General features: G+C 39.4%; 13 protein-coding genes and 5 non-coding genes across 23 annotated transcripts; 7 read left to right on the forward strand and 11 right to left on the reverse strand.

Annotated features, from left to right (window-relative positions):
* Positions 1 to 39,319: 39,319 nt before the first annotated feature.
* On the reverse strand, positions 39,320 to 51,572 carry irf2b (interferon regulatory factor 2b). 2 transcript variants are annotated; one of them, XM_053323825.1, is made up of 9 exons: positions 51,335 to 51,572; positions 49,352 to 49,444; positions 49,163 to 49,262; positions 47,629 to 47,805; positions 47,426 to 47,472; positions 46,343 to 46,481; positions 45,432 to 45,584; positions 44,401 to 44,438; positions 39,320 to 43,425 (listed from the first exon to the last, which is right to left on the reverse strand). In XM_053323825.1, exons 2-9 carry the CDS (start codon positions 49,436 to 49,438, stop codon positions 43,156 to 43,158), a joined length of 1,011 nt encoding a protein of 336 aa, XP_053179800.1. In that variant the 5' UTR covers positions 49,439 to 49,444; positions 51,335 to 51,572; the 3' UTR covers positions 39,320 to 43,155. The 2 variants fall into 2 exon arrangements, with proteins under 2 accessions (XP_053179800.1, XP_053179801.1); XM_053323826.1 differs by lacking the exon at positions 51,335 to 51,572 and adding an exon at positions 51,218 to 51,263.
* Positions 51,573 to 54,429: 2,857 nt separating this feature from the next.
* casp3b (caspase 3, apoptosis-related cysteine peptidase b) lies at positions 54,430 to 61,121 on the reverse strand. The gene is made up of 7 exons (XM_053323849.1): positions 61,048 to 61,121; positions 59,577 to 59,645; positions 58,032 to 58,195; positions 55,875 to 56,003; positions 55,487 to 55,662; positions 55,184 to 55,304; positions 54,430 to 55,085 (listed from the first exon to the last, which is right to left on the reverse strand). The coding sequence occupies exons 2-7, from the start codon at positions 59,639 to 59,641 to the stop codon at positions 54,856 to 54,858; spliced, it is 885 nt and encodes a 294-aa protein (XP_053179824.1). The 5' UTR covers positions 59,642 to 59,645; positions 61,048 to 61,121; the 3' UTR covers positions 54,430 to 54,855.
* A 1,047-nt stretch (positions 61,122 to 62,168) lies between these two features.
* On the reverse strand, positions 62,169 to 64,812 carry LOC128362679 (centromere protein U-like). Its single transcript, XM_053323526.1, has 9 exons — positions 64,798 to 64,812; positions 64,421 to 64,513; positions 64,260 to 64,335; positions 63,751 to 63,871; positions 63,581 to 63,659; positions 63,169 to 63,216; positions 62,871 to 62,932; positions 62,501 to 62,657; positions 62,169 to 62,352 (listed from the first exon to the last, which is right to left on the reverse strand). The coding sequence occupies exons 1-9, from the start codon at positions 64,810 to 64,812 to the stop codon at positions 62,233 to 62,235; spliced, it is 771 nt and encodes a 256-aa protein (XP_053179501.1). The 3' UTR covers positions 62,169 to 62,232.
* A 6,292-nt stretch (positions 64,813 to 71,104) lies between these two features.
* LOC128363499 (long-chain-fatty-acid--CoA ligase 1-like) lies at positions 71,105 to 79,694 on the reverse strand. 2 transcript variants are annotated; one of them, XM_053324511.1, is made up of 20 exons: positions 79,473 to 79,694; positions 78,619 to 78,733; positions 78,255 to 78,319; positions 77,546 to 77,647; positions 77,101 to 77,200; positions 76,830 to 77,005; positions 76,370 to 76,402; positions 76,229 to 76,280; positions 76,030 to 76,103; positions 75,346 to 75,423; positions 75,086 to 75,220; positions 74,824 to 74,958; positions 74,170 to 74,265; positions 73,937 to 74,009; positions 73,736 to 73,824; positions 73,531 to 73,647; positions 73,280 to 73,423; positions 73,083 to 73,187; positions 71,628 to 71,699; positions 71,105 to 71,409 (listed from the first exon to the last, which is right to left on the reverse strand). In XM_053324511.1, the coding sequence occupies exons 1-20, from the start codon at positions 79,650 to 79,652 to the stop codon at positions 71,269 to 71,271; spliced, it is 2,082 nt and encodes a 693-aa protein (XP_053180486.1). In that variant the 5' UTR covers positions 79,653 to 79,694; the 3' UTR covers positions 71,105 to 71,268. The 2 variants fall into 2 exon arrangements, with proteins under 2 accessions (XP_053180486.1, XP_053180487.1); XM_053324512.1 differs by lacking the exon at positions 75,346 to 75,423 and adding an exon at positions 75,526 to 75,603.
* A 6,551-nt stretch (positions 79,695 to 86,245) lies between these two features.
* Positions 86,246 to 102,759, reverse strand: st3gal5 (ST3 beta-galactoside alpha-2,3-sialyltransferase 5). Its single transcript, XM_053324224.1, has 8 exons — positions 102,648 to 102,759; positions 100,533 to 100,649; positions 97,806 to 97,926; positions 95,903 to 96,112; positions 94,380 to 94,513; positions 93,900 to 94,089; positions 89,422 to 89,580; positions 86,246 to 88,034 (listed from the first exon to the last, which is right to left on the reverse strand). The coding sequence occupies exons 1-8, from the start codon at positions 102,653 to 102,655 to the stop codon at positions 87,777 to 87,779; spliced, it is 1,197 nt and encodes a 398-aa protein (XP_053180199.1). The 5' UTR covers positions 102,656 to 102,759; the 3' UTR covers positions 86,246 to 87,776.
* Positions 102,760 to 103,120: 361 nt separating this feature from the next.
* polr1a (RNA polymerase I subunit A) lies at positions 103,121 to 126,182 on the reverse strand. Its single transcript, XM_053324031.1, has 37 exons — positions 126,087 to 126,182; positions 125,376 to 125,484; positions 125,105 to 125,200; positions 124,762 to 124,911; positions 124,354 to 124,464; positions 124,059 to 124,144; positions 123,647 to 123,735; positions 123,410 to 123,490; positions 122,859 to 122,976; positions 122,607 to 122,748; positions 122,315 to 122,476; positions 121,641 to 121,763; positions 121,278 to 121,505; positions 120,640 to 120,747; positions 120,336 to 120,482; positions 119,483 to 119,674; positions 119,216 to 119,365; positions 118,644 to 118,827; positions 118,403 to 118,485; positions 117,617 to 117,775; positions 116,797 to 116,895; positions 116,486 to 116,638; positions 115,339 to 115,421; positions 114,627 to 114,792; positions 113,225 to 113,348; positions 112,669 to 112,745; positions 112,368 to 112,561; positions 111,113 to 111,280; positions 108,715 to 108,850; positions 108,430 to 108,590; positions 108,107 to 108,236; positions 107,874 to 107,981; positions 106,112 to 106,417; positions 105,503 to 105,703; positions 104,515 to 104,632; positions 104,256 to 104,420; positions 103,121 to 103,719 (listed from the first exon to the last, which is right to left on the reverse strand). The coding sequence occupies exons 1-37, from the start codon at positions 126,161 to 126,163 to the stop codon at positions 103,619 to 103,621; spliced, it is 5,085 nt and encodes a 1,694-aa protein (XP_053180006.1). The 5' UTR covers positions 126,164 to 126,182; the 3' UTR covers positions 103,121 to 103,618.
* LOC128363535 (small nucleolar RNA SNORA5) lies at positions 109,917 to 110,053 on the reverse strand. The gene has a single exon (XR_008321691.1). It is a non-coding gene; the product is annotated as a small nucleolar RNA SNORA5 (small nucleolar RNA).
* On the reverse strand, positions 114,159 to 114,295 carry LOC128363538 (small nucleolar RNA SNORA5). Its single transcript, XR_008321693.1, has one exon. It is a non-coding gene; the product is annotated as a small nucleolar RNA SNORA5 (small nucleolar RNA).
* On the reverse strand, positions 115,749 to 115,885 carry LOC128363536 (small nucleolar RNA SNORA5). Its single transcript, XR_008321692.1, has one exon. It is a non-coding gene; the product is annotated as a small nucleolar RNA SNORA5 (small nucleolar RNA).
* LOC128363539 (small nucleolar RNA SNORA5) lies at positions 118,068 to 118,204 on the reverse strand. The gene has a single exon (XR_008321694.1). It is a non-coding gene; the product is annotated as a small nucleolar RNA SNORA5 (small nucleolar RNA).
* LOC128363540 (small nucleolar RNA SNORA5) lies at positions 120,023 to 120,159 on the reverse strand. The gene has a single exon (XR_008321695.1). It is a non-coding gene; the product is annotated as a small nucleolar RNA SNORA5 (small nucleolar RNA).
* A 222-nt stretch (positions 126,183 to 126,404) lies between the features above and the next one.
* ptcd3 (pentatricopeptide repeat domain 3) lies at positions 126,405 to 134,285 on the forward strand. Its single transcript, XM_053323856.1, has 23 exons — positions 126,405 to 126,606; positions 127,544 to 127,596; positions 127,803 to 127,842; positions 127,954 to 127,999; positions 128,112 to 128,180; positions 128,329 to 128,433; positions 128,562 to 128,685; positions 128,800 to 128,903; positions 129,257 to 129,421; positions 129,505 to 129,565; positions 130,647 to 130,729; positions 130,852 to 130,996; positions 131,167 to 131,217; positions 131,310 to 131,399; positions 131,501 to 131,529; positions 131,627 to 131,733; positions 131,840 to 131,918; positions 132,342 to 132,432; positions 132,572 to 132,657; positions 132,775 to 132,920; positions 133,018 to 133,059; positions 133,415 to 133,573; positions 134,111 to 134,285. Exons 1-23 carry the CDS (start codon positions 126,479 to 126,481, stop codon positions 134,154 to 134,156), a joined length of 2,049 nt encoding a protein of 682 aa, XP_053179831.1. The 5' UTR covers positions 126,405 to 126,478; the 3' UTR covers positions 134,157 to 134,285.
* An 8,351-nt stretch (positions 134,286 to 142,636) lies between these two features.
* On the forward strand, positions 142,637 to 154,547 carry LOC128362471 (plastin-3-like). Its single transcript, XM_053323205.1, has 16 exons — positions 142,637 to 142,674; positions 146,576 to 146,644; positions 147,524 to 147,675; positions 148,062 to 148,191; positions 148,290 to 148,422; positions 148,631 to 148,712; positions 149,093 to 149,258; positions 149,381 to 149,520; positions 149,710 to 149,805; positions 150,561 to 150,747; positions 150,871 to 150,949; positions 151,082 to 151,202; positions 151,337 to 151,470; positions 151,643 to 151,766; positions 152,008 to 152,132; positions 152,383 to 154,547. The coding sequence occupies exons 2-16, from the start codon at positions 146,584 to 146,586 to the stop codon at positions 152,513 to 152,515; spliced, it is 1,863 nt and encodes a 620-aa protein (XP_053179180.1). The 5' UTR covers positions 142,637 to 142,674; positions 146,576 to 146,583; the 3' UTR covers positions 152,516 to 154,547.
* Positions 154,548 to 157,211: 2,664 nt separating this feature from the next.
* On the forward strand, positions 157,212 to 162,668 carry cnga2a (cyclic nucleotide gated channel subunit alpha 2a). Its single transcript, XM_053323204.1, has 10 exons — positions 157,212 to 157,300; positions 158,180 to 158,290; positions 158,478 to 158,669; positions 158,772 to 158,882; positions 159,330 to 159,436; positions 159,643 to 160,130; positions 160,312 to 160,590; positions 160,932 to 161,030; positions 161,976 to 162,353; positions 162,483 to 162,668. The coding sequence occupies exons 1-10, from the start codon at positions 157,212 to 157,214 to the stop codon at positions 162,666 to 162,668; spliced, it is 2,040 nt and encodes a 679-aa protein (XP_053179179.1).
* A 1,036-nt stretch (positions 162,669 to 163,704) lies between these two features.
* LOC128362473 (calnexin-like) lies at positions 163,705 to 166,091 on the forward strand. The gene is made up of 6 exons (XM_053323206.1): positions 163,705 to 163,769; positions 164,196 to 164,269; positions 164,639 to 164,758; positions 164,983 to 165,085; positions 165,372 to 165,445; positions 165,947 to 166,091. Exons 2-6 carry the CDS (start codon positions 164,198 to 164,200, stop codon positions 165,953 to 165,955), a joined length of 378 nt encoding a protein of 125 aa, XP_053179181.1. The 5' UTR covers positions 163,705 to 163,769; positions 164,196 to 164,197; the 3' UTR covers positions 165,956 to 166,091.
* A 1,736-nt stretch (positions 166,092 to 167,827) lies between these two features.
* Positions 167,828 to 170,961, forward strand: fgl1 (fibrinogen-like 1). Its single transcript, XM_053323527.1, has 7 exons — positions 167,828 to 167,896; positions 168,811 to 168,985; positions 169,116 to 169,275; positions 169,527 to 169,624; positions 170,302 to 170,390; positions 170,475 to 170,662; positions 170,772 to 170,961. Exons 1-7 carry the CDS (start codon positions 167,828 to 167,830, stop codon positions 170,959 to 170,961), a joined length of 969 nt encoding a protein of 322 aa, XP_053179502.1.
* Positions 170,962 to 172,772: 1,811 nt separating this feature from the next.
* Positions 172,773 to 188,912, forward strand: snx25 (sorting nexin 25). The gene is made up of 22 exons (XM_053323203.1): positions 172,773 to 172,921; positions 173,183 to 173,985; positions 174,826 to 174,910; positions 177,662 to 177,878; positions 178,457 to 178,629; positions 180,372 to 180,558; positions 181,058 to 181,128; positions 181,789 to 181,979; positions 182,181 to 182,312; positions 182,520 to 182,669; positions 182,855 to 182,980; positions 183,107 to 183,271; positions 184,098 to 184,229; positions 184,993 to 185,133; positions 185,494 to 185,607; positions 186,150 to 186,227; positions 186,997 to 187,080; positions 187,459 to 187,576; positions 187,774 to 187,840; positions 188,104 to 188,285; positions 188,388 to 188,488; positions 188,579 to 188,912. Exons 2-22 carry the CDS (start codon positions 173,632 to 173,634, stop codon positions 188,642 to 188,644), a joined length of 2,934 nt encoding a protein of 977 aa, XP_053179178.1. The 5' UTR covers positions 172,773 to 172,921; positions 173,183 to 173,631; the 3' UTR covers positions 188,645 to 188,912.
* A 2,150-nt stretch (positions 188,913 to 191,062) lies between these two features.
* On the forward strand, positions 191,063 to 205,342 carry LOC128362468 (centrosome and spindle pole-associated protein 1-like). Of its 4 annotated transcripts, none has more exons than XM_053323199.1 (28): positions 191,063 to 191,142; positions 191,927 to 192,053; positions 192,170 to 192,242; positions 192,481 to 192,584; positions 193,362 to 193,427; positions 195,128 to 195,450; positions 195,581 to 195,681; positions 195,867 to 195,963; positions 196,277 to 196,334; positions 197,044 to 197,321; positions 197,517 to 197,635; positions 197,727 to 197,868; positions 198,159 to 198,264; positions 199,258 to 199,405; positions 199,497 to 199,625; positions 200,387 to 200,499; positions 200,624 to 200,773; positions 201,017 to 201,160; positions 202,115 to 202,228; positions 202,407 to 202,473; positions 202,656 to 202,782; positions 202,878 to 203,017; positions 203,109 to 203,237; positions 204,024 to 204,064; positions 204,177 to 204,237; positions 204,386 to 204,495; positions 204,640 to 204,796; positions 204,923 to 205,342. In XM_053323199.1, exons 2-28 carry the CDS (start codon positions 191,955 to 191,957, stop codon positions 205,093 to 205,095), a joined length of 3,369 nt encoding a protein of 1,122 aa, XP_053179174.1. In that variant the 5' UTR covers positions 191,063 to 191,142; positions 191,927 to 191,954; the 3' UTR covers positions 205,096 to 205,342. The 4 variants fall into 4 exon arrangements, with proteins under 4 accessions (XP_053179174.1, XP_053179175.1, XP_053179177.1 ...); XM_053323200.1 differs by having other exon boundaries at positions 195,131 to 195,450; XM_053323202.1 differs by lacking the exons at positions 204,640 to 204,796; positions 204,923 to 205,342 and having other exon boundaries at positions 204,158 to 204,237; positions 204,386 to 204,475.
* Positions 205,343 to 288,358: the final 83,016 nt, after the last annotated feature.

Genomic DNA, 288,358 nt, shown 5'->3' on the forward strand with positions numbered 1-288,358 from the left:
CCCCTGGGGGCCTGTCTAGGGCCACTAGAGTACATTTTGGGTCCTTGGGTCAAAATGAGGCGCCTGAGTCATTTTGGGGCCCCTGGGGGCCTGTCTGGGGCCAGTAGAGTACATTTTGGGTCTTTGGGTCAAAATGAGGCGCCTGAGTCATTTTGGGGCCCCTGGGGGCCTGTCTGGGGCCACTGGAGTACATTTTGGGTCCTTGGGCAAAATGAGGCGCCTGAGTCATTTTGGGGCCCCTGGGGACGTGTCTGGGGCCATTAGAGCAAATTTTGGGTCTTTGGGTCAAATTGGGAAACCTGAGTAATTTTGGGGCCCCTGGGGGCCTGTCTAGGGCCATTAGAGTACATTTTGGGTCCTTGGGTTAAAATGAGGCGCCTGAGTCATTTTGGGGCCCCTGGGGACCTGTCTGGGGCCACTAGAGTACATTTTGGGACCTTGGGTTAAAATGAGGTGCCTGAGTCATTTTGGGGCCCCTGGGGGCCTGTCTTGGTCCACTAGAGTACATTTTGGGACCTTGGGTTAAAATGAGGCACCTGAGTCATTTTGGGGCCCCTGGGGGCCTGTCTTGGGCCACTAGAGTACATTTTGGGTCCTTGGGTCAAAATGGGAAACCTGAGTCATTTTGGGGCCCCTGGGGGCCTGTCTAGGGCCACTAGAGTACATTTTGGGTCCTTGGGTCAAAATGAGGCGCATTACTCATTTTGGGGCCCCTGGGGGCCTGTCTGGGGCCACTAGAGTACATCTTGGGTCCTTGGGTCAAATTGGGGAACCTCAGTAATTTTGGGGCCCCTGGGGGCCTGTCTAGGGCCACTATAGTACATTTTGGGTCCTTGGGTTAAAATGAGGCACCTGAGTCATTTTGGGGCCCCTGGGGACCTGTCTGGGGCCATTAGAGCAAATTTTGGGTGTTTGGGTCAAAATGGGAAACCTGAGTCATTTTGGGGCCCCTGGGGGCCTGTCTGGGGCCACTGGAGTACATTTTGGGTCCTTGGGCAAAATGAGGCACCTGACTCATTTTGGGGCCCCTGGGGGCCTGTCTGGGGCCATTAGAGCAAATTTGGGGTCTTTGGGTCAAAATGGGAACCCTGAGTCATTTTGGGGCCCCTGGGGGCCTGTCTAGGGCCATTAGAGCAAATTTTGGGTCTTTGGGTCAAAATGGGAAACCTGAGTCATTTTGGGGCCCCTGGGGGCCTGTCTAGGGCCACTAGAGTACACTTTGGGTCCTTGGGTCAAATTGGGAAACCTGAGTCATTTTGCGGCCCCTGGGGACCTGTCTGGGGCCACTAGAGTACATTTTGGGACCTTGGGTTAAAACGAGGCGCCTGAGTCATTTTGGGGCCCCTGGGGACCTGTCTGGGGCCACTAGAGTACATTTTGGGTCCTTGGGTCAAAATGAGGCGCCTGAGTCATTTTGGGCCCCCTAGGGGCCTGTCTAGGGCCACTAGAGTACATTTTGGGTCCTTGGGTCAAAATGGGAAACCTGAGTGATTTTGGGGCCCCTGGGGGCCTGTCTGGGGCCACTAGAGTACATTTTGGGTCCTTGGGTCAAAATGAGGCGCCTGAGTCATTTTGGGGCCCCTGGGGACCTGTCTGGGTCCATTAGAGCAAATTTTGGGTCTTTGGGTCAAAATGGGAAACCTGAGTCATTTTGGGGCCCCTGCGGGCCTGTCTGGGGCCACTAGAGTACATCTTGGGTCCTTGGGTCAAATTGGGGAACCTCAGTAATTTTGGGACCCCTGGGGGCCTGTCTAGGGCCACTATAGTACATTTTGGGTCCTTGGGTTAAAATGAGGCACCTGAGTCATTTTGGGGCCCCTGGGGACCTGTCTGGGGCCATTAGAGCAAATTTTGGGTGTTTGGGTCAAAATGGGAAACCTGAGTCATTTTGGGGCCCCTGGGGGCCTGTCTGGGGCCAATGGAGTACATTTTGGGTCCTTGGGCAAAATGAGGCACCTGACTCATTTTGGGGCCCCTGGGGGCCTGTCTGGGGCCATTAGAGCAAGTTTTGGGTCCTTGGGTCAAAATGGGAAACCTCAGTAATTTTGGGTCCCCTGGGGGCCTGTCTGGGGCCACTCAAATAAATGTTGGGCCCTTGGGTCAAAATGGGAAACCTGAGTCATTTTGGGGCCCCTGGGGGCCTGGCTGGGGCCACTAGAGTACACTTTGGGTCCTTGGGGCAAAATGAGATGCCTGAGTCATTTTGGGGCCCCTGGGCGCCTGTCTAGGGCCACTAGAATAAATTTTGGGTCCGTGGGTTAAAATGAGGCACCTGAGTCACTTTTGGCCTGTCTGGGGCCATTAGAGTACATTTTGGGTTCTTGGAAAAAACAGGGGAATCTGACCCTCCTAACCCTAATTCGCCAAATTCTAACCATCGAAACCCTAACCCTGGTAACCCTAACCCTAAACCTACTAACCCTAACCCTAATTTCCCCAACCCTAACCCTAACCCTGGTAACCCTAACCCTAATTCCCCCAACCCTAACCCTAACTGTCCCAACCCTAACACTCGTAACCCTAACCCTAACTCCACTAACCCTAACCCTCGTAACCCTAACCCTCATAACCCTAACCCTAATTCCCCCAACCCTAACCCTCGTAACCCTAACCCTAACTCTACTAACCCTAACCCTCGTAACCCTAACCCTAACCCTCGTAACCCTAACCCTCGTAACCCTAACCCTAACTCTACTAACCCTAACCCTAACCCTCGTAACCCTAACCCTAACCCTAATTCCCCCAACCCTAACTCTACTAACCCTAACACTAACTCTACTAACCCTAACCCTCGTAACCCTAACCCTAACTCTACTAACCCTAACCCTCGTAACCCTAACCCTAACCCTCGTAACCCTAACCCTAATTCCCCCAACCCTAACTCTACTAACCCTAACCCTAATTCCCCCAACCCTAACTCTACTAACCCTAACCCTAACTCCCCCAACCCTAACCCTCGTAACCCTAACTCCACTAACCCTAACCCTCGTAACCCTAACCCTCATAACCCTAACCCTAATTCCCCTAACCCTAACCCTAACCCTAACCCTAAGCCCTGTAACCCTAACCCTCGTAACCCTAATTCCCCTAACCCTAACCCTAATTGTCCCAACCCTAACCCTCGTAACCCTAACCCTAATTCCACCAACCCTAACCCTAACTCTACTAACCCTAACCCTAATTCCACCAACCCTAACCCTAACTCTACTAACCCTAACCCTCGTAACCCTAACCCTCATAACCCTAACCCTCGTAACCCTAACCCTAACCCTAATTCCCCCAACCCTAACTCTACTAACCCTAACCCTAACTCTACTAACCCTAACCCTCGTAACCCTAACCCTAACCCTCGTAACCCTAACCCTCGTAACCCTAACCCTAATTCCCCCAACCCTAACTCTACTAACCCTAACCCTAACTCCCCCAACCCTAACCCTCGTAACCCTAACTCCACTAACCCTAACCCTCGTAACCCTAACCCTCATAACCCTAACCCTAATTCCCCTAACCCTAACCCTAACCCTAACCCTAAGCCCTGTAACCCTAACCCTCGTAACCCTAATTCCCCTAACCCTAACCCTAATTGTCCCAACCCTAACCCTCGTAACCCTAACCCTAATTCCACCAACCCTAACCCTAACTCTACTAACCCTAACCCTAATTCCACCAACCCTAACCCTAACTCTACTAACCCTAACCCTCGTAACCCTAACCCTCATAACCCTAACCCTCGTAACCCTAACCCTAACCCTAATTCCCCCAACCCTAACTCTACTAACCCTAACCCTAACTCTACTAACCCTAACCCTAACCCTAATTCCCCCAACCCTAACTCTACTAACCCTAACCCTAACTCTACTAACCCTAACCCTCGTAACCCTAACCCTAACTCTACTAACCCTAACCCTAACCCTCGTAACCCTAACCCTAACCCTAATTCCCCCAACCCTAACCCTCATAACGCTAACCCTAATTCCCCCAACCCTAACCCTAACCCTTGTAACCCTAACCCTAACTCTACTAACCCTCACCCTCGTAACCCTAACCCTAACCCTAACTCCCCCAACCCTAACCCTAACCCTAATAACCCTAACCCTCCTAACCCTAACCCTAACCAAACCCATGACTATAAATCAGGGGTGTCAAACATGCGGCCCGTGGGCCAGAACCAGCCCGCCGAGGAGTCTCCAGCCCACTTTCCTTCCTGTGTTCTTTTCCTTCCTTCCTTCCTTCTCTCCATAAATCTTTCCTCCCTGTCTTCCCTACTACCTATCTTCCTTCCTTCCTCCCTTCCTTTCTTTCTTCCTTCCCTCTTTTCTTCCCTCCTTCCTGCCTCCCTTTCTTCCTTCTGACTTACCTTCCTTCTGTCCTTCCTCCCTTCTTCTGTCCTCCGTCCTTCCTTCCTTCCTTCATTCTATCCTTCCTTCCTTCCTTCCTTCATCCTTGCTTCCTTCCTTCCTTCCATCCTTCATTCTATCCTTCCTCCCTTTCATCCAACCTTCCTTTCTTCCTTCCTTCCTTACTTCATTCTATCCTTCCTTCCTTTCTTCCTTCATTCCTTCTGTCCGTCCTTCCTTCTTTCCTTCCTTCCTTCTGTCCGTCCTTCCTTTCTTCCTTCCTTCTTTTCTTTTCTTTCTTCCTTCTTTCTTTTCTTTCTTCCTTCTGACTTTCCTTCCTTTCTTCCTTCTTTCCTTCATTGTGTCCGTCCTTCCTTTCTTCCTTCCTTTCTTCCTTCTGACTTTCCTTCCTTCTGTCCTTCCTTTCTTCCTTCTGACTTTCCTTCCTTCTGTCCTTCCTCCCTTTCTTCCAACCTTCCTTCCTTCCTTCCTCTTTCTTCCTTCTGACTTTCCTTCCTTCTGTCCTTCCTCCCTTTCTACCAATCGTCCTTCCTTCCTTTCTTCTTTCTTTCCTTTCTTCCTTCCTTCCATCCTTCCTTCATTCTGTCCGTCCGTCCTTCCTTCCTTCCTTCCTGTCTTCTTTTCATTCCTTCCTTCCTTCCTTTCTTCCATCCTTCCTTCCTTCCTTTCATTCTGTCCGTCCGTCCTTCCTTCCTTCCTGTCTTCTTTTCATTCCTTCCATCCTTCCTTCTATCCTTCCATCCTTCTATCCTTCCTTCCTTTCTTTCTTCCTTCTGACTTTCCTTCCTTCTGTCCTTCCTCCCTTTCTTCCAACCTTCCTTCATTCCTTTCTTCCTTCCTTCCTTCCTTGCTTCCTTTCTTTCTTCCTTCTGACTTTCCTTCCTTCTGTCCTTCCTCCCTTTCTTCCAACCTTCCTTCCTTCCTTTCTTCCTTCATTGTGTCCGTCCTTCCTTTCTTCCTTTCTTTCTTCCTTCTGACTTTCCTTCCTTCTGTCCTTCCTCCCTTTCTTCCAACCTTCCTTCATTCCTTTCTTCCTTCCTTCCTTCCTTGCTTCCTTTCCCTCCTTCCCTCCTTCCATCCTTCCTTCATCCTATCCTTCCTTCCTTCCTTCTGACTTTCCTTCCTTCTGTCCTTCCTCCCTTTCTCCCAATCTATCTATCCTATTCTATCCCTCCTTCCTTCCTTCCTTCCTTTCTTTCTTCCTTCTGACTTTCCTTCCTTCTGTCCTTCCTCCCTTTCTTCCAACCTATCTATTCTTCCTTCATTCTGTCCGTCCTTCCTTTCTTCCTTCTTTCATTCTGTCCGTCCGTCCGTCCTTCCTTCCTGTCTTCTTTTCATTCCTTCCTTCCTTCCTTCCATCCTTCCTTCATTCTATCCTTCCTTCCTTCCTTCCTTCCTTCCTTCGTTTCTTTCTTCCTTCTGTCCTTCCTCCCTTTCATCCAACCTTCCTTTCTTTCTTCCTTCCTTCATTGTGTCCGTCCTTCCTTTCTTTCTTCCTTCTGACTTTCCTTCCTTCTGTCCTTCCTCCCTTTCTTCCAACCTTCCTTTCTTCCTTCCTTCCTTCATTGTGTCCGTCCTTCCTTTCTTCCTTCCTTTCTTCCTTCTGACTTTCCTTCCTTCTGTCCTTCCTCCCTTTCTTCCAACCTTCCTTCCTTCCTTCCTCTTTCTTCCTTCTGACTTTCCTTCCTTCTGTCCTTCCTCCCTTTCTACGAATCTTCCTTCCTTCCTTTCTTCTTTCTTTCCTTTCTTCCTTCCTTCCATCCTTCCTTCATTCTGTTCGTCCGTCCTTCCTTCCTTCCTTCCTGTCTTCTTTTCATTCCTTCCTTCCTTCCTTTCTTCCTTCCTTTCATTCTGTCCGTCCGTCCTTCCTTCCTTCCTGTCTTCTTTTCATTCCTTCCATCCTTCCTTCTATCCTTCCTTCCTTTCTTTCTTCCTTCTGACTTTCCTTCCTTCTGTCCTTCCTCCCTTTCTTCCAACCTTCCTTTCTTCCTTCCTTGTGTCCGTCCTTCCTTCCTTCCTTTCTTTCTTCCTTCTGATTTTCCTTCCTTCTGTCCTTCCTCCCTTTCTTCCAACCTTCCTTCCTTTCTTCCTTCATTGTGTCCGTCCTTCATTTCTTCCTTTCTTTCTTCCTTCTGACTTTACTTCCTCCTGTCCGTCCTCCCTTTCATCCAACCTTCCTTTCTTCCTTCCTTCATTCTATCCTTCCTTCCTTCTGTCCGTCCTTCCTTTCTTCCTTCCTTCCTTCATTGTGTCCGTCCTTCCTTTCTTCCTCCATTTCTTCCAACCTTCCTTCCTTTCTTCCTTCATTGTGTCCGTCCTTCCTTTCTTCCTTTCTTTCTTCCTTCTGACTTTCCTTCCTTCTGTCCTTCCTCCCTTTCTTCCAACCTTCCTTCATTCCTTTCTTCCTTCCTTGCTTCATTTCCCTCCTTCCCTCCTTCCATCCTTCCTTCATCCTATCCTTCCTTCCTTCCTTCTGACTTTCCTTCCTTCTGTCCTTCCTCCCTTTCTTCCAACCTTCCTTCCTATCTTTCTTCCTTCTGACTTTCCTTCCTTCTGTCCTTCCTCCCTTTCTCCCAATCTTCCTTCCTTCCTTCCTTCCATCCTTCCTTCATTCTGTCCGTCCGTCCTTCCTTCCTGTCTTCTTTTCATTCCTTCCTTCCTTCCTTTCTTCCATCCTTCCTTCATTCTATCCTTCCTTCCTTCCTTCCTTCATTCTATCCCTCCTTCCTTCCTTCCTTCCTTTCTTTCTTCCTTCTGACTTTCCTTCCTTCTGTCCTTCCTCCCTTTCTTCCAACCTATCTATTCTTCCTTCATTCTGTCCGTCCTTCCTTTCTTCCTTCTTTCATTCTGTCCGTCCGTCCTTCCTTCCTGTCTTCTTTTCATTCCTTACTTCCTTCCTTTCTTCCATCCTTCCTTCCTTCCTTCGTTTCTTTCTTCCTTCTGTCCTTCCTCCCTTTCATCCAACCTTCCTTTCTTTCTTCCTTCCTTCATTGTGTCCGTCCTTCCTTTCTTTCTTCCTTCTGACTTTCCTTCCTTCTGTCCTTCCTCCCTTTCTTCCAACCTTCCTTTCTTCCTTCCTTCCTTCATTGTGTCCGTCCTTCCTTTCTTCCTTCCTTTCTTCCTTCTGACTTTCCTTCCTTCTGTCCTTCCTCCCTTTCTTCCAACCTTCCTTCCTTCCTTCCTCTTTCTTCCTTCTGACTTTCCTTCCTTCTGTCCTTCCTCCCTTTCTACGAATCTTCCTTCCTTCCTTTCTTCTTTCTTTCCTTTCTTCCTTCCTTCCATCCTTCCTTCATTCTGTTCGTCCGTCCTTCCTTCCTTCCTTCCTGTCTTCTTTTCATTCCTTCCTTCCTTCCTTTCTTCCTTCCTTTCATTCTGTCCGTCCGTCCTTCCTTCCTTCCTGTCTTCTTTTCATTCCTTCCATCCTTCCTTCTATCCTTCCTTCCTTTCTTTCTTCCTTCTGACTTTCCTTCCTTCTGTCCTTCCTCCCTTTCTTCCAACCTTCCTTTCTTCCTTCCTTGTGTCCGTCCTTCCTTCCTTCCTTTCTTTCTTCCTTCTGATTTTCCTTCCTTCTGTCCTTCCTCCCTTTCTTCCAACCTTCCTTCCTTTCTTCCTTCATTGTGTCCGTCCTTCATTTCTTCCTTTCTTTCTTCCTTCTGACTTTACTTCCTCCTGTCCGTCCTCCCTTTCATCCAACCTTCCTTTCTTCCTTCCTTCATTCTATCCTTCCTTCCTTCTGTCCGTCCTTCCTTTCTTCCTTCCTTCCTTCATTGTGTCCGTCCTTCCTTTCTTCCTCCATTTCTTCCAACCTTCCTTCCTTTCTTCCTTCATTGTGTCCGTCCTTCCTTTCTTCCTTTCTTTCTTCCTTCTGACTTTCCTTCCTTCTGTCCTTCCTCCCTTTCTTCCAACCTTCCTTCATTCCTTTCTTCCTTCCTTGCTTCATTTCCCTCCTTCCCTCCTTCCATCCTTCCTTCATCCTATCCTTCCTTCCTTCCTTCTGACTTTCCTTCCTTCTGTCCTTCCTCCCTTTCTTCCAACCTTCCTTCCTATCTTTCTTCCTTCTGACTTTCCTTCCTTCTGTCCTTCCTCCCTTTCTCCCAATCTTCCTTCCTTCCTTCCTTCCATCCTTCCTTCATTCTGTCCGTCCGTCCTTCCTTCCTGTCTTCTTTTCATTCCTTCCTTCCTTCCTTTCTTCCATCCTTCCTTCATTCTATCCTTCCTTCCTTCCTTCCTTCATTCTATCCCTCCTTCCTTCCTTCCTTCCTTTCTTTCTTCCTTCTGACTTTCCTTCCTTCTGTCCTTCCTCCCTTTCTTCCAACCTATCTATTCTTCCTTCATTCTGTCCGTCCTTCCTTTCTTCCTTCTTTCATTCTGTCCGTCCGTCCTTCCTTCCTGTCTTCTTTTCATTCCTTACTTCCTTCCTTTCTTCCATCCTTCCTTCCTTCCTTCGTTTCTTTCTTCCTTCTGTCCTTCCTCCCTTTCATCCAACCTTCCTTTCTTTCTTCCTTCCTTCATTGTGTCCGTCCTTCCTTTCTTTCTTCCTTCTGACTTTCCTTCCTTGTGTCCTTCCTCCCTTTCTTCCAACATTCCTTCCTTCCTTTCTTCCTTCCTTCCTTTCTTCCTTCTGATTTTACTTCCTCCTGTCCTTCCTCCCTATCTTCCAACCTTCTTTCCTCCCTTTCATCCAACCTTCCTTTCTTCCTTCATTCCTTCCTTCCTTTATTCTATCCTTCCTTCCTTCCTTCTTTCTTCCTTCCTTCCTTTCTTTCTTCCTTCTGACTTTCCTTCCTTCTGTCCTTCCTAACTTTCTTCCAACCTTCCTTCCTTCCTTCCTTCTTTGTGTCCGTCCTTCCTTACTTCCTTTCTTCCATCCTTCCTTCCTTCCATCCTCCCTTCCTTCTTTCCTTTCTTTCTTCCTTCTGACTTTCCTTCCTTCTGTCCTTCCTCCCTTTCTTCCAACCTTCCTTTCGTCCGTCCTTCCTTTCTTTCCTCCTTCTGACTTTCCTTCCTTCTGTCCTTCCTCCCTTTCTCCCAACCTTCCTTCCTTCCTTTCTTCCTTCATTGTGTGCATCCTTCCTCCCTTTCTTTCTTCCAACCTTCCTTCCTTCCTTCCTTCTTTCGTTGCTTCCTTTCCCTCCTTCCATCCTTCCTTCATCCTATCCTTCCTTCCTTCTGACTTTCCTTCCTTCTGTCCTTCCTCCCTTTCTTCCAATCTTCCTTCCTTCCTTTCTTCCTTCCTTCCTTCATTCTGTCCGTCCGTCCTTCCTTCCTGTCTTCTTTTCATTCCTTCCTTCCTTCTATCCTTCCTTCATTCTGTCCGTCCTTCCTTTCTTCCTTCCTTCATTCTGTCCGTCCGTCCTTCCTTCCTTCCTGTCTTCTTTTCATTCCTTCCTTCCATCCTTCCTTCATTCTATCCTTCCTTTGTTCCTTCCTTCCTTCTGACTTTCCTTCTTTCTGTCCTTCCTCCCTTTCTTCCAACCTTCCTTCAATCTGTCCATCCTTCCTTTCTTCCTTCCTTTCTTCCTTCCTTCCATCCTTCCTTCCTTCCTTGCTTCCTTTCCCTCCTTCCATCCTTCCTTCCTTCCTTGCTTCCTTTCCCTCCTTCCTTCCTTCCTTTCTTTCTTTCTTCGTTCTGACTTTCCTTCCTTCTGTCCTTCCTCCCTTTCTTCCTTCCTTTCTTCCTTCATTGTGTCCGTCCTTCCTTTCTTCCTTCTGATTTTACTTCCTCCTGTCCTTCCTCCCTATCTTCCAACCTTCTTTCCTCCCTTTCATCCAACCTTCCTTTCTTCCTTCCTTCCTTCTTTCCTTCTGTCCGTCCTTCCTTTCTTCCTTCCTTCATTTCTTTCTTCCTTCTGACTTTCCTTTCTTCTGTCCTTCCTAACGTTCTTCCTTCCTTCCTTCTTTGTGTCCGTCCTTCCTTACTTCCTTACTTCCTTTCTTCCATCCTTCCTTCCTTCCATCCTCCCTTCCTTCTTTCCTTTCTTTCTTCCTTCTGACTTTCCTTCCTTCTGTCCTTCCTCCCTTTCTTCCAACCTTCCTTTCTTCCTTCCTTCATTGTGTCCGTCCTTCCTTTCTTTCCTCCTTCTGACTTTCCTTCCTTCTGTCCTTCCTCCCTTTCTCCCAACCTTCCTTCCTTCCTTTCTTCCTTCATTGTGTGCATCCTTCCTCCCTTTCTTTCTTCCTTTCCCTCCTTCCATCCTTCCTTCATCCTATCCTTCCTTCCTTCTGACTTTCCTTCCTTCTGTCCTTCCTCCCTTTCTTTCAACCTTCTTTCTTTCCTTCCTTCCTATCTTTCTTCCTTCTGACTTTCCTTCCTTCTGTCTTTCCTCCCTTTCTTCCAATCTTCCTTCCTTCCTTTCTTCCTTCCTTCCTTTCTTCCTTCCTTCCTTTCTTCCTTCATTCTGTCCGTCCGTCCTTCCTTCCTGTCTTCTTTTCATTCCTTCCTTCCTTCCTTCTATCCTTCCTTCATTCTGTCCGTCCTTCCTTTCTTCCTTCCTTCATTCTGTCCGTCCGTCCTTCCTTTCTTCCTTCCTTCATTCTGTCCGTCCGTCCGTCCTTCCTTCCTTCCTGTCTTCTTTTCATTCCTTCCTTCCATCCTTCCTTCATTCTATCCTTCCTTTGTTCCTTCCTTCCTTCTGACTTTCCTTCTTTCTGTCCTTCCTCCCTTTCTTCCAACCTTCCTTCAATCTGTCCATCCTTCCTTTCTTCCTTCCTTCCTTTCTTCCTTCCTTTCTTCCTTCCTTCCATCCTTCCTTCCTTCCTTGCTTCCTTTCCCTCCTTCCATCCTTCCTTCCTTCCTTTCTTTCTTTCTTCGTTCTGACTTTCCTTCCTTCTGTCCTTCCTCCCTTTCTTCCAAACTTCCTTCCTTCCTTTCTTCCTTCATTGTGTCCGTCCTTCCTTTCTTCCTTCCTTCTGATTTTACTTCCTCCTGTCCTTCCTCCCTATCTTCCAACCTTCTTTCCTCCCTTTCATCCAACCTTCCTTTCTTCCTTCCTCCCTTTCATCCAACCTTCCTTTCTTCCTTCCTTCCTTACTTCATTCTATCCTTCCTTCCTTTCTTCCTTCATTCCTTCTGTCCGTCCTTCCTTCTTTCCTTCCTTCCTTCTGTCCGTCCTTCCTTTCTTCCTTCCTTCTTTTCTTTTCTTTCTTCCTTCTTTCTTTTCTTTCTTCCTTCTGACTTTCCTTCCTTCTGTCCTTCCTCCCTTTCTTCCAACCTTCCTTTCTTCCTTCTTTCCTTCATTGTGTCCGTCCTTCCTTTCTTCCTTCCTTTCTTCCTTCTGACTTTCCTTCCTTCTGTCCTTCCTCCCTTTCTTCCAACCTTCCTTCCTTCCTTCCTCTTTCTTCCTTCTGACTTTCCTTCCTTCTGTCCTTCCTCCCTTTCTACCAATCGTCCTTCCTTCCTTTCTTCTTTCTTTCCTTTCTTCCTTCCTTCCATCCTTCCTTCATTCTGTCCGTCCGTCCTTCCTTCCTTCCTTCCTGTCTTCTTTTCATTCCTTCCTTCCTTCCTTTCTTCCATCCTTCCTTCCTTCCTTTCATTCTGTCCGTCCGTCCTTCCTTCCTTCCTGTCTTCTTTTCATTCCTTCCATCCTTCCTTCTATCCTTCCATCCTTCTATCCTTCCTTCCTTTCTTTCTTCCTTCTGACTTTCCTTCCTTCTGTCCTTCCTCCCTTTCTTCCAACCTTCCTTCATTCCTTTCTTCCTTCCTTCCTTCCTTGCTTCCTTTCTTTCTTCCTTCTGACTTTCCTTCCTTCTGTCCTTCCTCCCTTTCTTCCAACCTTCCTTCCTTCCTTTCTTCCTTCATTGTGTCCGTCCTTCCTTTCTTCCTTTCTTTCTTCCTTCTGACTTTCCTTCCTTCTGTCCTTCCTCCCTTTCTTCCAACCTTCCTTCATTCCTTTCTTCCTTCCTTCCTTGCTTCCTTTCCCTCCTTCCCTCCTTCCATCCTTCCTTCATCCTATCCTTCCTTCCTTCCTTCTGACTTTCCTTCCTTCTGTCCTTCCTTCCTTTCTCCCAATCTATCTATCCTATTCTATCCCTCCTTCCTTCCTTCCTTCCTTTCTTTCTTCCTTCTGACTTTCCTTCCTTCTGTCCTTCCTCCCTTTCTTCCAACCTATCTATTCTTCCTTCATTCTGTCCGTCCTTCCTTTCTTCCTTCTTTCATTCTGTCCGTCCGTTCGTCCTTCCTTCCTGTCTTCTTTTCATTCCTTCCTTCCTTCCTTCCATCCTTCCTTCATTCTATCCTTCCTTCCTTCCTTCCTTCCTTCCTTCGTTTCTTTCTTCCTTCTGTCCTTCCTCCCTTTCATCCAACCTTCCTTTCTTCCTTCCTTCCTTCTTTCCTTCTGTCCGTCCTTCCTTTCTTCCTTCCTTCCTTCCTTTCTTTCTTCCTTCTGACTTTCCTTTCTTCTGTCCTTCCTAACGTTCTTCCTTCCTTCCTTCTTTGTGTCCGTCCTTCCTTACTTCCTTTCTTCCATCCTTCCTTCCTTCCTTCATTCTGTCCGTCCGTCCGTCCTTCTTTCTTGTCTTCTTTTCATTCCTTCCTTCCTTCCTTCCTTCCTTCCGTCATTCTATCCTTCCTTCCTTCCTTCCATCCTCCCTTCCTTCTTTCCTTTCTTTCTTCCTTCTGACTTTCCTTCTGTCCTTCCTCCCTTTCTTCCAACCTTCCTTTCTTCCTTCCTTCCTTCCTTGTGTCCGTCCTTCCTTTCTTCCTTTCTTTCTTCCTTCTGACTTTCCTTCCTCCCTTTCTTCCAACCTTCCTTCCTTCCTTCATTGTGTCCGTCCTTCCTTTCTTCCTTTCTTTCTTCCTTCTGACTTTCCTTCCTTCTGTCCTTCCTCCCTTTCTTCCAACCTTCCTTCATTCCTTTCTTCCTTCCTTCCTTCCTTTCTTTCTTCCTTCTGACTTTCCTTCCTTCTGTCCTTCCCCCCTTTCTCCCAATCTTCCTTCCTTCCTTCTTTCCTTCCATCCTTCCTTCATTCTGTCCGTCCGTCCGTCCGTCCTTCCTTCCTTCCTGTCTTCTTTTCATTCCTTCTTTCCTTCCTTCCTTCTATTCTTCCTTCATTCTCTCCGTCCTTCCTTTCTTCCTTCTTTCATTCTTTCCGTCTTTCACATTTTGGGGCCCCTGGGGGCCTGTCTGGGGCTACTAGAGTACATTTTGGGTCCTTGGGTCAAAATAGGAAACCTGAGTCATTTTGGGGCCCCTGGGGGCCTGTCTAGGGCCACTAGAGTAATTTTTTGGTCCTTGGGTAAAAATGGGAAACCTGAGTCATTTTGGGGCCCATGGGGGCCTGTCTAGGGCCACTAGAGTAAATTTTGGGTCCTTTGGTTAAAATGAGGCTCCTGAGTCATTTTGGGGCCCCTGGGGGCCTGTCTGGGGCCACTAGAGTGAATTTTGGGTCCTTGGGTTAAAATGAGGCGCCTGAGTCATTTTGGGGGGCCACTTGAATACATTTTGAGTGCGCCAATCCATTGGCACTTACACTCAAAAAACTGATTCAAGCCCTTCTTAGATGTGACACATTTTATTTTTGTTTGATTTACTCAAAACAAATCTATTAAAACTTACACATCTACATTTAATTGAGATAACATAATAGTATCACCTCGACATTCACAAACTCAAAAACAATGAGTTTTATTTGAATTGGGACCGCCTATTGCGCATGTGCGAGGCAACACGCTCCCACCGTCTGTTTTTTCCCGGTCTTCCTTGCTTCCTTCTTCTCGGAGTCGGACATCTTCTGTTGACGCTGCTGCGAGATATTATTGTGTGCAGACATCCATCGCTGGTTTTGTTGTATTTATAGAGCTTGCTGTTAACGGACCGTGAAACCAGGCGGGTTTTACCGTCAGTGAAGTGAAATCGGACATTGCGGGCTGGCTAGCTAAGATACAGGAGGGAGAATAAGTTGAGTAAGTGTCTGTGGTTACTCTGACTAGTATTATAATCATAGGCTGTACATAAAAGAGGTTATAATCACACATCTTTTCTGGAAGAAGTGTACATCTTGTGACCTCTCACAAGAAATTAACCTGTTTTAGCAGACTTCCTCTCCCCTCTCCCGCTCACGGACAGGGGATCATCCCTATGTTCCCCGGGTCCTATGTTCCCCGCTTTGTATGTGACCGGGGAACATAGGGATGATCCCGTCTACAGTTAGCCAGTTAGCTGAGTTAGCCACCGAGCTAGCAACCGAGTTAGCAGCCGAATTAGCCGCTGAGCTAGCAGCCGAATTAGCAGCCGAGTTAGCCGCCGAGCTAACAGTGGAGTTAGCCGCAATCGGGGAACATAGGACCCGGGGAACATAGGTAGCTCCCCACGGACAGCCAGCAGGAGAGGGGAGAGGAGTAGACCTTCATTGCTTACAGAAAAGACCAATTACTGGTACAAACTTGTCAAAATCGCCGTTTTGAATTCAGTGTGTGTTATTTATGTGATATCTACAGTGTATGGTTACAACACCAAAGGCTAGACAGTCAGCCATGAAAATAGAAAAAATAGGGAAAAAACTCTACAAAAGGGAAGCTATGAGACAGCATGCAATGGTGTTTGTCTCATAGCTTCCCTTTTGTAGAGTTTTTTCCCTATTTTTTTTCAACCAAGTATTGAGTTCATATAAATTGACAGACTTTTCACAAGACCAACATTTCTGTTAACAATGCTTTTTTTAATCAGTCTTTTGTAATATTAATTTTTTTTGAGATATTGATTGATAAAGACATGAAATGTTTCATTCTGTGTGTAATGAATCTATATAATGTATTAGTTTTACTTGCTGAATTGAATTACTGACATAAATTAACTTCTCCAAGATATTCCAATTCATTGAGAGGCACCTGTATATGGTATCTGAAGGATCATTGCAACAACTGTGTGTGGCTTTGGCCTCAAATTAAGTCTCAGTTAGGCTCTACTAAATACTTGGGTTTTGGATGCCTGGCTCCTGCAAAATCTAATACTATTTTTATTTGCATTTAATACAGTATGTGGTGCTCATGTATTTTTTGTGCTAATTCTCTGTTGTTTCAGATCAGGAGTAAAGGTGTTCCACAATGGCAGATCCAGTTGTTCTACGGATCATCTTTGGTGATGCATCTGACTTAAGAAAATTGCACCTGGCTTCTGGAATTCCAGAAACAGTGGATGAACTGCATCAACTTGTAAAGACATGCTTTCAATTGCATGAGGACTTCCGTTTGCAGTACATGGATTCTGATTTTAAGGAGTTCATGAATCTAACTTCACCATCTGAAATCCAAAATAAGAGCACACTCAAAGTAATATACACGTCTGTCACACCATCTATGGACTCCTACATCACATTGTACCCAGTGGAACCGTCCGAGGCTTCAAATACCACTAGCTCAAATGCTCTAACCTTTTCTTCTTCGTCAGTAGCCTCATCAAGCAGCGCTGATACACTGTACACATCGACCCCACGTTCATCCCCAGAAATTCAGCTCTCAGGGTTGTCCTCCTGGCCTATAGTCTTTGTGGCCCCTAAATTCACCTACAAGGCTGAATTTGAGCTACAGCAAAAGAATAATGAGTTCGAAACAAATGGAACATACTTCAACCCTGTCCCAAAGCTAAAAAGGGATCATCCTTGATGGTCTAGCTCAAGAAATGATGAAATACACTAAATACCCAAAAGACTACCAGTGTGTTGAGGAAGCAGCAGCTTTGACAAGGACCCATCCTTGTTTGGGGCAGCTAGGGTCCAAGACAGGATTTTGGGGATGGAAACAGTCTCTAAAATATAAAATGCAAAATTATCGAACAAAGCCTGGGAGACTCGGTCATCCCGAAATCCGCGTGAACTCCTTGAAACTTAAGCGAGAAGGCCAAGGCAAAGCGGCAGCTAATATCAAGAAGCCTAGAAAGGCTGAAGTTAACTACATTCCTCTACACTCAAAAGGTGAAACTGCAGAGAGCTTGGAGAACGAGAGAATTGCTTTATTGTCAGAACTGAAAAAGCGTGACAATGACGGAGTGATAAAAGCAAAAATGGAGAAAACCTTCTCCCACAGATGCCTCGAAGTTGTGGAGAGGAGGCCTATGATAGGAGACTTCAAAAACAGATGGCCTGCTCTGTTTGAGCCGAGTGAAGTAATTAAATGTTTGTGTGCTTCAATTTCTATTATTGTTCATGGTGATTAATGGCTGCAGTTTGTATTTTGCAATAATCCTGCATCCCTTTAAGGCAGTATTTATATATATTTTTTAAAATAAATCGAAAGCAACTGGACTAGGTTATTTGTCTAAGAAGACGACGTTTCACCTCTCACCCAAGAGGCTTCATCAGTTCATGCTCGCATCTGACCAGGCTGGGACTGGTCAGATGCGAGCATGAACTGATGACTGATGATGTCTTCCTAGACAAATAACCTAGTCCAGTTGCTTTTGATTGAAAATTCCTTTGAGATAATGATGACCTGGACAAATGAGAATATTCACAGGCTTGTTTAAAGTGAAATGTATGTATTTTGTTGAATTTTTTTCAGGTGAATGCAGAGTTCTTGTGCATCACCACCAAGCCATTGCAATCAAAGTTCCTGTCACAGTTTGACCACTTTTCGGACAAGCTAATGGAGATCTTCGCGTGCAAAGGAGGAGTTAAGGGGTAAAAGATCAAGCGCATCCTGGCAATGAAAGACTTGGTTAGTAAATACTTCAGATAAACTTTCACTGTGTTGTGGTGGTTTAGTTTTTTTTCCACCTGTAGCTGCTCATTTAAAGATGTACTTAACAACTGAAAATATGGTGTTTGGATAACACATGACACACCAGAGAAAAGGGGCTGTGGCATTTACTTTTGCCCAAACAAAAACTGTAACTACAAGAATGCACTGCAGTGCACCATACACAAAAAACACCTCTTGCAAGTTGAGTGGTGCTTGGTTTACATAGAAATGTGGAAATATAACAATCCTAGAACCAAAACAAAATGGCATGCAGTCTGTCCTTGTACATGCACTACCCATCATGTAATAACAACAACAATCTGGTTTAAATTTGGCAGTGCATTATTTTAATCACAGTAAGAGGAAGGCCTGATGGGAGGAGGCCAGTGTTTGAAAACCTTCCATGCTCTTACTAATCTCAGTCCTACCTACTGTAGATATAATTTTAAGATAAGATGAGTCTTTGTCACCCTTAGGAGAAATTCGTTTTGGACAGATAAGAGACAGTCCAATTCCTGCACCACCATCACAACTAGATGTCTTTGTCACCCATGTTTTAGTGCGATGACATCAACGTAAGGAGAGAGTGCATCCTGCGAAGCCTTGTAGTCTACGTGAATGAAGACCCGGATGTGTTTTTCAAAGAATATTTGGTAAGTTAATGCATTTCCTTCTCATGTAGTATAATTGTTACCCATACGTATCACTAAATGTAATCATGCAACATAAAGAATACTGTACATCACTCACTAACTTTTTTCTTCATTTCTTGCATTTACTGACTTCTGGCACCACCATTTTGCCCGTCAAGACATTAATGCAACCTAGTGACACATAGTACTCACTGTATACACTGTGAATTATACAAAGATACACATGAGTCACGCAGACACCCCTTTATAAGTAGGGATGGATTTGGTTTCTCACTCTTGAGTTTTGTAAAATATTTTGTTAGATTCAAAAAGGATCACTGCATTTGCATAGCTTCACAACTGAAGAATGTTAGCCATAAAGCTGTTAACATACCGCTCAGCTCTCTTGCACTGCTATAGCCTTGGCTTTGACAGCTGCAGTTTCAGGCAATGCTGGCCGTAACCCCCTTAACCCTAACCTAACCCTAACACTAACCCTAACACCCTAACCCTAACCTAACTGTAACCCTGAGAGACCACAAGAGAAAAGGCCCAAGATATCCTATCTATCCTAACTAGGCATGGACAGGACATCGGGCGTACCGGGTGGGCCGGCGCCCATCTTTGGGCCGGGGCTGTCATAATTTAAAAAAATGTTTTTAAATTGTCAGCTGCAACGGTATTTTAAGCCTACAAGTGGGTGCAGCAAAATGAGCCAAAATCACTGATATGTTCACCACAAGTTCGACCGTTACAGCAGGGACAGGGCCGTCGACAAGTGCAGAAGCAGCCCCATCAAGTGCACAGGCTGTCGGAGTGGCACACAGCTTTGATGTGCAACAGTGTAGTAACACAGAGGAAGGAGAAGTAGCTATTCAGGTGAATTTCGGAGGAGGAGAAAGACATTACCCAGCAGGGACAGATTGAGGAAGAGGTCAGAATAGCTACTGTCAGCCCGGAAAGAAGTAGCCGAAATGTTAGCAGAATGAAGAGGGACGTTTCATGTAGGGACGGACTCTTTCTTTTTTTCTTCCTGCTTTGCTTGAGTGCAGACGCTTCGCTCTTTGCTCTCCGCTTTACTTTTCTTTTTTCCATTGAAATCCTGTCCTCTTGCTACAAAATTTATGGAAAGCAGGTCCTGGATACTTTTATATCACTGGGAACTTAATTTATGAAAGTATCTCAAGGCTACCACTATTATTTAAACTCTTTTACTTCGTGAGTGTGGCCTATCAGCAGCACAAGCCTGCACTATAGTGACTGGGATTGAGGAGCTCAGCTAAGCTAAGCTAATTAGCAGCAAGATGCCTCCCTTTTCCACGGATGATTACCACAAACTTCTCCAGAAGATAGTGGTACTGGAGACGAAAATTCAGCGACTTGAAGTCAACGTGGAGGTAAATGGACAATATGGGAATGAAACCACTCTACCGATGACTCAACTCAGTGGACAGGAGCAGGCTAACAGACAGCTAATTAGCACCACCAAGAAGCAGGAGGCTGGTGGTTACGGCAGTAAATCAACCAGTAGTCCTCCCTGGAACTCTCTTGGTGCAAAGCCAAAGAATAAATCATCGCTTCCCTTAGATATGGGAAGACGGTTAACAGGCAGAACCCAGCACCCGGAGGCTCGTGATGAAACTCAGTGGCCTGCACTGCCATCGCACAGGAGGGTCTCTTCAACCCCAGTACCAAGGAGAAAACAGCCGTGGACTGTGGCAAAAACAAAAAGTAAGAGCAAACCGACCCAAGACACAGGGATTCTACTAGAGAACAGATTTGCTCCGCTTTTACAAGACCCTGACTCCCCAAAAGAAAGGTCATCTTCCAGCACCAGAGAAAGGTATGTGGCTAAATCAAAAACCAAAAGGCCGCAGAAAGAGCTAACCACTGGGCCTCAGACGCTGATAGTGGGTGACGGAGCTGTGAATAAGATAAAACACTTTTTCAACAAAAACACCAAAGTACTCTGTTTTACCAACGACATGGTGTCCGATATCGCAGAGAAAATTCTGGAAATCACTGCTGAGCATCTGACAGTGAAATCTCTCGTCATACACACAGGAGCGCTTGATGTTATCAAGCAACAATCAGAGGTATTGAAACAGGATTTTAATGATCTGCTGAACAAAGTTCGATGTCTGAATACTGAAGTGTTTATCAGTGGACCTCTACCGACAGTTCGGCGAGGAGACGAGAGATTCAGCAGGCTGTTGATGCTCAACAGATGGCTCAAAGATACGTGTGCCGCTCAATCAGTGAATTTTATTGACAATTTCAACATTTTTTGGGAACGCAGACACCTCTTTAAGGCAGATGGATTTTGCCTTAACAAGTCAGGAGTACAGCTGTTAAGCTACAACATTTTTGATTTTGTGCGTCAGTCACCAGCAGTCCCTGCCAAGGACAAGACAAGACAAGACAATCCAAAACAACAGATAAGACAGCGTTCTGGAGAAGAATTGCTACCGCCTGAGATAAGGACTGACCATGAAAGTCAGCACACCCAGAGAGAGGATTTAACGTCATCATCCTTGCCCCAACACAAGGAGTCTCCCCCAGCCCCAACAGCCCAACAGGAGGAGTCTCCCCCAGCCCCAACAGCCCAACAGGAGGAGTCTCCCCCAGCCCCAACAGCCCAACAGGAGGATTCTTCCCCAGCCCCAACAGCCCAACAGGAGGATTCTTCCCCAGCCCTAAAAACCCAACAGGAGGAGCCTCCCCCAGCCCCAACAACCCAACAAGTGGAGTCTCCCCCAGCCCCAACAACCCGACAAGTGGAGTCTCCCCTCCCCTCTCCCCACCTGGAGACTTCCAACTTTCACCCACCAGGACCCATTCCAGCCTTTCATTCTCTCCACTTAGTCAGGACTCCCCACTTCTGGATTTCACCGACAGGATGAATGACCTTGTCAATGCTGGAATCCAACTCACACCACGCCCAAATCCCATTTTTTCTCCCCTCAACTTCCCCCATCGTCAAGCCCCTCCCATTCCACCACGCTGGAAACAACCATCATCCAAGAGTCACAGAGCCCCCCCACCTCCTTTGACTCAGATCATCTGTGAGTCTGACTGATATGTGCCGGGTCCAGGCTGCAATACTGATACCAATTATGTTCTCCCCCAGGAAAAGTCAGGGCCCTATGGAGTTCAGGTAGTTTTCTCAATCCCTGTGATGACAGGTAACAGAAGAATGGTTAAACTAGTGAGAAATAACAAGAGTTCAATTAAATCTGCTAATTTATTAAGTATAGCATGTCAACCTCAAAATATACCAGTGTCTCCTGTTATCTCCACAAGGTTAGCTCTACTCAATATCAGATCGCTAGCAAGCAAATCACTGCTAGTTAATGACATCATTATGACCTATGATCTAGATTTTTTACTTCTTAGTGAAACATGGCTGACTGAATGTAGCTGTTGTGCTATTCTCAATGAGGCAGCACCAACAAATTTTAGTTTTATGAACAAGTGTCGAACTGGTAAGAAAGGCGGGGGAGTTGCTGCCATCTTTAAATCTGTATTTCAGTGCAAGGAAATTACATTAGGTGATTTTAGCTCTTTTGAACATCTCTGTTTTTTATCAAAAGGTGATCCAAAAGTCCTTTTTTTAATCATTTATAGACCTCCAAGATATTCAGGAAAATTCATTGATGAGTTTGCTGAACTGCTGTCAGTTATCTGCACTGACTACAACTTTTTTATCATAACAGGGGATTTTAACATTCATGTAGACAATAACATGGACAGTAATGCCAAAGAACTCTCTGCTCTACTTGACACTTTTGGCCTCTTGCAACATGTGAAAGGGCCCACACACACTCGAGGCCACACTCTGGATCTGGTTATCTCTAAAGGTGTTGATATTTCTTCTGTTGATGTTAAGGACTTGGCTCTTTCTGATCATTTCTGTGTGTTCTTTGACTTACAAATCATTCCAAATGTTCAGTTAACCTCTGTGTCTGTTAGGAGAAGGTACATAAATGAGAATACCAGTGCAAAATTTATGGAGGCTATAGCTATGTCACCAACTGTGAGAGCAGAGTCAGTTGATGAACTCCTGGATAAATTTAACTGGAAAATCTCAAATGTCATGGATGCTGTTGCACCTATTAAAACTAAGACAACCTTGAGCAGAAAGAAAACACCATGGAGGAACACTATGATGATAAAGGCTTTAAAAACAGAATGCAGGAAAGCAGAGCGTAAGTGGAGAAAAACTAAACTTCAAATTCACCTTGACCTCTACAAACAAAGTCTTTGTAATTTTAAATATGAGTTACTCAAAGCTAGACAGCAACACTTTTCTGAAATAATTAATAAGAACATCAACAACACTCGCACTCTGTTTGCTACGGTTGATAAGCTTACAAACCCGCCTAAACAGATAGCTCCAGAACTCCTTTCCACAGAAAAATGCAATGAATTTGCTTGCTTTTTCAGTGAAAAAAATCCAGTCCATAAGGCTAAATATCAACACAAATCAACAAAACAATAAAATGATGCAATCCCTCAGACCTCCCAGGAATAACTCAACTGCAATGTCAGAATTTAAAACAGTTGACCAAAAAACCATAGAGGAAACAGTGCAGCATCTAAAACCATCAACATGCTGTCTTGACACAATGCCATCAGATTTCTTTAAAACTATTGTGAACTCTGTCCAAACAGATTTGCGACAAGTAATAAATAGCTCACTTAAATCAGGTGTGTTTCCTAAACTCCTAAAAGTAGCTGCCATTAAGCCACTCTTAAAAAAGAGAACGCTGGATGCTTCCATGTTAACCAACTACAGACCTATCTCAAATCTTCCTTTTATAGCCAAGATCGTTGAGAAAGTGGTTTTTAATCAACTCAGCAATTTCTTGAACTCCAGTGGCCTTTTTGACAAATTTCAATCAGGCTTCCGACCTAACCACAGTACAGAAACAGCTCTTATTAGAGTGTTAAATGACATACGGTTGAACACTGACTCAGGCAAGGTGTCAGTTCTGGTCCTGTTGGATCTCAGTGCTGCGTTTGACACTGTGGATCACAGTATACTGTTGAACAGGTTGGAAACTTGGGCAGGACTCAGCGGAACAGTCCTAGACTGGTTCAGGTCCTACTTGGATGAGCGGAGTTATTTTGTGACCATTGGAAGTTATGAATCTGATCGAGTGGCTATGACGTGTGGAGTTCCTCAGGGGTCAGTTCTTGGACCCCTTCTGTTTAGTCTATATATGCTGCCCTTGGGTCAAATTCTGCAGAACTGTAATGTAGACTATCACAGTTATGCAGATGACACACAGATATACCTGGCACTGTCCCCAGATGACTACAGTCCAATACAGTCATTGTGTCACTGTTTAGAGCAAGTCACTAATTGGATGAACCAAAATTTCCTTCAATTAAATCAGGACAAAACTGAGGTCATTGTTTTTGGCAATAAAGAGAAGAGGATTGCTGTCAGTAAACATCTCGAGTCACTCTCTCTAAAAACTACGGACCAAGTCCGAAACCTTGGCGTGCTGATAGACTCAGATTTGACTTTCAGCAGTCATATCAAATCAGTCACCAAAACAGCCTTCTATCAGCTTAAGAACATATCCAGAGTGAAGGGTTTTATGTCTCAAACAGACCAGGAGAAGTTGATTCATGCTTTCATCTCAAGTAGACTCGACTACTGTAACGGTCTTCTGACTGGACTCCCACAAAAAAGCATTAAACAGCTGCAGCTCATTCAGAACGCTGCAGCTCGAGTTTTGACCAGAACAAAGAGATCAGAGCACATTACTCCAGTTCTAAAGTCTTTACACTGGCTCCCAGTCAGCTATAGAATAGATTTTAAAGTTCTGCTACTGGTCTACAAATCACTGAATGGTTTAGGTCCAGAATACATGAATGACATGTTAGTAGAATATAAACCCAGTAGAGCTCTGAGATCTACTGATTCAGGTCAGACAGTTGAGCCCAGAGTTCAAACTAAACATGGTGAAGCAGCTTTTAGCTGTTATGTTGCACACAACTGGAACAAACTACCAGCAGAACTGAAATCAGCCCCAACAGTAAACACTTTTAAATCCAGGTTAAAAACATTTCTCTTCTCCTGTGCTTACGATTGAGCTCTTTTAAAGCACTTTACATTTTAATCTTTCATTTGCACTCTATGTCCTTTTAATGATTTTAAAGCTAATTTATTATTTTATGCTGCAATCATTTTATTTATGTCTTTCTATTTTTCTGTACTTTGTTTTTATTATGGGGGGGTGGGGTGGGGGGTTAATTGTATGTTTTAAGTTTCTCAAATTACATGTTTTTCTGTTTTATGTAAAGCACATTGAATTGCCATTGTATAAATAAAACTGCCTTGCCTTGCCTTTCTCTGCCCTTAGAGCATATTTGGAGTGAAGGTTTGCCTTTCCCTGATGTGGAGTTCAAATGTGTTCTTTTTCTTTCATTGTGAGTTTACTAAAAAAAGATGAATCTCTATATATATCATTCTCTCTCTGTTTTTCATACCTTGGGGTGCCACTTTGAGGAGCTCTTTTATTTTACATGGATGTATGGTCTTACTTCCATGGTCTAATTTCAGTGTTCTTGACGCTTGCTGTGGCAGCTTTGGTGTTCAAGTTTGTTGTCTGTTGTTTCAATATTTATAAGTGAGAACGAAAATTGAAAGCCAAGTACAGTCAATGTACAGTATATATTTATATTTAGTTTTATTTATTTTGCCCCAATGGGTAACGCATCCTTGGTTCTCTTGAAAGGCGCTATATAAATCTACGTTATTATTATTATTATTATCATTATTATTATTATTATATATTGTCATACATCCTTATATATATATAATCCATGGATGAACAGATGAGGAGTGTGTGTGTGTGTGTGTGTGTGTGCGAGAGACATAGCGCTCCGTTTATTTATTCCCTTTATAAAAAATTCATTTTTAACTTTTAATTGTTCTTCTTCTACAATAATTAAATTATTTAAATGTATGAATCATTTTGTTGTAGCTCAAAGTTTATTGGTGAATCTTTTACCTTTTCTATCTGTAAATAAAGCAATTGTAAATAGTGAGCGCTCCGTTTCTTTATTCCCAGTAGCGTTACTAAAACAATACATTATTATCCAAAATGTATTTTTAACTGTTTTAACTTTTAACTTCTAATACAATAATTAAATACTTGAATTAAATTACTTAACAATTTAACAGTCCAGCCCAGTCAAATTTGACCTATCTGACATTTTCGATCTATAAAGAAATAATTAAAACAATTGTAGGCCTAAAATTAATAAACTCCATAAACTGAAATGTAATAGTTATTTTGTCTTACTTATTAATTAAATAGATGAAAATTTACAACTTAACTGCTTCAAGAAATGACATCTTTGCGATTGCTGACAGGGGGTAAAAATGACCCCCTCCGGCAGTTCTAGGTGTATTGGAATGTTGGCGGTTCTAGTGTTAAAAAAAAGATTCTATTCATGAACTCTACCTGGTTTCAAAATAGGGGTGCAATGAGTCATTAATCTGTGCACACAGCTATCCATGGATCCAGTGGTGGACAGTAACGAAGTACAAGTAATTCGTTACTGTACTTAAGTAACTTTTTAGCGGATCTGTACTTTACTTGAGTATCATTGTTTTGTGAGACTTTATACTTTGACTCAACTACATTTGGAAGAGGAAAATCTTACTTTTTACTCAACTACTTTCCAAAAACCTGTCGTTCCTTTCAATGTTCCTTTCCACAACATGCATGCATGACCAGCTGCTGTGACAGGTCCAAATGAACGTGCACCGCAAGTGTACCAATCAGAACACATCGTGTGTCGAGCAGTTTTGGCCCGGCCCCCTACCTGGCTACTTGTCCCAACTTGCCTTCTCCTCCATCCATATCTCTATTAGCATTCATTTGACAAAGTTTCGCTGTCCAGTAGCCTGCCCTGCCAACACATGGAAGTTAAAGAAATATGTGTCTAGTGTGGTTTTCCCCCTCCCTATTAATTCCTAATCAGGTGATTTCCATTTAGTATGATGTGCTTATGATAATTTCAAAAGATATCAATACCAGATATCACAAATGGAAAACATTTTGTTTTCAGGGTGGTGTTAGTGGGCTTTTTAACCTTAAATGACTTGATTGAGTGTATAAAGGACATACCAAGACATTGGAACTACATTACACCAAATTACTTTTACTTTTGATACTTAAGTACATTTGAAGCCAAGTACTTTTATACTTTTACTCAAGTCGACATTTAAAGGGAGCACTTTCACTTTTACTGGAGTAATATTTTACACTAGGTATCTCAACTTCTACTCAAGTACGTGGTCTGTGTACTTCGTCCACCACTGCATGGATCAAACATTACCCAGAAATCATGACAACCATCACACTTGGACCTTTGCCTTTCACTTTTAATGCAGATCCTAATAGAGATTCACATGAAACGTCTCTAAACATTTTCTGTTATCACAATAAGTGTGCATCAGTATGCATTCGCTGGGTAATTTCTAGTTTATGTTAGTCATCCACACCCCCACACAGGTGTTTTCACTTATTTAGCCTCATTAGACATCCTCTCTGGACTGTGTGTGTACAAACTGAGCTTGATTGACATCGCTTTCCAGTCAGTTTTCATTCATTTATTTGTAAAATGGCTAAGCAGCTTATTTCTGGGAAGTTAACGTTTCAAATCCCTTTTTTGTAGTCATGTGACAACAGAAATTCATGTCAGTGACTAAATATACTGCTCTACCACACCAAAAACACAAGACAGAATCTAGAGCCATTCTAGCAGCTCCGTGGGGCTGTACAAGCTCAAAATGGCAATACTAACATATAACAGGCTATCTTTACCATTGTAGTTTAGTATGTAAGCATGCCAACATTTGCCAAATAGCACTGAACACAAAGTACAGCTCAATCTGTTGGGAATGCTATTAGTTTTGCAGTTACTTGGTCATACACCAGTGACTTGGTGGATTAAAAAATTGATTTGGTGTTACTGCTAGGGGAAGAGTTACTGCATCCCCAAACCTATTTCAATGAATCCTGAGCGGGACATGAATAGCTGTACCAAATGCAATGGTAATTCATCCAATAGTTGTTGAATGATTTCAATTAAAAACAAAAATGGTGGTGCTAGAGGAAAAGTCAGAGGACCACCAAAGTCTGTAGGCTTCATCTGATGGTGACCATGAATGTGTATAAAAATGTATGGCAATCCACCTGGAAGTTGTTGAAATGTTTGACCTACCAGGGAAAAACTATCCCAAGAGCAACTCTGTTGATGTAGTTAAGAGTGCAACACATCAGCCACTGTATTCATAAGATGTATTTAGAAGTATGTTGACTGTCAATTTCCGGTTTGATTGCTTGTTTGATTTGACTGAGTCAGGACTCATCATTGTAGGAATTTATTAAGTTGAACAGAGGCCAATGTTATGGTCACATGAAAATACCCTTGTGGTGTTATGAAGCTGGTTTATGGTGCAGGACAGGACAATGAAAAAATCATTTGAGTGTTAAAGTCATAACAAACATTTTATTACCTTACAAAAAGCAGTCATGATCTGTATTCACATCCACACGCCCACACCTAAGTCATTACATCTTTCGCCAATAAGACGGTGTGTGTGAGTTAATGAGGCAACTGGGTTTACTGCCTAAGCATACTGAACACACACATACACACACAAACAGCTGGGTGTATAATGTGCCAGATGCAATTGGCTGAACACACAGTGGACTGAATAGGAATAGAACCGACTTTAGCTCAGTGGCATTAGTGTAATTGATGGCACCCTTCCTGTCCAAAACTATATTTGAACACAGGGTCTTCTGACGGCGCAGCAGGCCTGGGTGAACTGCAGCCTCTGGAATCTGCTTTGCACAGGAAGTGACAGATCAATACAAAAGAATAAACCCAAGGAGAGATTGTAGAAGATGAAAATTCTGTGTGGAGATTATTGAAATCATGTCAAAGGATATCTGGATATTGATGCTCTTTAATGTTAATCACTTACTGTATTGTTTACTGTGATGCCAAGTTGCTAATGTGCGAACCAGCCTGGTAGCCCTTTAATATATGACTTAATGATATAATAGTAAAGGATATAATATAGGATACGCTGTTAACAGTTAACTACCCCCCAAGGCAATCTGGATTGCTACCAATTCTTGAAGACAATACTAGCATGTTAGACAGATATCTCATGAGACTTTGTTTTTAGAGGTATTTCTGTGTATGACTTAAAGGACCAGTGTGTATGATTTAGTGGCATCTAGTGGTGAGGTTGCAGATTGCAGCAAAATTGATACACCTTCCCTCACCCTCCCCTTCCAAGTATGTAGGAAAGGGCTGTGTGTCTGCATGTTTTTGTTCCAACCAATTTGACCAATCAACTGACTGAAGACTGAGATCAGTTGATTAAATTATTCAAGTGTGGTGTGCTCCTGCTTCGTTGGAATGAAAACCTGATGTAGGAGAAACTATGGTGGCTGTAGAAATATGGCAGACTCTGTGAAAGAGGACCCACTCACTTTGTAGATATAAAGGAGTTATTCTAAGGTAAAAGTGGTGATTATACACTAATTAAAACACACTTATCAATATTATACTCCATTCCTGCCAAGTCTGTTTTACTAGATGCCACTAAATCTTACAAACTGGTCCTTTAAATGATGGACAAGTGCAAATTCTGATCTGTTTATGTACTGAATTTAAAAAAATGGGACAACCCAAGTCATTATCTAATAAAGTCATTCATCATCTGAGGCCCCTAAATATCAGTTCCAAATTTCACAGCAATCCAATATTTGTCAAGACATTTCAGTTTGATAGAGATTGCTGAGCATAACTAACCGGCCTCTTAATTTGAGATTAGTCATGCAATTTAATGAGTCATGTTGAATTTAAATTAGGAGGTCCATATACTGACTATTAGCTTTCTTGAAAAAGTAAGTTGAAATGCCAAAGATGTTGTGATCAGGATTACTTTTTGATATCCACCAACACAAGATTAGACGGAGATCGTAGTAATCCAATAATGGTTTGATGTCTGGGTAAGTGATTTCTTAGATTTTAACCTTTACACTGATGATTAATGATCCCATTTAAACCATTTATACTTTGATTGAAATATTGCTTTTAACAGCATTCGCACAAATGATTAAGTAATGTGTAGCATGAATTGAATGTCAGTCAAACACTGTTAATGTGAATACGTTCAACCCTAACGAAATTACCACTAGGGTCAATTTGAACAACAAGAGGGAAAACAATCTTCTTTTATGATTAATTATGTTATGATTGCTCATATAATGTAAAACATTTCAGGTGTAAAGCATTGAAGGTTAGTTTGATTTATCCTTCTACACAAATACACACACACACACTCTCACACACACACACACACACACACACACACACACACACACACACACACACTTTTTCTGAACAGGTGGATAAAAAGCAAAAAAGCACCAAAAGGTTTGGAAGATTTCAGTGTAGGAGAGTAAAATAAGAGATGAGATTACCTCAGGTAAAGGGGAAGCTAAAGGTGGAGAGGTAAATGATGAGACCGAAGAAAAGAAGAGGAAAGTGAATAGGCAGAACTCGTGACCGGATAGATAGGTAGACAGAGAAGAAAGCGTGAGCTGAAAGGATCGTGTTGATGGGGCCATACAAAGAGAAAAAGGGAGGCAGAGATAGGATGGTAAATCTGGTCTGGGTCATAATGGCATGATGCAGCAATGGGCCCTGTCCTCTTGACCTGCCATTACCACAAACAGACACACATACACACTTCCACAAAGAACACATAATGCTTTCTTTCTGCAGTCTCTCTGTTAGAGTTTGGTGTAGAAATATGCATGTGATGCTAAAAAGCTGCCTCAGCATCCCACAAACTTTATTTCATTTAATCTGATCCGCTATAGTTGTATGGTCTCGATAGAAACCAGGAACACTGAATTAAAGTCAAGCAGTGCGACACAAAAAGTGCTGACTTGAATTGAAAATATAAAGAAACAATCAGGACAAGGGGAAAAAACCTAAAGTATGACATATTTAAAGGCATTGATGTGCAGCTGAGGTGTAGTTACCTCACTGTTCTCAGTGAGCAGTTATTTAAGAAAGCACACAGTTGGTGTCAAATTATCCAGGTCTACTTGCTGAAATTGATGGACATGCCTTGAGGTTCTGTGATAAATGTGAAGTCTCAAACAAAATCCCAAATGATATCTCCTGCCTTAATGGAAATAGTGTATTTTATGTTTCTGGTTTCTTTACAATGGACAATGGGTTGGTAGCAGACATCTTCACTAAGCTGGCTTCATCTAAAAACTTTGACTCTCTACTGTGTCCCCTCTTGTTCTCCATCATCACTCAGTACATTTACATGCATCTGAGTGACTCAGAGAAACCAGGTTTGATGGGTAATTGTTGAACATGTTTACATGCACAATAATAACCTGGTTTCTGTAAATCTGTGTACGCATGCAGCAGATCAGTAAACAGATTTCTCTCCTATCATCAACCTTATTTTTGAAGTGTGTCTTACTACTGTGATTGAAGACGCTGCTTCCTCCCGTTGCTGCTTTTTTCTTTCCATCCTAACAGCGCAAAAGTGTCTGAATTTAACAATCACACATTAATGGTGGACACTGACTTATTAGACATCTACAGGCTACTTTGTTTTATATATGAGGACACATTGCTCCATGTAATGATCTCTCCTTTCAGCCAGCTTCTCTGTTGTGCTTGATTGGAAACAGTTAGGTGTATATATGACAGAGGAGAAATCTACCTGGGGACACCAGGTTTTTTCAATCCTCTACCCCAATTGTGGAAACCAGGTTTCTTGTTTACAAGACAGTTAAGAAATCAGCTTTCTGTATAAATCTGACTTCAACACGGTTACTTAATTGCATCCAAACACACTAACTTCTATCCTGTTTCATAGCTCTCATATACTGTTACCAACTCTTCTAATTTACATATTATTCAGTTTCAGTTGTCGAGCAACTGAATGAGTATAAAACAGATTTGATTTCAGCTCATGAATTCTACAATCCCCGTAACAATGGCAAACAGTATTTCCCTGTGCTGCTGCAGCAACCCCATCCAAATCAACATGAACTGATTGAGAACCTTTTAATTAACCACATACAGTATGAGCCGGCATACATCACCACTTTCCCAAAGCTCTGTTTCCACTGTTCACACTGGAGCAGATTGACCTTTTTTAGATTCATCCACTCTGGGGAGCATTTTTGAAAAGTTTTTGGGGTGTGAAAAATGCTGACTTATTGTTTTGACGGTTCATCTTTAAAGGTTTTAAATTAGAGGACTATGTTTTCCTCTCTGTCAGTTATTTCTCCTCTCTCTCTCTCCCTCTTTTCTCTCATCCCTTGCTTTCATTGTATCAGCTTTTCACAGGCGGTGGTTGCCAAGGTAACTGACATTAATTCTTATGTCCATCGATTCAGTGCTACTTATTACTATTTACCCATGTGTGCCAAGGTGTGTTTGTGTGTCGCAAGCTATCGTAGAATGCACTGTCTATATGTGTGCGTGTGTGAGTGTGTACATGTGTTTACCATAACCTTTGTCTGACTTCATATTTAAATCCGGAGTTGGGATTTTCTCTTTAGTTTTTTCATGAGGACCTTCCCAGCCAGAGTAGGGGATGTTAAACTTAATGTGTGGTTTATCTAGAGATAGAATGAGTTAAATCTTTTAACTGCACAGAAGAATGAAAGTGAGAGATAAAAAGAAGACTAGAGTAGGACACAGAAGACTCTGGACCAACAGGCGCACACACCTTATGCACTTACAGTCACATCATTTGACTGCAGCATGCAATTTGTGCACACACACCCTCACACCCTCACACACACACACACACACACACACACACACACACCTGACTTCATTATCTGTGCTCTGCGATCAGAATGTCAGCAGCAGCAACCATGGTAACAAGTAGAGAGAGAGGCAGACTGTTGAGATTCACAGCCACTTCACACCAACGCATCATTAATGTCATTTAACTCGCCCCTCGGTGACACTTTCCATCTCTCCGTCTGTTTTCTCCTTTCGCTCCCTCCGCCTCGCCCGCTTTCCTCTCTTCCCTCTTTCTTCCCTCTTTCCCCTCCACCTCCTCCCATTCTCTCTCTCACCCATCTGTCTCATGCTATCTCTCTCTCTCTCTCTGTCTGAGTCAGGTTTTTTATGCTGGGCTTTGCTAATGACTCACAATACCTTGTTACTTCCTAATTTGCCTCATCTTGCTGCCTCATTGCAACAAAGCTGCAGTGTGCAGCTAGCTGTTCTGGAGTCACTGAGAGGGCTAATCGCTGACATTTATACATTCATTTTTACTTTGTGTATGAGTGATCTGCTGCAACACCTTCTTTGCAACACACTGGGACGGGATCCTTTCATTAAAAATGAATAGGCCTCAGTTTAGCAAAGTGCATACAGGGACCTTTGATTGACATATTTTATGTACAACTGCATTTTACTTTTTCCACGCATAATTTCTGTTATACATCATTAATGGAAAAGTCATAAAGTAAGAGGCCAACATAGTCTAACTGATATATTATACTAACAAATATGAGTATTTATAACAGTATAAAGTTTGTCCATCCATTATTTTTAAACAAAACTGAGAATATTTGAGTCAAATTGTGATTTCAAACACCACTGTTTAACACCAAAACACCCATATTTTAAACTAGCAAATTCTAGATTATAGCATTTGATCTTCTTTCTTTTACCTGCACCAGATTATGGCCTTGCCAACATAATACAACCCTTAGATACTTATGGCTAGAGGATGCTGCTTAAGTTTCTTCAAACAGAAGACATAAAAGCAGAGAGGACAGGGACATACAGTAGTTCACAAATGGAGTTATAGTGCCATCTGCTGGACAGAATTGGAGCTCTAACTCTTTGATGGGAGCAGCAGCAATTCAGTAATTCAATTTTCAATATGTTATAATTTTATAACATTCTAAACTGTTTGTGGGGGAGCCAAATACCAAGTGCAACTCCAAAAATGTATAGGCTATAATCCAACAAATCATACTTAAAAAGCAGGTGGTAAAAGTATTTATTTTCATTTAGCCAGGCTTTGTAACTGTGAGGTCTCTTGCTGCAGTTGTAAAGGATATATTTCAAGTAAACGTCCAGCCTTCAAAAAAAACAAATCAAAGTCAAGATGTACTCAAGGTTTCAAAAGTTAAACTCACTTTGCAGCAGAATGGCCTGTTTATGTAAGTGCACCAGACATTTTAGCTGCTACTGCTGTAGCTGGTAGAAGTCATTTTTTTACTACTTTATATATTGTTGGGTGTTTTTAACAGTAGTTTTTAATTCAACAGTCTTAATTAATAACAGTGCATCATATTTTATAAACTGATCAAACATTTTGTGTAAAAAGTAAAAGTACAATATTCTTCCTTGAAATGTAGCTAAAAACCCATAAACAGTATGCCATTAAATACAGCATTTATTCAAATAAAACTATATACCAACTACTTCACTTTTCAAATAGAACTTTTACCTCAAAGCCAAAAACAAATAAAGGGTAAATATATATAGAACGAACACACCAATATATATAAAATAAACCTTCCATTTACGATGTAGAGGGCTACAAAATAATAATATGCCTATGATATGCAACCACACACATACTGAAACTTACCTGCTTGTGAGTTCAACCTCATCTTACAATAAAAGCTCTGCTAACCTAAAGTTGCAATTACACTTATAATATTTGTGGGCATGACAGCTAACTATACTGACTGGGTTAAACAATGTCCACATACCGTTAGCATCAGCTGCTAGTTTAGCTGAAAACTCTGTAAATTGACTTAACACGGTCCAAAAACTAGCAGTTAAACACAGCTCTCAGTTGGTTTTTCATTCCCAAACTCTCACAGCCTTCTTGGCAAGACTAGTAATGTTCAGAGGGTTTTGGTTTGAGCCAGATTGATCTCACGCACATCTGTTTGCTCGCTCCATTGTTTTGTTCCTGCCACCCAGCTAAGAAACCTGTTACTTTTAGGCTGAATTGAGGGGCACAACAGTATTTTATGCGCAAATAGCGTTAGCAGGTTACACTTTTTAATGTATGTTTGAGATTTTCGTTCTTAGTTTGTGTCTTATTTAATTTAATTTCACTGAATACTATTAGCCATATGTTTGAGTTATGTACTCTCCTAATGCCTGCGACACATTTTTAGAGATATATAACATACAAGAAATCACATAATATTTAAAATAGATATAAGCACAAAAAACATTACTATATTATGAAATAGCCATAGGCATATAGCCTAAACTAGAACAATTATTATTTTATTTTATTGTCTATTCTATTCTTACAGTTGTTGGTCCGTGTACTTTGTCTACACTGTTATTGTTTAAGTTTGCAAAAAATGAAAAATAGAAATGTCCAGTCATACTCCACACTATCTTCCGGATGATGAATAATATTCGTAATGTAGTGCATAAAACATCCACCTGAGAGAAGAGATGTAAAAGACCAAATAATTAAAGTTCAACCTACATTGTGTTCATCCATATTATTACAAAACCTAAATGGTGTGTTCGTTCTGTTGCAGCACTCATTATCCCATTATCTTGCATATCTCACACTCTAAACTAATCTTAATTTATTCAATCTAAAAACAATGTGCCCACTTTTCTTCATCCAACCGTATTAGTTTTGACCTAGGAACATTCAGACACTTTTCAACATACTTGACCTGCTGCTATGGGACTGCACACAGCAGTTTTGTTCAGACTGAAATCTTTTTATATTATCTTTTTAGCTGCCGGCACACTGAATGTCCCAGTGTGTTTTTAGAAAAGCGGTAAAGCCAGTCAGGTCCCAGTTGGACATGAACCTGAAGGTTTTTGGACCACTTAGATATAAAAGCTCTACAAAACTTTTTTTCCCCTGCTACAATCCCAAAACCACAAGAGGTTTTCTCCCTAACTGAGCTCCAAATCAGAGAAAAACACTACCTGTAATTCAGAGAGGAACATGGTATTTATTACCTGCAGGGTAATCTTACAGCCCAGCGGACAGATCTATGCCCTTAGGCAACTGAATAAAAGAGATTACTTGACTTTTGAATTAATTTATATATGATATAATATTTTTATATTACATATAAAATAATATTTATAATAGAATCCCCTCTTGTTATTCATAAACAACAAAAACTCTACATCTACCACGTGACGGACTGTGTGGAATTTGACTGTTCTCCTGGAAATACAATGACAAAACTGTATTTGAAATATGGCTGTGCATAATGATATGACCTCTTGACATTGTTCCAATGCATTTATTATAATATCATATACTGTATGCATGTGTCGTCATTCTGCACTCTCACCCACTGTCATCTGTGGCTGAGCAATAACATAACCCAGACTGTAAGGTACAGTACCAATCATAAGTTTGGAGACACCTTTCCATTCACATGCATGAGAAAGTGTGTCCAAACTTTTAACTGGTACTGTTGATTGAAGAAATCATTGCTTTTTCCCACCCCCTTCATACCTCACCTCTTCTCCTGACTGTTTTGGTGTCATTTACTGCTAGAACATCATTTTAGTCAGAAGAGAGGACTGGAGGGCAGGAAGGACACTGATACATGTATGCTTTGCTTGGTGGTCTTGTTATGACATGGCCTATAGGGGAAACCCTGACATACCATTATTAAGGGCCCTTAAAAGTATTTATTTGACACAATTCAAGGTGAATTGAAAACAAAATGGAACTAAATGACTCAACCTTAATTTACCAACTCAAACAAAAAGACACACAAACATAAATCTCTCTTTAAATAACCAAATCTAAAAAATAAAACAGGAGAAAATACATCATAAAACTGCAGATCAATAGGACTACAGTAGTAGTAGCAGCAAAACATACTTACAAGATACTACTTACCATATTTATCAAAGGCATAGTTAAAAAGATGCTGGAAGTAGATAAAGTAGAGCCCACAGCAGCTTTTACCTCACGCTTTTAGGTTTCAACCACCTCCAGAACAACCTACACACACAAACACTAAAACACAATCACTCACAAGGCCAATCAGAGAGGCTCACCTGCAGCCCATTACACACAGAGCCACCACAGCAGGTTTATCAGAGAAGGGGAGAGAGAGAGTATTATGGTAACCTGTAATACACAAATACACAAATGGACAACCTCTGCTGGAGCTCACGTGCACAAACTGTGTGTATACGCAATTAAACATCACAGACAGATGCACTGTCACGCATTTGGTGAAGCTGATATTTCCTCACTTTTGAGACGCGTACATTAACCCAACCAAAGAGCCACACTGAGCTCATATATGCACTTTAAAATAAAAGCTGAACAACAGACAATCTGTGAATCTGATGTCTGCATGTTGACCCTCGAATCCAACCAGGAGTAACAGTTAACCTATGATAATATCCCTTCAGATATATTCCTTTGAGGATGATAGAAAGAAAAGTAGGAGACAGGGAAAAGAAAAGATCGAAAGTGGCCCAGAATGATTTCCCTGTCTCGTGTGTGTTATTGTTGTAACTCGTGCCTCTGAAAGCTTGCATTCCCCCTGCAGGCTTGGGATCAAATCCTCCCCCCACAGGGCTTTTGCTATTCTGTCTTCATTCGGCTTTCCTGCATTCTCAAAAATAAATAAAACGAAGAAACTGAGTTCAACTCATTCCCTCTAGCTCAGAGACATCAATTCTGATTTGTAATGTAAGACATTGTCAGATTTAGAAACATATGAAAGCTGAGGCTGTTGTTGATATCATTCAGAGCAGAGTATTGGTGGCGCAGCATGTTATGAACCAAGGCACATTTTCTATTGTTAACATAACAATAGTAAATAGCTCATAGGCCAGCAGCCAAATAAGGTTGCACATTTCGACACATGGTGGTGGAATGATTTTTTTCAATCGAAATTGGCATAAAAAGCCAATGATAATCCAAATTCATGGAAAGTGTTCATTGTATTTACTGATTATATTGTTTAAAGCTTTATCAAAGATGTCGCTCTGAGTGATGGACCCACAGATAACAATAACCCGATTCTGCAGCTCCTCTTGTGTTTTAGCCTTACTGCCTTTGGTTCATATCACCCAAAAACAGTATCACTGTATCAACTTTAAAGGTGATAATATGTCAGTAATTATGTTTACAGCTTATTGCGCTTCCCCCAAGTGGCCAAAAAGTTAATTCATTGCTGTGTTAATTTATATTTTAGGCTAATGTATCAGTTTTGATTAGATATATCATTGTTGATTCAGTGGCAGTTTACAATATATTTTGATTTACGGTCATTTTAAGACCTTGAGTTAAATTTTACAAGATGTTCCTGATGAAGGTGGTGGTTGAGTTAATGGTGTGTTTACTCAAGCTTTGGGAATGATAATGTTAATTCTGCAGTTATTTGATGTGAAGGCAGGAAATTCAGATACAGACTCAGGTTTCCAGTAACAACAGGCAAACTATTAACAGAGGAGCTTCTGAGGAATTGTGCAGATCCTTTACTTAAGTAGAAGTATACTGTGATTTATACTTCAAGTAAGAATTCAAACTCCACAACTGTTCATAGACTCATTAGGGCCACCACAATCATTTCCAACATGTTTGCTATTTTCATGTCAGTCTCCAGTTTGTCTACATCCCCTTACCCATGAGATTAAGTGAGATCAGGTGAGGCGGTGCATTGCTCCCTCTGGCATGATACTCATGATAGTGTGAGATATGCCATTATTTTCAAGTCTTGTACTGTTGTGCATATTTGAGATTAGTGAGGAAAACATCTGTGGGTTAGGATTTTAAACCTAAAAGTCTGACCGATGTCTGTCAAAGGTAGTGTGTTGTTTCAATATCACACATCATTTCTCCATTAAGAAGTACCTTTAATGGTCTCCACCAAGCTGCTTTATTTCTATCAACTGAACCTGTCTACCCCTGCTGTGAAAATATCATATTTGAATACATTTTTATGGGCTGTGGCTTTTTAGCCAAGCTAGCAGCATGTCGGTCCCAAGGGGCCGAAATAGCGGTTGAACCTGACTTTTCCTTTACCACCACCATGAGGGAGGGGGGTTTCTGAGGCTGCATTTCAGTCTTGTTAAAAAGGGGACATCTTCAAATTGTATTCTGCATTTTGAAATATATTATCTGTGAATAGGTGCACTTTAACTCTGTATCCGGGAGAATGTGTCCAGAAGGTGCAATGTGTTCTAAATTAAGAATAACATATCCTGTGTATTAGTTAGTATGTTTACATTTTTGTACATTGCCATAGCTATTGTAGACAGCCATATTATAGCTGGACCAAGTCAAGACTAAATCTAAACTAAATAAACTTGAACTTTATCTTCCATCTCTACTGTAGTTTTGATACTAAAGGCACTGTGTCTCATATCGAATCATTATAATAGTCCAAAGATATTCATCCAGGTGCTTGTTCTAATACTTGGACATCATAAAACGTATAATACTGATGTAAATAAAGACATTTTGTGACCAAGGAAAGGAAGCTGTAATTTGACTTTTGAACACTAGATGGCATAAGTGAGCCATCAATGCAAAACATTTTCTATATTTGTTTGAATACATTTCACTCAGTTTTTTAAAAGAATAAACATATTGATGTTGCATCAATAAAAAATATAATTAAGAAAATGTTTCAAAATTCAAATGCTGACAATGTCAAAGTTTGCCTTAGATAGTGGTGAATTTGAATTTTGATTTCTTTTAACTGACAGATTTGATTTGTCTTTCAGATCATGCTACTAAGATGAGTTGGCTCTCAGAGAGGATTTGTTTGTAATACTATATACATCCACTTAAGAATAGTTAAGGGGCTTTTCAAAAGCAATTACTTGGTTTGTTTCCTGCCCTATTTTAAGTACCATTAAAAGAGGAATAGAAAGTAAATCAGGGATTTTTTGAGATGACAGTTGGCCCAGAGGACATAAGGAAGAAAAGTGAACACAAGGGAAAATATATTAGATATACCATACTAAAGATGTGTGTGTTTACTGACTAATGGCATGTGGTTAGCAGTTGTCAAGGCAACTGGCCAGCTACCCACTGTGGCCCAAGAGACAAACAGGAAGTAGAGTGAGAACCGAGAACAGCAACTGAAACTGAAACAGCAGTTAGCGCTCTGGTTAAACTGAATGAGCTGTACGTGTGTTTTTAAGTGTGTGAAACAAGAAGCCATCTGCACCGCCTCTCACTGCTCTGATGAAAAGCTAAACCGCACAAACACAAAAGCAGTCCCTGATATTCTTGTGCAGTCATTATGTGTACCGGCATGCAAACCTCAGCACAACACACCAAACCTTTTCAGTCTTATCTCAAACTTGAACTAACACTGCACATTTGTACTGCGAAGAGAACAGGCAGCATGTCCTGAAAAACTGGAGGACTTTGTTTTTACTGGACAATTTTTATCTTAACGGCAACAGAGATAGAAGTTGTGCCAGTCTTACAGGCCATAAAAACTGACTCTGATCTTTATGAGAGCATAAGATAAACCCTTAGCAATCTTCTTCAATCTCTTCTACATGTCATAAGACATGGTGAACACTTAAGAATAAATACAAAAACAGTCTTTATTCAGAATTACAGGCTGATTCACATGTAGTTATCATATTGTACAGAGAATAAAGTGGTGACTTTTTATTTATTTATTGTGAAAGTGAATGTTTTATGAGCGTAATAAACACCTTGGTTTTTAACTGAGTGGTGATTCAGTGATTCTGAATCATGTGAAGCAAAAGCAGGTTGGAAAAGATCAACCAACTACATGATAGAGCAATTTTAAATAGCAGTATAACAGCCTGCAGACATCAACATTCACTGTTGACTCTGGTAATGACGTCCCTTTTAAAACACATAACAAAAGAAGAAATGGACTCCGGTTCAAAGTGTACTTCAGTTGTTCCATGCTGGACCTCTTTATGATAACATGGTCAAGGCTTTTTGAGCCAATCTACTTTAGTGAGAGTCTTAATTGATAATTAAACCCGAAGTTTTGAACGTTTAAAACTTTCCGATACCAAGTCAATACTGAAAACGCAAAATGACATTTGTTTTAAAGGCCTAATATGGACCATGTCTTTTCCAGGCAATGCTTGCCGTGATTTGGCACATTCAAGGTTCACAAACAATTAAGAGTTTCTGATTTGGTCATAACAACTACATGGTTGTACACACCCCTACTGTAATTTGTCAATATAGCATCCAGAGAGGATGTGACCAATAAGAAGAAAGATAGTAGGCTCACGAGGATAAATGCATTGATACAAAAGGTATGCAAGTATTAACAGACGTTGCTTTAAATATTGCAGCTCTTTGAGAAGCCTGTCCATGGAGAACTATCATAAAGTGTAGCCACAGAGAAACTTTCAGCAATCTTTCAATGAAACAATGAAGGCACATGGAATAAACATTTGGTAAAAGCAACACCTATCCCATGTCTGCTGTCGCCCAACCCAACCCCCCTCCCCCCCTTTGATTCAACTAGAATCTTAAATAAAGTCACCATGATAGTAATGTGCGTCCAGTGTAAATCACTCACAGGGTTTGGTTCAAATCATGGCAGGTTCCTATTTGTCCATGTGGTTTTCCTACAGGAACATTTGGAGCTGTTCCCACTGGAGCTCTGCTTACAGCAGGCTGGGAAGGAGGACTGTGCTTTAGCCTGCTAGCTGTTAACATGCTGATATTACTGGTCATACATAGGTCATGACTGTCAGGAGACCTCAGACTGACATTTCAATTTCTACTATGTTTAAAAAGGTACATGGTGTTTTTGTACATGACAGAAACAAATGAGCCTGCTCACATAAAGGCTAATAAAATAGAAAAAAGAAATATCTTTGTTTGCTGTCACAGTTCATTATTTCATTAGCACTTTAAAAACATATGTAGATGTGGAGATTTAATTATAAATGAGTGGTTAACAATGAGGTACACTGTGGAGCTGGATGCTACTGTACTGTACTGTACTGTACTACAAGGAGGAATGGAGAAGTGGACATGATGATGAAACAGCCAGCTGTGCACTGATGTTTTGAACTGGGAGATAAGGGCGTAGAAAAACAACAGCGCTCAGCTTCTGCTGTCCTCTGGGATGTATCTCAAATCCATGCTCCTTGTTATCATAAGGACAACAAGGCTTCCATTCACTTTCCATACACAGAATTAACTGCAGATTGCACTCGCTCAAGTTAAGATGTTCACATGAACATTTGAAACCCTGAGAATTCTCCCTTTGTCTTCTTCCTTTAACACAAGGAGCTTAAATAGAAATATTCTCACATTTGAGGATGACCTTTGTTACTTTTTTACCCAAGTGAACAGGTCGAGAATGGTACAGATATAGCCAGTGTAACCACGTTCCACATTCCTCCATGCTCCTGACAACAGTTTGCCTCGCAGCTACCTGCATGTGTCACTAGCAGACTAAAGCACAGAGAGTTTGAGTCTAGCCACACACTTTCAAAGGCACACATCATCAATAAGGCTTTTTCTCTCCATCTCTCCCCCTCTCTCTCTCGCTCTCTCACACACACAAACAAAAACACACACACACACCAGTGCTGTCCATAAGGTGCTGAAGCGGTTCGCAGGCATACATACATACATACATATGAGCTATGTACATTATTAACACCAGGAGGAGGAGAGGACATGAATACATGTTCACAGTCTGTCTGTCTGTTTGTTTGTCAGTGAGTCTGTTGTTTTTTTTCTTCTGTCAGTTGTTTGTTGGCGGGTACAATGTCCTGAGGTCCACAGACAAACAGACACAGATATATATACATACACACACACACACACACACACACGCCTACTTTCCGCCGCAGGGCAAATCGGGGCTTATAAATGATTGTCACTTTTGATCTTGATAATCACGCCTATTGATTCTTTTCGTATCTTCCTGTCAGGAGAAGTAGTTTGCTAAACGAGCTGCAATTTCCTCTAAACTCCTAAATTCATTGGTATGAACACAGGTTCATTTTGTGTTTCCCAGTGGAACATTTCATGTTTAATGCCAACACTTGAGCGTACACTATTTTTAGATATTTTTTTGTAATCTTAACTGTGGATAATCTACATGTTTTATGCAGGAGTTTTGAAAAATATTCATGAAGTGCAAACAATAAAAAAAAGACAATGTAGTTTCAAACCAGGCTAAACTATGGCAACGCTTCTTTCTTTTTTTAAAACACTAAAAAATCTTCACAACTTGATAAAAGTGGTGCATTTCTTTCATTTGGCAAAGTGTGTTCTAAAGTGTTAGCACAACGCAGCGGGCACACTGATCTAGCAGTGACATGGATGATTAAAAAGGGCCACATTTAATATGGACAACGGAAGTGTAGGGATGGGTATCGAGAACTAGTACGGTATTGATCCTTGACAAATGGTGCCGCTATCAGTACTTATGTCATGTTTATTCATTCCAACATCGCTGGCATTTTCAAACCATTACCTAAAATGGCGATGAAGCAGGAGGTGTCAGGTGTCTACATTAGATGCAGTGTAACTGTGTTTGAACTCTTCTTTTATATGTTTTGGTGTAACTTATAGTCATGTTCCAGCCTCTCCTCTATACCGTGTGTCAGTGTTTGACACCAATGAGTACTTCATCAAACCACCTGTTCAACGAGCACAGACAAGTTGAAGCAGCCGTACGTGCAGCGGTGAATCACCTCAGCTGCAGAGAGGAGAACTGACTCGTGTCTTTGTTCTTCAGTCTTTCTAAACTTCACTCACCATTTAATGTCACAATTATTATTTATTTTACTGACATTTTAGATTTGTTTCCAGTGAGAGTTTATATAATGACATCGCTGTTTTAAAACACAAATTGTTGCTGCTCTAGAAGCAAATGTATTTATATTTAAAATATAAATCAAATGTAGAATTTATTCTTTAAAAAAAAATATATATTTTAGGATCCGATAAGAGTAGTTATGGATTGATTTGTAATGATACCCATCCCTATGGACGCACGCGCGGTTGTATTCATACCACACGGATGAGCTCATGCGTTTCATGACGCGCCCGGTCATAAATCTTAGCTGCACTCTGATGGTGTGCGGCCCCTCACAGTCACGGGAAGATCACTAATTCACATCACGCAGACCCTCGTGGCCTTGCAGATGCAGACAGTAGAAGAGGCGAGTCGAGCCACGGCCCCGGACACCTTTCAGCGATTACTCTGATAACAAGGAAAACTTGAGGGGATTTCACAGCCCAGACTGAAGCTACAGTAAAATCAAAGGCTCGCCCTCTTTAGGCTCCATGTGGCCCTGTCACGGAGAAAAAGTGACATTCTCTGTCATTCCTATGCCCTGGAAGCAGTGATGATACTTCTCTCATCTAGGGGAGGAAGAGGGAGGGGCGGGGATGAGGGGGGGTCAGAGGTCAGGAGGAAGTGACGTCCGAGGTTTTCATTATGACGCTGGCCCGCACCTCATGGGTGTGGCTCGTCGGCGGGTTCGCGAGAGAGTTCGGGCCGTAGGTCGGCATCCAGCTGTCAGCGTGGTAGCTGATGAGGGGGGCCGGGTCTCGCGTGCTGGTCACCTTGAAGTTGGGCTTGCTTGCGGTGACGAAGGTGGCCATGCCGGGAAGAGAACATGAGGGAACCCTGAGAACTGATGCGCCGTGGTCCCGAGCCCAGATCGCACTGACGCCCTGTCAGTCAAAACAATGAAAAAGGAGAAGGGAACAAAAAAAAGGAGAAGGTAACATTACTTTGACGTATGTTGTGGTAAATGCAACACCACCGCAAAAATTATGATAACGCTCTATAACCCAGTCACAATATTTCAATATGATATGCTTCACAGAGTGCTGCTATAAGATGCATTATATATATATATATATATATATATATATATATATATATATCTCAACTATTCAGCCTCCGCTAAAATCTGCTACCATTATAACTTAATGTCAGATTGAGATCTAAAGCAGAGTTTCCACATAACTTTTAACATGCTTTAAAACACTTGTGCACTCTTACTACTGATGATATGCAGTGCAGTGTATTTTGTGTGTGTGTGTGTGTGTGTGTGTGTGTGTGTGTGTGTGTGTGTGTGTGTGTGTTCACTGTGGGTACAATGTACTAAAAAGAACAACCTTAAATCAAACAGTTAATGTTTGACAGACACAGTTCCTGATAAGGCCCTCCCTCTTCTCGGTTTCTTGCAACATTACAGGAAGGAACAAACACACACACACACACACACACACACACACACACACACGTTTGTCTTTATGTCATTGTGGGGACACTCATTGACATAATCCATCCCCTAGCTCCTTACACATCACAACTAAATGCCTAAACCCAACCCTTAACCTAAACTGAACCTAAACCCAATACTACCCTTCACCTTAAAACCTGTTCTGAAGCTTCAAACAGCTCTGTGAAGTTGTGAGGACAGACTAAAATGTCCTCATAATGCTGGTGTTCAATTGGAAATGGTTCTCTCAAAGACAGAACAACATGCATGCACACACACACACACACACACCCTGTTTCAGCAGTGGGGTTAAGACAGGTAAAAACCTGTTTATCTGAAGATCGCGCCAGTTAATAATTCATTTATCACTCTCTCCTTTGTGTCCGTGTACTGTATGTTTGTATAAAGGGAGATTCACCTGTTTGTTGTCTTCTGTATCACTGTCTGTGTCACTGCCTGTAGAAATAAAGATACAGGTTAAAAATTAATAAAACAGCGTTCGGAAAATCATCACCGATGCCAGCGAGAAACCCCCAACCCCCCGCCCCCACCCCTCAGATTGCATGCAGCAGCTAGAGAGAAAAACAGAAGCAGAGAGAGAGAGAGATTTAGAGCAGGAGAAGAAAGAGTTTGTTTAGAGCTCCATTATAAACAGAGAAGCACTTTAAAAAGGCTCTTATCCAATAGCGTGTTTTCCTACAGTTGAAACTGGACAAACATGTACACAGTAGCACAAAACAAGAGGCTGCACGGATGATGGCAGCGATAGAGATAAAATGAAAAGACGTACAAAGAAGGATTGGAATGACTACAACTGTAAAGCGATGGAGCCAGCTCTGCCTGAATGACTGGTTGGGAAACTGATCTCTGGGTGGCGATGATGCAATCGAAGAAAATGCCAAATAAAACAAATCCAAATATTCAAATATCAGTGATGAGCCTGTATAGAAACCAACGCTGTGCTTACGATTGCACCGAGTTCAACAACGCGAAGCCTGAACAAATCTGATTAAAACGCTGTTAGCAGAGGTGATCATCGATGCTGCTTCACATCTGTTGTCGCCTATTCGGCAAATCAGATGGTTTGTGCAAACTGCTCCAATCTTTAGATAAGATCTGGTGACTGTTATGAAGGAGATGCAGATGCTATAAGTGAATTATGTTATGATGTAATGACTGATGTTAACAGTTTCTGGAGCCACTGTCTGTTTTCATTGGCTACTGTAAACATGATGTGTTTGACAGCCAGATAAAGCAGTTTCACCACACCAGTCCCTTTGCCCTATGCAGTTTTTATAAATAATAATAACCACTATGTCCTAAAATGTATTACTATGGTGGCAACTGTGGTTCTGCTGCTGCCTTCTGTAGGCCTGCTCCCAAACAACCGACCCAGTTATGCCCGCAGGCTGTGGTGAGGTGTGCAGTGGTGTGGTGTGTCTGTCTCACCGCAGCACGAAGACACCGGAGAGATTTGAAGCGGGTACGAGTGGGAGGAGCTGACGGTCTGCTCTTCGTTCTCTGTGGTCACTTCGATCGTCTGGCAGACGAACGGCAGCTGCTCGCTGGTGATCACGTGATCCTCTCCCGAACTGTGAATGGCTTTGACGTGGACAGAGAGGAGGAGTTACGACAGGCTGGCACCGTGAATGAGTCAGTGATTTACTGATTTTAAAAGAATACGGCTAGCTTGTAACCACTGCTGTGAGATTAAAGGAAGTGATTTTTCTTAATCATGTTCTCCATCAGCTAATCTCAAACCTCAATTCTTAGTTAAATATGTATTAAATATTTATCATTAACATCAGAAAACAACTTCCTCTCAATGTTTTGCTGTCACCGAAAAAATTAAATAATATCAAGTACAGTTAAAATCAACAGCAAATATTTGTTTTCTCTTCCTACAACAGATTTCCTTTGTGTTTGCACAGTAATGGTATTAAGCTTATAGCACCTATATTGTATTTTGAAAGTCAGATATCCTCAATGTTTCAGTTTCCAAATATAAATTAAGCTTCAAAATACTGGATACCACAATTGCTAACCCATAATGCAACTCTTCCCTGCCTGGTGAGCACCCATATCCTCCTAACTTCACACCACCAGTGAAGCAGGATTTCTATCACAAATCCAGACAGTTCTGATGAAACTAGCATCATTTAATGTCAAATCTCACATTAAACCAGCACCAGGTGTGAAAGTATAGCAACACCTACTGATGAGCGAGGTGTATGGAACACACAAGTATTTATAATTTGGACTGTGAGCAACAGCTCAACCACACTGTTGGAAATTTGTCACAAAACACAGAAACATAAACCACATTATAGTAAAACAGGAGATAGTAGGTAGTGTAGTACCTGAGGCACTGTCGGTCACTGTGAGCTCTACTACTTCCTGCTTGATCGTTTCCTGTTTGAGCGTTTCTTGCTTCGTGTAGTCGATGGGTCCCGTGTGAGCTTCGGAGCGAAGTCTGTCTGGAGATGAAGAGGCTACCCGCTGGTGAGAGGAGAGGAGAGAGGAAGAATGTTGATCCATTGCGTAAGATGATAAGACAGACAAATAGAGTCAATCTACAACAGAAAGCTCCTAATTCAAACTCCTCAAAAACAAGTTGAGGTCTCAGTATGATAACCTACAAACATTTTCTTTGATAAGACAGCTGGGATGAAGTGGCCCAATTAAAGACATGAGTATAGTTTATGCTAGTGTATTTGCTCAGGTATTTAGCTGTTAAATAGATGCTTCTAAGTGTGATTTGAGGCTGTATAAACAACTTATTCCATAAAAGGACACAGCCTGATATCTGCTCCATTCCAGACATGTAAACACACAGTTTAACTTAACCACTAATACTAAAATACAGTTTAATACTCAAAAAAAATAAAAATACACTTTAAAAAGTTGTGTTATTTATTTGTACTCAGAATTCCTGGCTGAGCATTTTTATAGCAACTCTGACTCCTATTACTGATTTAATGCTTCATCATTTCTTAAATTAAGAATATTTTGGTAAATTAAGTAAAAATGGATGTTTTAAGATTTTTAATTCACTGTACAAATTAAACAAATGTCCTCTGTGCTGACTTTGTTAATACAGCTGCCAATCAAATCATTTTGGAAAGAATTAACTGGAACTAGCAGCTACTGCTTTGACTTATGTTGGACTGTTCAGAGAGATGGAACCAAATCAAGCAGGAAAGTTTGGCTGAAGCTGCCTGTTTTCTGGTAAATTTCAGTGTCGTGTGAGAACAGGAGCTGAAGCTGATTGTTCAGGCAAGTTTTGAACCACCATTAAAATGAGTCAAGGCAACAACTTGAGTTTCTAGGAAACATAAAATATTCCTGTGATGCCAGAAACGTCACTTGTTTTCTGTCATGCCACTTATAGTGATTAGAAATAGCGTGCTCTGTGTATGTAATGAGAGGGTAATGTGACGTACCTCTTTATGTGCTCTGGGCCTCCCCTCCTTGTCTGTCTTCTTCTTTCCTAAATGGACAAACAGACAGAGAGAAACACTTAAGAAATTAATTCAAAAGCGACAATAAATAATAAATAAGATATAAAATTATACAGTAAAGAAAAGTTAGACAGTTCGTGGCCATGTCACGCAGCAGTAGCAGCAGCAGCAGCAGCAGCACTCACCTTTCTTCATGTTTCTCTCTGTAGAGGAGAGCATCTTATAGACTCTGAATGCGTTGGTTCCCTTTTTGATGCTTTTATCCTTCACCTCCTCTATGTCTGGCAGGCTGTTCATAGCACAGCGGAAATTAGCCTTCCACGTCTTTGGATCTGGACGGTCAATGCCTGGCTGGTACTTCCCTAAAACACCACAGAGGCAGACATGATGGTTTTTTTCTTTGTATGGAACTCACAAAGCACCACAGGATCTATTACCATAAGTGATGTCATTTTCTGAACTTACTAAACTGTTCTATTATTTACCCAACACCCACTTACGTGATTATTTATCAAAAAATCTCAGTGTAAATATTTTGTGAAAGCACCAATAGAGATGCCTGAAATACTGTCATAACTCTATATAAATATATAAAAGTATAGAGTCAAAAACAAGTGCTCTACGTTCCACTTATCTTATCATTTTGTTCACACATTATCCAGCTTACATTTTACTCTGCTAATAATTACACAAAATATTTACATAGTTTTATATATGTTTATCAATTATAAATCAGGATACTAACATGTTATTGTGTCATAACACAGTATAATGTTGTTATAAACAGATGTATAAGTGTCAAAAGCTATAAGTCCTCATGTAGCCACGTATTAATCATTAAAGCATGATGTAATGTGTTGTGTGATTGAAGAAATCTTCCTTTGCGTTGTTGTCTTGTTTATACATTGTCATATATTTTGTGTTTCTAACTGTGTGCTGTGTTTTTTACACTAGTGCTCCTTTGAATTGTCCTGTCAGTTAAGTATTACTTTGCTTATGTTGCTTATGTGTTGTCATGTTTAACTTGACTGCAGCTCAATGTAGGACTTTTACCCAAGACTGATTCCCCTCAGGACATTAAAGTTTCTCTTATCTAATCTTATCATGTGGGCAGCCATAACCAGTCGCTGGTCTATAGACAGATATGGAATGATAATAGAGTAAAACACAGTTGTAATAATATAAAATATGTCTTCAAAGGAGAAGTTAGAACTGTGGACAGATACTGTGCATTACTAAACACTTATAAATGTCCTTATATCTACGTACAATCATTTACTGAATGTCTGACAACAGTTTACTTATTTTAAACAGCTGTTAGAAGTAAGCTGATTTCAGCTGCTTTCCAAACATCTACAGTGCAGAACTGTAAATGAAGTCATACAGTTCACGTCAGCCAATTCCAAGTTCATTTTTGGGAAACTTTTTCTGCACTTGGAAACAGCTTCCTGGCAGTAATTCAGCAGATCCTGGAAAAAACAAATCTCTTCCCTTTCTCTTCAACTGATTTGGCAACAAGTTTATGGGATTTCCTTCTCCTCCAAAAACACTGTGTGTGCTTCCTTACAGGATAACTCAATCTCTGTGATTTAGCTCTGATTTCTTACCTAAGAGTGTCATATGAATCGAAAGCTTCTCTGATTTGAGACAGAGGGCCTACGTTGTGTCTATCGGGTTTGAAAATGAAAACCACTGAAAAGCAGAAGCGGTAAGTGTTACCAGTGTGTATGGCCCATCTCATGAAGAGCGGGGCGTCTTTCTCCAGGTCCCAGCCGTGACGAGCTGCGTGCATCCAAGGGATCTGGAAGATTCTCTTTTCCTACGGACAGTTTAAATAAAAACGTCAGTTACACACGTGCATTTTTCCATGTGTTTATTCAGCTCTTTATCACGCGCGTGTTTACTTACTTTATTTACCCATTTGAGACCTGGAATCTGACAGGAGTCGATCTGTTCCTCCAACCATGGCCGCATCCTCATTCTCTCTACTGGCATTGTGGCCTTTTCAACACACACACATAAACATCTGTATATACATAACATCTGCAAGGCTTACATTGTTATAAACTGTCTTCAAAAAAAATGTACATCTAGCTAAAGAAAAAAAAAACCCAGGCTATAACTCATACAGCAACAACACAAATGCCAAAACAAACTGACACATGTTCTTCCTTGCCAGCCGCTGTGACAGGAAGAACCCACTTGAATTTTTTTTCCATACAATCAACTCTTGTGACAAAACAAAAGGAGGCCGTTAAATCCATTATTTCAGTGGTTGTACAAGATAAAATTCCTGCAGCGGTTTTCACTGTTTAACGTGATATGTAAAGAAAAAAAGCGCCATAAAACACAGTTCATAAATAAAACTGTCAAATCATGTTTGGAACTTGTAGCCGCCCCCACCCACAACCCCTAACTGACATTTTCTGTCTGATAAAAATGTCATTTTAATTTCTGACTAAAAGACTAAAGAGGAAAGAAGAGATGATGATTAACAGAAAAGCTTGAAACGTGTTTTTATTAAAACAGCTAGAGCAAACTTTACCCACCGCACCCCATTATATATTTGATTTTAAGAGCCAGGGTTGTGATCCGTTGTAGCCTGATGTGATCAAAGTCCGGTGGGCCAGATCAGCCAGTGAGCCTGACACTCCCTGCGCTCGCTGCAGATTGCCAACGCACAAGCCTCCTGACGTGAGAATGAGCTCCCTAACAGGTCAAACAGGCTGACATGGCACCACATCAAATACTAAATATTATCCCTTATTATGAGCCACTGGGATGAAACTTCCAGCTGCATCCGGCCCCTCTGCTCAGCCACAGCTGCGTATAGCTACAGGTACAGGTCCACTGCAGTGTGACATCTCTGTACTCCTGTCATCCAGTTTATACAGGCAGTACAAAGTTAAACGTGTATGTGGTTGAGCCAGTAACGCTATCTAAATTAGATGTAGACAAACACTTAGTAGTTATAATCTTATACAGCAATGTGTTTATACTGCTATTATAATGAGGGACTTTTACAACCCCATCTAAAGTTAAAAGGAGGTCATAAAAATGCACCAGCAACCATCTGTAAAAGTTAAGGAAACTTTTACAGTGTGATCTTAATAGAAATGTTTAATATTCAAAATAAATGCATGATAGCTAGGATCATTCTCAAAGACAAAAAAAAAAGAGCACATTTTTTTAGCCTTTGAGAATGATCCTGTAGGTTTCAGTGCAATAAATATAAAGGTTTACATGTAAAGTGTTAAATAAAGACGTTTACCCATCTTAACAACAATCACTTAAATAATAACGCATATATTTAAATGACAACAAAAGTAGGCTAATGTTTTATGGCTGCAAAACGCCGTAAATGTGGTCTTATGTAGTTACAATGACAGTCTGCTAACTAGTGCTTCATGTACAAACACATGTATGAAGGCCTGAATACAAGACGAAAATAGCGAACAAGCCACTACATTACAGTGATAGTGTCACATATTAGTAAACTAGCAGTGACAATACTAGTACAATATCAAACTAGCAATATTGCCCTCCTGCTGATACTACAAGTTTTAAAATAGCGTATTATATTGTAGCCATGTTGGCTCTGCTGCACAGTGTTAGTAGCAGGTTTAGTTGGCAGCGAAGGGTCAAGTCAAAAGTTAACCCGCGGTCTTGTTTGTCTACTGCCCCTGAAAAAAACCCGACACAGCCAAAAGTGAAAATAAATGTCATTCCTAGTCAACAAAGCCGGAGAAAAACTACAGTATTACTTTCACTTACAGAGCGAGCTCTGGACCCGTCATGTCGTCCTGTAGGAAGTCTGAGTGTGTGTGTGTGTGAGAGAGAGAGAGGGAGAGCAGCAAGTCAGCAGCGTTAATATGCGGAAACAAATGTTACCTGTTAGTTTGGACGGCCTGTCGCCTCGCAGTCCCGCTGCCAGATTAAACACACGCGAACCTCAACTTAGACAACTTAATTTATTTTGTGTCCTTAAGTGAGAAAAAAAAAAAAGGAAAAAGTGTGGCCGTCGTTTATTTCTGTTTCTGTGTCGAGACCGAAAGCAAAACAAGGCTGCTGCGGGAAGTGGGGGCTCGCGCTGGAAATCCCCCTCCTGCTCTCGTGCTCTCTAGCCTTGTCGAGCTCGAGCGGCGTCGCGGAAGTCTCTTTGGCCGCGTGCGCGCTCCCCCAGGAGAAAACGGACATGAAGAGGTGTCACTCTGATCTTTTTATGTGGTACAAAACTACATTTCGAAAACAAATTAAGCATATCGTGTAGCTCACCAAAATGAAAAAAAAAAAAACCCTTCTCATTCATCCTAACGCAATTTAAAGTTTATTTTTACGCTGTATCGATTTGAGATTAGTTGAAAAGTTCAGTACAAATGGTATGTATTATTATTATTGTTATCATTAATATTATTAGCCTATTAGTAGTAATATTAGTATTCGTATTTTCCATAATATTTTTATTGAAGTGAGCAAGGACACAAAACATATAAAATTTCAGCATATTTGTCAATTCCTTCGAGAAATTAAACTACATAATATTTGATGCTGCTTAAATTGCTCAACCACTAACTTCCAAACAGTCACATTGATTTGTCAAAGGCATTATATTAATACTCACTCACCCAACTATATGCACAGACATTAAAAACAGACATTGAATCCCTGGTGAGAGAAACACAAAAACAGCTAATTAAGACAAGTAGCAAAAACAAATAAATAAATCTGTCTATCTGTCTATCTATCTATCTATCTATCTATCTATCTATCTATCTATCTATCTATCTATTCTGGCTGAAGGTTCAACAGGTTCCCAATAATCAACAAGCAAATCTAATCAATGTTTAGACAGGGCGTTTGCAGTTTGAGAGACATGTTAAAATATTTTTAATAGCTGGAGCTGCAGACAGTTTTTCTTTAAATATTCTAATGTTTGATAAACTTATAATCATGGTTTTCCAAGATCAAGAACATTATCTTTTAATTTGACTGTAATGATAACAAATAAGTGGTACAAACTGGGAGCTATATTGTGTCCATAGAATTAAACTGAGCCCTTAACCAGATAGTGTGTGTGCATGCGGTTCTGTCTCTTTAAATGTTAAAACCAGCAAACTGATTGAAATACTTTACCCATTAACACATTTAATCAGCATAATATGTAATATGAAGTATTGTGATTAATTAAGATGCACATACTGTAATTAATAAGTGAGACTATTTAAAGTGTAAACAAGAATCCTGATAACGTACCTGTAATTGCAGAAGGTACATGGTTTAGATTAACGCTCACGCAAACCATTTGAAGAATCGTGTTCTTCAAATGCATAGACGATCTTTGATTTCATTTTCACTTCCTCTACCCCCCTCTCTGGCCCCCCTCCCTTCCCTTTCACTCCCTTTTCTGCACGGCTGATGCTGGAAACGAAAGTTGCAGTTTGCACCATCTTGTGTGTGTAAATGTGTATGTGTGTGTTAGAGAGAGATTAAACCCCACCTGCAGTTATTTGGAAAGGTCAGATTTTCACATTATTTGCCTACACTGAGTCTGTATGCACAGTTAAAACCGCTGAGGTCGTGCACTTGTGGTTTGTATTGAATACACAACAAGAGTTTCACTTGTGGCCATGCCAAAAACCCAAGTGTTGCAGTTCATCATCAATTATTTTCCATCATCAAGAAATGCAATTGTCTGCAAATTTGAATATTGCAACACACTAAAAATGTACTTCTACTTTCCTCTCATTGTAAAATTTAAAGCACTGTTGTGTCAATTTTGAATTTCTCCCTATGGGGATCAATACAGATCTGACCTTACCTTACCTTACCTTACCTTACATGTAAACAGTGGCAACAGACAGTTTGGAAAAGTCATATGAGGTCAGGTCACAAACTGTCTGGACTAGTAGAAATCTGCATAAAGAGAGGGTTATCACTGCTGAACCAGGCACACAGACATACACACACTACAGCTGTGACAGGGGAGGAGTGTGATAACGTAAAAGAGAAAGTTTATAATTTGAAAGACACTGACAAGACAAAAACAAGCAGATATGTGGTTAGATGAGGAGAAATTGGGAGTTAAAAAAAGGTCATAGTACATTTACTGGATGTCAGCTGGAGTTTTGGTTTTTATTTTGAGTGCTTGTTTTCATTGTGGTGCATCTAAAATGAAAATACAACCTCTAACCCTGGAAGAATTAGTGTGTTGTTCAATGGTTGAGCCTAACAGACCGGTTTAACATCTCATTCTTTAAATAACTGACACACACAGAGGCGAGAGGGATGGCTTGAAACAAACCTGACACCTGATTGACTGAACAGATAAACAGAAGATCAACTCAATCTGTGAAGATTTGTGCCAAAATGATGTGATCTATAGCTGTGTGTTTCACTTCCTGTTATAGTAGAGTGCTGTTTTGAAGGACTGCTGATTCATTAAAGGCACTCAGAGATAAACTGCACGTGTCTCTAGCTCCCTCTAGTGGTTGTACGTGTGGTCTTGCAAGTCTTTACACAGAAGTCTTCTGGTGATATTCCTGAAAAGACAAAAACATCAAAACCAAAGCAGAGAAAGGTTTGTTACATGTGTCAGTCTTTATGTATGAATAGAGATTTAAATTAAAAAAAAAAGTCAAAATACGACCAGAAGACACTTCTCTTAAAATCACACCAGGTCATTTTCTCCTTAAAAAACATTTCAGTTTAATTAAAGTAACAAGTGTATTAATAAATGATCCTTTTTTAAACCTACCTAACCTCTATGATTACCTCAACATTTTAAAGAAATGCTCCAAATCTCCTAAAACTGGTTATTATTATTGTGTTGCTAAGCTCAGTTATCATTTGGCTTACACATGACTAAAACTATGAAAAGATAATGATCGCTTCCTCTTTTTTTTTTTTTGGGCCATAAAAATAGTAATGTATTTGTTTTCATGTGCAACCTGTTTAAAAAGTGTGTTAAACAATGTGAAAGGACACAGTTGCAGTGGTCTTTATATGCTTGTGCATTTATTGTGTTCATTTTCATGTAGTATACAGCTACACATCAAAAAATACTATTGGAATTCACATTTTTTAAAGCCCATTTTTGAAGGATGTTTTAATAAATGTCCTTCAAAACATTTATTTGAACCAAATAAATAAAAGTGTGATTACTGTAGCTGGTTTATTAAAGAAATGGTGGTGATTAATGGCTTTTCCCTATAAAAGCCATTAATCATGCAAAGTGGTTCAAGTTTTCCTGAGAGACCCAACATTTAAAAAATCTGTTCCTAATCAACAGGAAACCATCGTCTACCCTTTGTCCCAATGCTGATGATACACATCGCCATCTTACATCAATGCTAGTGTCAGTGTTAGTTTCTTGTAGGTCAAAGAAAAGCGAACAGCCCTGAGAATAAATCACACTATTGAGGGAAGTAGACGTCTTTGGTCAACATGGAGACGATGCAGGGGATCTGCTTCTTGCCACTATATCCAGGTTGGTTGGAGCAGGACTCAAACTGTAGCGCCACCTTGTGGTTGACCCGGGTCATGACCTGCATCAGCTCCAGTTTCTTGCCGTGTTGCTGCAACATCTCACACAACGACTGCATGAACCAGGAACCGTTGGCACAGTTCCTCCATGAGTAGTAGCCTGTTTGACAATTGTATTTAATAATTAACTATAAAGTGAGAAAGCACACAAAAGGCAGTGGACATAAAGTATTTTCTATCACTGCTAGTACTGGTTACCTGGCGCGGTAGAATAGGCGTACAGAAAGTCAGCCTCCACAGGAATCCTCTCCGTTTGCTCTGCTACGCTGTCGGTCTCGATCAGGTCGGTTCCACCGTCCAGCCCTGAACCACGGCACGCCTACAACACACAAGATTCATTGTTTTATTGAAATAAGCAGTAGATATGACTGTGGAACTCAATTAATAAAATGATACAGCAACATAATTATACACACATTTATACTACAAAACATTCCCAGACACATATTGGGAGTGGATCAACCTTATTGTGTCCACCACCACCACGTGTAACTAACAAACCTGTATGAAGAAGAGCTTTGGTTTCCCCACCAGACTCCTGCAGCTATCTCCTTTAAAGAGTTTTGTCAGGTCTTCAAGCTTTTCCAAGCCATCAGTGCCATATATCACCCCTTCATCTCCGTGACTTAGCATCACACACACAAATGATGCGTTTTTGCTGTGGTCCTCCTGGGACACTGGACACACGCAACGACACAAGACAAAGTTAGATTTGATGTCATCTTGAGAGTAGTGCAGATATTTTAGGATTAAACCTACAAGTCTGGCATGGATGCCCACTTAACACATTTTGGGATGTTTATTAGATTCAAATAGTGTCACTCTGCTATGGATATATATATGTATATATATATATATATGGGAGTGTAAAAGACTAAATATAGATTACCGCTTGACATCAATTTCTTCATGTTCGCTGCAGTCTGGTCATTGAACACTTTGACCTTATAGCCAAGCTCAGTGAAGGTTTTCGCAGCAATAGCAGCATCAACGTCCGTCCCGTTACGCATACCCATCCCTGGAGAGACACACAAGTCAAAATCCAGACAGTTTAAATACCAGCGTCAACAAACTGTCAAGACTCATGAAACAGAACCTGGATCTTCTTATCTCACACTTTCCCATTTGGTGTTTTCTCATCTAATTGTGTGTGTTTATGTAGTTGATGTGGTCTAACACAGCTAAATACTGTAACTCCACTGACTGCATCTATTTGGTTGATATTCTGTTATTTTTATACTGTTATGATGGTACTGTCTCTGTTAAACATGGCCACATTTTTATAACCTGAGGTGAACCTGTCCCGATAACGACTTCTGTTGGACGATATATTGTCTCAGAAATAATCGCAATAAACAATATTATTGTCATTTAAAGACAATTTTATACCACTGATATAATAATAATAGAATAGCATAACAATGCAAGGTGAGGGGTGGGATTGGAGACTGGGCGCTATGCTTCTGTAAAAACACAGGACGTACAATGTGAGGAATGGAAGACACTACTCACTTAGCCAATATGACATGAATAGCCTCTTAGCTGCTAATGTGTAGTGTGGCAATACTGAGGTCAAATTACCAAGGTCATGTCCATGTATCATATGATAAGTTGATACATAGACATGATGATGTTGATGATTATGTTATTGTACAATAATTCGATAAATTATTGTGACAGGCCTAGACGTATATAAAAATGCAGGAATAAAGAAGAATTATCTGTTACTGATAAGCCAAAGACAATTTTCCACCATGATGGACAATCAAGTTCTATTCTATTCTATGTTAACCCTTCATGATGATGTCAGAATGCTCACACATGCCCAATACAGCCTTCCATTACGAAGCCTTTGTTGCTAAGGTTCTTTCACAGGTTGATCATGTTGTCCACTCTCGTATTTCAGATCGGTTTCAGACTCAAACATGTACAGATTTATTTGAGAAGTTTCCATTATGAGTAAGAGCTTAAAGAGACAGGAACTAGGCCTGTTTCAGAGGCTGAACAGGGGGGCTGGTACATCCCTGTTGAGGCTTTCATTCCTGAGCCTGTAGAGTTGTTCTTAATTCATTTCAGCTGTAAAACTGATGATTCAGTAGGAGCTGACTCTTAGGTGTATTCCCAGTCTGACTACTATCATGCTGCTGTGACTACAATCTGCGAGATTGTGAAACATGCAAATATGTAAATGAGTCAATGGTACACTTGATAACACTTAATAATTTTATACTAATTTAATAAGTACTTATTAAGTAAGTAAGTAATTTGCAGTTATTCAACAGTTCAGTTTTTTAGACATTTTTCTCATCATTTGTCAAAACTGATAAGAAACAACTTGAAAAGTGTTAAGTTGCTCATGTGTCTTAAACTGCCAGAAAATACTTAGTTTTCAATGTGTAGTCTTGTGTGTCAAACTACATAATTAGCATCTTAGGTGTTTCTTAAAAACTATTTCCACAATCCATTTCCTGTACACTACCAACTTACACAACCCTTTTAAAGAAATATTCAAAGAATTATTCAAAGAATTAACAGTTAGATAGTAGCTGCTTGGGAAATTAAACAATTACACAATAAAAAACTCTTATCTATTAAGGCATTATGAAAATGAACATCTGCTGTACGTATGAACCCAAACAGCCAATAATGAGTGGGTACTTCCTCCAGAAATGATGTATAACATATGGGAACTGGATAAGTGTCACTGACACTTTCCTGAACTATGTATGCTGTGATATTGCATAAAATTGTGGAGTCCTTATACATTTTTTGGACATTTCATAATGGGAAAAGCAAAGGATGACTCTACAGTAAGCTATGACAGTGTGGCAGTGAATCAGCATGTACTATAGCAGGAGCCTGAAAATGAAGCAGCTGTGGAAAGGGCCTCCTGTACCAGCCACAGCCAGCAACTTCAAACCTGATTACACTCCTGTCTGCTTATCTGTAAGCATACCGACTACGCCCACAGACGCACTCAAAGCAACCTGAAATAGACAAGTGTGTGTGTATGAATGTATGGCAGCGGTTGAATGGGTGTATTCACCTGTATTACTGTCAAAGTTCTTATTGTTGATGATCAGACAGGTTCCCAAGCAGGGGTAGTCCATCCTGTAGCGGTAAGGGTCGCTTGCTGCTTTACTGCTGCTGCTGCTGGTAGTGTTGGTGGGGGTGGTTTCCTTTTCCTCAGTATCACCACTACTGCCAGTCCTGAAAGTTCATGAACACACATATTTTTAACACTAAACAGAAGTGGTTGATCGCAGGAGTATCTTAGATCAAAATCACAATCAACCACCGCACACTGAAATGACTTCACTTTGATTATATTTGGAGCAATCTTCCTGTTTTGCCTAGAGCTTCGTCAGGTTTGCTTAGGCATTTTTTAACATGTTTTGACAGATTTATGGTTAGTAAACTTTAAATGCTTGTCTCCAATCTGTGCTGCTTGACTGTACACATCGCACACTGCATGCTGTAAAGATTAAAGATAAAGAAGGTTATCTCATTATAGAGGTTGATCTCAAAATTCAAGGATACTTTATTGTCATACCAACAACATATGCATAGACATTGAAGAGGTACGAAATTAAGAACTGAGGCCCGCTCCAGCCAAGAGCAATAAAAATGACACTATATAAAAATAGATAATAATAATAATTTCTCAGATAAAAATTTACAATAAAAGTTATTGTTCCTAGCACCACTAACCAATATTATCCAATATTATTGCACATGTCTGTTGTGAGGGGACAGGGGTGTGCAAAGCAGCTGGATTTTAACTCATCATAAATATGAGTCCAAATTGTGCTTGAAAACGAGAGAAATGAATATTCAAAGTAGTAAACAAATAGTGTAGAAAACACAGAAGTCCAGTTATCAGATTTCCTTTGTGGACAGCTGTGTCATTGTGTAGCCTTTGTTGCTATGGTTGCTCATGTTGTCCACACTCATATTTTGCATCAGAACATGTACAAACTTATTTGAGATGTTTCAGGGGTCAAAATACGGGCTGTGTGTTGGTATTTGATACTTTTAAGGTATCGACCCAAAATAAATCGATACCAAGTACCATCTAAAGGTCCCCTGTCAAACGATACCTTTTGCAGTAGTTGCATTTTATGCAAATTAATGCTTCTATTCACATGATAGGTATCAAATGAACTACCCAATTGGTATCAGTATCATTTTAAGGGTACCTGGATTGGTACTGGTATCATAGTTTTTAGTGATACCCAGTCTTCATACAGTCAAAATACAGTTTTTTTAAGTGTATCATGAACAGACATTCCAGTAAAGCCCCAGAATAAAAATTGTAACACAGAAATTAGACATAACATGTAGTTTGATGAAAAATCTTACCATAAAAATACATTTTATACCATTCATCTACAGAAAAGGCAAAAACTGCCATTTCACTTTAACTAATCTGAAAGGTTCCATGTAAATTCAACATGTATGGACTCTGAGGTCTGTAGTTGCGACCAAAATATATTTGCTGACTTCAATGGACAGAGCTAAACTTAAACTGTTCCAGTCATTGTGAAAACAGCTGCAGGCTATGAGAGTGTCATCTGCATACTGTGGTTACCTCTTTGAAAAGAGTCGGGCATCAACCTGATCCCCGTTGCTCCGAGCACCACCGGCGTTATCCATGTTTCTATAGAACGACACAAGAGGCAGTTATGTAGAAATCTGACAATACAAACCACATGGAGACTGGAGATAAGATAGTATAAAAAAACTGTACAAAACTTGAGCTGGATTTTTGATACAAATTATTATGTGGAGTAGATCAAATGTCAAAGGAAATGTTAAAACTTTTACCCCACACAACAGGACCTAACAGAAAGCTTTTCAATGTAAATGTGTCGCTGAGCCTGCATGTGTTTGCCTTGTGGTTTCCTGCTGCAGTCAAACAACACATAGTTTATGTACTGGTTAACGGGAATCTGCAAACTGGTCGATGTGAAGTCTATATATGGGTATTAGCACTGCAACTGGCTGACAATCTGTTCATGTTGTTGTTGTTGTTCCCTGGCTTTTGCCCAGCGTGTGCATGGAGAGGCTCCATCCCATTCTGACCTTGTTTAGCAGTTATACTGCCAAGTTTGATAAGATTCAGCAGTCCCTCTCTCTCTCTCTCTCTCTTTCTCACACACATACACACATATATTAGATTCAGTTTCAGATGAGGAAATCATTAAAAGTGTTGCAATGAATGAGAGAGAAATGCTTTACAAGGTTTTCTCCAGGAAATGATTTCTAAAGGTGTGCCCATTTTTATTGTAGTAGAGGTGCCATTTATTGTAGGTAAGTCATTAAAACGGTCACATCACCCAAATTTGATGTATATATTGCCACTGGGCAGTAAACCAGACCAGCACATCAAGTACCACATGAGTGTGGGGATTTCTTTGGTAATTACAGGCAGCTGTAAAACTGGTTCAGATCACTGAATAGTGGTTCATCTGGTTTTAACATGGTTAATATAGTTAACACTATGGGGGGATGCAACACCAGCTCATAACAGCCTAACTATATCTTATAATACATTATAATAACATCTCATCTAAATATCTCATATTGATCAAACGTATCTGATTGCATCACATGCAAAATCTGGCAACACATCCATGACTTGCACAGCTCATTGTGAAACTGAACAGGAAATTCTTTACAGTTGCTCTTATCAGGAAAAGCACAGTTCAGCAAGAGAAACTATTCCTACTGTGTCACTGTTAATATGTTATTATGTGGAATTACATCGAATACACCTGTCACAGTCACAGCTGGATATAAAACTAAACATGCGGTAACGTTGCTGGACATTGAACAGTTTTTATACTGCGCCATATTTCAAACCTTAAAGTTTACCTTAACTTAAAATAAAATACTCTGAATATAAAAGTATTTTTATTATTGAGGAAAACTATTTCAGACACACCCAGGTCTGTTTGTTGCATGTTACACACACGACAGTAGCGCTACGTCAATGTATTAATAGTAACAATAATAATAATAATGGAAGAAAAAAAATACTTAATTTTTAATTCACGAACCTTTTCTGTTGAGAGACGGTAGTAGAAGTGTTGGCAGGTCTCCTTCCTTCAGAGGAAATGTCACGTTGTTCAAAGTACAAAACAGAAACTTGCCAATGTGGCCCTATCCAATCAGTTAGAGATACGTCGCTTTGTGGGCGGGAGTAACCTCACCTTGTTTTAAAGAGTTGTTGGCAACCAATGGCTCGGGAGCGGTCGCTGGGTTAATTGAAAGGGGTGAAATGATAGGACAAGACAGGATAGAGAAAAAAAAGAAAAGGAAATATATTTTGGACACATATCTGTATTTTTTTGTCAAGCTTTCCACTCATTGTGTTTTGATTATTGTGAATTACTGTATTTGACCTCCTCAAGCATCTCAAAGTAATTCAAGTAAAACTCTTTTTTGAGCTGATTCCATTGACAAAAGATTAATTAATAACAATTTAAGTCATTGCATATAAAACATAAGATGCTTTAAGTTTCTCAAATGTGATGAGTTATTGCTTGTCTTTGTAGAACGTGATGATAAATTAAATATCTTTGTGTTTTGGACTGTTGGTCAGACAAAAATAGACATTTGGACTCTGGGGAGCTATTTCCTGTCATTTTATGGTCAAAACAATTAACCAATGAACCAAGAAACAAATCAGTATTTTAATTAGTAAACCATGCAACATATGACAAAGAGTCCCTGATAGACTGATTTATTTTAAGGAGTAACATGCTAGAAAGGTTGGGAACCACTGACCTAAGTCAGAACACTTTTGGGAATTTAAATACATTTAATGATTTGAAACATTTACAGGATTCAATACATTTACAGGACACAGGAGTGAAGGTCTTTCTGAGTGTCTAACATGTTATTAATATTTATCACGTTAGAATAGGTCTACAGTTTTGATGCTAATAAAAAAACACTGATACACCCCACCCCACCCCACCCCACCCCACCCCAACACACACACACACACACAACGGAAAATACTCTTATTTGTATTTAATGTATTTGCAATATTCTATTTTTCTCTCGCAATCTTTCTGCTTCCTGTGTAATAGCCAGTAGTCAGAGAGTTTTAAAACCTGTGAGTGTTGCTGTGTGTGTGTGTGTGTGTGTGTGTGTGTGTGTGTGTGTATGTGTGTGTGTATGTATGTGTGTGTGTGTGTGTGTGTGTGTGTGTGTGTGTGTGTAGATGCTACAGCACATTATTTTCCATTCTTCTTTAGTGTTTTTTCCAGTCGGTTATTGATCGCCCTCAGCTGACGCTCTGCTCCTTGAATCTGCTTGGCCTCCACTAACAGAGCTGGCAAACTGGAGGCCCCATACTGGAAGAGCAGGGAGAAAACAGAACCACCACAGTAAAAAAATAAGAACAGTATAATACTAACCACACAGTATTCATGTCACTATCAGCACCGAAGTGACTTTTCCTGTCAGTACACTGTGTTAATGTTTGGGCGTGGGTGGTGATACCTTCTCTTTCTTTTTCGGGTGTGCCTGTCGGTAATCTAAGTACTGTCTGTTGAGCTCTCTGATGTCACAGAGGAAGGACTGGCTTTGCCTCAGGTCGGCTAATCTTTGCTTCAGTTCTGCTTTCTCTTTCTTTAGCAGTGAAACCTGCCTTTTAGCCCTGTTGGAGCAAACACACACACACAGACACACACAGTAAGAGGGTTAGGGTTAGGGTCACTGTCAGAAAACAGATGTGAAAAACTCTAAGTGGAAGTTTTACTATTATTTTTAGGGAAATGCTGGTTAATAGTGAAAACACTCTTTCTTTCTTTCTTCCCTCCTTACAGTAATGTGAGTGTGCAGAAATAGACATGGTGTGTTTGTTCCTCACCTCATCATCTCATGTTTGGCGTCCAACAGTCTCTGCATCTTTGTACGGGTCAGAGAGCCCACCTGACACACACACACACAGACAGACACACACACACACACACACACACACACAGACACAGACACAGACACAGACACAGACACAGACACAGACACAGACACAGACACAGACACAGACACAGACAGACACACAGACACACACACACACACACACACACACACACACAGAGAGGACACAGTAAATACAGGCAGCAATCAAACCACAGTGCTTGCTTGTATAAACTGGTCGCCATAGTTACCTTAGCGTTTTCCCTCTTTAGAACCCGGAGCTCCTTGTGAGAAGTGATCTGGATGAGAGACCGAGAAAGAATAAGGTGAAATGTGATTAAAAGACTGATAGCATATATGTGTAGAAGAAGAATAGTTTCTCTAATAGCTTTGGCATGAAAAAGAGGATACATCAGTCATCAGTTGGCATTTCCTTCACGGTGTAACCAGTCAGGATTAAATGAAAAGTGAATACCTATATGTTGATTGAGTGTTTACTTAGATTGGAAATTTGGCTGTAAACCTACACTTTAATGGAAGATCTACATGACGTGTGTATTTTACTTCTTTCAAAATGTTTTTCTAGTTGATGGCAAATGTTCTAAAAACTCTAAATAAACAGAGAGCTGGTGTTATGCTTCAACTTAGAATTTAAAGTCGGACCTTTTCCATCAGCTGTTCCTTCACATTGTTGGAGAAAGAATCGATGGCCTGTTTGACAGCTTTGGACTCCACCGTCTCCCTACAGGCAAACACACATAATGGAATCATCTCTAACTGATATATTTGTGGTTAAGTTATTAAAATAGCGTGTTTGGGATGTGAGGGTTTACCTGTACTGCTCACAGAAATCAATGAAGGCATCCAGCACCTCCTCTAACTGTGTTCCTCCACGACGTTTCTTCTTCTTTACTTCCACTCTGTTGCTCTGTTCTGCTTCAGCTGATGCACTGCCTTTAATGGGAAGAGGTACAAAGGCTTTTAAATCAACTAAACAGACAATGTAAACAATTGTCAACCTAAGAATCCATTTAAATGTCAAGTGTGAGGCGCTCAAGTTTATTTAAGGCTTTAGGTTTACTACATGTACTGAACTACAAGTCTTTTATACTATGAAGTAAAACAGTTAAATCCCAAAACAGCTTCAAATCAGTCAGTTCAGTTTATACCAAGAAGCTGTGAATACACCCACAGACTGTACATATAATATATAATAAAAATGCAGTTCTGACTGAATCAGTAAAGGAATAGTTTGGCATTTTAGGAAACATATTTAGTCACTTTCTTCCTGAGAACTGGGAGCAGTGACATCATAACTGATTCTAATCTCTTATCCTCTTACCAGATGAAGACTTCCTGGAATTGGACGTGCCAGATAAAGGTTTTCTCATCCCTCTACCTTTCTTCGGAGTCTGTTTCTGAATGAATGAGGTATGGAAAGAGATTAACACAAACTAAACAATACATCACAAAGTGTCAGCTGCTGTCTTTAGTTATCCATACCCAGCTGGCGTCTTCCACCTTATCGTCATCATCATCATCAGAGGGCAGGACTCTGCTCCGTCTCTGCTGGACAGTGTCAGAGTCAGACTGCTCCTGTGAGGGAATGAATGGAATAATGTAAATGCTAATCACATGTCGCATTAAATCACTGCAAGCAAGTCCATACAAATACTCATATTTTCTACTTCTCAGTGCAAAAAGGATTGACTGCACGTATCGTCTGACAGGTGAAGTTTCAATACCGTATGGATTTATAACGGTTGATACCGTAAAAAGGTATCAAGTACCAATACCCAGCCCTGAATATCTGCAAAGGAAATGTTGAGAGGGGTGGTGGTAGCACTGCAAAATACAACACTACAAACTTAATCAAGCACCTCCAAAAGCATCATGCTCAAGAGTGAGAGGGAAACAAAAGGTGGAAGCAGTTCACTTTGGCAGATAAGCTGCATAGACATGAGAAACTTCCAACGGACAAAAATAACAGAAGCATCTGAAGGTTTTGAATGTTTACAATAAATGTTTCATAGAAGTTTGATTATCTTGAATGTTGTTCTAAGTTGCTGTTTCAGTATATTTATCTGTGTTATTTTGTTGTACAAAGTTAGGAAAGTAATGTTTAAGTCAAGCCTGATGCCTTCAGTTTCTTCCACACGGTGAGGTGTACAGTTTATTAATTCAACAATGGTATCAGATCGGTATCAGCTGATATGAAAAGGCCAGGTATGGTATATTTATCTCTCATAATAAAATATTTTAACAGGTGTGATAAACTGTGGACTTTGCCCTTATTATTAGTGCACACATTATCACTCACCTGTGACTGAGGATCACTGGAAGTCCCTGATTCACCCTTTCTTTTCTTGTCTTTCATCTGCTGATTCTTCACTGGTCTTGTCAGAGCACACAGACACACACACACACACACACACACACACTATGATCAACATTTTATAATCACAACATTATTGCATTTCTATTGACTGTAACATCCTCCTGTTTTTAATTTCATTTCATTTCACCTTTGTCCAACAAACAGTTACTGTGACTCTGTGACCCTGTGTTTGTGTGTGTGTGTGTTTGTGTGTGTGTGTGTGTGTGTGTGTGTGTGTGGAGAATTTTTGCCTTCAGGTTTTTTTGTGGTGTTTTATCTGTAAAGAACTGCTCCACATCTCAGTTCTTTTCAGTAAAGACTTTGTTGTACTTTTCACAGCGTGTTATTAAGTAGCATAGCAGCATGTTTTACACTCTTGAATCCAGGCTTTCCAACAGTCCCTTTTCACAACAAGAACATCTGTACACTGACAAGAAGGTACAAGAGGCTCTTAAGTGCCACAGTAAACATGTTAGTCAAAGATGTTCACTCTGTCACATTTTTTCACTTTGGGGACTTTTTGCTAATGACATTTTTTGGCATCTTAAAAGCTTCTACTACTTTCTGTCAGTGTGGCCTTTTATTCATTTCTCTCACTGTACTCTAACAGTCCTGTAACTTTTTATTATTCTGTAACATTCTGTTTTATTCCATTTTAATGCTCATTTTTATCATCTATTTTATCTAATATTATTTTGAAATCCTGTTCATACATCTTTTAATATGCTTTGTGGTTCTATCCACAGATTTTTAAAGGTGTACATATGTTACTATGGTATGGTAACATTTCTCCCTTCTTCATCTTTGTGATTGGTTAACATTGTTTTTTTTTAATCTATTGCATAATATATTAATAGACAAACATGACGCAGAACACCTCTGTAGTGTGATCAGTGAGCTCTCCATGTGACCTCACCTTGCTTCAGGCTTCTGTCTAACACTCCTCCTGTTCGCAGGCCGTTTAACACCTGCTGGTGTCTGTGGCTTTCTCTCCTGGGTGGCGGTGCTTGGCTCTGCCTCCGTCTCCATCCCCTCCACCTCAGACTGTCCTCTCTCCTCTTCAGTCGCTCTCTTCTTTTTCTCTGTTGCTCCTCCTTTATCGGCTCTGTTGAGCGCAGACAGAAGAGATGAACAGAAGAGACATTTGTTTCAAATGGCAAAAAGTTGACATCAACATTATAAATGGTATCATGTCCACTCGCTTTGATTCTGCTTCCTCTCGTTCAGGTTTATATTCAGTGAAACTTTGAATAATTAAACAGAAAACACATTTTAATTTTACACAAGTCGATTAGTATTTTTCATCATTTTAGATGAAGTGTTCTCAACATTTACGTTCTGTTACCTTAAGTTGTACTAACAGTTTGGGAAGAAAGCCTTTTGTTTGTGTATTTTACAATGAAATTAATCTAATTTAGAGTTACTGTTATTAGAGAGGCAACCTGTCTGTATAACCTGTCTGTGTTTATTTGTAGTTGATTTAGTAGTTGTCTTCTGTCAACCCCTTATGTTTATGAAATGCTTTTTGGTCAGCCAGTATGGGCCCTATTTTAACGATCTATAGTGCATGGCGTGAAGCGCGTGGCACAAGTGCCTTTGGGGCGTCTCCAAATCCACTTCTGCTATTTTAACAGCGGAAAAATGGTCACTGCACCAGGTGCATGGTCTAAAAGGGATGGACTTAAGTCTCCTCATTAATCATGTTTTTGGGGTTAATATATACCAGCTTTTTTTAACTACAACACGCTGCATCCTCCTGTCCCTTACAATCAACAATCCAAACAATGATTAAACAACTATTTGAACAGGCTTGACATTGTAAAAAATATTTCTATAGAATTTGGCTACTTGCCTGCTGATTAGGATTTAGTGGCATCTAGCAGATCAGACATCAGAAATGGAATATAATATTCATAAGTATGAATGAGCTATTTATATCTACATCCACCATGTTTCTACGGAAGCCCAGAATGGCTTTTTTGGTAAGTTTTAGGACCACTACACTTTTTAAACTACATTTTTACACTCACACAGCAGCCAAACAGCTGAGCTCACCTGGCTTTGCCCCTCCCTGTTGTACTCCTCCTTTTCTTCTGCTGCTGATGCTGGTTTTCATTCTCAATCTCTACAACCGGCTCCATCTGTTTCCTTTTCACAGCAGCTCCTCGCTGTTTGGCAGTCACGTTCTTTTTCCCCACTCTTCCTTTGTTCACCCGTCCCTCCTCCAAGACTTCTAAATCTTCTTCCATGGCGGTACTGTGGAGAGGGTTGCCTGGGCAACACAAGAGGTCAGTACAAGATTGGTTGGTTTGACATTATGGCAGACTCTGGAGATAACTGATCTTATTTACATCACCTTGTTTTTTTTAAGAGAGAAAATGGAGAAGGTACAGTATAGAGGTAAAAAAAAATAAAAAATTGTTTACTTTGAACAAGAAAGAGACGTACGTGTGAAGACTCACCATCATTTGCTGACTGCAATCCCTTCATGAAGCTGTCTCTCTCTATACTAGACAGGTCGGCAGAATCCAACTGATCCACAGATGGAGCTTTCTGGAAATCACACAACAGATCAATATAAAATCAAAATCAATTATTTACATATAGACGTTAAAATGGGGCATGAAAATATTTGTCAGTTAAATGAGATGACTTGTCAGATTTATGGAGCATTAGTATAAGACAGTGGAACGCAGGCGAGGGTTATATGGGTGCAGGAAAAGGACCAAAGTGCTAAATGACCACCTATTTATTCAGACTTTATTGCCCCTACACAGCACTACTGATTTACCCTGATTAGACCGGCAGGTGTGAACTTTGAGACCTGCAGGCAGAGCTCTTCTCTGTTGCCAGAGGAAGCAGAGTGTTTACAGTCTCTGGAAAAATCTGCACAAGGAAACCAGATCAGCTGACTCAGTGATCTTTTTATATTCTCTTCTTAAAACATAATTTTATAAGACAGCTGTTTCTGATTCTCTTTAGTTTTCATTTTCTCTGAACTGTGTTTTATTTCTTTTAACCCTTACACTACAGTTCAGGGTCAAATTTGTATCTGTGAAAACATCTCATGCACATTTCTTTTGGTAAGACATTTCCTAATTTGACGTACACTTTACAAAAATGAAAACACTTTTCATTTTGTGTGTGCAGCTGATACACATTTTTATACATGCAAATGTACAAAATTGACCTGTGTTTATTAAATAAATAAATCCAAAATCAGCATTAAAACATGTTGCTGTATTCATTATGTTCTATAAAATGTTCTCCTGGACCATAAAATAGTGATTAGATTAATCAAACTTTTATTAATGACTAATTATGAGTCAGAATATGAACAGTATGTAAGGGTTACATTTGTATTGTTTCTTCTTAAACTAAGTTGGATTTTATGCACTGACATTTCTTTCTTTTTTTTAATCTAATGATTCCACAAGTTCTGTTTTATTTTGCTGTCTTTGTGAAGTCACTTTACAATGCTGTTGAAAAGTAGTATAAATAAATATCATTCATTATGATATAATTATTATTATTACAAAACGTGAAAAGTTTTTTTTAGCCACTAGCCAACAGCTGGCAAATATTCAAACTGTACCAGACACTCAGTAGATGACCAATATTTTTTTGGTTGGTGTGTGAAGTATATCTACCATCCACTTACTTTTCATATTTTACTAGCATTTGGCTGGTAGCTATATAATATTGTGCTCTCATGCAACCAGTAGTGTGAATACTGCAGTGATCATTGACTCACTTGACTCCCCTCTGCAGCAGCTGGGAGCACCTTCTTTCTTCTGCCCTTTTTGGCACTGTGGAAACAAAGAGGACAGACGTTTCATCTTCATCATCATCACTGGGTGATACCTACCACTAAATAACAAAAGCAATAACAAAAACCTGCCATACTTTTATATATCCCTTTATGTGACCCCCATTTCTGAAAAGCTGCTGTATTATGTTGTTCACCTGACAAACCCTTAAAAATAAACTCCTCAACATATGAATGTGTCCTTCTTTATTGCTAAGATGACATGCCTTACAACTGCTAAAAGTAAAAATAACATGTCATTAACAACTGTGACTCGCTGTAATTTGTTTAGTCTGGTAACTTTTCTCCACAGAAAAGCATTATGAGGTTTATGAGAATTATAAACTCATGAAATTAGCTGAAAACAGATGGACTGGTGTTAAAACATCTCTAAACGTAGCTTAATATCTTCACGTTTCTAGCTGTATTTGCTATTAGACAGATATGGTAGCATTACAACAGATTCGGATATTGAATAAATTGTTACAAATACGATTTTTACCTCATTTTTGGACGAATGTAGCTTCAACTATGGGTTTGTTTTGAAACGCTCCGCAGTTCAAAGCTTCCCGCACAAAATGTTTCAACTTCCGGTGTTACACCGTCTACTAGTTAGGTCAGAGCCTTTAAAAAGTATCCATGTAAAAGCATCATTTTATTTGTAAGAACGCACATCTACATTGTGGCGTCGATATTTGTCGCTTCTTAAGTAAATTGTCTATATTTATCTATGACCTATCGGCAGGTCACACAATCTCAAGGGTTACCAAATACGGTGTAACACCGGAACGTATTATTGCAGACACACAGGGGCGTTCCTTTTAGTAAGGCAGACTAAACGCTGCAGTGACACATTCCTGCCCCCTACTGTTCATTATCGGTTGCTGCTTTTTTTTTGACACTTCATTTTGTTGTATAATTCAAGTGTTGAAATGATAGCAGTATTCCCATCTTACTCTAGTTATCCAGACTGAGTAGAAGAATTTTACAATTGCTTAGTTTATTATTGAATGATATTCTGACAGTATTGGAGAGACATTTGCAATACCAATTTCTCTACTTTTAAGATAGAATGAGTCTTGACTTTATAAATACCAAATATATCTAACAAAAACTGAATCAGATGGTACTCAAATGACTAGAATCACACAGATTTTAGATTGTATTTAATTAAACTTTTAACAAAATAAATCTGAGAGCACAGTAAAAACAATCACAGATAGACTGCAAAAGACAAAAGTATTTCCATGAGTTTAAATCCACAAAATTCAATAGGACGTCATTCAGGTTGTGAACAATGTTATTTTGAAATCTCCGTTTTCAACCTTTAAAAAACCCACAAAAGTTGATTTATTCAACAAATCTCTTCCCTTCATGTTACCATCATAAATAAATTAAGACATGAACACAGTTTCCCTACGTGCTGATTGTTCTTCATGGCCTTGAATTCCTCGTTGTTTGCATTAACATTCATATGGCTCACTCTGCTGGTTCCCAGGATCCTGATTGGACCCGAGCTTATTCGTGAAAAGATTTAAAAGATCCAACAGAATCCGTTTTAACTTTCTAGTGAACAAACATATTTAAACAAAATCATAACATCTGACAAGAAGAAGAAAAATCTCATTAAAGACAATGACGTGTTGTGGGCGTTTAGTTCAACCCTCACTGAACCCGTTTTAGTGGTCTGAGTGTTCCCTCTTTATCCATAAAAGTTAAGAAGTGTGTGTGTGTGTGTGTAGGAAGTACTGTCTATGGTTTATGAAGCTGAGGTCCTGAGATATGTGGTGCTACAGAGCTGCACATTGATATTTCCCTTTTTAAAAAATGCCCTTAATGCAGATAAATCCACATCATAGCTGATTAGAATCAACAAATCATAACAGAATTTGTACTCTACACAGCGCAGGCAAAACTATTTCATCTATGGACACACTTCAAATCTGCTCTGCACTCACAGAGAGTCAGAGATCTTATATATATTTATATATATATATCATTCATTTTGATCTCAAGCCTTTGAGTTACATTAACATACAGCAACATACAGCTGCTCCTGTTGTTTTTAATGTTACCAGCCATGAGGTTTAAACAGGCTTATGATGCTTTTGGTCTGTGAGGAGGACTCCATCTAAACAGCTTTGGTAGAGTTCCTCTCTTCTTCTTCTACATGTTGATCCCAGAGTACAGCTCATCTATCTGGGATCTGAAGTGTTGTCTCATTTCGTTCCTCTTGGCCTTCAGGGTTGGAGTGAGCAGTCCGTTTTCCACCGAGAACAGCTCAGTGTGGATGTAGATGTCCCTCACCTACAGGACACACACACACACACACACACACACACACACACACACACACACACACACAGGATAATCATGTGTTAGTGATGGTAAAACAGTGTCTCATGCTTGATGAATTAGTTACTAGGAACAGTGTAAAGTTCATACAGCTATACAGTGGTTTACAGGAGCTATTACAACATGTACATTATCTCTATATGTTTGACAGTAAATTAGTGGTTCATTACCTGCTCAAAGGACTTGAGGCCTCCTTCTTTCCCCAGCCGCACCATGTCGTCCAAGATGGCCTTCTTAACTTCCTGCACAGTCAGAAAATGAATAGGTGAAATGATCTTTTATTAAAACACAGACACAGCTCTAATAGTACTGTTCCAGTGTGTAAAGGACAGTGAACCCTGGCTGCATGAGCTGTGGTTTCCATTCAGTTCATGTGAACCCTGTCAACCCTCATTTCAGTCTTCAGGTCTGTGCCAATACTCACACTTGAGGTATTTGCAAGTACTCGAGTGGCTACCTGTATGACATATTTTGGGGACTCTTAATTAATAAGTACGCCCTGGAGTTGCATCAGATGGCAAATACAAAGCATTTAAACAGAAGGAGGCTGTGTAGAAGCACGCTGGTTTACTGTGCATTATCTAAAACCTGAAGGTCAATATTTAATATTTATCTAGACTGTCAGATAAGCCTTATTCTTAACCACACCAAGAAGAATTGATTATCATAACTTAATGTTTGAATATTAATAATAATGTTCATGTTCTATCCAACATGTCATAAACACTGTGGTGAATTGTGGGATACATTTGGCTTAGAATATCACTTTGAAGTGGCATGAGGATAAGTGTGTTTGTCTGTCATAAAACAGTCAGGAGCCCAAATAAAGTAGATCCCTTCATAATGCACTTACAATGGAAGTGATGGAGGACTAAATCCACAGTCCTCCTTCTGTGTAAAAATGGATTTAAAAGTTAATTTGAAGCTAATATGAAGCTTCAGCGTCCAAATGAGTCAAATCTTCATCGTCTATGTTTCAACGTTACAGTGGTTTTAGTACCAAAGTCTCTTTTTGTTACTATACTTCCTATCACAGCTCAACAGGGAACACAAAGAGGGAAGTTGATGCTGAAAAGACCGTAAATGTGTCAGATATCCTCTTGATATGACTAACTCAGACTGCTGAGGCCTCATATAAGTTTCACATCTATTTTTAAATGACTGTGTGGACACACTGTGGATTTTGTCCTCCATCACTTCCGCACATTTGAAGGAGATCTTTTAATAGTCAGTATGAACAGGAAGAATGATTACAGAGAGGAAAACCTCTTTCACTGTTGATTTAAGACAAACTTGAAAAACAGTGAACCTGACCTTTACGTGTGAGTATGGGGACAGACTCTGTGTTTCTTGATCAAGACAACTTTTGTGTCAGTTCTGACATGTTTGGATCTTATGCAGGAAAAAACATTCTCCTTTTAGTAAAGAAAAAATTGATACAACAGCAGTAAGGTCATCCACAGAACTCTATGTTCATTTGTTCCTACATATACACACACATTCCCACCATTCACTTGAAAGTGAAAGTGGACTCGAACGGTGCAATCCAGCACAACAACACAAAGTACAGCATCAAAAATCACCTTTCAGTATGTATACAGTGTGTATGTGTTGTGCAGTATTACCGTTCTGTCACATAGTTCTTTGTAGCTGCCAGTCAGTCCCAGAGTCCTCTTGGCCCAGCCAGGCAGGAACTCATGGTCAGGAATCACCACTGCTACCAGACACGCCTGGACACAATTCATACAAGTTCCAGTGTTGATTTTCAGTGCGCTTTAATTCACATGTTAAGAAGTATACAGTGTGAACTTCCTCCACCTACCTGCAGACTGTCACCATGCACAAAGACCTGTGCCACTGCATCACACCTGATGTAGAGGTTCTCTATCTTTTCAGGAGCAATGTACTCGCCCTGCGCCAGTTTAAAGATGTGCTTCTTCCTGTCCACGATCTTCAGAGTACCGTTCTGTACACACACACACACACACACACACACACACTGGATGATTCTCTGTCCGCATGTTTACATAAACAGACTGTTAGAGATACAGAAGAAACATTTCTTCTCCCTACCGGAAGCCATTTCCCAATATCTCCCGTGTGCACCCATCCCTCTGTATCGATAGTCTCTGCAGTCTTCTCCGGGTCATTCAGGTAACCCTGGAACACGTTAGGACCCTTCACACACACCTACGAACACACACACAGACAGTTATGAGTGTGTGTGCACATTTCTGAAAGACAGGACGGCGTTCTTCTGTGATGATGTGTGTTTCACCTCTCCCTCTCCATTTACAGCCAGGTAGTTCATCTCAGCCACATCCACCAGCTTGACTGAGTTACAGGGAAGAGGAGCTCCAACGTGACCTGGGAACACAAGAGGTTGAGTTAACTTCTGGTAAAGCAGTCAATTCATCATTATAACAATGTTTATTTAACTCTAAATCAAGTAGTTATAAAAGGTCAGAATGTGTTTTACCTGCAGTCCAGTCACCAGGCATAGTCAAAGTGCATCCTGCTGTACACTCTGTTTGTCCATAGCCTTCATAGAACTGAGACAGAGAATAACACTCATTACTACTGAAAGAGACACTGCAGAATTACAGGAAAGATAATGGGTGGGTAGGACAGTGGTGTGTGTGTGTGTGTGTGTGTGTGTGTGTGTGTGTGTGTGTGTGTGTGTGTGTGTGTGTGTGTGTGTGTGTGTGTTACCTGACAGCCTATTGCAGCTCTGAGGAAGCTGAGGACAGTAGGAGAGATGGGAGCAGCTCCTGTTATCATGAGACGCACGCGGCCTCCGAGGCTGGCCTGTAGAGGGCAGCACACTACATTTAAATCAATGGTCACCAAACCTGCTCCTGGAGAGCTACTGCCCTGCATGTTTTAGGTATCGCCTCACTCTAACACACCTGATTCTAATAATTAACTCGTTATCAAACCCTTAACAAGCTTCAGCTGCTTGATAACGAGTTAATAATTAGAATCAGGTGTGTTAGAGTGGAGAGATACCTAAAACATACATGGTGGTAGCTCTCCAGGAGCAGGGTTGGTGACCTCTGATTTAAATACTGTCACAGCTGGATCAGATGCATCCCTCAAATTCATGTTAAAAAAAAGAACAGTCCAACAGATGTTTTCAACCCTAAGATGACACTAAATATCTTCATCCTTTAAGACCTACATGTGCCTGAAGCAGCCATTTAAACCAATTATCACACTGTCATAACTTCATTTTCATGATTTATTCATGATTAATTTGATTTCATTCAAATTAATCAAATTAATTTAATATATCACCCAACCCTGATACTTAGCTATACTGTACAGTGGTATAATCAGAGTTTTAACTGTGCTGGTTCAGTGTACCTGGACTTTCTTGAAGATGAGTCGATCCCAGATACTGTCCCTCCTCACGATGCCTTTCAACATCTCTGCCTGCTTCCGCCTGTAAGCGAATCCCAGCAGCCAGCGCTTCACAGAGGTGTTGGCTTGCCCAAAGATCTACAGAGGTACAAACATGAAGGCTCAGCAGAGTTACTAGGCAGGGCATCAGCATCATCTGAGTTTACGCTGGACAAATGGAGAGATAAAGGTTAATGAGGGAATCATCATCATCATGCACGCCTACCTTATCATACATTCTGTTTAGGAGTCGGGGTACCACGGGGAACACAGTGGGCTTCAGTGTGTTCAGGTCATCTGACAGCAGTCGGATGTCTCCCTGGAAATACCCGATCCTGGCTCCATGTACTAACATCACTCCCTGTCAGCCATATCAGACAGATGAAGGAGTCAGAAGCTGTAACTGCTTAATGTTAAATGAAACAGTTGACAAACAAGGATTGGAGGGATGTGATCTGGGAGACTACAGGAACTATGGGAACATACCTGTACTACTCTCTCAAACATATGAGCCAAGGGAAGGAATGAAATGTGGACGTCATTGTGACGCAACGGACAGCTACCCTAAAAGCCAAACACAGGAACACAAACACATACAGACAAGGACACATGGACACACACAAACACACAGAGGGATGGACAGATAGTCAGTGTTAACGTTTATACCTCCACCACCCTCTCAAACATGTGGGCCAGAGGCAGAAAAGACAGCATGACGTCCTCTGAGGTGGTCTGACCGTAAGACTGGAGACAGGATGAGAGTGTTTATCAAAGAGAGCGAGGGTTTGAAGTTGGGTGTCTCTCTCTCTTCCCCTTCTGTGTCTCACACCTTGTTCCTTTCCATCTCTTTGCTCCATCATCCATCACACTTTGTTTTTTACTTGTTTAAACCAATAAAGATCAAGTTCATCTAACCTATCTTCTTCTTCTACTTACTCTTCTGGCTATCCTGTGTTATCACTGCCTCTCAGTATGTTTACTTAACAGAAACTGATCATAATCTCTTAACAGCAGTGTTAACAGTGTCAGTAACAGCAAGGATTATATATGGCAGTATTTAAAACTACAGCTACTTTGGAGCGATGCAGTCACTCCTGAAATATCTGATTTAAACCATTCCATTCACTTTCATTGAGAAACATGTTGTTATTAAACATTACAGTGTCTCACCTCTGTTATTTTGATGAAGGAGGAGCAGTTGGACACAATATTCCCGTGTGTCAACATCGCTCCCTTTGGGTTCCCTTGAAAGCACACACACATTTCATTTATGTTTATTTAGAGGGAAAGTACTGTAGCAGATGTGCAGTATTTTTCAGATACTGATGAAAAATGGGTGCAATTAAGTTTGTGTGTGTGTGTGTGTCACCTGTTGTTCCACTGGTGAAACAGATGACTGCCATGTCGTCAGTTTGGGGAGGCTGGAGGGATGAGGTCAGAGGTCAAACAGTGCTACATAACACAGCAGCATCATCTGCAGTGTGACTGGTAAGAGCTGATGTTTACTTACCAGTGGTTGGTGATGGTTGGTCTTCCCGATAGCCTGCACAACAAGAAAAGAAGGATTAAAAAATGTATTATGGAACAGGGACAGAGAAAAAAAAACAAAAAAACAATGAAATAATGAATGAAATAGGGATGATAAGAAAATAAGCAAATGAGGAAGGAGAAAGCAAGAACACAAGAAATAAAACTGATTACAAAAAAGATAAAGAAGGTGACAAAAGAGGAAAGGAAAAACATAAAAGCAATATAAAAACAAACAGGAATGCAAAGAAACGGAGAAAAAGACCACGTGAAAGTGATAAGACTAAAAAGACATTTAAAAAATGCAGTGTTTTACCAAAGTAACCAAAAACAGGAGGGAGGAAGAGAAGAGGAAGGAAGCAAAAAATGCTGAGAAGACAATAATAAAGAATTTTTCCAACGATAAAAAACAGAAGAGAGAAAATAAGTGAATCTCTGCTGACCTCCATGTCCTGCAGGCTGACCACGTGGATCCCAGCTTGTTGGCCTCTTTGGACCAGGTCTGCGCTGGGTGTCTCCATAACAACGATGGTTTTCACTGTGTGTTTCCTGTCCTTAACGCAGTCCAGCACCAGATTGACTTTATCTACCACGTCACACACTATTGTGGAGATGGAGGCTGCAGAAAGGACAGAAACACAAACTGATACTGATACTGCTGAAGTGCATTGAAGTGTGCACATTTCTACTGTTACTGCTGCTGTGATGGTTTACCTTTGTCTATGATGTAGTGGATGGCTTCAGTTCCCAGTGTGTCATATAGAGGGACTGACACCAGAGAATAAGTGTAACACGCCAGCTCAGTGATTGTCCACTACAACCACAAACAAGCACTGATGTTAAATTTAATACAATAAGCTTTATTTCTATAGCACCTTTTCAACCAATTTTACAAGGTGCTTCAAATTATACAATATACACCATTTAACCAAAATATAAGTAACAGAATACCATACATAAAAATACTTAAAAAGCACAATGGTCAAGCAGAAATAGATGAAAAAATATAAAATGAACACATTAAACAATTAAAATAAATACTGAATGAGCACTCACATTATTACCAGGTAAAAGTAATTATGTGATTTTAGGGCCGAAGGTCTATTGAGATGTTATTTTCTTTAAGTGTTTAAAGGCTTTATAGCATGTGTGTGTGTACCTCTGGTCTGTTCTGAGAGAAGATACCGATGTAGGGATCGCTGGTCTTGGAGTGTCCTTTGTGAAGAAATGCAGAACCCAGATTCTCTGTTCGCTCCATTACCTAACACACACACACACACACACACACACACACACACACACACACACACACACACACACACACACACACACACACACACACACACAGAGTTTTAGGTATGACTTTCAATACTGAAGCTTTCACATGTACTTGTACTATCACAGGTGAAATATCATTGGCATATAATAATATAAACAGCCAAAACAGTGTGTTCACTCATTCACTCACTGAGGTGGTGCTGGGATGGTTCATAATCAATAGTTCAATGACTGATCAAATTGAACTAACACTCCAATTAACTAATAATCGTAAATATGTTAAAGTATTATAGTAAAGTCTAAACATAAATGACAAAATGAGGCAATTTCAAGGTGTAAAAGAGATGTTACATGATGAAGAGCATGTGATTCATTTAGGATCTTAATAGTACACTGAAGCCAATATGAAATAATGTTACTCTAAGCAGCTGCAAAGCTTCCTGATAAAGAAGCTCACATGGATGACACATGGGTCAGGCATGCAAGTTGTATGTGCCACACTTCTTGGCCAGAGTCACCAAAACCACTGCTATGCAACAGCTGTTTGCATAGCAGTGGTAAACAGGTGGTCTGCTGATGGGGAGTGTTACCTCTCTGTAGGACATCCATTCATAAGGCTGTTTGGGTTTCCTGGAGCCCAGACAGGGACCATTATCTGCAAGATGAAAGTAGAAAGGAAGAGAGAGTTGCACGATTCAATTATTTTATGCACGTTGTATCCAAGTTAGTAGAGAGCTAACCATGCTCAGTATGCATTCATCCAGCCACTGTGACACATTTTAGCAACTTTTGCATGTTGTCAAATACAGAGCGATTCATCTGGTGGTGATGGGCTTATTTATTAAGGATGTTCTTTTATATTTTAAAGTTCCACAGTGTAGGTTTGAGGAAACTTTGTACACTCTAGTCAACAGCAGGACCAACAGGCTCTTAAAGTGAATCTACAATACTTACTGGAAACTCGGAGCCCTCTGAGGAAGAATTCATACATGGTTCTGGCGTCGTTGTAGAAATGTGTCATGTGACCGTCTCCATTCAGCAGAGCTGATCGACGCACCAGCTCTCCTCCCTGATGAAAGAAACAAATGTGGGTTAGGAAACTCAAGTTATTCTAACATCATTATCAGTCCTTGCTTTTAAACTAAATTCATATACTGACATTTACAGTTTGGTTGTTGAATGAAGAGGCTGTTCTTTACTTTATTTCACATTTGGGCTTATGTTTTAAGTTTTAGGTGGGACTAGACAATAGAAGCAGACTGCATGATATCTATAATTAGAAGTGGAAAAACTGGCTGGTGCAGAGTGCAGTAATTAATTACTGTCACATGAAAACTAAACTGACATTTTAAGATTTAGTTTGGCTTCTAACATCACATTAAACATGATCTACATGTAATTACAGTGACTGGCTCAAGTCTAAACACGTAATAAAACATCAGCTTGACTCAATAATCCAGCTGGACAGTTTCGGTTCTTACACACGTGCGCGCACACACACACCCCCACACTTTGTCCTGAGTAAATTGCTGACAGTGGCCCTACCTGTTCTGTACACTCCACCCTTTGTCCTTAAATAAGATGGCAAACACTCAGCAGCTACACAGTCAGGTCAGGGTTGTGCATTTGTTGCTCAATCACATCACACTTTGTTTCAGTGCTTCTAACATCAGAAACTTTATCTCTAACAATGTAAATTGAGGCAAATGAAAAACATGTGACACATATAGCTGTGGTCACTTTTGATTATTTATGTTATTGTATGTTTCTTCTTAAATCTGCTGCTTTTCATTCTGATTTCAACTCACCGGAACCTCCACTGACTGCATGTGGAGGTTGCAGACAGGAGGGAGGGCTTTGGGCCGCGTTGCCAGGTAGAAGGTGGTTGCGGCCGCCACGGCTCCCACGCTAACCAACGTGGGCGTGGACAGACCCCTGAGGTACTGGCCCACATCGTCCAGATCTGGCAACCTCAGCTGGCTCAGCATGATGCTGCACGAGGAAGTATGAGGCAGCTGTTGCGTGATGAGTGTGTGTGTGTGTGGGGGGGGGGGGGGCTGGAGTGGTTACAGTATGGTGTGTGTTGATCACAGTGAGCTGCCTCTGCTGGTCCTGAGGTGAGGGAAAGTGTTACAGGAAGGAGTGTGTGGGGGGTGCTGGTCTCGAGGGGACCTAGAGAGACATAGACAGAGAGGGAGAGAGGGAGAGAGAAAGAGAGAGAGAGAGAGAGATTTTATTATTTCATACTTATTATTTATTGTTCTCTTTTCTTTTTTGTTGTTATTTACTATCCATATTCTATTGCTTATGATGTTTTTGCTTTGGCATTATGTTTGATCCCCAACATCACACCAATCACATTGAAATTGAGTGTACTGTCCCAATGTTTGGATGAATTGTATTTCAATGCTTTGGCAACAATATTCTCATAACTTGCCAAAAAATTTGATTGAATTGAATTGAGAGAGAGAGACAGAAATCAACTAAGTCATCACAACCCTTAATTTCAGTTTGTATTATGATTAGTTACGTTGTAAAACTATTACAAACCAGTTACAACACATGTTATTTACTTCTCTATCTTTATATCATGGTAAATGACAGTAGAACAACATCTGGTTGGACATAGGTTTTTCTAAATGTGAGAGAAAACTGGGAGTGAAAGTGGCTCTTATGGTTACACTGATGGGGATTATTGGTTTATTCTGTAAGCAACAATAAAGATAAGTGTGGAAGAGTGACAGCATATCATGAGTCAAACTCATTTTTGCAAATCTTTTTTCCTTATCCTGCATTTTTAGAGTCTGGGTGTCTGGAAACTTCTGCTGTATCATTTTAAAATCCATTTACTAGATGATTTATTGAGCTGCATGAAGTCAGAGTAAGACACTTTTCATCACTTCTCCTTACTGTAATCTAGCAGTGCTGATAGTGAGGTTTCAGCTGCTGACACAACACAATCAATGTTAATATTATTCCATTACAAAAACTCAACAGTGACTATTTTTTCTTGCCTTTACAAGCAGCAGTGATCCAGTTGGGGTCATTCTCACAAATATTAATTACAGAGAAACATAATGCCCAAATTGGTGATTAAAATATTTAGAGAGTTGAACCACGTGTGTAAGTGACAGATATTTTACAGAAAAACCCCACACACTAACAGAGGAGGATATTAACTTACAATAGTTCACTTTGAACTCTGTACTGACACAGGAACGCTTCCCTTCATGACCTGAGATGTAATTTCACAGGTTTAGAATATCTTGAATCCAAACTTGGCTGTTAGTTGTGCTTCTACTGTACAATAATAACAAGCTGCATTGTTCAGCTGATTCTCACAGCAGTATCATTAGATCATATATCATATATTTAAACTGATTTCCACTGGAGAAGTTCAGCAGGTGTCAGGTGTCTGTTTCCCATGCATGGTGTGTGTGTAACAAACACACACACACACACACACAAACACACATACGAGGTTATAACCTAGACGAGCTGAGGTGAGCTGATGTGTGTTTAAGAATAAACAGATTAGTCTTTGAGTGAAACACAGAGACAAGTAAGCCTGCAGGTGAACTCTAAAGGACCAACACGATAACCTTCAGCCCAGATTCCAGGTTAACAATGCACACACTACACACACTACACACACTGTGGAGACTCACACAGAGCTGTTACCACATCAACAGTGTCTGACCACATCACACACAAACACACACACACAGCTATACAAGTATATCAAATAAGAGAGAATTCAGGCCTGAAAAAGCAGCTTTCTAATGGTTACATGTAGTGTGAACAGTTGTATAATTAGTTCCCAAACTCAAAATGTTACCAAATATAACCCACCATAAGCTAGCGGTCATACTGGAAGTAATGCTGGAGTGGCAAAAAAAAAAAACCCTGACCTGAGTGTGTTGAAAAGGGCAAAGGGCAACTTTCTATTGGGAAGATCTATTTTGTGTTATTAATTATTTCGAAAGTTACAGAGCAAAAACACTTAAAGTTCTTACATCTCTGTTTCACCTTTATTTCAACAATTCCATTATTGTCATTTTCATTATGCATTTCCATACATAAGAAAATACAATAGTTTAGAATAGGCCTGGATAAAAGTCCTGATTTAAAATAGTCATTATCTATAAAGGCATTCCTAAAGTAGATAGTTGCAAGGACATGAAAGGCCTCTAAGTGTTATCTTTCTGCAATCACAATATAGATAGAGTCCTCTGAAGGTAACACTTCTCACTTTAAAGTCTTGTGCTGATGTATTTACTGCACATGAGTGTTCTCAAAGCCATCAATCATCACAGACTGAAGGGAGTTCATTTGACTGGATATTACTGCCACACATCCTCAGTCAGTGAGCTAGATCAGAAGATAACTGCAAGTATACTGTGAATATACTTCAAATGTTACTGATAATTAACTCTAAGCTGGAAAAATAAGTCATAGATTAAGGCTAGTAGCTGCAGGTCTCAATACACGTTACACAGAGCGATGACAGAACAACCGCTCTATCTATCTCTACTCTTCTATAAAAGCACAATACATCTCCATAGAGTATGTCTTAGTCATTTCATCCCTCACTCACCTGGAAGACAAAGCTGAACAGTGGATGGAAATGGAGTCAGGTCTGGATATGCTTGTTGTTGCTGCTGCTACAGCAACCAGCACACGCTCTACTCTCAGGAGGACGATGCGCTCATATACTACTGACAAACACACACACACACACACACTCACACACACACACTCTGCTGCAAAGTGATGTGTAACCTCAACTAATCCACCAATCAAAGGTCAGACTTATACTAGAGAGAGGGATCTAATTGGCTGGTTGTAGTCAGACGTTCTGATTGACTCAGAGACAATAGATATGTAAATAATCAATCAACTTATTATTGTCAAGATCAATTAGATAATAGAGGGGTTTTTTGGGGTTATATGAAAGTAAGCTGCGTATGAGTGTAGGGCTTCTTTATTACACAGACTGTGATTGCGTATCAACATATCCTGTTTATTTTACACAGATGGATCATCAGGCTTAGATTGTACTACAAATAAATGGCAGCGCAGCTTCATTAAAACCAAGAGCCCTAAAGGTTCCAGCAGTTGCCCACCCCCCCACAACCTTTCCCCCAACCTTTCCCCCAGTGACCTCTGACCTCTGTGTGGTCAGCTGAGATGATTAGCATGAGAGAGATAAAAGCTGATGACTGCATGGAGGGCTGCAGAGTAGATATACTTTTGTTTTCTATATGATGGCTCTGTATTTAAGAGTCTGCTCATGTGTGTCTATGAGCCATGTAGAAAGTGACTGTGTGTCAGCAGTGATGAAACCACTCAATCAGTTCACTGGGAGAATGTAGATGACACAGGATAGGATTGAAATTAAACAGATATTATTATAACTGACTGATTCATTCTAATTGTTTTGTTATTTGATGTATAACTCAATCAGCTGAGACAAAGAAGGAAAAAAAGATTACATTTCTTTCTGCGTTTCTCTGGATTGCTGCTGACCAGGTGATACATGAAACTGCCTCAAGACCCCCAACCCTCAGAAGCACCAGAGTCCCCTGAATGACTGTGTCTTAAAAACGTTGCACTAATTTGATGAATTGAAAACAATCAAAACAATCTGTTGATATGCACGATAAAAACTAAAAGAGAGGCTGCATATATAATCTATTATCTGTTCTGGAGTCAGACATACAAGTTAAACATTCTCATAGTTGTAAAAACTGAGGTGAAATTTTAAAAACTTCAGCTCTGGCAGTGTTGAGTGGTTTACTTGGAATTCTTGCTCATTACTTCTGCGACAAGACTTCTTCAGCTCATTGTGGACGTCCATAAAAGACCCCTCCAACCCACTCCAGCTTCAGCAGGAGCATGAAGGAGAGGCTGTGAGAGAGAGCAGCGACGTCCAGAACAAAGTGCATGTTGTTGCTGAGGCAGAGGCAAGCTGACACCACGCTGGAGTGGATATATAACTGAGAAACTATTAAACATTTTAATGATTTTAAAAAGAAAATTCAACGACAATATAATCTTCACTTGTAGTTTGAATCACCATCAATAAAGATAGATGATTTATAATATATTTTATGGTCTGTTCAGACAAATACAAATAGTGTTTACTTGATTAGTCTCAAATTTCTGATATTTCTTTAATAATTACACAGTATATTTTGCTCTAAAAGTGAGATATGAATGTCACAATCACTATTAAATTAACAGCTATTTTGGTAATTGGTTCATTATTTTGAGCCTTTTTTTATTTTTTAAAAAGTAGTATAAAGGAGTAAATTATCATCAGTTGTAGGCAGCCCTACCCTTAATAAACACTGCATACACATCTCATATCAAGATGGGTTTCTTTATTATTGAGTGTGTGTTATTATGCATGTCTGTGGTAATTATGGAGCTTACCAGTCTTTAAGTGTGTTTATGTGTGTGTGTGTGTGTAAGAAGGAGGGTGGGGGTAGGGGTAGTAGTGGTGGTGGTGGTGGGGGGCGGGGGGGGTCTTACCAAAGCAACCAATGAAAGTAGGGTGGGTTCATGACCGTCGGCCAATCAGAGACACGTCACCTTTCACCTCAAAACCTGCAGTGAGCCACTTATATCCCCCCACAGTTATCAATACACAGTGAAATGTACCAGAAATGTCACAATGTATTGCTAGCTGTCTGTCTGCATTACTGCTATGTTATTTCACTAACTTACTGCTGCGTTCATGCATGAGACCGCGCACACACACACACACACACACACACACACACACACACACACACACACACACACACACACACACACACACACACACACACACACACACACACACACAACAATGCAACATGATCGTTAATGAAGTTAGACTTTACTCTGCCGGTTATAATTTAACAACACAGCGTCCAACAGTAAGTCAGCCTTAACTCACAAAGCTTGAACCTGCAGGTCATTCATTAAACCGCTCAAACACCAACCCCGCAGATAAAGCAGCATTAATAGCTACTAAAACAACCTAAAAGGTTCAAAATTGATTTAAAAAAAAAAAAACGTATCGAAAGGGCAAACACTTAACGGTATATGCATGCCAGTATACATCTGCCTGGAGTCATATTACCGCGTCCAGTCCCTCCGCAGTGTGCTGACTGAGAGCTGCTCACATTATTAACTCATTAATGCTTATAAAAGTGCGCGAAACTAAGCAATTAATAAAGTGTGACGTTTTTTCTGTCACAGATCCGCAATATGCGTTTGTCCGTTAAACTGGCAGAGCTGTGAATGAATCTGCTCTCTCTCTCTCTCTCTCTCTCTCTCTGTCTGTCTGTCTCTCTCTCTCTCTCTCTCTCAATCAAAGTGAGTCTGTACAAATGAACAAACACGCGGTATAAACTGTATTAATGTTGTTGTAATAGTTGTAAAGTAGCTTAAAGCTAACATTTCTCATGTATGAAGTGCACCCACCTGTTCGCAGCGGCTCTCCCCGGCTTCTTGCTCTTGAACACGCGCGGGGCCACACAATAGTAGCACGCGCGTGTCAAAAAACTACAACTTCCGGCTGTAACTTTCAAAATAAAACCCGTGGTATAAACATATTCTGTAATAATACACAAACGCGTGACAGATTAAAGGAGAAACCGGTTTACACTCACTGGCCTGTGCAATCTAATGCAAAAGCCCTGCTTTAAATTCTAACTTTGTCCACATGAGGGAAGCAAAATATTAGTCAATAAAATTCACCCTCATACCCACTATGACCCCAGTAATAAACATAAAGAATTACCACCTTCTTGACAATCCCAACAAAAACTGAAAATGTATAAACCTTAAAAAATAAAAATAAAAAATATGGCAGAACTATTGCATTGGATTGGATTAGACTGCAAAGGTGTACCCAGTGAAGTGGCTTGTGACTGTAAGTGTGAATGAATGAATGAATGAATGAATGACAGATCTGATGTCATGAAGGCTTGGGCTTTTTCCACTTTTAACTGGTCAGCTATTACTTGCCGCACCATGAACTGAAGGGGTCTTACTCTCTAAGCTTCAGGCTCCATATATTTCACTGTACAGTCAGTAAGTCAGTGTGGTTAGTTCTTATTGTATCTGTTTTGGAGTTGCTGTGAAGCAGCAGTAAACAGTAATATCTAACCTGAGTGTCCTGAGCTGTTAGCAGTCTGTTGCACTTAAAGTACATTCATTTCTATGGCACATTTAACTTCAAATATAAAGAAATAAAATTACTCCTTTGTGTTTTAAATGTAATTCAAGTTACCATTCAAGAAGTCAGCTTTGATGACTACATATCACAACAATAATTTGACTTTTCATAAACTTGTTAAAAGTACAATATGCTCCTTTAAAGTAAAGCTTTCTGCTGAATGACAGCAGCAGCACCTGTAGCTCTATTTTACAACTGCTTACATTAAAAGAAATAGAATCAATCTTCATGAGTGACAAAAAACAATCACATAATTGCCCAAAACAAAGACACAACATAGAAATGATGAAGGAATACTCATTCACATGCAAAATCCTGTACTCATGTTTATTTCCATTATAAGTACATTCCATTTATAATGAGATCCAGTGCAATAACTTAAGACTGATAAGACGTGGTGGAAAAGGAAACTTCATGACAACAATAACGTCTCTTAAGCCTCTGTGATGTTCTTAAACACATCATGTGATTAATTAAGAAAGTTGCATTAATGTCTTTATTCACACAGACAAACAAATGTTTCCAGTTAAAACAGGAATACTCCATCTGAGAACTTAACCTTGAACTGAGTATATGACAGGAATTCATCTTCACATTGGCTTTGTTTTCCTTTAGCTTGATGTCAGTTTGAATGAAAACACACAAGAACTGACTACATTCCTGGAAATGAAGGTCAATGGAAGAACAATAGGTTTTAACAACTGGAAATAGATGAAATATAATTTCCATATAACATATAGCTTCCACTCAAAAAAAGAACATGAATATTATTTCCAAAGTAACCACACACCAGTTTATGTGTGGGGGGAAATGTTATGAACTACATCACTGACAATGAAAATTAGACATTAAAAAAACAAGAATGCACAATTCATAAATAACATTGGTCATCGGTTCATTATGGTGCATTATGGTTCCCAGACCAGCCAAGAATGAAATGGTGCGGATACTGTTTAGTTTAGTTTTTTTTCAAATGGAATTTTCTGAATCAGCATAAAAATGCTACAACTAAAACCACAGACAGAACTAAAAAGTTATTATAAAACTGTGAGGAAATAATATAGACCTGCTGATAAATACTGTAGTCCATATCAATACAATATCCTGCAGGCATAACACAAACAAACATCTTTTATACATAGAATTATACTTTAATACGCTTCACATATTTTGAAGCTTGCTCCAAAACCGTTTCACAAGGCATCTCGGACTTTCCATACAAATCTGTTTGTTCCAGTGTTACGAATAAATAAATAAATAGTATTCTTGAAATCATGTTGATCGAAGGCTCTGTCCTTTAGCTTGTCAGTTTATATCCAGTAAGACAATACTGTACTAGAGACTGAAGCAGCCCCTATATTCACACGTGGGTGAGCTGTCCATGTTTTAGTCAACTAGAGTTGCTGTTTGGGGTCCAGACTACTTGTTGATATTTGAAATAGCTGCAACATGATGGCTATCTGGAGTAAAACATGTCTGCAGTGCTAATATGGATTACAATAATTCAAGATTACAGTTTACAGAGGAATGAGAAAAGCATTTCATTGGTTGGTTGCAGAGTCCAGAGGTGAGGTTGAATAACTGCTGTTATAACAGGACGACTTCAATACTGAGAGACTACAAGGTTTGCGTTCTGCTTTTGTGTCCTGAAAAGAAGCACTTTGTGGCAAGTCTTACAAATATTACTTTTTTTTTTTCAGTCTTTGCTTCAAGTTTCTTTCTGTCATCTTTTTATATCACATGCTAGTAGTCCTTTGCTCTCAGGAAGCATGTGTAACATCAGTTTTGTGTACGGTGTCTGTTCAGTCCTTAGGCAGCACTGTACAGCAAAGAAAATGCAAGTACTTTATGGTTAAATGTGGGTGGAGTTGTGTGGAGGTCAGCTGTGGCAGAAGGAACAGTGAATCCCTCCCGTCAGGTCACTGATGGTTCCGTCTTTGACGAGGTTTTGCAGGAGCTGGGTCTCTCTGTCCACATCGTGCATTTTCTGACGCCACATGGCGCTCATGGTCAGGTGGTCGTAATAGTGCAGAGGCGCCCCCTGCTGGGAGAGGTTGTAGCCGAAGCCTGCCAGGCTGACCTCGTCGCACAGCAGACTGGCTAGATTCAGTGCGGAGACGCCCAGGGTCGGCACATTCTGTAGGAAGAGAAGCGACAAAAACTATGCATTAATAGTTTCCTGATTATTACTAATAGCTGTTAGTCATCAAGTTCCTTCAGAAAGCTATTAATAATAGTCCTATTTATTTCAATTTTTGTTAGTTATTCAATCTCAATCAATCGATCTTTATTTACATAGCGCCAAATCACAACAAAAGTCATCTCAAGGCACTTTTCACATAGAGCAGTCTAGACTGTACTCTTTGTTTTAATTTAAAGAGACCCAGCATTCCCACATGATCCCAATATATATCATTGTGTATATTATTTACATAAGTGTATACTTAATTTAAAACAAGTTCAAACTTTTAACATTTTTTTAACTGTGCTTGTTGTCATGTGACCTCAACAGATCTTCTAATTTAGCGCAGGCTGCTGAGAAATTAAAGGTGAGGATCATTTTTTTAAATGAGAAAATACCTCACATTATTATGGTATTTTATTATGATACAAAAAGTAGAAAAATGCATAAATGTGTGGTCACTCTGTAAGAATATGTAGGTCATTCTAAAAGACCAAGAATTAGATATACTGTATGAAGTAGAGACAGTAACTGATACAATATCACTACAACGTGAATGGTTGTGGTGGTTGCAGTAAACAAAACCAAACACAAGGTGGAGCCACTTCTGCGCAGCAAAGTGTGAACAGCTGCTTTTTATGAGAAACGGATAAAGAGATCAGTGTTTTGTCTACAGATGCAGAAAGATATCTGCTTCCTGTCAAAAAAAGACAGATTGTAGTATGCATTATTTTACATCATTTTCATATATTTCCATGATTATCTAAAGAGCACCCTGTGATCAGATTAGTTTGACACAGAAAAAGTAAGAACTAAGACAGATTGTGAAGTGCCTGATCTGATGAGAATATACAGTTAGTATACAATATATAATACTCACTATTCAATTCAATGTATCTTTATGTTTCTTATCAAAGTTCATAAAGTTTATTTGATTTGGACATGAGGAGATGTCTTTGCTTGTCAGACTGTTGTCTACAGGGTCAAACTACAGTAACTGTACGCAGAAGTAGCTAACACAATGAGTACAAAGTTTATGACTATTTTAAATATCGAACTATAAACAGGCACATGTAGTAAGTAACCAACTGTTAGTTAAATGAATACATATAATACATTAAAATAAAACTAAATCAGGAATAAACATGCAGAGGCAGACAGTTTATAACCAGGCAGATATGAGAACAATGGGACTCAACTCAATACTGTCAAAAATACCTTTGTGTTCATTAAGAGTTACTCAATGTTTGTCATCTGAGCTGTGGGTGTTTTGGTCACGAGTACACATGCATTGCAGACAAGACATGCAGGCTCACTTCCTCTTTTAGGGAGTGCCTCTCACCTTGTCCCAGCCGAGCAGGCGTTGTGTTGGTGGAAGGTATTTCAGGAGGTCCAGTGCTGTCTCTCTGATGACGTGCGGATTGAGGAGTCTGAATCTTTCAGGCTCGAGAGGGATTTGATCGGGAACCTTCTGCCAGAAGAACAACCTGTCCCACAGAGGCTGCAACACAAAGAGCAGATGTGTCATCATGACTGAGCCTTGTACTGACAGGTTGTTTTTTTTTCATGAACAACGATCCTTTGTTGAAACTGGAGACCGTTTTTGAGGCTTGGTTACACAAAACTATTCGGTGCTGACAGGCAGATTAAAAGCAGTAGGAGGTGCGGGCTGTTGTGATTCTTTAGGCTATATACTATTTGAGTAAAAAAAATATTGGCAATCATTTCTAAATCACATGAGATTACTTCATCAATGCTGGTAACAAATGTTTTGAAATGAATAAAACAGATTTTTCTGACTCAGCCAAATGGCCTGTGAGAACAATCTAACCCTCACTCTCTCTATCCCGCTTTCTAACAAATAGTGGCAGCTTGTATTTATGACTAGAGGATTTTATACATTCTATCAAGTCACTCTTAGGCCTGTCACTATAACTACTATTGTTGGACGATATATTGTCTCAGAAATTATTGAGACAATATTATCATCATATGAAGACCATTTTATACCACTGACATAATGATAATATAATAGCATAATAATGAGGTCAAAAAATCATCAAGGTCATCAAGTTATTGTATGATAAGTCGGTAATGTAATTATTGTGACAGGCCTAGGCTCCTTTTCATTCCCAGGAAGCTGGTTTAATTACACCCATTTCATAAATAATATAATTGTCATACTTTGAAAAGACATAGGGCCCTATTTTAACGATCTATAGCGTATGGCATGAAGCGTGTGGCACAAGTGCCTTTGGGGCGGGTCCAAATCCACTTTTTCTATTTTAACGGTGGAAAAATGGTCACTGCACCAGACATGGTGGACTTAAGTTCCCTCATTAATCATAGGCGTGTTTTGGGTGTAACACGTGGTAAACCAATCAGAGTGTCATCTCCCATTCCCTTTAATATCAAGGAGTGCTGTCACATTGGTGGATTGCTATTATAACAGCGCATTTACCAGCAATGTGTTTCAATAATATAACATGAGTTACTTTTGATGAAAGGAAAGTTGTCCGATGAGCTGCTAACCTCACATTTAATTCATATAAAGGAAGAATATGAAGATATAACCAACCAGTCTGATGAGTGTAGAGGTGTGTGTGGTTATACTGCAGCAGTCTGGTGTCATCAACTGATCTAATAAACAGTGAGTGGCTGTGTGTAATGGCACTGCGCTCTGTGCAGCATCAGAGGCTACAGACTTTCATAGGATGTTAGGACTGTCCACAACAGTGCTCTCCATTTTTTACAATTAATTCAATCTGATAAATATTATGACTAACTAATATGATGTGTATTTTTAATATGTTGATGAACATCATAATACAAATTCACACTGTGGTCCTTTTTTTTGTAATGTTTTGCATGTTTGTGTGCTGCTGCGTCCATGTGGTAACAAGCACAGTGTCTGCGCCTATATACCCCTCTATATACCCTCTATATACCCCTCTATATACCCTCTATATACCCTCTATATACCCGCCTATATACCCTCTATATACCCTCTATATACCCGCCTATATACCATCTATATACCCTCTATATACCCCTCTATATACCCTCTATATACCCTCTATATACCCGCCTATATACCCTCTATATACCCTCTATATACCCGCCTATATACCATCTATATACCATCTATATACCCGCCTATATACCATCTATATACCCCTCTATACACCCTCTATATACCCGCCTATATACCCTCTATATACCCGCCTATATACCATCTATATACCCTCTATATACCCTCTATATACCTCTCTATATACCCTCTATATACCCGCCTATATACCCTCTATATACCCGCCTATATACCCGCCTATATACCCTCTATATACCCGCCTATATACCATCTATATACCCTCTTTATACCCCCCTATATACCCTCTATATACCCGCCTATATACCATCTATATACCCTCTATATACCTCTCTATATACCCGCCTATATACCCTCAATATACCCGCCTATATACCATCTATATACCCTCTAAATACCCCCCTATATACCCGCCTATATACCATCTATATACCCTCTATATACCCTCTATATACCGCCTATATACCATCTATATACCCGCCTATATACCCCTCTATATACCCTCTATATACCCGCCTATATACCATCTATATACCCTCTATATACCCCTCTATATACCCGCCTATATACCATCTATATACCCTCTATATACCCTCTATATACCCGCCTATATACCATCTATATACCCTCTATATACCCCTCTATATACCCTCTATATACCCTCTATATACCCGCCTATATACCCTCTATATACCCTCTATATACCCGCCTATATACCATCTATATACCATCTATATACCCGCCTATATACCATCTATATACCCGCCTATATACCATCTATATACCCTCTATATACCCTCTATATACCTCTCTATATACCCTCTATATACCCGCCTATATACCCTCTATATACCCGCCTATATACCCGCCTATATACCCTCTATATACCCGCCTATATACCATCTATATACCCTCTTTATACCCCCCTATATACCCTCTATATACCCGCCTATATACCATCTATATACCCTCTATATACCTCTCTATATACCCGCCTATATACCCTCAATATACCCGCCTATATACCATCTATATACCCTCTAAATACCCCCCTATATACCCGCCTATATACCATCTATATACCCTCTATATACCCTCTATATACCGCCTATATACCATCTATATACCCGCCTATATACCCCTCTATATACCCTCTATATACCCGCCTATATACCATCTATATACCCTCTATATACCCCTCTATATACCCGCCTATATACCATCTATATACCCTCTATATACCCTCTATATACCCGCCTATATACCATCTATATACCCCTCTATATACCCCCCTATATAACCTCTATATACCCTCCTATATACCCTCTATATACCCTCTATATACCCTCCTATATACCCTCCTATATACCCTCTATATACACCCCCCTATATACACCCCCCTATATAACCTCTATATACCCTCCTATATACCCTCTATATACTTGCCTATATACCCGTCTATATAGGAGCATATTAGACTGTTGATAATGCTCCCTTAAAAAACAGTAACATATGCTCCAGTGACTTTAGCCCTGTTTTTTTTTGGTCAGTGGCGCAATCGCTTTCCTCTGCCTCAAAATAGCAACGCGCCACCAATGCGCCTTACCACAGCTCATTTAGAGAACAGGCCCATAGGCGCACAGACTGGTGTAAGTGCATTTGGTATTTAGACAACATGGGCGCAGGGTGAGAAAATGACAACTGCACCGTGGGAAACTAACAAAGTGCCACGCGCACCAGTCTAATCTATTACTTGTTAACCACATCTCAGCTGCATGCAGGTTTTGAAAGCTCTTCTATTTGTAAACGTGAAAACTCCAGCTACAAGAAATGAAAAAAAAGCCTCATACTTAAGTTTCTTCTTTCAATTCCATGTGTTTTACAATGTTTCACACTTTGTTCAAATTCAGGTGAGTTTCTTAATCACCGTTAATTTTCCAATTGTGTTTCTCTTTTTGAAGATGATTCTTTTCTGCTTGGCTTGCTTCTTTGTTGCCCAATCGAGTCAAACCTGACTTATACTGACTTCACGGACATTACAATAAGTTTCTGCCTTTATCTTTTAATGCAAAAAGAAAATTGAAATTGGTCTAATAAGCAGCAACACAGAGCTATCAGGACGCTTCAGGGAGCCGCTATCAATATCCGGGACTTCCGGGAGAGTTGGGATGTCTGCACTAAAGCAATAACTAGCGCTATAAGGGAATCTGTAGCACCAGAGATGCTACTGCTAGGATACAGTTAGGACAATGTTAGGACACTTAAGACACTTCATTGTTCAGGGATGGCTATGGACATTGTGCTGTTTTAATTTAGTTTTTGTTTTATTGTGAATTGGAATATCATCTAATATAAAGAGTGCACACTGCAGTTACAAAAGGGTCACTATATGGTTCTATTTTTTACAGCAAGTTTCTAATTGACTGCTGAAACAAGTTATTGTTACATTATATTGTTAATTCATTCATTCATTTTGACAGTAGGGCTTTAGTGTGGTACATTGCAAACAACTGATGGAGATTATATCACTCATGACCAGTCTAAAAATGGCATAGGCATCTGTGCTAAAAAAATGATTGAGAATGGAACGGAATGGAATCGTGACAACCCTAGTAAATATCAGTCATTGTGCAGAATTGAATGTAGTCAACGTACAATACACACACACACACACACCACACCACACCACACCACACCACACCACTACCCACCACAGTGTTGTGCTTGTTGATCATAGCTGACGTCCAGCTGATGTCTCCGCCTTTATGCACCACGGCTACGAACAGAGTCTGTGGGTCTGTGTCGACCCATTGGAGCGGCGTTCCCTCTGGGTAACTCATCCTGATGCTGGTCCTGTTCCCAACATCAACACTGAACTCTCCCAGAGGACCGCTGTTTAACCTGGATGACAAACACATACACACACAGTCACTGATTAACAGATGTTCTATGCAGTTCATTGACTTATAGGTGTTTACAGCAACACAAGAATCATTAGTGTTAAATTAGATAATGTATGTACAGGTAAGAATAAATGCATTGTTATACCTGGAGTAGTAATTTTACATTAGAAATGAGTTCATGTTCCTATCTGCAACTGACAGGAAAAACTTAGACTCGAGCTGTTTCCTAGCAACACTATTTTAATGTACCAGAGAAACAAGAAACAAATTAATTCAGTACATTTTTACCTTATGATAATGTCAAATTTATCGATCAGCTGGCCCAGCTCCAGGCCTTTGAGAATGCCTCCATTTCCCATCACCACACAGCGTCGACATTCTTTTGATTTTTCCATTTGGGCCGCAGAGTTAGAGTCCGGCAGCTTTTAAAGGAAGAAAATCACACGTCATTAAGTTATGCTCTGAAAAGTGTGAGCTATTCATCTTTTCAGCTATTTAGTTTTCTTTTACCGGTTGAAAATATTCATGCATGTTTTATGGGCTGCAACAACAGTTAGATGCTTCAATATTTACTCAGTCTTGTCACACAGGTTTGTTTAACTGCTGTTAGTCCAGCCCTCAGGACACATAGCACAGCTGGTGTATATCTCTTAGCATGTATTCTTTAATAATATAAGGACACTTGGGTTGAAATGTTGTTGTGTTAATTCTTCCAAATATCGTGTGCTGTTTCTCATATCTTTGTTTGCCTTTGTACTGTGATAAAAAAAAAGATAGAAGATAGAAGATTTTTGTTTCTTATTTATAAAGTTCCAAATATTCTTTGTGGACTATTCTTTGGATTCTTGATCTTTCCTCAGGTCAGATAAATTCACTAATGATTTTTTATCAACAGAGCCTTCCTCTATGTTTCCTCTGAATTAAAAATCTAATCTTGTATCAAATATGGATATGGATTCTATTTTCATTTCTATTTTTAAACCTCTCTGACTTGGCTGCTCAACCTTAAGAGCTTCACTTTATTGTCTGTGCAGCTACACACAGCTGTTTGGAACAACTTATTTAAATGTGGTTGAAGTCAGCTCTGACACCTGGAAACCAAAGTCACTTCTAGGTGTCTAAACGTGTATTAATAACTACAGATACAAGATATCCAAAAGTATTTCTAAACTTGAAATAGAAATACTAGTAAAAACTTAACTGAAGATATCTTGAATCTATTGATTTATTGTTAACATGCAGCCTTCGTAATCTATAATTATATCATTGTATAATAAATGCTTATGATGGCATCACATTTGACAAAAGAGATTTTAATCTCAGTGAGACGTCTACCTGTTTAAATAAAGAATATATATGATAGAAATTTGGAGTAGTAAGTTATTGTAAATGCAGAAATCTTCATCATCATTGTGATTGGTGACACAGTAATTATTCTATATCAAACTGCATGTACAAACTGCACAACAAAACCATTGAATGTTTTAAAAGTTGGTTGCCACTTGTCTTTGAGGAGCTCAACAGCTGAACCCCCTGTTGTTGTTATTATTGTACTACTTCTCTATTTCTGCACCACATCTGTGTCTGCCACAGTCACACTGCCCACTAACCTCATCTTGGCATTTGGTGTGCAGTGAAAACACAACTTTAAACCTGTAGAGCAGTATGTGGCAGACACAACTGTTGATAACAATCAGGCCCTTCGTGACACTCAAACCTTTAGGTGTGCTTTGGTAATTTCCAGGAACACACCTTGAGCCCGTAGTTAATGATCAAATACAAAGTGACAGACATGAAGATGTTGTATTCACCTGCTTGAGCAGGTTCTCTACTTTGCCCTGCAGACCTTTGAAGCCAAAGGGGGGCGGGTACTGAAAGAGGTCATCAGTAAGTGGCACGTCCTTCCACAGGAAAGGCTGAGTCAGGTGACTTGAGGTAGGGAGTCGAGCCACAAGACTCTGCCTGGTGCTGCCTGGATGACACTGACCCGTCAGAACTCTGCGTACGTGTTCATGCACTCGCTGAAAAAAAAAAACAGAGATCAAGTAAACAACAAGTACTAAAGGCTCTAATGACACTGGCAATATAATTACTGAATCTGTTTCTTCTGATATGTACTGATTGTAATCTAAGTACACAAACATGTGGGCGTAGCAGTAGAGAACCTATGATCCATGCAGCTTCATTACAACAGATGGTGTTGTGTAAATGCTGGGAGGGGTTGCATTTTAAGAATCAGTAGCACTAAGAGCTGTTGGCAGCGCCCAGTGCAAGGCTGCAGAGCCTGGCGTCAGATCATTGCTTAGATTACGCAAATGTACGGTTAGAAACAGGATGAGGTTAAAACTAAAAAGGCAGTTCAACTACTAAAAGCGGTTGGAAAAGCAGTAAGAAAAAAAAAGAGCATGTTGTGGTTTTTTTGTAGCTTATAACAGTCCAGCCTGCAGAGATGTGTAATTACTAGCATCCACTTAAAAAAAGCTGTGAAGTGAAGTGTCAAAGCAGGTGCAACTGCTTGTAATGTTAATGTTCCGCTGTGGAGGAGAAGTACGTTGGCTGGTTTCAATACCAAAGCATCTTTCTTCTCAGTAGCTCACTTCCCCTATTTGACTTAATAAGCCAAAATACTCTGAGCCAAGAAAAAAAAAAGTCTGATCCAAGAATGAGTTAACAGGAATCTAACAAGCTAAAAAAAACTTAACCTAAAAAGTCTGACAATAGAGCTTATGAGAGAATTTATGACTATTTTTATCATCTGATTAATCATTAACAGTAACAACAGGTGTGCATCATTGCACTAAAGCAGCGAGTCACTGCTCTGTCCAGTTGACGTAGGAGAGATAAAACTCTGCTATAGTAAATGACGTGCAGCATGGCTGCATGTGTATGATCAGTCATTGTGATTGTCAGCAGTAATAGAGAAAAGTGTAAATCAGTATTGTTCTGTGGTAACCTGAGTAGATGGTATGTTCCTGTTGTGTGAGGCTGCAGATTTTATTTGTTTGCTTGTACATAATGTTACATTTTTTTTTAACTATATATTTTTTTTTACTACTGTTGTTTTTTTATTGCTTATGTACTTATTATTCTTTATTCTTTTTATTGATGCTCTTTCTGTTTTTGCTATACCCTTAACATAACAAATCATATTGCCCTTTATTTGAAGTAGTGCCACCACAGGGAATAAATGTACAAATGCTCCTCTTCGCTCTCCTATCACTGCATTAGCCACTGTAACACACATGCTAAAACTCTCAGTTCCCCCCCCCCTCCCGCCCAAACTCACCACACAAGCCATAAACACCCATTATTCTGCTGCTACCCTATCAATTAGAGGAACTGTTTTAATTTGGAGGGGATGGATTATTCATTCAGTAATATGAGGGTGCTGTGATACCTACTTAGAGGAAACTGGTGGGTTTGCGCAGGAGCTGCACAAAATCACAAGACATATATCACCTTGGCAGGAAATGAGAAATTAAACTTTCAGTTACAGTATTGCAACATTGGTTTCACATCAAGGGGGAGGGGGGAAAAAAAGACCATCTTTGCTGTAAAAGACTCATATATTCATCTGGTTTAATGTGTCGCCGTTCTAGATGTTATCTTCTCTATTCTGTTTCCTTGTTTCTATCCTATTATTGACATCTGCATCAAACTAGAAAATTCTATTCTGCGTGGCTGTTGGCCAAACTCTCACTTCTTGATACTGACCTTTTTATGTGCGGTGTCCACGTGCCACTCCACGGGTGAGCTTTTCTCTGTCCCTAACTGCGCCAGAGAAACCATGGCCAGCACCAGAAAACCTAAAATGCCGCCGCATACCAACACACGTCTGAACACACACACACACACACACACACACACACACACACACACACACACACACACACACACACACACCAGGAGAGATGGGGGGGTGGGGCAGACAGGCACAGAAGAAAAGAAAAGCAACGGTTTATTTCTGTTAAGGTGTGAGACATTACTTTTTCACTCGAGACAAGTTGACAAGTAATAGTTGTTATGTCGTGTGTGGGATTCAGAATTTAAAGCATTTCTGTGTTTTACTGCCAAATCTCACACAGAAAGAATGCAACAAATCAAAATAGGTTTGGATTTATGAATGAGGAAAAATGTTCACGAGAAATAAAGTAAACCTTGGTATGCTTTTCCTGGAGGAGGAACTGGCACATGGTACAATTTCACCTTCCTCTGTCTTAATGACTGTCAGAAGAGGAACAGCGCCTGTGTTATTCAAACCTCACTGTGAAAGAGGGGGATGTTTGTTACCCTGCTGCATCGATGCCTGCTAATGTTGGAAGACTTAATATGACGTAAGATACAGTAAATCCTGCTTAGAGGACGAGCTGAGTAATACAGTTAGAAGTCAGAGGAGGACAGTGCTGTGGAAATCTGAGAGTCAGACTGAAGATGTCTTAAGCAGAGGTATTTATTTAGGCTTAATATTGAGTGTAATGACACATGTGTAAATCTGAGGCTGTCCCAGAAGAAGGGCGTATATAATCCTCTCAACTCCATACATGTTCTGGCTTGTGTGCTGGGGAAAATATTACCCAATAAGGCTATTTCTGCTTCTCTGCACCTTAAGTAGAAGGAAATTAACAGTCAGTCTTACTCTAAACATGCACTCTCTTTACCTAGCTCGCACCGCTTTTCACTCTGAAAACTTTGCTTATGGCCCTGAGACTACTGCTGGCTGCTTGTCTGCTTCCTCTGTGGGCCTGTAGATAGATGCCCAGGGTTGCTGTGGAGATGCCCGCATTGAAGTTGCAGATAAAATATGATGCTATCGTTGAGCTGGAGGGACCTGAAATAGATTGCACCTGTGGAAAATTCCTTCACGGAATCTCCTGTGGCTCATCACTCGTTTGTTCTGCCCTTATCAAGATCCAATAGTTATTCAAATGCTGTCGCGCAACACAGACTGCCCACCTAGGAAACATTGTGTTTGCAGTCTAGCACAGTATACAGACTGCAGTCTGCACTGAGATCAGGAAATAACTATAAAAGCTTACTACAGACACTGCAACCCTTTATTTCATCCATTAGTGTGGACTGAAATCAATCAATCAATCAATCTTTATTTGTATAGCGAGCGCCAAATCACAACAAAGTTATCTCAAGGCACTTTACACATAGAGCAGGTTCTGAGCATGAGCCAGTACTTGGCAACAGTGGCAAGAACAGTAAGAAACCTCAGGCAGAACCAGACTCAGAGTGGGCGGCCATCTGCCTCGACCGGTTGGGGTAGAGAGGAGAGAGAGGAGAGAGAGGAGAGAGAGGAAAGATAAAGCCATTACAGCTATTCAAAAGGCCTTGTTTCACACCTTGTTTTAACTGACTGTAAATGTTTTCAGCTTCACCTACATCTTTGTATTTTCTTCCACTTACCTACCTAATATTGTTCTGCATTGTTGTTGTCGTTTCTTGACACCATTATAAACGAAGGTGTCTCCTCAGCAGTCTTTCAAAAGGTAAAAAATAAAGTTTAACGTTGAAAGTGACAGCGAGGGAGACGAGATGTGGGACGAGGTGAGCGTGCACGGACAGGAAAAAATGACAAAAATGCAAAGAATGTGCCAGCTCAAACGACCTGCGGCATATCTGTTGGGTTAGTCTTACAGGGAAAATATTTGTAATGTAATACGCTCATGGCTGTAAGGCAGAGTAAAGTGTGTTTGTATAACAACAGCTTTACATGAAGAAACAGGCATAGAGACGAAACTGTCAACTTTGTTCTCAACAGGGAGGAAACTTTAGAAATGTGCAGTGGAGCGTCACCTGTGCATTATTTACAACTGTGCTCCACCAAAATAATAAAAGGTGATCTATGAATTGATCTATGAATTATTCATTGCTGTTTAATTATGAATTACTGTTCGTAATGGAAGAAGAGAGCTTGTTCGTTTGTGTGTGTGTTTTAGGATATATTGACATGTTGATGCCTTTTAGTTTTTGTTATAATGATGGACAGGATGCTTGTTCTTATTGGCCGTGCTGATGAGTGGACACAGTCAGGAACAGGTGGTGATATCAGGAGAGACATCTCCCTTGTTTCAGACTGAGCCGCTAGCTGATAATCACTCTGGTGTAGTATGACAAAGACGAGTATGACTGTCCTCTAGTTTCATCTTTACCTTTCAGAGGTCAGTTTAGAGGAATACAGCTGATGGATACACAAAAGGAACTGAGAGTAACAATTGTTATTTTTATAGTAGAAAGAGCATGAACTCGTCGACTTCCCTTCTTAGATGTGAAACAGCTTTTTTTAAAGGCGATTGAAAAGCAGCTGGACTGAAAGCAGACTAAACAATGTTATCTTGTCATAAACACACTGTCTGTGGTTTTGAATGATCCTGCTGTTCTCCAGGTAGGCAGAGAACAGTAAGAGTCATTGTGCGCGTGTTATGTGAACATTACCTGTGTGCTCCCAAGCGTTTAGGTAGCCTCATGTTGTCCCCGCTCTCTCTGGATTCTGAGAACTCTTCTGGTTTCTCTGCTGAAGCCTGAAGCCCTCTGACTCTTAGGGGTCTTGCACTGGATAAGGAAGGGTAGTCAGGTACAGCCAATACAGATGTGAGTTCATCAATATTATACACATTAGAGAATAATATGTGGTGTTACTCAAGACTCTACTTCACTTATGTTTAAGGGAAATATAATAGTAATTTTACAGCTATAGCTATCAGTCCTTTAAAATTATATATCCAAGTACTTTAACAAAGGTAGGCCCACATAGTGACTATAGGGCACAGTAACAGAACATTTTTAACAGAGCAGATGTCATTTCCTGTATTCTGGTGCTTTTAACAGGTTTGATCTGACTACACTGTGAGCAAAATGATGGGTACATTTTATAATTACTTTCAGAGGAAGAGTTTGGCCCCAGATCCCAAATTAGAAGATATTAAAAAGCTAGAAAATAGAAATTGATGATTTGTATATTCATATTAAATTAATCTACTGATTTCTGACATGGTAAAAGTGGGGGGTCCATGTTCATGCAACCTATCTTATATTATTATCTATATATCCCTAATTCAAAACTTTTCCAAAACATTCACCTAATTCCAAACCATTTCCAGGCCTGGAAAACAGTATTTCTAATTTCATAACTTTTCCAGGAATTTCATGGCCGTAGGTATATATTCGGAGGCATTGTTAAAATTAAAATTGTTTTTTTTTTTTTTTCAGACTCTGACCATACCAATACTGGAATTTCGGGGCTGATGCCAATACTGATGATAGGGAGTAAACACATTCTGATATGCATATATCAACTGATAATCTTATTGAAGTATATACACATACAGAATTATACATACATGCTCATTTTTCATAGATCCCTCAAATGTGGATATTAAACACATTACATGGAGGCATCATATTTTACAATTTACAATAAACTTTATTCTATTAAATGACATCAATTCACTGCAACAGTAAAATTGACATGGAATGCTATAATTATAAATACTTTAAATAAATAAAAACAGAACGAAAATATATATAACCTATAAATACAACATGTTAACTTATATTAAGAGAGAGGATCAATTATATATAAAATGTTGTCTATATAACTTCAAACAGTAAATATCGGTGCATATCAGACAACATGAACGTACATGATCTGTAGCCTATATATCGGGTTCTACAAAAATTAAGCGGTTCAAATAAACTAAACCTTGTGTGTCAGTGTCATTGATCCAATAGTAATAATAATAACAACAACACTAATTATAGAGACAGGGGCCATTTTGCACAAATATATTGTTGCTACTTTTATAATTCACTGCAACGACATTTAACTAAAATGAAACATGTTCATCTTGTTATCTACAGACGGAGTGAGACTCAACGCCCCGTTGTATCTCTGAGGGAAATGTGTCGCTGTGTAGAAGCTGTTTAAGTTACACTTCTCTCACTTTATTAGTAAGAAAAGGCACATTCCCTATTATACCATCACAAAATGGAATAGTAACAGTGTCTTTTTAGATTAAGGTAACAGTTCAATAATAAATCTATTCATGTGACGATACAAACCACCAACAGATAGAATAGACAGACAGACAGACAGACACACACACACATGGACATGGCCATAGGAAGTTAAAACGCCTTTGCAGTGTTCTGACTCCAGAAGAAAATGTTGCATATTCCTTTCACTCTTAGGAATTTCAACACAACCACAGCAAGCAGACAGCACCAGTTTTGTCTCGATTTTGGGGATTTTTTAAATTTTGTTTGGGCTATCACCAGTTTAACACCAGGCTAACCCAAAGCAGGGAAAGCTCTGTCCTAAAACAACAACGCAGTAAGAATAATGAAGAGTAGTAACCATGGTAGCAACCGTTAGTCCTTTTTTTTTTTAGGTGAAGCAGTTTACAGCGGCTCGGACAGTGACCGTTAGCCGTTAGCTTGTATTAGTTTAGCGGACCATTAACTCAGTTATCGTGGAAACACTGTTTTAACCTTGATACTATTATTTCCACAATTCATTATCATTCCTTATTTAATGGCTTAGTGACTTACCTTTCCATGGATACCAATATTTCTCCATAACGGATGCTCGGACAGAATAAATGGTGTCCTTTTAAAAAAAAATTCTCAGCTCCCTATCCCAGCGTCATTCCTTCCAGCCTCGGCTCAGTCTCTCTGAGCAGAGTCGTTGCTCAGGCGTTTTAAGAAACCGTGGGGGTAAGATTCTCGCAATGTTAAAATATCGCGAGACGTTCAGAAAAGCCCCTCTGGCTGCTCCATTTCAGCCAAGTATTTCCAGCTGCTGCTATGTCAGACGCATCCATTATCTACCTGACACACCTACTTGTTTAGCTGGCCTGTAGGGATTAAGGATAGAGGCGTAGGGGGAGAGTGTGTGTCAGAGAGAATGTCATATAACATCTGAAGATTGATAGAGTGAGGACTCTGCCAGTTTAAATAAAGAGGCAAAGAAACAAAGAGGAAAAAATAGCACTGTCAGAGAAAAACAATAGGATACTGTTTTAAATTTATTTTCATTATTAAATACAAAGAATACAAATATTAAAGAAAATTGTTTGTCCACCAGGTCAAAGATAAGAATGATGATTTCTGTTACTGTTAACAAATCTCATGTGAAGAGCCAAACCACCAATGAACTCATCCTATTCGCAAGTACTGTGGTTGATATATCATATTCCTCTGTGTTACAGAGAAATATGATATATGAGGCTTTGTACACAAGCACAATGGATGAGTTCATTGTTGGCTTGGCACGACACAGTGAGATTTATTGACAATCTAAAAATATATATATATCAACCAACTCCTTACATTCTCTTTCATATCACTTAATTCAGGAGCTGTTTTCTGCAAAACACAAATATTAAAGAACACGTGGCATTTGAATACAGTCATATCCAACACATTCAGTAAGAATCCAAAGAACTGAGAGTGAGTTCTGCTCCAGTTCCAGGTAAAGTTTCTGTCTTTAACCAGTTTGATTGCTGCACGTCGTATCTTCTTTACTGCAGAGGTTGTTTGAGTTCAAATAGTCCTGTTCCACCTTTGACTACCTTCCCCACCACCAGGCAGGCAGAGGGTGACACCAGCTCATCATGTGATCCTGTAACAGAAGCACAAACCCAGGGGGCAGCGGTTAATCTGAGGCTCTAAATGACCTGTTGTACAATCAATAACCTATTTAGATTTTTAAAAACTTTTTATTCTATATATGTTATCTCAACTTCCACTTGATCTCAAAATGCTGAGCTTATTTTAGTCATCGTTATGACTTTTAATATTGTGCAAACAAGTGCAAACATAAAACTACACAAACACAGACGCCCAGTTAGCCATGCAGTGGAAATGAGGCTTCACAAATGCAAATTGATTTTTCTGTTAAGCACTAATCAATCATCAAACCTGAATTTAAAAAATCCACTGAAGCGTTAAGTGACAGTAGAAAACATCTGCTCATGCTTGCGGACTTCGATCAATAACTACTACTTCTATTGTACATTACTTATCTGCTGAGTATCATGTGTCTCCTCTTACATTCAGTCATGGCACAAAAAGCACATTACATGATCAATGTGTGTAGAGGCAGCTGTGTTTGTTATTGTCTTAGTTTTATTATCATCGTCATCATGTGTTCCTCACCCAGCATGGTGGCCTGTTTGAGGAATTTGTAGCTCGTCTCAAACGTCATCTGCTGCAGAGGGGAGGAGTTGGACCGGATTGCGTGTCGGTTTAATGGCTTGTATACTCCTTCGAAGCACATGTAATCTGCTACCAGCGACAGGTGTCTGGGATCCACCTCGATACCTAAAAGCACAGAAACCCCAAATTTGAGTGGTTGATCTTATAGTTTCAGTTTATGTGTGTGTGTGTGTGTGTGTGTGTGTGTGCGGGCGCATACCATAGACAGCAAAAACATCTTTGATCTCCTTTTCTATAACCTTCAAAGCCACTTCAATCCCGTAGGTTTTCGCCATGGCATGGACTTCATTGGAGTACAGCCTGTTGATGTCCAAGATCTAGAAAATAAATAAATAAATAAAAAATAAAGTCACAATGTTGAGACAATGATATATGATAAATATATGTAAGCATTTTTTTCAGTATTCAAATGGTCCAATCTCAATGTATAATATCCTTTGCTTTAGAAGACATGAATATACTCCAAAAGATTTGCATCAATAATATTATTTAAATGATTTAAATCTGAATATATCAACTGTCATTTGCTATCTGACAGTTCTAGATATCATTAAAAGGAAATATCTGACTTTCAAATATGAATATCAAAGACAATTTTTTCTTCCTTTTTTTCTCTTTATTTTCCTTTTTCTATACATTTTTTAATGAATTTTAAACGACTACAATATACTGTAACTATTTCAATCTGTAATTAATTGTTACATAGCTTATATTACATGCGCAAGATGCATACGATGAAATAACAATAAATAAAATAAATAAATAAATATCTGTGAGCATCTTAAATGACCTCTAAATGATCATTGCAGTGCAGTCACTTTGTAAACATTATCCGTTATAGCAAATAACTGCCAGCCAGTAAGTAAGTACAGTAAGTGTCCTCTGTGGGTTTCAACAGATAAGAAATAGGAAACCACATCTCTTCATTTTCTCTAGCGGTTATTTCTATAATAGTGATTATGAGAATCTAATGGCAAATGAAATTAGCCTCGTCTATAGCGAAGTGTCTTTTTTAGCGTGGGAAATTCTTTGTCCTGCATTGGACAATCTGTCCTGAACTCCACATCCACAGTGTAGTCTTGTGTGTAGGACTGTCTGGATAACTACTTTAGTTGTGACGGGCCTACTTGTGTGTAAAATGTGTAAAACATAAATATTTTGGAGTCTTAGTTACTCAGCCCACGTACATCACTGTGTTTGAACATTTCGTGCATGTTGATCCCCTCCGTGTTGAGGACCATCTCTTTTTCTCCGGTCTTCGTCGTGTTCTCGCTCAGCAGGCAGCGAGTCAGGCCCCTGGTTTCCATGATGACGGCGTTCTGTGCCAGCGTCGACAGGACTGAGGTGAGGTCGAAGTGCACCTTGCTCACCGGCAACACCAGGTCGACCTATCAGCGAGGCGAGAAGGGGATCGGTTCAATGAGGAAGTTGAGGAGGACTTAACTGAGGCAGATGTCAGCCAGTGATAAGAGGAAGTTTGTGTGTTTAAAACCATCTTATGACTATGTAAATATTGAATTGCTGGTATGGACAGACTCATTGAGGCTCCAAAGTGTCTGACCACTTTGCCTGAAATCAAATCTCCACCAGCATGAACATAATGAACACACTTTTGTGAGTTAACTTAACATTAATTGAAAAAGCAAATGCCAGATTGCGTAGGCCATCATACAATTATTATTGGTAACAGTAAAAGAAAAAAGAAAAACTTATCTATAATCTTAGTGTGGAAGTTCAAGCAAAGTTATTTAAAATCATTGTCACAGGCTGTGTTACAACCACAAGTAGAAACTTACCTCACACCAGAGTTCATGCTCGTTATCGTAACAGTATCCCTCTATTGCTGGGTTGGAAGTCAGAACAGCGTTCACTCTCATCTGACTAAGGGACCCTTCTCCTTCTCCTTCTCTTTCTCCTTCTCTCGTTCTCCTCTCTCGCTTCCTTTTCCTCTCTGGTGTTAATCCTGCTAACTCTGGCGCCTCCACATTGCTGCTCTCCGCGTTCCTGCTCTCTGAATCCTGCGTCTCCTCTTCTTCCCCCCCTGCGTCTTCTTTATCTTCGCCACCATCATCTCCTTCCTCCTCCTCACTCTCATAGTCCACCTGTAGAGGAGAGCAGAGATTGGTGCGGGTCATGTGCCAGTATACGAGTGGTAAAGTTTGGGTCGGCGGCTGAAAAATGCAACCAACGCCAAAGTGCCAAAAACTGCAGTTCCTAAAATGGCCATTTGAGGCTGGCTCCAAAAGGGAGTCAATCCTCATAGAACCCCCTGTTCAAATGTCCAACTTTACAGCTGAAACAAACACATTTACAGCCTGGTACAAAAAACATTTTTGGTCTCTATTAAGGCTTAAAGTTATACATAATTAAGGGTTTGGCCGCCTTGAGTAATATGTGTGTGTCGTCATAGGCAAGTTGCTACAACAGCAACAAGACTGGTTAGGTAATGTTAACAGGACATAAAACCAGATTCACAGAGTAAAGGCTTAACTGTCCCCATTTCAGTGTGTTTTCAGTTCATGAAAGTTCATTGTAATGTGTAATAAAACGTCCACTAAAGAGGCAGTTGTTACGTTTTTTTCCAGTACATACATTTTGTTTTTATGTTTTTGAAGCCTGTTTTCCACTTGCGAAAATTAGCATTAGCACCTTGACTGTTAATGTTTCGTGCTACCAAGCTTGCATATAGCATTAGGGTCAGCTCCACTCTCTTGTCCAAATATGGTCAAAGTAGTGACGATCAAAATGCAAATTTGAGGATTCAAAATGGAAGTTTCTGTAATTTCACAAGACAATTAAACAGATGTTGACTTTTTTACCTCTAAGTACATACTGTTTTGTTTTACAAGGCTGTTTTTTGTTAGCAAAGTTCTAGCATTATCAGTTAACCAGTCAACCACCTTGACTGTTAATGCGCTACGCTAAACAAAACTGGGGTTAGGCTCAGTTCCACCCTCTCGTCCAAATATGGTCACTTCTGACTCCAAAAATTCAAGATGGTGATGGTCAAAATGCAAACTCAAGGATACCTTTAATATGAGTTGTTTCATTACGGTTCACAAAAAGTGAACTGATATTTGCCTATTTGTTGTTTGATTCCAGAAAATTTCACACCCAAATTAATACATTACAATATTTAAATTGGAATGCAATAACATTTCATTAAACGTCACAGTTGTTTTACTATAAATCATCATGAACTTTGTTGTGTATTTATTATATGTGTCTTTAAATAAGGCCATAAACATCTGTGCATTAAATCAGTAACTTCAATTCTAAAGAACACTTACAGCTGTCTAAAGGCATTTGTAGTTGCACACACATGAATGCAAAACCAACCCGCCTGTGAGGAGTGGCTACATTTTCAAGCCTGAACTAGTCAGCTATAATTTCACAACAACATTCAAACTACATGAAAATGTTCAGACAGGTTTAAAGCTATGTTGATTAACTGCAGGCACACCTGATAAATGCCTGAGGCCTCAACCTCGAGGAACATCCGTGTTTACTCAAACATCAAAGCATTAACAGTGTAAGGATTTATATTTATCTTCATACTTCCTCTTCCTGTTTGTCTTTTCGCTTGGCGTCTGATGCGTCGGCGTCTCCTTCGTTCCCCTGGTCATCCACGATTTCTCTCTCCTCTTCTCCCTCTCCATCCTCTGCCTGATAAATGTCAACATGACAAAGTTCACTTCAGAGTTGTTGGGGTTATTTTTTATTTTCAATGTGGCAAAAAAAGCATCCGAAACTAAGTGATGACACTGATTCTGAAGCATTAAAAAACAGACCCCTGCTATGTCAGCCGTTCCTTCGCCATCATAGTCTTTATCCCTGAGGGTGGCCTTCCTCGTCTCCACGGCGATGGAGGCCAGTTTGGCGCTGCGCTTCTTAATGGCTTCCAAGAGAAGACGGAAAAACCTGGCAGACACACAAGAAGGGAAAGACGATGAGATGATGATGTCAGGTTATTTCTTTAATGAATTCTAGTAGAGGAGGTACACACACACACACACACACACACACACACACACACACACACACACACACACACACACACACACACACACACACACACACACACACACACACACACACACACACACACACACACCTAGTTTCCATGTAGTGGAGGATCTGTTTGGGCGACAGCAGCTTATCGTCACTGTACCGGTCAGGAGGCAGGAAGTGGAAGGTGACTTTGAACGTCCGTACCTTGTGGTGAGAGGCGCTCTCAATCCGCAAAGTCTCTACAACATCAACTTTCTGCAGCACCTGCACGCGCACACACACACACAGTGTTTTCTACAGATATATGCAAACGTGAGGAAATTAAAGATGACATAAAGAGTAGACAATATGGAGAAGTACTAGCATAAAACACAGGAAGTGATCTTACCTCGGCCAGACAAACCCTTGTGAGCTTCTTGCGGAGCACCTTTGCTCTCTTTAAGGCCTTCTTAGTGTTCAGCACTGGCACGCTCATCATGGGAGTCTTGATGTTGGAGCCGGCCACCATCAGGATCTCTCTCAGTCTGTGAGAAGTAAATGGTTTAAGTGATGGTTTTATCCAGCATTGTTTGTAGATGGTGCTGTGAGACTGTGTTAAATATTAATAACAGCAAAGAGATGGTTTGGATTGTCACAAAAAACTACCAAGAGAATTATCCTACTGATAAACCTGCAACCCTGTCACTAGACTGGCTATTAAAATGTTCAAATCAAATCCTCTAAACAACCAGTGCATAATCAGTGAGCTCTGTTATCATAAGAAAGCTTGCGTAATGTAACTGTTATCTACATACTGCGGGGTGCATGTTTAACAGTAACACCGAACAGCAGTGATGCTGCATCATCTTGTGTTTCATTTCTGTATTCACTCCTCTCATTCAGCATAAAGTCATACAGTTTATTTTCTCTACCAACTGTTTGATAAGCCTGTAAATGCTTTGGGTCTTTCACTGCTACTCTTTTTTTTTCAAGACGTGACAGATTCTGTGGTTAGATTATAAATGACTTCCTTCCTGCTTGGTGTGGACATTTCTTCTTCTATTTTACAGTGCAATCTTTTCACTTTTCTTTGTACTTTATTATACAGTATATCATTTATATTACTGCATATACTGCACCCAATGAAACCCTGTGTGTTTGCTTCATAGACAGCTTCTACATAAAACAAGAGAAGGTGTGTCAGACCCCAACTTTGATATTTGACGTTTACGCCATTGTTACCGTTTGGTGAAAGTACACAAATCGTAGTATTTGCTTTGATATAATTACCTTGCTTAATGTTATACACAAAATTTCTATTTCAGGATATATTTTTGTTAAGTAGTATCTAACACATATAGTATTTCCACATGTCCCTTATCTGACCATCAGAAGAGGAAATTGAATAAGTTCTGGAACATTGGATAAGTCAGGAGACAATAATGACTAGAATCAGCTCCCTCCAAAGTAAAAAATAAAAATCCATTGACCAACACCTCTAAAACTTACTCGTACTTAGGTTAGCTAGTAAGTTAGCTAGTAGCTTTTAAGCTAGCTCCCCCTATTTTTAACTGTCTTGCTTGAGCTAGTAGGTCAGTTGAATCACTAAATAATTGTGTGTAGTACATATTTATCCCCAGTGGGCATGATGCAGCACCGTGGGGCCCATGAACTACAGCTTCACTGTAGCAGCCATTTTGGCCAGTGGCATCCACTGAGGAGGAAGCACTGAATTTGACAAGGCTGCAATTTACACAGGAGGAACCTGTTTTAGATGTTCAGATAGATAGATATTTTCACAATCTGTCAGAAACACCACCAAACATACATACCACCAAACAATACACACACACACACACACACACACACACACACACACACTGTACAAACCACTAAACATGAGAAACATATGAATAGACACACACTGTACAAACATATATCACACTCTGGGTCCATATGCGGTTATTGGGGGAGGTTATTGAGTGCAGAGATGGTAGACGGGACCAAGCTCTTGCTGAAGCGTGCCCGTCTCCATCTCAGAGTCCTATATCTGCGACCAGACGGCAGCAGTGTGAAGTGAGGGGTAGAGAGGGTCTGTGGTTGAGCTCAGTGAGGTTGGGTGTGGGATGGTTAATGATCTTGGATGCGGTGAGTGTTATTTTTGTCAGTTTGTTTCTGTTAGTGGTGGAGAGCATGTTGTTTTGACCACGTTCAGTTCCAGTAAGTTATTGGTGCACCACTGAGTGAAGTGAGAGATGGAACGTTGGTAGGCAGTAATTGAGTTATTGTCACTGAGCAGACCTAGGATGGCAGTGTCATATGAATACTTCAAACTATTTGGATGAGATGTGCAGTACAGAATGTTGGCTAACATTTAAAATCGCATTTTACATCCACTATTTTTTTTTTTAAACAACATAAAAACACTGCTTTGTAGCTTTTTGTTCAACTGTGGTGGCCAACCCATGAATGCAATCTGTTGAAAGTAAGTCAGTCTAGTAGTAGTAGTAGTAGTAGTAGTAGTAACAGCATTTCAGCATGTGTGTATTTAACTCTATGTCGACGACGCTACACTGTGTGTGGGGAGGAGCCTATGGTGGTTGTGAAACTCTGAATAAAAGGGTCAGTGTTTGGTTTGTGTGTTGTGGGCTGGTGTAGAAATATAGCGGCCTCAGTGGAAGAGGACACACGCTACCTATGTAGATATAAAGAGCTGCATCTAAGCTAATAAAAACGCCACTTATTTCTACACACTGCACCTTTAACATAACAGATGAATAACAAGTTAAACAGAGTGGAGGCCTTACCGAGGTATTCCCAGAGTTACGTTCATTTCTCCTCTGCCGGCAAAGTGGAAGGTGTTGAGGGTCATTTGGGTGGAGGGCTCACCGATGGACTGGGCCGCCAGCAGACCCACAGCTTCTCCTGGGTCACACAGTGAACGCTGCCATTTATAGTGCAGCAGCTGGCGAAGGCTGGAGACACGGAGAGGAGAAGCGTGTTTTACTTTCACTTTTTTCGTGTGGTACAACAAATAGAATAAGGGTGAAAAATAGATAATAAACACTACAATAAATCAAACTTGGTTTTAGATGCATTTATTTTTTAGCAAGCTGTTGTTTCTGTGTAATAAGAACTTTTTTGAGGGAGAAATGTACTCAAAATAAGGATGCTTGAATACAATATTTATATAATAATTTAAGGATATTGTGCAAATGTTGTGTGTTGACTGAACTAAACCATGTATTTAATTGGATTCTGGCTTTCCAAAACTAAAAAGGGCATCCTCTAAATGAGAAAGAACACGTCATTTTTTGGAGGTTTAATCTTTAGTTTACAGGCACTGGATAAACTGATCACGAAGGCCAGAAAATGCCCCTAGACAGTGTGAAGGAGGTGAGAGAAAGAAGAAATGATGGCCAACCTGACACATTCTGACTGCACTGAAGAGCTCCTTCAGTGAAAGCATGCTTCACTCATAGTATGTGGAGGTGCTACCCTTCCTTTCTGTCACACTCTACTAGTAGAGCTGTTTTTGCTATCCACTTTGCTGCTGTAACACTATAAATGTCCCTGTCGTGGGTATAATAAAGGATTATCTCATTTTATTTTTATATTAGGTTTTTATATTCCGATTAAGATATTTAGTCATTATTTACTATTCATTATTTAAAAAAGGAAATTAACAGAATTACAGAAAACCCTGATTTCAATACGCCTGCCTATATTTACTCAATAGGGAGTGATGGGAATAATTAAATCAGATGCGGTAGCTGCTTTCATTTTCTGCTCACTCATTTAAAGTACTTCTTCTTTTCTTTTCTCTCTTTTTTTTTTTTTTATTTACAGTGAAGCATGTTTCATTTCCCCAAAAACTTTTAGTGTATGTGGACATTTTTGCATACTTGACTTACATATGCTACCACAATGAGTGGACTTAGAGTACAACCAGTGACTCAGCACTGATAAAGGATTTGTTTTTTTAATGTGTCAATATGTTTTCTTTTCGCTTATTATTATTATTATCATATAGATACATTTGAAAACTCTAACATTCAGTACCTGTGTGTGTCCAGGCTGTCTTGATCTGTCCTGCTCTGCAGATATTTCTCTGTGATGTTATAAAAGTTTTCAGACACTGATCCGAAGCAGACGTCAGGTCTTAACAAGCCCAGAGAGGGCTCGGGGCAGCGGGAGGACTTCTTGCTGTATTTTGACCTGCTGGCTTCATCCAGAGAATGCCACTGCTCTACCAGCTGTGGAGGGAGCGCAGGGAAGATTACGGTTAAATTACTGCTAGCTTTCATATATACTGATGCTGGAGAAGAAAAGATTGACATCAAACATTGCTGTGCATGAATACCTGTACTTTAGCGGCATCTGGCTCTGCTGTCTGTTTTAGTTTAGCCAACTTCTTCTGGGAAAATGACAGGAACGCTCCTAACACAGATTCAAATACACACACACACACACACACACACACACACACACACAGTACATATTCATACATACATATTCACACAGGCAATGTACATACATGTTTTATAAAAAGTCTCCTTTGGATTTTGAGTGTCTCAAAGTGAGATTTCAAACCTATTCTATTGAATTTCAGAAATTCCTGTCCTGAAATAACCAAAACATACTGTAAAACTCTAAAATGCATTTTAATAACCCACAGTTGTTAAAATGGCTACAGCAATTCAAGGCAGAAAAACTTTGAGTAAATCACTTTTTCTCACTGCTGAACATTCATAAGAAGTTAAATTCATAACTAATCTTGGGTGAAAACAATAAAAAAACTATAGACTATAGACTATAAACTACAAACTATAAACTATAATCTATACACTATAAAAAAAAAGCTAACTGTGGACTTCAGTTGCTAGGTGATGATAGATAGATTTATTTATTTTCTGTACCTCTCCGTGGACAGGCCAACTCTCTCTTTGCTTTCCAGCGCTGGATGGCCGTAAAATGTTTAGTGGCAGTCCGAGGGTCCAAACGTGCCAAAACTTCATCCAGACCCTGAGACCTGTTGATGACCTGACGGGAACAGAACAACTCATGGTTAGCTATTTTTCATTGTTCGGGTTCAATTTCCACCAAATGTGGGGCAAGATGTGTGCAGATCCAAGTTTTATTCAAACACTGAAAGTGGCAACATTGTTTCATGAAGAATGAGACTTTCCTATGGGCTAATACAAAAGACCATGTGGGAACATGAGCTGAGCGGTTTGACCCAAGTCGACAAAAACAAACAGTGTTGGTCAGGAAGGCATTTTGTTACACTTACTTAAAAAAAGAAAAAAAGACGTTTGTTCATTTATTTTTCTACTTAAGTTACTGCTTACTGGAAAATAAGCTGTAAGTGGGCTTTTCTGAGTAGAACGATACAATGCACATTAAGAGAAGTTAACACTTGGCTAAGCAAAATGTGTAAATAATACATTGTCAAGATTTGCAGTATGAACTTAGGTTCAATAACTTAAAATATAATAATTTCCTTTACCTGAGAATGAGATGAGGAAGTTGATGACACTCATTTGACTGTGTGTTAAATACAGAGCTCAATATTTCGAAATACATTAATCTACTTCCCTTATCTGACAATCAGAAGAGGAAATTGAATAAGTTTTGGAACACTGAATAAGTCAGGAGACAATAAATAATGACTAGAATCAGCTCCCTCCAAAGTAAAAATAAAAATCCATTGACCAACACCTCTAAAACTTACTTAGGTTAGTTAGTAAGCTAGCTAGTAGCTTTTAAGCTAGCTAGTAGCTTTTAAGATCGCGACTTCCCCCTGTTTTTAGCTGTCTTGCTTGAGCTAGTAGGTCAGTTGAATCACTAAATAATTGTGTGTAGTACATATTTATCCCCAGTGGGCATGATGCAGCACCGTGGGGCCCATGAACTACAGCTTCACTGTAGCAGCCATTTTGGCCAGTGGCGTCCACTGAGGAGGAAGCACTGAATTTGACAAGGCTGCAATTTTTCCTGAATGCTATTTTTTTTATTTATTTATATAAATTTACTTTTGGCTGACTAGAAACAGGGAGAGAGAGGGGAATGACCTGCAGCAAAGATCACTTACCAGAATCAAACCAGGGACACTGCCATTATGTGGCATCCTCAATGCTAATTCACTGGTTTGTGGATTAGTCCTTAAATATCTTTTGCTTTATTTATTTATGAACACAAAATGTGAGGCAGTTGTCATATTGTTTTAAAGAGGACTAAAATCTAAGTACATTCCCACCATATTTCACATTCATTGGCTACAACTCGAATATGATTATTTTTGTATGACGTGTGTGTTACCTCGTAGTTATCCTCTATGAAGGGGAACTGTCTTGGTTGCAGGAACTGAGTCTTGGGGATATCCAGGCCGTCCTCACCGTACAGGAACTGGACCACAGATCCGTCGCTATCCCTCACCGTAAGATCATACTGTACTACCAAACCCTCCAGATGCTTGATAACACATCTGTAGAGGACAGGTGAGCACAAGGAATACATTAGGGAAGACGTGATAGAGCTAAAAACAACTTCTAAACAATTCACCTCTGACGAGGGAGAGAACAGTGCATCCTAGTTTGTGTTTCTTGGTATCAGGGTAGTTTTTTTGGGACGAATTTTACGCTACAAAGTTCAAAATAAAGCGTTGCTCATTTGAAAAAGCGCTGTATTAGCAGCATCTTCCTCTCACATTATCATAAATTTAGAGGAAATATATTTGTTGTTAAACTCATCCTGAAATTGTAAGTGTGTTTGAACCAAAACGAATAAGTATTCCTGGAGCAGTGGGATCATAGCTGGATCACCTCAAAGAAAACCGACATTGGAAAAGTAACTTTGCTGATATTTGCATGAAATATAAATGTGTTCAGTGCTTTAACTGTGACAAAAACTTTGTGTCCACTGTATTTCCATTTCTCCTCCAGACTATCATCAGATGACTGGCCTGAAACATTTTCATATGCATAGTGTGTACACACAGACACGTACAGAGAAGCCGCAGCTATTTTGTTACCTCTGCAGGTATCCTGATCTAGATGTTTTCACAGCTGTGTCCACCAGTCCTTCTCTGCCAGCCATACAATGGTAGAAAAACTCCTGAACACAAAATGACGCACAAGTGAAGAAATGTATCATGAAGTAATAATATTCATAAATATCTGTAAAGTACTCAACAGAGCTACAGCGCAAACTTTTAAATGACCTGTGGAGTGATATTATTGTTCAGTAGTATTTAAAGCCACTATGTATAGAGCTTGAAAAGAAAAAAGAAAAAAAAGTGTCTCTGGCGCCCCTCAGTGGTCACCTGATTCACATTACTGATCTTTAAAATCCCAGAAACTCAATGATGATGAAATGACTGGACTGAACATCACTTGTGGTGTAGTAATAGTGCTGTGAATTAACTCAGCTGTACTAATTAATGTATGTGTGTAGTACATATTTATCCCCAGTGGGCATGATGCAGCACCGTGGGGCCCATGAACTACAGCTTCACTGTAGCAGCCATTTTGGCCAGTGGCATCCACTGAGGAGGAAGCACTGAATTTGACAAGGCTGCAATGATTGCTGAGTGCTAATTTACTGTGTCTAGTCCTCACAGGTCCTTTCTTTTAGTTATTACCTAACGTTTTCTACATGGACTAGCGTTAATATCAGTATTCTTCCTGTGTGCTTATTTCCTCTGGTTTGTGGATTAGTCATCAACTTTTTAAAAAAGAGTTTTTGGGGTTGATGCAGATGCTGATATTAGGTAGTAAAAAAAATCTGGATGTCAGTATATTGGCCGATAATCTTATATATGAACACAATGTGTATCACACATTTTTTGCAATGGTCCTTTAAAATGAGGTTATCAAACATTTGAGACAAAGATATGTAAAGGAGGCACCATATTTTACAGTTTAACAATAATCTGGGAATTTAGTAATTATACATAAATATAAATAAAAACAGATCATTAAAAACATGTATGTATATATTATATTTGAAATAAGAAAAAGGATTTTAAAAAATACATAACATGATTTAAATATAGCTTTAAAAAATATATATATATTGGTGCATATTGGAAACATATGGGCAATACTGTTATCTGCCAATAATACCAGTTGGGCTGTATTCTACATACAACACACTCACATGCACATTTTGTCATTTACCTGTGGTTTGATGCCTGTGAGGAACCTTCCAGAAACGAACCCCCCAGCACCAGGCGCCGGGTCATATGGCTGGAAACACGGCAATGACTTCCCAGAAGGCATCAGTGGAGGTCTACGGCCTTCCAATTCGATCTGACCCAGTAGACATGAGATCTGAAAGACGCACACACACAAATCATGATGCTTGTAGGGTCTATTCCTGATGTTCATCGGGTTTTATGAAGCATTTCTGGACACTGGATCCTACATCAGCTCAGAGAATGTGTGTTGATGTGAGGGAAATGTTAGGGTGAGGATAAAGGGAAAGATACCTGCATGGTGTTAACTGTAGAACCCTTGGCTCCTGATTGGACCATCAGCTGGAGGTTGTTGTCTGGAAAAGAGGTGTGGAGGCCGACTGGCATACACACCTACACAAACACACACACACACACACACACACACACACAGGAGTATATAATCATTAAGAATTGTGGAGTCCAGCAACACACACTCCTACTCAGCTTGTCTCTTGCCCTTGCAGTTACATTCTGCACCTAACTGCTTATTCAGGAAATAAACCCCACTGTACCCACCACCACATCCAGATACATGAATTAGTGTCTTCATTGTGATTATTTGGTGAAGCATTTCTAACACAGGAAAAGCTGGGTTTTTTGTTGTGGCTGAAGTGGTGGTAACGCTGTGAAGTTGAGCGAGCGTGCAGGCTAAGTTGAGAGAACATAGAGCAGCATTGTTGAGATCAAGATGAACTTTTTGAGCTAATGCCCACAGAGTAAAGGAATTTGAGAAGAGTGAATTCACCCTTCTCAAATTCCTTTACTCTGTGGGCATTAGCTCAAAAAGTTCAACACTTGGTTACTACTGTGCTCTTGTGAGAATAATAGCAAAAACTGAAATGTATTTATTATTTATTTATTTAAGAGGATTTTTGTTTGTTCAAATTAAATAATTCCTTGCATAATAATTTCTCTTACAAATTAACCCATTCAAATCTCAGAATGAATTTGCTACATAGGCCTGCTGTTCTGTGGCTGACCATGAGTGATCAGGGTGTTTGTCTCCTGTGTCACCATAGTTCCCATTAGCAGTAATAAGAGCTAGTGGATCAGCAGTAGCAGTGGTGGTCACCTTGTTAATGTCGTTGTTCACTTGGTTGGCCACTTCTTTGAACTTGTGGTCAGCCAGGCTGAAGTCTCTCTGGTCGGGGTTGAGGTGAGCGTCCTGCCAGCGGCTCTGAGCATCAGACTGATCCACGTTGGAGGGCAAGTTGAATGCTGCCTGGAGGGCCTGAGACACAGAGAGGACGAGACGATCCCGTTTTTTTACAAGAAAGGAAAGTATTTGAAGTTGTATTTAAAGCCACTATGCATAGAGCTTGAAAAGGAAAAATGAAAAAAAGTAGGACTCTGGCGCCCCTCAGTGGTAGAATAAATAAAGATGCTGTCAACTGATTTTCAAGTTATGATACACTTTACTGATCTTTAAAATTCCAGAAACTTAATGATGAAATGACTGGACTCAGCATCACTTGTGTGGTGTAGTAATAGTGCTGTGAATTAACTCAGCTGTACTAATTAATGTATGTGTGTAGTACATATTTATCCCCAGTGGGCATGATGCAGCACCGTGGGGCCCATGAACTACAGCTTCACTGTAGCAGCCATTTTGGCCAGTGGCGTCCACTGAGGAGGAAGCACTGAATTTGACAAGGCTGCAATTTTTCCTGAATGCTTATTTACTGTGTCTAGTCCTCACATGTCCTTTCTTTTAGTTATTACATAACATTTTCTACACACACTGGTGTTAATATCAGTATTCTTCCTGTAACAACACTGTCTGTCTCTGAATAATCTTGATGATGATGAAGGGTGAAGACAGTTTATTTCATCAGCATGGGTGGTTCCTAAAACTCACTTTGGTGCCAATCTTCAGTGATTCCTGGATAATCTTTTTCCTCTGCCGGTTGGCACCCGGTTTCACCAGGATGTCCTCCACACCTACATGCAAACAAGATTTAAGTGTAATAATCATCTTCTATTTTCAGTTAAAAATACACAAAAACTGACCAACATAATAACAATGTGCCTTATCTTCCTGTGGCAGGGGAGGAACAAATCGCCTTGTATGCTTTAATGCATATTATCAGGGTTCTTACCCAGAGTGAAGCCTCTGTATAGCTGCAGGTAGGCGGTGAAGAGTCGGGCCAGACAGCTGAGCAGTTTGCCGCTGGTTTCCCCTCCGTACAGCTCATAGCAACAGTGGACCAGACCGTAGACTGAGGAACCGTAGTGAGCTTTGTCCAGAACACCTACTAATAGCTCCCCCTGACGAATCACCACCTGGGAGGCAAACAGCAAGGGAACAAACGGGGGTCAAATAAGGTATAAATATATTCTTTCTAACATTGTGTGAGTCATCTTGGAAGTTCCAATGTGTAGAACCAAGGTAAGAAAAAAAGGAAAACTAAAATGCAGTGCTTGCATCAAAGGAGATAACATTGTTGTATGTGCATGCGTGGTCTGTTAAAGACTACTTTTGGGAACAAATTTCAGACTCGGGACCAGTTCATTGGGAACAGCTTATCCAAATGTGGACAAAAGCCCTATCCCCAATTTGGAAAAAGCTGATTTATGTGTCAGTGGTTGCGGTTAGGATGAATCTCCAGGAAATGTATGTATGTCTAAGCAATGTCCCCAAAAGTAACCATGATCTGATGTGTGTGTGTACCTGTGAGTCACACATGCTGTCAGGTTTGTATCCTGGAGCGAGTCGTGGTGGTTCTTGGATCCATGCTTTGCTGGGGATTTTTGATTTGCCCACCAGGTTGAGAGGCACCGCTTTGTCTGGGATTACATTGAGCAGGAGGGTGGACACCAACTATAAGAGACAACACATTACTGAGACACTGACTGGCATATAGCGCACCCCAAAAGCCTAACTTGAAGTACTGAAACATAGACTAAATATCTGAGGTGGGCAGGTTTGACATATTACCTGCTTTCCTGTCCATAGACGCTGTGGTTTAAATATGGCCGGTGGCAGCAGTTTAACTCTGCCTGGTTTGTCAGTCAGTCCTCTGTATACCAGCTCGTGGTACTGGTCGCTGGTGAAGAAACAGCCTCGTATGGTCATCCTCGTACCAGACACCATGTGGTCCTGGATCAGACCTGCCAAAGGTTTACCATCCTAGAAAGAGAGAGAGAGAGATGAGGAAAAAAAGAGCTGCTAAATTAACTTATTCAATTATGCAGACAACGTCGTATTTTACACCTAGACAGGACATTTATCTGATTAGCTTGTATAATGTATGAGCTAGTATCAGCTGTGTCACATGAAAATCTTCTCCCATTTTGTTCTCTACAGACTCTGGCGCCCCTCAGTGGTAGAATAAATAAAGATGCTGTCAACTGATTCTCAAGTTATGATACACTTATCTTTAAAATTTCAGAAACTTAATGATGAAATGACTGGACTCAGCATCACTTGTGTGGTGTAGTAATAGTGCTGTGAATTAACTCAGCTGTACTAATTAATGTATGTGTGTAGTACATATTTATCCCCAGTGGGCATGATGCAGCACCGTGGGGCCCATGAACTACAGCTTCACTGTAGCAGCCATTTTGGCCAGTGGCGTCCACTGAGGAGGAAGCACTGAATTTGACAAGGCTGCAATTTTTCCTGAATGCTGATTTACTGTGTCTAGTCCTCACATGTCCTTTCTTTTAGTTATTACATAACATTTTCTACACACACTGGTGTTAATATCAGTATTCTTCCTGTTACAACACCTGTACTGCATTGTTGCAAACCTGCAGGTTCTCTACAGATGGCATGTATATACACCAACCTTGGGGACGAGGTACTGCTGGTCAGTGCTGACTAACGTGTAGGCCTCGGCTCTGGCTAACTCGCTCTGAGGAAAGTGAGCATTCATCTCATCTCCGTCAAAGTCGGCATTGTACGCTTTGCAGTTGGCGTAGTGGAGTCTTAGTACCTGTTAGAACAAACCAATATGATTCCATTAGTTGGTCAAGTCAAATCCAATGACAGATTTACTCCCAAAACAAAACAAAGTACTGACTCCAAAATTCATCACAACAAAACTTGTCAGCAGAAGCAGCACTAATGAACCTGCACAGACGAGATCTTACCTTCTCTCCAGGTAAGATGCGAGCGCTGTGGGCCTGTATTGAGGGTCTGTGCAGAGTTGGCTGTCTGTTTAGTAACAAAACATCTCCGTTCTTAATATGTCGATTTACCTGGAGAAACAAAGGGAGACCACAAGAGTGGAGGGTTATATCAGTGGCAACGATACGAGTGACTGAGGTTTATGTCTGCGAATGACTATGTTAACAATCGTGGAGAAAGGTTAAGGTTCAGCACCTTTACATGAACCTTTGAAAAACTGTCTCAAAGTAAAGCATCTTGTCTTTGAACACCCTTGAAAATACTGTCAGGTTCATTGTAAGTGCAGCTTTGCAATATCCACAAACCAAGGTAGTTAAGAACTTTCAAGACCACAGAGATCAAGTTCAAACTCAACCAGGAGTTCAAAGAGACGACTGCAGACGACCGAAAGGCCAAGGGCATCTTCACTTTTGATCTCTCAAGGTCTGATTTAGCCATTTTAACTCCAATAATCTGATTTATAACTTGTTTCACTTGTTGTCTGAACAGGCAGTTGCACATTTTAATTGTGGCTTAATATACTAAACTTGTACCATGCAGCACAGCCAACAGTCTGCCAGGGAAACACAATCTTGTTCTTAGATATTGACTACCGACTTACTATCTTCATGGCCATTTTATGGACGCCTGGACAGGGCGTCAGCAGTTGCTTGGCAACTGCTTCTCTCTGTGCAAGATTGGTGGGAGATAGGATGGTTCTCCTGCCATCCTCGTTTATCACCATGGAAGCACCAGGATGGACGTTAGGCCCGTTAAGGACGGCCTGACGGAGTTCCTTCACGTTCCATGGAGTGACCGGCTGTGGGTAGGTCAGTTTGGTGGCAAACACCTGCATGAATGCACACAACGGATAGAGAGACAGAGTTTGTTTCATTTTGGATCAAGTTTTGAGCACTCTTCCCACAGCAGAGAAGGTTAGTCACTCTTTAGGTGGAAACAGAATTAGACACAGAGTGACATGTACCATAGGTATTCCTATCTCATTGGTCCCTATGTACATGTCTGGACAGATGACAGATCGTGCAGCGTAGTCCACTCGTTTGCCCATCATGTGTTTCCGGAACAATCCGTCCTTCTTCTCCAGGATCTGGCAGGGAAGAGAAGACAATTAAAGGGAAATTCACCACTTGTGAATAGGATGATTTCTTAAAACTAGGTCACCTATGTAGGAGAAAAAAATGCAATTAGTTTTGAAATTAGCGCCCTCAACTAGACAAAACTAAGAAAGAGGCTGTAGACTCCCCACACTGCTCATAAGGAGGAATCCTACAACAACCAGAATGAATTGTGCGCATCCTGTCCAAGTGACATGTTTCGCACCTAGCAGACTTTGGCTTTCAAATGAGCGGGGAGGTCTGGGTGCAGGCAACATGGGGGAAGTTAAACATTGTTCATTTGCATATAATACCCACATTATAAAATTTTAAGATTGGTAAAGCTTCGCTTTAAGCAACATGAATGCCTTCATCAGAAAAGAAAAAAAATGTTACATGCTTAGACAATTATGATCAGCTACATTCTGTTAAGTTGCTTATTTTTGTACTACGTTATATTACTTTGTATACTAATAATTTAGAGTTCACTTATTCTCCTGGCAAGTCGTTGAAGCACTACATAGTCTATGTCTATCACACACACCTGTCTGATTCCAGGGTATTTCTCTGACATCATTTTGTCCATGTCGCTGTCGAAGACGATGTTAACACGAGTTTGGAGGCGAACCCAGACATTGTAGAGTTTATCTGTTAATGACACACCTGGAATCCCAGACAGAAATGACTGGTCTGTCTGTTCAGGAGCCTGAGATCAAAGAGAAAGGACAGGTTGAGATTTGTCGTTTTAACTGGATCTGTGTAGTTATACTTTCTTACATACCAACAGAAGTATTAAGTTTAACTTTGGAGACAGACAACAACATCCATCATCTTACCTCTTCCTCCTCTGTGGTTTTCTCGCCCGCTATAAGAGCCAGAAGTTTCCTTATGACTCCACAGTCCTTCATGACAGCCTGCATGTTGACCGTCTGTCCGTTAGTGAACATCTGGTCGCCCAGTCGATTGATTGGACGATACCTGACGGGGACAGGGTGAGGGGTGTGTTCGGTAAGGTTACATAATAACACAATCTCATGGCCGATCACTGGTGGGTTGTGCAGTGTGTAGTGTATGTGTGTGAGCTGTACCTGCAAGGTGGGACCACCAGCAGCTCCAGAAAGAAGAGGTCCGGATAGAAAACGCTTTCTCCCACCCCCAACCCCGGGCCCGCCTCTAGCCCAGAGAACAGGTGCTTAAGGAAGAAACCTGGATGGAAAACAAGAGTCATGATCTTATTTATTAAGATTACTCCCTCTCACAGAACAAAATGGTTTTTAATAAATTGCTGCTTCAATTTTTCATCTTCACCATAACAATTTTCACTTCTTAAATAAGGACTATGTGATGAACATCATTTTTATAGCTCTTATTACAACTGTTTGAAGGACTCTGAATGGTTAAAACTGCAAGAATATGAAGACAATACAAGAGGCTTTTTAAAATTAAAGCAACAACTGATCATTCATGACAGCAATTTTCAGAATGTTACAGTTTATTAACATGTTTCCTTTTAAATTAGATGTTTCCCAAGTCCTAAACACCCTATGCTATGACAAGACTTCCATTATATGATGTTAACTGGCACAAATAGCTGTTTTATACATGTGGTATCAGGACAAAAAGTTGACATCTGGCTTACCTTCTTTCTCCCAGAGCTTGTTGCTGTGTTCCCTGGCTGTACTGGCTGTCAAGTAGACTCTCTTTCCAGCCATCAGGTCCTCTACAAACACACAAAAACAACAGCTGGGTAAGACTTATTTCCTCTGTACACTGAGAGCTCCTTCACAACAAATCACTCCGTCCCGCAGAAGTTAAACACATGCTGTTAAAGCTTGTATATTATCTGCTAGAGAGATTTAGAAAGAATATTACTCACCGTCAGAATTACCATCAGTTTGTGCTCCTGATGGCATTGTGACAATTAGTTTACTGTTGTGTTCACGACGTACTGTAAACCGCCCGCTCCTAAACACAAACACACACACACAAAAGAAAAACAGCATTACATGGGTAGTAATAAGGCTCTTTTTTATCATTACCTATGTGAGGAGTCAATATGTCACCAAATCATACATAGTGTAATAACCACAAACATTTTCTTGTGTGCTTAGTTGTTGAATAATAGGATCATGTTTACCATTCAGGACATATCAGAATATAAACACGACAAAACAACAACTATGATCAAAAACACAACACAATGTAGTCTATATCCATGTTTAAGCCTGAACCAGATTGATATTAACTGAAAAATATAATTAATTGTGCCACCGTGTTTGCCACATTACCTGCAGTAAGGACACTTCCTTGTTTTCATGTGGATTTTCCAGAAGTCATTTATCAGACTGCTCTTCATTTCAACGAGGTGTTTAATCTGAAAACACACGCATAATTATTCTGTTGCATCTCCAGCGGGACTTCATGGTATGGTTGGAATTAATGAAATGAATGAACGTTTATTATTGTTTACATAAACAATAATAGAAATAATGTTAAATAACCTCAAGTGAGTGTGATATGTTTCTCTGTGTGTGTGTGTGTGTGTGTGTGTGTGTGTGTGTGTGTGTGTGCGCATGTACTGACCGGTTTGCTGTTCTCTGAAGCTTCAGCGTTTGCTCCAATTATTGAATCTGTGAACTCTTTCAGCGCCTGCTCAATCTCATCTCCAGTGGCTTTGGCATTTGCCTCCAGGGTCTAACAAACACAGTACACACACATGAATTAATTATGTATACACAAAACATCAATATTCACACAAGCTGTATCCATCATGATAAACTATTTCTTACTTAAATCAGGCTTTAACATTTTAAATTAAGGACACTGCTTTTAGGCGGAAAAAGGAACTGATGTTCTAAACTCAACAGGCAATATTTGACAAATTACTTCACAATCGACACATCAACATGTCAATGGATAACAGGATTGTTGCTGTATTTTCGGCTAAGTACAACTGCCAAAACAAGTCTCCACATCAAGTTTAAACCCCACCTGGTTGAGAACTTGCTCTGCTTGGTAGACCTCCCGCATGGCTCCGTGGTCCACTAACTTAATCTGGTTTATCAGAAGGTGGATGGCAGCTCTGGGACATGTTAACATGTGACACAACAGACATGAGCCACGAATCAACAGGTAGAGTTTCTGATGGAGGAGAGATCAACAGAAACAAAGGAGAGATGAGAGAAAAGAATAAAAAGTTCAGTTTTACACTGATATCCTGCTGGGGATGATCCATCATTAGCAGCATCACACACATTAATATTGAGCTGTAAACATGTACGATCCAACTGTATGTGTATATAAATATGCGTGATTGTGTGTGGGGTGTGCTTACATCAAAAAACAGTGGATTGTACACAGGCAGAGGTAGCTCTAAGTGTCCAAAATGTCCCGGACAGTTGTTGAAGTCCTGACAGCAGGTTGAACACACCTGATGGAACAAAAACAGAGAGGAACAGGAAAATATGAACAAACACTTTCTGATATATGACACTCACTGTCATCAGCTTTTCATATAAGGAGACTGAGCTATAACATGTTGTTGCTGTGTCATTACTGTTATGTACAGCACACAAAGATATGATACAGATTCAGCAGAGATGTACCTCTTTGTTGTCTGCTGGTCCCAGGGCCAGATCATACAGGCTGTTTGGGGCCACATTCCCAACAGCATCGAGGAACCTGAAGTTGGTGATCGTCTTCACGCTCAACTTTCTGGACAGGAGATCAGGAAAAAAATACATTATTGGTACACAATGTTCACTCAATTACACCAGATTCTTTGAACAAAGTGGTAGCTTATCATATATTTGTTTGCAGCATCTTAATGGGGTCAACCCAGTGTTTCTGATAATGAAAGGTCACATTCATTCCCATTCAAGTGAGCCTGATCTCAGCCATGCTCTTACTGGATAAATAAAAGATCATATAAATAAATCTGGTGTGAACAGGTAGAGTGATCTAAAGGTACATTTTCCTATTGTGCCATTTAGAGTAACTGGGTGGTGAAGTATAATGCAAAAAACGCTTTAAAAACTAGTAAAGGAAGCATTCTACTTGACTGACATTCACAGTTGCTGCATGTAAGTGAACCAGGTTTAGCGTAAAATAAATACGTCATATGAAATACTTAGATAGGTATGAACTGCGACACTTTTATTATGAACGCTGACGCAGCACATCGTCGTAAAATTAATTGCGTAGTTAAAGAAAAGATACGTTTAGCTGCCATGAGGAGCAGGCATGTTGTTATGAACTCCTGTGTAACTTTACTGTTAGTTAGCATGAGGCCAAAAGCTAACCCCGCTTCCTCTCACCTTATCTCTTCGGCTGAATACAAGCCGAACGACATGCCCTCCATGCGCCGCCATGGCACATCTTTTCCAAACAACATTTCTGGAGAATTATCCGGACTTTATGCTGTTTATAAACATATATTCATCATGTCTGTAGACAGCATGCGACCATGCGACACATTGCTCATGCAGTTCCCCCACGTGGGTCCGTCAGACCAAACCTGTTGTTATGAGAGGGGGAGACGAATACAGATAACCACGCTTTTTTACCAATTAAGTAGATATTTCCATTATTTTTAAAAATAATTAATGAAACATATTAGATATGACAAGGTTTAAAATGTGTAAACGCTTATTATTTCTTCATATGAGAAATTATTATTATTACTGTATCTCCCCTTGTTTTAGTCCAAATGGTTTCGCCCTCCCAGAAGGCTTTAGTAACTTGGAACATGGCGGCTGCAGGCAGGCGAGGAGGGCATTACATCCAGAAAAACAGCCGCTTTCTGTTCAGTAACCTTGAACAGTTGTGGGGTCACAGGTAAGAAGAGTTTTAAATGTGTTCGTTTAACCAGAATATGGTTCAGTCTGCTGTATTATTGTTTGGTTAGTTTGCTGTATGAGTCCTCTGACAGGAGGTCATGTCTGCATTAAAGCTCACTGACATCACAGTGTTTACAGTGTGTTGTAGCATTGGTCAGTCACAACTGCAAAAAATACCTCAACACTTCATATACAGTACACTTTTTTTCTTTTAGTTTAGTCACTTTTTCAATATGTTCAAAACATAATGAAACCCAAGACATATTACTGTATACATTATTACAGTGAATGAATGAGCTATGACAGAACAAACAGAAGAAAACCATACAAAAATGAACCTAGTAAATAAATAAATGTGAGCTAATAGAATTAGCTACAAGTACAGTGTGAAAAATCAGGAAACTGAGGTGATGAATGAAGTATTACAAAATAAAATTAAAGGGCACTATGTATCAGTAAAATGAGGTGACACGATTTCCTTAAAATAAAACACCAAGAAGAAAACAGTTATTACTTCCTGTTAGGTTGCTTCTTCTATAAAGAGCAGAAAACTAGACTTCATGACACTTTCTTTGGTTATTATTAGTCTCTGTGATAAGAGATTTAAAACAAGCAATATCTGTAGTAAATTTTAATGATTCAGCAATTTGTCTGGTATTTCCAGTGGCGGTCAATAACCCTTAAAGTTAGTGCAAGTCAACAATTTAGTTTGAATATATTCAGTGGAATTAGATATATAGGTATAGGTATGGCCTATGCAGCCACTCTCACATACATTCAATTAAATTATAATAGAAGAACATTTCCACATTTAACAAAGAAAAGTAACTGTTTGATTTTTGCACTTGCAACAATTACAGTCAACTGCCAATCATGAGTAAGTCTTTTATAAAATGTGCTCTTGTTTAATTCATTGTTTTGTTTTGTTTTTCCAGGAGTTTTGGTTGGACTCCAGCTCTGCGACAACAAGCTGCAGAATCTCATCAAGGTAAGGAAAGAGGGTTGTGATCAGTATCATGATTAAAACACTTCTCTGTAGAGAAGTGAGACTCTAAACTTCTTCCAAATATAAAGAAAGTTCATATTTACACATTCCTTGTGTCAAGAGCCATAATCTATGTATCTATGTGATTTATGACTGTGATATGTCAGTGACGTTTAAATCACACTCTTTATTTATGAATGGTGTTGCAGAATCCTCAGAGACAATTGTCATCCCCAGGAAGAAAACATGGTATGCATCCACATCACTATCACTCTATATCATGTTCTCCTAAATCAATCTTATCTTTGCATAAATATCCTGAAACAAGACGCTGAACTCATGTTGTTTGTTACTGAACAGGAGCAAGGAGGCGGTGCTGGAGGCTCTGGCTGCCACTGTCAGCAGGGTGAGATCTCCCTCACATCTCTCTGGTGTCTCCGTCAACATCAATATGAACCTGCTCAGCTGTTTATTTGTCATGTGTCTCACATAATATCATCTTTTCTCTTCCCCTCCAGGATCCTACAGCGTATCCCTACCAGTTCCAGGATGATCCATACCTCTCTCCCAAGACCTCCACTGAGTTTGTACGTCAAAAACATACAGAGATTTACACTTTGTTAGATTAATGTTATACTCATAATGACAGTAAAGACATTTCTTTCGAGTGTGTGTGTATAGGAACTGTGTGATGTTTTTTACAGGTTCTCTCTCTCTCTCCTTCCCTCTCTGTAGAAGCTGTACACTCTCTCTCAGGAGTCAGGCAGAGCTGCAGCCAAATACTTTGTCAACAGCAACCCCAAATTCTTCACTAAAGACTTTGCTGAACCACATATACCAGTAAGAAACACACACACACATCCCCACATGTACTGCACATCCCAGTGAATGGAGGTGGGAACTTTAGAAAGGGGAAGCAAAGTGGAAAATCTCAATTTTGATTGGTTGGTGTATATGTGTGTGTGTAGTGTCTGATGCCAGAGACGGTGTCGCCGCTTCTCAACGAGGTGAGCGAGGAGGCACTGAAGGAACGAATCAGCTTGAGGAAAGTTACAGCTGCGGTCGAAATGTACGATCAACTGCTGCAATCTGGTGAGCGTGAGCACACACACACACACACACATACACACACACACACTGTCTCTACTGTAGCTGAGTTACAGTGACAGCAATATCACCTGCGTCTCTACAATTCAATCCCCCCAGGCACAGCTGTCTCCATGGAAACATCTCATGACCTGCTGGACCTGATTTGTTTCTTTGGTGATAAAAACCCGGTCCAGGATGGGGAACCACAGACAGAGGACTCGGTGGGTCATCTCACATTCAGTGCTCAGAATCACACAATACTTTAGTTTATTTTATTCATTTCTCTTTCTTTTATTCATTTATTTTAGCCTGTTGTACTACTTGCTCTATCCTTTTATTCTATTCTAACTATTCTTGATAGTTTTCCTCTTTATAATCTACTATTTATGTCTGCTTTTATTTCATTACACCTCCTCTTAGTTGGTTTGTTATTTTATTCTCTTATTATTTTGATCTTTATTTACTTCTGATTTTACTCACCTTATTTGGTGTTATTTTATTATTTGTCTATTATATTTGAATCTCTTAACTTTTATTTTGAATTTTTACATTTTTATCCTACCTCTGTGTTCAGGAGGAATCAGGAGAGGAAGTGAAAAGGAAGAAAGGGAGGGGTCGTCGGGCGGCGGACTTGCTGAAGTCCGCCTGGAGAGAAAACAACAACGCGGAGAGAATCTTCAACCTGCTGCCGGAGAAAGATGCGCGATGTTACTCTGCTCTGATCAGAGGCATGGTGAAGGTACGACCAGCTTCAGCAATGCTAATTGAATTTTTCCGGGCAGTAAAATGATCATATTGATGCATTTTTGATTCATTTTCCAGCACGGAGCCCATCTAAAGGCCTTCAGCATATACACAGACCTGCTTAACAACAGACTGACAGGTGAGTCATTTTGCACAGTATTGAAACAGCAATTTAAAGGGAAATCTGCAGCAGAAATTCAGCTTGAAGTCATGAGATAAGAAGTTCCCAGATAGCATGCGAATGTGGGCCACTTGAGGCAATGATCCGGCACTGTAGGCATTCTTCTGGCCCGGACAAAACAGACGTGAACCTAAACTGGCCCATGTAGTAAATGCTACATTTGGGCCAAATATCACAAAACGAATATGGCCCATCTTTGGCCGAAATATGGCAAGTATGGCAATGACTAATCCGGATGTGAGCCTAAAGAGGCCCACATATAAGGAAACATACTTGGCCCACCTTTGTTGAAACATATTTGGGCCAGTCTTGGCCGAACTGGTTTATTTGGTGTGTTTTTGGTTGACATCTGGCATTGTGATGGCTTGGTTATGGCTCTCTTTTGGCAAACATGAGCGGACCGCCCAAGTGCCATCATTCCATGCTGTATGTGGGCCGGATGAACATGTCAGGTGTGGGCCAGATATGGGCCAAAAGAATTTTGCTATCTGGGTTGTGTATAGTTTTACTGGATTTTAAATATTTTTGTTTAGTGCTGTAAATACATTTATTAAAACAATGTACAGCATTCAGTCATTTGAAAAAAGCTTTAAAGGTGCAGTGTGTAGAATTTAGTGGCATCTAGCAGATTAGTCTTTGTAAAAATGGAATATAATATTCATAAGTATGTAATTAGTGTATAATCACCTGAAAATACAAATAGTAGGGTTTTCATTTCCTCAAGCCAACCAATCAACTGTCTGAAGACTGAGATCAGTTGATTGAATGAGTTGATCCTGGTGTGCTCCTGATTGGTTGGAATGAAAACCTGCAGCCACATGGAGCTTTATGGAATAGTTTAGACATTTCTGCCCTACACACTTGGAAGGGGAGGTGGATGGGTGTTCAATTGGTTGCAATCTGAAACATCACCACTAGGTGTCACTACATCCTACACACTGGTCCTTTAAATTACTAGCCGTTAGTATTCTGTGGCTTTCAGTCCATGTTTAAATCTACATATTAGAAGCTGATATCTAACCTGACCTTCTATCTCCAGCCGACGTCCACACCTTCAACGCTCTCTTCTCAGCAGCTCCAGAAGTCCGAGACACATACAAAGAGAGATGGGACCTCATGACCGTAAGAGAATTTCACACCTTTTTTTATACTTTTCTATTACAGTAGGAGCAGATGGACAGCATATTTTGGAGCAGATTTTTATATCCAGAAAAATAAGTCAGACTACTTGTGTCTGTCTATAGGAGCTGTTAACCCAGATGAGTCAACAGAAAGTTCAGCCCAACCTGCTGACATTTAATAATATTCTGAAAGGCCTGAAACGCTGCGGTCCTATGGGCAAAACACAGGCTCTACACACTCTGAATGAGATGAGGGCTCTTGGGATAGGTAAGTATACACACACACACACAGACACACACACACACACACACACACACACACACACACACACACACACAGTAGTAGACCATACAGAACAAAGCTGTCAACCCAAAGTATAAATCACAGTACTAATCATGTGTTTTTAATAAGTGGTATTGTCCTCTGTGTGTTTTCAGCTCCCAGCCTGGCCTCCTACAACCACATCCTGGCGGTCTTTTTCAAATCAGGTACACACAGCAGTAAACATTGATGTCACAAACTCTGATGCTGTTCTTTTTGTGCTGAGTCATATTAAGCACTTTGTTTTCCTCCCCTTCAGCCTCGGCAGGTCAGAGCAATGTTGACATTTTACAGGAAATAATGTCAGAGCTGGCAGGAAGCAGCTTCACATGCCAGGACCCTGATGACAGTACGTGTGTATAATTATATGAACACATGAATTATACATTGGGAGTTCATTTGTAATATTTACTTTGTATTTTTTCTCCATCTCTCATTTTTCTCCATCAGTTCTGTTCTTCTGCAGTGCGATGAAAATAGTAAGTCATTATGTTATTGCTTATTGCATATTCATCACAATTATGTTTCTGCATAAGTGTTCATTTTAAAATATCTGTTCTGTGTTTGTCATCACAGTGTCTGGACAGCAAAGATCTAGAGTTGGGTTATAAAATCCAGAGTCTGGTGGAAGTTGGGGAGAACTGGAGGTTGCTGGGAGATTCCTTCTTCCACAGTATTTACTAGTGAGTAACATCTGCGCCTCCAGAGCTGAGCACACCAGCTTCTACTACACAGCTTTCATTATAAATAAATGATGTGAGTTAACTGAACGTCTCCTCTCCTCCACAGTGGTCGCTTCTTTAACCTGTTGTGTATGATGGAGCACATTGACGTGGTGTGGAAGTGGTACAGGAAGCTCATTCCCTCGGTCAGTACACACAGCAAAAAAAATGCGTAAATGATACTCCATCTAGTTTCTGTGTACATTGTAGTTTTAAAGCTGCATTACAGTTTTTCTCCAATATTTAAATGTGTTGTGAGAGATAAACATCAAAACTGTGTTAACAAGAAATCAAGGTTTAAGTGAACAGATGTTCACTTGGATCGCTACACCCTCAGAACACATTTGGAAGAGTTGCATCAAATCAGTGGAGAAAACTGAAAATTATTATTTTTGGCCACTTGGGGGCAGCAGAACATGCTCAAAAAACACACCATTTAAAATACGAAAGCTATGGTGGACATGTTCTTTTAATCTCTCCAGGACAGAGCAAGATATATCATCAAGTGTGTATCTTACAGCTACCATTGCTTTCTGTTCTTTCCACTTATATGCTTGTGTGTTTTCCAGCTGTACTACCCCAACCCTCAGGGAGTGAAAGACCTACTGCGGGCTCTGGACACTGACAGTCGCCTGGACTTGCTGCCTACTGTTTGGAAAGGTGTGTTTAAAGATAATAGGCATCTAATTTGATTGAAGACGTTGAAGATGATTCAAAAGATGGCTTAAAATACATGTATGAACTGTATGAAACAGTGTCTGTATCTATATTTTGTAAATTTGTTACACTTCTTCTCCAGACATTAAGTCCCTGGGTCATGATAACAAGCCAGATCTGGTGGAGGAGCTGCTCTCCCTGATGGACAGAGAGAAACACAGTCCTGAGGTCAGCAAGGCTAACACATGACAACTAGTCAAGTCTCATTTTCAGTTCTCCACCATTTCACAAAACATATGAGACTAATACTTCAACATGACCATGTTCATCGTTGTGTATCTGCAGATCCAGGACTCTTTTGCAGCATGCGCTCTGGATATAAAGAGCACGTACGACAGCAACAAAACGAGGCTCAGTCTGGAGTGGAGCGCCTCTTCCCTCTCACACATCACCTCCCTGCTGCTGAGAGCCAACAAGACCCAAGAGGCCTGGTGAGAGAGACTGTCTGTCTGTCTGTCTGTTTGCCAAACGCTGTTAAAGTGTAAAGTGTCTGACCATCTCTCTCTCCTCTCTGTTTCTTCCACACAGGAAGATGATGCAGATCTTCAAAGAAAATAACAGAGTTCCTTTGTAAGTTTACACCTGAACTACTTTACAGACACACAGAAAGAAGTCATCAGCAATTCACTTGTGTCAATAATTTAACATAACAACTAATCAGAGGTCTAATTTATGACATGTTGATCATTTTACATATGAACAAAAAGAACCGAAGGGTTAGGGTTAATTGTTTTTACTGACTCCAACATCTCCAACTTGTAATGAAAGGAGGCCTTAGATTCATTAATGCAGTTGACTACATGTGGATGTTTCAGAAGGTTAAACATAACTTTCAGCACTTCAGATATGATACAAATGTAGTGTAATTAGTCATGTTGTCTGAGCTGTTTGTGCCTCTCTGTTTACTTACTGTGTAATTCTCCAGTGACAACCTGCTGGAGGACTTCCTGTCAGCGTGTCACAGCAATGGCTCTCCCCAGAGAGCCGTGGAGCTGGTCCAGCTGTCCGCCGCCTTCTGTCTGCGGGCGACACCGAGACTGGCACAGCGAGCACTGGCTGAGTTTGAGCTGACCGAGGAGCAAAGGTGAGGAGGAGGAGGAGGAGGAGTAGAGAATGATGGTATGATGGATTAGTAGATAATCAATCAACAAATGTGTCATTGAAAGTGTTCTGTGAAAGTAGAGTAAGGTAGTAATTATAGGTATTTATTTAATCGTGAGCAGATAATAGGAAATGTTAAATGGTCTCAAATGATCCAGTGTATTGTTTTTTTTTATATAAAGTAAGATTGTCATTTAATCCTTCAGTATACCTTTTTTTAAATTAAGAATTATCACATTTAGACAGGAAGAACTGTACACCTCTCAAAAAACTTAACTTATACAGTATAATATTTTTTTACTATGATAAACTTAATTTGCCCATATATTCAGCATCTATTAATGCAAGTTGTTGAAATGTTATTATTAAATGGCATTTTTAGCAATGATGGGCGAATCTGCAACATTTGACCTTTTAAACTCATCAAAATCCCATTGGAGATAGCAGGTGTGATGGATGACCACATTAATAAAAGCGAAATGAACATAAACTAGTATATTTTCCTCTCTGTTCCATCCAGAGCCATCTTATCTGAGCTGGAGTCTACAGCAGAACCCACTGACTGAACCACAAACTGGGACCACCATCACAACAAGATCTCTCTTAACTTACAATAAAGTCCATTAATATAATAAAAAAGTGACAAGTCTGTGGAGAGTGTACCCGTTTCTATATCTGTGTAATAAACTATATGTGACAAACACGCTGTCGTCTGTGTGTGTGTGTGTCAGCCAGAGGTCGCTGTGGTTCAGGAAATGAAGTATCTCACTTGACAGGTTTAAATAAGACACTGTTTGGATATTAGATTATTCGTTTTTTATAACTATAATGAAGAAGGAAATAATGACATCAGAAAAACATGCTTCTGTAATTCACTACCAGAACCAGAGATGGAGAATAAAAGTTGCTGCCGAATCCATGACTATAAAATGTGTGTGTGTGTGTGTGGCCTAGAGGAAAAGACGCAGACGCAAATTTCTTTTGGTGATAACTGACCAACTTCCTTAAATTACTGACAAAATACTTCCTTGAAAAAATGCGGCATGTGTGTCACATTTTAGAGGTCTGGAAAGCTGATGTGGACTGTCAGTGTCCCAGATTGTACTGATTCACCTCCTGCAAGTTTACAGGAAACATACAGATTAAAAGATAATAGATGCAGGTGTGCAATGTGTGTGTTTTTGCTGACTTCCAACAAATGTTATGGACTGCATGTTGAGACAAGGCAGGTGTCTGAAGTGAGGTGTGTCTTTTCTTTTGATCATTTTAAGCATAATTTGATCCCTCCAGCTTCAGTTTAAGCTAAAACAGTGTTTGCACTTCATTAGCATTATTTGAATTAGCAATAATCACTATCAATAAAGACCAAGGAAACATCAGCAGTGTGTCTGTATCTGAGTGTGTATGTGTACACATGGGAAATGGTGAGAACAAGGGTGTGTGTGTGTGTGCATGTGGAAGCTTGCACAGGTGTGTGTCTCAATCCCAGTGTTTTTTTTTCTTCCTCCACCAATCATCAGCCGAGCTGGAAGCACAACCAAATAAGGACAAGTGGGCAAAAATGAGAAGGGTGGCGGTGGGGTGGGGTGGGGGCCGTGCTTGAAGATGGGTGTGGTCTAGGGACAGAGTGTATTGTTCTCCAGAGGACCTGTATAAAGTTACACACACACACACAGTGTCACACATGTACACACTGATACACTCTGATAGTCACAGCAGAGTTGGCTTTCAAACTTGCCCAATTTCACTCTGCCACTCAAATTTTTGCCTTTTAACCTGTGCAAGACACACACACACACACACTTCTGCTTTCTCATATTTGATAAACTCTAACATGTTTCAGCAAAAGCAGCCTAAAATAAGTTTTTAGAGGAATCTAAGAGGAATTTCCCTAACCCTGTTATTTATAGTGTGATTTGTCCCTCCAGTGAGACCTGCTGTAGGTGTAGTAAAGAATCACAATGGACGGCCTGAAAGACCTGAAAGAATAGAAGAAGTGTTAAGTTACCAACAACCGTGGGAGTTTCATCCGCCTGGATGAAAGGCCAGCGCGTCACTAAATAGTTTCTGTTCGGCTAGCTTGCAAAAATCAACTCTGGAAGTGGCCGGTCACCAGCATTCCTTTGTCCTCCCACTCTGTTATGCAGCATGGCTGTACTGTACTGCAGTGGCAGTCAGAGGTCAAACCTGTCCACAAATACCGGACGCTGTGGGACATCCTCTGATGCTTTTAATACCTCGACCTGTTGATGTAAGGGTAAAATAAACTGGTTTGGTGGGGTTTTAAAGTGAAAATATGAATGAGTTCTTCTCTTAAAAGGTTTTTGGGGGGTGGATGTGGAAGGAAGAGGAAGAAGTAAAGAAAGATGGCAATGAAAGAGGAGGAAAGGGGCATTAGTCTAACTCACGGAAGTTGCGATTTTCCTAATTTTCAAACAGAGGGAAGTCAAGGACAGCCGCTCACCTCTCCTCATTGGTGAGAGTTAGTGAGCTGCTGTTTTTACTCACATTCACGTTCAAAGACTGAACTTCCATATTTTCAGCTGGAAAAATGGGTCAGAGAAAACAAGAAGATGCAGGTGCAATCACAATCTACCCACGCCAAGATTTCATGATGATTGACAGCTAATAACTGGCTGGAGTCAATGCTGCCGATCCCAATGCTGGCACTGAAATCCCACATTGTGGAAACATGAACATTCCTTAACCCCTCTCACTGTCCTTTCACACCAACCACAGCAGTTTCTGGTAAAAGGGGGATGACTTTACTAACCGCCAGGCCATCTTTCTGTCATTTCTTAAGTTTGGAAATATTTCAAAATATCATCTCATCTGGAAAGCATGAGGTTAGGTTTGATTCAAGAATTCACTCATGTTAGCTTCCTTACTCAGGCTGATGTGAAGACAAATGACTCATTTTCCAGCAGTGAGATGAGCAAAGCTGAAGTCATCAGCACTGGCTCAGCAAAAAACTACAAACCCAAAACACTTGCACTTTCAAGTGGTGTGATTCATGGTGTACACAGAGCAGAAAAGATCACATGAACAACATATGGGAAATTGAAAATCTACATGTTGTTTCATTTGACTAACATCTTTTAAAGAGAGTACCCTTCTTGTGGATATTTTAAGACTTGTTGATGATAGGAAGCACAGGGAGCTCCCTTTCTCTCTCTCCTATTGTTTCCTGTCTGTCTGATAAAGGCAATGAAAATATAAATACAATATTATTGCACAGACATACACAGATAGCAACTGAGACAAAGCATTGCATTAATTCCAATCCACAAATGCGACAACCTTTCTCATGTATAATTTCCAGACATATTTGAGCCAATTCAGTGAATTTCACACAAATTGAATTGAATTTATAGCATCCAGTTTGTATTCAAACTCTTGAAATAGCCCAAACCATATTGGCTATCTTGCTAGCCTTGACAACAGATAGAGATAAAAGAAAAATATATTTACGACCATCATCTTACAGGATTTCTGGGCATTGAAAATTGCACAGTTGCTGCTGCACTGAGATGTAGAATTATAGCTTCATGTTAGCCTTAAAGAGTAGGTTCACAATGTTTCAAGTGTCAGGTGATCAAATCAACAGTGAAACAGATCTTCTTCACTGTAATCATTCCTTCTGTTCATACTGACTATTAAAAGATCTCCTTCAAATGTGCTTTCAATGGAAGTGATGGAGGACAAAATCCACAGTGTCCACACAGTCATTTAAAAGTAGATAAGAAGCTTCTATTCAGCTTCAGTTAGTCATATCAAGTGGATATCTCACACATTTACTGAGTTAAGTCTTTTAGAATCAAATTCCCTCTGTGTTTACTGACAGTGTTTCCTTGTTGAGCTGTGGTAGAAGTACAAAAAGAGCGAGTTTTGCACATTGACAGCACATTATGCTTTTGCATGTTGTGAATATTGTCTATTAAATATTTAATATTGAAGCTGTGCATAGAGTGGAATTAAAAAACAACATTAATTGTATCTCCACGTCTGGCTGAGTATCAATACAACTGAAAGAAGTGTGTTAGAAATGTTTAATTAGTGTCTAACCTTTTGTTTTGTTGTATATAATCACATCTCCTGTGTGTCTGCATTAGGAGAGGATACATAATTAGAGATCATAATTATTTTGTAAATGTTGCTGTAATTGCTGTCAGACAGTATATATAGGCTTACTGTGGTTCTGATGTATTTTAATGAATAAGAACATTTCACCACCACTCTGATTGTGTCACAAATCACTCTCTGGTAAACACACACCACAAATAAGCATGTAGACATAACAGTTCTAAAAAAATATTTTGTATGGATGTCAGTGATACTTTGCACACAATATCAGCTGTGTGTTTCTATGTGTGTGTGTGTGTGTGTGTGTGTGTGTGTGTGTGTGTGTGTGTGTGTTTGCTTTATGAGTCATAGAAGCATGTGTTTAAAGTATTTACTGCATCCTGCCAAAAAAGCACAATGGTTAGTCTTTCAATGTTTTCCTCTTACTCTCTCCGTCTGCTTGTCTCGTTCCCTCGTTAGCGCCTGTCTGCGGCTCTTTCCCTGCCTCCATTTCATTCCATCAATATCTGTTTCACACGCCTTACCGAGGGGCAGAAAAACAGTCAACAATAGTGAATTGAGCAGTGGTTTATTTGGCTTGTTAACGTACTATCACAGCGTTATCACATGAGTCAGTTGTCAGTTTATAGCTCCAGTTGGGCACCAACAAAAACCCAAGGTCCTTCTGACACTGGATTCACATGGAAGGCAAAAGTTTCTCTGAAGAAGCACAGATGACGGAGTGATGAATACTTCTCTTTACTCAGTACATGCCAGCACAGAGAAGGACACACAGCAAACAACCAGTTTCAGCTTTTATACTGTAACTGTTGAAATTTGAATAAGAGAGGGCAAGAAAGTCATAAAGTAACAAAGTCATAAAGTAATACAGTACAGAAACCAACTATGGAATACTGATCACCTTTGCTGAACACCTACTTTATCAGAAACTATCAATTTTACTATCGGGTTTCTTGTCTGATTAACAAAATGCCTGGGGCTTAGGCGTTTCCAGAAGTGAAGGCGCATAAACCCCTAAAGGTTTAGGCGTTTACACAAGTTAAAAAAGCACAATGAAAAATTCCTCACAATAGCCTTTTGGGGCTTTTCCACTACACAGTTCCAGCACTACTCGACTCGACTCGGCTCGACTCGGCTCAGGGTTTTTTTGCTTTTCCATCAGGGATAGTACCTGGTCCCTGGTCCTTTTTTAGTACCTGCTCTGGTGAGGTTCCAAGTGAGCCAAGCCGATACTAAATGTGACGTCAACAGACAGCAGGCCACTGATTGGTCAGAGAGTCTTCATTGGAAGAGTTATGAGCTGACTCAAACCTGCCATTTTTAAATATTGGCGTTACAGCAATTCAGCTCTCTTCTCTTGCACATACAGCAGCAAGTACACCATTGCCTCCATTGTTTATGTGTTTATGAGTTTTGCGAAGCTGTGCGATGACGACTCTGTCCACGTTGAGTAGGTACTATAGTAATGGAAAAGGTTGGTCCTGGTACCGTACCGAGTCGAGTCAAGTAGTGCTAGAACTGTATAGTGGAAAAGGGCCATTACTCTGTCTGTCTGCTTCTTTCCTTCCCTCGTTAGCGCCTGTCTGTGGGTCCCACCTCCATTACATCCCATCAATGTTGGTTAAGTAGCGAAAGCTTTGCACCACAGCAAACTGCATATCTGAAGACATTTGCAGATGACACCCTGGATTCTCAGAAAATGTGATGGTCTTTTTTCCTCTTTTGGTTTGTTTTTTAATTGATTTATTAAAAAATTATGAATTTCAATCAGTCAATACATTAATAATTATCATGATAGTTGAGGTAATCACTGTTACTTAGGTAATGATATATAAATCTTTAAGAGGCTGTTGCAAAATAAGGCAAAAGCAAAATATACACTATTTTAGAGATCTACCCTTGAAATTTTTCTTTTTTTTTTTTTTACCTCTAGTGGTTTGACTTGCCATGCACATCAGGGCTCTGTAACATCACTTTTGGGTGTGGTTACAGGTGCAACAAAGCACACTTATGTATGAACACACCCATCCATTACCATGTGTGATGCTGGGTTTGGCCCTGCTGCTTTCCAGCCTGATGTTACAGTAACTCCTTAATAAGCACTTTCCTTCTTTTTTAAATTCAGTTTCTGTTTCATGACAAGAAACAGTTGTAGAAACGATTTCCTGCTCCACCGCTTGTCTGTCAACTCACGCTCTGCTATTCAATGACATCATCGTCTAGTCCTTTTTTTATTTCAGTTCTTAAATGCAAATTCCGCAACTTGGCGCGTGCAGGATTTTCATTTGTTCAAAGGAAAGTGTAATATACTCAGGGAAGGTTAAGAGAGCTCAGTGAGGTATTTTACTGTTTGAATAATGTCTCTAATGGAGCACAGTTTATCCTGAACCTTACACCTGTATTGACACACAGAGGTCAGATAAGTCCGACATTTAAATAGGCATTAAAACTCATTTCAACCATGAAATGCCCATTTCTGTGCCAACATGAGGTGTTATCTAATGCCTCGCCCTTTTTTTGGGTGAACTTTATTCATCAGAGTGATGTAAATTATGACACAGCCTTTAAAAGGTGTGAATTAATTCATGCTTTTAAAAAATATATATATCAGTGGTTGTTTACTGTGTGAAGACAATACTTTATCCATGTTTAATTTACCATTGTAGGTGACTAACGTGACAATACTTGTAACTATAGAGCTTTGGGGCATAAACCCACCACTGTGCTTCCCAGAAATGACAAACAGTAAAAGTCAAGGTATTCTGGAATGTTGGTCCTGGTTTTCTGCCACAGAGGAGGAATTTACTCTGACAAGATGTGACACATCGCGGTGAAATGAGACAGAGAGAGATATGAGAGGAGAGGGGAGAGATAGAAGGGGAGGGGAAGGAAGGAAGGAAAGGTATGAGAAGAATAGGAATGAGAAGAGGAGGGAGAGAGGGAGGGAGGGAGGAAAGAAGGAGGAATTCATGCATGTAGAGACTGGTATAGTAGCAGCAGAGCTTTGACAGTTCACACAGTTACGTTCACTGATAAAGCATGTTTGCAGAATGAATAATCAGTAATCTGATTACTCTAATCTAATTGTTTAACAATTTAAACACAATCTAATCTAGCTGCCTGATGATAATATATTTTATAATTGTAGAGTGACGTGATGTGTTCAATGGACAGGTTTATTGGTAATATTATTTAGCATATAAAAAGGTCATGTTTAGTCACTACAGAGGCATGAATGCCTACACAGTATACAGGCTACAGTCAGTGCTCTTTATACTCATGTAAATGTGTGGTTTCTAATGTATCTAATGCATCTGAACTCTCAACCTGCAACCCCCCCCCCTTTCACACCACCACCACTACAATAACCTTTTTTCAACCACAGTGGACTGATGTGCAATAATAACTGCATTATGCACTTTAACCTATCTTTTTCTGTTTGTATGTCTGTGTATGCAAGTGTATATTTGAGTGAATGGAAACAGTATGAGAGAAAGCATTGTATGTGAACATGCAATGACAATAAAGGCATTCATTCATTTATTCATTTTTGTTAATCTCTTTAATTGTATTCATTTTTATAATTGGAACTTGGAAGTATATATGTAGGTTAAACAAGGCCGTATATTTATTAACAGCCATTACAATTGTTCTTAATTGCTTAAAATGCACATTTTAAATAATAATTTTATGTACTATTAAGCTAGTTTAGTTAAGCTAGTAGGGCATATAGCTAAAGGCTTAAAAATGGTTGAAACTAGTTTAGTTTAGTTTAGTTTAGTTTTATTAGGATCCCCATTAGCTATTCTTCCTGGGGTCTGACCATAAGCATAAAGAACACAATGAATACAAAATATAACAATATAATATAATAATAGAATAGAATAGAATAAAGTAAAGAGAAAAACAAAAACAAGGTATATGTATACCTAGTCATACACACACACCTATGCACATACACACACACACACACACACACACACAGAGACACACATACCTTTACATGTCCACACATATAACCACATAGAAATAATAATGAAAAAACTAAATAAACAAAATTACAAACAAAAATAAATAACACCAAAATGAAAATACTGTAGTCTTTCAATCATCCATTTCTCTCGTCCCTAACACACACTCAGATACAAATTTGAGATTTGAAATTTGAAAAATGCATGTTCTTTTATATCCTCCACTACAAATACCTATGTACACATGTCAGGGTGCAGTAGTTTTGTAATATATTTTGGTAGGTTTAGTTTAGTTTAGTTTACTTTCCCTTCTGTGCCAGATTGTCTTGTCAGTTTCCTGTCAGTGGGTTAGGGTTAGGGTAAGGGTTAGGGGTTAGAGGTTAGGGTTTAGGGTTAGGGGTTAGGGTTATTGACCGGTTTTGCCTTTTGGATTCTAACTAATTGCCTAGTGATTTTGTACCTCTGCCCTGTGATTTTGGATTTCCTGGTTTCTGACTTTTTGGACTGATTATACGGCTTGAGATCTCTTCATCCCTGTGTCCCTGTCTCTGCATTTGAGTCCGCCTGGTCTGTGCCTGATAATACACAATATAATTAATACAGTGATATCACAATACCTAAAAATGTATCATTATTTAAAAGGTTTTTTTAAATATTTATTCAAAAAGATGTTTTACTAGACAGTACTCACAGTGTTACAGTCAACACAAAGGGAACCATTTTAGGAACTGTGTGTTTTTTTCTTTATATTTAATTTGTGAACATTTAGTGACATTTTGGGAAAGATAATGTTTCAATACGGACACAGAGAGTCATCAAATGCCTGAAGATGGTTTCTTGCCACTGCTGCTGATGGGAGGAGGGAGGGGGAGGTTTGATTAGGGACGGGGGTGGCGCCGAGGGGTGGGGCGGTTCCTCATACCGGGCGGTGTCAACTACACAAAACGGGACAGAGGCGCAGCAGTGAGAGGCAGACATACAGTTTTATTTCCCCGGGTGATTTTGACGGAATTACACAAGCAGACTTCAGGTAAGAGGAGGGAGATTTTAGGGCGTTTTCTCATCACTCAGTCGGGCTTGTGTTAGGTTTACTGACCAGCAGAAAATAGGATTTCTGAGTTAATGCGCCACGTCTGGTGCTTCTTTCATTCAGCTAATATATATTTCATAGAAGGTATGTGTGAATATGTGAGTGAAAAACATGTAACAATAACAGGAGATAATAGCATCGTGTTTGTAGGTCATATGTAACATGTGATACATCCAGAGGTTGTGAACACTGCAAATAATACCAGTTTCTTCTCACAATAGCTCACATAATATATAACGTTACATGTATAATATCAGTTTATATTGAATTGAACTTTAATATGAAATATGACATGTTCGTAGCACGTTTTAAGGTTGTTTTATGAATAGCAAAGGGTCTTTTCTCAATGAATTGTAGAAATGAGGAATATATATAGATAGATAGATAGATAGATAGATAGATAGATGTTCTTTACTGTTCCCATATTGGGGAATTCTTGTGTTACAGCAGCAGGTTATCCATTGCATGAGGCAATAAATACACAGTACATATCAACACTAAAAGAAATAAATATCTATAGGAAACTAAACACAAAGTGTGATTGGCAGGCAGTGCAGCAGAAGCAGCAGCAGCCCTGTCAGGATGAATGATGGCATGAAATGCGTAGTCATTCTGAACACAGACGTATGTGTGTGTGTGTGTGTGTGTGTGTGTGTGTGTGTGTGTGTGTGTGTGTGTGTGTGTGTCCATCAGGACTATACCCACACTCCTTCAGTCATGTGCATTTTAAATATTGCTGGGATCTTCAGAATCCCTCAGAAAGGACAAACACAGTCCTGACAATGCAGAGTCACTGAGTCAGTGTTAGAGCAAATTGAGATGATTAGATTTGACTTCTAGACACTGCATGTTAGTGTCAGCTGTCAGAGCTGATTAATAGTAGTGCTTTTTTGATTTCTTGCCATGTTACCTTGAACAAATGTTGTTTTTAATCTGTATATCCCAAACATGTATTTATTGATGTAATGCCAATAACAGTTTGTGACTTTACGATTAATATTAGCATAAAACCAACTTTTAAATTGCCTCCGATTTATAAAGTAACATAAAACATAGCAAAGACAAACCTGAACAGCCTTTTCCTTTGGAAACAGAGACATCTGGTGGCAGTAAAGATGTATTTTTTCTGTAACCCATTAACTGCATGAGCAGAATTGCTACACACTAAAGACAGTTATGGCAGTATCTATTGTGTCATTTGCAGCAGTCATGTCTCCTAAAATTAAAATCCGGCTTGTAATTTGTTTTGATATTGCATTGATACTGCATATTTACACTTAAATGGCCTATAAAATGGCGCATCACCTCATCAGAAGTACACTATTTGCATTGTGTATACAGGCCTGTTTTCCATTCTTTATTCAAATAATCCTGGGGAAAAAATAATTAACACCAGCTGTTGGGTTATTTAATATTTTTTATTGGCAGAGTCTCAAAAAAAGCAGGTTTGTTTCTAGTATTTATGGCACTGTGATTGCCAGTTCCTGTCTGCCTGCCATTTGCATGATGGAACTAAAGCTGAACACATTTGTTTATTTGCCATGCTGTAACATGACCACGGCAACAGATTTGACAAGATGTTCGGAGAAGGATTAGTGATTGAAATAGGGGGATTTTAAAGCTTATCTCTTTAAAAATGTAGCGACTGAAAAGAGGCAAGAACAACATGATTTGGCTCTTAAAATCAAATCTGGATTCCTGAACAAAATGGGATCTTTTAAGGCATGTCTAAGTAGTAAGAGACAAGTAAGATTCTGTTTTCCTACATAGAATTTGAACTATCTTAGTTGCTACCTCAGGCTAATAATTCCTGATACTGTCTGAGTGCCTCTGTTGTTTGTCAGTGGATATAATACATTGAGTTGCCATATCTTCTTGTCCTATCTAGCAGTGCTCTGCGCTCTGCAGCAGAAAGCTCTCCCAGGCTTAAAGATATTACTGGGACAGGATAATATTTTCTATAATGTTATCTGACTTAACGTTTGATATGTCACAATGGCAAGCAGCTCTAGATTTATCTACCTTGCTTCCTGCTACTGTAAGCTTCCTCCTAGCCTAAGATATAATCATTTAGATCTGTTATTGAAGAGTTCTGTATGATAAAACTGATATATTCAACTACTACATTTAATTTAACTAGTTGGTGTTGGTAAAGAAACAGTACAGCCAAAATCACAAAACGTTTTCTCATACAGTTTATAATAACTTTGACTAAATACCACTGACATAAATACAACATTTAGTTTAATTTGCAGAGGTTTTGAGATTTATAGGTGTGTGGTTAAGTATCAAGGAAAGACACCTCTGATGCTTCTATTGGATGCTTTCGACAGCTAAACGCCATTCACCTTCATTGTGTTAGGGTATTAGAAAAGGTCTAAACAGAAGAGGCCTCAAAGAAACTGTCTTCATGGTTAGATGCTGCTATGGATGTATCAATAGTTTATTGCTATGAATAAAAGCATTGAGATTGTCATTTGCAAGTGGAAGTATGATTTCTAGTGATTTGTGTGAACTGACCCTTAATTGGCCGGCTATTGTAGATGTAGCTACAGTAAACTGTAAATGTGAATATGCAGGTCTACATTTCAATATACCAAATGTACTTTTAAATGTGCAGGTTTATAATGCAATATTCCACAAGCTTATGTGGATCATATCACAATCTGTTTTTATTCTAGAGACAGCTATTAAATATATATTATTGTTATATAAATAGCTATGTACGTAAGCAGTCATACAAACCTCCTCCAGCCTCCATTACAGAATCGTATTACAGCAAAGACAGTGCACATAAATCTATTAGATGTTTTAATGGTCTCTGGGCTAATGTGACTATATTGCTGAATGGCTTTTTGTATAATATATGAAACTACAGTCCTCTTCCCGGCTGAGTTAACAGAGCCGTGCTGTTTGAGAGCTGCTGTATGGCTCCAGGCTGCTCCGACCATTTAACAGTAAATAGAGAAATAACGAACACGCTGAGCTATTGTATCTCGTTGAACAAGTTAATATAGCCCAGAGCCATCTAGTTTAACAAATCTGTGTCTGGCGGTGGCCCACTAAAATGTTTTAATACCAAAGTTTGCTTCTTACAAATGAAGAGTTCCATTCACAATCTATACAACACTCTTTTGCTCGATTAAAAACTCTCAGCATTTTTGTTACTGCTTAGCTTTACTCAGTCTGGTAATTTTTATTTATTTATTTAGCTTCTTTTTAGTTTTAGAGTTGTATAATCTGCATTACACAATAATTGCACTTGTAAATTATACATAACTCAGTCTGGTATGACTACAGGGTTATGATTGCTAATGTTGGCTAATGTTAGCTAATGTTAAATAGGAATCGTACATTAATTAAGAATTGAAATTAATACATGAAATGCATGATACAAATAAAAAGTTTTAAAAATAAACTATAAAATAAAAAATGTGTTTGCTCTTTTCTACTTGTGTTATTGTGCTAACACTACATTTTAGCACGTGTAGCTACAGTTGCAGCTGTTCTGCCCAAGGTCACAGTCGTTTTAGGCAAATACTTTTCTTCAGCATGCAAAGTGTCAACATTACTTAAAGATTATGTAAAGCGCCATAAGAAAGACAAAGAGGGAACGACAGATAATTTATGACAAATGTTAATTTTTTTGGTGAAAATAGTAACTTTTTTATACAGTAATTTATTGGCCTCAATTAGATTCAAGGTGCAGCAGATAATTTGATGATAATATGCGATATGTTGCAAACCTCATTTGTGTTTTCTACTTCTACACTGATTTTCATCACTTCAACATTACTACAGTGTCTAAATATTAATTTGCCTGTTTTCTACTGTTTGTTAGGTGTCAGTATGTCAGACAGTATCAGCACTGAGGAGATGGAGGAGATCAGTCAGGGCTTCCAGAAAGTGGGTGAGTAAAGAAGTGTGTATGTGCAGATACTGCAAAGCGTCGATTGAGTTTGATAAATTATTCAATTACATTTGAAGTGGACTACAGCAGCTGCCCAACACATGTTTGTATACTTCGTATCTTCTTTTGTGTGTGCACAACATCTGACTAACAGATGCTCTTCCTGGTATTCATGAAGATTAATGAAACATTTGATACACCCACATTTCAGTTATCTCTTAAAGTAGTAGTAAAGACATTGACATTAAGGAAAATACTTTCATTCATTTTCTTGAAAGTTAGATTAGAAGATCAAGATAATACTTTTGTCTGTTTTCATTTTCTTTAAAAGTTAAAAGGGATGTTGGTGTCTGCAAATGTTTCCTGTGTAAGTAATGGAGGACAAAATCCATAGTGTACGTTCTGTGGAAAGACACAGTCCAAAATTCAGCCATCACTTAAACATTAGAATCACATTCAGAGATCCAAAAAAGGTAAAAACTGAAGCAAGAGTGGTTGAGATGTTCAGTCCCCTGAATGGGTCAAGCTCCAAAAATGCTACATTCTTCACTTCCCACAATGAGACACAATAGTTCAATCCTCCTGGTAATAACACCCATGTCTTTCAAACTCCATGCCTCCAATTTGTAATGTAGGTATTCCCATAAAAATGTGGCTGTGGTTGTTTTCCCAGACTTTAGAAAGCTCCTTCAGGGCTTTGAACAACTGTTTTCACAGACTGAGAAGAGCTTCTTGTGAAGGCACGTGTTTTACTCGATACATGGCTTTTTTGGAACAGCAAATGTAAAAGCTGTAAAGAAGATAATGACTCAGCCTCTTGACAGTAATGCCAATTCACTCAAATTTTCCCTCCAATCCGCCTCCACCCCACCTTTCTAGATTTGGATAACAATGGGTACATCTGTGCCTCTGAACTCGGAGATCTCTTCCGTGAGGTGGGCTGCCCTTTACCTGGATACCAAATCAGAGAGCTCCTGCAGAGGCTGGACCGAGACAAGGACAGCCGCATCAATCTTGATGAATTCACCGCTGTAGGTAACACTGACTAACTGACTAACTGAACTGATTCACTACTTTACTAATGATCTACTAACTAACTAAACTGATTCACTACTTTACTAATGATCTACTAAATCTCACATGTAGACTAAATACAGGTCTTGCTTGATGGCTGACTGAGTATTAGAATAATAACTGACTAACCTGACCAGATTAGATTAAAATAAGATGATCACTAATGCACTGTCTGTGATACGTAAGAACTAGTTGATTTTCAAACTAGCCGATGGGTTAAATGAAAGGCAAACTAACCAAAAAGACATCTGCTAAATCGATTATATCAATCAATATATTAAGAAATCTAATGACCATTTCAATGATTCCAAGCCTTAGTGTATGTGTGTGTGTACACATTCAGATTTACAAGGATATGAAGGACGATCGCTTGGCCCAGGGTTTCAGGAAAGCCCTCAACAAGAAAGAAGGCATCGTAGCCATCGGTGGCACCAGCGAGATCTCTAGTGAAGGAACTCAACATTCAATCTCTGGTTAGTGAAGTCATATCTGTAGAATGGTATGTGAGGTTCTTTTATTGCGCAATGATTATACAGATTTTGACAGGATGTGACACTTGACTGTATTTCAGAGCAGGAGCGCTACGCCTTTGCCAATTATATCAACTCGTCTTTGAAGAATGATCCTGACTGCAAACATGTGCTGCCCATCGACCCCAACACTGGAGCTCTGTTTAAAGCACTGGCAGATGGCATTGTGCTTTGGTAAACCTTATGTAACTTCTACATGTTCCTCCTGGACCCTTTTTTCCCATCTTTTCCATCATACATTTTATTGAAGTGCTCACATTTTTCAGCGTATTTGCTCTCTTTCTGTACTTACTTATTCATAACTTGATTCTTTATCCTTAAATTAACCCACAGTTCCACTGGTCCTTGTACTGATATACTGTTTTTCTCATGTGTTTTGCAGTAAACTCATCAACCTCTCTGTTCCCGACACCATCGACGAGAGAACCATCAATAAAAAGAAACTCACTGCTTTCACCACACAGGTGGGGTGTTTGGACAGCTAGTTGATCTGTTGTTTAGTCCATATTTAGTGCAATTTACAGTTACAATCCTTAAGATTTCAGTCCTGGTTGGCAACATCCATGGTTACCGTGGTAACAGCAAGTAGGCTTTACAGTAAAAAGTGAGGCTGATATCACCCTGGATCACATGCTGCATAATTTCTGTTCATGTTTTGTTCGTGTGATGGCTGAAAAATAACATAATAAGCAAAAAACATAAATATTGTATCAGTTTAAGATATATGTAGAGATTTATATCTAAATATGCATTTAAAAAATCAATTGAAAACATACTTTAGTTTAGTTTAGTTGATAACTTTCATCCTGACCTTACATCTCCTATTCCTCTTTTCCCCCGACAGGAGAATCTGAACTTGGCTCTGAATTCAGCCTCTGCCATTGGCTGCCAAGTGGTCAATATCGGCGCTCAGGATCTGAAGGAGGGAAAACCTCACCTGGTGCTTGGACTCCTGTGGCAGATTATCAAGATAGGACTGTTCGCTGATATCGAGCTGAGCCGCAATGAAGGTATGAACAAACATGCTGAGTCAGACTGAAAGTAATGCACTCTCAAATACGACAATATGACTTACATCTAAGTATGCACACATCATCTCTCATACATAAACGCTTTCTTATAATTTATGCAGCTATTGCGGCGCTGCTCGAGGAAGGGGAGAGTCTGGAGGAGTTGATGAAACTCAGTCCTGAGGAGCTGCTGCTGCGCTGGGCCAATTTCCATTTAAAGAAAGTTGGCATGACCCTATCAAACTTTTCTGGAGATATCAAGGTGAGAAAAAAATATTACTGTGATGCCTGTTTAACCACAGGTGTAAGCTACAGTTTGCTTTGTGTATTACATATTTCATTATCATTATGTTATTGTAACATAGCGTGGGACTGTTAGACTAACATTTAAAAACATTGTGTAGAAGAATAAATTGACCATATCACACTCACTGTTTCTGTCTCTGTGCAGGACTCCAAGGCATATTACCACCTGCTGGAGCAGATTGCTCCAGATGGCAGCAAAGAGGATGCTCCCCGGGTTGAGATTGATATGACTGGTATTTATGTAAGTTGATGAAGCATTAGCAACAGCTACAATATACACCCTTTTTTCTAAAGGCTTTGAAATGTTTGTTACATGCTTAACTTGTTTAACTTCTATGGTCTATTAATTTAGTCAGAAATACATCTTACTTTGTGTGTCAATAGATCAACGCTCTACAGAACCACTCTAGTTTTAAACACACAATACTACATATACACACACTGGCTTGCTTTCCATTATGGTAATCAGAGACTGAATGGAAGCAGACTTCCTGCTTCCTGTCGGACTATAAAAGGATCCTGATATCTCTCTCACTCTGGATCATCACATGATGGATGAAAGTTGTATACTGCAAAATAGCAATAAGTGACATAATTTATTTCCCCTGGTTGTCTTCAAAGAAATGTAGTTTTTCATTACAATAACTTCTTCTACAACTTGTAGAAGCTACTCTTCTGTCCAACAGAGTATCTACTATATGTGTTGTTACATATTCTCTTTAAATTTCTTTGGTGCACTTCCCTATTCCTATAAAAATTTGAAAACAATATATAAATGCTACAGAAGAACTGGATGCATATTTTCTAATGTTTATAGTGTATGAAGCCATTTAAAAGATGTTTAATATCACAAATAACAGAACCTACTCCAATCATCCATGCTTAAATGCTCAATTGGAATGCTCATTATCATTTATTTCAGATAAATGTATATTCATAAGCATAAAATGTAAATGTGTGTGTGTGTGTGTGTGTGTGTGTGTGTGTGTGTTACAGGAGAAGGATCTCACAAAGAGAGCAGACTGTATGCTGAATCAGGCCGACCGCCTCAAATGCAGACAGTTTGTAACAGCCACTGATGTCGTGACTGGGAACGCCAAGCTCAACATGGCCTTCGTCGCCACGCTCTTCAACAAACACCCAGCTCTCACCAAACCAGAGAACCAAGACTGGAATCTGGAGAGTAAGCACGGATGAATGAATAATCCCATTCACACACACACCCTCACCCATGTCCATACACGTAAAACACATCCTGTGGCTGAGAGGCTTACCTTTGTCTATTCTTGTTTCTTGCTTCATCAAGGCGAGACCAGAGAGGAGAGAACTTTCAGGAACTGGATGAACTCTCTCGGAGTCAGTCCACGTGTTCACCATATCTACGGGTCGGTATCTCCACTTCTACGACGACTTCACCTCACTGCTACTTCAACTTCAGTTATCATTTTTCACCATTTAGTGCCACATTGATGCACGACTAACTGTTCAAATTCATGCATGTGTGTGTGTTGATACAGTGATCTGCAGGATGCCATGGTGATTCTGCAGCTGTATGAAAGGATTAAGGTGCCCGTGGACTGGGACAACAGAGTCAACCACCCTCCATTCAACAAAGTAGGAGGAGGACATCTGAAAAAGGTAAATATACAAAGTACTTTCCTTGTTGGAGACCACTTTTACAATCTGAAATCAATGAAGCAGAAGAGATTATAGCCTATAAAAATCTATTAATTGTTTGTGTATGTGTGTGTGTGTGTGTGTGTGTGTGACAGATGGAGAACTGTAACTACGCTGTGGAGCTGGGAAAGAATAAAGCAGGTTTTTCCCTGGTGGGAATTGGAGGACAGGACCTCTATGATGGAAATGCCACTCTAACCTTGGCACTGGTCTGGCAGCTGATGAGGAGGTGATTTTCTTTTGATATTCAGTAATTAGACTAAAGATGTTAGAGTTCTTACACAGCCCAGAAACAGGTAGAGGGTGCTGTTTTTGCAAGCAGAGTTAAAGCTTTCACTGTTTCAGGCAAAGTCACATACACACATTTGATTCTTACATTTGGTCTCAACATGAATACACAGGTACACTTTGAATGTTCTTGAGGACCTCGGACATGGAGAAGCTGCAGGAGATGATTTGATCATTTCATGGGTCAACAAGACTTTGGCTGAAGCTGGCAAGAGTTCATCTATCAAAAGCTTTAAGGTAAACAAGTTTCACTTTAAAATTGCTGTAAGAGTATATATGCATTAAGATCTTTTTACTGTAAAACGTACAGCATTCGCAGAGGCCACAACACCGTCATTAAAAATAAACACAATAAGTCAATAATGAATTAATGACCTTATAGATCATAAAGTAGCTGGAATAGTAAATCTAATTGTTCATTCCTTTTATGTTGTGTATTGATTTGTGATGGTGTGTGTGTGTGTGTCTCTCTATTCAGGACAGGTCAATTGCTACCAGTCTTCCAGTTCTGGACCTGATTGATGCCATGCAGCCACAGAGTGTGAACTTTGAGTTGGTTAGAAATGGAGATCTGTCGGACGAAGACAAACTAAGCAATGCCAAGTAATAACCTACAGTACCTGCTTCTCTCTGACGATGTTTATGTTTGTAATTGCTGGGTTTTTAGTATGCAGTTGTATTTGTGTCTTAATCCTGATGGTGCAATGAGATATATTGAGCACAAAGTTTGTTTCATGCATGTAAATGATATTTTGTAAATATAAGGTAAATATATAAGGTAAATATTTGTATGTAAATGCATGGGTTAAAAAATGGAATATGTGTATCTAACTATGACCTTGCCCTGTGACAGGTATGCCGTTTCCATGGCGAGGAAGATTGGTGCCAAGGTCTATGCCCTACCTGAAGACTTGGTAGAGGTCAACCCCAAAATGGTGATGACCATCTTCGCCTGCCTGATGGGAAGAGGCATGAATAGAGCATAAACAAATATCCACTCACACACATATACGTACTGACTGACTGTCTTTGCCTGTTTGACTGGATGGAACATGAAGAGAATGAACTTAGTTGTGTTGACTTATTTACTTAAGAGGTTATTCTGTGGTAGCCAAACAACTACACAATGAGAATTTGAAGGTTTGGGTTTTTTTCTGGATCTTAGTTTTACTTTCGGGCAAGATGCTGGCTGACAGTGTCACGTTATGTAGGACACACTTTCCATAATGTCATTGTGTTGGCATTGGCCATCTGTCCAGGGTCTGCCCAGTGCATGCTGATATAGACTCCTGTCCACCTACAATCCTGATGAGAGACAAGTCTGTAATCAATACAGATGAATAAAAAGGTTCTGTTTCTTTCAATGTAAAGGCTGTGATACATGGAAAACATTCAAAGACAATGATATTTCTAAGTCCTGTTGAAAGCAAAAATTAAAAGTCGTGATTTTCATTCTTTTTTTTCTCAGCATTTCAGTTTTCTACAAACACTTTTCATTCATTTTTAATGAGGTTATACTGCTTTGGTGCCTTTTTTTGGCCTGATGATATCCTCCACAGTTTCCCATGTGTCACAGCATCATGATCTGCTGCCTAGGCTCTGCTGTATCTTCCAATGTGCCAGCTAGTTCACAGTATGAATATTTAATGTACTTAAGCCATAATATTCTTTACTTAATACCTTTTTGGCCTTCTTTATATATATATATGACCGAAGCTGTACTAGATTACAGGCAGTTAATAGGCAGCATATGTCTTCACGCAAGGGTCATTAAAGCTGAAACCATTCATTTTTTTTGGCTTAAAATTTAAATAATTTACATTATAATGATGATGTGTCAGTGCCATTTTAGTGGGTAATTAATAGATATGTGATATAATTAAGTATTTTAGATGACCACTAGCACAGTTTAAGGACTTTTTAAAGTGTAAAATGCATAACATTTTTAAAAAGCCATATAGTAGCTTCTATACTAAAAACCATCAAGATTCCTTAAACTATGCTGATAATTCATTAAAAAAAGCCTTATTATATTATTATCAATCATTAATGTATCCATTAATTGACACCACATTTAAGGTAAAATTTGTACCTTGATTGCAAACTTATGATTCTTTTTAAGTTTAGAATTTAGAAAGTATCTGCCTCGTTTGTATTTTAACCCCAGATCTAGGATATAAAATACCTGGATCCCTGTCATTCACTGGCACGTTATATTAGTCTGTCATTTGAAATTCAAGCCTAAACCCCAACCTTATAATTATAATTGAAACATGCACCTTTCATTTTAGAGAAAAAATGTTATTTTGTTGATCTCGGCAGAATTGTATTTTCTACATTTTGAACATTGTGGAAATGTAACGTGTCAATGCTGCTGCTGCTTCCATACGGACTCAAAACAACAGACTATTATGTTTGCATTTCTTGTGAAGACCGGACCTCTCGTCAATGCGCTGCTTTCTCCTCTGTAACCAAAATGCTGCCTGGAGACAATTCACAGACTATGACAAACTGAACATCTGAATTTGATGAGTTGATGATGTACGACTGATCCATCTAAACAGTGTCAAAGAACATGATTAATGACTATGTCTATTTCTGATTATGTTATCTTTTAAGTATGATTTCAGTTGTTAAAAGCACCCAAAGATAGATTTCTAGTAATGTGAGCATTGAGAATATGATGAATTATTGGTTAAACACGTGGTGCTTAAAGTTGATCCAGGTTTTCTGCTGCTGCTGCTGTTAACACTGTGTTTTCTTTTATGCCAATGATTCCCAGTAAAGCAGGGATAAGACATTGCAAATTGACATCAAACCTCTTCTCTCAGACATTATACAGGTGTTGCTGTATTGAAGATACTCTTGATCTTAATGTGTGCAGTTATGGTTGACTCAATAAATCTCTTTCAACCTTTGAAGATGTGTGACCAACTGCAAATGTTACCAATATACTGAATGGAAGCATTTTCCAATCAGCTGTTTATTTGATGGTGATTGGTCCTTTTAGAAAGCCAATATGGGAAAAAATATATTGCTTTACATGCTAGCAATACTTAAGATAACATTCAGATAAATGTTAAATAAAGTAATTTTTTCCATATATTGCTTGATTTGTGTTTTCTGTTTTCTTCTTTGCCACTAACAATTATAGATGCTGTCACTGTTTAACAATAGTAAAGGAATTACCTGTAAAATGAATGTAATTTTAGTACATTTGCATTTCAATTATGTATAAAATATTCACAAAGTATGTTTAAAGCTTTTAAATTTGACCATTTTGTTATTCCATATGTAGCTAATGCTTATGCCATGTAAGCTAATGTTTAAGCTATTAACAGCAATCAGAAAATCATTTAATGCTTTATAAATCTATGAGATTTAAAATTCACAATTCTGTGGTTTCAGGGTTTTGGTAATTTTTTGGTAAACTTGCTTTGTTTTTAAGGCTAGCGCTTTAGCTCAAAAGGAAGCTAGCCTAACAGCTAACTTTGTCTCAAAACAAAAAGTAGTAACATCTACATTTCTGTTGTCTGTGTGTCAATTGGTGACATTTAGAGTTGATTAATTTCCCCTTAACTCAGATCTTAGCTAGCTATTTATCCCTACTCCCTTTTATCTAAGCTAGGCTAATAACATCTTGACTCCAGCTCTGTAATTAAAGCGTGGGGCGGCTGTGGCTCAGGAGGTAGAGTGGGTCATCCACTTATAGAAAGAACAACTGTTTGATTCCCCGCACCTCCAGCCCACATGTCTAAGTGTTCTTGGGTAAGATACTGAAGGCATAACAGCTTACTGCCATCAGTATGTGAGTGGGTGAATGTGGCTTATAGTGTAAAAGCTCTGAGTGGTCAGAAGATTTAAGGTGCTATATAAATGCAGTCTACTTACCACATCATTATTTACATAAGACTGATCATCTCATCTTAGGCTTGGAAAGAATAAATTGTTGAACTATTCCTTTAGCAGGCTACCTCATTAACCTTATTACACTGGACCTGCATAATTAAAATCTTTAGAATTTTTGCTGTCACAAAAAGTGCAATCATAATACACTAATGTGTCATAACTGCATACGCACATTACTTATTTTATATTATATTTTTATAGTTATTTACTCATTCAACTGACAGTTATTTTGAATGTGTGCATGTGAGTGAATGGACGAATGAGCAGAGTGAATGGGGTACAGTTTTCCTTTTTTTAAGAGAGCAAATTTATTTTATGTTAACATGCAATGAAAATAAAGGCATTCTATTTTGTTCTATTCTATTTTCAACTATGGCTTACAGTTTTAATCACTTATTCCATACTAAATACAAATGTGGTACACTAGTCTATCCATCATATGTAATAGGAAGTGCTTCAGTGATGGTGATGTGATACAGACACAACAAACAACACACAACAAGCAATGCAGTGCTGTTGCCATCCTGTTACTGGTGTCCAATTGTGGTTCATATGACATAATACCAGATAGATGTAATCAGTGTTGAGAGGCAGCTGTCGAGCTTACTGGATGTTTCCTGTGTCTAATGCGACCAATGATGTATGACTGAGGAGCCTCGTTCTGTCCATTCTCAAGCTTTCATATTTCATGTCTATGTGTGTGTATGCACGACAATTTCAGGTGAATTGAGTTTCATTTCAGTAAATTTAGATTCCCATTTAGTCTCATCTTATTTCTTTTGGAAACATGATTTTGTAAATAGCTGTGAATTAAGAGCGCGGTTCATGTGTACAGGTGTGTGTATGCATAAAATCACATGTCTCTCAGTAATCAGGAGAATATGCGCTCCTAAAGATACACTCATGGTTCGGAGGCCACTTCAAACAAGGTTCTTGAATTCAGATGAGCTTACTGGTAAAAAGGAACACACACACACACTAACACACACACACAATTTGCAATTTAAACGACGCTTTTGTAGAGTGCCATGTGATCATTCCTTTTATGTTACATTTGTTCACTGCATCCATCATCCATCCTTTCACATGAGTGTTCATCTGTCCTTCATGAGTAATGTTGTGTGAATCTAAGCACACAGACAGACGACAAATAGATAGATAGATAGATAGATAGATAGATAGATAGATAGATAGATAGATAGATAGAGAGATAGATAGATAGAGAGATAGAGAGATAGATTGATAGATGTGTGAGCTGAACTGATGAAGTGAGGAGCTGGACTTTGGGATATCAGGAAATTCATCAGGTTTGTTGACTTTGATCATCTTTCTTTCTTTCCCTCTTATGTTGTGTTGTCATACCGACTATACAGCTTGTTGCTATGCCACCTGGTTTCCCCGGTGATGCCCCTGATATTGGATGACCTTGTACTTAATGACCTTCCTTTTGTGACTGTGGATCCATCATTGAATATGTGTGTATGCCAGTTGGTGACTTGTGTGTGTGGGTCTGTGTGAGCATCTCTTGCATATGTCTTTCTCCTTACTGTGAGTGTATGTAGTGTGTGTGTCTGTATTTGTATTATGTCTATTTGTGTATCTCTGTAATAAGGGGTATCTTTGTATGTGTGACTATGTGTGTGATGATACTGTGATGAACTAAACTAAAAACTAATCTAATCTAACTATTTGGGGCTCGGATATCTTAATGTGTGTGTGTGTGTGTGTGTGTGTGTGTGTGTGTGTGTGTGTATGTGTGTGTGTGTGTGTAGTATGACCGGTCATTTGCAGGATGCGCACAGGCTGTCTGTGAAAACATGGACAGAGGAGGAGAGTGACCGAGCTGACAGCACACTTAGCAGGTACACACACACCCTTTTTAAATTTTTATTTTTATTTTAGGGTACAACATAATTATTATTCCTTCTAGAAATGCTTAAATTTCCCAACCATAAACTTCTGTACAATCACATTCAGTTGTCATCACAGGTATTATATTGTCCTTTACACTTTATACATACACTCAGATACAGACACACATATAGGCCTACTGGCGTCCAGCACAGACACACACACACACACACACACACACACACACACACACACACACACACACACACACACACACACACACACACACACACACACACACACACACACACACGCACACACACACAAAACAAAGCTAAAATAAGACAATAAAAGGCTTATTGTATACTGTATACTTTACTTATACTGTATAATTCATCTAAATGTTATATATTTCCCCTCTACTTTAAAGACCATTTTAGCATCTTTCAGCTTATTGTTTTGGTATTATATGCTGCAACTTTACTGTTTTCATTCTCTATCTCAACAACTTTGTTTCCAGATGCAGCAGGTGGCTATTTTCAATGAAAAGGTCTTGATAAATCCACTGCACGCTACCTGCCCAGTACCAAACAGCAGACAGACAAAATTAGCAACCAGTTGTTGAACTATGTGGACACTGACTTTATTGTGACCTTACAAATATTTGTTTCCAGCTGACGTGGAACAACATTACTGCTTATTCAGAGTCATGTATGTAAATCTTTAGCTTCTAAATTCTCCCTTGTTCACCAGCTGGTTGCTAAAGAATTGTGGACCTGTCCTGTAATGCCTTCCTCTGTAAATTTGTTTATGATATTGTTGTTTATAGTTGTCATTGACAACATTGACATTGTTATTTACATATTTGTGGTGTGTGCGTGCATGTGTAGAGGACAGTCAATGTGTGATGACACTTCTTCAGAGCTACAGAGAATGGCTGCCATTGACAGAAGGGATATTAACTCCCAGAATTCCTTACGTGGGCGAGGTGCCCTGTCCAGGTATGACAGCTGGGCAACAGACTGATATTCAAAAGTATTATCGCATCCAATTATTAAAAAGAGAGTATGTTAACTGTAGGTGAAGTTTTCGTGTCTTATGTTCAATATAATGGTCAACGGAGACTGAGGTTGTACTGGGCAGATATCAGATGTAAATGTGCTTTTTCTTCGTCTACTTTGTCCTCAGGATTGTTAGCATGGTGATGACTCTGAGAGAATGGGCTCAGAAGAGTTTGGCTGAAGAGACGGAGCGGCCCGATTCCTTTTTGGAACGATTCAGAGGCCCAGCCCAAATGGACATACAGGCCCCACCAAGCAGGTTTAGCCACAGCCACACTGGCTCTGAAACAGATAATGAAGTCAGACGCACTAGACGCACGTAAGGAAAAAAAACCCCACACACAATAAAGCATCAACTGACACTTATATATATTATTATATTATTAGATAAATCTTTCTGTTTTCCTCCTGTCTTTGACAGGAGGAGGAAGTGTAATATCCTTGTGTTATCACCATCTGATGATGCGTACTACCACTGGCTGATGGTGATTGGTCCCGCAGTTTTTTATAACTGGACAATGTTGGTCGTCAGGTTGGTAACTCTTACTGTGGCTATAAATACTACAACAGTACTGATGCTAGTTCTAGTTCTAGTATTAATTTTTGCACTGCTATGAACCTTATACTTCTAGCATGACTTCTACAACATCTGCTATTATGGCTTTAAGACTAAAAAAAATCATGGGCACAGTAATTGTGATCCACGTCTTTCTGAAGGGATATTCAGATATTACGATATACTATGTACGACATGCCAGAACAGAGGACTTTTGTGTCCCAGGACTTCAGTATTACCTTCATCTTTTGGCAATAGTGGTAGACTATTATTACAACATCAACCTTCACTTCTATCACACGAATGCACAGAATGTGGCATATCTTTATGCTCAAAAGAATGTCTAATCAGTACTTTATTATTTTTTCATTTTAGCCCTATTGCTTCATTTAACCTAATATGTTAGTGTGTCTGGTTCTGCAGGGCCTGTTTTGATGAGCTCCAGATGAAGAGCATGTTGGTGTGGCTGGTGCTGGACTATGTCTGTGATGGAGTCTACATCCTGGATATAGCTGTTCGCCTCCACACAGGTACTGAAAAAATAGTGAATGAATGCGAAAAGAAACTTAAATTTCCATACATGAAAATATTTTCACGGAAGGTAATGTAGTGCCTATATGTGATTGTGTCATCGTGTATATTTACTTGTGTGCATAACTTGGCTTAATCTAATCCTTTTATTATTTGAAAGACACCATCACTCATTCATTAATTTGTTAATTTATGTTTAATGAAGGTTTCTTGGACCAGGGCTTGATGGTGAAAGATGTGCAGCGTCTGAGAGAAACCTACGTCCGAACCCGACAGTGTAAACTTGACATCTGCTCCATCCTTCCAACTGATCTGCTGTATCTGACTGTTGGAACCAGCTACACTCCTCTTCTTCGATTCAACCGACTGCTACGCCTGCCACGTCTGTTTGAGTTCTTTGAACGTACCGAAACACGAACGGGCTACCCCAATGCTTTCCGCATCTGTAAACTGGTACTGTACATCCTGGTGATCATCCACTGGAATGCCTGTGGGTACTATAGCTTCTCTAAGGTCTTGGGACTGGGCTCGGATTCTTGGGTTTATCCAAATGCTTCAGACCCAGAGTTCGGCTCCCTGACCAGAAGTTACATATACTGCCTGTACTGGTCCACCCTGACACTGACTACCATTGGAGAGACACCACCTCCTGTTAGAGATGAAGAGTATCTGTTCCTGATATTTGACTTTCTGGTAAATATGCAGTAATGGTGTACCATTAGCTTTTCTAAAATATCTTATTACTTACTATTGATTCTTTTAGCCACATATTCCAAGAATCATCCTTGCCTGATACACGAAAGCTTTCTACCTCTTGGCAGAATTTTTTCTCGTCTATCACTACTACTACTAATATTATGTATTTCTGTTCCAGGTTGGAGTTCTGATTTTTGCCTCCATTGTGGGCAATGTTGGGGCCATGATTTCCAATATGAATGCCACAAGAGCCACCTTTCAGACCCGTGTAGATTCACTGAAACACTACATGCACTTCAGACATGTGAGCAAAGTGCTTGAGCAGCGCGTCATTCGCTGGTTTGACTATCTTTGGACCAATCAGAAGACAATAGATGAACAGGAAGTGCTAAGGAGCCTGCCCAATAAACTGAGAGCAGAGATTGCTATTAATGTTCACCTGGACACACTGAAGAAGGTAAAGACACAAAGTCACTCAGCATGACCCAACTCCAACAATGAGGGTATAAAAAAGGGTATATTTTTATAGACAGTATTATGAAAAGTTAAATACTTTTAAAGTTATTTCACTATAGAGACTGACATCAATCCAAATTGTCGTACATGCAGACCCAAAAATGGATGGTATGATGCGGGTAATAAATGAATATTCTTATACGATGACTAACCTGTGAAAATTTGTAGAATTGAAGGGTAATGTAATTGTACCTTAAGTTACCAGAAGTGCAGCTAATACCTCTTCTACCATCATAACATCCACAGTCATTTTTGTGTTTTTCTATGTGTGTGTGTGCATAGGTTCGTATTTTCCAGGACTGTGAGGCAGGCCTCCTGGTAGAGTTGGTGCTAAAACTTCGACCACAGGTCTTCAGTCCTGGAGACTACATCTGTAGAAAGGTCAGTTTTACTTCTACTGGCAATATAAGTGATTTTACAGTACCCTTACTACTGTGAATGTATTAAACTATGGAGAGGGGTGTTCAATCAAGGCAATACATTTATTCCAATGAAAGCTGGTAACCTAGAACATATGGCAAAACCTCCTGCTTCCTCTTTCCATAGTGTATGTGCATAGTGGATCTCTCTGGTTGTACCTCTCCAGTGGTGGAAGAAGTATTCCAATCCTTTAGTTATATAAAAGTATCACTACCACACTTCAAGAAATACTTTGCAAAATGTACATACAGTATCAAAAATAAGAGCACTCAATTCAGAAAATTGAAAAAATGAGTGTTATACCATAATCTATTATATGAATAGATTACTAGCTAGTAGATGATGCATCGGTCTCTAGGCAGCATTTTACAGTTGTAGTTGATTGAGGTGGAGCTCATTTCCTGTTTCAACTAATCTACTTGGTTCCATATATTCCTCAGAGTTATTCATAATTTCTCATTATAGTTTCCTATCCTGAGGTAATAAACTACTTATGGTCATTTGTAAGTCCAGAACAGCCATCTTTATGATTTGGTAATTCTGCCAAAGCTTTTCTATAATTGATTACAGCAATACATTTACTGCTGCTACTAGCCTACACTACCACCTCCTTGCTAAGGATAAGAGAAACTTTTTAGTTTCAGAAGTGAAAAGGCCTTTTGGATGAGAAGTGAAATGTCTTCTAGAATCTACAACATGTCCAGTTGCTCTTAAAGGACCCTTCTGGATGCATCATGACCAAGATGACTGAGAATCTTCACAGAACTACATTTCAGTTCTTGTGTCTTATTACTGATGAATGTATTAATGTAAATATCAGCACAACTTCCTTTCAATAACAATATATAGCAGTATTACCCACTTTTCCTCTTTAACAGTGTATTCTCTATCTGTTTTTTTTCCAAGGGAGATGTGGGTAAGGAGATGTATATAATTAAAGATGGCCGTCTGGCAGTGGTCGGGGAGGACGGAGTCACCCAGTTAGCTGTTCTGACAGGAGGAAGCTGCTTTGGAGAAATCAGCATCCTAAACATTAGCGGCAGCAAGATGGGGAACCGGCGCACAGCTAATATCCGTAGTCTGGGATACTCAGATCTCTTCTGCCTCTCCAAACAAGACCTGATGGAGGCACTTCAAGAGTTTCCCCATGCCAGGGCCCAGCTGGAGCAGAGGGGGCGAGACATCCTGCAGAAAGAGGGGCTTCTAGAGGAAGTCAATGTGTCTGCAGGAGAGGAGCTTGAGGAGAAGGTGGAAAGGTTGGAAACCAGTCTGGATCGACTGCAGGTAGATCATTTCTGCTACTGAAACCAATTCCTTTACTGTCTTTTATGACCTTTTTATCACTTTACACATTGGACTAACCATCCTATGTGTACAATATATGATAATGCCTAATAATAACATTGTTTTCAGACTTGTTTGGCCCGTCTCCAAAGTGAGTTCAACTCTTCCCAGCAACGACTGAAACAGCGAATCACAGCCCTCGAACACAACATCACCACAGTGGTCACAGGCAGTGGTTTTCTCTCAGACGCTGACGGCAATGAGAGTGTCTCTGGTGGTGATGGCGTGCGCAGTGAAATCAATATCCGGCTCTGACTAAATCACTTCTACTAGATATAGCACACATCTTCATTGCCATATTGCACTTACTGATTTCTTTTCATTTATGTGATTTCAAGGGACCAATATTTGACACAAAGTGCTTGAAATATGTATTTTATTAAATATCTGTTCAGTTCTTAACTTTTTAACCTCAGCTTCTTACAATTTCAGACATTTTGGAAAAAAATCATGTTTAACTTGAAGTATTATAGGTATAGCATCCTCTATTTATAACATGATTATGTGGAAATGACAGAATAACACAATAACCTTATTTATTAACTTACTTCTTTGGCTAGAGGAAAGTTTACCCAAGAATTCACCAATGGTTGGTACAGATCTGAACTAATACATAACTATGGGAACATTATTTGATTAAGAGGTTAATACCAGACTTGTGTTTGAATATGTGTCCTTAATTACATCCTTATCCACTAGGGGGCATGGTGCCTCTATTGCCTGCTTGTTACTGGAACTGAAGCCATTCAGACCAATGATTTAACATCTGCATTCAGTAGAATCAAACTCTGTAATAATGTACAGCATTTTATTCTAAACACTTTTTAATTATTATTATGTATTGTGTATTGGTGTAATATGTGATAATTTTTACACATTTCATGTTATTCTTAATAATTCTGCTGTTCTACTCCCTGAGTTCAGAGAACTATTGATAATGTAGATTAACTATTGTATAACGATATAAGAAATGACCGTTTCTATCGCTTGACTTTTTTCTTTGAACCCCTTTCTGTTTTCTATTACTCTTTATTCCAACTTTGAAACACAAGGTGCGTCACAAAAAAGCAAAATTTTACTTCATTAGATATCATCTGCTTTATTATTAATAAATACTTGTTTAATCCTTAAACTGATCATTCATTGTGAGCTTGATCAATGAGTGTGTGTGTGTGTAATATGCATGCTCAGTATGTTGATTACCATACCATACCCCCTTAATGTAGTCACTGCATGCTCTGCAGCCATGTCAGCAAGTGACTTGGGACCAAAGTCCAACATCACATGAGTGGAAGATTTCAGGAAGTGACTATTGAGAAACTCGTGGAAACTGTTAGAAATCACGGTGTTAAAAAGGTAGAAACACACTGCTTAGTCCTCTGTAGCTTCCTCTGTTCTGACCCTGCTCTTACTCTCACTTCTTTATCTTCCTTTTTTTAATCTTGTCTATTTTCTGTCCCCATTGTTTTACCCTTGTACTCTCTGCATTTTTACCCTTGTACTCTCTGCATGTTTCTTTTCTTTCATCCAGTTTTGTTTTCCTCTATCAGATGTATTTTTACTCCTCTTTCTCTCTTCCTTTTTATACTTTATCTGTCTGATCACTGGTCAAATAATAGATCTAAACAAAACCTGATTACACTGGAAAACATTTATTTTCCTTCCTCATTCAGGGTATTTGTATATGTGATCTTATCTGAGTGTGAGTCAAGTTGTATACACGTGTATATACTGTTACTGTGTACATTTGCACACATACACGTGTGAATGTGTGTGTTTCAGAGATGGAGATCAGCTGTCTGTTGCTGGGCTTAATGCTGGTTGCCAGTGTGACACCAGTGTCTGCTGCAGCACAGGTAAGCCCTGGTTTTAATGCACTTTTCATTTAAGGAAGAGAGGGTATTAGGTTTGATGAAACCTTGACATCTTTTCAGAGTTATTGCTTCATTACAGATAGATCCAGGCTCTCCAATTTCAAATAAACCCACAGAAGAAATGCTTTATATAAGTGATACTTGGGGAACAATTCACTGCAGCACAATCACTGTCACTGCTTCTGAGCAGAAACACCTACTTATAGTTTGTAGTTTGTAGTCTCCTTATTTAGGTAATATTCATATGCCACCTAGTGTTTGCAGACGTAAATATATACAAATACAGGAGTTGGCATAGGTTACTATATATAAGTGCAGGTATGTATTCACATATGTATATGTTTGTTTCAGCCTGGCATCATAGAGAGCCTCCTAATGGCAACCCATCAACGTCCTTGGCTCTGGGGTGTCTACGTCTTCACTGTAGGACTTCCTGTCATTCTTTTCATTAGCTTCATGTGGCCTGACAAGGTACAGTATGGGCTTATTTATGTTTGTGTGTGTGTGTGTGTGTGTGTGTGTGTGTGTGTGTGTGTGTGTGTGTGTGTGTGTTTGTGTGTGTTTGTGTGTGTGTGTGTGTGTGTGTGTGTGTGTGTGTGTGTGTGTGTGTGTGTGTGTCATTGTCATTTGTATTATTGGGCAAATAATTCTGTGTGTATGTGTGTGTGTGTGTGTGTGTGTGTGTGTGCATGTAGAGATTTGGGCCCCCTGATGAACAATATTACTATAAGAAGTCTGATGATGCTCAACCAGATGATCCTGAGTCCTCAAAACTGACAGAGTCAAAGGATATTCATGGTAATGTATTATTTATTAAATTATTACAAGGAGTATTTGTAAAGGTGCAACATCAGTATCTGTATGTGTATATTTGTTACTTGTGATAGTAATGATGGTTGTGGCAGCAGTAAGGGTGTTATTATTAGCAGTAGTAATAGTGGTCTAATGGTCCTCCCTTTATAGTAGCAGATTAGTAGTGGTAATATTAGGATTAGTCAAAGTTGTGTCAGCACCAGTGATGGTAGTACCAGTAGTAATAATACATGACAGTTTATTTTACTCTTTTCTTTTCTTCTCTGTTTAGGAAAGACTGGCAGAGCAGCACCAAGAAGGAGAGACACTAATGGGAAACAGAGGAAGTCTGACTTAGATCTGAAGGTGAGAATCAACAGACAGTGTGGAGGTGATAATGACTGATAATGTGATAATGTCGATTCTACAGGTGAAAAAGCAACTTTGTAAGTATTGATGTATCACAGAGAGTACCTGACTTCCAGACATCATATATTTAATTCACATAATGGAGCGGATATACTGTAACAGTAGCTGGTTTCAGTCTTAGTATGCAATGTACAGAGTATGTATGGTTGAAGTGAGTAGCTTTAAAGAGGAAATGTGCTATCAAAAAAAAAAAAAAACAAAAAAAACTGTCACAACTGGTAAAAATGTCGTACACTATCTTGCAAATTCATGAAATAATAATACAGGACTTTTACATGACTCTATTTGGTATATCTTTGATTTACAAATCTCATTTTTGTTGTCGTGCCCTTGAACAACCTGCTGTAACTGTGGATGATAAAAAAGCTAATCATAAATGTTTGTGTGTGTGTGTGTGTGTGTGTGTGTGTGTGTGTGTGTGTGTGTGTGTGTGTGTAGGATCACTAATGCGTGCAACCATCTCAGGAGAGGAGACACACCACCACAGGAGGATGCTGCATAATTACATCTTTCACCACTCATCCAATCATATTGGTGACTGGATAGTATGTAATACAAACAAACAGACTAATATAAAATATGATCATAGTCAGATTTGAATAATTTCTAATGCCAAAATGAATATTTCTTAATGTTCCTATCAGATATATTACTTCAGTACACAAAAGTTAGGGTTAGCGTTAGGAGATATAGTGGTTGGTCTCTGCTTCCAAGAGTACTACATTTGGAGTTGGAATAAAGGATTTAGACTCCATAGCCACTCATGGGGTAGAACACCAGAGACTAAATAATACACATTGTTGTCTCATGATCTCAGCTCAGTCAGCTGGTTTGAGTATAAAACTGATGCCACCACCTGCTAGCTGCTAAAGCCAGGTGGAAACACTGGCAAAAAAAACATTAAGACAAGATCCTTATGCTTGTTTTTTTCCATAACCAGATTTATGATATTATAGAGACGTCTACATTTACAACATATATTTATTGCAATATTTAAGTGTGATTTGTTAGATTACTGTCTTTATTATTATAGATTTGGATGTTAACCTGGAAATTATAAACTGAAACATTGTGTCTATAATGTGTGTATAAGTAAATTTACCATTGTTTTAAAGTCTTATTAAAAGGAATAGTTTGAACTCTTGCCTAGAGTTAGATAAAAAAGATTGATACCACTTTCATCTTTGTATAGTAGTCTACATACATAGCTACAGCAAACATCTGGTTAGCCTAGCTTAGTAGAGGCGGAGGGAAACAGCTAGCTTGTCTCCATCAAAAACTAATAAAATAAACCTACAGCTTCAAAAGCTCGCTAAACATTTTTTTTTTATTGCAAACACTGAAGTGTAAAAACAAGAAGTTGATGTTTCAAAGGGGTTTATGAGCTGGACTATTTCTAGACCAGGAGCAGTGACAACCTCATTTGTCAGGCAAGCTGTTTCCAGCCATTAAGCTAAACTAAGCTGCTGCCGGCTTGTACTATATAGACATAAGTGTGGAATTAATCTTCTATGGCTTTTTAACACCCATTTGCCAAAGACCATATCACCATCTGAAACTGTGTCCACGTGGTATGGTTAAATAAAACCATGTTTCCTTTTCCTAGACTGCATGGTTGTGTCTTTCATTTTGAATAATCTGAAATCAGTGACAGCTATTATTCACTCATACTCCTTTGTGATTCTTTGAGATAAAATTGTCTTCTGCTCTGCCTCAGCCTGTGCTGACCTTTAAGGCATTTAGCAGCTCACAGCATTTGTTTGAAATGGCACAATACTGCTCATCAGCTAAATGACTACTCGAGTCTTTTAATGACACTCACGGAGAATACTGATAAGTGGGCACAAAGGAGAAGTGAAAAGCAAAGAGCTGGCAAGTGGAGGACAGCAGAGAGTAATGAGAAATAGAGACAAGACAAAATCAAGAAAACACAAAAGAAGAAAGATGTTTTTTTCCTCCCCTAATCAAATCCACATGTCAGTAGAGGACATGTGGATTCTATTCTGTTCTATTACATAGAACAAAACAAAGGTGTTATCTAGAAAGCATGGCTGGGTTTGGCAAATGTGCGTCTGTTTTTGACACTTGCTGCATATTTTGTATGTTTTATGACTGGAGAGAATCAGGCATTTCGTCAGGTTCTCCCTCTCTTTGGCCACAGCTTTGTTTGGATCCAGGTGTGGGGAAGATTTTGAACATCGAACATACCGTCCGGTGAAAGTCAGACAGATTAAACTACACTCAAGTCCTACAAAGAAGAAGTTCTCCTCTTGTTTTACTTTTAGTCTTTAGACGTTGTGGTATCTAAACAAGAAGAGGATGTGGGGTCCACTGGTGCTGCTCACAGAACTGATGGTCATCATCACAGCTTGTTCTCTGTCTCTTTGTGTAAGTACATGGGTGTAGCTATCTGATGCCAAATTTTAAGCCATGGATCTCTGCCTGGATTTTATTTTATTTTTTCATTTATGGTGGTACAATTGTTTTCTATGTGTTATTGTGATCTGAAATGTGTTACTAAATCTTTCTAAAGTTGCAGGCTTGATTCCAGAAAAACTGATAACAGCAATGACGCTGCTGCTCACACTCCTTAACACCCAAGCTCAGTTTCTATTTAAATATTCACAGTGTTTTAGCAACAATAGGGATAGTAAGTGATATATTTGTGTGTGGCTGGACGTTTCTGTATTTCTTTATGAGCACAATTGTAAACTGAAAATTGTAGTATTGTATTAGTTTAGTATAGTAGTGTAGACATTTTGGCAGTTATATATATTTGCTTTCTTGCCATGAATTATATGAGAGCATCGACAACAGACTCCAGACAGTCACTGTTCCCAGTCAAGAAAAGGTTTGATCCACTATAACCCCCTAGAAAACTAAAACTTGTCATGTTTACACCTTAGTTTGTGTACTAATTAATTAAGAGAGATATGACGTGTTAATAAGGGAGCTTTAGAGGTGCTGGTCGGTGGATTTTAATAACAAGCGTATTTTCCATTAAAGCCAGTTCTTGGGTCAGATCTTGGGTTTAGCGTTAAGTTTAGTCCTTGGGTTTGCTAGGTTATGAATCTGATGCTTAAATGTATTGTTCTTAACATGTGAGGTGATTTACTTTTATTTTCAATACTTTAAATATTTGATTGATGGTGGTTCGCTTGAAAAAACATTAGAAAGTAAAGGAAGGTGTTTTCTATGCTTTCTTCAATATTACACTCTATGCATTTTATGTCATAGTTAGGGTATGAATATGAATAAAGAGCCTCACAAATTTAGCAATACAAATGTGTGTGTCTGTGTAGGCGTCAGACATTTGCCAAAAGGAGGTGGCTCGTCTGAAGGAGAGGGAGAAGCTTCTGAAGAGCCAGATTCAGAAACAAGAACTCCTCCTACACAGATTACATCTGCTGAACCAACCTGGCAACAAAGATCAACACCAAGCCAGCGTCGACCAGAGCCAAGACACCCAGTACATAGGTCAGTGATTGCCTCAGGAGTGGAAACCAACATTTGAAGCTCAAAATATCTGGTTTCAGGTATCACGTTGCAGAAACAGGAACCAGATGATGTACCAAAGTCAGAGTGTTTATTTGTATGTATGTGTTAGACTGCTCCCAGCTGTTCAGATCTGGCTCCAAATCCAGTGGTTTCTACAGCATCAGACCCCATGACAGTCCTGCTGCAGTCAAGGTCTACTGTGATATGAGTGATGGAGGTGGTTGGACTGTTATACAAAGACGGATCAATGGAACAGAGATGTTTAACAGGTGTGTCTGTAACGTCAATTATTACCATTGCTATTACAATAATGAAATCAAGTGAAATGCAATGCATTCTACCTACCCATCTATCTATCTATCTATCTATCTATCTATCTATCTATCTATCTATCTATCTATCTATCTATCTATCTATCTACATATCTATCTATCTATCTATCTATCTATCTATCTATCTATCTACCTATCTATCTATCTACCTATCTATCTATCTATCTATCTATCTATCTATCTATCAGATCATGGGCGGAATATAAGGATGGTTTTGGAGACATGGATGCAGAATTAGGAGAGTTTTGGCTTGGGAATGACAACCTGCATTACATCACGGCACAAGGTCAATACCACCTCTAAAAATCCTTTACAACCTTTTAGTAATTTAAAGTTTTACTATTCAACATTTTTATATTGACAGCGGATCTAATGACTAAAAGATGGAGCTCAAAAGTGACAAACCCACAGAAAATTTGCCTTTAAATGTCTTTTAGCTAAATGTTTTGGTTGTCCGACCTGAAACATTACTGTTTTGATTCAGTCTTAAAGCGCTCATCAACCTAATTTCCAGCAGCATTTCCGGCAGCTGATTTCAGATAAGAACCTCTGATAAAGCAACTGTACAATACCTGCAGAGCACTAAACAGACAAACAAAGTTAGTACCTAGCTGGTGAACACAGTTGAACATTTAATAGCTCAAGTGTTCTCAGGAATTGGTGGAGACCAAACACAGTGCCAGACGAGTGAATAGTGGACTTACCTTCATCAGGAGATGATGAAGAAATTAATATTAATATTGTTCTGTGACTGCTGAATAGCCAATGTAAATAGGACTTTGTTTGCTAACAAGTAAAGCAAACAAAGTATAGCAAACAACGGTATTTAGAGGATATTTTGCTGCCCCCATGAGGCCAAATTTACTGCTTTAAAGACTGATGCCATCCCTCTTGTAGTTTTGATAGTATATGGGGTTGATTGTTCTGTATTTCTAGAGGGCATTAATGATTTGTCTGTTCCAGGGAATTATTCTCTAAGAATTAACCTTGAAGACTTTGATGGAAATCAGCGCTATGCAGAGTACAAGAACTTCAAAGTGGCAGATGAAAAGGTGTTGTTGATTGATGGATGCTGAGTGAAAAAAAATGTTTTGAGCTTATGCAAGTTTTTCAGCGTTCTTTCTGTCTCCCCACAGGATCACTACCGACTAAGCTTTGGAGATTATGTAGGTACAGCTGGAGATGCTCTGTCTGGAAGTGATCAGATTGGTGTGTCAGATTGGGCCAGTCACCAGGGCATCCAATTTAGCACCTATGACCAGGACAACGATAACTACAATGGAAACTGTGCACAGGAAGACAAGGGAGGCTGGTGGTTCAACAAGTACGGGTTTTGTTAGCTGTACAGAAAGTCACATGGTTGTGCCAAGATGCTCATTCATCACAGTATTAAAAAAAACCTAAATAGTCTTCTGCATTCTATCGCTCCCCAGGTGTCACTCTGCCAATCTTAATGGCCTGTACTACCCCGACGGGCACTACAGTGCAGTCACAGATGATGGTGTGGTTTGGTACACTTGGAGAGGATGGTGGTACTCCCTGAAGACCAGCGTCATGAAGCTGCGACCCATTGACTTCAAAATTGATCTCATTGATGACCCAAACGCTCTTCAACGCACCTAAATCAGACATGAGCTCATATGAAATATAGTTGGTATGAAAACTGCAAATTAGCAGTTGTATTAGCACTGTATTAGTGTAAAAATCATATTTAACATTTTAAACCTTAAACACAAATCTTATTTTACAATTCTCTTCAATCCAATGTAATCAACAGAGAGAGCACACTCAGCACTTGTGATACTTATTGCCTTTTTGAGAGACGTGAAGGGGAAGTAGCAGTTACACACAGCTGTGTGTTTTCCTGGAGAAAAGGGAAATTTGATGTCCACATGTTTGACAAACACAAGCAGAAACATTGGATTGAAGGAGTGAAAGGAGTCATTGTCATGTGAAAGTGATAGCAATAAGAACTGGAACTGTTTTAAAATAAAAACATTCCATTAATTAAAACAAAGAGCAGTACTTGGTACATTTCCTCTTTCACTTACAACTGATTATTACTGGAACAATACATAACATACATCCAGCTCTATTTTTCTGCCATGTGAATTATAACCATCACTTAAGAAATAAAACTGAATTATTTCATATTGATGTCTGATGTTATAACAGCAATCTCTTATTTCTGGGTCCATTCTTTAAGTAATGAGGTTAACCATCAACATTTATAGCAACAAACTCCAATATATTTTATGATGATTCATTTCAAAAAGAAGGGCTAGGCATTGGACATTATTCTGTCATATTGAGACCTTCTCTCCATTTGAAAAGGTCTACAAAGTCAAATAACTGCATTTTTCAGTTTCATTACTTGCCTTTGCATGAACTCCAGATACCAAATGACTGACGGAAATTGAAACTGAGAATTCTTTACCTATAAATGTAACTTCCTCAAAGATGACTAAACCTCAACCTTAACCATTACCTTTTGTAACGCTACTATATAGACTTTAGGATTTAAATGTTACCAAGTCTAATTCCCCTCATATCTCAAAAAATTATTTTATGGCATAAATAAAATGTCTTATGCGACATTCAGGTCCAGTTACATTTGACATACTGTAAACACCATCTACATAAGCACAATAATAATCACATGAAGGATATTGGGAGTTTTTGGACTTTGACTGTCTCCCACTTGTGTGTAAAGTAAACATTTGCAAGGTTAATACTGCTAATCCATGAATGCCAGCAGTCCTAAAAAAAAGATAATATATCAGTCTTACTATTATATAAAACGTGGTAGGGTCTGCTGCTGATCATTTATGATGGATTATAAACTCATATATCAAAATGCGTTGATTACTGTTAGTGCAGTTCAAGAAAAAATACAGTATCAGTCAAAAGTTTGGACATAAACTGCTACTGTATGTGTTTTCGTGTAGTTTACTATGAGAATGTGAAGCTTTTAGAGATTAATAATTGCCAGAATTGTGAGTCCATACAAATAAATGAGGGTGTGTGCCAGGGTAATGTGTGTTAATTGGTTTTTGACTGTAATATACAACCATAATGCTGTCGTAATGGCAGCTTTATAGCATAAAGACGCTTTTAGAGATAAAACAGAAGAAATAATTACACAGTTTTATATGTTAATAGAAAACCGATGTCTGAAAGAAAAATCGATCGTCAGAGAGACGTAGCATGATCCTTTACCTCTTTGTGTGTGCTGGATTTAAACCCTTTAATGCCCGGTTGTCCCGTTTGTTTTCCCATTGCATCCACGGACACATTTAGGAAAACCTCCGCACCGCCCACTCGGATTATGTCAATACATAAAACAAGCGCACCGCCCGAGGTTAACACCGGCGCTGATTGGTTGACAGCCGCTTCACGTTCAGAGAGATTGTCAGTCAGTTGCTTGTTTTTTATCTGTCGAGGATTCAGGGACCTGTCATATTTTTTCCTTCGCCGCCTTTACACTAGTTTTAACCTACTACTGCATAACCTCCTAATGCTAATTTTACAAGGAGGACGGCGAGAATGTAGTATTGTTGACGTTACACCTTTTTAACGATAGGTAAGTAAGCGAGCATTAGCTTAGTTATTGAACTGGTTACTTCACTAGCAGGAAAGCTAGTTAGCTAGCTGTCGTTAGGATATTGTTGTTACCTCAGTAGCCAAACCAAAACCGTGCAGCAGGTCGGCGTTATTTGCTTTGTAGTTTTTTGTGTTTTAAAGTAAACAACAGTAACTTGTGCTGTCTTCCCAGTTTTGCTTCCTGCTAAAACCTGGTTAGCAACAGTCACTAAGCTACCCTTCCAACCTATTTGTCTCCAAGGTGACGGCGGTTGTCGCTTCGCACATCCTTCAATTCATCCGTCCATCCCCGAGGTCTGTCTCCTCTGTCTTCTGTCTGCTTTCCGGGCGACTGTCAGCGACTGTCACCCCCCTCCCTCCCTCCCTCCCTTTCCCTTGTCGCCCACTCCGAGACAAGCCGGCTGCCCTGCTCTGCTGTGTGGACTACCATACTGTGGATGACTAAGCTGACGGGTCTACGTGCCTGTGGCCGCCGGGCGGGCCGATGCTAGGAGCCTGGAAGACGTAGCGGCGCGGGACCCGGTGAGGAGATGTCAGAGCGGGGATGCCTCTGCTCGGAGACAGTGTTGTAGTCGAGGGTATACACCAGTGTACACGGTATACCTACCTCTCTGACTCGGCGTACAAACATTCGGAGCAACTTTTCAGCCTAACTAGCGGTGACACATATATGGATGGTGGGGTCGCAGTATGCCCACCCCCTCAACACACACACCCCCGACACCACAGGCTGGAGGGAGTAGCAGCAGCGGAGGAGCGGAGGGACCCATGTATGCCACCTCTGCCTCCTCCACCTCTACGTTCCGGTTCGTCCCGGCTTTTTGCCTGGGCGTGGTGGCAGCAGTAGTGTTTCAGCTGGCCTGGGGAGGCCTGACTCTCACCTCTTTCTTCTTAAAGCTGTTCATCTATGTGTCATTCGCCCTACTGTGTTTCCTGGCCGGGAGCTTTGTTCTGCTAGTCAGGAAGAGTCCTCTCAAAGTCAGCTGCTTTGACAGAAACAGAAGGCATTCAGCTGCTCGGCTGGAGTTCTTCAACAAGCTCATGGTAAGGCACTGGAGGTGTTCAATTTCATTACTCACATGCTGTATACTGCACTTTTTATGCACACACTCAGCAGCACACTTCCTCAGTACTGCTGGATTTCACTGGTAAACAAGACACTGCTAAACTACCGTTTCTTAATGCTGCCTCTGTCATTTCTAACCTTTATTAAACCAAACTGGAGTGCATGTGACTTTACCAGTGACCCAAATCTCAAATAATGTCGAACAGGCGGACATCTGTGTATGATTATTTTAGCACCCTTAACTATCCTCCTTCGCTCCTCAGGACTATTTCATCCTTTTTTTTTTGTTTCACTCAATTATTTTCCTCCCCATCTTCCCTCCCTCGCTCATCCTCTCTGCGTGCCCTCAGATCCTCGCTGTTTTGTTCCATAATAGATGAGGTAAAGTCATGCTGCTGGATTTAGACACACTTTAAAACACACACACACACACATAAACACAGGGGTACGTGGGTTGATATATTCTTCAAGGAAAGCGATTGTGTCCTTGCAACCGGTCGGTGTCTTGCCGTCAGCAGTGTTTGTCGGCCTCTGTGTGCTGATGACTTATTGATGCTGACAGTGAAGGAATATTCGTCACAAGCATTTGTCTGGTCGATGCTGTAGGATTGATGACAAATTTGGGCTGTCGTTTTTTTTTCTGTCAGGATTATTTAGGTTTATTAGACACACAACACTCATTTTTTTCTAGTGGAGCCTTCCTTCCTTTCCTGTCTGTTGCTCAACATTTCCTGCTTCTTTTTTTTTCATGCTGTCATCCTCATTGCTGTGATTGACGTGCAGACAAGTGATCTGACGCTCCTGTTGTTGTTTTTCAGGCTCGTTTCATGGTGCCAGCTCAGGAGTCAAGCCAGAGCAGGAGGGTGGTGGTGTCACACAATGTGGACAAAACCATGAAGGAAGGTAACGCATCACCTTTCTGCTTTGAGATCTTCCTAGGTGTTCATACGTTTTTGTAACATGCATATGAATCTATTTCTGCGGATTCCTAAAGTGGATCACATTACCAAACAGAGCCAAATGTGACTATATTTTTAAAAAAAACAACATTTGCAAATTGATGTCTTTGATATAATCTTAAAGACAAAAAGATGCATGATCACATTGATCAGTAGAAGCGTGCAGAAGGGTTTAGGTTTTAATTAGACAGCTGTGTTGGATCCACTCCCTACATGCTGTCTAATACTCATGATATTGCGGGGTGCTTTTGCAATAAATAAATCTTCATAAATATTCATGATGATATGATAACTACACATATGAGGCAATATGAGGCAATAACAGATATGTTAATTAAAATTATGCAACACAATCTGTGACAGTGGTGATGCAAAACCGCTGAATAAGTGTCCTAAAATCACAATCTACTGCTCGCTGTAAAGTTCCCAAAGAAAATGAGAGAATGAGATTAAAAAATCAGTTCACACATCCTTCAAAAATCAGCCCTCATTTCACCCTGAGTGAGTGTTGTGTCTTTAAACTTCTGTTTATGTGAAAACTGCTGACTGATGGAGCTCTGTCTCTCAATCAGTCATCATGACCGGGCACTGATCCCTCCCACTCACAGCAGATTACAACAGTAGAACGTCCCGGTCATGAAACACACACACACACACACCCACACACAGTTAGTCGAACAATATGTCGAGCTGCCAAGTAACAGATGGCCCCAGGATTTACAGCGAGGGTGTATATTTGCACATGCTCTCTCAAGTGTTTTAAAAAAGGGTTTTTTAGTCATAGTTTGATACAAGTTCATGATTTCATTATTAGCTGTTTTTTTATTTGATTTTATTAAGAATCTCACTCAAGTTTAGGGCATTAACTTTCCAGATTATCTGTCATGATAAGATTATTGTGGTTGTTGATGATACCACTTTCCTAGTTTGCCAACTACTTTCATATTAAGATTTTTATTGGTTTAGAAAATCAAATCAAGAATGAATAATCACAAATTATCTGCTAATATAAAAATTGGATTTAGTCTACTATCAGAGAATTATCCTCGGAATGTCTGGATGTTTCCCACTTAGTAGGTCCCCAACAGATGTAGCGGGAAAACTGGATAAAACCCTGAACTTTATTTTTCAAAGTTGAATAGATAGATAGAATAATGTTTCAACAATAAAACAATGCATAATAATACATGATAACAGATGAAACAATCCAATGACACAAAGCAGTCAGCATGGACATACACATAAAGGCTCTCCAACCATCTCAAACCACACCCACTACTGTACTAATAAAATGAATCAGACCAAATTACATTATGTCAAAATAGTGAGTTTACTGGTATACAATCAAAAACAAGACCAAGTGGATTTAGAGTAAGTCTTGAGGGCTTTGAGAGTAGTCATCTATCAGAGTGAGTCCAGTCTGACTCTGCGCTTTTAAACTTAGAAGCACGTCTCCGGGTTTCTTTAAAGATTCTCAGCACAATAAATAAAAAGGTTGTTGAGAGCGTCTGAGCGAGTATGACGATGCGGACGGAATGAAAAGCTGTTTTTAAGTAGAAATGCACTTTAATAAACAAAGAGCAACCAATGAAATGATTGTGTGGTAAAGGTTAAAAAAGGGGGTTAAAAAGGTTGATGGAAGCCCAGCCGGAGATGGCTGTCGATGTATTTTACGAGAGAAAACGAGGTTCATCTGGCAGATGGTACATTGGCGTCATACTATACATAACGACAATGTATATTACCACTGTAAACCAGCTCAGATCAGATCATCATAACTCCCTAGACCGCTTTAACACTCATGTCACTTGTGATGCCGCTGACCGCACCCCTTCTTTAATCATCCTTGTAAACATGTTAAGATCCCTCATAGTTGAAAGGCCAAAGATATTTTCTTAATTTAGCAGATCAAAAAAGACGAGATTGATTTGATTCACAGCTTTCATGGAATTTCCCTTTTTAGTTATGATTCAAAGCGACGGGCGGTACTCGTCCCTTCAAAGCTAATCTGAATTAGAATCTGTAGCCTATGAAGTTAATGAAAGTTCACAGTTCAATTTCCTCTTTGATACACAGCTGTGCATGAAACTGAAATGTCTTCTTTTGCTGTGCTTTTGCATCTTGTGCAGTATAAATGTTAAAGGCGTAAGGTGTTGCTAAGTTTAGTAGCCATGATGGGAAACATTAATATTTTGCCCACAGATTTAACAACACTCTGGAGACCAAACTTGAAGCTGGATATTTCTTGAAAGCCGGAGCTACACTGTTTGAACAAGCAGTAAAAGCTGAAGAAACTTGGATTTCATTTCCTTATAAATGGAAACTTAGTCATTAGCAGTGTTGCGTCATAGCAACAGGGTCCTACACTTGACTCTTTGTGTGGAGTTTCCATGTGAATTGTATAAATGAATGTGTGGGTTTCCTACAGGTGCACCAGTGTTCTCGTTATGTTCACAATAAAACCAGCCTGGTCAGCTCTACTAGTTTATAAATCTCTGCAGCTATTTGGTAACAGGGAGATAGAATTCACCATCGTCTTTAAAGAAGGGATAAAATAAGCCAAATGTTTCTTAGAAATGATTTATGTTGTAATGTGAAGAAGTATTCATAACTCTTATTTACCACAGCTGTCTGTCTGTAGAGGTATTCCAATATAAGAAAGCAACTTGAAAGCACTCTCTTTTCCTCTGTCCAGTGTTCGACTACGCCTACAGAGACTACATCTTGTCTTGGTACATCCCGTTGAGTCGAGATGAGGGCCAGTTGTACTCCATGCTGTCAGAAGACTGGTGGCAAATGATTGGCCAATTGAGATCCCGGCTCGCCGACATCGATCTAGTCAACGTGGTGTGTTACGACAGCATCCGGATCCTACACACACATTTCACTGACCTCAAGGCTGCGTCTGCAAGGTACGCAAACACATATAATGTAGTTGTAAACAGTTAAAGCTGCATTATCACCCCCTCCCCCTCCCAAAAAAAATAATTTAAGGGGAAGCTGGTGCTGTAATGTCGGTCCTCATAAAACCTCTTAGCACTTCCTTTGCACAGAGCTCTGACTCACTGTTGTTTAAAAGGTCTCCAGCCAGCATCTGCCAGGCACACTTACACACACACACACGCACACACACATAGAAAAGAGCAGACAGTGTGATAATTTACGCATTATCTGGTTTCATTATCTTGGCAAGTCAGGCAAGACTTCTGATTTTATCACACTATAGAAATGTCTGGCCTCCCTCGTCTCCAGTGGGCTCGGAGCAATCAGTGTAGCAGCAGAGTGTCTCTTTCAGGCGAGGTTACGGAAGCTTAAAAGGGTGAAGATGTGACGCAACTCAAGCATGAACCACAGTGGCGCTTTTTATCCGTCTTATCTGTGTCTTCTATAATATCATCTGGCATCTTTATCTTCTTCCCCAGAACAGGGTTTCAAATTTGGTTCGGTTCGTTTCTCACATGTAACCCGTGTCTTTTCGGTGCGTCAACAGACCAGACGAGGGATCTCGGCCGTTTCCTCTCCACCCCTGTTTGGTCAGTCCGGACTCGGAGCTGGCCTTCCTCCGCTGTGTAGCCAGAATACTGCTGCTATGTCTGCTGCCACAAAAGGATGCCAAGTCACATACACTACGCTGCTGCCTCACAGAAGTCATCACTACTAAAGGTACTCATTGTGTATATGTGTGTGTGTTTACATCTACTACATATGACACTATACTTGACTTATGTTTGGAACAGTTGATGATATCTTAACTACTACAGTCATCAGATAAATAAAAGACCAAGATACATGCAATCAACTATCAATCTTAGGAATTGTTTCCAGAGACATAAGTGGGGAAATAACAGATTGATCATTTACTGATATGATATCAGGAAGAGCGCAGTTGTAATTAATGGCATTAGTGGCAGCCGCATTCAATTTCAGCGCTCTAGTTACAAAGCTGTGGTATTATTAGGGTGTGGTTTTGCAGACACTCATGGGATGGAGCCACTGTTAATGTTATTAGATACACCTGCAGTGACAAGTGAAAATGGTGAAAATAGTGAAAAGGTCTGTCAAAATTAAACATTGATGATGGATGTAAAAGTTGAGGTAAATGAAATCATAATGCATTTGTGATTAAGGTAAACCTCTCTGTTTTGCTATTTGTATTTGTATTTTTTTCCACATTTAGGGAATGAGAAAGAATATGTACAATATAAATTTCTTTTTTTAATCTGTCATATGGTTCGAGGGTTAGGGGGTTATGGGTTTATGTGGTCATTGTTCAGGTGTATGTGTGTCACCTGTACTTTTGTTTTGTATCAGTTCAATCAATCAGCCTTTTTTCACAGTGGACATGTTTCTTGTCAGAGCAGGAGGAGCACAGCTAGAATTAATAAAGCTCACATCCCAATAAACCATGCTAGAGAGCAAGCATGCCTCATACTGGGACCCTGGAAGCCACATGTGTGTGTTAATTTACCAGCAGCTTTTGACACCAGTAGGACTCTGGAGGCCCGGATAGCTGTAGTTATAATAAATGCCAAAGAATGAAATGCCTCAACACTGAAAATGTGCTCTATTTTTATTAATCAAACACAGGTATAAATAGATCATATTTCAGTAATATCTCACAACTGGCTGTGGTTTATTCATTAGGATTATTGTTCTCTACACTGAAACACTAGTACACTAGGCCTGTCACGATAATGACACAATGATAAAATGATCTTCAAATGACGATAGTATCATTTATTCCATTATTTCTGAGACAATATATCGTCCAACAAATGTCATGACAGGTCGGCAGTACACTACAACACTAAGTAGCAGCTTCTCACTACTGATTCCAGTCAGCTGCTCCAATTGTTCTGCAGTAAACAGTAATAGAACATCTAGGTTGTGTTCTTGCATTGGACTGAATGGGACTAAAATGTATCATCCTATCATGTTAAGATCTAAGCAGCGACTGTATTATCTATTATTACAGTGACAGTTGAGTTCTTTATCTTATTCCTCTGCTCTCTCTTTGTGTGTGTGGGGGGGTCTATAACTGTCTGAATATGTTCAATTGCTAAAAATAACAACCCATGGATGACAAGATATCAGTGTGACTCCAGCCTTCATTTTCAGCTCAGAGGCATACAGTGCAGATCTATTTAGCTGTTTTCTATCTATTCCAGTTGAGCTTCAAGTGTAATGTTGTGGATGGAAATGCAGAGAGACTGCTTATATCTGTCTGTACATATTGACTCACATGTGATGTGTGTTTATGTGTATTTTGCGCACATTTTCTGCGCGTCTGTGTATCTTTTGTTTACTTTGGAATGTAACAGCAGTACGTTCAAGCGGTTGATGTTTACATATACCTTCATATCGTTGTGTTTGTATTTGTTTTTGTGTGTGTGTGTGTGCTCCAGTGTTGAAGCCTTTGGTGGAGGTGCTCAGCGATCCAGACTCCATAAACAGGATGCTGTTGTCTCAGCTGGAGCAGAGGGAGCAGCAGGCTGAGCAGCAGAAGAAAGCATACACCTACGCTGCCTCCTATGAAGACTTCATCAAACTGATATCAACCTCTGCTGATGTCAATTTCCTCAAACAACTCAGGCATGACACACACTTTACAGCACACACACACACACACACACACACACACACACACACACACACACACACACACACACACACATACTGCACTGCACTGCTTTATTAACCCTAACCCTTACATACACATCCTTAAACGAACCACAATCTATATATAAACAAACATGTTAACCAGACAGTGTTAACTACTATTTGCTGCTCTGGGGTTACCATGGGAACAGACAGTGTCTCTGCGGCAGTATACTAGATCTAAATGCGGCATGGACATGATACTGCTATATTGTCTTGTTAGTCTGACGAACGTAAGCTCAGTTCAGACTTGTTATTGATGTATTTTTATCAACCCTGTTACTATAGTTACCACCTTATTTACATAATGTACTGTATGTTGCATGTGGTACAGAATTCTCTCATTTTTTCCCATTGTGACTTTTCATTTCACTTGTATTCATCCCAAGATGACCATTTTTTTATTCTATTGATTGATTTTCTGTCTCTGTAGGTATCAGATAGTGGTAGAGATTATTCATGCCACCACCATCAGCAGCCTGCCTCAGCTCAAGAAGCAGAAAGGTAAAGTAACACTATATAAAAATGCTTTCTTGTTTGCTGGTGACGTTTTTGACAGCCCATACAGCCCTATTGTTAACCTGGTAATGTTGAGTACCCTATAGTTTTATGTCTGAGATGTGTAGTATGGATCCCCAGCATTTAGATACCATCAGATGCTAACTTGCATATGTTGGGCAATTAGGATAGATAGCCTTATTAGCATTAATTGGTATGATCACCCACAGGGGAAATCATTGAGCAATGATTGGACAATATTGGGGTGGTCTTCAGGGGTTATTTAGGATGCTGAATCCATTTCTGACATTTTCGAAAACCAGGAGTAGTAACATTGTCCATTTCTGGTTTTGAATTGTCAGAAATGGATTCAGTGTCCTCAACCCCAGAAACTACTCCAATATTGTCCAAATTGGCCAAGCAGTTGCCTAAATATTGTCCATATAGGTGATCATGCTAATTAATGCTGATTATGCTAACTAGGTTAATTTCCCAACATATACAAGTTAGGACTCATTTTAGATTTATAACCTGAATTATTAAGTTTTTAGAACATATAAATTACAAGAATGTTCATTCAGTTATATGTTGTGAACTTACCACAGCTAGTTGTGCTGCTACTATGTGACCAAATCTGGCTCACACTTTGTTTTCTCTCTCTCTTAGAGCGAAAAGGTAAAGAGTCAGCAGCAATGAAGGCCGACCTGCTGAGGGCCAGAGATATGAAACGATACATCAATCAGCTGACCGTTGCTAAGAAACAGTGCGAGAAACGGATCCGCCTACTCGGTGGACCGAACTATGAGAATAACGAGGAAGGAGGCGGTGATGACAGCGATGATCCCCAAAGTCAGAAGGTAACGCTGGTGTGAATTGTGGTTGAAAATATGTGTGTCAACATGCTAAATGACTGAAAACCACAGTAGAACTTTATGTCTGATATTTAATGCTTTAACAGTCGACTCAACGAAACACTTCTCTGACATTTCTCTAAACCGTATGACTTATTTCTTGTCAGACATTAACACGGCTTTGGTCTTTTTTTCCCTCTTTGCCAGATCCTCCAGTTTGATGACATCATGTGTAATCCTGGCTACAGGGAGCATTTCAGAGTTTACATGGAAAGAGTTGATAAGAGAGCTCTGATAAGCTTCTGGGAACTGGTGGAGACCCTGAAAACTGCCAACAAGGTGACCGGCACACATTCCAGAGGGTTTATCCCACAGTGCTAATAGTGTATGGTATTATAGGAACAGTAGTATAGTAAGTAATGAGTGATGATGATGTTTTCCTACTTCTGTAGCAGTGTGGAGCAGGGTGTTGTTTTCACACAACATATAAGAGTGTTTTGTAGTGCTGCACACATGAAAAAGTGGTTTTATTTCTTTGTTTGACAGAATGAGGTGCCCCAAATCGTTGGGGAAATCTACCAGAAGTTCTTTGTAGAGGGCAGGGAGATTCCAGTGGAGAAGTTCCTCCTCAAGGAGATCCAACAGAGTCTGGTGGGGAACAGAGGAACACAAGTCTTTGTCAGACTACAGGAACAGGTAACTACTGCTTTTTGCTTCTAACTAACTGACTGTGGCTGGAGTAGAGAATATGTGGGAACAGAGGTGCTAAATAGAAACAAAGGACTTTCCTTATTAAAGGTCACCAGAGGTGTAAGTAATAACTGTATGCTTATGGTCTACAGTGTCAATATGTTCTACAATGACTGTTGTACAATTTCTAGGTGGCTGAGACGATGAGAGAGCGTTACTACCCCTCCTTCCTTGTTTCGGATCTCTACGATAGGCTGATCAAACGAGACGAGCAGAACAGCCAATCACAGTGTAGCACCGAGGAAAAGGAGGAAGGGGTCAGACACTAACTTCTGAATGTTCCAATGTTTGAATATGTCACTTTTATTCACCTGTTTTTGCATGTTTGAACACATCTGCATCGCGTATCTTTCTAAATGCGTATTTCATATCCCTGTGTGTAGTGTCAGGGTCTAGATGCAGGAGAGGAGGTGGGTGACGAGGGCAGTAAAGGAATCAATGAGCAGGTCAGCTACGCCGCCACTAAACTCCGACTACTCTACGACAAACTGGAGTACAAGCGACAGGCCCTGGGCTCCATTCAGAACGCACCCAAACCGGACAAAAAGGTAATACATACAAGCAAGTTTGATGAAACGGAGCAGGTGCCATAAAACACAAACACATGATCCAAATGAGTTAAAGGTGCAGTGTGTAGAATTTAGTGGCATCTAGCAGAAAGGACTTGGCAGAAATGGAATATAATATAAATATGTTTTAATTAGTGTATAATCATTTGAAGATAAGAGTCATTGTGTTTTTGTTACATCACAATGAAACCTTTATATCTACATAGGGAGCGGGTCCTCTTCCATGGAGCCTTCCATGTTGCACCGCCATGTTTCTACAGTAGCCCACAATGGACAAACCAAACACTGGCTCTAGAGTTTGTCTAGAATTGTAGTTTTCTAGTTTCGAGGCTTGCTAGGTTCTAGCTATTTGTGGGTTTCAGGACCACCATATTCATTTGGTTGCAATCTGCAACTTCACCACTAGATTTTTTTAAATGCTACACATTGCACCTGTAACATATACATCCAGATTCTTGAGCACGGTGCCCTGAATTTGACCTATTTAGTGGTTGAAGTGCAATGTGACAAAATCCTCTAATAAACACCTGATTTGTTAAAAACCCTCTGTAGGGCTGCTGTTCTACATTTATTTATCTTTTTTTTCCACAAATATATGTATTGAAGTTTTTTGCTTTAATACAAAAACAATAAAACACACACCCATAATACAACAATAATAATGATTTATCTTTTTTTAATAGCTAACATGAAAGAAAACCCGCCACACATCTGTTATTCATCTTAATGTCATTTCTTCATGTAATTGTGGTTAACTTGTTTAACTCTAAATCTTGTGTGTGTGTGTGTGTGTGTGTGTTTGTAGATAGTGAGCAAACTAAAGGAGGAGATAGGAGCCATGGAGAGAGAACACAGCGAACTCCAGCAACATATAACCAGGACTGACTGGTGGTGTGAAAACCTGGGGCAATGGAGGGCTACTATCACTACTGCTGAGGTGATGATTTTTAAATGTAATTCAATTAAAAAAACATGAAAACAGTAGACGGCTCATTCTACAAATGCTGAGAACTTAAAGGCCTTTTCGAGTGATCTGATGACCCTTCTTTCCACTTGGCATCAGCGTGCTTGCAGCTGAGTCGGACTGTAATCAGATAGAGCCGAAAAGACACGAAATTAGATTTAAGTTAACCTGTTTAACAGAAGTGTGCAGGGATGCGTTTGACCTCATTAACAGCAAAGCGTGATGTGCCTCCAGTCCACACGTAACTGAGACAAAATATATATTTTCTCTTATGTGCATCAAATGAGATTGTGCAAGCAAATCAGATGTGAGTCATGCAGCCCAGATTAAAAAAAAAACCTCAATATGTGAAGCATTTCTCCTGAAGATGTTTAATGAGCACACTGCATACTGGTTGGTTAATATTTTTTTTGCTGAGGTAATTAACTCCCCCACTGTCATATGCCCCTCTCGCTGCAGTAACTAAATGTTGAGATGATTTCATGGCGACAAGAAAAGTGCATTCGAGCTCAATTAAGTGCAGCAACACATGCAAAACCCTAAATAGACAGATCATGTAACCAGAAAGTCTCATGACATCACTCAAGTCGGTGCGAGCTACAGACAGATAAACGTTACGTTAGCGCCACGTAACTTTAACCTTGTTACAGCCTGATGCAGCAGGCAAGGCTGTTGGTAAATCTGGTGTATGAAGCTATTGTGTGTGTGTGTGTGTGTGTGTGTGTGTGTGTTTCAGGCTACAGAAGAAGGCGGCGAGACTTTAGCTTCTTACAGTGTGTGTGTGAGCCTGGTAGAAGGAGAGGAGACGGCCAACAGTCGCTGGAACGTCCAGAGGAAACTCACCGAATTCCAGATGTTGCACCGCAAACTCACAGAGGTAACCTAACAGCAGAGCTGCATATGTACGGATATGTTTTCTTATCTTAGCTGTCGTCGTGCTGTTCTACTGTTTCAACCCCGCAGTGTGTGTCACTGCAGCATCAGGGAAGAAACTCTTTATACAGCACACAGAAGAAAGATGAAATGTCACAGTCTATTGATTTGATGCTGAATGATGAAGCATTTCCAGACTCTCTTTGTGATTAAATGAATTCACTGTATCACTGTAAAGTGGTTTTAGATTCAATCTGATGGCAGAAGTAATTAAATATATATTCTGTATTTGTTAATGTTCTATACTGTATTATCTAGAATGTAATGTGTATTTCTACATTTCAATCTCTGTCTCTTGTCTCAGTGTTTTCCATCGTTGAAGAAACTGCAGTTACCATCGCTCAGCAAACTTCCCTTCAAATCCATCGACCAGAAGTTTTTAGACAAGAGCAAAACACAGCTCAATGCCTTTCTACAGGTAAACACACTGTAAAACTACACTACGCCCAATTACTATTACTACTAACTTGACAAGAGCAAAACTCAAATTGTAACATAAAGCTACACAAATTGAAAATAATTAGAGTAGTGATTACCAAGCAGGCCTGCGTCCTCTGCAGGCGTTAGGAAATACAGGAAAAGAAAAGGGAAGTTGTGATTTATGAAAAATGATTTCACATTTTGAGTTTTCTGATTGGGTGTGTGAAAACTAGTGTTCACAGTTAGGTTAAAGTAATTGAGCCCTGTGTGATGTTCTTTAAATAAACGTTAAGTTAAGTTAATATTGAATTCGATTGGATACTTAAGTTAACCCAGCTCAATGCTCACACTGCTTCCTCCTGGTTTATAATCTCAGTTAAACAACATTGATGATGACTTCAACTCTGTGTGTGTGTGTGTGTGTGTGTGTGTGTGTGTGTGTGTGTGTGTGTGTGTGTGTGTGTGTGTGTGTGTGTGTGTGTGTGTGTGTGTGTGTGTGTGTGTGTGTGTGTGTGTGTGTGTGTGTGTGTGTGTGTGTAGCGTCTACTGACAGATGAGCGATTGTGCCAGTCAGAGGCTCTCTACGCGTTCCTCAGCCCGTCGCCAGAGCACCTCAAAGTAACTCATTTCTCATACCTACATTTCAAATATGAATATATAATTGTCATAATGTCATACAAACATGTAGAATTCAGAATAAAACTTCTTCCTTCCTCCTCAGAGCTTCTACATATTAATATTTATATATACATTAAAATGAACACGCCTTGTTTTGAGAGTTGAGGCTTTGAAATTCCTTCCAGCAGACTTCATGATTAAGCGTACACACGTTAAAGCAGCAGCTAAGGGAAATAGTAAAACATGTACACAGTCAGTTTCCCATTCATTATTAATTGAATGGCTCTAAACTCAAAAACATGACGACGCATTAAAACTTGAGTGTTTTTCCCCTGGCAAACTCTCCTGATAAATACCCTTCCTACTGCTTACACCAACACTCACTGCAACTTACAAACCAGTGAATTTCATTACCCAGTGGAAACAAATCACACCAGATACCAACAATGAAATTATAGATAAAACTGACATCAGATAATTAGTTTATCATATTTTGATATTTCCGTGCAGCTTCAATGACAGAACACAGCAATTACACTGACAGAGTTTGGTCCCCACCACTCTTATAATTGAATGATATACACAGCAGCAGATATACATTAATAATACTTTACAGTGTGGGTATGTTGATGGATTTACAGCAATGATACAATGTTTGAGATCTTCCTGAAGGTTATATTTGTCCAGATGAGGTTGTCCACTCACTTATTAGAGTGCTGTTATGTCTCAGTATGTTGTATAGTGATGATATCTTGTTCAATGTTTGAAGGTGATGTCCATTCAGAAGAAGTCGTCCTTCTCTCTGGCTTCATTCCTGGAGAGGCTACCTGGAGACTTCTTCTCCCACACTGAGGTACGAACACAAGCATGGCCAATAAAGCAACAGTAAATATAGGCCTGTCACTATAACTACTTTAGCTGGACGATATATTGTCTCAGAAATAATGGCCATAAATGATATTATAGTCATTTTATACCACTGATGTAATGATAATACAATAGCATAATAATGCAATAGCTTCTTAGCTGCTAATGTGAAGTGTGGCAATACTGAGGTCAAAAACATGATCACGGTTATCACACGATAAGTCAGTATATAGACATGATGATGTTGATAGTTAGTGTTATTGTACGATACATCAATAAGGTAATTAAGGTAAATATACTGACAGCTTAACTGTCTTGCAGCCTAATTTGAATAATGTGCACTGTGTGTAATTGCTGTTCGTAGGAGGAAGCTGACGATGACAGCGACCTGTCAGATTACGGTGATGAGGCTGACGGGAGGAGAGACGCCCTGGCCGAACCCTGCTTCATGCTCATAGGAGAGATCTTTGAACTCAGAGGAAGTGAGTAGAGTGCTCTTGTCTTTTCAATCACATCAAAAGCATCTTTCAAGAAACAGTTAGAGATCTATATTAAGGAACTAGAGGTCTGTCTTTGAGACAAACCTGTAGTTTCTAGTTCTCCTAGGTGCAGTCATGAATTCTAACTGCATGTGAATTACTTCATCTGATCAATTTCTTGTCTCTGTCTACCTGCTCAGTGTTTAAGTGGGTGAGGAAGACTCTAATTGCACTAGTTCAGGTGACATTTGGACGAACTATCAACAAGTAAGTACTAAGAAGCCAGTATTTTAATGAACTATGCTTTCAGAGACTGTCACTTTTTCAGAAGTGTGAATGAGTACCAGCAAACACGTAATCTCTTGTAATTCATTTGAATGTTACTCAAGTAGGATGAAAATAACATATTGTGGAATTGCCTTCCATTCATTAATGTTGCCTGTGCTAATAAGTGACTTCAGGTGTATTGTTAAAAGACAACAAAACACTTCATCATCTATGACGCTAACATCTTCTGTCCTCCATTCTAGACAGATCCGGGACACGGTAAACTGGATCTTCTGCGAGCAGATGTTGGTGTGTTACATCAGCGTGTTCAGGGACAACTTCTGGCCCAACGGGAAGCTGGCACCGCACGTCAAGGTCCGAACCGACACCGAACGCAGTGAAACTAAAGAACGAGCTCAACAGAAACTACTTGACAATATTCCAGGTAGCACACAAGCCGTACCTCCTAACAGCTGTCTAATCCACACTGTGTAATATGGATCGTCTGACCTCTTTGTTTTGTTTCAACATGGTCTTTTTATGTCAGATGCACTAGCAAATCTAGTTGGCCAGCAGAACGCTCGCTATGGAATCATCAAGATCTTCAACGCCCTGCAGGAGGCTAGTGCCAACAAACATCTTCTCTATGTAAGAACAACACATCAAACCAGATCTCATAGAATTGATAATATAATATGTTACTACATCTGTAAACATAATCATTTTGTCTTTCATTAGGTGTTGATGGAGATGTTACTCAAGGAACTGTGTCCCGAACTCAGCACGGAGGTGGACAACATCTGAAAACCGCATCCATTCAACACACACAGAGGCAGAGTCTCCGGGGTGGAATCGAGCGAGACTCTTGCCAGGTTTCATCATTTTTCGGCCTTTCTGTAGCTGACCAATCATAAACTGCCAAGCTAGACAGGGAGAGAAGGCCTTTTGGTGTAAAACCTCAGACAGAAAGCAGCCGCGTTCGGTCAGAGCTCGAGACGCGCCCATCTGTCGGTAGAACTTTGCTGTGAAATGATGAAAAACCGGGTTTGACACCAGACTGGAAGTGGGGGGTTGGGGGTCGAGGGGTGGGGGGGCGGCTGCTGCAGTTTGACTTTTGTTGCGGTGCAGATCTAAACTTTGCCTGTCTGAACGAGGGAGAAACCACCAGAATCTTCCCGTTCAGACAGCTGTCTTAAGTAGAGACATCACATTTGTACAACATTCCCACATTCCCACATGAACAAATGGTATTTTTGACATCATGTGACCCACTTTCTTTCTTTTTTTTTTTCATTAGCACTGAAACGTCAGATCTGTACCACAACCATTTCGAAATTCGATCTTTGGTGTAAATCATGACGGTCTATAGATTACAAGGCAGAGTAACCAGTTTTGTCAAAATAAACCACTTGATTGTTTGGTCATCATGTTCTAGCTGATAATCTATAGACCTCGATTAAATGCAGCAAAAGACAGTTAAAGTTCAGATTCTATGTTGCCTGTTACTCCAAAGGCAACCTATGTATGTGTGTGTATGTATGTATGTGTGTGTGTGTGTGTGTGTGTGTGTATATATGTGAGTGTGACTGCCCACGAACCTCTGAACATTCCTCCTACACACAACCTGAGCAACAACACTTGTTCTGTTCTGTGATTCTTGTTACGGCTTATAATTGTGCAATATAATGTCATGTAAAAGTCATTGTGATGATTTTATTTATGATAATTATTGATAGATTTTATTTTTACCAAAAATTGTTTAGAAAGCGTTTATATAAGCAATAAATTGCAAAAAAAAGAGAAGAAGTTGATGCATTTTTTTCTGATTTCTTGAACAAGATCTAGAATTACATATGCTGATCTGGAGTTCTGATGCAGAAAACAGTGAACCACATTAAATCCAGTCAAATATTACTTGAGATATGTTTAAATGCGTTGATTACATCTCAGTTTAATATGAAGATATTTGAAAAGATACTTCAATTTAATGTGATTTAAAGTTAGTTGATTGTTTTTTTTAATGAGTTTTTTTTTTTTAATATTAAATTAAAGGAAATGAATATAACCAAGCTTCACATAAGAGTTGTGCACAGATACAAAGAAACTGTCCTAAATGAATTAAGTTTATTGAATATGAAATTGAGTAAAGCCAGCAGTGTTGGAGACAATACTACCATTAGCTATTAACTTATTTTCTGAAATATTGTTCAACTGAAAATCACATTTTATGGATAAAAGAGAGCATTCATGAATTCATTCTATAAGTGGGTGAGGTAGGTCATTTTTTTCAGCAGAATACTGTGATTGCAAATGGTTGTAAGCTTGACCAGTTTTTTTTTCTAGGACATGAATGCAACATGTGTTCCCCAAAAGGTTGAGAGTCTGAAGGGGGGGGGGGGGGGGGGGGGTAGAGAGAGAGTGAGCTATGCTTATGTGTAGGTGACAACCGGTGCTACAGCTGAGTCGGGCGGTGTCAAGCTGCAGAGAGTAAAGTGAAAGTGACAGACAGGAAGTGCAACATTACCTATTTAAAATAAGAGCAATGTGTCACTTTGAAAACTCGACTGTAGAGAACAACAGATTTCTTTTTATCCTGTGAAAACTGTTTCAAGTTTCAATGATGTTCTGGAGGATAGAAAAGAATCAACATATATTCTGTCAAGCTACTATAGAGCTGTGGCTGATTAAATTTAATGACATACAGTATACAGATTTTTAATAGCCAAAGCTGGACCATCAACTCCCAAGAGCCCATATGGACTCACTGTGTGTCTGCTGTGGTTATTGTTTATTACTTGCAAACATCTTTGATAATCTGCACCACTACACATGATCAGCTAAAGTGAGGAGGGTCTCCATTAGAGCTGGTCTTTTCAATGGATCTTGTGTCAAAATGTAGTGTTTAATCATTTTACATGCTACACTAAACTGATTCAAATTAGACTAAAGACCCCCATCACATCAAATTCTTGCTTTTCAATGTTTTATCACAGAAAGTGAATGAAACTCATGACAAAAAATAGTCACATAATTGTGTTATCTATGGATGGATTTATAGTTAAAATAAATGATTCCCCTTTTTGCTTGTTCCACCTCTCAAGGACCTCTCAGGACCCAACATTGAGAACCACCGATTCATGGAGGGGGCATGGAGCTTTATTTTGACACTTACAACCGGAACAAGTGTTGTATCATGATTGGCTTGTTGAGCTCCCAGTAGACAACCAAGGCACCGCCAACATTTTTAAGCTAGCAAACATTACCATATCAGGTCTCGTCAGGTTGAAAAACACCGTTCAATGGTAGGTTTTATTGAATACTAATGACAGTAAAAGTGACAGCTACCTCACACAGCTAGCGGTAGCTTTAAGAGGAGCTAGTTAAGTTAGCTTTCCTAGTTTTTGTGTGTTTTTTTTGGCTTTACCTCTCTTTTAGTTAAAGCTAACAAGCTAGCTAATATACGCTAAAGGCTAAATTGAACAAACTAAACAAGCAGTAGTCCATACAATGTGTTGAATGAATTAATAGTTATGATACTAATAATAATTGCCTTATTATTAGTTAAGCGGGTTAACGTTATCTGGAGGGACTATGACGCCATTGTGGTTGCCTGACAACGGAGAATTAAAGTGACAGCAACGTGAATCAAACCCACTATTAATGTTTATTTATTATATTGTAAATATTTACAGAGTAACGTATCAGGTCCTCAGATAATGCAACAGTGATTTCCTGTTCATTTATGTTATATTCACATTGGAGCAGCTCTACTAAAATAAACATACAGTATATCAAATGAAGCAGAGACTCTGAAGAAACAGAAAATGTGTTTACAGCTGCTGATTTAGCCAGCACTCATTAGAAGTAAGAGAAGGAAATAATTAGCAAGATTATTTCCTATAGTCTTTGGTTGTGATTAAAATCTTTTTACATTTGTTCCATCACGACACACAACTGAAACCCTTTATAAAGCTTTGTACTAGGCCTATTATAAATGTCTTTTACACTGCCTAAAATGTGCTTCCTTTGTTGTAATGATGAATGTATCGTACAGTAAGCTGTCACTCACACACTGTGTATTTTCAGTTGGGTTGTATAAATTTGCCCAGTGGAGATGGATGATGAGCTGGAGAACTTCATCAGGGAGCGGAAGGCCAGAGTGGCTGAGGATAAAGCCCGCTTAGAGCAAGACCCTCCTTACATGGAAATAATGGTTTGTTACAATGATGGTTGTTAGGTTTTTAACCCTGAACTGAGAGGAAGATCAGGGTGCTGGATAAGTAACTGCTGTTATATATTCACATTCAATGTTCTATTTTTGACTGACAGGCAAAACCCCACAGATCCTATGGGTCCACTATTAAGGAGAACATCCCTCCCAAGCTGATAGCCCTGGGGAAAGGTACAGTACATGATCACATATCCCTCCATTAATTAATATGTTTTTAATAATGACTAATTTTATAAAGAAATAAGCAAAATAATGAGTCTATCAAAATCAGTAACCCATGTTTTCTCTTGTCACGTGACTGATGTTTGTCACTGTAGATGTTGTGTCTTTAAACTGATAGTTGTCTTGTTTTGACATGAAACTCTCCACCATGTGTCTGTATTAAAAATTGATGGGTGTGTTTTGTCAGAGGAGAACAGCAGTGTGGGTTTGCCTCTTGGTCTGGAGTACGAGAAGAAGAAACAGCGGCTGCAGCATGAGCTCCGTATGGACTACAGGCGCTACATGGCTCAGGTGACTGTCGCAGATGTACCTGTTTACTCATGTGTTTGGCTGTAGCAGAAAAGCTTGTAGGTCAGTTCAGGCTTGGTTCTATGTGTGTCAATACTTTATTCTAGTTTTAAATGGTACTAATTGACTGTTATGGGAGCTGTCAGTGTGGTGTTTGCAAGACATTACTGAAATATAGACAAAATTGTGTTCCAATTTTAAGGCTGTATCCACTCAAATCAGCATTTCTAGACAATATATGTTATTGTTAACGGTGCTGGACCCATTTCAGAGATTCCTTCAAATGTGGTCATGAAATGCCTTTTGTTAGCATTCTGTGAGACAATTCTTGTGTTAATTGCAGCCCTCAGTATCCCTTAATCCATGTAATGTTCAGGTATCTGCTGCATCATGTGCAGTCTGGAAATATCAGATGACCAAGTTGTGTTTACTAGGCATTCAACTTTAAGTGGCTGTCAATCACTAGTAGATAAATTACTTGAACCAGGCCAAATAAAATAGATACTGCAGGATATAATTAATATGGAAACACAGCATAGACTCTTAAAAACTGAGTGTGCAGTATAAATGTTCAGTTAATTTACCATCAACCTTGTCTTCTGTAGGTATTCAACTTAAATATCACAAGTTGTAGCATGAGTGTGAGTAAAATCACTGACAATTACAGGTTTAAATCTCAACCTTAGCCCAGTTGTTAATTTAAGAGTGCTTTTTATTTGTGTTGTAGGATGCCTACAATTCAGAACGTTTGAATCATGACAAGAGTATTTTATGTTACAGAAACATCACTTGGACCCTGTACAGCCCGGACCATTAATTCACCTTAATAACAGGAGGTCTGTTAAGGTAAATGTCCCCCTTTATTGATATCAGTTCATTTGAAAATTATTTCTTTGGCCTGGCAGGAGTAGCCGAGAGGAACATGGGACTAATTAAAAAAAATAGAAATTACCTTTTGAGTTGTAAAAAATGCATCCACACACTCAATCATAAGACCTGAACACCACGTAACTAAGTGCATGAAAACTAGTCAGCAAGCAAGCAGTGAAAAGTTGAAACTGTTAACTAAAAGTAAAGTAAGTAATAGTAATGGTGAGCAGTTGAAACATATATGTCAGATTAATGGATAAATGTTAAAGTAGTTAGCTAAAACTAATTGAATTGAATTGAATTGAAAACCTTGCATGACAGTACAACGAAATTCAAGTGGTCATTCCCTTTGTAGCAGGGGGACAACTAAGCTAAAACTAGTAAAAAATAGTTAGCTAAAAGTAATGGATCAACAGTTGAAATAGTTTAGCTAAAAGTAGTAAATATAGTAGAAATGACCAAAAGTAATGGATAAACAGTTAAACGTTAGCTAAAAGTAACGGATAAACTGTTAAAATAGTAAGCTAAAAGTAACAGATAAACAGTTTTAAAAAAGTAAACTAAAAGTAATGGATAGACATTTAAAATAGCTAAAAAGTTATGGAAAACCAGTTAAAATAGTTAACTAAAAATAATAGATCCGGTAGAAATTTCCAAAAGTAAAGGATAAACAGCTAAAATAGTTAGCTAAAAGTAACGGATAAACAGCTGAGATAGTTAGCTAAAAGTAATGGATAAACAGCTGAGATAGTTAGCTAAAAGTAATGGATAAACAGCTGAGATAGTTAGCTAAAAGTAATGGATAAACAGCTGAGATAGTTAGCTAAAAGTAATGGATAAACAGCTGAAATAGTTAGCTAAAAGTAAAGGATAAACAGCTAAAATAGTTAGCTAAAAGTAATGAATAAACAGCTGAGATAGTTAGCTAAAAGTAATGGATAAACAGCTGAGATAGTTAGCTAAAAGTAAAGGATAAACAGCTGAAATAGTTAGCTAAAAGTAAAGGATAAACAGCTGAGATAGTTAGCTAAAAGTAACGGATAAACAGCTGAGATAGTTAGCTAAAAGTAATGGATAAACAGCTGAGATAGTTAGCTAAAAGTAATGGATAAACAGCTGAGATAGTTAGCTAAAAGTAAAGGATAAACAGCTAAAATAGTTAGCTAAAAGTAATGAATAAACAGCTGAGATAGTTAGCTAAAAGTAATGGATAAACAGCTGAGATAGTTAGCTAAAAGTAAAGGATAAACAGCTAAAATAGTTAGCTAAAAGTAATGAATAAACAGCTGAGATAGTTAGCTAAAAGTAATGGATAAACAGCTGAGATAGTTAGCTAAAAGTAAAGGATAAACAGCTAAAATAGTTAGCTAAAAGTAATGAATAAACAGCTGAGATAGTTAGCTAAAAGTAATGGATAAACAGCTGAGATAGTTAGCTAAAAGTAAAGGATAAACAGCTAAAATAGTTAGCTAAAAGTAATGAATAAACAGCTGAGATAGTTAGCTAAAAGTAATGGATAAACAGCTAAAATAGCTAAAAGTAATCGATAAAAACTTGAAATAGTTAGAAACTACTCCAAGTGGTAGTAATACAAATATCAAGGGTATTATTGATAAAGGGGTGCTTGACATGAGTTTATCTTAAATAAACATTGCCTATTACAATCATTCCTCCAGCAGCACCTCCTAGAAGGCCGAACAGGTGACCTCAAACAGCGACTCCCCTCGCGTAGGGATGCAGGCACTCTGACAGAGGACAGCGGGGGATTGCACAGGGCTCTGCGCCTTGCTGAGGATGAGACTCTCTGCCCTGAGGAGGATGAGGAGCAGTTGTTAGTACTTTCCAGGCATCGCGACAGGCCGGGGAAGCCAGTGGACGAGGAGGTAGAGGAGGAGGAATACACCAAGGAGGAAATGGAGCTGATGGAGGGCAGGAGGCGCAGACATATGGGGGTGGAGGCCAGTTATGAGAAGAGACGATCCAATAAGACTGATGACAGGTAGCTGGGATAAATAGTCCTTCCGTATTGCTTATCTTTATGTTCTGTATGTGTATGTTCTAAAATAGCTGACCTTTTGTTTGGAAGAAATGGAACAATAAGGACAATCTGTTTTTATTTGCTTTCCCAGGGAGAAGAGATATATTCCTTTAGGTTTTGCCCGAGAAGGCAGGAGATCAAGAGCACTGACCAAAAATGAAGACGCTGAGTTTGCTACTGGCCTTATAATTGGTTAGATGATATATCTTTTTTTTTTATAACAGTGGATTTTGTTTTAAAATTCAAGATTCAGCATTTGATTAACATCTACTTTTAAATGACTATACACAATCAATTTGAACATGTGGTGACTTGCACAAAAAATGTGTAAAGAGTATGAAGTGTAGCAGACTATCATTAATGCCTTTTTATTTCAGGAGCGGCTGATACAGATGAGGCTTTACAGAGGAGGAAAGAGAGCTACAGACAGGAGCTACAGGAGCAGATAGCTGAACAGCACAGAAACAAAAAAAGGTGGGTCAGTGTTTTATTCATCAGGGTGAAACAGAGGTTGTGTGGGCCTGACAATGTTTGGTGGCACCTGGAAGTTGCTCAACATTTTCAGGGATCCTTACACACCACATACATTTCCAATATTTACCTTATTCATTTATCCATAGTGTAATATTAATACTACTGTTTCTGTCTTTTCTGTGCATACTGAATTTGTGCATATTTGCATATTAGGATTTTAGGTGACACATACATAAGCTTTATGTACTCCTATGAAGGAGTTTTAACATGCTGACTGTGTGCAACTCAACACATGTTTGTGTCTTTGTTGCAGGGAGAAAGATTTGGAGCTGAGAGTTGCTGCAACAGGAGCAAATGATCCTGAGAAACAGGTAGGGCTGTCAAAATTCCATGTCCATAAAATGACCAACTAATACAAAAAAGGTATAGGTATATTTATTTCAACATAAACATCTTGTCTTTAAAAGATCTAAGACATGCTTTATTGTCTTTAGTCAGGCAGTTGATAAAATGAGATTTAACAGAACATGTTGCTCATGGTCTTAAATGAAAACAACATTCAAGATGTCCAATGTGTAAATGTATAACTAAAATAGTTACATTAAAGTGCAGTATGTGGCGTGATGTCTTCTTCCTTTAAACATGGGGGTGAATGAAACAATGACCTGCATCTACATCATCAAAACTTGAACAATTTACAAACCTGAACACACATCTTGTCTAGTAGCTCAGCTTGTTGAACGAGTCCACAAACAAACAAAATCAACACATTGTCTGTCCATGACTTGTAGCTACAGCAGTATGTTTACTTTGTTTCCAATGAGACATTACATTTTGCAATTAATCCACAGTTTACTTGCTTGCTGAACCAGGAGGATATAACAATGTTATATCACTATAAAATGTATCACTAAAAGGAGGCACAGTGCTGACATCATATTATATATCTGTAGAAAGTTAATGCAGCAAATATAATAATGGAATTAGCATTAAGGGGAGATACAAGTGTCATTTTTAATATACAGCATTGTCATAATGCTAACATCACTTAAAGGTAAAAGAGGCTTGTTTATCTTTCAGCCGGACCGAATCAGACAGTTCGGTCTGAGCAGGAGGAAAGATCCTCAGGTTTTGGAACCTTCAGCAACAGGAGAGAGTGAGTCATCATCCAGAGGTCTCTTTAATAATGAGAAGACGGGTGTTCGAGACAGAGAGATGCCTCCTCCTGATCAGCCCCACGTAGCCTTCCAGTCCCCCGTGTTGGAGTACAATTCTGCCCTGGGCCTGGGGGGAGGAGCTCTGTCTCCCAACATCCAGCCTGCTGGCCCCTCCTTCCCCAGAGCCATGGACACTCCTAGGTATCAGCTTTTAATCTATTCATTTTTTGTTTCTGTGATCACATGCAGGTTTGATTGATGTTTAGTGGTTGGCAAGTCATTTAATGTGTTGTAATTTTTATTATTGTGAAAAATAATCACTAGTAAATCTTTGCCTGAAATGAGAACTGGTGTTATATAACATAGGTAATCATTTGTTTTACTCTGTGTGTTCAGAATCCCTCTGCTCCCTCCACATCCTCCATCAACACTCAGTGAAGCCTACAGGAGTGCGTATGGAGAGCCCCATCACTACTACAGCAACAGGAACCTGCTTGACCCTAACATGGCCTACTGTAAGTACCCCTCCCCTTGGTTTACAGCTTTCTTGATGAACTTATTGGTTGTACATTCAGCATCATCTTTCATCATTTTAATGTGTTTTAGATGGTCATTTGTCTGTTCCCGGTGCCGGCCATCCTGTGTCCTACTGGAATGTACCACCGGGGGGAGCTGTCCCAATCCAGTTTGGCAACCACAGCCCTCACAGCCAGCACAGTGGAAGCAGCTTCCCTGAGCCTCCAATACAGTAAATATCTCCTCTTCACCTTTACTACTTTCAGTCAGTAAATGATTAACAGCTGACATCAAGGTGGCAGCAAATGTACATAATTACCTTCATAATTATCTTTAGTATGTAGTAGTAGAGGTTTAATGGCCATTAAATTGTCTAGTAGTAATAATGGTATGACTTGTGTCTAATGAAATTGAAGGTAATTTTAATGATTTATATAATAAGAAAATAACATTTCCTTAAAAGTGAAAGATCAAAGATAGAGGTCAGATCTAAGCAGTGTGATTATGCTGTTCTCCCATCAGGCCTAGCAGTGAGGCTGCTACTGCGGACTCAAGTACTGGACTTTTCCCTCCAGAGAGATCCAGATCAACCAGGGAGAAGATTTACAGAGAGGCTCTGAAACAACAGGTACCAACATTGTCCTTTAGAATGACAATTATCCTTTAACACACAAGGATTTCTAATGTGTAGATCTACTGACTCTAAGATTATAATTTGATTATCAAAATAATTGCCAATTCATTTTTTGTTGATTAACTGATCATTGCAGCTTTGAGCCTTGATGTGGACCCACAACACATAGATGCACCACTTGAATTTAAAGAGGAGGCTTTTTGAGCATTGCTAGTTAAAGACTTCCTACAACCTGGATTACAAATTATTTATTGTTGAGTAAAACACACTTTGTGTATGACCTCATCATCTCAGCATAGGTACTAGGTTGGAGACATCAGTGGCAGGGAGTGTGATGTAAAGTGGAGACTGATGAGTGTGATGTTTGTAGGAAGCTTCCAGGACAGAGAGCAGACAACGTCTGACCAAGGTAAAACAGAAGTAGTTTAGAATGGAAAAAATAGAGCCAGTTCAATCCGTCAATCCTTCATAATTTGCCTTTAGATTAGCCAGTAGATGTGTTTGTGAGATCTCTCCCCATTCAGATATGACTTAATATCCCTCAATCCCATCCAAGTCCCACATCTCTTCCCCTTCAACTAGAGCTACAGAAATCCTCCCCTCCTTCTCAGCTTGGCTTGCTTTTTGTTTAATGGTATTTTTTGAACATACATGGTCATTGCAGGCTCTCACAATTTTTTTTCCAGGTGGCTCCTCACTGTTGTATTTTGGTTGCATGTCGTGTTTGTGATGTAGGTACACATCAGTGTTTTATCATTAAATCACTACATATCCTCACATAGAGTTTTAGATAGCGATTCCTGTTCCTTGTACGCAAATTGTAGTGCTTTAGCTTTGACTTACTTCTTGCATCTGTGGCTTAGCTGGAGATAATTGTACTTTGAAATAAAGCAAAATTAGTGAGCGAAATGAGCTACTGATGAATAAAAATTTCACTTTCAGTCTTTTGAGAATTATTATAGTAAGTAATAAAATACTGCACTGTAGATTCAGGAGCAACAAGAACGGAGGCGTCTGGAGATTGAAGAGCAGGAGCGCTACGAGGCTCAGCTGGAGGCCGACATGAAGAACCACCAACCGTGGGGTCGAGGCGGAGGAGGGGCCCCGCTCAGAGACAGCACAGGAAATCTAATCGGTGAGTCCAACCGTTTCCTAAATGTATTGTTTACCACATTTTCTCTACAAGATCATTCCACAATACATTCTTACCTGCTGTTTGTCTACAGCTGATCTCAATCAGATGCACAAGCTGAACGAGGAGGCCTACAGCAACCCGGAGCAGTGGCAGAGGAGAACCACAGCGGCGGTGACAGCCCGCCGGACAGAGCACCCTGACCCCAACGAAAGAGTCTCTGGTACTGTAGCATTGTTCAATCAATCAATCAATCCATCCATCAATCCATCAAACTATTTCAATAGCTGTTTTATTACAGGTTAATGTAGTTAAAAGTGCTTTACAGTTGATTGACAAGCCGCTAAAGACAGAACAAGTGTAGACCAAAGACAATATAAAGAGAAGGAACAAAAACGATGAAGGAACAAAAAAAAATAACATATTACAAAGACAAAATTGAGACCAATTGAGCAATAGAAAATAAGAATGATAAAAATGTATAATAAAAAAGGGAAAATGAAACCAGAGAGAATACAATAAAAAAAGTATAAAGTAAAAACTAAGTTAGAACAGATTAAAAAGACAAAACAAATAACTAAAAAAAGAGATAAAGTTGATGAAAAACTAGACTGAAAACTAAGTTAAAAAAGAGATGAAGAGAAGCCATGAGAAACCGACGAATAGAATCGATAAGAAGATCAAAATTATAGAATGATTATAATGATAAAATAAAGTAGAATAAAAATACTATAAATCAGTATCAATAACACTAGTGACTGGCTTTCTGCTACTGTAACCATTTGTATTAATGTATTTTCTGTCTAATTTCTTAGAACCAAACAGAGACTGATATAAGTTGAGATTTTTCCCAAACATCAGTATTAGTAAAAGTCACTGAGAAGAATGTGTGGAAGACTTATTGATGGAACTCTTAATAGTGATGTACTGTTTGCCAGTCTCCCCAGCTCACAGTGGAGTTTCTTTATGTGTTTCTTGATTCAGGTTTCACTCATGTCCAGACGCCTCAGTTTGCCAGAAGCAACGTGTTTGCTAACCAGCCCAGCCTGCAGCAGCTCCAGGAGCAAGACAAGTACAAAAGTTACCTCAAACAGCAGGTACTGCATCACACAGGGGTTTAGCCCATCATCTGGCCCTCCTTTGGAGACTCTATTATCCAGAAATCTAGCTAGCTGCTTGCAGAATACTGAAAGCAGCTGCTAAATTTGAACTTGTTTGCAGATTGAGGAGAAACTGCGTAAGAAGGCAGAAGAGAGGGAACGGACCAGACTGGAGGAAGAAAGGGAGGAGAAGAGACTGGAGGAGCAGAGGGCTCGCATTCAGAGGGAGTACGAGGAAGAACAAGAGAGAAAGAAACGGAAAGAAATGGAGGTGAGAAGCTAAAACTGAGGGAAAGGGTTTTTTTAATGTGATGTTTCAGGGTATTGCTGCTTTTGTACTGTTGATTATCATATTGATAATAATCTGACCTGAAATCTGTCATCATCTCCCTTCAACACACAATATCCAGTTCAGCTACTGCATATATTAAAATGACAAAATAATAATACATAAATTAATTAAAATGACTAAACCATAATAATCAATAAACTAACTTTCTTTTTCGTCTCTCAGCAAAAAGCCAAGAACGAGGAGCTGATTCAGCTGGCTGAACAGCGTAAGAGGGAAGCGGAGAGGAAGAAGAAGGAAGAGGAAGAGAAGGAGAGTGCGGTGCTGAGGATGCAGTATGAGAGGGAGAGGCAGGCTCGGGTGGAGGAGGTTAGTTCACTAACACCACTTGGAATCAAACACCATCGCACTGTCTTAAATGGAGGATTTTGCAAAAAGTGAATTAAGGGTCTCAATGTTGCATTTATGAAATAGTCTGAATATTACATTGGAACATCGTCATCTCTTACTCTTCCTTCCCTGATAAGAAACAGACATTTCATATTATCCAAAATATATTTTATAGCACCAAGTATGATGACCCATCTTGAGTTGCCTCGGGTCTTTAAGTTCAGTTTCAAGCTCTGCAAAGACTGTAGCTGATGGTCAGCTGACCACCAACCAACCAACCACTTATATGTATCAATGATCAGAAAAACATAGTGGGTAACAAAATAGCTGATCATGCTAATATGATCCCGGTGACACAGTGTCATTGGAATACTGGCATGTTGCAGCTGTTAAGTTTTGCTTTATACTGGCATTATCAGCCTGTAGTCTTTTGCTGGTGGAAAAAAATAAAGAAATGCAACGTAAATGAGGGAAATATTGATTTGCTAGAGGGAGCTAAAGATGCTTTATTGACTTTTGACTCATTACTACAAACACTACAGTCTGTAGTTAAAGTCAGCTAACAACAGCTCAACTGTGCTGTTGTGGAAACTCTTTTCAGCCTCTGTTTAGGATGCAGGATCAGCCAGTGGCAGTCATTTCCCTTCAGGAGAATTTGGCAGGTGTGAATTCATCAGATCCTGGATCTTCTGCTCCCTCAGAAAGGGCAACGATTAAACAGGTTTTCATTCCAGTGACGCACTAAAGCACATTGAGTAGTTTAATTTATCCTCCACTCTCGTTGAAGTTGTTCACATCTGTAGCCACTCTTCATATTCCCTCCTTAACAGCCTGGATTTACACCAAAACACAGGCAGAGGGCGACAATAATCAAGTAATCAGGTTACATATGATTAAATGATAGTTTTGAATGGATGGCTGTGTGTGTTTTAGGTCCACAGGGAGCCCTCCCCTCCAATCCCCACCCTCCAAAAGAAACACGGGCTACACCGATTCACTCCGAGACCTCCCAGTATAGAGAGCCGTCATTCTACTGCACCCCTTTCTGTAAGTCTAAATCTGCATCCTTACATACCTGCAATGTATGAAAAAAGAAAAGTCATTTGTAGGTGCTTGTTCTTGAGAAACAAGAATCTGACACTTCTCCATGTCTGTATAAAAGAGGTTTATAATCTTTGCCTCTGTTTTCAAACATTTTCACTTTTCTTATTTATCTGTCCCTCAGGAGCGTTCTTTGTCTGGACTCCAGTCCCCTCCTGTCCCTGCTTGTATGAATCAGCTCCGAGCTGCAGGTACATGAGGACACAAACAGATGTTTTCAGACATGGGACCTACAGGTTTAAACTAACCAGCCAGTTTTGGCAGAATCTCGGTTGTGAAGCTTCTGTGGTAGTGGTTGACATTTACCACTAGGAGTTGATGGTAGAAACAGTGTATGAGTGTGTTTCTAGATACTTTATGTTAATGTTTTCAGGAGACCAGCGGGACGTGTTCAACGAGCTGTCAGCGTTGCGTCGGCAGCTTCGCAGTGAACAAAGACGTCTGGAGGGTAGACTGCAGCAAGGCGACTGGGAGGAATTAGACTCTCCTCTGAGTGAAAGGTCAGACCTGATATAGTTGTAGATCCACTTCCTGCACATAACAGGCTTAGATTAGTGTATCACAGTGATTCTATTTGTATTCTTCATTTGTCCAGACATCAGGATCGTCCCCCGGTGGATGTGTTTGATTTGGCAAGGCTGCGGCTCCAGGCTCCGGTTCGAAGGCCCAACTCCAGAAACGCACAGCCCAGAAACCTGCTGCGAATCCACGACTCTCTTCAGCTCAAATATACAGGTGATAATAAAATACTTATCATCCTAATTGTATTCTACTGGAAGCCAGCATTGCCGGTGGTGACTGGTTCTCTTGTGTATTTGTGCTTCAGACGGTGAATCCAGGCTGGACTCCAGTGAGGTTCCTAAGCTGGAGGATGTGGGTGTGGTCAGCAGGAGGAGGCGGGACTACAGGGATCCGTATCACCAACTCAGCAGCCAGAGGTCCACAGTACAGGATGGTCAGCACTCACTGCACTTTTGGATTCATATTTATCCTCTTGTGGTGGATTCAATTAGAGATTTAACTGTGGAAGAACAGTTTCTTTCTGTTCACTTATATTGTTAGGTCAACAGTTGGGGTTATTTGAATTGTCATTAAAATGAGAGAATGTCTTTTTTTAGGTCCAATGTCCAAGTGTTTTTTACACTGAATGAGAACTGTGGATTTTGTCCTTCATCACTTCACAAATGTGTGAAGAAGGAATCTCTGAATGGCCAGTACAAAGAGGATGAATAATTACAGCAAGCAAAACAGTTCAGTTAATCTGACTGTTGTTTTGTGATTGAAAATGTGAAGTTGCTCATTAAATTTTATATTTTTAAGACTATGTACCTGAGGATATACAAAGGAGTAGGATTTAGTGTCATCTAGTGGTGAGGTTGCAGATTGCAACCAACTGACAAGCATACAGGAAAACCGTCAGTGGCTGCAAAACTTGGGAAAATGGTTAAAAGCCAGTGTTTGGTTTGTCCGTTCTGGGCTACTGTAGAAATATAGCAGTACAACATGGCTCTGTGGAAGAAGACCCACTCCCTGTGTAGATATACGTACTTCAATTAAATTTACTTTTTTTTATTTGAATACATATGAAACACTACTGGGGAGCTACAGAATTAAAAAAAATATATATAATATACATATTAAAAATACTGGACCCACTCTTTAATACCAGGTGTAAATGAAGTCTATGGCTTTTGCTATTTCTTGGGTTCGATCATAAAATCATAATGTTCTTGTGTTGCAGATTATTCTGACCTGTCCCCACCACATCCAAATGATTATATGGTGAGTCCGAATGGAATTATGGTTTAGTTATACAGAAATGTTCTTATATACTGTATCAACGAACTGTAACTATATGAGTGAAATTGTGAAAAGTCTTGTGTTTGTGTTGCAGAGGAGTGTGATGGGAGGATCTGCCAGAGGTTCTCTGCTTGAGTCAGAGAGCGCTTTCATTGGTAAGACCACCAGGATATATTTAAGTATCTAGTATCACTGGAATCATGTAAAAATAAAGGCATTGCACCAAGCAGGGAGGATGTGGGGACAACACACAACAACGCAGTACAGTGAATCCTCTCTAAGTCTGCTGTTGTGTTTGTTAAGATCCTCTCGGCGATGCCTTTCCAGTGCCGCGCACCCCAGAGCATGAGAAGATCCCCCAGCTGTCAGCCAGAGAGAGGAGGAGGATGGCAAAACAGTCACAGTGCCCACAGGTACCCTGCTTTACACACCACACACTCACTTCAGGTTCACAACAACAGCAATGTAGCCTGTATAAGTGTATTTGTGAGCTAAAAAGCTACAGTAAGTAGTAAGTGAAATTATATATTCTAAGAAAGTGTCTCTGGTTGGTCTAGGAACGAGCTGCTTCCAGCCAGCTCATTGGTCAATTAGGAGACTATTCCACCCACACAGGTAACAGACTGCAGCACAACGTAGAGCACAGCGGGGAGGGGAGGAACCGGGACAGGACAGGTCGCCTGATGGCCCTCATTCGTCGTGGCAACACAGCTGGTACGACTTGATTCAGTTTTGCCAGTTGTTGACTAAAATGTTACATAAGAGTTTTAATGTATGAGGTAGGAATTTAAATTTGGTTATGCAACTCTTTTAGTGTTTGACTCTCCTCCTGTTCTCTAGGACCAGTGGATGTGTCTGATGATGACTCCTCACCTCCCCACTTTTCTCCCTACAATCGAAACCATCGAAGCTCTGTAGAAACTGTCACCAGCGATCCCTGGATGCGGCCAGAAACATCGGACACACTCAAGTGCTTAGAGCGACCACTGAGGCGGGAGCGGGTGACAACGTAGGACCCCGGATGTCTTCCACTTCAATATTAATCCAGAATACACCCCTCTGTCTTTGAATTATGAGATCACAGTTGTTTTTAACTCACTGATTATGTGAAGGATGGATATGTCAGTATGAATGTTGGATACCAGTTTGTATTTACTTTTTTTTTCATTGTTTACATCATCAATGAACCTCAATGTCTGATCTCACAGTGAGTTCTTGTTTATGTGTATTTACTATTTTATTAATGACTAAATTATGTTTTGAATAAATTATTTTTTCATTATATGATCTGTGTACTTTGATTGTTTGTAGCCTTTACATTAATTTAAGATCCTGCTCAGAGCTCCATGTTCAAAAAGTCTGCCGCACTTTCCAAATTTTTACTTCAGGGTTATGATTTGTGTGTGATGCGCATTATATTAACTACTGTATTTTGACAAAGGAAATACATTTATTTGCTCTCTTGCTTAGAGTTAGATGAGAAGAATGATACACTTTGTTGTTGTGTATTTTCCAAAATGTAAAACTACTCCTTTAAGAGTAGGATTAAGTTACGGATTGCGTAATCATTATTCAACTGCAGAGACATGATGATAACATATAAAAAATAAACATTTGACCATCTACATTTAGATCCTGTACATTCACTATTGATTTACTGTTGGCCTGAACACTTTAAAAATAATTCAGTAGATTGTTTCAAATATTTTTAAATATAGGAATAAAAAGCAACCCAGAAAACACACTGGCTGAGGAAAAAAGCTGCCATTACAGATCAGATCTGCACTCAAGTAATTCTGCTTCATCACATTATATCCCCATCACTCAAGTAGTTTTAAGCCTGAAAATCTTACTCTCCTTGAAGGAGCAGTGTGTAAAATTTAGTGCCATCTAGTGGTGACGTTACAGATTGCAAGCAACTGAATTATATTCCATTTTGCAAAGTCACCAGAAGCCACACTAGATGCCACTAAATTCTACACACTTCACCTTTAAATAGGATATTTTAAGTGGTCATTGTAAAACAGAATAAAGTTATTAGGCTGATGTGGGTGGATAGTGGTGGGTATAATTACATTTTTATGGGAAAAAAAGTGAAGCAGGCAGAATAATCGTAGTGTGCCTTGTCCAACCAATACAAAGAATGGATGTCTAATCTATTTTGATGTAATCTAATGTAATATGATCTGATGTCTATGAAAGTTAGAAGCATGAAAATCAAGTGAGCATTGTCCACCACAATCTAATCTGATCAAAAACAATCAAAGCCAATTGAATCAAATCTAATATAAATTGGTCTAAGCTATTCTGATCAAAGAAAATCTAATAAATGATTCAACATTTCAGAGGAGAAGTAGAATATTTAAAATGGTTATTGTGATATAGAATGAAGTAATTTGTCCTATGAGTGGGGGAGGGCAGTGTAGTAATATAGAATCTAATTAAATATTCACCAAAAGTAGACTGGTTTGAAAACTATAGGCTAGCTGGAACCTGTTAGCAACAACATCATTCACCTCAACCAATCACACTCCCGTTTCCATCAATGGAACAGTTCCACAGATCGGCTCCATGTGATGTCTCAAAAGATTTGGTCTAGACACCAAAATCCTGACCTGCTTCTACTGCTGGACTCCACAGAGACATCCTGACAGGATGCATCAGTCTGCCAACCTGACTGCCTGCTTCAAAGGTTCAGAAGTGGATTTAAAACTCATATGAATGGTCCTCCCCTCACTCAGAAATACAGTGCTGTTTGGAAGTTTGTGAAGCCTTTAGAATTTGGTCTGTTTCTGCATAAATCTGACCTAGAATGTGATCAGATTTCAATGAAAGTCCTAAAACTAGATAAAGAGACATCATAAACAAAACCGGACACTTGTTCGTTTAGTTATTGAGGAAAATAATCCAATGTTACATATTTGTGCGTAACAAAAGTATGTGAACCTCTGGGATCAGGTGTTTCAATGGAATGACAATCAGGTGTAAGTCTGGGATGCTGTGCCTTATACACACATGATCTACATGTTTGTAACATGATCTAGTACCCAGAAAAGTAAGAAGCAAGCACATGTAGTGAACATTGTACCACACAATCGAATCTGATGGAAGAGGATCAATTATAATGGAATCAAATGTATCATGAACTGATATAACATCATTTGAATTTGAATGAATGACAAACATGCACAATAATAGTATTCAAATTAATTATTCAAATTAATAATTTAGATTGTAATCTACTGTGATCTAATGTAATATGAAATATTCATATACTGTTAGAGTGATCAATGGAACGCATGCTAACTAACTGAAGTGTGCATAGTTCAACACAATCTAATTAGCTCATCTAATCCTATCAAATATAATCTGACGTAAACTAGTGAGATCTGATCACATTTATTGTTTAAGATTTAAGTAGAAGAAAAATCAGTTCAGAGGGATTAAAGTGCTTAGAGGAGCAAAATATTATACATTTTAAAGGTATGTATTTGTAATAGGCTAAAATAAGATTTCATAGCCTCATGGACTTTGGACTTTTTGCATTTGTTCTCTTGGTTTCCAGTGTTGTATTCTTGTTCAGTCCTTTTGGTCATTTGGATTTGCTTATTAATATTTCGATTGTGTTTGTATTTTCCTCCAGTGTTCATGTGCTCCCTCTACACCTGAGGCCTGTACTACGAAGCTGGTTATCAACTCGGTAATTGAACCCAGGGTTTTCCAATCTGGATCTCTGCACGCTCATATAAAGGGGAGGTGTTTGCAGCGTCTGACCAATCACAAACATGGAGAAACTCTGCAGAGCAGACTACTTTACCATGGAGGAGCAGACAATTATTATTCAAAAATATGAAGAATTCAATCACATCATCCAGGCCAAAAGCAACACTGTTGCTGCAGCAAAAGCCAGGAAGGAATGCTGGCAGAAAATACCTGAGTTAATGTTAATGTGTAAATTCATGAGATCATACAATATTAATTTATCGGACAATTTTAACGGACAGCACTCTGATCACACAATGTCACTTTATTACGGCACAGACGTTTCAGGCAGAGCGCTTCCTCAGTGCCCTTCCTCTCATAAGAGACATTAAGTTAGTTTAATATTCAACATTCAAAATACAAACCTATTATGCGCTTCAACCATTTGAGTGAATGATGTCAAACCAACTGTATAACAGACTCCCTCATGTGCCTCAAGGATTATTTTTTAAATATATATTTTGGTCAATTAAAAAATTGCATCTATCCCTAAAAACTCATTCTCTCCTAAGCGCTCCTCTCGCGGTCCGCGCACCAATGTTGATCTTTTAAGAATGGGCAGGTCATTTTCTAAGAGAACTGATTGGTCAGGAGGTGGTGCTTTGCCTCATCTCTCCATGTCATAGCCAAAGGTTTCCTGACTGCTGTTAGGTACCGGGATGAAATTCTCAGAGCGATTGCAGTGGGTCCTGGGTTCCTCCTGGTGCAGGACAATACCCAGCCTCATGTGGCCAGAGTGTGGAGACAGTTCCTAGATGATGAAGGCATTGATGCCATTGACTGACTCTCATGTTCCCCCATGGGACATTATGTATCGTGCATCCATCGCTGCCAAGTACTGCCACAGACTGTCCAGGAGCTCAATGATACTCTGTTCCAGGTCTGGGAAGACACACTATTCGACGACTCATCAGGGGCATGCCCAGATGTTGTCGGGAGTGCTTACAGGCACGCAGGGGGCCATACACACTACTGAGTCACATTATTAGTTGTTGGATCAGTTGTGATTTCATTCTTTATGATTTTGAATCCAACCCTTAGTGCGTTGATGATATCAGTTTCCACTGACCGCTGTTAGGTCATTTTGTTCTCAACAAATCATACATTGTATATCAGTAAAGATTTTTAACTTGAATAATTAATTAATTAAGATCCAATGGATGATTTAAGTGTTCACTTAAGTTTTTTTAAGGTGAAGATCTTGATTTTGGTGAGATGCAGTGACAGAACAGATTGGAGTGACATTTCTCACATATTTTTAAGCATTTTTTATAGAGCTGGGAAGCACGTCAGCATATTAAAGTTGCATTATAAAATATAAAAATACATGGATGGCAGAGTGTTGGAGGCCATGATTTTATTATCCCAAAAAAGAGAGTGCTTTCTTGAATGCTTGAGTACTCTCTCTCACACACACACACGTTTTCCACCTCTGTATATATCTGTGTATCATCGTTTCTCATTCTCCTTCCATCGTCTTTGTCCCCCTCAATAGCATTGCTCTGTTCTCTGTCTCGTTCATGCTCTCTTGCTTGCGCACACACACACACTTGTTCACACACTCTCTCTTTCCTGCATGGATGAGCACTGTCACTCGCTCACTCGCCCCTCTCTCTCTTTCTGTCTATATGAGTGATGACCTTCTCCAGCATTGGATAGGAAGGAGGATAGAAGCCATCTAAACTCTGCTACGCCCCCATTACTCACCCAGACACCCCAGTGTCAATATACCTACACACACACACACACACACACACACACACACACACACACACACACACACTACATCCCACTCAGCATTACACTGACTCAGGAAGGCCACAGCAGCATGGCTAGCAACTTCATCCAAAAATTGATTGTCTCAGGCAAAAACCCCTCAGCTGGTTGAAACAATTTATTGCTCCAAACTAATTTTATGGTTTTTAACTTTCCAGCAGGCTGACCAGGAAGACTTTTGCTGCACCTTGCCTGTCAGAGTCTAGCCTGGACCCGGTTCAGTAAGGGCCCGCTTTTCATACTTGTGGCTTTTATGATGTGAATAGGCATTAAAAGTCAAATTTTGGCCATTGTCAAAGTTCTGCCAATTTTACACATGAGGACTTACTGAGAGTACTGCTCAGCCTATGAAAACAGTTGTAAAAGGGCTCTGGAGAAGCTTAAAGTCTGAGAAAATATCTCCTTTTGGCATTATTGTTCATACATCGTACCGGGGACAAAGTTGTCCTACAAATATGATAATTATTGTATATAGAACAATGAAAGGATGCCAACTGTCCTCAACATATACTTATACTCAACATTTTTTTCCTAGGATGGCAAAGTCACAACCTGCCCTACTCTGTTTCTGAGTGGTTAGTACTCATTGCCTTGTGTGTTTGTATTGTTCAGTTTTCAGTACTGATCTACATCTGTGTATGGCATTGTTAACCATACACATGGTGAAATATGTCATTATATGTTGACCTACAATGAAGCCCTGCAGTATCAGGCTGTGCTGTCATAAATCCACTGAACCCTCTGACAGAATGTTATACTTCTATACTTTTTTAGATGACTCTGAAAGTCTTCACTGCTAAGAACAGTACCTGTAGTTTCAGAGTTGATTGAGGTGGTCTCTGTGATTTACATGAGCTAAAACCACCACACATTGTGGGTGTGCAGCAGGCAGGGATGCCCAAGAAAAGACACAGTGGAGTTGTAGCATGGAACTTGTAGGATCCATTGTTTTTGAAGCTTGACCAAAAGTCAAGATATTTTTTGCCTCTGCTGCATCGAATTTAACCATTCTTTAAAAAATGATACTACTACTACTACTACTATCAATAATAATAATTTTAAAAATCTCTCACAAGTTTCCCAAATTAATGGAAGTGCAATAACCAAAGTGCCCCTTTTTGAAACACACATCACAGTCAGTGCCTGAAACAATCATATTTACTGCAGAGTTTGATAATATTTCTCTTCAGGTTTGTTGTCATGAGCGACCCCTCTCACATTTCATATAGTCAGTTGAGCCATTATTAATATGAAAATATGAATGGAGCTTTAATAAAGGCATCAAATTCATTTTTTGAGGTCCACAAGCTGAACATTGTGAGTGTTTTAGGACTAACAGCATTAGCTGAGCTTTTACTGGCATTGTAATTCTTAACAGCCCACTTAGATGCTAGTGTATCAGTTTTTAATAACCTGCAACTGAATGCTGAACATTCCTAATGTAGTCCCTTTTAGCCTGTGATGCCTTGTTTTATCTTTTAGTTCCTAACAGACCACCATACTAACATGATTTTATACTTGAGCTCTTATCAACATGATATTCATTTTGTTCAAAGTTCTTCTCCATTTACCTTTTTTAAACACAACAGAATACATTCACACATTGGGCTGTATCTGCAGGGGTGGATTTAGTGATTTTGGGGCCCTGGGCAAACTCAGTCATGGGGCCTCCTTCATGCCTTATTTTCACCCTTTGTCTGATTGAGAATGTTGTTATTGGCGGTGGTAGGTAGAGCTCATTTTAGCTGCTTTATATACAGACGGATACTTTAATCTATCATAATGCATTATATTTTCTCTGTTGATCATATTTTTTATGTGTGAAATCTTAATCAGTAAAATAAGCAGTAACAAGCTGTCAGTTAAATGTAGTAGAATGACAATTATTGTGTTTCCTCCTGAAATAGAGGGAACTTAATCCCTTCCAGTAAAAGTGGAGTAGAATTATAATAAATAATAATAATAATACATATTATTTGAAGGCGCCTTTCTGGGCACTCAAGGACACCGTTACACAAAATGGAAATATTAAAGTAAAGTAAAGTATATATAATAAGAAAAAGAAAAAGAACAATAACTAATAAGTACGAGAAACAGTGAAAACATACAAAAGAAGTGAAATAATATGATGCTATCATTATTGATGAAACTATGCTGAAGTATATTAGGTAGTTAAAATTATGCTAAAATTAACATTCAAATGTTACTTAAAATTCAATATGTTTTTGATAATAACGCATATACATAAAGTAAATACAGGACTTGTGATGGGGTATTTCTATATTGTAATATTGTGTTGCAGTGTTGTTGCACTCCTCTCTTCCCCTGTCTTGAAAGCAGTGTTCTTTTCTAATAGGGTTTTAGTTGACTCCCCTGCTTCTTTGACTGCAGTGTTTACTTATCATCATCATTCTCTTTGTCTGTTCTCATGAGGGGGAGGACAATGACAATGATTTTTTGAAAAAGTGCTCAGGGGCCTTTTTGTACATAATTTGGGGGTTTAATGAGTTAGAGTAGAAACACAATTACACGTGGTTAATATCTAAACATCATAATAAGTCTATAGCTGATTAGGGCCCCTATCAGTTGGGGCCCCCAGGCAGTCCCCTATCTTGTCTAATGGTAATGTCCGCCCCTGTGTATCTGAGTGTGTACGTATATGTGTGTGTATCAGAGTCCGTGGAGAGAAAACAAAGCCTATGTAAATGACTTCAGTGCTCGTCCTGGACAGCGTGTGGAGGATCCCATTCATTCTGGTCAGCATTATGAATCCTTGATAAGGCTAATGAACGCCATAGCTCACTTATGCTAATCAGTCTCTTGAATTAGCCTGCTGCTGAAGTGGCCTATTAGTGGAGGTTGCAGCGTAATGGATGATATTAAGGCTGTACTGCCCACTATGGTTTGTTGTGAGAGTATATATATATATATATATATATATATATATGTGTGTGTGTGTATGTGTGTATGAATGAGTTTGTGTTTGAGTATTTTGTAATGTGTTAAGTGTCCTTGTGCATCTGTGTGTGTTCAACTTAATGGAGAACCAAAGTTAATAGAAACTGACCACAGGAAAAACTTTTATCTTATTATTTATGTTTAATGTCATAAAGAAGGTTTTTTTCCGAGATACTTGTTTGTAAGGAGGCCACTGGAAATGTGTAATTCAATGGTGTTACCACTTGATGGCAGTAAGGTATTACACAGGATTACTAGAGCAACCCAAATTTAAAAGTCTATCTTCAAAAGAATAAACCATAAGACTGTGAGATAACATATTCACACACATGAGCCCTGACTGGGCTACTTTCAGCTGTCATAGTGAGTACGATTAAAAAAGAGGAGAAAAATGTATTTAAATGAATTAGGATTGAGACTGTGAACTCTGCTCAGAGTGCATCACACTTCTCCAAAACCACATCTTCTTTGTTTCTTAACCTCACTTCTCCTTTCCTCTCCTTTCCTTTCCTTTCTCATTTACCTGCCCCCTTTCTTCTCATCTCCTGTTTTTTGCCTCCACCCTCCCTTGAAGTTCAAGCCAGGAAGCCTCAAACTAAATTTTTGAATCAATTGTTTGATCATTCTATGCAACATCACTGCTATGCCCAATTTAGCTGACACACACTTACACACACTTACACACACACACACACACACACACACACACACACACACACACACACACACACACAAACACACACTTACACACACTTGTGCGGCGTATCCCTTATGTTACCTCTGGGATATAGCTGACAAATGACAGCGCTACTCGTCTGCCAACCCTGAGTCTCTTGCTCGGCAGGGTGTGTGTGCGTGTGCGTATGTATATGTGTGTGTTGGAGAGAGGAAAAAATTCGTTGAGGGACACGGGGAGATGGAGGGGCGCGCTGGCAAGATTCTTGCGTTCTGATTGGTTGAAATGTACATCCTGCAGAGTTATGGATTTTTGACAGAAAAGATAGTTTGCTTCGACCATGTTGCTCAGCAGACTATAAAAAACAGGTTATTTTCTTTCTATGCGAGTGCAAACCAAATATTTGTGCTGGTAAAATCTGTTACTTGGCCATTTATGGATTTTTCCCAGCAGGGTTCAGGAACAGATGAAAACAACAGCACATGAAAGGAGACGGGAGCTGCCTTTGGAAAGACCTTTATATGAATATATAAATCAAGTCAGCCAAAATGGCCGGCAGCTTGTTAATTCAATTCAGACATGCAAACATATAGTAGCATTTTTACACTGGTGCAGAGTATATTACATTTGCCGCGGTTTGCCTGTCACACACAAATTTGAGATGAAAACCCTCAGGTTGGTATGAAATCCGAGTTTTTACCTGTCACGGCAGCTCTTCAAATTCAAGCAGTTCCAGGACCCTTCTTCACTATACTGTAAGCTGTTCTAGATGCTGTGATTACTAGCATCCATCTATCCACCCACTTATTTCCAATCACTCATCTGGGTCCATGTCATGCTGGCATTAGGCTAAGCAAAGTAGGTCTTCTCGGCTCTCTTTTTTTTTTTGGTGGATCCCAAATCATTCCCTGACCAGATGAGATATGTGATCCTTCCTTTGTTTGAGTCTTCCTGGTGGTCTCCTCCCAGTTGGATGTACCCAAAAAGGTTCTGCAGGGTAGTGTCCAGAGGGCATCTTAATTCTTTCTTTTGCTGTAAAGAGTGAAAGTCAAAGTGAAAAAAGCTGGCCTGTGAAGGAGACTCATTTCAGACATGGGTGTCCGTGAATTCATTCTTTTTGTAAACAGGTATGGTTTGGAACATAGATCAATTGAGCTACAGCCTCAGCTCCCGTCTTCACATGACAGTCCTGGTCGAAGTCCCCATTACTGCCTGTCAACCTTACCTTTCAGCTTACCATCACTCATGAACAAGATCCCGAAATAGGTGTCACTCCATATCCTTAGAGCCAGTTTTCACAGCGTGGGATCAGCACAGCAAGGCCTGTCCCTTCGCCCAATGCTCAATTGGCAATGCACCCGCCTTGCCTTGCAGGTGGTCGTCCCACAAGATTTTGGATCCAGATTTGAAAGTTGTTTGATTTTATCATAGCCAAGACACACTTGAACACATTGAAGAGGAGTCTGAAACTAGAGATAAGCAGCAATGAGACCAAAACAAGAAAACAGAGGTGGCAAAGACAGGAGGCAGTGCACAAACACACACACGCACACAGGCTTTTTTTGTTGTTGTTTAAACATTGTGATTATTCGTACCGGTCACAGATTTCCAAAAATGGAATGATGTTGTAATAGGTATACCTCATTTCAGATCAGTTTGTGGAATTCGGTCTTGTGGCCCTCACTAGCTGTTAGCTTACAGACTACCGAAATGTGAACTCTGTCTCACAGATTCACTGGCACTTAAACTTAAAAAGGAGACGGTATGTGATGCCTTCAAAAGGCTGAGAATGCCACACGAGGAGTTTTGCCTATGTGGAACCCAGAAGAACAAACAAAGACGTTTCTCGTGTTTTTTGGATGTCAGCATTAAAATTTGACAACTTCTTTCATCATATTGCTCCTTTGACGATCCGCGCCAACAACCTCCCTAAGAAAAAAACGACACCTAAATGCTTTTACCTTTTAAGTGTATTTGTGGCTGTGCATGGCATGCAGGTCACGTGTCTTCTGAGTTTTCTGTACGACTGTACTGGGATTCATCTTACTTGCGAAAATGAAATTTTACCCTCAGAAAGTGCAGAGTCCAAACTTAAGTAAAATCCCAAAAGCCTCTCCTAAACTGCAGTGAGGTAGCTCTGAGGTCACTACTGATGGCTGAGCTTCTCCACCAAACAGTGGTAAAAGAAGAGCAGATGAGAGGGAAAGTGAGGTGGTGGAAGAGAAAGCAAAAATAGGGGAGAACATGACAAATTGTGACAGAGAAGTGAAAGAGTAAATCAATGCAAAGCTGAGCCTGTCTGTATCCATGTAGAAAAGGACATCTGCAAGTAGCGCAGACATGTAAATGATACAAATTTACAAGTGATACACCAGCTCCTGTCTAAATGAAGGCTCTGGCAATGGAGAGATGGAGTGAAAGAAAAGAGCAGTCCAGGCCAAAGTACCAGCAGATCAGGTAGAAACAGATGCTTTAATTAGCAGAGTGAGAAATGCCTGTAGCTGTACGTGTGTGCATGTGTTTGTGTTTGATGGCTTTAATTAGTTGAAGTGTAAGATGAAACAGAGGAAAATCAACAAAGTGGCATCTCCATAAAGGTTAACAACCACCCACCTTCTTGTCTCCGCCTCTCCTCCCTTTCCTTCTCTCCTTTTTTTCCTGAGTGTGAGAAAGAGGAAATGCGCGAGGGACTCGGAATGAGAATGAGGCAGCAAAGACACACAAGAAGACAGAGTAACTCTCTTTAATCAAACCAGTAGCTCAAAGTGCCATCAGCTTTATTAGCTCCAAACACAACACACACACATTGTCTGTTGTTCGAGGGCATACAAATTGAATTCTCCAGCTGCCCTCCAGAAACAAGGGAGTGATTTAGTTTGGAGCCCGTGTCTCACTGTACAGATTACAGGTAGAAGTGCAGAGATTACTGCGAAACTAAAATTGAGTGTCTAGTTTCTGATGTCTTGCCTGCGGCCTGAATCACCAAAGAGCTTTTCTTTTCTCTGTCTACTTCACTGCGAGGGCTCCCTTCAAGATTATTAAGGTGAAAAAAAGAAGAAGAGATTGATGGGACATTTACGAGACAGGATGATATGCAACACGTTTTAGTCTGCTGAGCCTGTAGCCCCAAGACAAGCAACAAGGTGACAAGAATTTGGATTTTTGTGTGTATATGTGAGCCTTGAGTCATTACACTATTTGTTACGTGTCGCTCCATTGTCCCTCCTGGTTGGTGGTGGCATCCTCTCTTACCTTCAACTATCTGGATGATTTGGTTTTCTTGCCTGTAAATGTTGAGGAAACCAAACAGCGATGATGTCCAATGTTCTTTTGTGTGTGCTTTTATGCCATTTACTTTCAAAATAGCTCAGTGTGAGAAGATGATTCATGTTGGAGTCAGCTTTGGACAGTTTGTCATGAAGACAGGTGCTGTGAGTGTTTGCATCATAGCAAATGTCATTTTTGTGAGGGACACAAGTTGTTACATTACCATGAATGATTCATAAAACAAATGGGATGATTTTTAGCTACGGTACTAGAGTGGCTCAAGTAAAGGTGATGTTGGCTGGCTGGTCAGTTCACTACTGTGGTTTGGAATGAAATATCTCAAAAACTTAAAGTTTACTTCAGATATTGATGGTCCCATCTGAGCAAGGAGTGTCTTGGGATTTTCCAAGAGAAACTGGATATTGTGGCTGGGGAAAAAGATGTCAGGACAAAGTTTGCTTATCCTTGCATAGAGAACCAGACCCACAGTACTGGAAAATGAGTGATCCCAAATCGATGAATCTTGTGACTCTGTTGATCCCTTGACTTTTCAGCTAGTGCAGTAGGCTAGATTTTCCACATACCCAGTTGTATATTGCAAGAGGTGACTTCTGGTTCAGGTTGCATATAGCTTGTGGAGCTGTGTGTTAACAAGTTTTTCCATAAAATACCTGATAAAAGATTCAGATCAGGTTTAACCCAGAAGGAAAATTTTAGTCTGCATGACTTATTTGCTTATTTACTTATCACAACATCTACAAACTGGATTGGCATACGTTTGGGTACAGATAGTTATGGTTCTGAGATAATACATCCCAATAATATAAATGGTGTATGCGACCAGCATTTGACTTGGTTCGTTCAGACTGAAATAGCTTGACAATTATATAAATATTCATATTCTTCATGTGATGAATAGCGGTACATTTTGAAATTCCTTGATTGATTTCATCTATTGCCATCATCAAGCACTTTGTTTTATGACTGTGTGCAAGTTTCCACATCGTCTCGTGATGCACCTTGTGGGCAACCTGGACACATCATCAGTAAAGGACCCGAGGTCATTGGCTGTTTCGAGTCCGTAACCCTAACCCTAACAGCCCACTAATGTTAATCTCTGACAACACAGACAACAACATCCAACTTCAACAAGATTTTTTTTTTTTTTAAATGAGTGAAGGGGGACTTTAAACTATTTTATTTTGCCTTTTTAATACAAATAATCTAATTCGGGTCATCAAATGAAGATGATCTAATGCTACTTGAAAACTATAGTTAGTTATAGTAACTGCAGTGTTCATAAAGGTGCTTTAGAAGGTGATTCAGGATAATGTGAAGGACAGAGGGAGAAACGATTCAGTAGGATCCTCAAAACTAATCCCAGGCTACATCCTCAAAGACACTTTCATCTGGGCTGGAGAGCGGCGTGTGTGTGTATGGAAGATTGTTGTCTGCATCAGCATCTATTCCTATTGGTATTCTTCTATTCTCCCTTACTGTGTTATGGTTATTGACATTCCAGTACTATGGACCCGAAAATCACTCGTGAAACCATCTTTCACAAAATGTTAGATACCATCGAAAACAAACAGGCTCTTCATTCTCTCTGTAATACATTTCAGTGCAATTGTCCAGCTGCATGTTTGTAACAGGTTATTTGTCATCATTTGATCTATGACAGTGTAAGGAGGTTTGTGGCAGACAGATACTGTATATGCCTTGTGTGTGTGTGTGTGTGTGTGTGTGTGTGTGAGTGAGTGTGCGGCTGTGTGTTATTTGGCTTGTGAGGGTAAGTGTGTGGATTTTACTGCTGTTTTATAGTCCATTACAAGCCCATTACTGCAGCCTCATGGCCCCATTCTGTTCTTTTTATTTTGTATCTCTTTATGGCGTTAAGTAGCTAAATAATGATAGCAGAAGGGGCATCAGTACGAGCAGGGCTGTTGCTGCACACTCAAAGACACAGACGGACAGTTTTTGGCAGAGGAGACAGCCAGCACCACTCAAAATGTGTTTCCACCCGACTGTCAAGCTGTCTGACCTCAAACTTCTGAAATGTCTGGATAAGGTTTGTTTGCATGTACTTGATGCAGATAAATAAGCTGGCTGACACATGGTATGTCTGATAGATAATGTAAAAGTCTTTTTGAGAATTGATCAACTGTTTTCATTCCCTGGTGACAGCGAGTGCTGGCCGCATTTCATGCTGTCTAAAAATGGAATTTATTTAACTTACATAATGCATTAGGCTTATGGAGACTTAAACATGGAGAATTAGCATAAATAACATGTATTTGGAGGTTTTACTTAACAACACACAACCCTTTACTGCCAGAAGGAGCTAAACAGTAATCCAACTTACAGATTCAACAATGAGGCTATTGATCGATTAGGCAACAAACACAAAAGTAATCACCAACTATTTTAATAATCGATGGATCGTTTTGAGTCATTTTTTAAAGCAACAATTTCAAAATACTCTGGTCTCTTTAGTGTAAACTGAGTATCTCAAGGTTGTTGCAGGAGTTGGTGGGGACAAAACAAGACGTTTGGGATAATCTTAGTGTTTTTTTAGATAACATTTTGGGACATTTTATAGACCAAGCAACTAATCAATGAATTGAAGCTTACCTTTAATCCAACTAAAATCCATATTTTAGATTGTCAAAATATCCAGGTCTAACCTTGACTTAAATCCAGAAGTTTTGTCATTATTTGTTATTTTTTATTTTTTATCCATAGTGTCTTTTATGTGTCTCATTGTATCTCATTGTGTCTGTTGCTGTTTTTGTATGTTATGAGCCAGCTGGGACACACAGTTTTGTTGTACTGCTGTGTAAAGACAATAAAGGCATTGTATTGAATGCGACTGCAGTATAATCTTATAAGTAATCATATTTTTTCTGTTATTTTGGTTTAGCTTTTAGTTTGGACCAAAAATTGACAGTTTGCCAGTAAATTGGAAAATATATAAGTCCTGGTGAAGTTTCAGATCTTTTGAGGAGGCAACAGTGCCACAATCGTTTAAATATGTTCAACATATAGTACAGATCAATATTGATATTTTGTGACAGTTTTTTTTGGTATCACTGTTGCTATTATAATCCAGTGTTACCTGGCTTTTAGACCCAAAACAGCACTAAAAAGAATTGCATGTATATATAATAAAACCGACAGGCTGCTGTGGTGGGAGTATGTTGCTAAAGGCCAGTTCGATTAATGGATCTAACTGTTGGTAATACTATGAGACAGGCTTTTACTTATCTGAAGGGTCATTACAAGGACAGCCATTTTATCTTCCATGTCAACAATAACAAATATTCCGTTCACATTGCAAAGTCATCTGCCAGGACTGTACGCTTGCATGTATTCGATTAGCCTGCACAGTCACCGCTTGATGACGCAAGACTTGAGCCAGATTCTTTTTTTAAATTTTTTTTTATTTGGTGGGACGACCTTGTGTTTTTGTGTCTGTCATCCAAATGAACGATGATGCTCTGTTTGCTAATGCAGTGTTTAAGTCAGTCTGAATATATTTGGCAGCTGAGTACAGCCTCGGGCCAACCTTTCAAACTTATTGTGATTATTTGATATTCAAAACATGTTGTTTTTTTTTATATTCTTTTAAAGAAATTTTCTCAAAAGTAGCAGTACCATGGAGCCTATCTGACCTAGTACTTGGATCAAAGCCCTGCTACAACCCCTTATCGCAAAGATCCACTCACTGGACTGACCTCTTCGACAGTCATCATCACTGAAAGCACAAATTATAGCATTAAAGCATGTGTGCTTAACCACTTAAAAAATGATACACAGCTGGAAAACGGCTCCCTGTACAGCCTACAACCTTTTGCCTATTAATTAAAAGATCGACTTCGGGGGCCAATCAGCAGCCTCCAGGTTTTTAGGGCAAAGTGTTCTGTAAGATACAAGAGGAAAGAGCCAGACAGCTAATAGGACAGAGCTGATGTGTTCAAGGTTAGCGGGGGGTTATTCCTGGCGTTAAAAACGGATTCCATCATTCAAGAAACTCTTGTTTAAAGCAATTAAAAAACTTGTTGCAACAAGTCATTTAACAGGAACACGCAATTAATCTACAAAGGCTGTTTCCTGTTGGTTTTAAATGGAGCGGCTTCAGGTCTCTTCTGTTTGTGTCATTATGAAGCATCTGTTCCACAAATAAGAAACAAAGAGAAGAGCAGCTATACTCTGCCTCGCCTGGGTGCAATCCATCAACATGCATCATGAACTGTGCCTACGTGTGTGTGAGTGTGTGTATGTGTGCTTCCTGGTGACGGGGGTGGGGGCGTGTGGCTCAGAAGTGATTAGGGAGCGTTTTCAGCTCTCAGACATGTCATGAAAGAGAGAAGTCAAACGACGCTCCTTAACACCCACACACACTCGGCGCAGCCCAGCACAGTTTGACCTGAGTCTGTTGTCATCAGGATAGCTTGCTAATTAAGAAGAGCTTCTCTCACACTGACACACACACACACACACACACACACACACACACACACACATACACACACGTACACTTACAGCTTGTCGCTTGTCTTTCTACCCGGGAGTCTCGTCAGGGGTCGGTGTATCTGTGTGTGTGTGTGTATGTGTATGACTTAAGTGACTTTCAGGGACACACACCAGTCACACACCAAACAGGGACACACCAGATCAGTTAAGTGAGTACGACTTGGGCAATTGGGGGCAAAAGTCATGTCCTCAGTTGGTAAAACGCTGATTTATGGGGTTACGGTTAGGTTAAAGGTTACAGTTAGGTAAGTGGTAGTGATAGCTTGGGTTAGGGTAAGTCTCCAGGAAATTAATGTACCTCTATGTAAGGTCCCCAAAAGTGACCATGATCTGATATGTATGTGTGTGTGTGTGTGTGTGTGTGTGTGTGTGTATGTCAGAGCGCTGTTACGTGACAGTTTCTGTTCATTCTTCTGTCACAGAGCTGTCTCCTGCTGTGAAGGGCCAGAGAGGTGATTTGTCTCCCTCAACTCTTTGTGTGTGTGTGTGTGTGTGTGTGTGTGTGTGTGTGTGTGTGTGTATGTGTGTGTGTGTGTGTGTGTGTGTTTGTGCACATCTAGTTCAGGGCGACGCACTTAAATGATTACAATAGAGTGGATGTTCTGAATTGCCATAACCTTCATTAGTATTAAACATAAAACATTTATAGGTTTTAGCATTGAGCACCATGATTGTTATAAATGAACTAAATAAAGTGGGCATAATACTAAATAGACCACTCAGAATAAAGAGATACAATTCAAAAGCACCACAAACTGAAAGGAAAACAAATAATAAACATTATAACCTTCATGATGGTAAGGGTTATTGTGGGGCTATTTTATTAAACACATTTTTATCATAGTGCACACAATAAACTGGAAACTGAGTAACAATGGATCATATGGAACCTTTTAGTTCATTGTTGTAGTTCATCGGTCCACAACTTTTTTTCTCCTTAACCTTGTTTCCAGCAGCAACAGGAGGCTGTTTTCAGAAAAACATTTAACGCCACTAAATGACAAACACACCACATTAACCCTCAACCATTCGAGTGTCCGAATGCTGAGTGTGTAAATATCTCCGCTATATAGTGCCCTCATATATTCCACCAATGAAATACAAAATTAGTGTCCATGACGTGTACACTACTTTTTGCTAATAATCCCACACACAACTCCACAGCTGATGGTGATGACACAAATGTATGATGATGATTAGTTAGTGTCTGAAATCTTGATTTGCTGCTCACTAGTGAATGAGTGAATAAGGGAGTGATTTCAGGGAGACAGCCAGTGACTCCATGCTAACGTAACGTTTTGTGTGCCCAAAACATAATATTCGTCTGCTGAGGCGCTGTCCATGGTGTTGAAAGGTGGACTCAATAGATGTGTTATGGGCTAAAATAATTGTTCCCATTGTGATGAAAACACCAATGGTCCATGTGTATGAACATGAGGTACATTTCATGGTCCCAGTTTGGGGGTTTGAAACTATGGTCACCAAAGACATTGTTAGAACTGAGGACTTTCCTGTTCTGATCAATGACTTTGCCACATGCAAAATCAGGAGAATATTTTAAAAGGTAAGAAAGGGCTTTAATACTGTGTTTATTGATCAATTCATGCAATTTTTTTATGCTGACACTACTTACGAGTGGACATAAAGATGGATGCAGGTTTCATATGCCAGTGTTGTATGAGTTTTGTTTTTGGACATTGGTGCTCCCTTTTATTGTGGTTAATTAGACTTTACGGTGCTTGAATCAATGAAAAATGAGGCTTGCTTTCATCTGTGTATAATATTGTTTTATTATAGATTATATTATTTGTATTTGGGGCCGCAACTGTCATGAAATTAAGCTATAGTTGTAACCTGTGCTGGGAGTTGGGCAACAAGGAGGGTAAAACCCATGGGTGGGACAGTCAGTAAGTGGGTTTACTTACTACACAGTACTATACAGTCATGAGTGATTGTGAATGTCTGCTGTGAAAAAGTTGTATTAATGCTGCTTTAAAATACAAATTGCTCCTTTGTTTAAGAAAATTGTGTGTATCTACTTTCAGTCTTATCTCATCTTTATAATTTGAATTAATTGTTATATTAGGCCATGTAATGACAAGTGAGCAAACTTCATCTGCCAAAACAACACAATGAGATGCAATCTGGAAATTAAACATTTCAAGAAATATTTTATAATATTTTCAATGTGTTCTATCATCTAAATGAACATTTTCTCCAAAAGAAAGAAAAAAGATATGGGAAAAATGTTAAAGATAAAGGATGGGGTGATAAAGAGATGATGAATGAGATAATCATTAACAAAATCACGCTTTCTGTCGCCCCTCCTCCTCTTTTTCTCATTCTGTCTCCGAGCAAATTAATGTCTTCGCCGTTGATATAATAAACTGTTGTACAGCTGCTCTGATGCTCCTCATGGGAAAAGACACAGAGAGGAAGAGGGAGGAAAATAATCTTTGAAAGGAAGTCAACTGACAAAGAGAGACTGTTTGTTTGTGTGTGTGTGTGTGTGTGTATGTGTGTGTGTGTTTAACAGGGTAAATGAGACTGAATTAGAGCTACAAAAAGAGAACAAGCCTCATCCATATTAATAAACTGCAGGTCTTTTACTCCACTACTGGGACCAATATCTCCCACTGCTCTAATAGATCACACTCCATCTTTAATCACATGGCTGTTTGTTTTCATAATCAACTCAAATTTAAACTCTGTCAATGATATTTCAGCTTTATGACATTTGCTTGGCATTTCAACTTCATTATGGCTCTGACGGTCTCCTCTGCTGGACCACAGTCATGATGGGACACCCTGTACGCCCCCAACAAATTTAATTAATACTGATTTCTGTGTATTTTTTTGCGACTCCAATGCGTCAGTGTCATTTTTTCCTTGAGAATAACAGTTTGACTCATCCATCTGTGTAGACTACTGGCTTGAAAATAAGGAAATGAAAAAGTATGTGTCATATTATATTTGAGGACAAGGTATTTGAAGATTTGAGTTCTCTTTGCGATTGTTAATGAGCCTGAGCCTTTTGCTTTAGGACAATAGTACATATTGGGTTGGTTGTAGCCTTAATGTTGCTTGGCTAGCAAGTTTCAAGCATGGATGTATTATAAGAGCTGGATAGGGTGCCGCTACTCAGCCTATCAACCAATTCTCCCCAGTGGCCACTTGCAGTATTGCAGTGAACCCAAAAATCGTTTTCCCTATTTACTACGCTGTAAAATAGACATCGGTAAAACTGTTGTGAGGACACTGCACAGCAGATAGATAGATAGATAGCCTTTATTGTCTCAAAAAAACCCCAACACTGGTGGACACTATGCATACTACTGCGCATATTCAGTGGGCTGCATAATACAGAAGCAAACCTGGAAGCCAGAAACCTTTGTTTGTGTATAAGCCAGCAGAACAGTTCTTTGGTCTACTATCCAGTTCATATTATATATCCATGGTTTAAACCTGTCTACAGTGGGTTTGCCAGCTGGTTAAGCAAGTCAAGTGTTTAACCTACAGGGTTTTTCTCAATTTCTGTATTTAAGATTTCCTGTCACATACCAACACAGGCTCAAGGCAGTCTGTGTTGAGACCATTAGTTTTAAGCAGTAAGAAAAGGTGTTTTATAGTCTGTGATTGTAAAAATATGAAGCTCATTTATATTTCAAGAATATGTGTCTGAGGATACTTAAAGGAGTGTTGAGTCAGTTTTTGGTTTGTCCTTTCTGGGCTACTGTATAAACATGGTGGTACAACATAGCTAGCTCTGTGGAAAAGGACCTGCTCTCTATGTAGATATAAAGGGCTCATTTTAAGCCACGAAAACACAACAATTCTTATTTTCAGGTGGTTATACACTAATTAATACATTCTTATAAATGTTATATTCCATTTCTGCCAAGTCTGTTCCGCTAGATTCCACTAAATTTTACACACTGCACCTTTAATATGAAATCATCCTCAATTAATATCGAGCCAACATTGTGCGTGTGTGCATCAAATCTTGAACCACGGCCATATAAACAGGATGAAGACTTGCATGTCACATCCCTCAGTTAATCCCTGAACTTGTCACTTTCATATATTTCATCAAACTGGACTTTAGATTGTGCGTTGCATTCAACCTCCACTGTCACATTAATTATCTATACACATGTCATATTTAATTTTAGCTCTTGTCACATTCACATATTTCATACACCACTACATTTCTTTCTCCATAGCAAAGTCCATATTTCCTTTGTACTTTAATATTTTATTTTAAAACATTACTGTTCCACTCTGTAAATATATTCTTATAATTTAAAACACTTATTTCATTATTATAATTATTACCTTACTTTTGCCTATTTTTTATTCTTCTGTCTTGTGTTCTTTGGGAGCAAATGCCAGGACACATTCTTTGTATGCCTGCTTTGGCTAATAATACAAATTCTGATTGAATGGGCTGTGTCATGCTGCTATAAAATCCCAAAACCAAGGATCATAAAGATACACAAAATCTCCAGGGTTGTGTAAACAGTAATATATGCATGCGTCAGTATTTGACGACCTAGAAATGAGAATGGGTTGGTCTTTGGTCAGCCCTCACACTAACCCTTCCTCCAAGCCTGTGGTAATGTGTTACATTGTCAGCAGTATTGTAATCTCTGAAGGTGACTCATTTTGGTCACCATTTCCACAAAAAACAACAACAAAAAGGTTCATTTTATATGCTGAACCTTCAAAATTCTCTCTGAAACTAAGCCTGGGATGGCTTGTGTCCATGAAACGACAGAATTAAAACTTTGTTGTATAAGCTAAACCAAATACATCGTTGGAAAGGTCTCCACCTGGAGAGTAACATATGTCAGTATGAAGATTCTATATGGTTCCTGCTTTAGAATACTGACCTTTGAACATTGATCTTGATGCATGTTACAAGGCTTATAATTCAGCAACAAAAGGGTCTACAGACATAGGACCAACTTTTATAGAGAGCCTCAAGTCAACAACTTCGAATGCTGTCAAATATGGGTAAAAGATGGTTAGAAGTAAGTTTCAACCGTGTGACAATTAGATTTACACCCCTCATTAAAACTGATCATATTGTTGAGTTAACAAGGGCACTTTTGGGTGTTTGTTGTGTGTGTATTGAGAAATATTAAAGATACCATTAAAAGAAAACCGTCACATGATGATAGTGAAGAAAATTACAAATGGGACAGGGGATGGGTTAAGCAGGGGCAACAACACGTTATGTGTGTTAGGGAATGGTCATACCTGTGCTGTGGAAATGTAGAACTGAGGGCACATAGGGCCTAATTTTGCAGAAAGTCCTTGAGGGAACATAATGCTGAGGGAACATAGGGCCCAATTTTGATGGGAAGAAAATTTCTTAGAAATGAGGGAACATAGGGATGACCTCATACACACAATCAAAAAACCAACCTACCAACCAAACCTCCAAACACTCTGGAATAAAACACACAAAGCATTTGACCACTTTGAAGCAACGATGGAAATGAGAAATATAATGCACATTACATTTCAGAGAGAGATTTACCTAATTACAAAGGAAACCTCATTAATTAACCTCATTGTCTACGAACTCAAAATCCAGTCACTTCTTAACAAAATACATACTTATACTTAGAATTATTGGCAGTAAGACAGTCTGATGCTTTCCAACCAAGTCTCTACCCTCTATATATAAGACACCTCATTTCATCAATATGTTTTTTCACAATGATCCCATCAGAGAGCATGATACACCACTACATCAGGTTTTCTCAGGTACTACTGGCCTTGTCCCCAGTCCATGTCCTCTCCTTTACTTACACTCGGTAGAGCATGAAACCAAAGTCCAACACACATGTACTGTACATGCAGTCTGTCAGGGGTTGTGACATGTAGTCTCAACAGTATAGGAATGAGAACAACAGACAGTGATGAATAAACAACAGTGATGAATTCATAATGGTTCATGTCACTTTACTTTAAGAGTGGAAACAAAACAGAAAGTACAAATGTCTTTAATGCAATAAAACAATATTAAATCCAAAGCTCGAGTTAGTTATTTGTGCACACAAATTATAAATCGAGGGCACAAATGACTAATTGGAAAGCATGAATTATTAAATTATGTTCACAATTTTTCACCTCCCGGGCGCCGTAGAAAATAGCTCTTCCTTCATTAAAGTTTCAAAACATTCCTAACTGTTTTTTTCCCAGCCTTACTTGAGTTATCCTCGAATGACATGGAAATCAATTCAGCCTAGCATCACAAAACATGTTTCAGTTCTCTCATTTGTGCATTACACTAGAGACACAATATCATCTTTGAATATTTCATTAAATTGGAAATCGGTTGGTGATTGGATGGCTGTTTAGACATGACATCACCACAACAAAGTTATTAGTTTTTCTACCTTCACAATAATTACCTCAGGTGCCACATTACTCTTAATGTTTAGATATAATTGATTTTGCTCACTAAAGGTTTGATTGACTGATCAAACCAACTTCAGAAAGATTCTTTTAATCTGTTACTTCCACTTTTAACTGGCATCATGGACAATGTTATATTCAGTGACTATTGGAAAGAGACTTTTAATGATTTGTTTTAATGATCTATCATGTCACTTCCATTCGGTCATTTGGTGCTGACAACAGTGTACTGTCAGTACAGAAACTGTGATGTGAGATATACAGTATTTACACTAACACTAAATTATTTCTACACGTCATTAAAAATTCTCGTGTAGATTGGAGGTGGATTATTAAAACATGAATTTACAAACAGAATTATCAAGAAATGCAGATGTGAATAATTTATATAGACAAAAAAAAGTGGGGAAGTCCATTTGAAAACCAGTCGGACAATCTGAAGATGCTATGAATGCAGAATAAATTCAGAATAAGTCACAGTGTCTCTAGAAATATCATATCTATAGTCACTTACATTGTAATTATGGAACAGATTTTAGATTGAATTGTGTTTGTCGTTTGCTCTTGGATGGTGCCACCTGGTACTGATGATACGCTCTAAACTGAGGATGACAACCTCAATATTGGTAGGCTTTTAGAAAATCCTATGACCAAACCATCAGCATGATAAAGTGAGAGTTTGCATGAGGACTGAGAATGGAAAATGTGTTTTCTTATATGCTGCTTTATTAGTCTCAGCACCCATGTATTACCTTCAGCTAGCCAATATTAACCCTCCTGTTGTCTTTCCATCGACCGCTCAACTTTCATCCTCCTGAGTCAAAATTGACCTGGTTTGGTTTGGCTGTTTATAAAGTATAAGGTATAAATGATCACCTAATTCTATGTTATACCTTTTTAGCCAGCCTTTTTAGAAATGATGGTCAATAGGCCTGTTTTCTATCATTTTCATTATCACAAAGCGATCTGGTGTGTTTTTCTCACTGTCTAACTATGTTGCTGTAACTACAATTCATTTAATATTGGCGAAATTCTCATAGAAACTTGGAGGCGCTGATTGAAAGAATTAAATAATTGAATGGTAAACTTCATCAATTTAAACAGTGTTATTAAAGCTATTTCTTATGAGTGAAAATAAGCACCGTCTGAGTCATTTGCCCTACAAACATTCACCTTGCTTTCAGTTAAAAGTGAGCAGCAGTTTGTGAGCCTGCTGCTCAGGAAAGCACTCCCTTAAGGCTGGCATTAGCTCTCTGTGACAAAAAGCAAACCATCTCATTCATTTGAACAGAGCCCCTCTGGCGGCGCGTTTATGGTGGTGGTGCAGGGGTGTCCAGCAAAAAAAAAAAAGAACACTCGGCTACTGTTTATCTCACGATCACTTCGACAGAAGATAACAAACAGTTGCTGCTGTGTTAACTTTCCAGAGTTGTAGAATGTTGTTGGAGTATTACAATTCAAACTGTGCATTTTGGTGTCTGGTAAGCCTTCAAAAGTATTAACAAGTGATGGAAATGTACTGACTGAAGATGCTGAAGCTGCATACTGAGAAACTTAATCTCTGTTGTTAGGCCAGTGTCATTTATGATGCTCACAACTATGTGTTTTCTGTTATACTTCTACAGGCTAAGCTGAAAGATAAGATGCAGCCTAGCAAGGAATCCTCTAGTATTGAAGTGGATTTCCAGGGTTGTCTATATAGGTGCGAGACAGCCTTGAGACAGTGAGGCTAAGAGGTTGGAAGTCTTTTCTATAAAGTGTGAAGATTGACTGTGAATGGTAAGTATTCTGTATATTCTTCCTGGGCCCAGAACAACTTCTTTCTTGTTAGGCAACAGAGACTTGACATGGGAGTTTCATTTATTCTAGAACACATGCTTCTCCAACTTAGCTTCACTGTCTTGCTGTTTCCTTGCAAACACACCTCAACCAATGCGGTCCCTTTCATGGTTTAAATGCAGAGCTGTTTACCGTCTGAGATTCAAGAGATGTCTCCTTATTCTTCAGCGTTGCTCTTTTGTAGAAAACATTGATCTCAATGCTTATTTTCTTTGTGAAAGACAACAGCTGATACTGGACTACCTGCTACTTAGTGAGCTCAATATATGACTTGATATACAAATACAAACGTTTTATCCTTGTGATGACATGATAGCTGTCCATCACTCCTATCCATTAGCATCTCATTACTATCAGCAGCAAATTCTGTAGCTTCAGCCGATCCAAAACACAATGGGAATTTTTCTCAATGAAGTTTGTTGCTTCTGTTTTTTCTCTGTGGGCTAAAATTGAAGCTCTAGGTGGTCCCTCCATCTTCCTTGTGTCTGTGATAAGACAAGAAGGATGGGAGAGACTCTTGTTGCTACGGCAATGTACTGTCACGATACCAGTGCCCTGTTGACCTTCTACTGTAATGACCTGTACACAGTGATACCATCTCTTACATTAGTAGAAGTTAACCAACATCTTCCCAGCTCTGCAGAGAACGCCCCCCCCCCCCCCCACACACACACACACACACAGAACAAAGCAATAATCTGTATCTAAAATCAGTTTGTGGAAGCCATTGCAGACTTATCATGACATACTGATGCTGACTCACAAATAGGCTACACACACACACACACACACACTGATGATATTTCCAATTGAAATCTTTTTTGTGTTGCAGCTGGTATAATATATTGATGAATATGGTTGAAAATATTCCTTCTATAACTGCTGCAGTTACAATAGCTGGAACAACACACACACACACACACACACACACACACACACACACACAAATAAAAAACATAAATTAAGTCATTCACCCACACACTGGCATGTGGGTAATGCACACACACACACACACACACACACACACACACACACACACACACACACACACACACAACACACACACACTCGAATGTGTGTATATATATATATAAATATGTGTGTATATATATATATATATACACACTCACACACTCGCATATATACACACACATATAAACACACACAGACACACACACACACAAAGATATGCATACACACACATACACACACACACTCACATACACATATATACACATACCTGTATACACACACACACACACACAGACACACACACACAAAGATATACATACACACATGCACACTCACATTTATATACAAATCACATATACACACACACACACACACACACACACACACACACCTACACACACACACACACACACACACACACACACACACACACACACACAAATCAACAACAGCTATACAGAGACAAAGCCATTCTCGTTGGCTCCAAACTGACATCAGCCTGAATCATCAGCGCTCGGGGTGTGTTTCATTCACGACGGCGCGCAGAGCACAAGAGAGGGGGGACGAGGATAGCAATCATCCCGATTAGTTGAACAGTAGATTCAAAGTGCTTGACACCTATAGGGCGACATGAGGAGCAGGGAGGAAGACAGGGGTGAAAGTCCTGTCTTGTCTTGAGTTTCTCTCTGACGCAATGAGTTCTCAAATAGTCTCAGCCAGGCGTGAAAGGCAAGAAGAAGAAACGTGTGTGTGCAGGGTGAGGGGGCAGGAGGTGGGGGGGGGGGGGGGGGGGGGCACTCTTTTTATAGTGATGTTTCACCACCTGCCTGCAGGGAGACAGGAGTAAAAGAAGAAAATAGGAGTAAGAGGTAATTTTCGGGTGAAAGAGTGACAAGGAAAGGAGGCAGAAAAAGAACAATGCAGAGAAAATATAAGGTAAACACTCACACACACAGATCTGTAGCTGAGGGTGTCACCCTGCTGGTCACCACATCCCTAATTCAGAGGAACAAAACAGGTCAGGACACACACATTCCCACACTCGCCCACAGATATAGCTGCTGATCACAACCTCACTTTCATCTGGAGGAACAAAGCAGGTGAAGACACACACACACACACACACACACACACACAAGCATACATATATGCAGAAAGAATATGAGAGGAGGAGTGGGAAATGAGACTGATTGCTTTATGTTCTGTCACATGATTCATTGATTGCTACTTTATGTTCTACTTTTATTCTTATCTTCAGGTTCGTGATCCATGAAAATTAATTAGGATGATACTTGATGTTTAACAGTTTTTCCACAGCAACATTTGTATTTTTTGACAGGAATACAAGCAGCACTACCTCAATCAATATTTGTTTTCATCCTCTTAAGTTGTGATTTATTTTGTGTACACATTTTATCTAAAAATTAGTAATTCATCTATAAATGTAAAAAAAAGATTCAAACACCATGACTGTAGTTAAAAATGACCCTTTCCAGAACAAAGTTTCTAAATAATAATTTATGTGAAAAGATGACTTGTAGGATTATGAGGGATGATGTTATATGGGTCATATTCTACTTCACATCTACCAATACAAATATATATAAACCATCTGCCCCATGTGTAATGGCTTGTTACTATTAGTTTTGGAATTTTGAGAATCTTTTGAAACTATGTGACAACTCATATGGACTCTGGTTAACCGTATTTCCTGTTTTATTTTGTAGTTACTTACCTTCATGCATTTCAGTTTCATATTAACTTCCTGTCAATGTTCAGTTTTTCCACCAGATTTGTCCATCACCTGGGCTCTATTATCCAATCAGTCTTGATTATATATACTCCACTCTATACCATACTATGCTTCCCTGATTGACTTACAGTAGTTCTCTCTGTAGATTAACTTTCCATGCCTTGATTTTTTTTTTTTGAGTTCCTTGTGTATGACTTTTGCTTGATCCATTATACCTGTTGCTTCATTTATTTCTTTGTTTTAACCTTTGGGCTGTTTTTTAACCCTGCCTTCTGCTGCACCTGCTCTGCTGTCTGCTAGTTTATGTAAGACTTCAAGCAAAGTAAACTTCATCATTTGATGTTTTTGTGTGATCCTTGCACTTGAGTCCACTTTTGAGTTCTGGCCATTACAGTAAGTGTACTCACTCAATATTGTACTCAGAATTTTTAATCTGTATTTTGGCACATGGCTCTTGGCATGTTGGCTAGTATGCAGAATTCTGACCTGGTTGATTAAATCTGTGCTCTAAAAGCCTTAAATGCACACCATGTACCAATGTGCCACAATTTTAGCTAATCAGAGGTGGAAGAAATCATTCCTGGATCAGGCTGATTATTAGACTTGGAGGCAAACGCAGGTAATCTTTCAATCACTCTGAGTATGAGCAAGGTCCTCTAGTCAAATTTCTCTATTTTATTGTTTAATGTAGATGAGACATGACAAGACTTAAGAAGAACTGCTGTCAGAGTAGCTATTTTTCAAAATAAAATATATCTCCAAGATAATCTGTTATTTGCAACTGCTTTCATTTTCACTGATTGTGACCTGTTAACTACACAGTGAGGCTGTTTGTATAAAATTCTTGTTTAAATCCACCTTTCTGGATGTTGAGCAAGGGTTTGATCATCACAGCCTCATTTGGGAAAGCAGAACAAAACGTTATTAGTTTTATGACTTATTTCTGTAGAAAGTCATTTTTGTCACTGTCAAATTATTTTCTATAATTGGTTCATTCACTTTTGGACAGGTTTTGCTTTGCAGCTTTTAAATTATCACACATTTCTTAGAACAAATGCAAATCATCCCACCAGATCCTTCCACACTGATGTGATGATGGACTACATGCAGCTGTATCTTCTTCAGTGAGATTTTTGGCTGTCTAATGCCCCCCCCTCCCATCGCCAAACTGTCTCTCCAATTTATTGCCAACTTTTGTTTGGCTCTCTTTCTTACATCATTAAATCTCTCTCTCTCTGCATTGGGCTTCAGTTCTTGGGAGGCCAGAGCAACTATTCACCAAATTGGTTATGTCCTTCCAAGCCAATTTAACATACTCTGGCCTTGGTGACTTGTTTGCAGTGCCATATATTAGCTCATGGCCATTCTGCACTTCCTGCACAAAGACATCAGATAAAAATTCGGCATAAGCAGTCCACCGAATGCCCTTACATCACCACGTTGAGTGCCCTTGCACACCATGCTTTTTTCCAAAGATTGCTGGCAAACACTCTCACCCATTACAGCTCTATTTGTCTTAAACTTCAATTTACTATGATCAAAATATCACTGATATTTAAATAAAATCTTATGATTCAGACATCTTGCAGCTGGTTTTGGGAGTCTAACATCCACAAAAACTATGTTTTGCCATTTGTCATGATTTAGAATCAGCTAATTTGCATCAGCTAATGAGTTTTGGAAGAAACATACTTGCTGCACAGATGTCTACTGGCAATGTTGGTACAAATATATCTCTTGAATAACCTCTGTGAACTTATTGTCCACTTAACGACTGAGCAAGCTGGCACTTAGTATAGCAAGCTATTGTGACCTTCTAGTGCTAACATGTTTCTGCCTGGGTAGCGTGTTTGTGATTATGCCCTGCTAGTGGTGACCAAGCTTCGAGAGACACGTGCTAAGCCGAATTGTGCCACTTTCTGGTTTACTTGGCTCAATGGCAGACATTTCCACCAAAGATGATAGATTTTGTATTGTCTCATCAAATTATCAATGACTTTGTCAACAGTTAATGGATACAGCGATCTTCCTTAACCTGAATGAATGGTTTTAGTGTTATAACTTTTAACTTTACTGTAAAGTACATTTAACATAGTGATTATTCTGCTGGAGGGTGATATTTTATATGAACAAATGTCCATTTTGCTATTTTCTTTACCATTAAAAAATGTAATTCCTGTTGGCTGCTCTACAGACTGCAGGGTCAATCCAGCGGTGCCTAGCATGGCCCTATCTACAGTACCATAGAGGCAATCTGGGCAAGTGCCCAGGGGCACTTGAGCAGAAAGGGGCCCTCAATGATGGGAGAAAAAAAGTGCCTTTCTATTCTTTTGGGCTTCACAGAAATATAACACAAGACTTCACTGATTCTCTTGATGCTGATAATTATGGTCACTGTCAGAAACCTAGTATGTCCAAATCAAAATATGGAGTCACAATGTTTCCACCCGACAGCAGCGTCATCCCATTGGAAGAAAATAAATGTTGCTTGGGGGACATGAGTTCAGTCCTCAGGGGCCCCTTGATATACCAATCCAGCCTTTGTGCCCAGGTATTTAACTAACCCTAACCCTAATCTTACATAGTGTTTGGGTCAAATCTGAATCCTGAATTACAATTTTTAGCCTGACATTTTATGAATATACAAAAATGTAAACATTTCAAAAGTATTTATATTGATTGATGGTTTTAGTAGTTATAATGAAACTTAATATTCAAAAACTTTAAATAAACTTAACAGAAATAATTATGGCTACTTATTAAAGCCAAAAAAAAACACTCTCTCTGAAGCGTTAATAAAAGATATTGTATATGGATGCAAAATACACTGACCAGCACCGTATTGTGAAGGTCAGAATAGGAACAGGATGTAATGGTTAATGCTGCAGACAACAAACTACTGGCCATACTCTTAGAGTGATGAGGTTGCTGTTCAGAAACACAACAGCAATGAATGCTTGAAGCTCAAAGTGGAGAAAAAAGCGTAGTTGTGGATTTTAGTGAAAAAAAGTTAAGTTTGTCAAACATGTTTAGTTGCCATGTTGGTTGTCCCACTTTCAACACAACCTTTAGTCACAGAGCAATGATTTTCCCTCCAATTAAAGTCAGTGAAAAATGTGCTAGCCCTCGCTTTCTGTCTTTCTCATTTCCACTCCTCCCGCTTTGCCGTTCCTTTCTCCCTAAATCTTTATCTCTCCTCGCTCCCTGTCCTCCCTCCTCTCCAAACTAATTATCTCTCTCTATCAGAAACTCACAGATTGGTGTCTACCACGCTGAGAGAGAAAGAGTAAAAAAATAATTTGAAATGAGGAAAAAAACAAAACAAGAAGACTGACTAAAAGGGTAGAGAGGGGGGGGGGGTATCTCTAAAGAAAATGAGAGTAATAAAAAGCAAGTAAAGAAGTCAGAAAAGTGACAGTTAATGTAAATGAGACAGATCGTGAATCAGCATGCAGCTGGCTTCTGCAAATCTCAACTCCTCCTCTTTGTCTCCAAAGTGATAATTATGTCTCTCTATGTACCTCTGTATCCACTCATTTTCTTTCCTTCCCTCACTTCCTCATTTTCACCAATCCCCTTAGCAGTAATTATCATCCCTTAACCTGTCTCACACTTTCTCACTCGTTTTTTCTCCCGTTTGTCTCTCTGAAGTCTCTTTGTCTCTCTTTCCTCTTCTCTTCATTCGTGTCCTCTTCTCCTCTTCATTTTCCACTATGTGGCTCTTCCTCTGTGTCATGCTTTCTCCCTGCTGAATGAGCCAGAGAGAACAAGACACTCTGTACTCTTTGTCCTACCCTGGAAGTCGTAATTAAACTTTAATCTGTGGTGTTTGTTTAAAGGTAGAGTCAGCGATTTTAATCCAATATACTTTTTGTCAAATTAAGCAAATATCTCCTCATGGTCTGCTAGCTGCCCCTCCACTGACTCTGTAGATGGGCATGTAAACATAATGGCAATACCATTCCAGCCAGCAGGGGGCAGCAGGGGGTGTTGGTGCTTGTGTACAGGACAGGTGTCATGGCCCTGTCCCTGACCCTAGACACTCTTTTCCTGAGTTGCTATTCCTGAGTTGCTTTCTATTGTATAAGATGCCCTCAGACTGTTTCTCTGAAGACTGGGCCATGTGGGAGAAGGCTTGTTTTGAGTTGGACTCTTTGGGAGGACTTTTTGTTACTTTGGTTGCCTTTCATTAGTCTGTTCTTTGTCTTCCTGGTGTTTTTCCCTCTGTCCTCTTGGCTCTCCAGGAGCTGCAGCTGACAGATGGCTGCTTCTGTGGACAGAGATGCTGAACGCAGGAGGAGTGGGAGGTGGGGAAACTGCTGGAAAGGTGTAGAGTGTGGATGGACTGTTGTGCTTACACAAGAATAAACTAAGACCTTTTCTGCTTGTGATGAAGTGTAAGAAGAACAGAAGTGATTCAACAGTTCTATATTTCTCTTTCGGTCGTTCCCTTGGTAATACACATCCATGAATTTGGGGGGCAGAGCTTATGAAGGAGCACAAAAGGAGGGGTGCATTTGTTTGGGTGTTGAGTTCAAATATCAACTTTTTTCCAGAATGACTGACAGATTTGGAGAGAAAGGTGTCATCATAAGTTATTCTTTGACCTCGGGGATGCAAACTGGGTCCCGATACATATGGTATGACAAAAGCTGAAAGGTAGGTATCCCACACAAGTTTGTGAAATCAGAGACAATCTCTTAGAACAAGGTATTTGATGGAAGATACCATCTTGGTTTAGCAAAGCCAGACTGCTGAAAAATGATTTTAGCTTCACCTGAATTTAAGAATTCATTTTCGTGCAGAACAATGGCTGTGGATATTGTCCAAGAAAATACCATAAGGCATTTTACTGAATCTGATGACCACCTTATGTCAAAAGGTCAAATTGACCTTGTGTCTTTTAAACCGATTATGTTGAAATGTACTCTATATTGATAGTTATGTGACTGTAAAGATGCTTAAGGGCCAGCAGCAGAAGACTGATTGCGGCAGGCAGCTTCAGTTGTAAAGGTGCATAATCATGTGACTACAAAGCAAGGCGTCTCTGAGCCTTTTCTAAGTTAAACTTTCAACCCTGTTTTGTCTGAAATCTCCCCCTGCAGGCTGGCGGGTGTGTGAACGATACTATTACCTCCCTCTTTTCTGTTCAGATTTAATCTCCTTTCTGGGCTTGTTGCATTGGGTTTTTGAATTGTGAAGATTGCCTTTCTATCAATTTTCTGTTATTTCATCTAGGCATAATAATACTGGACAGAGGAAAGTAGTTGCTATGGTAGCAAAGATAAAAAGGCAAAATGTTCTACTTTTGGCTTGAAGAGGTTGTACAAGTCATGATGCTATATTCTAGACATGCTGGTACACCTTACAATGTATGATTGATAGTACTACAATACTGATATGTTAATTTTTAGTTAAAATTTCAAACGTTATATGAGGTTATACACTGACTATGCCTGCACCTCTACACATATACAACACACAAGGGCCTCACAAAGGCTGTGTCTTCTTATGTTTTATTAATTTATTAATTGTATCAATCTACACCGAATCTATGACAGTTTCACAGAGACCCCCCATGTTGTTTTATGCTCTGAGTCTGTATCTGTCATGTTTAGTTAAGTTTAATGTGAGCAGGCAGCTATTTAAATCACACAAATATCCTGCTGTGTGTTTTCAACTTATTAACACTATCAACAATGCTGTCCTCTCAGCTCTTAAGTACACATTTAAAACTCAAAGAAATCAGATAACAAATAAAAACAGATTAATCACCATAAAAAGCCATACAATAAAAGTGATACATCTTAAAAGTATCAACAGTCTCAGTCTTTCTAATGACCTCTGGCTGGCTGTTCAAGAGCTGAGGGGCCACTACACAGAAAAGGTCCTGTCCCCTGCCTTTTTATCCATGAATGGGGCACTGCCAACACGCAGTGGGAGGATCTGAGGGTCCTGATTGTGTAAGGGGTGAGAAGTTCTGAGTCATGTGAAGGGGCGAGACCATGGAGGGAATTATAGACAATTCAAAGAATTTTGAAGTGTAAAGATGTGAGGATGGGGGTGATGTGGTCTTATTTCTTGGACCTTGTTAATAACTGGGCAGCAGTGTTCTGTATCAGTTGTAATGGTAGCTTTAGAGATGCCTAAGTAGAGTGAGTTACAGTAATCCAGTCTGGATGATATTAGTGCATTGATGACTCTTTCTAAGTCGGAGGGTGTGATGACATGCCTGATTTTGGAGATGGTTCTGAGTTGAAAGAAGATGGACCTGACAACGGAATTTACCTGTTTGTTGAAGTTTAGATCATTGTCAAATATATCCAACATGACGACAATGTGCATCACTCTGGATTCTACCATAATTCTCCTTTGGTTGTTGCCTTGGTATGAATTTGGGTGGCGGGGCACAAAGGTAGTGGTGTATTTGTTTGAGTGTTAATTTCAAATATCAACTCTTTCCCCATAATGACTGACTCTACTTTTAAGATCATGAGTATATAAGTTGTGTGGAACAGCGTCACAAAATTACTTTTGCATTCCAAATAATAGTGCCTCTACAAAACTGTGTTCATATCCCTGTAAAATCACACAGGGAACAGTCACAGTGCCTGTAAATCAGTCCTCTATTCAATAGTAATGAGCCTGCTTCACAATTTGTCTCTTATAAAATCACCTGAGAGTTTTGGTGGTCGGGTTTTCCAGCTTTAACAAGAGCTGCGAACAAACTTCAACACGTTAAAAATTCTCTCCAACTGTGCACAGGCTCGCCATCACACATTTAACAACTGAATTTTGCAGATTAGAGGAGAGGCTCAGACTTCATGCCAGACTTGTGCCATTCACCAGCTGTCCCTGTTTGTAAAAATCAAACATGTTTATCATATTTTTAAGGACTTACACACATTTGAATCCTTAATTCCCCCCACACAGACTAAAATTCAAACTACTCTATCCAAAACTCAAATAAATACCATGGTGACTGTCATCTGCTGAGAATAGGGAGCTCATTAATCTTTCTCTTTTATGTTTTTCCAGACAATCCAGGAATTCTGATTTGTAATATTTGGGGCTCCCCTTTCAATTATCTACAACAACCATCTCTATGATTAAAAGCAGACATTGTAAAAGTAACTATAGTTTATCAAATCCCAAGTTGTTCCCTGTTAGGACATCCCTTACCCGTTTTCCTGTGTTTTTGCTTGTATGCAACTTATATGCACTAGTTTGTGTGTGTGTGTGTGTGTGTGTGTGTTGCTACTGGTTTCTGTGTGTGCATTGGTGTGCAGGTGAGGTGATGGAGGAGACAGAGGACAGGCAACGGTGTGAATAAGCTCTCTGTGTCACTTCAACTAAACAGTCAAAAAACTGTGTCGAGTAACAAAGTTAACTTGGACAGGAGAGGAGAGGAGGGGACAAGAGGAGGAAAGAATGGGAGTAAAGTAAAAGGGCACAGGAGAACATTTGAGAGGGGGAGAAAGTAAGGTGGAAGAAAATGGAAATGAAGGAGAGGATGGGGGAAGATAAAACTGGGGAGTAGACTATAGATTTTAGGAAAGAAAGGGGGAAAAGAAGGGGAGATGAAGAGAGAATTTGGGAGAAAGGAGGCATGTGAGGAGGGTGGAGTACAGAGGAGGAGATAGATGGACGAAAGAAAGCTGAGAAAAGGTGAGTTGAGGAGACAAAATAAAAAGGACAAGGCAGGAGGTGTGACATGCGGTGCTTTGCTTGTGTCAGGCAGCCGATAGACTGTTAGGTGTGTGTGTGTGTGTGTGTGTGATGAGGGGAAAGGTTGACAGGCCTATGATGTCATCAGGTGACATTTAGCTGACAGGGGCCATGCAACAGATGGGGCAGCGGGATGAGAATCAAAGTGTATGTTTTTGTGTGTGTGTCTTTACCTCGTACCAAGGCGTGTTCATGTCTGTCTACATCAGTGTGTGTGTGTGTGTGTGCGTGTTGAGCACAGGGACACCTTTGGTTTCAGAAGTGATGTGACGCTAATTGGTCCAAAAGGTTACAGGGGTTCAAGTAACACGTTCATCATGCGGGCATCACAGCGGCCCACGATCATGCACAAAGTTTTCAGGTTCACCAGCCTCTCTTCTTCTTCTTCTTTTTAGAAGTCGACCTTTTGGAGTTTCTTCTTTAGATAAGTACCTAAAAGACCCAGGCACGGGGCAACAAGGAGGTTATTGATTGCCATGGTTACAATCATTCGTATCCATGTTTTTCTGCTTCTCTGACAGGACCAGCCAGTGGTGGAACATATCTAAGTACATTTATGTAAGTATTGTACTTGCCCTTCCAAGTAAGTAAACTTATGTTATTTCCATTGTTTACTAGACAAAACATATTATGAATTTTCATCAATTATAATTATCCAGTAGTTTCATATTATAACAAAGTGGAAGGGGTTATCCTGCATAGCAAGTACTTTTGATACTTTTACTAATTCACTCATTTACTAAAATGAAGAGTAGGGTTAACTATCTGCCTCCCCATCATTTTATACATATTAAATCTAAACATAATCTACAGTAAGTAAGTAACTTTGTCTTCTAGAAAAATGTTTCATACACTACAAATTTGTCGTATTTTATTACTATATTTCTTGCAATATTACATTGAAACATACAACCGAACAGTGACTGAGAGCACATGACAGGATGCATTCACTTTTTAAATATTTAACTGAAACTATCTTTCCCCCGAATTTAAACAAATGCTTTTGTTGCCTGCCATAGTGGAAACTGCCATAGACAAGTTATAAGTTTAATGATTTTAATTAACTTTAATATCTCAAACACACAGGAGACATTTTTCTAATAATGTCTCCAGGACAGGATGGCCTTAGGCTGTTAGTCAAAGGCCTTTAGTAGCCATGTGGGTTCATCATAATCTTGCCTGTTATAAACCTTTTACCCAGCTATTTTTGCTGACTCATTGATATGAACAGTCGATACTGACCATTCAAAATATTGCTATATATTACCATATGACATCATGCACACATTTTCCTATTTGTGTATTTATAGGTTTGTTTTTAGAGCAACATCTTTAGAAGGATGCTTATATTCAGGAAAGTGGTTATAACTGAATGCTTGGATCCTCCCGCTGAGCAGGTTAGCACCTTGCAAGGCAGTCTGCCATAAGCGTATGAATGTGTGTGTGACTGGGTGAATGTTGCTTATAGTGTAATAGCGCTTTGAATGGTTGGAAGACTAGAAAAGTGGTATAAAAATGCAGTCCATTTACCATTTAAAATCACCACAATGGCCACACAATACAGGTAGCAGTATGAGGCCTTCAGAGGATGACTGCAGGGAAGCTGCTTCCATGGTTGCACATTTCTCTGCCTTGTCATTGCCCTTATTCTGTGATGTAATACAATGTATTTTAGAGTAACAATAGTGCGTAGAAAGTGATTGAAGTTTATTCTCAACAAAATGTACTTAACCTATTATACTAATAAAATAATGTTACAATGTCAGATGTTTATGTTAAAAGTGCCCAACTTGTCAAATAATGAGGTACCAGCTTGACTGCTCTGACTGCTCTCAGTTTACAATGTTTTTTAATTTTTTTTACTTTCAGCCCAAGCTGATGTCAGCTGGTGATGGATTTCTTTATATGCCCATTTGCTCAACACACACCACTCCAAGTTTATTGTTTGACTCTGCTAACATTAAGGTATCTTTCCAGTGTTCTGGGATTAGTCACACTGTGCCAAGGCTCAAGTTGATTCCTCTCTGCATTATTTATAACTGAAGAAGACATTTCACTTCATGTAAATTCTTCACAATAAGTTATTTACAGCAAAGAATGTTGGGTTTGCATCAGCGGCAACTTAACACGATTCTAATACATGCTACCCCTCAGCAGGCTTCTGGAAAGATGGCCAGTCACAAGAGAGTGGGCTCAATTTGTTGTGACTGTGTGGTCCCTATGCTTCCTATAGCGTCCTCCAAGCACACTCCAGAAAGGAATATACAGTAACTACTACGTGCCGATGGCTTTTGACACCTCATTACAATACAATAAATACAAGACTTTCATTGGTTGTAGTGTGATGTGACGCAAAGATTTCATGAGTTATTTTCATATTTCATGCTCTGTTTTAGTTTCAGCTTGTGAGGCCTAGATTTATTAATAGCTGTAATGTCTACGTACATGTACAAGTGAGAGAACTTGAGTGTGCATCCTTACCCAAGTGTAATTTATTCATCAGTTACTTTCTTAAAATAAATGCATGCAAAACTCTTTCAGTCTTTACACACATAGAGCAGAGATGAATGCTAACACATACAGTCTCTGTCTATCTCCCAGATACTACCATACATATTCGCATATTTGAGGTATATAAAAAAGAGCCATGTTTCCTCGCGTCTCTCCTCTGTCTCAATATTTCTGCTTGCTGTGAGAAGGAGAAAGCTCAATGGTTTGGAAAAAGGCTAAAATGATCCCCCAGAGTGATTAGAGGATACAATACTGGAAAAGACTGTAATGTAAGCTACTGGGGGACACATTTTGAAATGCACAGAGCTGCAGTTTTATTAGAGTAACTGTAATAAAAGTCTATCTCAGAATGAATGTCACAGTGGAACACATTATAATAAAACCATACAGTACAGCCCTCCACTCATACATTTCTGTCTGTTTTGCTCTGAAGGAGCAACCAAACAGTGACTGCAGATACATGAAATTATTATTTTTCCTTTTGAATGACACCTAATTGACATTTTAGCACAAGCTATTTACAAGCTCTGCAGGGTGTAATCACAAAGAAAAGGTATGACATCAAACGAATGTCGTGCTCACCCCCGTCATCAAACCTTTGACAAAGACGAACCTGTGCTGAGTGCTAGGCATCATTATAGATTTAATGGTGTGCTGTGTGCTGAACCACTAGTTATTTTCTTTGCCAGGCCACACAAGACATTATTGTGTTAATGCTACTGATAGCACCAAAGGCAAATTAAGAAGAGGAGGCGGAAACATCAGTATTGTTTCTATGGTTACCTGCAGTCGAATATATACCATACTTTGCACACTGATTTACAATGGTTGTCAAGGCTGTTTAATGCAATATGGAGGACTACGCATGTGCATAGGGCTGGCATGGCTGCTAGGGGTCCCAGTTGCGCCAACATTTTATTTTTGTCTTCAAAACACTGTATTTTTAAGTCATTTTATTGGTCCATTATTTATAATTTGCAAACAAGATTGTGCATAGGACCCCCAAAAGCTACAGCCCTGACAGTATTTAAATTGCTGAGTGGAACTAAGTTTGCCTTGTTCCAGTGTGCAGATTTAATGCATCAGCCAATCAGAAACAAGGTGGCCATACTATATTTGTAATTATTAGAGGAAGAACACATCTACTGTGTGTTTACAACAGGACATGTAAAAAACTTTCATTGGCTGGATTTAGTTTTTATCAAATACTGTGTAATCAGTTAGTAATGAGTAGTAATGCTGAATCTATACTTATATGTGCTGTATGTTGGAGATGATTCATTGAAAGCTGCTCTAATAAATATTTACACACATACAATGGATAATATGACTACAATGTAATGTGAAAGGTGGTGATTATAGAGACAAAGGCATGGAGAATGTGAACGTTTAGTAGCTAAAGGCCCTGATGTGTCCGTCATGAGTTTAAGGAGACCAAAACAAAGCTAAAAGGAGAGCGCCTATACTTCCTCAGGTGGACAGAAACACGACTGCTAATGTTGCTCAGTATCTTCAGGATGTGCATATAGGAAACTGTGTGCTCACATGAAGAAACTTTATAAGATGATAATTAGGATTGGGCGGTATGACGGTGTTACAGTATATCAAAGTATTTAGAAATCCTGCAGGTATGATTTTGAATACCGTCAAAAGTGTAGAGCACCTGAAGGCAGCATGTAATTCCCCCTCCGACCACAATGGCGGAATGGCGCTGTTCATATTTCCACTGGATATGAAGAGTGCAGAAGAAGTGTTTAAACCTTTTTAACTTAGCTGAAAACATTAGCCAAACTTTTAGATGTTCGTGTATAGTTGTGTTTGTGGTGAATGAAACTCACGAGTCACCAGTCTGCAATAGAGTTGGCAAATCAATACGTGGGTTTTGTGGACATTGACGTTTGAGAATGTGCTGCCTGGCCTCCGCCACCAGATGGCGCCCGCACAAAGGGTCGTGTCAAACGTGGGCGGAATCGAACGTTGAGCCCGCCCACATCTGCTTACTTCAGTCAGGGGTACTTGGAGAAACAGGTAAGACTCAACGTTCTTCCTGAAGTTTTGCCTTTTACCTGTACAAACCTGTCATATTCATAACATATTGCGTGTTCAGTGTCATGTTCAGGTGGTTGACTGGTACTTATTTTGTGGGTTGGATTGTGCGGAGTGACTTTTATAAGGGGTGGCGTGTGGGTATTTAAAAAGATTCTGACTCGCGCCTCATTACTAGACAATACGGTATCATCCATCCTACACTCCTATCACCAGCAGCTCAGCTTTTTAAAAGGCAAATACCGTCATATTGCCATATTACAATTATTTGAGAGTTGTTTATAATCCTTTTATTCTATTTTATTGTATTTGTTTTCATGTTTAAAATGTTCCTACTTCATTTTAAGCTATTTTATTATTATAATTTATTCATTTATTAAATTATTTTATTTATTTATTTTTATACTTGCGTACATTTTTTAAACATTTTTCCACCCTTATTTTCTCTTGCGTGCACTGGTCTTAGTTTTTATCATAATATGTTCTTTTGCTTTCGTTTGCCCATCATTTTTATTCCTTTTCTTTATGTTGTCACTTGTTCTATCTTGTTTTTTTATTTTTTTAATTCTTTTTTTTTCTTTCTATTCTATCTATTCTAGCTTGTCATTCAACTGTAAAGCATTTTGAACTACACTAGCCCGTATGAAAGTTGCTATATAAATAAAGTTTGATTGATTACGTATACCTGGTAAAATGTTAGAAAGGTATAAATGTATCAAAAAATAGATCAAGCCTAATGATAACATATGGTGTATTTACAACTTGTTCCTACTTTAAGTGGCGAAACAAAATAAATCAATGAATATTGGTTTAATTTAATTTCTTTTTCAGTTTATTGTGTGTTTTCAAAATTTTTCTTTTTTTTCTTCTTTTTTTTTAAAACAACAAACAACAGCGAAGAGTGATTGATATGTCATTGTCACCTCTCTCAAGTGCACAGTCTGTGTGGCAAAACATAAATAAACCGCCTCTTGCCTGAAAAATCGTCTTTGTGGACACGCAAAGGTTCGGTTTCAGCAGGCTATCAGTCTGAGGTCAAGAAAACAAACTTGTCTTCTTTGTGTTGTCAGAGTCATTCACACGGACAGGGATGTGAGGCGACACACAAACACACACACACACACACACACATACACACACACACTGGATATAGAGATGTTAGGATGAAAATGTGTCTTGGCATGTAGATCAGCTGCGATTCCCTGACTACTTTGGCAGCTGTCAGTTTCTTTCTTTCTTTGCTTCCTTCATTCATTCATTCCTCATTTCTTGCCATACCCGTCCTGTTCTCTCCACTTCTATTTACAGTTCTCTTTTCCTCTCTTTCCATACTCTCCCTCTTTTATTAGACACCTGTCACTATCCTGCCCTGAACCGTCCCTTCATCCTTCAAAAATGTGTCCCCTCGCCTTACTGTCACTGTGTGTGTGTGTGTGTGTGATTAGATGGAGTGTATGTCCGGCTTCATTGGAGCGTGTGTGTGCGAGGATGTGTTTGTGTGTGTCCAGTCGTGTCAGCCATCCTGTCAGTTGAATATCATGTGTAAAGTCAGTAAAGTAACTTCCTATCGTGGGTTCTGCAGGCTAGTCACTTGAGCAGCGTCTCTCACTCTCTCACTCTGGAGACATGTCCGTCTTGCATGGTTAAATCTGTGACTGGTTTACAGTTTGTCTATTTTGCTCTCTGCCTTTCAATAACCTTCTGCCTTTGTCATTATGTCTTAGCAGCTGTTTCCATCCAGTGGTCAACGGTGAAATTGATGTCAAGTTTTACTACATTGCAAAAATGTTTATCAGGTGAATTTCCTCCAGCTGGGTTGCTTAGTTAATTGTAACGTAAGCTTATCTAGACAAAAGCTTGATCTCAAGACTGAAACAAGGTGTTGTACTTTGTAATATGTGTGACACACCAAAGTGTCAGTGAGCATTAGAATCATATATCAGAGCACTTTGGTAGCTGATTGATTGACAGTGTATGCCACATAATTGCAGCATGCCTGGTTCGACTTATATAAAAATCATATGAGGACAAGCATTATGTGTGAAACTTAAAAGCAAAGTAAATCTTATTTGTTGAGAATATTTTGGGCACAATGATACTTTAAATTCCCTCAGGCAAACCAAAAAAGATACACAACAACAAGTAGGAAATATATTTATTTCCATCTAAACTGAACAATTAACCTGACGCCAGATAAGATAAGATATTCCTTTTATTAGTCGTACAATGGGGAAATATACATTATTACAGCAGCAAGTGGACAGTAAAATAGAAGAGCATCAATAAGAAAAGAATAAAGAACAATAAGTAAGTACAAAAATCAATGAACAATAAAATATATAATAAAAAATAAAAACAATCGTGACATTATTTACACTATTTACAAGAGTAATATTGGTACTGAGTGATAATATACCAGAAATTATATACAGTATTTATATATATAATGTTAAGGGGCCTTTACATATTTACAGAATTTGGCTTTTAGCCTTTTGGTTTAAAAAACAATGGAAAGAAAAAAAAAGAGGTTGGTTGAGACTTCTTTCTCTCTCTGTCTCTGGTTAAGTCAGTCCCTCTGTGCCATTGCGGCTGCTCCGTATATCCAGTCATCATGTCACAAACTATCCAGCTCTCACGTCTTTCTCTCTCTCTGTCATCCAGTCACTTCAACACTGTTTTCAGTATGGCCACCTCGCACTTATCCCTGTCTGCCCCTGTCCATCTTGTTGTCCTTACCCGTTTAGCCCATGTCCCATGTCTAACTTGTTCTGTCCGCCTGCTGTTCACTTTCACTGTCTATTTCTTTTTGTCTGTCTCTCTCTGAGTTTTTTTTTTTGAACAAGTCACAGTATACAGGAAGCCAAAGCTTGTAAGAGAGTTTTTTGTTCTGTAACATTAGATACTGTAATACTGCAGGTGAGAGTAAAGTGAGAGATTTTAAGTCCGTAGTCTGTAGGACAAATTTTAACCAAACTTCTAGAATAATCTGCCACAGGACATTTTAATTATACTCTTGCTTTCATCGATAGAGCAACTTTTACAGCTTTTTTTGAATTTCCAGTGTCTTCACTTAGGTATAGAATATGTAATACAGATAATGTAATGATCCTATAGGTTAAAGTTATGGACACCAGTTTTTGAATTTTTTATTTCAATGTTTAATAGAAATCATGTTTTTTCATTTGGTTAATTTTTGCTTTTCATAGACGGTAGGTAACTTTAATTTTGAAGAAACATTGTGATGTAGCTTTTGTTTGTAAGAGCTGTCCAGCAGTTGGTGGTCAGAGCTAGCTTTTCTGCCCGGGTTAACTTGACTTGTAGCTCATTCTTCTTCACCTCAAAGTCTTTTCAATGTGTTTAGTCACAGTAGCTCTTGACGGGATAATGAGCTTGAGTTACCGAACTAGCTCTTTTAATCCCATGACCTCTTACAGAAAGTAACACCTAGGCTACGTTGTTATTACAGATTGAACGTAGGATTAGCATGCTAGGCTAACAGTCTCTTTTTTCATTTAGCATGGCAAACAACTATAAATGCCCAGTTGTTTCTATTTTCATGGTGAAGTTGCTAGCTTTGGGCCAGTCTCTTCAAAATTTATGGGTGAAATTAGCTGAGTTGCAGATTGTGTTTTCAGTTTTCTCAACATGGTAATCTGCCCGCTGCTAGCCACGCACATAACATCATTTAAAGTCAGGTGACTGGATGTTTTATGACCAAAATGTACCTTGAGAATCGCACTGCAGTTAACATTAACCTAAACGTTTTTAAGTACATATGCTCAGCATTTTATCAAATATATTCTCTGATGCACTATTAATGGAATTTCCCCCTCTGGAAGCAGCTATCCACTTTGCAACTCCAGTTTCTATACACACATTGAAAATACACACAAAACACACACTTAAAAAAGATGTTCAGTTAATGTTCAGAGACTCCTAAACTTTCCATCCTGTTAGCATAATAAGTAGCCTAGATAATGAAGAGACTGTACCCTTTCTGTCGTGGTCTCCTAATTTTTTGTCATCTCTAGTGTGCCATTAATTGGGTTACATAGGAAACATGGTGGTTTGGCTCAGCATATTTTAATTTTGTACTTCTGATGAAACGTGACGTTGCAGTGGTATCAGCCTATCAGTGCTTTAATGTTTCAGAAAAGCCGATATTTGAATTACTTCTGTAATTATTAATGTGGACACATGTATTTTCAGTACAAGAGGCCCCTGAAGAAAATGACGGCCTGACCCTGGCAGTGTTTGTGTCTCGCCCTACTCACTGAACTATAAAAACCCATATACGAAAATGATGTTAATCCAATGTATCTGTTATAGATTGATTGATTGTCTTGACATTTGAGTAAAGTCTCCAGGCGTACCACTCCAGGCAGGTGAGAGCTGCTGAGTTAGAGTCTATGGGAACAGCATACGGCATATATTAATTTCCTTTAACCTGGATGTGTCTGAGTTAACTTGATTAGAGGTGGACTATGGCCTCTCTCTCTCGCTCTGTCTTCATTGCAGGTGCAGAGGTGTGTGTGTGTAAGAGAGAGAGAGAGAGAGAGAGAGAGTGTGTGTGTGTGTGTCAGTGATGGATGTATTGCAGATGGTCTCAGCTCCATCTAATTATGCTGTGGACACTGGAGGAAGTTCCGCACAGAGGTCACTTAGGACACACACACACATACACTCACACACACGCATACACACAGATGGAACGAGGGAATCAGAGAATGACGGTGCTCGAGGTGCTTCTGTTAAATTTACTTTTTCTTTAACAGTCTGCAGTCGTTGGAAATGTCAGTGCGATATACACACATGTATTATATCAAGGATACTGCGCGCGCACACACACACACACACACACACACACACACACAGACTCTTTTTATTCCTATCCACTCGTTTTTATCATTTTGCCTGGAAATGTTTCAAATGTTTCCACCTCATCATGAGCTCCAGTGGTGTTCCCAGAATCAATGCACTGACATGTTAACACATCAGTTATTTCAGACTGAGCTCCTCTAATCCACAGTGAACATGTTTGATGTTATAACTTAACCCTTCACTGACCAGCATATACACAAAGCCACTCTCAACGACATTAAACTCTGCAGTGTACATTTCCAGGTTTTACATCAGAATTAAGTCGGCTGTATCCTCATGACATCATCCATCCTTGAAGTTAAAATGATGTGAAAAGGGCTTTTTAAAAAAAGGAACGTTCTGCTTAGCTACAGTGAAACCATCTGTTCAGCAGCCTCAAGCTCTATTAAATGGACTAAATGTTGTTGTTGTACAGTGTGGAGTCCGCAGAAGTCCGAGTTTAATGATTCTGAAATGTAACAGGGAAGCAATGAGCCTATATCTACAGTCTTGAAGCCTTGGCTTCTTCCATCAATTGCTGTGTTACAGCTTGAAATCACAGTGGACCGAACTAAGATTGGTTTTCGTCAGCATCTCTATAGATTTCTCCGGTAAACAGTGAATAAGACAACCCATGATTTTAATCAGCGTGTGCAATTTATAAGAGAACTGTCTATTCAAACAGCTTTCTTAATTGAGCATTGATTCTTGTATACCATTTACACCTCTGCCAGGTCGATCTAGCTAATTTCCATATGAGTCACAGTGCAGGTACAATTGGGGGAAAAAAGACAAGGAAGCAAAGGATACCTCAGGAGTCCCCCATCATTTTAGTACTAATGCCATTTGTGAACATCAACCTAATTTCCGGCAGTAGCTAGCATTCTATTTGCGAAATACTCCATGTGTTTAAAACTATACTGCACACAGGAAAAGTTAGCTAGCTAAGTAGCTTGTGTAGAAATAACACTGAACAAAGACTACATATTTTTCTCAGGGGTAGGTAGAAACAAAAACAGAGTGAAAAGGAGTATGAATTTCTCTGAATCTGTTGTCAGGTAGCATAGTGGGTCAGTCCACTGCTTCAGTCTGGGTTAGGGATGTCAGTTTCAGTTTATTGTTTTCAAAAGACAGTAAGGGTGAGAGTTAGTTGAATATTTTTTTTTGTTAAGATTTATTTTGGGCTTTTTTACCTTTTTATTTTGACAGTAACTGGCAGAGATGCCGACAAGAAACAGGGAGAGAGAGAGAAGGGAATGACCTGCAGCATAGGTCCCAGCCCGGATTTGAACCAGGGACACTGTGACTATGTGGATGCACTCTAACCACTCAACCACCAGGGCGCTCCAACTGTTTAATTTTTAAGAGAAGTTGTGATGTAGCTTTGATATGCTATGATAGCAGTCTAGCTGTCAGTGGTAGGAGCTAGCTTGTCTGCCCTTGTTAACTTAACTTATAGCTCATCCTTCACCTCAAAATCTTTTTAATGCGTTAAGTCACTGTAGCTTTCAATGGAATAATGGGGTTGAGGTAACAAACTAGCTTTTTCAATCCCTTGACCTTCATCATACTGATTGGCAGTGTATCAACCATCTGGCACACCAATGTTGTGGACTCCCCCTTTTGTTGTGGTTGTAGTCCAGGATGATTTAGGGCTTTTTGTCCTCTCTGGTGCTTATAACAGTGTTTCAGTGACGAATGCTCATTTGGAGCACATTTCTTCTCTTATTGTGACAATAAGACACAACAGCATGTGTCTGAGTGAAGGCAGACTTAGATAAGTGGAGAGCCCTCAATCTTGCTATCAGGAGTGCTGGGGGTAGCTCAGGTTTTGTTTTTTCATGTGATGGTTCAATCATCTAAAGTACTACATACTACATACAACATCCACTTGTCCCATACTTCTTAAATGGCAGCAAATTTGTCACTTTCAGGATGTGCTGGTCTTGTGTCCCAATCATGAAATCGAATTACCCTTGAGATGATATGAAATATCTCAAAAGGTTTGGTAGCTCGAAAAATTGCCCTACCAGACTGTACATACCAGCAAGAAGCAAAAAGACCCAGGTATACCTGTAAGTTCTATGTCCAGTACCACCTTATCTATTGAATCTGGCATTAACAGCTCCAACCCCTATGCTTATAACCTCAGTTTGTTTACTTGTTGTCTTGTCCCTGCATAGAGAAAGACACATCGAAGGTCTGATAAGAAAAGGTTTACATTTTTATAGCTTTGATATTGTGTGTGTATGTGTCCCAATATTCCTTATAGTCCCAATTGCGTGAGCAATTGCCCCGTTTTCACCACCCTGTGTAGGCTGGGTCAACTTTAACCCAGGAGGACCATAGATTCTATACTTTTTTTTTTACACCCACAATTCAAATAAAGTAGTGATCATTAATAATAAGACCATAGTTCTCACTCATATTTCTGTTATAAAAATATTTGAAAATGGGTCAAATTTGACACGAAGACAACAAGAGGGTTAACCACTGTGTCTAAACAGCCTCAAGTACAGAGTGGCTCACATGCTCTGTCAATAATGTATAAAAGGAGTGATTAAGGTGTCATTTACTAAATTCAGGCCCTAATAAGTGTGTGGGTGGTCATTTTGGAAAAGAAGACTTTTATAGTAGCGGCAGTGTGGGAGTTGATTGACGGCTGACTTGCCTGCTGCTCTTCTCGGCTCCATGACTCGCACAGTCAGAATTTGGACTTACGCCTACATGGCAACGTCTCGTTAGGATTTTTACCTTGGTTCTTGGTAGTGCAGGAAAGCCTGTCTGCTGAAAAAGAAAACTCACAAAACCATCTTTCCACACTATCGAAGGCAATTACATAAATTTAATGTTGCACTGTGTGTACACCCAGAAGCCAAATGATTAAGGAGTCAACCAAATCTCAGTTTGGGAGGTGACACAGTGCAAATTCAGCTACTAAACGTCTTCCTCTTTTTACTGATTCCAGGTCCTGCAGCCTGTGGCACACATTAGTTCAATCAGACATCTTTGAATTTTGAAGAATCTCCAGAGATTTCATGGCTCATGATACAAATGGGTGATATACTGTAGCTGGTACATGAATATTCCATGGAGTTCATTATTTTCATGTAATCCCCACATTCTCAGGCACTTATGCTGCATCCCATTTACCTTGGAACTTGGAAGTCAGAGCTGGGAATGACGAGTTCTTGAACTCGTCATTCCCAGCTCTGATTTTATTGTATTTTGCACATACAAACAGAATCGCAACATGTCCACAGATAGAATTTGGACAGTGTTTTGTGTACAACTGATTTAATGAAACACAAATAAGACAAAACTGCTAATAAACAAGATATAAATACAGATTTCACACTGTTTATGCACAGGACAGCCATCTTGGGTTTTTAGGTTGGGGCTGGTGAGGTTCTTCTAATCTTCCAACTTGAAAATATGGCTTCAGGGGGCAATCCAGTTTAAATTTTCGACTGGGAACTCAGAAATTCCGACTTTCGAGTACAAATGGAGCACACCAGTACTACTGGCTCTACTACACTGTTCCTGCAGATGGAAGTAAAGAAGTTTCAGTAAAACTCTGTAACAACATTTCCCCTTAAAATGTTAAAACATCAGAGCAAGACAAGGCGTTCCCTATCTCGCATTTCTCCTCGGGGTCAAGCTTATGTCAAGTTAATGCCAGCGTCAGTGAGTGTAACAGTGAAAATATCCAGTCGGAACGCATCATTTCTCCGGGTTTCATCATAATCTAATCAGTGGTGACATATCTCTCATGCACCCACATGAAGACACCCACATTCACCTTCTGAAAGAGGAAATATAGATTTTTATTAAAAAGCAGCTGGAAACTTCTTACAACATTTGTTCACATAGAAACAAAGAATGTCAACTTCAAAATGATGTGTTAAGGTGACTTGTCCTCTTAATTTATCTTTATTACGAAAAGGTGTTGACCCTGTGGCTTAACACCTTTTAATTCTACACTCCTGAGTGAAAATACTTTAATCTATATCCAAATACATCTACAGCTTAAACTCTCCAGGAACATTTGGGATTAGGCGGTCATAAGAAATACAAATTCAACTCAACAACTTTTTCAATTCAAAGTAAGTGATTCTCAAGCATAGCCTAGACAGCAGTCACCCTAATTTTTCAAGTAAAGGAAAGCCAAGCTATTAATGGCTTAGCTCAGATAAGCACAAACGATGTTAATAAAAGATTTGGATAATGATTTTTAAAGAAGGGAGGCAGAGAGAGGACAGCACATAGGACATAAAATAATCACCTTGAATGGGGGAGAGACGCAGGGCAGAGGGGGGAGGGATACAGCAAAGGCAAAAGAGGAGAGTAAATGAGAGGAGAAGATGAAAATGCCAGAAGAGGAGGGAAGGGAAGGGAGGGCAAGAGGTTAGGTGAGCAATGAGAGTGGGAAAAGATAATGCTAATATTATGAAAAGAGAGTGACACCGAGCAGCAATAATTGATCACTGAGAGCAGATGGAAGAATGAGGATGAGGGAAGCGGGAAGGAGAGAGAGAAAAGGGAAGGAGAACTGGGAAGGTGGGAAGAGAAAAAGAGGAAGACATGTTTTTTCTTTTTTTTGGTCAAGAGTAACCTACAGTATAAGCTTTAAAGTTCAACATCACCAAAAAATGACAAGAAAACCGAAAATAAAGAGCTCAGTCGTCTGGACCTCGGCGACCAGACGGTACTCCTGCGACCACATGATCACGGTAATTACACTGAGTGCGGCAGAGGGAGCGTGATTCAGAGGGGAGAAGGTGATGTTGGCATAGCACTTTTCAAAACAGTACATCAACAGAAATTGCAGCGTGATTGTGCTGCTTCTGGCTCAAGTGGAAAATGAATGCCATTCCACCAACAGAGAGAGCTGGGACACAAGAGTCCAGACAAGGACTGGAACCTGGTCTACTCTAGTGGTTCCTAAATTTCTAGTTTTTAGGTTTTTTTGTGATGTACATCCACAGACCTATCAGATGAGCTCAAGTACTCCATCATCGATGAGATGGACGTTCCAGCTACATAGTGAACTGGATCTGAGTACTAAATCACCATTTTTACTGACTGTATCAGCAGCTGAACTGGAGAAGTAGGAATGCTGAGGGTCTTGATTATAAAAGAAGATCCAATAACCAGGAGCTGCTGTAAAATAAAGAGGTTTTAGACAAATATTAATTTAAAGACTCAAATATCAAATATCATCTAACTCTCCCGAAGAAACAGGGATAGACACTTCACCTGTGCAGTTTTAAATATGCAACTGAGGCCTAGTAAGTAAATCATGAAATTAAACTTAAATGTCACTCGTCCTAAAATTAAATCACAAAACAAACATAAATGCTGTATTTCCATCCTGTTTCCACATTGGTTTTTACATAATTTGAGATTTGATTAGTGCTCTTTTAATTATGTGCCCTCTTCTTCTGCAGTGGTTTAATAAATCTGGGCTGGAAACTGAGCAACCGAGAGAGGACTGACATATGATAATCAATTAATGAACACACATAAGACCTCTACACGTCTATCAAAACCAAACATCACTGAATGATACATTGCGTCCAAGCAGGGCACAGTATATTCTACTATTCCAGCACAAATAAGACACAGATAGGTTGAGCTGTTAACCCCATCTCCAACTTCTTCTGTGCGCTTGTCCTGTGCAGCAGCTGTAGGCTCAGTGTTGGTTGTCACTAACATTTGAGATAGTCAATTGACCCTGGTATTCAGAGTCAATTGATTTGTTCTTTTTTGGCATCACTGTATGCTGACTACCACATAACAGAGAAATGAATAATGTCAATTCCATGCACAGACCAAAAAAGTTTTGTGATACAGTGCCACCACACTTCAATGGTGATGGCAAGAATAATAACATGCATGCCAGTATCTTTATTAAAGTGAATTAGTGATGAATAGTGATCTTGTGTGGATCATATACCCATAATGGACCAATTTTATGCATGATTCAGTATGATGAGAATGCAAATAGAAGAGAAAAGAAATGCTCAGCAAAAACAGCATAGCTATTGTCAGTATTTTAGAGACCGCCCCAACATTTCACAAATCATGTTTTAATGTCTTATTAAGGGGAGCTCTCCCTGGCTACCCTGTAGTTTGCACCCTGCCTGCCACAGCAACTGTATTAACATTCTCTCACTTACTTCATGATAGGAATGATGGTTGTAAGACTAGCTTTGTCTCATGCAATCGCTGTACTTCTGTTCTTTTATTCATGGTGATAGTAAGTCGTGATCATGGTGAACAGAAGGCTTCCAGTAGAGGTGATTTTGCTTGATGCGTTTTTCTGCACAGCAGCAGGTTACTGAGCCTTTTCTCAGCTTTCATGTTTTTTTTCACTCTTAACAATCTCAAACAGCATTGGAAAAAAGACAAATGTATCCCAAACTGAGCACTTGTGGTTAACACGTTTTATCTCCAGAATTGCATCCATATGTATGTTCTACATTTGTGGAGGCATACATCAACATTGTTACAGAGGCTGTGTGTGTGTGTGTGTGTGTGTGTGTGTGTGTGTGTGTGTGTGGGTGAGACTCAGTCCTGTAGTGAAACAGGAGGGTAAGTCAGGGTTACATGTTTTGCTCTATTGATTTAAAGAATCCAACTGAGAAACAGGCATTATGATGCTATAGGGTGAATGTATCACGCCTAAAAAGGGGGTTCATAAACAGAATAGACTATTTCGGTTTACAACTGCAATTCAATCATCAATCATGATGCTATTTCAGTGTGGAATAAAGTATTTGTTTGTTCATAGCATGGGGCTTTATGTATTATTCTTGATGTGTTTGCATATGTGTGTTGTTTTCCATTCAGATTCCCACTGTGGGAGAAACAAACAAGTTATTACTCCTGCTGCTTTCTTCCTCTGCACCACATCTTTAAACAAATAGCAGACAGAAAATTAGGCTTTATGTTGCAATCATTTATTTATACAGACATGTACAGAATTCTCAGACTGTTGAGGAAAGCCTCGGTACTGTATATGTGAAAACACAGAGGCAGCACGGTGATTAGCGTGTCAGTCCTGTTACTGTAAGGTTAAAAGTTCAGCTCTCTGTGACCCTGCAGTCTGTAGAAATGTCCTTGGCTTTCTAACATAGACTAACATTGGCAGTTGCTAATGGATAGAAGAGCAAACTTTTCCCTGGCTGACAATATATTTGCAGTAGACTGTGCTGAGTGGATAACATCTAAAAGAAGAGTCCAAGTGTTAAAGTGTAAAGGCAAGTAATCAATACGAGTCAAGCAGGGCATTGATGAAAACATACTTAGGGAATAGCTGTAATGAATAATAATTCAAAGTATATAGCAATAATTTATTATAAAGCCCACAAAACCTGAATAGTTAAACTAAGAGAACCAGCCCCCAAACCATGAATGAACAGTTCCTAATAATTTGATGTAAGGATGCAAATCTTCATGTGAATGTGCTCTGAACATGACTTCAAATATATATTTTTGCCACTCAGATAAGGTGATGCTCTACTTTTGTGGTACCAACCATACCTTTTAGAAATTACATTTATATATTACTAAATGATTTTCCCCACTTACATTGAAGAAGTGCAACGTGTTTAATCCTCACAGGACTTTCAGGGAGATGGTCAGGTTGGATGATGGGTGTACACAGCATAGGACTCTTGCTCTAGAGGTCACTGTTTGCATCTTGACTCGCGTGTTGTTACGTTTGGGCGACAAAAGCCCTCTGCTTAATAGAAGGTTAAATGTTAAATACGTTTTCTTGTTCTTCAGGTCACTACAGTTCTTCAAGTCACTTTTTTTTGTATTTAACCCAAGACCGTGATCTTTCCTTAATCTTAACCAAGTGCTGCTGGTGGCTAAACCTGATCATAATTAAGTTTAGTAATGCTGTACTCACTGCCAGTGCATATCGTACTTCTAGATCAGATTTTTTTGTGTGTAAAACAAATGAAATATGTTGTCTATGTTCATTATCAACATTTACTGACTTGCCAGATATTTTAATTAACAGCATTGGTTCATTATGTTCCTAATAAATGTAATCTGGTGGGTATTATGCTTCAAAATGTCTTTGTGAATGTAATTAGCAAAAGGTATTGTAGGTTGAAGGGTCCCAATATGATAAATAGGAAACAAAAGTACATCATACCTTTTTGTTGCAACACAAAAAGATGTGTATTCCTGGCACATTCCTTTTAATCTTTGCCTTTTTTCCCTATAGATTGCTGAGTAATTTTACCTTTTCAGGTCTAAATATTATTCAAATGGAAAAAAAAGAAGTATGAAAGGTCAAGAGCTGATTCAGAATTTATGCAGGAACTGATCATTAAATGGTGGGTATGTAAATTCACTAACAGGACCTAGACACAGCTTAATTAACCAGTTTTTGTTCTGCAGACATTCTCTTCAAGATCTACAGTATAGTCTCCCTAATTCAGAGATATTAAGTAATAATGAATAAGCTGTTGCTGTAGTTCCTGGTTCTGTCTTTAATGACTTCTTGAGGGGTTTTTTGAGGGGGGGGGGGGGGAGGGGGGCTCATTGTGCAGTGTCACCAAAATAAATAATAAATATCACTGAATCCCCGCCAACTCCGGGAGCACAGTTCAGCTGCTGATGCTGCACTTTCACCTTCCTGTTGAGTTTGGCGGGCATGGATCCAATTTCCTGTTGAAGAATATGTAGACTATCACAAAATTTCCTTCACAAAAAAAAAAAAAAAAAAAAAACGTAGAAAATCATGCAGTGCCATAAAGGATGAGTCATTATTTTAAAAAAACCCAAGCTTTTGCCAACCACTCTTAACCCACATATCTTTTATTGGGTCAGTATATCAAGAAATAACAGTGTAAGCTCACAATACATGTAAAATTGATGATTAGCTGTCTCATGCTGTTAGCGCCTCTATGAAAACATTAGTCAGTTAAACTGGGAGTTACGGCTAGATGAAGGATCTTCAGTCAGAATAAATAAAGAAGCTGGGAAACTGTTTCTGGTTTTACAATACACACAGGGCCTTGAATAAATGTTTCTCATAATTCATAAAGGCAGTCATAATAATTATAGTTACTCTGCATTACAAATTTAGCAGTTATACATTGTTTTCAAACTTATTAGATCTGGCATTTGCATCAGAATTTAATGGGGTTTTGTATTAATTTCTATTAACAATTAAGGAAACTGGCATCCAATCACTTCTGTGCCTGTTTTTTAGGAAACAGAAGTGAAGCTTGACTCTAAGATGCCTCAGGCTGAGCAGGTTTATTGACATGTCTGTCATAAATGTTTTATAGACATTTTGGTTAAGGTCCAGACAGCGATACTTCCCATCTTTGTTTTGGCATCACATAGTTTGTGATAGATTCTGACAGCTTTGCTCTCTGTCTTGTTGTTTTATTTAAAAGCTCTTTTATTATCAATACTTCATAGAGTGATTGATTTTTCGCCTGTGTGGTTGCATTCAGTGAAGATCCAGGTGTGGTTTAACACTGGGAAAAGTTTCAGAGTAAATTTTTAACTTGAGCACACATTACACCCAAATTAACCCTCCTGTTGTCCATGGGTCAATTTTGACATGGGAAGACAACTGGCATTAACTTAAAGATGAGATGACAACGGCAAGACAGTACAGATAAGAAACCTGTTAAACCCTGGATCCATTTACTGATAACTGTGACTGACACAGTAAGATGGTTCAAAAGGGTAACCCATGCATGACGTAGAAGAAGTCAGTGGAATCTGTATTTAAAGGTTAGGTTTTGGCATCAAACTTTGAGACTCTTGTTACTGGTTCTCATTCTTTACTGGATGGTTTTCACTGTAGTAAAAGTTAAATGCTGCTCTGTTTTTTGGAGATGTTTAAACACTATAGAGTGCTGAACAACACCCTGAGACAAAGCCATTTTTAAAAACGTTTTCTCACACCACAAATCCCAACAGTGTTGAGATTTACTGAGGGATTTTAAAGGAAGGGAAACCTGCAAATCATATGTGACACAATGAAGTCTCCCAAAATGAAGGCTAAACTAACCAGCTAGTTAAACAAGAAACCTTCCAGCAGTGACATGCAGAGGGTGTGACATAGTGTGTAGTTCAGTCAGGAATTTAATATTTAGCATATCACAAATTGTTCTCCTTGCAATAGAGAACCAAACCAGAGCCATATTCCTTTAGAAGGGTTAGTCTCTGCTCCAAACAAATACTAAAAGAGGAAAATGATATGGTATCACAATGCTTTTCTGCCAATCATTAAGAGAGTACTAGAACTCTGCTGATGCCTCTTCTGATCTCTTGGCATAGGCTGTTTTTATGTAATCTGAATTAAAAGTGATTTTCTCATTACGAGTTTCAGTTTAACCAAATAAGAACAAAAATAAAGTGCGTCTGTTCTATTGACTTTCATAAACTCCTCACAGCGCACCACAAGTATAAATTTACATCATGTAAAAACTGCTGAGCACACAAGATGATAACTAACACTAACATGAGCAGTATTCAAAATTATTCCTGAGTGTATGTAGGTATCAGATTCTGGATCCTTACAAATAACAGTAACAGGGAAGGTGATAAGACTCAGACTTGTCGAATGGCTTAAAAAAAAGTGATTTATTCAGGTTGTGTATTTTGGGTGGGCCATCGTTTCCCAGAAAAACTGACTTATGAATAGCTAAAAGAAGAAAAAAAACAAACATCGACAATCTGGAAAATTAGCAGTTTACTAGTAACACCAAAGTACTGACGATCTAACATGCTCAACACAGCATCAGTCCAACAGTACAGACAAAAGGCAAGCAGTCTAAAACTACAGTATATTAGTACCAACAAGACCTGCTGCTCATCAGCTCTACTGCACACTGCACTATTATTTAACCATTTTATTGTGGCAACTAAACACAGAGCCAGAGATTTTAACTTTGATAGAAAATGCACATCTAACATATCCCTGGTGCATTCATTCATTACTGCCTACAGCCATTGTTGCTTCAGCATCAGTCAGCTCACAAAAAAACACATTTGCACATTTGATAGAAAACTGCATCCTGACACTATCAAAAGAACTATCCATAAAACTGATGATTGATGTCCCATTTGTGGCTGTGCAGGGAAATACATAAAATGAATGTGGTTCATAAATGGCACATAAATTGGCAGGATGAACAAATGGTGGCGAGAACAGGATTTTAGTTGGACGTAAGGTTGTGCTGACTATTAAACACCCTCTCCCCCTAAAAAAACATTAAAGTGCATCTCCCACTTTGCACATTTATGCATGAAACACAGCAGCTTAACTTCATTGATTATTTAAATCTCCTGACACACAGGAAGGATCAGCCAGGATCTCATGTTACTTAATGTTCTTTGTTCTTCTATCAGAAATGTCAGCTATTACACACACATGCAGGTTCATACAGTGAAACTGTTAGGAGTAAAGCAGCAGTCCACCTGATAAATCCTGAGCTCCATCAGAACTGTCTAAAAATTTTATATCAGGAGCTAAAAGTTTAATTTGGTTTCCTCTGTAGAGTTTCTTCTGTCCTGTCCAGTTGATAACTACAGTGTTTAATAGTTGGGCTGCTGGAGACTATTCTAACTGGCATGTGTCAACTGGGTCTGTGAGCCATGTATCTCAGGTCTGGTTCATTTTCCCCACTCAACTTCACACGCAGGATCTATTTTTTTCTTCTTTTCTTCTTTTTAAATCTTTATGAATTACATGCTAATGGACAAGGAGGCTTCTGCTGCTCTGTGCAATGTGTGCGCTGTACACTGAGTCAAAGAGGAGGGGCTGCTTGCTGCTCTCATCCTTGCATTTGTGAAATGATCTGCCACTCGAAAAATCTGACTGATCATCATCATTACATTGTAAATGAGAAGCAAAAAACAAGAATTGCTTTATTTTCATTGGTTGCATGGTCACATTTGACACAGTATTCATTGACTGCTACAGACCCGGCCCTAACCAATGTGGCGCCCTAGGCAAGATTTTAGGTGGCGCCCCCCTTGCATCGAAGTAAATTCCACTGCTGGTGTACATACTCACAAGAAACTGAATAGCTTTATCTTGGACATTCTTTTATTTAAAGAAAGCAATTGCCCAATCAAAATACTCTAGAAAGAAATACAAAAAAATATGAAATTAATATATGAAATATAATATAAATAGCTTACAAGTATAAGATTTAAATACCCACAAAATAAAAAGTGTAAACAAGTGACATGCTGCTGCATCACTTCTGGGTGGTGCTGCTGAGGTGGAGGCAACAGGAGGAGCGCTTGATGCTGTAGGTGGCCCAAGATTTGCAGGAGTGGGACTGAGAAACCTCAACAGTGCATCTGAAGAGAGAAGTGGAGTATGTGACACCAGTCTAATAATAAATATGATATGATACATAATATGATTTCAAGAATAAAATGAAATGAAATAATATAAATGAACACCTAAGAGACACATGCATGATGTTAGACTATACTGTGCATGTATAATATACAATGTACTTTTTCTGATATGCAAACTATATAAGATTCAATTTTATTGTCATTACAACAAAATGCTGATTAGCAGAATGCAAAGAAGTAGTAAACTGCAGTATAATATAGAATGTGGGAATGATAAGTTATGCTATAACATGAATGATGTGCACTTTAACACTGATGTAAAGTTTAACACTATAAACACACTTTAGACAATATGAACTGTAACACAACATACAGCTAGGCTTACAACTATAATAAAAGGGTGGAAAAGGAATAGCATTTTGATTGACTATTACAAGCTAAGAAAACCTTAGCTAACCAGATGTTAATAAAAATGCTGAATAGATCTAATATTTACACATTACCCTGAGGAAACCCAGCGAGCACAAACCCTAATTTCAACGTTTGATTTCCGGTTAAAAACAGGTTGATATGAGGTCTGAACGTCTTTCAACCGTCTGAAAACGGTTACAACATCAACGTGTCACAAAACACACATTAGTTTGATGTCGGTTGATAATTACCTCAGTTGTATCTCTACAGAGATTGTATTGATTGACGTTTTTTCTATAAATGAGAGGAGGTGAAATGACGTCTAAACAAAACGTAATTTCAAAGCATTTAATGTTGAATAAAATATCATAAATATGAAACTATATATAGGCTATGTCTGCACACTAAATAAGCTGGGACTTTTCTATACAGCAATTCCCGGTGAAATATGTTTTCTATTTTTCTATGTGAACGTTGAATAAATGTCTCCATATAGCCGGTAAAAAAAACTTTCACTTTTCAACCAATTTTCAACGTCTTTTCACCGGTTACCATAGATACACGTCTTTTAGACCAAAATGTGCTTGCTGGGAAGTAAGGTGGGAGTAGTTACATTACTATTTTCCATAACAACTTAGGCTCTTCCATAATATTAACTGGCGTTAAAACTAACAGTTTAACAACAAACCATGTTATGCTAATGGGGGGGGGGGGGGGGGGCGTCTTAGGAAAGTAACGTGTCATCATTATTATTGTTAGTATTCCTATTTAACAGGCTTGGCTATGCAGTTAAATTAATGTGGGCTTATTATCTTCATATTAAGACATGATACCAAGTAGTTTTAAGAATAGTGGAAGTTACATTTTTTTCTTCCCCCATTTGTGGCGCCCCCTGGATGGACAGCGCCCTTAGCATTTGCCTATACTGCCTATGCCACGGGCCGGCCCTGGACTGCTATACACTGGATAATTCAGCAATAAAGGAAGCTTTCTGATAGGGTGCCAAGCTGGAGGGCCCAGATTCACCTAGGCCCTCCTTTACTGCTAAAATCCAATTTGACTTAATCTGGTTGAAGTCGACAAATTTAGGCATGATCACATACACACAGTTACACAGACGTCCTCCTTGGTTTTTGACCCCCCCCCCTTAAATAAGCCAGCCACTCTGCTAGGCAAAATCATATTTCTCACAGGGGTGTTTCAGTCTTCCACACCTATAACAATGTTACCTGTATAAGTTAACACTGTTCATATGCACAACATCCACACCATAGCCCTCAACAGAAGTCAAATTAATTCCCCCCCATATTTGGTCAAGTCTATGACATCGTAGTTGATGTCAATGAGGTTTGAAAAGCAGGGAATGGTCCAGTGACCCCCCCCCCCCCCCCCCCCCCCGGTTGAGATTTGCTGTATGAAAGTTCGCAGTAATGGCGAAAATGTTGTCAGAGCAAGAGTAGGAGAGTGAAACTGAAAAAAAGAGGAAACAATAGTGAAAAGAAAAAGAAAAGGAAGAAGAATAGATCCACTTACCCAAGTCAGAAATTAAGAAAAGAGGAGACGTGTCTCATTGGGATGTTGGATCATTGGATCACGTGCGGTCAGAAAGTTGGCTGCTTATCATTGATTGTGTCTCATTGCGCCTGAGATCGAGCTCCTTAGAATTCATGTATTATTTGAAGATAGCAGCTGTGTGATTTGTTTCCCACTTGCATTAGAAGTAAAGATGAAGGGAGTTATTTCGGGACGTCGCAGGTATGCATGAGGCAAAGAGAATGACTAAATTCTGAGAAGGGGTGGAAGAGGACAGTGTTGATATTTGAAGGGGAGTTGCTGGAAAGAGTGTAACTTGATTATGTGTGTTGATTAGGCCATGTGAGAGAACTGTTTTTGCTGTCAGGAATATGGACATGTTGCTGCAGTATGTAGAGGAGTCAGAAGGTGTGGGAGGTGTGGGAAGTACAATTGCAACACGGAGGTGTGTAAAGTTGAGAAAGAAGGAACACAGTGCCTGCACCGAGAGGGAAATCAAGAGCACAGCACAGCGTCCAAAAAGAATGAAGGAAAAGAAAGATGAGAACAGAAACAGAAAGAGAGAATGGAGAGAAACGATGAGATGGTGGCTGTGCAGAAAGAACCGGGACAGGAAAGGAACGGAGCTGCTCACGATATCTGCACAGACAAGAAAAGATATTTGTCATTCATTGCCGAACTGGATGCCGCCTGCTATACAACAAAAAGAGAAATGTAGTGCAGCATGTCATGGATACTGTTTATGCTGTTCCATTGTGGGATTTTTGAAGGCACTACTTGGTGTATAAATCCATGGTGTGTTCATGTCAAATGAGATGGATGGTAGAGGCGGGGAAAAACACTGTTATGATTCAAACTGAAGAAAGTTGGTTGAGTGAGGGGTAAAAGTACTGTACATTGATAATACAGAGTTTTCCCTGCCTATCAAATTCAAATGTGGTGGCCGTCAGGTGATGGAATGAACAAGGCAGAACTTATTAGAATCAGATGTGTTAGAGTGTGGAGATACCTGAGAGTTAGGGTTTTTTACATGATGAAGCACTAAGTTGAATATATCAAGAGTTTTCAGAAAAGTTTATAAATGAGGACTTCTACACACTGAACAAGTCACTCCTGTTATTACAATAAATCCAGCATGCCATGAACAAGGTATTACTCACTAGGAATGCAGACAGTCTAACATACATGGTGGACTATGATTTCAGGATAAGAGAAAGACCATCCCACAAATTGCATGGTCGTTCCACACATGTACACTTGTGGATTTACCTGTTACTGGGACCAAGCAGAGAACCAGAATGTGAAGCACTGAGAATGGACAGCACATGATGGCAGATTAGTTAGCAATCATGGGTGTCCTTAAATTGAGGCTCTTCTGTCCAGGAGAGCTGTGGACACTTCTGCACACACATATCATGAGAAAACTCATTCCCTCACCTTTTTTTAAGAATAAATTTAATATTGCAATCCATAATATGCAACTCTCTGAGAGGAAAATGAGTGTGGCAAGCCATGATTCTATCACCAACGTAAACAGAGCGAAACACATTCAATAGTTTATGTGTTTATTATTTTGTTCAGTTGATGTTTACTGATTTATAATTGGCTTTATATCAGTATGGATGTTGCCATTGTTACCACTTTAAACTTAGGACTTTCTTCGCAACAAATAATAGTGTTTCTCACAATGAGGCTCATTTAAAATTGAGCAATTCTGTAATGCAGATAAGAGCTTTATCTGCTTTGAGTTTGGATTATTTTCTTTATGTATTACTTAAAATATTTCCATTTGTATTGTGTATTTAAAGGTATTGTTTGTGGGATTTTCTTCACAATGTCATTTTTTATCCATTTTACGGGCATAGACTGTATTTTCAGTGGATATTATTTATTATTTTGGTTGTTGTTTTTTCTTATTCCGTATGACCTCATTGTGGTTTTAGCTGAAGTTTAGTTAAAAAGTGTCTCACACATAAGCAGTAAGTAGGGACACAAGCATAAAGTTAGACCTGAGTGTTCTAGCAGTAACATTAAGGGAAATGCTTGTGTGTTTCACTTTTTAGAGGATGGGAAGACATGGACGAACAGGCTCAAACCTCCACCAGCTGGTCGTCAACCCATAAATACACCTTTGACGTCGGCCCCGTCAGGACCTGCCCACAGGAGAGCCTGAAACTGTCACAGAGAGAGCAAGATGCAGTCCAGAATGTATTTTACCAGCCAAATTTTCGGTATGTGATGTGAAACTTTAATGATCCCTGTGGGGAAATGGCATCAAAACAATGATCTCTACTCTGTAGGGGAATCAAACCTCAGCCTCATGCATGATAAGCCAGAAAAATCAGCAGGAAAAAATCTAATATGCTGTAATTTTACTTCTACATGTCACTTTTATATGACTGAAAAAGCCTATTTGCGTTCAAAGTTCAAGTGAGATCAGATGTAGCAACATTTTAGGATCTAAATACTTCATAGCACAGAATTGAGAAAACAATGTTTTACCCTGGAGATGCTCTGACAGAGAAACATAGGTTTCTTTTGCCACAGGTATCCAGGTAAGAAATCAAACATTACATTGTAATTTAATTATGACAATCGGTCCCAAGAATAGAGAACAGATCAATACTAAATACTGACATGAAAATCTCACCAAACTCTATAAAAAGCTATATAATTCAGTTATGTGGAACTACTACATTAACTACTTTGAAGTTAATGTTGAACTTACTGAAGACATTTAGGTAGTGTTCACACCAGATTCTTTTGCTTCTTTGGTCCGCACCAAAAAACGAAAACAAAAAGTTTTTCTGCAATCATAAAGGCCAAATTCCATCAGACTATAAGCCGTTAACAAAAGTCCTGTGAGCAAATGCTGTTCAATTATTGTTCATACAGGTGAATGTGAAAAAATACCTCAAACCTTTCTACTGTAGCCGACATCATGGAGCATTGTCATTTTCATCTTGGTCTTGTTCTGGAGTGCCTATTAGCAAACGTTAGCAGACCACACGTATGAACGTCTGGTAAGACTGTGGGTATTAAATCATTTAATAATACATGTGTTTTTCGGAATAAGAAGATGGCTGGCTCTAATGATATCCTACTAAGACTGGTTTGCATTTGTCATCCAAAGGAGATCAGTGAGGTAAGTTCACAATTGCAAACCATCCATGTATCTCCTTGAAGAAGTGACTGAATGCATGCATGGCCCTATACTATAGGCTACATAAATAAAGGAGTGATAAAAAGTTTTTACCCTTTCATCAAGAAAAGAAAGACTATTTTCTTATATTATGTATATGATGTATTATAGGTTAAATAACAACATGAAGTAACATGTCAAATGTAGTTTTACAGCAGTTGGTCGCGTGCATTACCTCCACCATGTGTACAGTTCCTGTGATCAGTGCGGTAGAAACACACCAAAATGAACCATATCAGACTGAGACCACCTCTATGAGACAGACCGGAGTCCGTACCAAATGTCTCAGCTTGTGTTCACACAACATACCTCATTAATGTGGTAACGGCACCAGAGTTTGGTTCAACTGGACTAAACAAAGCTGAATGCAACCATTGGTGATTGTGTTGATTGTATTACACATAACTAAACATTACATTCTCCATCAAGGTAAGGTTAGTGAAATAAATCAAATTGAAGTGATTGTACTTCGCCGATTTCATTACTTAGTGTCTGGTCAAAAACATTTGAAGAATGTGCTTCACATAAATGACTTCATCATACCTACATTACACACACTATTGAAGCAAATGCAGAAAGATTGGCCATTTTGTACCAGTATGCCTTTGATGCCATGTCTTACTAAAATGATTAAAGATATACAAAGTAATACTTAAATAGATAATATACAAAAAAATTAACAACTAATTTCCCTTTATTGCATTGCAATGAGTAGCAAACAGCAGCAAATGTGTGACAGTTTTGGTTGAGAGATGACAAATATTTTGTGTTTAGAGATTTTGTCAGCTGGAATGATTTCAATGGTCAGAATCAAATGATGTTCTGTCTTCAGATTTCTTTTGTCTTGCAACAGACAAAAATGCAAAAAATGCTCAGTTTGCAGCGACATAAGAGAAATATCAGTAAGTGCTAACAAATGAGAAGCACCATTCTGTCTTCTGATATCATGGCAAGCATGTAGACAATACTGAATCTGCAAAACTTGCTTTTAAATTCCTTAGCTAGAGATGCCAAAATACTCCCTAAGGTCTGAATCAAAGCAAGGAGGATTCACAGACTCCATCTGGCATATCCAGTGAGTCTCGGACAGCTGGAGAAGTTCTCTGTCCTCTATCTCTAGTTGCTTCTTAAAGGCTTGTAATTTCTGATGGTGAGCAAGAAATGTGGAAAAGAAAGTAGAGACAGTCCAGGAGATCAAAAAAGTGGTATGCCTCTGGGATGGCTTTGCAAGTGGAGCGAAGGACAAGATTCAGTTCATGGATGTAGCAAAGGATATACTGTATATTGTGCATCTGGAAGCTTTTGTCTGGATCGAGTCTTTGGTACACCTCTGACTGTCCCACTCATAACAGAAGCACCATTATTGGACTGAACAACGCATGTAAAGTGTCTTTTCTTATTCCATGTTTCTCAAATTCTTTCTTTATGGGGTTAGTGATGGAGGGCCACTAGAAATTGTCCTGGTGCTGGCGATGTGCAGTCTGCTGGTGGTCATTACAGGCATACTTCTTTGCAAGCTGTAAAGTTGAAAGATGATGCCTTGCTTCATCCAGCATTATTAAGTATATTTTTCCCTTTTATGAAGTTGTAACATCAGAGGTGCTTTGAATCATCTCATTTTGGGATGATGGTTAACGGTAGGTTAAATATAAAGGTGGTTTGTATGTTAGCAGGAAGGGATCAAACTTCTCCAGAAGCTGCATGTACTCAATAAAGTTCTGTGTATTGTCACTGTACTCTGGCTGGGTGCTTCATCGTGACCTTGAAAAGCAGTCCCCTGCTTCCCAAGAAAAGGCTGTCAGTGCTGTTGTATGTCTGAGATACTCCCTACGATCCACAGTCTCACTGATGTTTGCAGTTTTTAGCTGCTCTGTGATGTCCCCCTGGACCTATGTGGCTTTAAAGCTCTTCCAAGACATCACTGAGTCCTTGTGTGTGTTGGATTTTTCATGCTCCCTAAAAGAATCTAATGCTCTCTTCCAGTTTGTGTAACCTGTGGTGGGGAGTGTGATCCTTTTGATCACTTGCCTGTTTTGGTTTGCAATATTATCTGCACATGAAGCAGAATGCTGCATCAGCAGTGATAGAGTATTCCAGACACTCAAAATGTGTCAAACCAACTTGGTTGGACTGATCTTTTTTACAGACCAAACAGGCAGTGATGTTTGACTTGTGCTGGCCCTGTATCTGCAGTCTGCAGTCCCCACATGAGTTCAGTTGGGATGTTTCTTGTTGCCTCCTGGGATATTTGCTGTCATCTTTACTGTCGATTTTATCTTCCTATTCCCTCTGTATCTCCTGTCCTCTCTTCCTCTTTGATCTTGTCTGGCTCATTTGTAATAACTGTAGCAGTAGCCATTTATTTTGTTGCTCATTTAGTTTACTTTATTTAGGTCATTTTAAACCTGTTACTGAGCTGCTTTCACTCCTAATTCTGTGGCTTCTGCTACTCTTGCTCCCCCTGCTCCTGCTTAGTTTAGTTTTGGGTTAGGGTTTCATTTTCAACTTATACAACTCAAATATACATGTAAATAACAGGTATATGAGTGGCAAAGGACTAAAATAGTAGGAAAATAGACAGAAAACATAGCATGACATAATATTATGTATTTCACATGACTAGTCATAGTAGTAGAGAACGAGAGGGTGCTGCTGAGCCTCTGAGGGGACATGAGCGAACACAATATTTCACTCTACTAAGTGCGTGCTGTAGATAACTGCACTGATTTGTTAGTGTGTCTATCTGCTTTGTGCAAAGCAGAAAACTTGTTAAATGTGTAAGTTGTCTTCAGTGCCAAGAGGTTGGTAAACTCCAGAAAATAGTTGGTGACGTTAAGTTGGATGAACTAGTAGCTTTAATGCTACTAATGTAAAATGATACATTCTCTAAAATGGTGGAGAGAACAACTGGCCCATGGCGTACAGAAACAACAAGCCCAACACCTGCTCAGACAGTTACTTTTCCCCTTAGCAGCATAACTATATTGTTAGCTGGCGGCTAATGGCTCCTTGTACTGTGAAGTCTGCATGTTGAAAATAAAACACACAAACATGAACTCCAACTTTATCTTGTAAAATACACCTCATTTACCAGCAACCAGCAGTTCCCCTTTTAGAGTGAAAGTTTTCTTCTGCTGTACTAACTAAACTGCCAAGAAACTGCAGGCCACTTTCCTCCCACTCTTAAGACTTAACATAACTGCTCTTGCTCCTGCTCATGTTGTGCTGGTATTTTACTTTGAAAATTAATTCCTGATGTCCATTTTGGCTTTGTGCAATGTTGTGTAACATAATAGCATTGGCCGTGTCACTCTCATTCCAGTGATCACTTGAACATCGCTGACAGGCTGTCAGACACGGTCACAGGCCAAAAATCACATCAATCAGAAATAGTTTTATATGTGAGGGTGGGGCGGGGCTGCTGTTGGTGACTTGGAGGGCAAGAAGTTCAAATGAGCAGGCACAGTCCAGGCAAAGGGGCCGGTAAATCAATAAATCACAAGTATTTCCACATATTTTCTTGTGAGCCCTTTCTGATTGGTCTGGCCTCTGTTCTGTTCACTGAAGACACACATACACAACACTGATGTCTTCTTGAGTGACAAACTGCTCAAACTGGAGAATTATTCAAGGCTAAAGAAAAAATCTTAAAGACTACAATCCCTAATGCAGAGGCCAGGCAACACCCTTAGGCTCAGAGTTGGCATGCTGTTAAATTAAGACTGTGTAACATATCAGTATACTGTACAGGTTTACAGAATATAAACTCATTCCCAAAGACGTTTCTCTGTTCCCCTGTCATCAGATATGCTGTTATCTCGTGTTCCGCATCTGTTAACCGATCGCTGCTCAGCCTTCATTGGACTACAAGGCATTCTGGGGATGCAGACCTAGCAAGGGCATTTAAACAAAGGGTATAGAAGCACAAGAGATGAAACTCTGGTGCTTTTTGGATAGCGACTACTGAGGATGTTCATGCATAAAAATGTAATAAGTCATGTTGTGCAAAATGCACGTAAATTCCATGGTTGACACTCAAATCTTGTAGTGACATGAGGTTTGTCCACGTGGTGTTGCCATACTGAGTTGTCCAAGATGGTGGACCCATTTTTGCATGTGCTACTCAAATCGGTTAGTAGCAATCCCTATACTGCACAGTATAGTGCTGAGAGACACCAACTTGATGTTGCCTCAAAGCAACACAATTATGTATTCCTGAAACCTTACAGTATTTTATTAATGCAATGAATGGTAAAAAATGCAATTATTTAGTACTTTAACCATAAAACAATCATGTTATGATAACAACATCTAAGTTTAATTTCTTAGAGTGTACACACAAAAGACATACACACACACACACACACACACAAAGTGGGCACAGATGCATATGCACACATGCTGCACATAAATGTAAATAGATTAGTTTACATGCTGTAGCCTAGTGTACCACTGCTGCATTGTGCAATCCATTCACTGAGAGGAAATGAGAGTCATCAATATTATATATTGGGCTTTTCTATTTTGTTTGTGTGTGTGTGCGTGCGTGCACTTCTCGTCTCATATTGATTCAGACTGCAGGCTACAAACCAGTCAGCTAACATGCTTCTGAATAAAATAAATCTGGCCTTAGAGGCAAAAGCTCCTCACACAGAGCTGTCAGATCCCCTTACTATCCTTCTCCCTCACACACACACACACATGCACACATGCACAAACACATACACACACACAGTGACATTCATCGTTCATCTACCCACCAGTGCGATTGCGGCAGCAACACTGAATGATTAATCACACCTGTGAGTTTGTGTGTGTGTGTGTGTGTGTGTGTGTGTGTGTCTGTAACAAAGAGAGAGCAAGTGAGTCCAGATGAGATCAGATGAGGGAGGAAGAGAAGGATGTGTGTTCTGTCTGTCAACTCCTCCCATGATCTGCAGCTTTTCTAAAGGAAAGAAGGGAGACAACAGACACACACACACACACACACACCCTGAAACTAACTCAACCCACTGGTGAAATACTTTAGGCCAGGCTGTTCTAAAGGCACCTTGTTGCGTCTCCTTTTGAAGGCAGAGATGTGCAACACTTTTGGACAAGACGTTGCTGATGGGTAACATTTGTACATGTTTTTGTCTCAGTGTTGTTGTCTTACTGACATCCTGAAACCATTTGAGCAGACATCATCTTTGGTACTGTATATTACTTATACAACCTAATTTTACAGATAAACACAATGGCAGTACTTAAAGGATGATACTACATTTAAATTAAAACCAAAACCATCCCTGAACTAATGTAATGTGTTGTAATCAGGGCTGTCAGTGTTTATACGCGTTAATCGCGATTACATTAATGCAATCCATAACGCATTAATTTTTTTTTAATCGCATTTTAATTTTGCAAGCCTTTTTGTCCCTTCTACTCACCCGTAGATGGCTCCTCTAGCTGTAGCGCTATGCTTTGAAGTGGCCTCCTGCAGTAAACCTACCGCGCTGAAGGAAAGTAAGAGAGCTACTGGACTTTTGAACGGCTTGTTTACCTTTAAAAAACTTCCGGACGGTTCAGTTGACAAGTCAAAAGTAAAATGCAACCTGTGTCAAACGTAGTTTAACTACCACCGGAGTACGTGGAGTTTGAGTTAGCACCTCCACGCTAAACACCCAGGTGCAGCCAAGCGAGCCTCAGCTCCACCAAAGTACCATTTTGGAGTGTGGGAGTCGCAGCAGAGCCGTGATTGATTCCCAGTTAAGACACTCTGGTAAGAAATGCTTTACATTATGGGCTTAAAAGTGCCTTGAAATGTAAAATAACAGGATTTTAAACATGCAATTCAAAACGCGATTCATCGCGATTAACTATGGAAATTCTGCGATTAATCGCGATTAAAAAAATTTAACGTTTGACAGCCCTAGTTGTAATGTGTTGTATGTCAGTATGTCAAGTTAAAAGGTTACCTTCCCATAGTTCTGTGTTTAATTACCATTACAGGAATAGAACAAGAACTGTATGAGCACAGCCTGAGTACAAGTTAAATCATTTAAACATTAATGCATTTTCATTGTACCTCATGTGAAATATAGTAATGATGGCTTATTAAATGTTAGAGATACACGAATAGCGGGCCTGCTGTACAGTAAAATGTGAGTGCAGTTTTGATCTTTTTAGATTACACAGCAAAATTATCCTTTTTTTGTAGTTTAAGTGGTTTAAGTGTCCTCTTCAAGTGGGAAGCTCCAGTTCTGACAAGTGAGGCCAATGTTGAAGTGTCTTAACACTAGAACCGCCAACATTCCAATATACCTAGAACCGCCGGAGGGGATCATTTTTACCCCCTGTCAGCAATCGCAAAGATGTCATTTCTTGAAGCAGTTAAGTTGTTAATTTTCATCTCTTTAAGTAATAAGTAAGACAAAATAACTATTTACATTTCAGTTGAGTGGAGTTTATTAATTTCAGGGCCTACAATTGCTTTAGTTATTTCATTATAGATCGAAAAGGTCAGAAAAGTCAAATTTGACTGTGCCGGACTGTTAAATTGTTAAATAATTTAATTAAGAGTATTTATTTATTGTATTAGAAGAAAGTTAAAAGTTAAAACAGTTAAAAATACATTTTGGATAATAATGTGTTGTTTTAGTAACGCTACTAGGAATAAAGAAACGGAGCGCTCACTACTTACACTTGCTTTATTTACAGATAGAAAAGGTAAAAGATTCACCAATAAACTATGAGCTACAACAAACAAACAACAAAATGATTCATACATTTAAATAATTTAATTATTGTAGAAGAAGAACAATTAAAAGTTAAAAGTGAGTTTTGGATAATAACGCGTTTCATGAAGGGAATAAATAAACGGAGCGCTATCTCTCGCACCCCCCCCCCCCCCCCCACCCCCCCCCACCCCCACCCCGACCCACTCTCACACTGCTCATTTAGGGCGCACTAGGCAATCGTACCGTGCCCAAGCACGTTTGCCCCCTAAAATCCGGATTATTTGGCCAGTGTGAGTGCAAGTGTACCCTGCTTGAGGGAAAAGAAGCCAATTTTCCAGGGAATCGCAGCACGCAGCATTCAGCGTGCTGCGTGGACTTCATTACATCTGCTGCACCGCTGCTACCACAATTATCAAATGCTAAGTTTCTACAGTCTGTGACTGTGACCCTCATAAAAGTAATATTTTAAAAATCTGCATTATATAAACTAACGAAATTCGTTAAAGTAAGTCATTTGGCGACTTCGAAGTCATGAAACTATAAGTCTTACTTTTACTGGAGTAATCTACCTCGTTCGCACCTGTCATTGTAAGGTAAAACTTACCTACTGAGTGAACTCTCCCGTTCTCTCTTATAAACGAGTCGGACAACAACGTGTATCAAACATGAAGCAAAGTGAAAAAATAATAAAGCACGTAATAACACCGCCCCCCTCCCCCTTGCGGAAGCGTTGAGCACGGCATTCTACAGCGGTTTTATAAGGGGTAAAAATGAACCCCTCGGCGGTTTGAGGTATAAATGATCATATTTTTTTTTCTTTTTATCCCACACCCCCCATAATTCACTAGATGATTAATAACCCCATTTTAGGAAAAGTCATGAACTGAAAGATGTAGGGGTTTTAATTTAACAGAGTTACATGCATTTGAAAACGCCAGGGGGGTAAAAATGACCCCTTGGCGGTTCTAGTGTTAAACCTGAATTCTCTCTACTGGCCAGCAGGGGGTGAGTCCATTGGCTCCAAAAAGAAGTCAGATTGAATGGAAGCCAATGAGGAAATTACTCTACCTCTTATTTATTACTTTAGTTGACAGTTTCCTAATGAGTTTATGGGCTCAATGGCTAGTTTGATGTCTTCTCCAATACAGCATGATGATCATTTTGTAAATTATGATATAATTTAATTTAAATTTGACAATAAAGTAGCATATCTTTTAGGGCATGAATACATTGTGATTGACAAGAGGCTACCATACAGACAACATTGGTGAGGTAACATAATCATGGGTAATCCTAGATTCACAGAGTATAGGTGTAGCTATCTGTACTTATGTATGTTTTTGGTTAATGAAAGTTAATTGTAACATTGTGTTTGTCTAAAAATCTTATTCAGTGTTTGGTTGTACTAAAAAGACCCATGAAGGAGATCAGATGTTCAGTTTTTCCTGTAACTACATTTTGTTTGAATGGTTTTAACACGGTTTAGCATTATCACTATTATAGTTCAACATAGATTGTAAATGCACCATGCTAATCAAGCTTGTAGCTAGCATTAGGGTCAGTTCTACCCTCTCGTTCAAATATGGCCATTTTTTATCACTTCTGGCTCCAAAAATCCAAGATTGCAACAGTCAAAATGCTTAACCACTTGCGCAAGCCAATGTGTGATGTCACAGTAGCTACGTCCATTATTTTTTATAGTTCCCAGGTGGTGGAAAGAGTTATCAAACTCTGAATCAGTCTTAAAGAAATGACTCAAGACTTAGTTCTTTCACATACACCTCCGCACTTCACGAAGAAAAAGAAGAAAACAATCTATGCCCTCTATGCATTGCTTCTATGGACTGCCTGCAGGCACTTATGTCCTATTGGACTCAAACTTCGCTTTATAGCTCTTACTCATGTTGTTTTCTCCTTGTGTTAAATCAACTCTCAGATGTACGTCACTTTGGATAAAAGCGTCTGCTATATGAAATAGTTATTCTTTTTTATAGTCTATCGTCCTACTCTGCAAAGGCCTATTTTTCAGAGATGGGATCCACATCTCCTGGAACTACTATTCATTGGGATTTTTACAGAAGACATTTTGACATGTCAACTGAGGAACACCGGTCACAGGTGTAAATAATGATAGCTGAATTCCAATCACACTGTCAGGGCTTACTGGGACACTTGAATAGAACAGGACCACCATTAACGTTGTTACTAACACCTGTGGTTTTCATCCTATGACATGTTAAGATGTCTTCTGTAAAAAAGATGTCTCATTTTGACATATCCAGGACTCCCTGATACTGACTGGATAATTCCAGTGAAGTAAAAGTAAAGTAATGACTTCATGATTCAATTTTAAAGCTGTGTTAATCACATTTTTAATTAACAATGATTCAAATTACTGTGGGATGTGGAAGGTGCCTCAGAGTGACACACCAACAGAGATCTATTAAACAACTCTGTACTTCTCTCTAACCTCTACAGAGCATTTTAGCATCTTTCAGCTCATTGTTTTGTTTCAGATATTTCCCTCAGAAATTGGAGACCAAAGCAGAGCTAAAACGAGAGTGAATATTGGACTTGAATTTGTCAGGTGGCCAGAGACTTGAGTACAAATGAATTTTAATGTTGCTCTATGTCTGCTGGATGTATAAACAGACGACTGCTTGCTCACACATTCATCATATCAACATTATGAAGTGATTAGTGTTGTGTTCACAGCTTTTTGTACTGCCGCCAAGAGGTCAAACACATTAAACCATATTTATTTAAAATAGTATTTAGTAGTGAACAATTACTCCAAGTGGAATTATCTTATCACAGAGGCAGAAATGGTGTTACATGAAATGACTCTGAATGTAAAAAGGGTAATGTTCTATAATGGATGCTTTTTTTTCTTCTTTGGCCTAATGAAACCTAAATGTGCTTTAATTGCCTGCTATAAAAACATATAACACACAGCAAAAACACATTATCCCTGAGGTACATTTTGTACAGTTTCATTACTCTCAACCTGAAATTGCAAAATTCATAAACTAGTCTGAATTTGAGACAGATGTGGGTAAAAGGCTTACTGTAGCAACAATTGCCTTTTACGTTGATATTGTAAAAACAATATAACAATTTATTTGAATCTAGTGCTTGATAAAATATCAGTACAGCATGATCTGCATGAATCTGACCCTTCCAAAACTGTGTCAAAGTTTTGCATTGTGGTCCCTAATTCTAAAATGAGGCGTATTCTTGCAGTACTCTACATGTTAGACTACACAAACCACTTTCAAGTCATGTGTCCACACTCATTTTGTGTTACAACCTCAATTTTTGACAAGTTCCCTAGGACTTTGATCTGTTTTCCAGGTGACTTCAGATTTTCTTTCATCTCTGGATTTTCCTATTTTTGGACGACATTCTCTGCATGCTGCATATTCAAGCGTGATGTTTAATTTTTAATTCATAGCCCTAGTGCATCAACACTTTGTTCAACAGTTAGAGATATTAAAATAGGGGTGTTTCATGATGAGACCTCGTTTTAAATGTTTTAAATAGGCTTTTACAGAGGTCAACAGTAGGTCTCAGTTTGAGAAGTTCACTGTGTTCGAAATTGCTTTGTGATTCAGTATTAATATGGTCTAAAACACTTGAAGCATTCATTTATATGAACCTGAAATGCATTACTAATATTCTTTGACATGCAAGCTCACAGCAGTAAGAAGAGAGTTCCAGATGCTGCACACACTGTGGGCTGCGGACACACACACAAGTGCACACACTCCTAGTGGTGCTAATAGGCAATGGTGAATCAAATGAATAAATTATTTTCTCTCTTTATCCACTCTCTGAGGATAAGGAAATCCATTCTGTGTAATGGCTATGGCTGTAAGGATAGTAGCAAACGATTACTCTGTGTCTAATAGCTTGGGGTGGCCATAGTAGTTTTGACTCACTTATAATATTTCTAATGAATAAGCTATATGCTATATGCTAAAGGCTCATTTTAAAACACCCACTGTTTCTACTTTTTCCTCATCTGTACAGTATACAGTGTTTATAGTAGAGGTAAAGGTAGTTAGAATCATAGCTCTAGAGATGGCAGTGCCGACTGGTCTGTTAGTCCAAATGTTTTTGTCTCATATTCCTATTTGTACCCACTGGAGCTGTATCATAATTGATTTTGATTATCATAATAACTATTTTCTATTTGTTTGTTGTTAATTTCATTGTGTGTTGGTCACTTCTGACGTATATACGTACACTAGTTTAAATCATTACTCCTGACTGAATAATTGATTATAATATACCTTTTTCTTGTGTGTTTTCTTGTGCATTTTTTCTGTGACTTGCACAGGTTTTTTGACCGTTTGCATATAAAAACAGATAACTGAATGAGTTTAGAGTGAACTGAAAACAAATTATGCAAGTCTGACAATGTAAAGCTGAGCCTTATAAGCTGAATTTTACAAGCGGAGACTGAGATGTCGTAATATGGATATTATACAAAGCATAAACCCTTTTCAGTTATGTAATCACCCTAAGGACAAATCTTATATATTTACCCCTTCCGTGATCTAAGTAGGAATGCAACTACAGCCAGCTGATGCCAAAATAGAAGATGTAGCATGCAGCTCTTTTGTTTAGGAAAAAATGCAGGTTCAGTTTAAAATCTGAAACATCAAATTATAATATTAATAAGTGTAACAACAGCTCAATCTGTACTAATACAGCAATGTGAGATAGGATATGGTGCTTTTGATCACCACTAATATGATTACCACTGTACATGTATTTCCATGATGTGTCATAATGTTTGCATTAATTACTTGACTGTTAAGTTAGCGTGCCAAAACAGGGCTGGTTGCCAGTAGCTGCAAATTACAATGCAGCAGCTGATTACACATGTAAAAATAAAACACTAACACAGACAGATGTAGCAGAAACTGAAGAGGTTTGATGATTTCCTTGTTTCACCTATAATAATAATAATGATACTAAAATTGCTATTTGAAAGTATTACAGTGCATGTTTCTAAAAAAATAACTTTAAACACTATTTAAACCCCATCAAAGACTTTATCTGAATTTGTAATGCATAATTATGAAAAGCAAGTGTGAGACACTTGAAAAGGTACATCAGAAGCCTACAGTGTTATATCTTGTTACAACATCTTCCTCAGGCTAATAGCATTTAAAGACCCTGAGCTCTTTCACAATTGTTTTACAATGATAGCATAATAAATGGTGATTACCAGTTGTTGATTTGTTAACAAAATGACCAAGAGACATCACTATTGTTAACCTTGAAACCCCTTCCACCCCCATCTTGCTTCAAGTTATGTGTTTATTTGACAATATTTTGTAATAATTATAGATTATTTCAGTTTAGTAAATGCCCGTTCAAAGTGCAAAAAATTGGGGTTACCCCCTGAAAAAAACACACAACCAATGGGACAACGACTGGCACAACAAAGTTCAGGCAGTTTTGATGCTGATAAAGATCAGGAAGAATAAACAAATGATGATATCCCAGAATGCTAGACAGAAAAACAAGCAAAGGAGAAGAAAGAGCTACTGTATATCTATGGCTTGTATATCAAGATAAAATACTTTCAGTTCAATCTGCCACAAGGTAAATGCTGTAGGACCAGAGATGGTTGGAAATCACAAGCATGTTGGGAAGGCGTGGATAAAGGTAAAGGTGGTTGAATTAGGTAAAAGAGAAAGTGTGCAGCAACAGTCTCTCTGTAAGAAAACACATCGCCACAGAAAGTTTTTGTAAGTGTTTGAGAAAGGAATTCAAAGATTTCCATTCTGGTTGATGAGTCACCAGTGTCAGTAAAAAATCAGTGCTTATAATCTAAGTCAGAGCATGTGTAGACAACACCGAAAATCCACTGACATTCTTTTTGGATATTGTAGCGCTCCCAGCCACCACTGCAGAGGTCAGTCATGTTTGGAAGAAAGTCTGGTGTGGTGACCAGAGTAGTCAGCCAGTTTTCTTGCATTTTCATCTGGCACTGTACAAACCACCGCTTGGAGTTGAGCGTAGGAGATGGTGTTGAGGAGGCTGCAGGTATCAATCAATTTTGGTCATTCTCTGATTAACTGTACAGCCTCTATCATGCTTCTGCTACAAACTGAACAGAGCTGACTGCATGCTGTGAAACACTGTCGATGCAGTGTCAAAACAGGGCCAATTCTTAGCACAAGATGGATAGTTGCCAACGACAGAACTGTGAAAGCTGTCTGGCAACGGTACCCTGCCATATACAAGCACTTTTCGGAGGCATCTGTGGACCCAAACTAAAGCTCTACAGAAAGGGTCGTGTTTCATGGTTAATGCCATCGGCTCTGTAGTCCAACCTTTGCGCTCAACCTAGGACTCCAGTTTGATGCCTTAGAAGAACTGTCTGATTTCTCCCTCTCCCTACAAGATAGAAGTATGACACTTCACAGGGCAGATGCTTCACTCAGTCGATAGATTCGGGTACCGAAATCCCCCCAGGTCTGAAGACATAGAAGGCGCAGCAGGCAGCGTAATTAAACATCTTTAAAAAGTTGCAACAGAAGAAAAAAATGTGAGACATGACCAAATAACCATCGGTTGTTTTTTAATACTCTGGCTGGAAGTCTTGAGCAAAGAATTGGGCGTCTACCAGGGAAGCTGCCAAACAGAGACTAACATCAGCAGTTCCTCACCGGTATCAAAAGGCTGCAGCTTTCCAACTGGCCAGAGGAGTGTGGGGTGAGATATGCTGAGGCGGAAGTGCTGGAGCTCTGCACTTTCTTCAAGCTTGAGAGTTAAGAGGCGCAGAGAGGCATGAGGGAATACATTGACACAGTCAAAGCCAGTGGTGAGAAGAGTAGGCCTCCAAAGGGGCGAATGCCTTTGTTAAAAGCAGTCAACACACTTCTCGTGTCCTCTGTGGAATGCAAATGTGGCTTCAGCCAAATGAATATTATAAGTGGAATGAGGCCCACCGTACAACTGCAGCTTTGATTTTCATTAAATGTGTTGGTCCTCCTGTGAAACATTTTTCCCCAGGACATCATGTGAAGTCTTGGCTTCAGAAAAATCACATCTTGGCCAGCAACATCCAGGCAAGAGCATGCAAAAAAACCAAAAAAACCAAAAAAACCCCCATCAAAGGCATGACTATGAGCCAATATGGAGTCTGTTATGAGCAGCTAAATGATAGCAGTGATGGTGAAGATTGGAGTCAGAATCATGTTCTATGCTCATTTAATGGCTTTCTCAAAGAACGCAAACTTGTTCTCTATTCATAGATTAACAGTCCCTTTTGATGGTTATGTCGTGGGTGCAAATATTTCATATTTATTTTCAGTAAAACTCAATTTTTTTCTGAGATGAGGTTTTTTTCTGACATTAACTGACTTTAAGTGTCTATCATTAACTCAGTCTGCTCCATAAAATTTAAAGGTGCATTTAATCATTACTTTAATACACAGTTATAAAAAAGACAACTGTAGTAGGGAGACAAGGAAGATAACTGAATAAAATGGAATTGTAGAATTTGAAATGTCACAGTTATGTTTAAGGCATTCTGCAACAGTATGGTTTGCGTTAGGGTTACTGTGTCAGTGTCCTTTGGGAGGTTTTGGAAAGAACCATTTTAAACTCCTGAAAAAAAAAAATCCAATGCCATTGATATAGTGACTAGAAGTTGTATATATATATATGTTGCCACGCCTTTTCTGCTAAAGGAACACCCTCTTTTCTAAACCCTAAGGCGCACATGCACCCATCCTTAAAATTCTTCATTTATGTTGGATTAATCAGTTAGCTGAGGCTTCAGGCCGTTTGCCCCAGAAAACCTTATTTCAGATCTCATATGAATATGTCAAAATTAAATAATCATTCAAAGTTAAAGTCTGGGAAAAAGTATCTGAAATATTATTTATTAAAAATTTAGGGCTTAAAACCCCACATAATCTGTTTCAAGTGCGCCCCTCCTACTTTCAGCAAGTAAGAAGAGCACAGAAATAGAAATAGAAATCTTTAATATGAAATAACAAAAAGTATAATAAGAAAGATGTGTCATTGCTTATAGTAAGAGACTGATTTAGGAAATGGGGTTTCAGTGATTTCAAGTGAAGAACAGGTCAATTAATTTAGAACTAAATAGGTGATACATACGCATATTGCAGTTTGGATGCTAGTCAGGGTCTGTTATTGACTTGATCTCATAACTAGATTTAAACCTTTCAGTGCTCTCTGATAACTTTTCTGATTCTAATGTGCAGAATACAGTATATCAAAGTGGAGTACTGTCCTGTGTGTACTCCTCTCGAGTGAACGTTTCAACCCTACAGCATTAAGATTTATGTAATCTCACTCTCTCTGCTTTGCACACATCCTGTACACACACATACGAAGAAACCTCGTTTGACTTCCTATTAAGTTCGCCAATTTTGAAGAGGCAGGAAAAGGAGGAATATTTGGAGACAAAGGAGAGTGATGACGATGTTGAGAAGAGGATGGGATTTCCATAGTTTTGTGTATTTTTGTCAACATCTGTTTTTGGGATTACACCAAATCCTTCTGCTTGCTGTTTTTCCCAGCTTTAGCATATGCTATGTGCTTTTGTGAACCTCTTAATTAATGTTTTTATTTAAAGAAAAGCATATTGGTGCCACAGATGACTCTTGACAATCAGGTCTGTCATGTTGCTCTATGAGTAGACCAAATGGGGCCGAGTGTGAGTCACACTGTAGGCTCTTTGGTGCAGCTCCATTTCCAGGCCTATTGAGCTTTGAGTGAGTCACTGGTGAATCATAGGAAATAGAAAGGCTTAGAAGCGCGTTGTGTTCTGCGGAAAGCTCTAATCTCTTGTTTTATTCTTTAACTGCAAACGAGAGCTGAAAATGTTGCCCCAAATGTTTCATGACCATGTCAGAAAAGCAAAGCTTGGCAGTGAAAAGTGGGAAAAAATCATAGCTGTCTGCGATAAGGCCACATGTACTCATTTTTTTTCACTTTAAAAATCTTCCTACAAACGGGACTCAAGGAACACCAAAGGAAAACAAAAGTACAGATGAGCTAAGGGGAAAAAAAAGAAAAAGTAATGACGTGAACTTCAACTTGAAATTGCTTATTTTCTACAACAATTCTGTGAGAACAATAGCAGAGGATTTTGTGTCCACATGCCTAGTTTAACTCGGCTCAAAGATGAGTTAAACAAACATGTGTCCTCGCTGACTGCTCCTGCCAGTAGTGTGGGCAGAAATCCCAGCGTGGGTGGGCACAGAGAGAATCAGGTGGGCCTAGCCCGTCCAAGACCAATCATACTTAATAGGTTCTGAAACGCATAACCAAAATAGGCCTTGACAGCTATACTTGCCTGAATGCACCACAGTTTAATCAACCGAGTCGTATATATCATCAGAGGTAATGTTACACTCACCAAGACGAACATCGACATCATCGCATAGTCTGGCACGGTAGATAGAGACAACAGCACAGCATATGGAGATGGGTACACTAACACCAACCTGCTCAGTAACATTAAAAATAACACCAGAACATAGCCTGGCTTTAGGTAGGCCCGGGGCCCGGGGCCCGGGGCCTGTCACGCCCCAGGCCTACCCACAACTACGCTATGCCCCAGGCTCCTACTGTGGGACTTATGGACATGTAAAGAGAGCCGGACACAGTGTTGGAGATAGGGCTCAATACATTTTGCACAAAGCCAAAAATGTTCGAACAGGCGCACCAGAGACTTCCATCTGCCAAGTCAGCTAACTTCTGGTTCAGCCCTCCTCTAACTTGAATGGGGATAAAATAATGTTGTTCAACTTTCCATATCGTACTGGACTGAATGGATGATATTCTGATAGTGAAGTGAGTCATGGTCCCTCATTTGTTTTCAGAGGGTAGCCTATTTTTTGCCCCTTGAACTGATATTTACAGACATTCAATGACCTCTGAAATAAAGTTTAATTATTACATTATATTGTAAAAATAACCCACTCAATCTGCGGCACAAACATTTGTTTCATTTGAAAAATAATAAGTGAGAACATTCAAGGGCACTTGTGCTCCAAGCTCTGTTCATTTGTGACCCAGCCTCTGTCATGCTGCTGCCGCACTTTCTCTTTCCCTCCATCTGCTGTTGTTCTCCTCTACACATGAGAGAATAAGATAGAGCCACATCTGCCCAAACCTGATTCTGCATGGTTACTTTATATGATGAAGTGATGATATTATAATTGCAATTATAATTTAGATGTAATAAAAATCGTATAATCTTAGATTCTAAAAAAGATCAATGAGTCTGCCACTAGGTGATGGAGGGAGGAGGGGGGCAGACAGGTTAACAAGAGGGTTGCATTTTGGTTTGCTCACCTCTCGTATTGGCTACTGGCTCTATGGGTAGTTTTTCACTGGTGTGTAGTGCTCAATCATGAGTCCCAAGCTGATTTTTATTCCTACTCTGCCCCTGAATATAATTTATGGAATGGAATTAACAGTCTAACAATCTGTTTATTAAACTGTCCACTCTGTTTAGCAATCCTTACTTCCATATCGATATCCTGCTCTTTCATTGGACATCCAGGGGGTCTCGCAGATTATTGATGTGACAATTTTGCATGTCAATTACTGCACTTTTTAATACATCAGCTGAGGCAAAGATTTCTGATTTCAGGAGGAGAGACAAACAAAGAGAGAGAGAGAGGAAGGGAATTATTCTGATTGATCCAACAGCCTGTAGCAGTCAGGGAGGCGGTGTGTGTTCAGGGTTAGTGGGCTGACCTCATTTCACCGAGTCCACAGGTTGAACGGTGTCAAACGATCGGTCACCCCGTGCCTCGCCCAAAGGCAGGTTCACAGACATGGCGCTCACACAGAGAGGGCTGAGGCTTCACAGTAGTGTACAGTAGCAGCAGTCAGACTGCATACAGTTTAGCTCTCGCTTTCTTTTCCGCCTGCTGACTCGTCGCTCTGCTCTCGCGCCGCTGCTTCTGCTTCGTCCCCTGCAGGAAAGAAGAGGAATTGTTTGGTTTTCTTTTCAACTCGTACAAAGCCTCTCCAGCACCAAAGCTTTCCGCAGCGCTTCCCTGCAGTCCCAGACGACAGCTGGCCTCTTTGCAGTCGCAGGCTAAACTGCAGGGGATCCAACTGCAGCAGGAAAGCCCCCAAGATGGGCTGCGAGAGCGCAGCAGTGCCCCGTCAACGTCAGGCCCATCTGTGAGCTTAAATAAAGAAACTCCCTGTAATGTGAGGAAGACACAGGCTTCCTCTGGGTAGGGCAAGGCTTTACAGTTAGATTATCTATATTAAAAAAGACAGTGAGGACCTCTCTGTTTGTATCAACACTTTAGGGAGCATACCAAAAGTACATTTCCAGGACAAAAGTCATCAGTAGTTGCTCCGTGGTTTCGTAACTTCGAAGGTTTGGTGGGAAATGATTAAATACAGCAAATGTGCCTTCGCGAAATGACTCACTTAATATTAATTTATTCAGATGAAATAAATATGTAGAGTAGAGAGACGATAGGATATTCTGTGGTGGTAAAAAATGTGTGGCAGCTCTTTCCATAGCAGTGCACGAAGCATATGGTGCTGACAAATCCTCCCTGCTTGCAGATAATATGGGGACACAATGACAGCAATACAACATCTAAACTGGCGGAGTCTGAAAGATACTGCAGGAGCTTCGAGCTTTGACTTGAATGCATTCGTTGAGATAATACTGTCAACATTGCATCACCCTTATTTGCTCGAAAATGTTTTTCTAAAAAAGTGCTAAAAGCTGAGGACTTATTTTCACCCCTGAGCAAGAGCATTGGTCGCATACCAGAAAGAAGTCTAAGCTGCCAGTAGATGGTAGGAGTCGAAAGCCGCCTTCTCTTCTCTTTAAATGCTTTAATGATATGAAACCAAGCTGTAGTACACTTCATACTCTAAGAACATTCCTATTAAATGAGCAGAACCCTTTGCATTCACATCAGTGTCTGTGTCCATAATCGTTCTGAAAATACTTTGCAAGAAGCACCGGCTTAATTTCTTTAAGTTCTGAGAGATACGCTTTCAACCAGGAACAGACGAGACCTTTTTATCTCAGCATGGAGGCGAGAGCGAGATGTGTCTTTTTACACAGTGTCCTTATTCAATTAAACACAGAAGCACACACAAACATTGAAATGCAGTCGACCTTTACTTTAAAAAAGAAAATCCCTTAGAGTGCACAGAATCATATATTTGTTACCTTTTATTTGTGTGGAAGCCTTGAATATGACATTTCTGATAATTCTGCTCTGGTTTCATCTGTTTTGCAAGTCTACAGATCTTTATTAGGGCACTGAGCTACTCTAACAACAGGGAAGTATGTAAATGTTCATTCATGCTGTTTTGTTGCTTTTTAAATGATCTTCATGGTGTATCTAAAATGCATAATGCCTGCACTGATGTACATCATTTTATTAACTGTTTTTATTCAGCAGACAGTATTGTCAGGTTATTTATCCTGGCTCTATTTCTGGCAGTCTTCTTCATATCTGCTTCTTCAGATATGATATTTTTACACTATAAAATGTTGTCAGAAAGGTGTGAACAATTTTGGATTCCTCGAAATTTTAGAATTTTAGAATCCTCTCATAACCTCTTTGTGACTGAGCATTAGGCCACATGACATCATGCAGTTGTGACTTTGCCATTAGAATATAGAAGGTGAATAGGCTGTGTATTACCTGTATAATGACAATTTTCAGTTTATGCTATAAATCAGTCTCTCTTTGTGTTGTAAAGCATTCCAGCAGGTTTCATACAAAGGTCTCAGAGAAGTGCTAAGAAACAAAATGTAAAAAATGTACAAAAAAATCCCAGATTTCAAGGATGAACTGGGTCAGTTATAAATATTCTGTTTTATTAACCAATCACATCAATCAAAGAGTTTAATGTCATTGTTCAAGACAACTAACATTCATTATAGACATGGTTTCATGTATAAAGTGTTTGTTAAAGTAAAGTTTGAAATAAAAGTATATAACGTCCTGCGCTTGTGCTCCAATTATTTCACAGTGGGGGTGTATAGTGCATTAAATAGTGTGTAAAGTACTGGACATGTGCTCCAGTTATTGCACTCTTGGGGGTAGGAGTTGAAGCAGTGTTCAATAATACCACAGCCTTGGGAAAGATACTGTATCTCTTATATGCATTACTTCTTCCTAGAAGTTCATTATGCAGACTTCCAGGAAGAAGTAGCACATAAAATAAAGATATATAATAACTTCAAACTAATTCCATGCTTACTTCTTGTTTATTATATATGTATTTTTTATGTAAATGAAATTTGTTGGGCTACTTTAACAGCAACATACTGCAAATGTACATTCTTTTACATGTGCACATAGGCAGAACTGTTTACGTATGTGAGGTTACATATTTAATACTTTGACAGTCTTTAGGAGCAACATCTCAACTGTAGAAGTATCTAAAATGATATGCTTCTTTTGAGAAAGATTATTAATATATCATAATAAAATATGATAAAGATTAAACAAAAGAAGGGGACAGGTTTTGAAATGGTTGTTCCCTTGAGGATCATGTCACTAACTTTGCTGACCCTCTGACTTTTCCTTCAGCACCACCTCAGTTGAATCTTTGGTTCTTTATTGAAATATCTCAATAACGTTTGGTTGCATTGCTGTGAAGTTCGATACACACATTGTTGGTCCACAAAGGATGTATTGTAATATGTTTGTTCACCTGACTTTTAACCTACAGTAGAGCATTCAACAGGTCAAAATCTTATTTTGTCCAAAACTTTGGTTAATTACCAAATACTTGAAAAACCAATGAGATTCCCATGAGCTTCTGCTGTAGTTTGTGTTTAATGTAAATTAGCCAGTGTTATTACATGGTGAGCATGGCAAAAATCATACCTGCTGCTTTAATTACAAAATGATAGCATTATCATTGTGATGCTGATGTTTGCATTTAGCTCAAGTATAGCCTCACAGAGCTGCTGGCATGGCTGTAGACTCTAATGGTGTTCTGAAACCTACAGTTCATTAGCTCTGATCTGGATTAGTTGAGTTGTTGAGTCTTGGTTAGTCTTTTCACATGGAAAAAAGGTTCACTCTGATGATTGGTTAGATGTGCTTTGTGTTTGAGTCAGATCAAAGTCAGACCATGTTCCTACCATGAACCGTTCCAGAATCAGGTTGGGGACTGGACTGAGACCACTTACTCTAACAGGTGTTGTTTCTCATAAGTGAGTATGATCTGCCCAAATGAATCGTAGCATGGAGGAAAAACCAACACAGGTTTGAAAACGCCCTTTAGTTTCCAATCCTACATCTTCACTTCATTACTGGCAGCTTTTACTGACACCATCGATATCACTTAACACCACTCCCCTCAATCTATCTGTAAATTTGACAGTTCAGGGACTCGATGGCACAAAATGCTGCATGCTGGCCAGTAGCTCTCAACGACTGGTACAGTTTGTTTACAGTGATTATTCCAACGTCCCGAAATTAATGTAATTTATTGGTGTTAAAGTGTTACTCATGGCGCCTTTTAACTCTATTTACAGCCAACACTGTTTAATTCTTGGCAGAGGTTTGACAGAAACACAATAGCTGAACTGAGAGGCAAATGACTAGATGGAGCCTCTCACCCTGACTCATTAAATCATAGCAGCAGCGCTCGTGTCATGTGGAGCCTGGCCATCAAATAAACCCGCGGACCATTCCAGATATTGACCAGTGTTTTACAGTGCACTCTCTCTCTCTCTCTCTCTCTCTCTCTCTCTCTCTCTCTCTCTCTCTCTCTCTCTGGTTGGCTGTTGCCCCTCTGAACTTATTTTTGGGTCTCCCTCATCTGTCTCTGATGTTTTTCCTACAGCGGTGTTGCAGGCATTCAATAAAACATCCCACTCTGAGGATATGTAGAGATTTATTGGTTCACATGGCCGACTGATGGA

Source organism: Scomber japonicus, chromosome 8 (genome assembly GCF_027409825.1).
Source record: "Scomber japonicus isolate fScoJap1 chromosome 8, fScoJap1.pri, whole genome shotgun sequence".
Taxonomy (NCBI): domain Eukaryota; kingdom Metazoa; phylum Chordata; class Actinopteri; order Scombriformes; family Scombridae; genus Scomber; species Scomber japonicus.

Excerpts from the sequence above, each read along its gene's own strand:
- irf2b (XM_053323825.1), bottom strand. The coding sequence starts at position 49,438 with ATGCCAGTAGAGAGAATGAGGATGCGGCCATGGTTGGAGGAACAGATC. Across the intron at positions 45,585-46,342 it reads AGTGACCGACAGTGCCTCAG|CCATTCACAGTTCGGGAGAG; the intron begins GTACTACACTAC and ends TCCACGTCAAAG. Across the intron at positions 43,426-44,400 it reads ATACAGAAGACAACAAACAG|GGCGTCAGTGCGATCTGGGC; the intron begins GTGAATCTCCCT and ends TTTGACTGACAG.
- casp3b (XM_053323849.1), bottom strand. The coding sequence starts at position 59,641 with ATGGATAACGCCGGTGGTGCTCGGAGCAACGGGGATCAGGTTGATGCC. Across the intron at positions 58,196-59,576 it reads GCCCGACTCTTTTCAAAGAG|GACTGGCAGTAGTGGTGATA; the intron begins GTAACCACAGTA and ends ATGAACTTTCAG. Across the intron at positions 55,086-55,183 it reads CGCCTATTCTACCGCGCCAG|GCTACTACTCATGGAGGAAC; the intron begins GTAACCAGTACT and ends ATTGTCAAACAG.
- LOC128362679 (XM_053323526.1), bottom strand. Across the intron at positions 62,658-62,870 it reads GCCAAACATGAGATGATGAG|GGCTAAAAGGCAGGTTTCAC; the intron begins GTGAGGAACAAA and ends TTGCTCCAACAG. Across the intron at positions 62,353-62,500 it reads ACCCGAAAAAGAAAGAGAAG|TATGGGGCCTCCAGTTTGCC; the intron begins GTATCACCACCC and ends CTGCTCTTCCAG.
- LOC128363499 (XM_053324511.1), bottom strand. The coding sequence starts at position 79,652 with ATGCTGAGCCAGCTGAGGTTGCCAGATCTGGACGATGTGGGCCAGTAC. Across the intron at positions 73,825-73,936 it reads GCCTGGTGACTGGACTGCAG|GTCACGTTGGAGCTCCTCTT; the intron begins GTAAAACACATT and ends TTGTGTTCCCAG. Across the intron at positions 71,410-71,627 it reads GCCTCAAGTCCTTTGAGCAG|GTGAGGGACATCTACATCCA; the intron begins GTAATGAACCAC and ends TGTGTCCTGTAG.
- st3gal5 (XM_053324224.1), bottom strand. Across the intron at positions 97,927-100,532 it reads AAACGCTTGGGAGCACACAG|ACGTGTGTTGGTATGCGGCG; the intron begins GTAATGTTCACA and ends GTGTGTGTTCAG. Across the intron at positions 96,113-97,805 it reads TGGACACCGCACATAAAAAG|CGAGTGCATGAACACGTACG; the intron begins GTCAGTATCAAG and ends TTTTTTTTTCAG.
- polr1a (XM_053324031.1), bottom strand. The coding sequence starts at position 126,163 with ATGTTGTTTGGAAAAGATGTGCCATGGCGGCGCATGGAGGGCATGTCG. Across the intron at positions 118,486-118,643 it reads ATACAGAGGCTTCACTCTGG|GTGTGGAGGACATCCTGGTG; the intron begins GTAAGAACCCTG and ends GTTTGCATGTAG. Across the intron at positions 103,720-104,255 it reads CAAACAGGCCACCATGCTGG|GATCACATGATGAGCTGGTG; the intron begins GTGAGGAACACA and ends CTTCTGTTACAG.
- ptcd3 (XM_053323856.1), top strand. The coding sequence starts at position 126,479 with ATGGTTTCGCCCTCCCAGAAGGCTTTAGTAACTTGGAACATGGCGGCT. Across the intron at positions 128,434-128,561 it reads TTGCTGAACCACATATACCA|TGTCTGATGCCAGAGACGGT; the intron begins GTAAGAAACACA and ends GTGTGTGTGTAG. Across the intron at positions 133,574-134,110 it reads GAGCTGACCGAGGAGCAAAG|AGCCATCTTATCTGAGCTGG; the intron begins GTGAGGAGGAGG and ends TGTTCCATCCAG.
- LOC128362471 (XM_053323205.1), top strand. The coding sequence starts at position 146,584 with ATGTCAGACAGTATCAGCACTGAGGAGATGGAGGAGATCAGTCAGGGC. Across the intron at positions 148,713-149,092 it reads TCACTGCTTTCACCACACAG|GAGAATCTGAACTTGGCTCT; the intron begins GTGGGGTGTTTG and ends TTCCCCCGACAG. Across the intron at positions 152,133-152,382 it reads GACAAACTAAGCAATGCCAA|GTATGCCGTTTCCATGGCGA; the intron begins GTAATAACCTAC and ends GCCCTGTGACAG.
- cnga2a (XM_053323204.1), top strand. The coding sequence starts at position 157,212 with ATGACCGGTCATTTGCAGGATGCGCACAGGCTGTCTGTGAAAACATGG. Across the intron at positions 158,291-158,477 it reads GGGCGAGGTGCCCTGTCCAG|GATTGTTAGCATGGTGATGA; the intron begins GTATGACAGCTG and ends CTTTGTCCTCAG. Across the intron at positions 162,354-162,482 it reads CCAGTCTGGATCGACTGCAG|ACTTGTTTGGCCCGTCTCCA; the intron begins GTAGATCATTTC and ends CATTGTTTTCAG.
- LOC128362473 (XM_053323206.1), top strand. The coding sequence starts at position 164,198 with ATGGAGATCAGCTGTCTGTTGCTGGGCTTAATGCTGGTTGCCAGTGTG. Across the intron at positions 164,270-164,638 it reads CAGTGTCTGCTGCAGCACAG|CCTGGCATCATAGAGAGCCT; the intron begins GTAAGCCCTGGT and ends TGTTTGTTTCAG. Across the intron at positions 164,759-164,982 it reads GCTTCATGTGGCCTGACAAG|AGATTTGGGCCCCCTGATGA; the intron begins GTACAGTATGGG and ends GTGTGCATGTAG.
- fgl1 (XM_053323527.1), top strand. The coding sequence starts at position 167,828 with ATGTGGGGTCCACTGGTGCTGCTCACAGAACTGATGGTCATCATCACA. Across the intron at positions 169,276-169,526 it reads GGAACAGAGATGTTTAACAG|ATCATGGGCGGAATATAAGG; the intron begins GTGTGTCTGTAA and ends TCTATCTATCAG. Across the intron at positions 169,625-170,301 it reads GCATTACATCACGGCACAAG|GGAATTATTCTCTAAGAATT; the intron begins GTCAATACCACC and ends TGTCTGTTCCAG.
- snx25 (XM_053323203.1), top strand. The coding sequence starts at position 173,632 with ATGCCCACCCCCTCAACACACACACCCCCGACACCACAGGCTGGAGGG. Across the intron at positions 182,313-182,519 it reads CCCTGAAAACTGCCAACAAG|AATGAGGTGCCCCAAATCGT; the intron begins GTGACCGGCACA and ends TTTGTTTGACAG. Across the intron at positions 185,134-185,493 it reads TGCACCGCAAACTCACAGAG|TGTTTTCCATCGTTGAAGAA; the intron begins GTAACCTAACAG and ends CTCTTGTCTCAG.
- LOC128362468 (XM_053323199.1), top strand. The coding sequence starts at position 191,955 with ATGGATGATGAGCTGGAGAACTTCATCAGGGAGCGGAAGGCCAGAGTG. Across the intron at positions 192,054-192,169 it reads CTCCTTACATGGAAATAATG|GCAAAACCCCACAGATCCTA; the intron begins GTTTGTTACAAT and ends TTTGACTGACAG. Across the intron at positions 196,335-197,043 it reads CAAATGATCCTGAGAAACAG|CCGGACCGAATCAGACAGTT; the intron begins GTAGGGCTGTCA and ends TTTATCTTTCAG.